Raw genomic sequence first — 258,385 nt, 5'->3', positions numbered from 1 at the left:
TGCAAAATATTAGAAATAATATTATTTTTGTCCAAAATATGATGTGAGTGCATTTAAGAAGAGAAATGTTCAGAAACAGACCCCACCTGGAGTCAAGGAGACATGATTTCAAATCTGAACTTAAACAGTATATGTGTATGAGTAATTTACTGAGTTACTTAACTGGGTATGTGGCTCTAGGCAAGTCACTTTTGTTTGCCTCAGTTTTCTAAATGTACTCTGCCTGGCACTTAGTAGGTGTAACATATATGTTAGCTATTAATATTATTATTAAAAAGATAGGCTAGAGTCAGATTATGAAAGGCTTTAAATGTCAAGCTGTGGTATTTGTATTTATTCTAGAGTCAATAGGAAGAATTTTCCCCAGAAGTTCTTTAGAGAAGAGGAATAATGTGATCAGACTTGCCCTTTAAGAATATCATCTGGTCAGTTCTATGGAGGATGGATAGGGAGGGATGCCAGATTGGAAGCAGAAAAACCAGCAAGAAAGTTATTGCGAAACTCTGAGTGAGCTATAATGAGATAGGGGCTAGAGACTTCACATTTTATTAGGTTCCTTCCAATTCTACACCTCATGATATTGTCATAGCTAGGTTTTTTATGCTCTTTCCCAAACCAATTCCTAGGCCTTTGCCCCAGGCACACTTCCTGATTCTTTCATTCCATTAATTTCTTTAGGGCAGGAATACCATAACTATCACTTATATTTCAAACTGTTTCTTTGTCCAATTACTCCACTTTACTTGCTCAAGAAGCCTTCCCAAACCTATTAGAGGGCAAACTCTACTCTTCAGAGTGGGAATCATATCCAACATCCACTGCAATTATTTACTGATAGTATTCCTTATACTGTCAGATGTAGTTAAATGTACTCTTTGGTTACCACTAATTAGCTAGAAAGTCTGTGACTGACTCAGATTTTATTTTCCTAGAAAGTACATTTTCTTTGGATATCACCTAGTATGAGGTCAAGAGCAATTTTTTACATCACTAATCCTCACTTAGAATGATGGTGAGAACAGTATCACAGGGTATAATGGAGAGAGATCCCTCCTAAATCAGAAGGCCATTTAGCAGTCTATTGCCTTCTTTGTTTGGGCAGTGAGATGCTTCCACTTACATGTTTAGAGTTTTTCTGGCAGAAGCAGGGCCTGAGATGATCCAGGAGGTGGAGACAGAATCTAACCCAGTCAATGTTACCATTAAGGATCCAATCTCTGCCATTTGCCCGTTTACCAGCCACCTTCAACACCAGCAAAATAACAATTGGAAAGAGATCAGTCAGGAACAATTTATAGCAGGCCTACTCTGTACAGAATACTATTGGGACTACAAGGTTTGGCTGGGAAGAGGAAAGAGGAAAAAGATACAAAAGATCCTGCTCTGTCATAGCTTATACTCTGATCCAGAAAATAGAATATACATATACAAACACAACAGATTTAATGTTTATGAAGCACTGATTCCCTTTCTATAAATATAGATATATGTATATAAATGTATATCATACATAAATATATTTGTATATATATATATATATATATATCATATGTATGTATATGTATATGTGTGTACCATGACAGAAATTCTAAGGATACAAAGACACTCTTTAGAAACTTATATTCTACTGAGAGGAAATGTAACATGCATCCAGAAAGTAACTGTAAGTGGTTTAGAAGAAAAGAACATTAGAATCTTTGGAATCGGGGAAAACTTTTGGAGGAAGTGTCCTCAAGGTAAGATAGGGATTGGATTGGAAGAGGTAGAGTTCTTGATTAGGAGGAGAAGGAGGGGAGGAGAACATTCTGGTTACAGTAATAGGTAATGGGGCTTGTACATAAGCATAGAACAAGGAAAAGGGGAATAGACAGGTAGCCAATTTGGCTACCACATAGAAAACTGTGAAATAAGCTTTGTCCTAGATTATGGAGTGTCTTAAACAACAGCTTGAGGAATTTGTGTTTTATCATAGAGGTATCTAGGAGATATTGTGATGTTCAACACAGTTGTACCTTTACTTTAGGAAAATAATTTAGAAGTAATTGCATGAAAATGTCCATTTAAAAAACATTGATCAAACGTTGTCAGAAGGTAGCATAGAAGAGTCATACCTGCACATTAAGTAGAACTCAACACACTTTCTTTAGGCAATGGGCATGTTTTTGGAAAGTTACATGAATAATCCTCTTATTTTAAAAGCCCAAGGGAGCTTGTTATTCAAAGGAATCATACAATTAATTCCTTTCTTAAATGAAAAACCCCTTTGTACCCAGTTGATCTATTTCATAAATCTGACAGACTGTATTCTAAAGTTAGCAGTTGGAAGTATCATTGTCCTGATAATATATATAGTAAGTGGAAAATAGAACTAAAATTAGAGGGACAAGGTATTTGCTTCTCATCAATCTTAGGATGTTGGTGTTGATCATAGTTTTGCCAATAGTGGTGATCATAATGGTAGTCCTGACATTGATGGTAATAGTGGCCATGATCACAATCCTGTGATGGTCACAGTGGCATAATTCATTATTATGATCATAATGATTATGGTGATGATAATATAGATGGTAGTAATCAAGTAGTACAAATTTGGAAGTTACAGGCCAAATGTATTAAAATTTAAAAAGAAAAGTAAGCTGTGCATAATAGATCCACAATTCAATAAATAATCTTTAATTGTTCTACTTTATAAAAATATACATTTTATTCAATATTTGTTGAGCTCAGAATTTTTAAAATTAATTTTAAAAAAATTTTAATTGTAGTAGAGAAGATTTGCTAAGTAGGAAAATGAACTACTAGAAGGGATATAAAATATTCTTTCCCAAAGGTATCAGAATATACATTAGATTAAATACTTGTCTAGAATGAGATTTCATAGTTTTGTTCAGTCTTTATAGTTTTAGTGCTTTGCATTTTTACAAAATGCTTTAAAATATATTATCTTATTTGATTCTCTCAACAGTCCTGTGGGGGAAGCAGGGTACCTATTGTCCCCAAATGGTGAAAATGAAGCCCAGACATGCCAGAGAATCTTGTTAATTAGTGATAGAGCCAATTCTTTAAACCAAGTCTCCTGCTTCCTACTTTGGCGCTTTTCATGGGAAAAACAAAAACCAACCTAAAGGCAAGGAAATGGGCAAATGATCCCATAAGTCTTTGGGATGGTCAGAAACTAAACCCAGATTTACTTTAGAAAAAATGATATGGGTAACATAGGCCCTGGATGGACTTAAAAAGTCAATGAATCTAAGGCTTGCAGAAGTGCAAAAGAGCACTAGGTTCCAGTCTGGATCTGCTACCATCAACAGGTATTTACTAAGCGCCTAAATTGTGCCAACCACTACACTTGGCACTAGGGTACATACAAAAAAGTCAAATGGGCCCTACCCTCAAGGAGCTACAGTCTAATAGAAGAAGCACAGCACAGAGAAGTCAGTAAAGGAAGTAAAGTCTTGGGAGTAAAGCTGCAGCAGATGAACATAACCTTTCCATAGTGCACAGAGCATGGAATCTGGAGTCCAAAAAACTAATCTTCCAAGTTCAAATCTGACCTCAGACACTTATTAGTTGTGTCACCCATTTAATCCTATTTGCTTTAGATTCTTCATCTATAAAATGGACTGGAGGAGGAAATGGCAAACTACTCTAGTATTTTTGCCAAGAAAACCCCAAATGAAGTCATAAAGAGTCAGAATAATTAAAAAATGATTAAGCAACAACACAATTTTGGGCAAAACACTTTACCTCATTGGGCCTCAGTTACCCCATCTGTAAAATAAGGCTATTAGGCCAGATGATTTTGAAGACCCATTCTTCTTTAATAATCTATGATTCTTGGAATAAACATTAATACAATGAAAAATCTCAACTCTGTTTCCTGCCAGAATTGACCTAGAAACAAGAAATAGAATTCCTCATGGTTCTGGGATACAGCAACTTTTATAGCTCCATAGGGATCCAGGATATGGCCCAGATCTTACCCTATTTTTCTTTCTCCCTCTCCTCCTACAGCCAACTCTTTTTAAATGGGGTTCAGGTCCTACACAGTTGAGACTTCCCCCAGCCACTAGGGGGCCCCTGTTGCATGTATGATGATTTGGGGGCAAACTAGGGTGCAAATTTTTGTTAAATGAATAATTGAATGCCCATGATCTCAACTACAACTTCTTTGAGTGCCCCACACTGGAGCAGGAAGTTTGAGGTAGCACAAGGATTATTTAATGCCCATGCAGTTAACCCTCCATGAGCAAGCTAAAGTATCTAGCAATGGAACTACTAACTCTAGTTCAACTCTTAATTGACTGAGCAGGGGCAAATCTTCTGGTTTCAGTTTCTCTGTCCTGAAAATGGGAATGCTGAGCTTGAAAGTGATGAAAGTGAACTTTCAAGCGATGAAAGACAACCTTTAGGTAAAAAACTCCCATAAACTGCTTCCCAGAGAAACTTAAATAAAGAAAAGAGAGAGAGAGAAAGAAATAGAGACAGAGATTGGAACTGGAAAGGGCAACAGAAATTAATCAATGACCTTGTCAAGATAATAGAGACCTGAATATTCTTAAAGGTAGAGAAGATAGCTGTACAATAGGTGAAATTGAGGCTGTTCTTATGGAGAAAAAAGGAGGATAGGCAAAAAAAGTTCAATCTTTCACTAAATTAGAGGAGGAACCCAGCATAATCCGGCTAGGTTTCTCCCTTCCTTGAGAATGCTAGAAAGCATATGATAGATAGATAGAGACTGGGCCCTTCTAAACTGGCTTCTGAATTAATTCTACAAACCTAAAATAGGCTGCAATGAATTGTAGGAATGGACTATATTAGTTCCCGTTTAAATTTGTATCACAGCCACTTATTGGACTATAAGCTCCAAGAAGACAGGGACTGTATCTTATTTCATCTTTGTGCTTCCCTGACAACTGAACCTAGTGCTTTATATACAGTAGCTGCTAAATAACCATTGATTGAAATTAGAGAATGATATAACTATTGCCAAGTCATTGAGTATAGTCACTGAAATTAGAGAATGATATAACTATTGCCAAGTCATTGAGTATAGTCACTAAGTGTCTACTTTGTAGCCAGCACTGTGCTTGATACAATGATGTACAAATTAACTGGGACAGAGTAAAAATAATTAAATTTATTGTCATATAATACATCTTTAAAAAAAACTTTTAATATGTGATATGTCCTTATATAGTCATTTGTTTTACACAATTTAGTACTGATTTCACAAGATTTTGATGCATATTTTAAACTTCTTTTTCATGAAATCACACTTTTATCACATCAGCCTATGTTTGGGGAAAAAAAAGTCTTTTTCTAACTATAGCCTTGATTATAACCCTTAGTTTTTCAATGAGCTTTAAATCAGGTGAGTTCCCAGGTCACTGAAGAATGTTTATCTTCATCTCTTGGACACATTTCTTAACTTTTCATAATGTATGAGGTTATATTGTAGGATTCCATTTCCATTTGGGATTTCCAAAATTCTGGAAGGATTGTCCTTCTCAGTATGTCACTATACTTACAAGAGTTAATTCCCTTAAAAGGATAGTTTCAGTCATTCGAATAAAAAGCAAAGCACTTTTGGGCTGTGTGTGAATATTTTACAGCCTGATAAGGATATCTAGATCTTGTAGAGTCACTAGGACTTCTGAAAACAGTTTTTGTAAAGCTTTGAACAAAAAAGTGAATTTTACTAGCAAAAATCATTTTTCCCTTTCTTTATTATTTCCATATTTTTATTGTTTTGCTCATGGTAAACATTTCTTGTTTATAGCAATGATTTGTGTAGCTGGGTTTTTTGGAGTTGGTGGGTTTTTTGTTTTTGTTTTCTTGTCACTCTACTAGCCTTAAGAATCACTATGGAAGTACTATAAAAGAATTAAGAACTACCTCTTCAACTACTAGATCCCTTTAAAGAAAGGTCACTGATTGTTTTCTGAGGATTAATTAGGTTATACTGAAGCAATAATTTGTCAGTTCTTGGTGGTGTTTTTTCACTTTCTCCTGAATTTTGCACTTTTGTGTGACCATTTCATTTTGAGCTTGAATAATTTTCATACCAATAACAATTTCAATATGTCTAACAGCCATTGAAGTGTGTTCTTTAAGAGCTATAATTTAGGCATATTTCCTTGAAGTAGTATTTTATCTTAAAAAACACAAAATTAAAAACTCAACCAAAGAAAGCAATAAAGCATATGTGTATGGTCTGAAATTCAGCATTCAATTGATAGAATAGTATAATAAAAGTAGGGAAACAGAGTCAAATTTGGTTTTATCAAATTGGAAATTAGTATGGCAGAAACTAGGCATTGATTCACCCCTACCTAACCCCCTATATCAAGATAAGGTCAAAATGGGTTCATGATTTAGACATAAAAAGTGATACTATAAGCAAATTAGAAGAATAAAGGATAGTCTACCTCCCAGATCTGTGGAGAAGGAGGGAATATGTGGCCAGTGAAGAACTAGAGTACATTACAAAATGCAAAATGGATAATTTTGATTATAGTAAATTAAAAAGGTTTTGTACAAACAAACCAATGCAGACAAGATTAGAAGGGAAGCAGTAAACTGGGGAAAATTTTACATCTAAGGGTTCTGATAAAGGCATAATTTCTAAAATATATAGAAAATTGACTCAAACTTACATGAGCTGATGCTGAATGAAATAAGCAGGACCAGGAAATCATTATATACTTTAACAATAATACTATATGATGATCAATTCTGATGGACGTGGCTCTCTCCAGCAATGAGATAACCAAATCAATTCCAATAGAGCAGTAATGAATTGAACCAGCTATACCCAGTGAAAGAGCTCTGGGAGATGATTATGAACCATTATATAGAATTCCCAATCCCTATATTTTTGTCCACCTGCATTTTTTATTTCCTTCACAAGCTAATAGTACACTATTTCAAAGTCTGATTCTTTTTGCACAGCAAAATAACTGTTTGGATATGTATACTTATATTGTATTTAATTTATACTTTAACATATTTAACATGTACTGGTCAACCTGCCATCTGGGGGAGAGAATGGGGGGAAGGAGGGGAAAAATTGGAACAAAAGGTTTGGCAATTGTCAATGCTGTAAAATTACCCATGCATTTAACTTGTAAATAAAAAGATATAATAAAAAAAAAAAGAAAAGAAAATTGACTCAAATTCATAGAATACAAGCCATTCTCTAATTGATAAATGGTCAAAGGATGAAGATAAAGAAATTTAAACCATTTCTAGTCATATGAAAAAAGGCTGTAAATCACTATTGATCAAAGTACAAACTAAGACAACTCTGAAGTACCACTACACACCTCTCAGATTGGCTAAGATGACAGGAAAAGATAATGATGAATGTTGGAGGGAATATGGGAAAACTGGGACACTGATACATTGTTGGTGGAACTGTGAATTGATCCAACCATTCTAGAGAACAATTTGGAACTATGTCCAAAAGGCTATCAAACTGTGCACAGCCATTGAGCCAACAGTATCCCAAAAAGGTCATATAAAAGGGAAAAGTGCCCACATGTGCAAAAATGTTTGTGGCAGCCCTTTTGTAGTGGTAAGGAACTGGAATCTGAGTGGATGCCCAACAGTTGCAGAATGGCTGAATAAATTATGGTATATGAATGTTGTGGAATATTGTTGTTCTATAAGAAAAGATTAGCAGGATGATTTCAGAGAAGCCTGGAGAGACTTAACTGATGCTAAATGAAATGAGTTGAATCTTGAGAACATTGTACACAGCAACAAGATTATGTGATGATAAACTGAGAGAGTTGGCTCTTTTCAACAGCAAGATGATTCAGGCCAGTTCCAATGTTCTTGTGATGGAGAGAACCATCTGCACCCAGAGAGAGGATTATTGGGACTGAGTGTGGGTTACAACATAGTATTTTCACTTTTTTATTGTTGTTGTTTGCTTGCATTTTGTTTTCTTTTTCATTTTTTTCCCTTTCTGATCTGATTTTTCTAGTGCAGCAGGATAATTGTGGAAATATGTATAGAAGAATGACACATGTTTAACATATTTTGGATTACTTGTTATCTAGGAGATAAAGTGGGAGAAAGAGAAAGAGAGGGAGAAAAAAATTTGGGACACAGTTTTACAAGGGTAAATGTTGAAAACTATGCATATGTTTTGAAAATAAAAAATAAAAACAACAACAACAACAACAGATTTGGTTTCATTTGATCAAAATTAGACATCCTGAATCAGCTTAGTATAAATAAAGGCACACAGGCTTTTGTGACCATTGCTATCACAGAATGAAACCACATCAAAATGATTGCCTACTCTGAATATGAGTAATAATATAAAAGGTTTGGAAGATACAGAAGAGGAAATGGAAATAGTCCTTGCCCTCAAGTGGTTTGCTATCACGTATCAGGGAGTAAGACTTTTCAACATGACTTGGTAATGTGGTGTTAAGAGAAACTACTGCACTGGTAGGCTGGAAACCTGGATTCAAGTTTGAGTTCCACCACTTACTAGTTATGTAACCTTGGATGAGGAATTTCCTTTAATAGGACTTCAGTTTCAGAACTGATGATTAGGTGATTTGTAAAGTCTTTCCCTCTCTAACACTTTGTTCTAAGGTTCCTTCAAACTCTGTGGTTGAGTTCTATGTCGAGGGTCAACATGGAAGAAGTAAAATGAAGACTGAATGGCTCCAGCTTTCTATCCATCTCGATACCATACCTTCTCCATCTCCTCCTCATTAGATCTTTGGATGCTACCCAGGAGTATGAACAGCAAACTTTTGCCTTATCTTGCCTGGATCTGAGCCTTCACTTCCCAAACACTGCATCCAAATGGAAGCAGTGCTACCATCAATGGCACCACACACATCCCCTTCTAGTTTTCCTTCATATATTCTCTTATGAAGAATGAAAAATGAAAACTCCTTAAAGTCAGGGACAGTCTTTGTTGCTTGTATTTGTATCCTTACCACTTAGCACAATTTCTGGCACTTAATAAGTATTTATTTATCTTTCTTATACTAACAAACTTTGATTCTTTAATAAGAAACAGATAATACAAAACAGCACATTAGCTTAATACAAAAATGTACTAGAATTGTTTTGACTTAGTGTTGTAGGGAAAGATTACTATAGTCTGAAGTAATAAGGGAAAGCTTGATGAAGAGGAGGGCCTTAGAGACTAAGTACAAAATGGATCTTAGAATCATAGACTTAGTACTAAAAGGAATCTTAAAGGTTATCTAGCCCAGCCCCCTGACTTTAAAAGATGAAGAAAGTGAATTCCAGAGTAGTTAGACTCATCTAAGATTATACATGTAAGGAAGGACCAGAACTTGAACCTATATCCTCTAATTGAACCAAACTATGGTGACTAGATCCCACTACAAGTCCATGCTATATAATCTCAAGTGGGTCTTCACATTAACTATCTCACTCACCACAAGCTTTTTCAAGTTTTTTTCATCCCTACTGAAAGTTTCCATGGCTCCCCCTTCCCCTACTCTCTCAGTTGAGGACCTTATATCCTATTTTACTGAAAAAAAATGACCTCATTTGCCAAGAGCTTCTTCTTCCCTCTTCCTTATCTCACATCACTCAGATTTCTTCTGTCACTATCTCTCCCTTCACTCAAGTCTGACATAAGAAAGTAGCCCCTCTTGTCAAAGCAAACTCTCTACCTGCACAAATGATCCCATTCCATTTCTTTTTCTCCAGCAAATTTCCTCCTCTATTATCCCTACTCTCTCAATAATCTCCAATCTCTCTGTCTACTAGCTTTTTCTCTAATTGACCACAAATATGCCTATCTCTCCAGCATCTTCCAAAAAACTTTCACTTCATTCATCTCTCTCTCTGCCAGCTATCATCCCATATCTCCTCCCTTTTTGGCTAAACTTCTTGAGAAGGCCATCAACAATAGGTGATTCCTCTTCCTTTCCTCTCACTTTCTTTTAAACTCTCTTTAGTCTGGCTTCTAACCTCATCATTCAATTAAAACTTTTCTCTCCAAAGTTACAAATGATTTTTTAAAATCACCAAATCTATTTGCATTTTCTTAACCCCTATCCTTCCTAACCTCTCTGCAGCCTTTGAAACTAGCTATTATTATCATTATTAATGTTATTTTTCTTTTCTTGTAACCCTACTTTGTCTTTCCTAGATTACTCCCTATGACTAGAAGTAATTATGAAGCCAGAGAAAAGGATGAAATCCAGAATTGTCTTTGGAAATTCAGTGATCAAATAAATAGTTTTGCCATGTTTCCTTGTCCTCCAATTGGAGGCCCCTTCTCTTACTTTCATATCACCCCATCTGAAACTCTCTTGAGCCTGATGATCTCTTAAGTCCTTTCCACATCTAAATGCTGCCCCTGCCCCGATTCCCTGGTAGTTTGCCAGGTATCACCTCTATCTTCCCAGATGGGCAGGCTGCCCATCTGACCAAAGGCTCTCAATGTTCCATTAGTCAGTGGTTGTCTCAGGACAGTTCTTCCTACACAAGGTCTGACTAGGGTCTGCTGCTTTTTCTCCTGAGGCTATCTTGGGGGAAGTGAAGGAAAGGGTTAGGAAGAGGGATGCATCCTTTTCTCTGGCAGAACAGAGAGTCTGGCATCTGCCAGGGAAATCCTCTCTCTAGCTTAGTCTTCTCCAGGCTTACAGCTCTCCCTAGCTTCTCACATTTCAGCTTCTGAGTTACTGGCACCACCTCAGGCTGCTGCTGCTGCTGCTGTGGCCACTGCACCAACCAGAGAAATTAACCCCCAACACGTTGGAAGTAATACAACTCAGGCTGTCAGGGAAGTCTGTGAACAATTCACTGGGGAACCCAAGAGAAGAGAAAGGAATTCCTATCTCCCTCCCCCATCTTCAACATGCTGTTTTCCTTCTTCAGAGTTCCCAGACCTGAACAGATCTGATGCTTCAGTGGTAAGAACATCGGAGCTAGAGTTAAAGTCAATCAATTCATATTTATTAGGCACCTTCTAAGGGTAGGTGCTAAAACTTTGTGCTAGAAACACAAAGAAAGGTAAAAAACAATCCCTGTTCCCAAAGAGCTCAGAACCTAATGGGGTGAGACATCATGCAAACAATTATTAACCAATTAGCTAAAGACAGAAAAAAAATGGAGATAATCAACAGCGGGAAGGTACTAGAATAATGGGGAAAGAAAAAGTTTCCCATAAAAGGTGGGATTTTAACTGGGACATGAAAGAAGATAAAGAGAAATAATATTCTAAGTATGGAGGAGACAGCCAGTAAAAATGTCTGGTTTGAGATCTTTGAATTGTAGCTAGAAGGCCAACATCCTTGAACTGCAAAGTATATGTGGGGTGGGAGTGCCCAGTGATTAAAGTGTAAGAAGACTAAAAAGGAAGGACAGGATATGAAAGATTTTAGATGACAGAAGATTGTTTGATCCTGGAAATGATTGGAAGCTACTGAATAAAGGGATAAGAGAGAATGTGTGTGAGTGAGTATGTGTATGAGAGTGTGAGTGTGTGTGTGATTGTGTGAGTGTGTGTGTGAGATTGTGTGAGTGTGAGTGTGCCTGCATGTGTTCTAGTTAGATGAGTGGGGGCTGAAAGGTGAGATCTGAATTCAAATATGATTTCTAATATTTACTATCTATATGACCCTCCACAAGTCAGTTAACCTCTGTTTGCCTCAGTTTCCTGATCTGTAACATAGGGATAATAATCACATCCATCTCCCGGGCTGTTGTGAGGACCAAATGAGATATTTGTAAGGTGCTCATCAGTGCCTGGCACATAGTCGGTGCTATATGAATCGTTAACTATCATTATTATTACAACAGAAACAGCCCTAAGATTTCTGGCATGCCTTTTATTGTTAATAACACATTTATATAGCACTTTAAAATATTATTATCTTTCTGTGTTGAAGGCACTGAGGTAACTTGGAGACCTTAACTTACTGTAAGACACTTTAATAGTTTAAAGCTACATTAAGGCTTTTGAGGATACTTTATTTTATCAAGAAAAGGAGATGGAAATAGAGCTCAAAAGATGAAAAGCACAGAGGAGAAATGGGTCAAGTTTATAAATTCACAAGGGGAATGCATAAATTCAACCAGACTTATTCACCAAATCTGGAAATAAAACAACCATGGGACATTCCTGGTAACTGCCATGCCTTCCTCTCTTATTACTATCTTTAGCACAAACTATTCCTTATGCCTAGAATGGCCTGTCTTCTACAACCCTGCCTGAGGAAATCATTCCACTCCTTTAAGGTTCAGGTCAGGTATCACATTCTCTATGAAGACTTCCTCAGCAATTATACATTTCATAGCATCTAGAGTTATAAGTGGGAACATTCTGGTAAATGTTTGTTAGTAGGGGAAATAGAAGTGAAAGATGTCCCAAAACCACACATTTTTAAGTATAGTCTACATTATTAACATATTTTTCATCACTTTCTCGGGTCTAGACAATCAACAAAACAAAATACAAACCTTGGTTTTTAGCATTTGCTGATTCCTGAAGTTTAAATGCCCATATTGAAAATTTAACAATCAGCTCTGCTAATTTGAGCTGGCTCCAACACTTAGTCTCTTAGGGAATATAGGGTGCAACCTCTTTTTACAGATGAGAAAACTGGGGTTCAGAGGGGTGAAGACACTTGCCTAAGTCACACAAGTAGTAATCATAAAAGTCAAAATTTTAAAGTTGCTTTTCTGGCTCTAAGTCCAATTTTTTTTTTCTACTGCTTCATATGATGATCTCTTCCTACTCTAATATCTTATCCTACCCTGTACAGACTGCTCCTGAGCACTTATAGCTTGTATTGTGTTTATTTGTGTAATTGTCTTATTGCTTTCAACTATATTGTGAGCCCCATGAGGACCAAGCCTGTGCTGGATTATTTCACAGACATTGTGTTATTTCATTTTTCTATTCCCAACACTGTGCTTTGCACAGTGTAGGCACTTAATCAATGTTTTGTTGAACTGAACTGAATTGACAAATAAAAGTATTTGTATGGTGGGTAATAAATAGATAGGATTTGTTATCCCAAAGGATGGGGGTAGAGGTAGGAATGATGAAAAGAATAAGACTGAAAATGTAAATAGCTTCAAGGAGTCAGAGAAATCCCGGTTAGTTAAGGAAGCTACTTAAAGAAACCAAGAAATGTTTGGGAAATATATTGTTCATTTTTTGAGGCTGACATTCCTTTACTACCACAAAATCCTTGGTCATTTATAGGAAGGAGTCTGATCCAGTATATGGTATATGGTAGATCCTAAGCATGATGTCAGAATAATTTTTTTTGTGAAGTTTGCTTTGCTAAGCATTGTAAACAGAAGAAAGATGGTAGTATAAATGGTTATTGCTTCCAAGAAATTAACAGTTTAATACAGCAAACTGGACAAACAACTGAAAGAACATATAACCACCCTCACCCCCATCCCTCATCCCATCACTTTTTTCATACAAAGTAGGAACTCAATAAGTTAATCCAGAATGTAACTAGTAGCAGGTTTAGAAAACTCCATAGATACATTAATGTAATAAGTAGTTGATGAGACTGGAATAATCACAGCTGGATGGGGTCAACGTGGTAAAGTTTCTCAGAAGTGATTTTTTGTAAGGGGATGTAGTTGGGTGGAGAGGAGAGAATGTATTCTAGGTAAGGATAGAAAGAGTAACATTTTCCTGTTACACTACAGAGTTACATAGTGAAAAGAATATGGGGACTTGAAAATCAAGACACCCAGATCTAAATCCTGGCTCTTAATGATTAGTAATTGTGTGAATATAAGCAAATCATTCAATCCTTCAGCCTCAGTTTCTTCATCTGTAAGATGGGAGATAATACTTGTACCATCTTCCTCACAGAATCTTTTTACTAAAAGCATAATGTAAATTGTGTTATTTCCTCATAACAATGAAAGGTAAATAAGATGAAATATTTGTTAAAAAACGTTTTACAGAATAGGAGACTGAGATTCATAAAAGTACAACAACTTGCCTGGGATCACACCTCTAGCATGAATCAAAGCCAGAACTCAAACACATCTTCTGGCTCCAAACTCATGGCTCTTTCCATTAAATGGAATAAAATGCTGGGGTGGGAGGCAAGCAAGCTGTGTACAGATAGCCACTACAAGAAGTAGTACAATTAATTGAATATTTAATACTTGAAATTCTGATAGTTCTTTAAATTTAGCTTGCAAATATAGACTGATGACATAGGCAGCTCTTAATTAAGATTGAGATCAAGAGGTTCTGCTGAAAGTACCCAAGAAATTCCTTCCTCAGACATTTTTGACCTGGAAAGCTGGGTAATAGAGATGTTTATGCCCCGCCCAGCCCTCATTTTATAATTAATACACAAGTTCTCCAGGAATTAGAATATCCCTAGCTGAAAGGATTTGCTAGAGGGGCAGGGGCATCAGGGAGACAAAGAGAACCTATCGTTCTTCCTCCTGCCACCTCTGCATTGCAGCTCAGGTGAGCATGGAGGCATGTCTGTACCTGCTGCTCTAGAGGTCTCCCACATGTCCTGGGCAAAGGGTTGTCAAATGCACCACTTAAATGAGTTGCTTCCTTTGAACAGTTTAAGCTTCAATCCCCATCTCTTCTTTACCTGGAAGTCCCTTTGCAGTACAGGCAAGCAATTTTGTAAATCTTGGGGAAATCCTAAAGTCCCTCTGAGTCGTGTTAGCTAGCTGCTGGTTTTTCTAACACCATATAAGGCAGAGAACAGATCACACAGAGCCATGAATCTATAGACTTCAGGCTATGGCAAGACACTGCCTCAGTTCCAAGGCAAGGAAGGCTGGGGACTTTGTACTTCACAGATCAGGTGCAACAGCTGGGCAGTATCCCATATCCTCTGCTAGTCTCTCCTTCCCTGCCCCCCATCATGCCCAACTACACAGCCTAGGTACAGAAGGTAGACTGCCCTTTCCCATCCCCCAGATTCGTTTTCTCTGCTTGACCTTCAGCACTGGCATCTGACTGTAGGAATCTGCTTCTTTCTACAGGAATTCAGCCTTCCAGATGTTAAGGGGAAGGCAGCAGCACATGGCTCCACTGGAGTGAATCAGCCACATTCCAAAGGTGGAAATGCAGACAGGGCCCCGCCCGCATCAGCCTACCAAGGCAGCGCCTCCCCGCCCCCCCAGCCAGACCAGGGTTTGGGCTTCCATTCAACAGACATTCTCTTGGAACTAGAACACAGTAGACAGAAAGCCACTGGAATTGGGAGACATCTCTATCTCTTAATTTCCCTCCTTGATTGCCCCAATAAATAGTTGTTCACTGACCGTACTAGTTGCCCCTCTCAGGATAAACACTATCTCTTCACTTTTCCCAATACAGGGCAGTGCTTTTTTCAATTCAATTTGACTAGTATTTACGAAGCACTTACTATACATGAAGAACTGTAACTATGTATTTGTTGTTTTTCAGTTGTTTCAGTCACTTCCAACTCTGTGACCCCGTTTGGGGTTTTTCTTGGCAAAAACTTGCCATTTCCTTTCCTAGCTCATTTTACAGAGGAAACTAAGGCAAACTAGGTTAAATGACTTGCTTATGGTCACACAGATACTAAGTGACTGAGGCTGGACTGGAATTCGGGTCTTCTGGATAACAGGCCCACCATTCTATCCACTTAGACATCTACAGGCCAAACCACATAAATAAAGACAAAAATAAAAAATAGTTCCTGCTCTCAAAAAGCTTATGTTTTGTTGGTGAATGTATTAGAAGTAAGACTGAGAGGCTGCTGGATTCCAGGATCAAAACCTGCGGCCTTTGACCCATTTATCTTCCCGTTTGAGCTTATTCCATACCTTTAGAGTAGAGGCCTCCTGAGTGATTTGGACCCTAACAGGGAATATGGATCACTTAGCTAAGCCTGAGGCTGGGAATCAAAAAGGGATGCAACCTGTGACCTTGTATAGTTTCTCCTCCTCTGTTCTCTATGTTTGTCTTTTTCTGTCTTCACAAGGATCTCCTCAAGGCTCTCAAATGGAAATAACCCAAGAGGAGGCAACGTCTCTGGGAAATAGATACACAAACATTAAGCCAGGGTTTTTGACTTGTGACCAGTAAACTTGTTTTTAAAAAATATTTACATATTTGTTTGTTTCAATATAATTGGTTTCTTTGTAAGCCTATATGTATTTTATTTTATGCATTTAAAATCATCAGACTGCCAAAGGGGTCCATGACTAAGAAAAATTTAAGAACCCCTGCCTTTTAACCAGTTAGTAAAATTGATTTGGAAGGTCAGGAGAACCAGAGTGACACTTCACTTTTTGAGGTTCAATAACAGAAGTGGAGTAAAATGTTACCTATTTATGTTAGGTACTAGAGTACTGAAAACTAGGAAAAGCCACCCCCAAATGATTCCCTGTCCAGGTTCCACAGGGCTGGAAATTCCCATCACTTAGTTCATTCCTTTGGGTTAAACATTGCCTTCTTTTTGAGTCCTCTTTAAAAATTCCTCTTTCTTTCCAAATATTTATTGGGAACTCTTGCCAGGTGTAAGCCACTGAAATGGGGAAAAAATATATACATAACAGTTATTGCCCTTGAGGAACTTCCAATTTAGTCGAGGAAACAAGATGAACCAGAGAACAATTCTGCTTAGAGAGATAGAACATAGTAAGACTTAGATATAGTACCTCCCTGTAGCCCACACTAGTTGTGTGACCACACAAGTCATATAATATAGTAAGACTTAGATATAGTACCTCCCTGTGGCCCACACTAGTTGTGTGACCACACAAGTCATATAACCTCTCAATGCTATAGCAGCTCTCAATAGGTAAAGTTATCCCTCAGATACTGATCTGCAACCTGGGAATTACAAAAATAAGTGAAATAATAGATTTGAGTGGGAAAAAAGTGCTTAATTATCAGGGTAATAGTATAAACCATGTGGACATGCAGGAGAGAGAAAAGGAGGAATTCCAGAGAGAGAAGGTAGCCCATAAAGCAAAATTTTTCTGTTTCACAATTGTGCCTAAGGGGCCAGCATGCTTAGTCAGCAGCAAATCTCTTTTTTTTTTTTAGGATTTTTTTTTATTTATTTAGTAGCCTTTTATTTACAGGTTATATGCATGGGTAACTTTACAGCATTAACAATTGCCAAACCTCTTGTTCCAATTTTTCGCCTCTTACCCCCCCACCCCCTCCCCCAGACGGCAGGATGACCAGTAGATGTTAAATATATTAAAATATAAATTAGATACACAATAAGTATACATGACCAAACCGTTATTTTGCTGTACAAAAAGAATAAGACTCTGAAATATTGTACAATTAGCTTGTGAAGGAAATCAAAAATGCAGGTGGGCATAAATATAGGGATTGGGAGTTCAATGTAATGGTTTTTAGTTATCACCCAGAGTTCTTTGGGCATAGCTGGTTCAGTTCATTACTGCTCCATTGGAAATGATTTGGTTGATCTCATTGCTGAGGATGGCCAGGTCCATCAAAATTGATCATCATATAGTATTGTTGTTGAAGTATATAATGATCTCCTGGTCCTGCTCATTTCACTCAGTCAGCAGCAAATCTCAATTGGATTTGCCTCCCAAGAACTTGGTAGGAAGTACTATTCAATTCAACTCTTTCTAAAAAGGCAAACATATGAGAATGAACATTATAAGTAATAGTTTACAATTAGATATACTTTGGTGCTTTGTATATGTTGCCTCACTAGAAGGTCACAAGTCCCTTAAGAATCAAGTGGTATAAATATTATCTCCATTTCATATCTAAGGAAACAACTTCAAAAAAGACTTGCTCAAGGATTATGACCCAGGTCTTCTGAGGTTAAACACAAGGGAGGCCTTTTCCAAAACAGCTCTGCACGATACTAGTTGCCACAGATAGATAAATGTACAAAAAGAATATATCATATACTGTCTCTAGTCTCAAAGAGCTTAGTTTGAGGGAGAAAAAAACATCTGAGGGACAAATGCATAAAAATAGTTAGATGGTGCTATATTGTTAATTTCAGTGTAACTTAAGTGTATTATATGCCACAAAAATTAACTATCATAGGACTTGTCTATCATTAATCTATTGCAACTCTTTTCTTCAAAATGTTAGTCAATATTTACTTTGAAAAAATAAATTAACTTTAATAGTAGCCTAATCAAAAGAAAGGGGAGGCCAATAATCTTTAAAAAGGGAGGGATGGTAAAATGTAATAGCTATAGCAAAGTATCAGAAATCAAGAAGACCAGAGTTCAAATCCTATATTAGCCACTTACAACACTGCTTGAATTTAATTAGGTGAAGAGATTGTCTGTTGGGACAGCAAATTGATCTTCTTCATTCCACAATTCATTTTTTCCATGTTGCCTTATGACTTTTATCTCAGTGCTTTAGGTCAACCTGGACAAGACACCCTATTTGCCTCAGTTTTCTCATCTGTAGAGTGGAGAGAGCAATAGCATGTACCTCCCAGAATTGTTTTAGGGATAAAATATGATATCTATAAAGCATTTTGTAAATTGCAGAGATAAATAAATGTGATGATGATGGTGATCATGATGACATTTTTATTGTCTGCCCTCAGTACAGATGATTGGAATGGCTTCAGGACTAAAACTTTATGCCCTCTTTATGAAAGAAGGAAACCATTTGTTTAATTCCTATTTCTCTTCTTCATCCTCTGACATCCATTTTTGCTAAACTACACTCCTCTTTTTTTTTTTTAATTTATTTATTTATTTTCTTTTATTTTTTTAATTTAATAGCCTTTTATTTACAGGATATATACATGGGTAACTTTACAGCATTAACAACTGCCAAACCTCTTGTTCCAATTTTTCACCTCTTACCCCCCCACCCCCTCCCCTAGATGGTAGGATGACCAGTAGATGTTAAATATATTAAAATATAAATTAGATACACAATAAGTATACATAACCAAAACGTTATTTTGCTGTACAAAAAGAATCACTTTGAAATATTGTACAATTAGCTTGTGAAGGAAATCAAAAATGCAGGAAACTACACTCCTCTTTCTTCATTGGTCTTCACTATCAAAGTTATGCTTCAACCAAAAGCCAAAAAAGCTTAAAGGTCTTTTAAAGGGTGGTAAAATTGGTTTAAACTCAAAGGAAAGGGCTAGGAAATCAGTGTTGATGCTGTTTCCTGCTACATACAAGGTCCAAGCCCTCTCAAGAGATGCTGGAAAGAACCCTGGGAGAGTTATTATATCTAACTGAGAAACTAGCCTTGAGCCTCAGGGATTGCCCTGAGCTAGTCTGGGGAAGGGAGATAGCTTAGAACAGAGAAATAGATAGATGGTATAATATCTTGAGAATAGAACATAAGACAAAAATTATTGATCCTACACCCACACTGCTTGAATTTAATTAGGTGAAGAGATTGTTTGTTGAGACAGCAAATTGATCTTCTTCATTCCACAATTCATTTTTTCCATGTTGTCTTATGACTTTTATCTCAGTGCTTTAGGTCAACCATGCAGGAAAATGGTAATATTGTAGCAACCTACCAAACCCTGCACCTCTGCCAGATAATCCATAAATTTAGAAGTATCTGTCACATTACCTGGCAAGAGGCCAACATTCTAGCTCTTCAGCCTCACTTCAAATATAATGGGATACCTTTCTGGCAGACTGAAAGATTCTCCTGAAGAGACAGGACCTGCATCCCCACACAGCTAATGCCAAATGGTAGGAAGAAGGTATAGCTGGGAATTAAATAACTAACTCAACCATGAACTATCAGAGAGGTCTTTCTGATACTTGTGTCCAAGTTGGTGCTGGAAATTATGCAGAGATGGTGGACGTCATCATTCTTACTATTTAAATTTTATAGCAACTCTGAAGATATGACATACCCTGAAAAGGATGCATTTTTCCCCCTCAGACTAAGCTCCTTGAGGAGTATGGACAATATATATTTTTCTTATCCATCTACATATCCTGAATCTTTTCAGCAGCAGAAGCGGCACTCTTATTGACTTACATTCCAGTAATCTGACAAAAATTTATTAAGTCATTACTATGTGTAAGGCCACAAGACAAATGCAACATAGGACCTAGTCCTCCAGGAACCTCATGAAATGCAAAACAGAAAAAAAATTTTTGTCATTACCCTCTGGTCACTATCTATCCTTCTTCTTATGTCCAAAAGAGGATGAGACAATGACAGCATAGAGTGAAGGAGGAGAAATGGGATGATGTAATTTGGTAACAATTGATAAAACACAAACTATTTGGAATGATAGTCCTTTGAAGGAAGGGAATGGAATTTATATCCTGAGGATTTAGAATTCTCAAGAAATCACATTTGTGAGTGAATCCTATATTTCTATAGTAGGAGTGATCCAAAGGTATGGGAGAGTCATTCACTGCCTAGTCCCTTAGAGAAAGAAAACTGTTCTTGCGCTTAATATCCCAAGGAATAGCTAACACCATGCCCTGAAGACCAAAAGATAGGAGAAAGAAGAAGAAAATACCAAGTCTTGAGTCTCACAATATCCAAACCCAAGAGTCCTCCCAAGAGCATTACCATTTTAACAATTAGGACCCAGATTTATCACCTCTGTGACCTTTGACAAGGCACTTAAACTTTCAGTGACTCAGTTTCTTTTTCTGTAAAATTTTGGGCTTGGATTCAACTATTTATATAATCTCTTCTGGATCTAAAGCTATGATATAACGTTTGAGAGAGGTGCAGGAGGTGATGAATTTGAGCAGAAATTTTACAAATTTGTCCTTTACTGTCAATTTTTGTTTTGTAACAGTTGTGAAAAATTTAGTGCAATATCTTTGATCTATTGACATGTATATAAAACCAATAAAGTCTCCATAAATCCCAGCCCCTTAAAAAAATCAAAACAAACAAACAATCCGCCAACAATCAGGATCCAAGTCCTGGGATTACTATCAATCAGAAAAAAAACTTAGATCATAGGAATAAGAGTGGACAAGACCCTTATAGATCATTTCGTTTAACACCCCTCTTTTTACTGAGGACCAAGATAGCTGTCTAAGATATGTATCAGAGCTAGGATTTTAACCTAAGCTCTCAGACTGCAAGACTCTAAAATCAGATTTGGATCTGATTCTTTTTATCACATACTTTTATTACACATAAGCCCTCAAGAGCGCTTATATACCTAAAGTTTGTGGTGTTTCAGAATCCCCATGCTCAGATGTTTGGGTGACTGAATCAGTCTACCCCGAGAACAAGTTCTGCTTCTTTTTTGGTTGGGGTGTAGGCTGCAAGCTCTTCGTAATTCGAGGCCTGCCTGGCTGACATATCCTTTGTTAGCTCTCCTGAGCACTCAGCCATAAACAGCTTTCCCCACTACGCTCAGCAGGAATGGGCCTCATTCTTCCTCCCTCCCTACCCGCTGCCACTCAAATAGGCTTCCAGGCCCTGGAGGGGTGACAAGTGCTTCCCAGTTGATAAAAGCCTTTCCCTCTGGAGCAGATGTCAGCGGAGTTTCCAGGGGAGTCACATTTTCAAATGCATTGGGTTTGGATTGGATTGGGGATTTTAGGGCTTAAACTTGAGCGCCTGCGGCTCTGAGCAAAGGGTGTCGGGAATTGGTTTCTCTGCAGAGATGGCCCAGAGCATCCATGTCCCGGGTGTGGTGTGTCCTCTGCAAAGTGGGTCATTGCTGTATACAATGTCGGAGCTGGAAGGGGCAGGCTTATGAGAAAGTCTCCAGGTTAAAGAGAAACTTCTACGTGGGAAATGGGAATAAGGAGACCTAGATCCCAGTCTTGACAATCACTGGGCAAATCAACTGCCGCTTTTCTGGATCTCAGTTTCCCCATTTGTAAAGAAGGCAGAATGTGATGACCTCTGAGGAGAGTCCCAGCTCCGAGCACCGCCCTAAGACTCTTTCCGGCTCTCCCGTGCTCTGTTCTAAAAGCCCTCCTAACTCTGACAGCCAGGGCATGTCCCACGGTCCCTTCCAGCTGAGACGATCAAAGGTTAATCAGCAAGCAATTAACCAGCCATCGCGGAGCCTCCGACGCGCCAGCGCCCCGCGATCGGGGGCGGACACAAGCGGGGCAGGCCCTCTCCCCCCGCAGCTTCCCGCGGGGACAAGGGCCCCGGGTGCCCGAAGTCCCTGGCCAGCGCGGGGCGGGGGGGGACGCGAGGGGAGCCGGAGGGGTCCGTGCCCATCCTCCGGCCCTAGCGTATGCCCCATCCCCGCCTTCAGGCTCCCGCTTCCCGCTCTCACACGTGCCTCGGCCGCGGTGGGAGGGGGAGCGGAACTCTGGGGAAAGGGGCATTGGCTCCTACAAGGTCAAGTCTCCGGCCGAGCTCGCGCGGAGCCGGGGCCCGCCTGGGTGGAGGCCCCGGGGATGATTTGGGGGGCGGGGTAGCGTACTGGCGGGGGGACTGACGGGCAGAGCGCTGGACTCGCTCCCCTCCTGCCCACCCCTCCCCCCTGCCAGGCGGGCCTCCTACGTAGGGAGGAGCGGGGCGCGCGGCCAGCCCCGACCCAGGGGACGCCCCGCCCTTCCGCCCTCACCACCCCCCTTCTCCTCCCTCCGGCCCAACGGGGAGGCTGGCTCATTAATATTCATGAGGCGCTGAACCGCGGCCAAGCGTGGGGGGAAGGGGTGGGACGTCTCATTACCGGTAGCCGGGGGAGGGGGAGCGGAGTAGGGGGTGAGGAGGAGTCTGGGAACAGCTGCGGTCCTCTCTTCCCCGGAGATCCCTCCAGGGCGGAGGAGGGGAGTCCAGAGCTCTGGGTCTCAGAGGGGGAGCTCCCTGTTTCCGCCTCCGGGAGGGAGTTTCCACTTGGTCACGTCTCAAAAATGTCCTCCCACCCCACTCTCCACTCCCCAAGGTGGTCTCCTCCCTCGAGGCCCGGGCGGATGGGAGGGGCTGTCCCGAGGGAAGGCGAAGGAGGGCGGGGCGGGGCCGGAGAGGTGCCGGGCGGCGTCCCCAGTCCTCCTGGGGTGGGGCCCAGGTTGGGCCAGCCCCAGCGCTTTGGGGCGGGAATGGGACCCTTCAGCCTCCCACTCTCTTAGGGGGCGGATGCCGTTTTGTCTGTGACCCGGGAAGGTCTCCCGAGGAGGGTGTGATGCATTTCTGCGAACTGGGATTATAAATCTGGGCAAACCTCCCTCCCACCCCACCCCTCCCCGCTGCCCCTCTGCTGAGGGACTGAGCTAGGTGCTCTCTCCCGTCCGTGACTGAACTGCGCCAAGGACAATTAACTTTGTCAGCCATGAAAGCAGACAGAAGTTTCCCCCAGCTATAAAAGCTCTCGTCAACGGCGATTTTAGATTTACACGTTGCTTTCTTTAGAACAACCTCTGCGAGAAAGGTCAGCTATTCGTCTTCTTTTTTTAAGACAAACCACAGTCCCCGAGAGGTTAAAGGGTTTGCTCACGGTTGCACAGTGCGGGAAGAAGAAGGCTAGGCTGCAAGCCGAGTCTTGAGATTTCCAAGTCAATATCCCCAATAAACCACTAGTCCACCCTACTTCATCCTTGTGGTGGATAAAGGAGCTTCCCAACTTCACCGCTCCACACGAGGTCTTTGAAATCCCCTGAGGATAAGTTTCCTCTGATCAGGTGAGCTTGGAAGGAGGGTGGAGACCCAGGAAGGGAAGCAGGCTGGCATTGCCGAGCAGAGCCGGTGCTTCTGGGCACGCCCAAGCCTTGGGACCCATTCTATTGGCAGGTGGAGCTAGGTCATAAATGCTCGCCCCAGAGCAGTTCTCAGCTCTGACCTGGAGTCCTTGCTGGTCTAATGTGTAAGGAGCAGCCAGGACGGAGAACTGCTTCCCAGAATAAACACCACACCCATTCTACAGCTCCCAGCGCTGAATATGGCAAGGACCCCGGGACACACACACACTCACAAAATGCTTCAAGCACTGGCTGGCCACGGGCACAGATACACACACACACAAACACAAGGGACCAGCCAGCACCAGGTTGATAAGTCACCCTGATCTCATGGGCTCAGAGCAGGGGGGAATATTTATTACAGGTTTGGTTCGTATTTGTGCCATATTCATTTTACTGTATTTTTCTACAAGCTCCTCTGTGTCAGGAATGACTTCCCGACTTACAATTTATCAGTTAATTATATTGTCTCCTCTTACTCACTGTTCTGTGTGTGTGTGTCTCATTTCCCCAACCATTATAGGGGAAATAAACCTCAGCTGGGAGTCTGAAAATCCTATTCATCACTCTAACATCAGCTATCCGCAAAATATGGGGGTGTGTGAAAGAGGGGGGAATCATTCCAACATCTCCAAGCCCCTCCTGGCTCTGATATATTTTTTCCTCTCATTTTTGATTATTAACTCCTTGAAGTTAGAGACATTGTTTTCTAATCCATTTATCCCCAACCATGAGAAGCATAGGGTTAATCACAGAGTAATGTTGATGGGATATGATTTAGCCACAAGCATACAAGAACCAGGAAAGGAATGTTTTCTAGATGGTATTCCCTACAGGCACAATTCTCTTTGCTTTTTATTGGGCATTTACTTTGTGACCTGCCCTATAGGGAGAAAGAGTGGAAGTAATATACCATGTACACAGATATGTGGAAAAGGTCATTTAAAGAGGGAGAGAATACTAATAGGAGAATAGGAGAGCACTTTAAATTTTGCAAGGCACTTTACAAATATATCTTCATTGTATTCTCATAACAATCTTGGAAGATAGTGCTATTGTTGTCTTCATTTTACAGATTATTATTTACTATTTACAGCAACTGAGGCAAATAGAGGTTAAGTTTCTTGCCCAGTGTCATACAGCAAATCAATTTTTTATAAAAGAGATATAAAACACAGCTTTATTTAAGAATAACAATAACACAATATTTCTAAGGCACTGTGCTAAGTGTCTTACCAATACTATTTCATTTGATCTTCACAACAACACTAGGAGGTAGGCTGTTATTTTTCAGTTGAGGAAATTGAGGCAAATAGGTTGTGTGAACTTAATCTCAAGTATTGAAACTCAGGTATTCCTGACTCCTGGCTTGGGAATCTTTATCCACTACACCATCCAGCTGCCTACACAAAAGTGGGAAGTTAGACTGGAGAGCAATCCATTTTAATGAGAGTGGAGAATATGTGAAGAGGAATAGTGTGAAATAAGGTTATAAAGTCAGGTTGGAGCTAGATTATTGACTGCTTTGAATGCTAAGCTAAGGAACTTGTGTTTTATTCTAGATGTTATAGGGAGGTACTGATGCTTCTTGAACAAGAGAAGGACAAGGCACTCTTTCTATATTATTTTGGCTTCTTGGTGGAAAATGAATAGGGAGAGGGAGAGACTGGAAAAGGGAAGTTCAATAAGAAGAGTTCTATAATAGTCCAGGTCAGGGATGATGAGACCATGAACAAGGATAAATGGGGGAAAAAAAGGATTGGATGGAAACCATATGGAGGTAAAACTGACAGGACTTGACACCTGAAAGGGTATAATAAAATCAATGATGATCTTGAGGTTATAATAAACCTGAGTAATTGGGCGAATGATATTGCCTTAACCAAAATGGGGGCAGCCAGAAAAAGGGACAATGGAGGTAGAGAAGATGATTGGTTAGAGGCAGCTTCACAATCTGGGTAGAGATTGAAGTAGGAACCATTTAAGCAGAAAGAATGATGAGACAATTTCAGTCTGATCAAGTGGGATCTATGTAGAAGAGAGAGGGAGAACAACAAGCTGCTTCCTTAATGTTCTCTGAAGCCAGTAATAAGTGTCTGTTATGCATAAGGTGCTGTCCAGTGGGAAACAAAAAGATTAGTCTCTTCCCATATGAATAAGACAGGTAAGTAACTAAACAAGAATGTTCCAATCTAGCAGTTTGAGCACTAGGCATTCTGGAGACAGAAGGAAACAAGACTGAAAGAAGGAGGAGTGGTTCTTGAACTGGCTACTGAAGGCTGTGTCCTCCTCTTTATGTCACTTGGGTCAGCAGGGGAAAAGGGCACTGCCTCCAGATTCCTAGTGCAGATGGTTACTTCTTCCAAACAGAATGAAAGCCTAGAGCAACCCTGGGAATGGATAAAGACACACTCTAATTGCCAGATCCAGTTTCAGTGTTTAGCAATTTGGTGTAGAAGGCAGTGCCTTAGATTTAGAAGTTGAGGAGTCCTGCATTTGACTCTGGCTTTTTTGATCCCAGGCTAGTTGTCCTTCCTCCATTTCTGCAGTTTTTCTGTTTTAGATGCCAGATCTTGTCGATAACAGCTCCTGAGTCCATTCACTTCTCTCCATGAGCACTCTGCCACCACTGATTCAGCCCTCATCACCTCTCTGTTTCTGTCTGTTGTTTGTCCTTTGCTCTCAAAGAGCACTATGACATTGATGGGATCTATAACTTGGGGTTTGTCACCAAATGATGGCAGGCACCAAAAATTGGGGTTCGCTCATGTAAAGAATTCAAAAGGTAGATTTGGTAAAAGGCAGATTTATTTAGGGAAGAGGTTACAGACAAAATGAAGCATAAAATAGACACCGGGAATGGTAAATATGGAATAGAGTGTGAAAGACAAGTTCCTCAGTGGAACTCACAATTACCCAGTAGAAGGGAACACCCCATGAGTCTGGGCCATGCCCTAGCTGGCTGGTTAAATCCTGAAAGGGACTTAACACCCTAAAATTGATTGGCTATAAGAATGGAGTTGAGCATCTACTGGTCATCCTGCCATTTAGGGGAGGGGGTGGGGGGGGTAAGAGGTGAAAAATTGGAACAAGAGGTTTGGCAATTGTTAATGCTGTAAAGTTACCCATGTATATATCCTGTAAATTAAAGGCTATTAAATAAAAAAAAAATAAAAAAATAAAAAAAAAAGAGAATCTATCCAAAGGAAAAAAAAAAAAAAGAATGGAGTTGAGGAGCATAATGGAAATAGGGGGGCTACCATTAGGTATGGGGAGAGGGGATAAAAGAGGAAAACACAAGTCAGAGTGCCATGGCAGGCTGACCCAAAGGAAGATAGCAGCCATGAGATGACCCATAAGTAGATCTTATAGGAACAGTTTAACTTCATGGACATGGCTGGGATTCCTGACAGGGCATGGCAAGGTGAGACTGCTTGAGACCCTCTTACAGAGGATGGGTCTCAGGGGTTTGACCTAACTTGGATCTCAGATGGGAGATAGGACCACCTCCCCAAAGGATGGCGACAAACTGAATTCTATCAGAACCTTTTGTCACCATGCCTCAAGAATCAATTCTTTAGTTTCTCTCATGTCCTCAATATTCAGGGTCTCATCAACATCACGGAGATAAAGCTATGGCATGCAAGTGAATTGGATTTCAGTGGGGGAGGGCTATGCAAGGTCACTTGCCTCAATTTCCCCTCCAGAGCCATCTGAGTCCAGTGGCCAGATAGAAATCAGGACCACTGAAGATGGCCCTGGATGCAATGGGAGACCTTTGCCTTTTTAAGCAGGTTGCAGTTTGAACTCATAAAGATGAGTCTTCTTGATTCCAAGTCCAGTGCTCTATCCACTACATCACCTAAGTTGCTCTTGTAGCTATGAAGTGGTGTCTCTCAAATAGAACATAAGCCTTTTGAGAACAGGGTCAATTTTGTTTTTCCAGCATTTAGCACAGTGCTTAGTACCTCGTGGGCACTTAAATGCTCGATTGGTTCCTCTTCTCTAAAATGGCGATCATAATAATACCTGAAGAACTTCTTTTGCAAGGTTGCTAGGAAGGTCTGGTGAGATAATGGATGCAGATTGCTTTGTAAACCAAAAAGGGTTATGTAACTGTCAGGTCTTATTATTAATGTTATTTTGAAGGAGCATGGTCTTTCTCCTGCCATGGCCTGATGAAGAAAAGCCAAAGTAGCCTCCAATAGAAGGCAGTGTTTGGGGCACAGGAAGTACAGGTTCAGCTAAGGATTTTTGAACCTCCTGTTGCTGGCAAAGTTATTGGAGCTGGGCCCTAGAAAGGTTCTAACAAGTTCTCTGCTCTGAGGTTTTCCAAATGCCAAAGAGAAATCCTGCTGGGGGCACACACAATAGCTCACAGTTATGGAGAGAGCAAGCAGCCTGACTATGGATATGGAGAAATGGTTGGCAGTAAAACAGATCCTATATGACCAAGTTTAAGTTTTGGGTTTGGGAAGGGATTTAAAAATCTGGTTAGTCTCACCCTCTCTTTTAATTAAGGAGGAAACTAAACCCCAAAAGTAGTCTCTGAAATCAGAAGCATGTTCATGGCAGAGCTGAAACTAATTCTCTCTAGGTTGTGTTCACTTTTTTCCTTATTCCTCATAGAACTACTTATATTAAAAATTGAACATAGTCATCATCTATAACTCCTTTGTTTATTTAGAAAAAGTTTCTATTTTTAATTTTTTTTAAAAAGTAATTATTGCTATTTTGTTTTTTTTAAACATCACAATAGTTATCCCAAACATCTTTCCCTTTCTCCTTCCAGAGAGCCATTTCACATGACAAATAGAATTTTTTTTTTTTTTCTGAAGCAACTGGGGTTAAGTAACTTGACCAGGGTCACACAGCTAGGAAGTATTTAATGTCTGAGGCTAGATTTAAACTCAGGTCCTTCTGACTTCAGGGCTGGTGTTCTATCCACTTTGACACCTAGCTGTCCCTCTGAAAAATAGAATTTTTAGAGAAGAAAAAAAATCAGCAAACTTATTGGTACACTGAAAAAGTCTGAAAACATGGAATATATTAAGTTGTGGACCTCCCATTTCCATGAAGGGGTAAGTTGTGAGTATTTTCTCATTGCTCTTCATTTTAGTCTTGCTTAATATTTATGACCATCACATTTATTTATGATTTTTTGGTATGTAGTTGTTCTTTCCATTGATATGGTTATAGTCACTGTGTATACTGTTTTCTTGGTTCTGCTTACTTTATTCTGCATCACTTCACATAGATCTTTCCATGCTTCTTTGTATTCATCACACAGAATAATATTCTATTACATTTATGTACTACAATTTATTTAGCTATTCTCTGAGCTCTGAGAATCATTTGCACAGAGATGATATTGAACCCCTGGGAGCTGATGACATCATTGAGTGACAGAGTGAAGAAAAAAAAAAAAAGAAAAGGTGCAGGATACAACCTTAGGCTTGGATACCCATGGTATCCAAGTGTGAAGTGGCTGACCAGCAAAGGAGAGGAAAGCAACAGGTAGACATAGAATCTGGAATGTGTCAGTGTCATGAAAACCCAGAGATGTAGGATGATATTGTGCCAGAGGTCAAGAAATATATATTTGAGAAAAGGCCATTGGATTTAGCAATTAAGAGATCATTGGACAAATGAGGAACCAATTGAAGAGAGGTAAAGGGAACTACTCATTATCACACAGTGTTAGAAGGAGTCAACACCTATTTACTAGCTCCAAGTTCAGTGTTCTTTCTACTTCAGAACCTTGCCAGAAATAATAAATTTCTGTTCATTTTCTTATTTGGTTATAAATATATTTTATTTTCCACAACTGTTAAGTCCCTAAAAAGAGTTACATATTTAACTATTGTATGACAAATACTACTTTAAATGCACTGGAGTGAATAGGTGATACCCATTCATAGGAAGTCTATGAAATATCTTTTTGTACCCAATCCTTCCCCCAAATTATTCTCTTTGTTAACTCTAAATTTACAATTTATTTCAAGGATGGCTTGAGGGGGAAGGGGAAGAGATTTACCTTCATTTTGATTCCCTCTCAGTTATCAAATGCTCTACTTCCTATTGGGGGAAAAAAAAAAAGATTCCTCATCAGGACGAATTTTTTGTTCTCATTCTTCAGGGTTCCAAAATATGACTGCTGGAAGTCCTCCCCCAGTCTACCTGCTGAGGAAGGCTATAAGGACAGCGAAAATACTGGTTGATTTCCAATGAGGTTTCAATTGGGTTCAGATCCTGGCTAAGTCATTTATAACTTGTGTTATCTTACTTAAATCTCTTTACTTTTCTGGGCTTAACTTCCCTTTGAAATGAAGTATTTGGACTAGATAAATTTCTTTCAGTTCTAAGTTTATGTTCCTGGCATATATTTCTAGCCATTTCTTCATTGTAAGCCTGTGCTATCTCTAATGTAAATGTATACTGGCTAGGAGAGAAAAGGTTAATTATTTTAACATAACCATCTCCTGTTACTCACAATAGTAAGAGGTGATAGGGCAGTCTATAGATGACTCAGATAAACCCATTCACCTTTGTCTTTCCAACACATTATGATTCTGATTGGAGAGTCTTTGGATTTAAGATTCATTCCTTGGTAGCTGTGTGACTTTGGAGGCCTCAATTCATTATCTATAGTCTCAATTTGCTTAGCTGGAAAATGGGAACACCAATTGCATTACATCAAATGGGGGGAGGGGAGGAATGACAACTTTCCACTATTACAATCCTCAATAAAGTATAATCTTGGAAAATGGTCTGGGTCCCAGTCACCTGCCCATTGTCACAGTGCCATAAATGTCAGAGATAGAATTCCAACCTAGGTCTTTCTGACTTGGAGCGCAACACAATATATGTATTTCTCACTACTTTAAAGTGTGTATCGCTTGCTATTCTTAGGCGATCTCCCATCTAGGTACTATATTTGAGCAAAGTGTTATAAATCTTAAGTAATTCTCCTAAGGTAGGATATATCTTCCTAAAAAGCAGTATGAATTGGGGGTAACTAGACTGGGCAGTGACTAGAATGCCAGACCTAAAGTCAGGAGGAAACGAGTTCAAATTTGGCCTCAGACACTTAACACTTCCTAGCTATGTGACCCTGAGCAAGTCACTAAACCCCAATTGCCAAAAGCAGCATGATTAGTTTATGCTAATATCAAAGCACACGGTATTTTTCGGAGTCTAGGACTGAGGAATATGGCATAGGGAGTGGGGAAGTAACTGAAGTACACTGTGGAATAAGGGTTTAACAAAAAGGGGTGGTGGGGAACTAAAGCCACAGATAATAAACAAAGTAGTTAATGAACATGGAGATGCCTGGAAATTGGCTGTATCAGTTCAGGCAAAATCTGTTTAGAAATATAAACATGCTACCTAAAATAATAATGCACGGCAAACAGAAATGTTTTTTAGAAATTGTTTTAAATTGGAGGGAGTCAGCATCAAAGCTCCCTCTATTGGCTCGGATAATGGAAAGTTATTGGGTAATTTCTCTTAAAGTCAGTCACTTCAACTGCTGGCTCCTTTCTGAATGCAGGGTGAGGAAGCACTGCCCTCAAGTATATAGATACCATATTGTGGTCAGGTCATAGGAGGTTCCTGGAAGACGGCAGACCAGAAGGGTACACGATGGAGAAGTGCCAGGAAGGACTGAAGAAGAGAACCCCAAAGATGAACAGGAGGTCACAGCTTCAAAGCCAACAGGGAGAAAAATAGCAACATGGCACAAAAGATTTTCCTTCACCGATTAGTGAATTTGCACAGAAAAAAAAGGGCAGAAAAGCATTTGCTAAGTACAGGACATACTCATACTGTGACTTCATGGGTGTAGTTTTGTAGAACCTCCTCCCCACATATGCAGCTCGGCAACAAGTCTGCCTGTTATAATTTATATATATATATATATATATATATATATATATATATATATATATATATATTTATGATCCGGGGCACTTAGAATTTAGACAAGTTGTTCATGGTCACCCGGTAAAGGGGCTGGACTTTCTACCTGGGTCAGCCCTGCAACTATTAGGCCAGGCAGTCACACACACATACATATGCATATAATATTAAAGATGAGGCACATAAAAGCTATTTATCTCAAATAGGTATTTGTATACACAAAGAGATGTGTGTGTGTGTGTATATGTATGTCTATGGAGAAAGATAATGTCTCCTTTTTTCTGGTGCCTTATTTTGTCTTGATATATTTTCTTTCACCCTAAGTGTTATGGCTGGGCTCTGTGAAAGCTGGACGCGGCCCAGGTCTCTCTGGCCCCCGTCCCCTCCCCCCGGGCCCCTCCTCTTTCAGAGCACACTGTGGGGCTGTTTTCTCCGGAGACCCAGACTGTCAGAGCGCCCCCTCCTCTTTCAGAGCACACTGTGGGGCTGTTTTCTCCGGAGACCCAGACTGTCAGAGCGCCTACTTTGGGAACATCTGGCCTTCTGCTCTTCACTACCCCAGAGGCACACAGAAGGTTTCCTGTGCTGATAAGATTATGGAAAATTAAAGCTCACAGGAATTCCTTCCAGGCCGGACTCGAGACGAGGAAACTGAGGCCTGGAGGAAGTAGGGAGGTAGCTGGCCAAGGTCAGAACCCGGGGAACCAAAGACGCCCCAGGAGAAGCCGGCCGGACCGACCTCCTCGTGGGAAGGAGTAGACAGTTTTGCCTCCCTTTCCCCAGAAAGCGCTAAGCCCCGAGGAGAGCAGCAGGATGGAAGCTGCACCATTCCGGCCTCCTCCCCTCCCCCTGTCTCCGGGTTAGGGGAACCACCCTCGCGGGGCTCCTGCCCCGGCCCCGTCCCGTCCCATCTCCCATGCCAGACAGCTCCGCCGCAGCCGCCGCCGCACTCAGTTCTCCCGCAGCCGCCGCGGCTGCAAACCTCCCGTTTCCTCCTCCAGCTGCCTGACGGCCTCCTCCTTCCCTCCCACGGTCCTTTCCTCCCCTCCCGGGTCCGCTCTGGGGCTTTTCTTTCCAGTCTTTTCAGATGTTCGCTCCCCGCCCCGGCCCCCGCCAGGCCCCTTAGGAGCGCCTTCCCTCCCAGATCGCCCTAGACCCTCCAGCTCCTACCTACGCTGCCATCCCCTCTTTCCCACCCTTCCGCGCTGCCCTCGAGGTCCGAGCCCCTCCGAGTCCCCCCCGCCCGCCCCCGAGCTCTCCAGCACCGGGTTTCCCTGAGGGTGGGGGCGGTGCTCTGGTCCCACCCCCTCCCCCCTGCTCCGGGCAGTACCCGCCTCTTGCCTGTGTCCTAGCGCTGCCCTCCGGCCGGGGGCGGGGCTCCGGGTGGGGGGGCGAGGGGAGGGACCTTCGAAGAAGAGGGGGGGGGGCATGCGCTGAGCAGCCCGGGGCGGGCTCCGCCGGGCCTAGGAGGATGGGGCTGAAACTGATCGGAGCTGGTCCATTTCAGACAGCTCTGCAGGGCTGTGATAAATAAGGGGAGGGGGGAAGAAAAGCCCACTCCCCTTTCTCTCTACCACCTCCCCCCACCTCAAACAGGCAGGCGCCTCCAATTCACACAAACCCCCTTCCCCTTAACGACGGCTCTTCCCTGCCGGGAAGGGGGAGCAAAGACCCCAGCACCATCAGCACCAACAGCCCCAGCGCAGGTCGCCCCCGCTTCCTTCATTCCCAGTCTCCCAGCTCGGCCACGGGCGTCTTCCCTGGCCAGCCCAGCCTCGGCTGCCCGGGCCACTGGCCTGGGGAAGACGGGTTTGCAAAGCGGACGCCCCCCGCCTGCCTGCCTGCCTGCCTGCCTGCCTCCCTCCCTGTCTCTCTCCTTCCCTCCTCCCTCCTCCTGTCTCTCCCTCCCTTCTTTCCTCCTCCTCCTCCTCCTCCTCCCCTCCGTCCCTCCTCCCCTCTCTCTGTCTCTCTCCTTCCCTTCTTCCCTCCGTCCCTCCCCCCCTCCCTCCCCTCCCCAAGACATCCCCTCACGACCGGGCGGCTGCCACCTTTCCCCAGCCCGAGCTGCAGATGTGGCGGAGCGGCGGGGCGCCGGGCGGCCGTGCCAGGGGAGCCCGCAGCGCCTTCTGAGCCCCGCGGCCGCCTTGCCCCCCGAGCCGCCATCCTCCCCCCTCCCCAGCCCCCCTCCCCGACCGCAGGAGCCCGAGCCCAGGGAGAGGACCTAAGCCCGGCTCGCCGCCGCCGCCCGCGGTCCCTCCGGCCAGAGGTAAGACACTTTGTCGGGCGGGGAGAGGCTGGGTGGGGGGCGGGCGGGCGGGAATCGCTCTCTCTGGCGCTGCTCCCCAAGCCCCTCTCCGGATCGAGACCCCTGCACCCCGGAGCGAGAGCCCGGGCGCTCAGGGCTTTTTTCGGACCGTCGGGCTGGGCGCCCACGGAGCTGGCCCGGGAGGGGAGGCTGCGGTCCCGGAGGGTCGCCTTCCTCCCCCTCCCCCTCTCGCCGCTCCTCACCTCGGGCTATTGTGAACCCTCACCGAGGCCCCCTCACTTGCCGGAGCCGCTGCAAACTTCGGCGGGGAAGTTCAGCGCCTCCCCCCCTCGCCCCACGCCGTGTTCGGGGGACGGAGGGAGGGGACACGTTTTGGGGAAGAAGGGGGTGGTGGCAGGGACCGCAGGAGGGGACTTGGAGTCGGGTCAAGAAGTTGGTTGGACCCTAAACCAGCCCCTCCCCAGGGCAGTGAATGAACTGCTTTTTCCAGGAAGCGATTTTAAGGGTTTCTCTTTTTCTTTGGGGAAAAAAAATCTTAATCCCCCAATCTTCCTCCCCTGCCATTCTTCTCTCCTTCTCCCCCTCCTAGTACCAGCCAGATGCCCAGGCTCTGTACCTTGCTTTGCCTCCCACAGACCCAGACAGGCAGGTCCCTGGGGGCCGTCAGGACCCCTCCGGATGGCCAGCTCAGAGGGGCCCAGGGGAGGGGAAAATGGGGAAGCGTCTTCTCCGAGGGATTAGAGTAGCATTCTGCAGCCCCCTTCAGTGGGGAAAGCCAGAAAGGGAGAGGAGGGGGGTGGCTGTGCCAGGCACTTGTTCAGTCACCGAGATTTCGGCTCTTGCTAGGCCAGGTAGGGATGGGAGCTCTCCCGAGAGCTCTGGGGCTAGGGCCTGGGTACCCTTTTCCTTCCCAGCCCACCCTGGGAGCCAGGGAGGGGACTGGAAGCGCAGGAGGAGGAGGAGGATCGTTGGCCCCCGAATTGCCTCTACCTGGAAATCGGTGTATAAGAGAGCCAAGAAGAGGCTGTTTTGGTCAGGGCTGGGGGAGAGGGATGAGGGAGTGTGGCAGGTGCATACCCAGGCAAGGGAGGTACCTTCCCTCTTCCTGACTTACCCCAGGTGGAACCGAGGTGGGGATAGAGATGAAATTTGGCTGGCACCTGGAGTCCCTGGCTGGTTGCCCTTGCGGAACCAGGGAGTCCCCGTGGCTGATTTGGAGCTCCAGAACATTAATTAGCAGGCAGTTTTTTCTAAAGGGAGACTGGCTGTGCCGGGCCTCTTTGTGTCTGTGTACGGGAGTGTGTGCCCTTGTGCCTGGGCTGGGCCACTCTCTGGTGACATTTGGAGTAGGGAGATGATGCTGGGAGGACACCTGGGCCCTCTGCCATTCAGACCCTATAGCTGGTCTCGTCCCAGATTCCCCTGGCTCTGGCCCCAAACTTGAAGACCAAGGAGACGGGCAAGACTGAATGAGAGTTTGACAATAAATCTAACTCAGCCAGGCAAACGCTGGGTCCTGGCAAGGCCCCGGAGGCTGGGCGTGTGTGGTTTCTCCCCGGTTCTTTTGCACACTGGGTGGCTGGCCTAGGTCCTCTGGGCATGGAGCAGCGGCAGAGCCGAGGCAAGAACCTACCTCCTCATACGACTTCCTGAACATCCCTTTTTTTTTACACTGACATTCAGAGGAGCGGCTGAAGCTTAGGGCGATGTTGGCAGGACCGAGTCAGAGCTGGAAGAGACCTTTAGCAGTGCTCTAGGCCAGCTTCATCTCTTACAGATAGGGAAAACTTTGACCAAGAGGAGTGGGCCGACTCCCCCGGGGCCTAGCCAGCCTTTTCCTCTCCTCTTCCCCAGCCCCTTTTGAGGATTCTTCTGGGCTTCCCATCCAGGACTGACCACAGCTGTTCAAACCCAGATTACAGCAGGAACCACAGGCCCCAGAAACCAAGCAACACCCTCCCCCTAGTGACCTCCGTGCACTCTCCCTTCCCCCTGCCTCTCCTCCCCAGTCTGGGCCCCAGCCCCTCTGCTGAGTGACCTGACCTGCCTGCTGCCCTCGGCAACCCCTTGCGGGAGGATGGGTTAGGGGAGGGGCCGTACCTGGTGGGGGGTGGGAGGTGGTCCGCCCTGTGGGGCTCCTGGGCCTGGAGCACTTCCCTCTTTCTCAGCCTGAATCAGAGCCCATTCCCCCCCCCCCCCTTCCCACCGGGGGCTCTATCCCAGACGGCCTGTATGGTAAGAGTAATGAGGGGCAGCCTCAGTCCCCCTTTCTAGGGGCCAGGTCAGGGAGCTTCAGGCCGCCATCTGGGCAGGAGAAGGAGGAGCCTTTTGAGGCTCCAAGGGCCTCCTGGAGCCGGGCTTTGACCCTACCGTGGGACACTGAGGAATCCTGTGGCCCTCAGGTCCGGCTCAGTGAAAGCGGGCTCTTCTCCCCCACTCTATCTCCCAAAGCTGCTGTTAGTGCTGACCCCCTGACACCAGCCCCCTCCATCCCTCCCCTCTCTTCCTTGCTGTCTCTGACCTTTGACCTTCAGCTTTAAATCCCTCCAGCTGGGGCTCCTTAGCCCCTGAGTGAACCTGGCCCAATCCCCCTGGTGGGGCCTCTCCCAGCTCCCTCCCTGGCTGCTTCTTCTCCTCAGAGAGAGGGACACCTGCCAGCCCCTCCTACTCGGATTGAGGGGGGAGGGAAGAGCAGAGGAGGCGAGCGGGCTGCCAGGGAAGCCAGACAGTGAGTCACCCCCACTTCCAGGCACCAGTCCCCCACAGCTTCGGCAGCAGTGGCTTTAGGACCCAGGCCATTTAGGGGAGCGGGTTCGGGCAGCAGACGGGGTGAAGGAAGAAAAGGGAGGGCCTTGTCAGATACACTTCTCAGTTATCTGTGGGCTGGGGCTGAAGTCACAGAGAACGCAAAGGCCTTGCTTAAACTCCAACCCCTTCCTCCCAGGACCCCCTCCTCAGTTTATTTTAAAAGACAGAGTTGTAAATAAATAGATAGGATTCCCTCTTCCTCTCGGGGCTTCGAGGGGGAGTGTCTTCCCCACCCCCAAGCTCCCAGAGAATTTGAGCACTATCAGGGAAGACTGTTTTCCTGACCTGTTTTTCCAAAGCCCTGAATTTCCCCAAGGAAATGGGGGCAGAACTTGGGACAGGCACCCCCCAGGCGCAGGAAGCTAGGGAGGGTCTTTGAGCCCCCCTGGAAGGGGTCTGCTCCCACGGATGAGAGTCACCGAGGGTGTGCCCTGCTCAAGAGGAGCTCTCCCCCAAGGTCCCCGGCCTTTAGTTTGGCACCTTTCCCAGAAGTCCAAGCAGGTGTCAGGGGCCTCCTCCCCTCGTGGGGCAGAGATCCAGGCAGCAGGGGGTGGGGTGGGGGGAGAAGGAAGAGGGGAGGGGGAGAGAACTCTGCCCTTTCCTGCCCTTCCCTCTGCAGACACACACTGGCAGGAATGTCCCTGCTTTCTCTCTTTCCCAGCGGTGTGGTTCAGTGATGCTCCGGATGGGGCACTGGATTCACAGGGAGGAGAACTGGGTTCAAGATGCCTATAATTGGAGAGAATATTTGTGTTCCCTCCCTTAGAGGGAGGGAAATTAAAGGGAGAGGTCAAAGGGGGACGGCATGAGTCCTTCATAAAATGTCAAGCACTATAGAAATATCAGCTACTATTATTATTATTATTATTATTATTTTTTGCTGAGTCAATTAGGATTAAGTGATGTAACTTGCCTAGGGTCTCACAGCCAGGAAGTGTTAAGTGAGACCAGATTTGAACTCAGGTCCTCCTGACTTCAGGGCTGGTGCTCTACCCACTGCACCCCCCAGCTGCCCCTATTATTCTTTACCTATAATGCCCCAGCTTGGGATAGAAGCGGGGGACCAGATGTGCCATTGGGCTGAGGCTTTGGCCTCTGGGGAAGGCATACTTGACAGGGAGCCCCAAGGAGGCTGTCTTCTGGGTTGCTCTGCTTGGCTTTTCTTCCATAAGCCACTCCGGTGCCTTCTCGCTCTTGCTCCCTGGCAAATAGTTCTGTTTTTGCCTGCTTCCCTCTCTTTTCTAGCCATTTGGTTAATTCTACAATTATTCCATTTCTCTGCAATATCTTTCATTTGTCCCTTCTCTCTAATTCCAATGGCCACCACCCATGGCTAGGCCCTCATTAGTGCCTGACTGGACTATTGCAATAACCTCTTAATGGGTCTCTAGCCTCCACTTTCTTATCCCTTTCTAATCTATCCCCTATCCAGCTGCCAGATGAATTCAATTCAATTTAACCAACATCTATTAAGCACCTACTGTGGTCAGAGCACTTGTGCTACAGTAGATGGGGCCCGAGTCCCCCGTCTCATTTATATTCTAGGTGGACGTGGGCAACACGAATAATTTGCTATTCCTTCCAGGATTTCCATCTCCTATTTCCAGGCCTCTCTCTTCATGACTGTTTCCAATGCCTGGAATATTCTCCCTCCTCATTCCTATCTCTGGAACCCCTAGTTTCTTTCAAAACACTGTCCAACCATTGTTTCTAGTGCATGGCCCTTTGTAAGTGCTTAATAAATATTTATTGATTATTGACTATTTTTTGACCTTCAGAGGCTCTTTTCTGATTGTTTAATTTGTGTATGTCTCCCCTTTTCTTTCCACAAGTAACTTGAATAATTTTGTTTATTTTTATATGTATACATGTCTCCCCCAATAAAATGGGAACTCTTTGAGTATGAGGAATTCCATTTTGTCTTTGGATCCCTGGCTTTTAATAGGGCTGGTATAAAGAAGGTGCTTAATAAATGCTTAATGATTGATTGTTATAAGAAACAATTCAATATAACAAATAATAAGCTCTGGAAGAGATACAAAATTTAGATCTGACATGGTCTCTGGAAGTTAGATGGGATAGTGGAATTCAAGTCAGACCTGATTTCAAATTTAAATTCAGACAGTAGCAGGAATGCCTGCCTCAGTTTCCTCATTTGTAAAATAAGGATAATAGCACCTCCCTTTCAGAATTGTCATGAAGATAAAATCAGATACTCTTTATGAAATACTTTGCAAACCTCAAGGTGCTCTATAGATGTTAGCTATTATTCGTGGAGCTTATTGTCTGGTAAAGGCATAGGATAAAAACAAATCATTATGATAAACATTATAGTAAGTCCATTAAAACACAAAGCAAAATGCTCCAAGAGATCTGAGGGGCAGGGGGATCTGAAGGATTTGTGCAGGAGGTGCTACTGTAGTTGACTTTTAAAAGATGGGTAGTAAGGAAGGGAGGACCCTGGGAGCTAGCAAGCAAGTAAATAGTCCCACATAAGGGAATATTGACAAGTAAGGAAGACCTGAAAGTGTGGTCTGTGCCTGTGAGTGAAAATCCACTTTGTCTGGAGTATGGAGTTCATGGAGTGGTACAGAGCGTGTTAGGGCTGTCGTGTCGGCTGGGGTGGTCTCATAAGGGGGGACCTTGAGTGCCAGGATTTTACTTCATAGTCAGGTGGGGAACTTTTGAAGATTTTTGATCAAGGAATAGCAGGGTCTGATCTTCAAGTAAGGAAGAACAGTGCAAGAGTGATGTGGGGGAAAAAATGCTGTTTTTCATGTATAAATCTGATCTTGCATCTCAGTTGCCCATTGCATGCAGAGGAAAGTGGTAATATTTTAATTAACTCACTTGTCCTTCAAGGCCTTCTACAATCTGTAGGCATTCTACTTTAATAGCTTTATCTCACACCAACTCCTTCCTTGTATTCCAGCTCACCTGGACTACTTAACTGGCTCCTGTGGGCGTACCTGCCCCCTTCCTATTTATGAATTTCTACCTGGGTTTAAAACCCAGAACAAACCTCATTTCCTCCAAGAAGGTTCTTTTTATTTCCTCCAATTAGTGCTGACCTTTGATTATCCTTTTAGAATATATTCTTTCATATTATGGCTAGCCTGTTTACAGATTGCCATGTCCTGGTAAGCTGTAAGCTTTATGAGGGTAGGGAGCACGCCGTATCTAAAATTTTATGTTCCCCAGTACCTAACATAGTTTCTTTCACCTAGGTCCTTAACAAGTATTTCTTGATGTCGATAAAATCTTAAGAGTTTTAAGGTGCCTCAGAGATCATCTGATCCTTCTCCAGTGGGATATATGTGTTAGTTATCTCTCTCTCCAATTAGGTGTCAACTTCTTGAGGACAGATAGTTTCTGCTTTTTCTTTTTCCCTTCATTGCATCATTCAAAACAACCAAAGCATTTATGAATAAGTAATAAACTGATATTAGTAAATTAATAAATAATAAATTTATTGATAATAAACTATTAATAATAAATAATAAATTTATTGAGCCTGTGCTTAATAAATGCTTGTTCTTTGGTTGTTTTGAATGATATATTGCTACTCTTGAGTCAAACACAGAAGTGACGATTTAAAAAACTTTTTGGGTACACTTGTCACAAAAGTGGATTTTAGCCTGAGATCCATGGGTTGCCATAGCCTTTTGAGGAAGCAGGACAGAGCTTATCCTGTCTGTTTGACAGATGGGGAAACTGAGGCTCGCTGAGGTGTACAAGGCTAAGCAGTGGTAGCAGAGGAGCCCCTGTGGCTGCCTACCAGCCCAGGATTCTTTCCATGGCCTTTCTCATCTGGCAGAGAAGGGGCTGGAGGGAGTGGTATGGTGTCTGGATTGTGTCATCCTCTCAGAAGGAGAGACCCAAATCCCTTAATAGGTCACTGAGGGGTTTTGTTCTTCACCTTCTTTCCCAGAAACCTTTGCCTGCCCCATCCCGATTGAGTTTTTCTGGGGGAAAGGGAAGAAAAGAAAAAGATGAGAGGAAAATGGTTGGGATCCAGAGTAACCAGGCCCTTTTACTAGTCAGGTCTCCCCAAGACACCCAGTGGCAGGAAAGAAGCCCCCAAAATGAGAATAATAAATGCTGAATAATAAATTCTTAACACAGTAAAACAAAATGCTTTCTCTCTATCTATACATGCGCTGAGCTCTTTGATCCCCACAACAGGCCCCTGAGGGAAGCAGGAGAGCAGCAGTTCTTATGCTGACTTTACAGTTTGGGGTTTTTTGGTGTTTTTTTTAAAAACCAAAGGGGGGAGCGGGTGGGGGGGAGTTGAGTGACTCGTTCAAAATGGCACAGGCAAACAAATAGTAGCAGAACTGGAACTCGGACCCCAATTCATCGACTACAAATCTAATGTCCAGTATTTGTGCTTCCCAAGCTTGTGACTCTGTGATGCAGAGAGGGGAAGGCAATTTCTTGTGCAGGTACCCACAAGTACTGAAGTGAGAGGTAGGATCCCGACTCAAGTCCGTAACCCTTCCCTTAGTCCTATAAGCATGTCCTCAATCACATGGGGTCTGGGGGTGCCTTCCTGAGCTCCTCCTGGGGGACGCGGGCTGTCTGCTGGCTTTCTCTGAGACCCTGGCCCTTCCCCCAGAGGGTCAGAGCCGCCTTGTAATTCTTCTCCCCCAGCCAGAGAGCGGCAATGTCCGGGGGAATCAGGGCCTGCTAGGCCATCCTCCTGCTCAGGGCTGGAGCAGCCGGGATTCAGGGACTCCCCTTCCCCAAGGAGGCAGACTGCCTCTCCCAGCCCGGGGGAGGGGGGTGGGCTGCAGTGAGGAGGAGTCCGGGGGGGGGGGCTCTCTGCTGTAGGTCCCCGGCTGCTGAGCCCCCTGGGGGGCCAGGCGTGGGGTCGGGGGCCCACTCCCTTCCTAGGCTCTGATGCCTGCTGCCCTGGACCATTCAAGTTTCCAAACCCAGTAACTGCTCAGAGCCCGTTTTCTTCCTGGGTATCCTGGGGAACTCTCCTGATCCTTTTTTCTGGGGGAATGAGAATGTCAGGAGGGGCTGGCCCTCAGCCCTGAGACCGGGCCGGGCTGGGGATGCAAGGAGAGCCCACGCTGAGGTATGGAGAGGGTGGCGGGAAGGCGCCCATGTCTCAGGATTCCCCAGACCAGATTAGGGGGCAGAGGGTCAGTGTCCCCCCTTGCCACTTATTATTTATATGGCCCTGGGCAAGTCACTGCCTGCCTCTGACCTGCAGTCTTCCCATCTGTAAAACGAGAGGTGGGATACGACCCCTGATTCCGGCTCCGAATCCGGGAATTCTGACTGTGCTCCCAGCTTCTTGTTGGGGGCTAGTGGGGAGGGGGCTTTGTTGGGGTGCGTGCAGAGCCGCAGTCCCTGACAGAAGAGAGCCGAGGATGCCCGGGGGCACAGATTGGCAGGCAGTGCCACTTCCTTTTGTTACTTTGAGGGAGGGCAGCGAGCACTACAGAAAGGGGAGAGACGAGGGAGACTGGTGAGGGTGAGGGTGTGTGTGTAATGCAGTTGGACAGATGGCTGGACAGCTGGGTGGAGGGGCGGAGACAGACATACAGACCCTACCCCACCCCCTCCTTCCATGCTCCCTTCCCATGTGCCAGGGCTGACAAAGGACCCTGATCTACCCCTCCCCCACCAGCCCCTCACCCCTTGACATTTCTGCCCCAGACACCCTAGGGGGTAGGGGGTGGGAAGCAGGGAGAGGGAGGAGGGGAGGGCTGAGTGTCTGAGTGGACTCCCAGGCCCCCTCAGGAAATGTCTGCTCAGCCCAGGCCCCCCATTCCCCATGACCCCTCCCCTAAGGCTTCTCAGGCCGGGCTGGACATGAAGAGAGCTGGTCCCCGGGGAGGCTAGCCGGAAGGAGTGCATCCTGAGAAATCTCTCCTCCTCTGCTCCTTCCCGCGCCCCCCTCCCCCAGCCAGACACCTGGTCGGTGCTCCATGTGGCCAAGTGGTTAGGGAGGCAGCAGCCAGCCAGCTCCCCCTCCGGACTCCAGCCAGCATCTCCCTTTGTCTGAGGGCTACAGATGCCTGCCTGGGTCAGCCCCTGCTCCCTTCCCCCTTCCCTCCAGAGCAGGAGTGGCGGAGCCTGGGGAGCCTCCCCTGCTGCCCTGTTGGAAGGGATAACTGTCTGCCAGGACCCCCCCCTCCCTGGTGCTGGTGGGGACCCCCCCTCTCCATATACGCAGGCTGCTGAGGGGCTCGGGCCCAGATCTCCAGGACCCCCTCCCTGGCGCTGGTGGGGACCCCCCCTTCTCCGTACACCCAGGCTGCTGAGGGACTCGGGCCCAGATCTCCAGGACCCCCTCCCTGGCGCTGGTGGGGACCCCCCCTCTCCATATACGCAGGCTGCTGAGGGGCTCGGGCCCAGGGCACCCAGGAACAACCGGGCCCGGATTTCCAGGCCCGCCGATGTGGGATCCCAGATCTGCCACAATGGGATGGGTGGGACAAAACCTCTCTGAAGGAGATTTCGCCTTTTCTGTGAGATCAGCGCCCATATCTCTGGGATTACCGAGCTTTATGACAGTAAAGTTCTTTAGAAACAGGAGTAGCAGTGATGGGTCCTCAGGCACAGAGCCTGAGCCCCTGAGACTCAGGTACAATGTGGGTGTGAGATCATCACCACGGCATGCATTTATCTAATGCTTTAAGGTGGCCAAGTACTTTAGGAGCACCTCCTCTTCCCCTCATACAGTAACTCTAGGGGAGTGGGCGTTGTTGTTATTTGCCTTATTCTACACAGGTAAACTGAGGCAGGCGGCCCGGGGTCGCCGGGCCAGCCGGACACTGGCTCTAGCGCTTCCCCACCGGCTGCCGGGAGATAGCGGACCACTGGGGCCTGAGTGGTCCGTGCCCTCAGTTTGTGGGAGTGCAGAAAAAGGGTGGGGGTCCCTCCTCCCTCTCTGAGGGGTCCTGGTCTGGGTCAGGGGATCCCCCTGGCTCCCCCTGGGTGGGAATGAGCCAAGATGGGTGCCCTTTTAAATGGGAAAGAATTCTGCCAGCAAGACCCCCACTTAACTGTTTGCCTGGGAAATAATCTGGGGGGGGGGGGAGCTGAACAAGGTGATTTTTCCTGGGGAAGAGGAGAAATACCGAGCTGACCCGTTCCCCTCTGCCAGGGGGAGCCAGGGAGGGAGGAAGAGGTCTGAAAGAGCGGTGGGAGGGGGCCCACAGAAAGGGGCCAGCCTCAGCCCGAGGCAAGGCAGAGAGTCCAGAGTTCACGCCTGGTGCTGCTGCTCTCTTCCCTCCCCCTCGCTGCGTGGTGGCTGGGTGCCTCGGGCACTGGAGAGGGCAAATGGGAGGGGTGCCGGGCTCGCTGCCCAGCCACCCCTGCTGAGCCGCTCTGCACGGCTCCTGCCTAGGAGGAGGGGGCTGCGGTGGCCGGGGGGAAGGAGCCGAGGGTCAGCAGACCCAGGGCCGGGTTTCAGCCCCGCCACTCACCAGCTGTGTGATCCGGAAGGGCCCGGCGGCCCAAGGGCTCCGGCTGTGAAATGGTCATGAGAGGCTGCTCCAAAGCCAGCCACCTTCTGTTCAGTCAGAGTTGGGGTCTCAGAGTATAACCCCTTCGTGTTACAGATGGGGAAACTGAGACCCAGAAAAGTGAGATGCCCAAGGTCATCGTTCGTCTCAAAGGCGGGATTTGAACCCATTCCTTCTGACTGTAAAACCAGTGCCCTTTCTGCTGTTCAAGTCCTTCCTTTGACATGTACTGACTGGCTTTGTGACCCTGGAGAAGTCGCTTACCCTTTCAGTGTCTCAGGCTATTTTTTTTTTTTTTATTTCAATAGTATTTTATTTTTCCAAATACATGTAAAGGTAGTTTTCAACATTCATTTTTGTAAGATTGTAAATTCCAAAATTTTGTCCCTCCCTTACTTCTCCCCTCCCCAAGATATCGAGCCATATGATATAGTTAAATATGTGTAATTCTTTTAAACGGATTTTCAGGCTACTTTTAAATATTATAAAAATAAAGGGTTGACCTGTCTTACATGGGTGGAGAGACTTTTGCACATCAGATTTCCACATACTGAAGTTTCACCCAGGTCCAGACCCAAACCAAAACTGATAAAATAATAAAAAATGTATTATTTAAATCATAGCTTTTTCTTTCTTTCTTTTTTTTTCTTCCTTCCTCTTCTCCCTCCCTCCTGCCTTCTCTCCCTCCCTTCCTTTCTTCTTCCCTCCTCCTCTTCCTCCCTCCCTCCCTAGTGTTCCAAACCTTCCTCCCTCTCCCCACCCCCTTCCAAAGACCCCCAGCCATCTGATATAGGTTACACAAATCAAAGATTTTATAATTAAACTTTTTAATGATTTTTTCATCTGCTTTCCCTCCATTACAATTCACGATCAGAGTTCCCAAGTTTTTCAGAGTTGATTAGCCTTTGTGATATTGTTGTAATTAAACCAATTGTCCTTCTGGTTCTGATCACTTCACCTTTTGTACGAATTTCTGAAAAGAAACTATAGTTTCTCTGAAACGATCTCATGTGGATTTTAATTGAATATTAGATTAGGTAATAGGGGAGCACATAACACTTCTAAAGTTGGTATTGTGTAAATATCAAGAATTTTACAGTGATAGAATAGGGCAGCTGGAAGAACATTGACTATTACTCCTTGAAGGGAGGAGGTTCCTTTTTTTTTTAAAATAGATTTTACATGTATAATCATTTAAAACATGTTCATATTAATTAGTCATGCTATGAAGGAAAAATCAGAATAAAAGGAAAAAAAGCCACAAGAAAAAAACAACCAGCCAACCAAAAATGGTAAAAATAGCATGCTTCAATCTGTATTCAGTCTCACGTTTCTTTTTCTGGGTGTAATTGGCATTTCTTATCCCAAGTTTGTCGAATTGTCTTGGACCACTGTATTGCTGAGAAGAGCTAAGTCTATCTTAGGTGATCATCACATAATCTTGTTGCTATGTACAATGATCTCCTGGTCCTGCTCATTTCACTCAGCATCAGTTCATGTAACTCTCTCCAGACCTTTCTGAAATCGTCCTGCTGGTCATTTCTTATTGAACAATAATATTCCATAACATTCTTATACCATGAATTTATAACTTATTCAGCCATTCTCCAGCTGATCCTCTCAATGTCTATTTCCTTGCCACTACAAAAAAGGGCTGCTACAAACATTTTTGCATATGTGGGTTCTTTTCCCCTTTTTTGTGATGTCTTTGGGATGCAAAAGAAGAGGAAGTTCCAACATAATACTGGGGCTGGAAAAGTAAGAAGACAATCATAAGATTTTGACTTTAGGGCCTCTTAGTCCAGCTTCCTTTTTTACAGATGTTGAAACTGAGGTCCCAGAGATTAAATTACTTCCCCAAAGTTAGCAGCCAAATTGGGATTCAAACAGAGGTCACTTCACTCTAAATCTGACCATTGTTAGTCTGTACCAGGGTGAGGGAATAGATCAAAGAATAAAGAACATCAGAATTGCAAAAGGGCCTGGGATGTTAGAACTGGAAAACTGGCTCTAAAATATTACATGTCGTGGCAGAAGAGTCCTTAGAAATGTTTTATTCTTATTCTTCGGTTGTACAGATGAGGAAACTGAGTCCCAGAGGAGTGACAGGATTCTCAGCTCAGAGTCACAGGGCTAGTTAGTGACGGAGCTAGAGTGGGGAGAATGACAGCTGCTGCCGGAAGCCCTGGAAAATTAGGGAGGAAGATCTGAGTGAGATAAGATGTGTAAAGCACTTAACCCAGTGCCTGGAAGGAGTAGAGATTTAATAAATGAGCATTTCCTGGTTTCTTCCTCCTTTAATACTTTGGACAGTCTAGTTATACTTAGCTAGGCAGGTTCCCCATTTGCTGTCCCTGGAGGAAGGCCCTGGAGCTTAAAGAATTTGTGCAACCAAGAAGCAGGACCCCCAGGGCAGCCAGCAGCCTCCCAGGGTCTCAGGGCCATTCCTGGGGAGAAACAGGGTTGGGGTGACCCCCATTTGGGCTGGTGTGAGAGAATCTCCCAAGTCCCCACCAAGGGGAGCTGGGTGCGGAACACAAGAGCCGGGTGATGGGCACAGTCTGTGTGCCACAGTCAGCCCTGGGCACTAAGGTGGAACACGGAGAGCATTCATTGTGCAGAGAACCCGGGGCAACGTGGCCACCACCAAACTCAGCCCCTTACTACCTCTCCCTGAATTATTGTAATAGGGTTTAACTGACCTTCATTTTCAGTCTCTTTTCTTGAATCCTTTCTTCCAAGGGCTATGGCAAATTTCCTAATGGACAGGTCTGATGATCTCACTTTCTTATTTGCATGTTCACAGATAAAACACTTTGAAAATCTTAAAGCATTATATAAATCCACCCTTCCTTTCTTTCCTCTTCCCTTTTTTACTTCCTTTCCTTTCTTTCTCCTTCATTTCCTTCATTCTTCTTTTCTTCCTACCCACCTTCCTGCTACCCCTCCCTCTACTTCCTCTCTTCTCTTTTCTCCCAAATTTCCTTCCCTCTTTTCCCTTTCTCTCCTTCCTTTCTCCTTTCCTCCCTTCTTCCTTTCTTACCTCCTTACCCTTCATCCTGTCTTCCTTCTTTTTGCCTGTAAGATAAAACCTTATATATTACAAGCTGGCCCCCATCCCCTCAGGCTCTGATTGACCTCCTTACCTTTCTAGTCTTATCTCACACCATCTCCTTCACATATTCAGCATTCTAGCTAAACCGGAGCCCTGGTCATTATCCCCTCTTATCTCGCCCTCTTTTGCATCAGTGCCTTTGTAATGGCCATGCTCCATATCTAAGAGGAGCTCTCACTCTCTTCCCTGGTTGCCTTCTCTATTATGTTCTTCTCTCCCTTCAAGACCCAGCTCATCTGCTACTCTTTCCATGAAAACTTAACAGATCTCCCTATTGGAAGTAATACTTTACTCGTCCGTCTTTCATCCTTTTTCTGTTTAGTCTCTCTAAAATCCAACTGTTTCTTTTAAAATATATGTTTATTTAAAATTTTATTTTCTCCCAATTACAAGTTAAAAATAATTTTTAACATTTGTTTTTTTAAAATTTTGAGTTCTGAATTCTTCCTCTTCTCTCTCCCTTCCTCCTCAATAAGAAGGCAAGGAATTAAATTTAACAATTTCCAAAATACTTAGACCCATGACTTTGCCCCTATTTACTCTCTTAATCTCTTTCTTGGATAGGCCCTAGGATTTCTTCATTAAAGGGGACTAATTTCCAAAGAGGAAACTTCTATCAGTGCAAATTGGTACCCGCTCTGCCTTTGAGAGTGTGGCTCTCAAAGTTTCCCTTAACCAGTGTGAATTCAACACGGTGTGTGTATCTAGATTTTCTTAACTCAGGCCAGCTCTTTACCCACTAGGCCATTGCCTTATATTTTATCTCTTTTTAATTTCTTTCCATTAATTTAATTAATTAAATTAAATTTCTTTAATTTCTTGAAGGAATCAGCTTTGGAGTAGTGGCAAGAAAATGGGACTTGGAGTTAGATTCAAATCCGGTTTTGATCCCTAACTAGCTGTGTGATCTTGGGCAAGTTATTTAACTTCTCTGGACCTCAGTTTCCTCATCTGTATGATGAGGAATCATATTTATCATATCCCAAAATACTTATTTTCTAGGGTAGAAGTAAGATAGTATATATAAACTATTTTGCAAAACTTTAAAATGCTGTATCTGTCAGCTCTGATTTCTTTCCTAACTTAAATCCTGGCACAGGACTTAATATTATTTATTAATTGAAAAAACAAGTTGATTCTCTTTCCATGTGAAATCATGAGTGAATAGTGATAGAGAAGATAAAAACAGTAATAACATGTAGAGAGCATTTTGTGGTTGATGAAGTACTTACTTTTCGTTATTCCATTTGGTTCTTTTAGCATCTCTGTGAGGTAAGTATGACAAATAGTATCATTTCCATATTTCATCTAAAAAAAAAAGTGAGGGTAGGGCCAGCTAGGTGGTGCAGTGGATAGAGGACCAGCCCCAAAGTCAGGAGGACCTGAGTTCAAATTTGCCTTTGGACAACTTAACATTTCCTAGCTGTGTGACCCTGGGCAAGTCATTTAACCCCATTGCTTCAGGAAAAAAAGAAAAAACTGGATGGTAGACCCTTTTGACAATGTAACTAATTTAGTCCTTGTCCTGGTGGGTTGCTCACCTGTCCCAAGGTACCACCAAGGAAGATGCAGGAGCCCTCACAGAGTGACCAAGTTTGATGTGAGCCATGAGAAAATTTCAGCTTGATGTGTTTGGGTGGGATAATCTGGGAAGATTCCTAGAGGAGTCCTCAGCATCAGCTAGAGCTGAAATAGAATATTTCTGGGTAGGGTCCCTGGGTGGAAGCCGAGCCATGATGTCGCCGGGGGAAGGGAGGCTTGGACATGTTGGGCTGGAATGATGTATCTTGTGCCAAGGAGCACTGAGAAGGGAGTTGGGGGGGGGGGGCAAATGAACTTGACCCAGAATTCTAGCAGCCAGAGCCGTGGGGGCTGGGATGAGGAGAGAGGCTGAGCTGGAACCGATGGAGTAATGCAGTGGGGGGGGGGGGGGGGGTAAGGGGAGGAGACCCATAGGACAGAGGTGGAAGACCAGAAGGGACTTAAGCCAATTAATCCAACCTCCCTCGTTCTGTGGGTGAGGGGAAATCGCAGGGGGGAAGATTGGAACCCATGTCCTTTGACTCTGGAGTCTACCTGTTCTACTGATCCAAGCTACGGTTGATTAAATGAATGCAATAAATAACACTACTGTTAAGAACTGTTATTGTTGAGGCAGCTAGGTGGATAGAGCATCGACTCTGAAGTCAGGAGGATCTACCTTCAATTCTGGCCTGGGACACTTCCGTGTGACCTGGGCAAGTCACTTAACTCCTGTGGCCCTGCCAAACAACAACAAAAGCATTGTTATTGTTCAGTGATCGCATTTGGGGTTTTCTTGACAAAGCTATTGCACTCGCTTGCCATTTCCTTTTCCAACTCATTTTACAGCTGAGGAAACAGAGTCAGACAACTTAGTTGTTACCTGTAAATGTCTGAGGCCAGATTTGAACTCAGGAAGATGAATTTTCTTGACTCTCATTTCTCTGCTACTGCATGACCTTCGTTCACAACACTCCGTGAGCTGGACCATATTAGCATGCTTCCTATCATACAGGTGAGAAAATCCCACCTGGAGACTGACAATTAAATTTCCTTGAGCTTGAGATCCAGCAGCCTCCATTTTTTGGGTAGGAGAAGAGAGATCCAAAGTTCACGCTCTTGGTGATAACACCGGGATAATACTAGATCGCACGGGCCACCATTCATCGGACCTTTGCTGTTGTAGTGAAAGATCATAGAATCACAGGTTTGGAGCCAGAAAAGAACGTTAAAGGTCATTAAGGGCGGCTCTCATTTTCCAGATGGGTAGATTATGGCAGGGAAGTTACCTATGTCCCCAGGATCACAAAGTTCTGGCCATGGTGCTCTTTTGCTGGAGAAGGTTCAGTAGCTCCTGATTTCGGCCTTTGAAGCCCTCTACAGTGTTTCCAGACTGAATTATTACCCCCCCTCGACTCCGCCACAACTAGCTGTTCTGTTTCCCGTGCCCAGTGGTCCAGAGTATCTCCAGGCTTTTGCACAGGAGGCTCTTTGTACCTGCTACGCTCTTCCTCCTTACTTCCGTCCTGGTCTGTTTTGAGTTTCAGTCTTTTCTGATTCCTGTGGCTATCTGTGCCCCCTGCCCAGTCATTACGTATATGTATGAATCTATACAAACATATATATATTACTATATATTCTGGGTGATATGAGCAGCTAAAACTATCCATTGCATAGTGTCAGGCCTGAAGTCAGGAAGACTCACTTTCCTGAGTTTATACTTGGTGTCAGACACTTAGCGTGTGATCCTGGGCAAGTCACTGAATCCTATTTGCCTTGGTTTCCTCATCTGTGAAATAAGGATAAGGAAATGGCAAATTATTTTGTCATCCTTGCCAAGAAAACCCCTGACTGAACAGCAAAAATATATCCTTCCAGTGGAATGTAAGCTCTACAAACTCATTTTATTTTTTTTAAATTTTATTTATTTTAAAAAATTTATTTAAAAAAAAATAATAGCTTTTTGTTTTTCAAAATATGTGCAAAGACATATTTAACATATGTTGGATTATTTGCTGTCTAGGGGACAGGATTGGAGAAAGGGAGGGAAAAAATTTGGAACACAAGATTTTGCAAGGGTAAATATTAAATTATTTATGCATAGGTTTTGAAAATAAGAAGCTAGGCGGGGCAGTGGATAGAGCAGGAGCCCTGAAGTCAGTAGAACCTGAATTCAAATGGGGTTTCAGACACTTAACACTTCTAGCTGTGTGACCCTGGGCAAATCACTTTTGCCCCAATTGCCTTAGCAAAAAAAAAAAAAAAGAAAGAAAGGAAGGAAGGAAGGAAGAAAAAGAAAAGAAAAGAAGAAGATTTGACTTAAAAAAAGGGAGGAAAAACACAAAATATATGCAAAGATAGTTTTCAACATTCATCCTTGCATAACTTTGTAGTCCGGGTTTTTCTCTCCCTCCCCCCACTCCTAGATTGCAAGTGATCCAATATAGGTTAAACGTATATGGTTCTATTAAACATATTTCCATATATGTTATGCTGTGTGAGAAAAATCAGATCAAAAGGGGAACCTGAGGGAAAAAACCACACAAACAATAACAAAAGGTGAAAATACTATGCTTTGGTCCACATTCAGTCCCCAAAGTTTCTCTCTCTGATTCTGATGACTCTTTTCATCATAAGTCTATTGGAATTGTCTCGAGTCACCTCATTGTTGGTCATCATATAATCTTCTTGTTGCCATGTATAATGATCTCCTGGTCCTGCTCGTTTCACTCAGCATCAGTTCGTGTAAAGTCTCTCCAGGCCTTTCTGAAATCTTTCTGCTGGTCATTTCTTACAGAACAATAATATTCCATAGCATTCATGTACCACAATTTGTTCAGCCATTCTCCAATTGATGGGCATCCACTCAGTTTCCAGTTTCTGGCCACTACAAAAAGGGCTGCCACAAACATTCTTGCACATACAGGTCTTTTTCCCTTTTAATGATCTCACTGGGATTCAGGTTAGAGACACTGGTTACAACCTTATTAAATTACATATATATATTTCTATCTGGAGTGCTAAGCACAGTGCCTGACACATAGTTTAATAAATAATAAAGATGTTTAATAAATGTTGATTGATTAGAGTAGCCAGTGGGATTGGACCCCTGCTGCCTCAGGGAAAAAGGAATGGAGTTCTGGCTGAGGGCTGTAGAGGGAAGGGATTTCCAAGGTGCCTGAGCTGGAACTGGAACATCACCAGCTTGGGGCAGCACAGCCAGGTCTATATAATCGGATTCCAGTGTTAGGGGAAGGAGAGTTTCTCCCTTTAACAGTGAAATCACAGGACACTTGAGGTTTTAAGGGAAAGGAAGTGCAGGAGTTTCTCCTATTCTTTAGGGAAATTCTTTATTTAAATCTTAGCTCTGCCACTTAAATACTCTACTTGCACAAATTCTTTAACTTTTCCTTAGTTTCCTCATCTGAAAATTGGGTGTAATGATAACGTCATTGTGAAGAGAGCACTTTGTCAACTGATTCACGAGATAGGAGAACTAAGTATTTTTATTAGGAGCCAGAATGGAAGTTGGGGTAGGTTTAAGGTTTGAGAGGCCCTCAGGGCATGAAAGCAGATTGTGAGGGAGTTGGGAGGGGAGGGGAGCTCTCTTCAGAGCTTCAAAACCCTGGGAATTCTTAGGACTGAAAACTATATAGGATATAGAAAGAGCAAGCTGGAAATTCAAGTCTAGCCAGCTATTTTTTTTCTTTTGACATGATTTAAGGATGCTGTTTTTAGAAATGTCACTGTTCTTTCCCAATGACAAGTGCCCCCCTCCCAACCCTTCCTTGCAACAAATAGTCAAACAGAATAAATCAATGCACTGTATATGTTCTTTATTTATAAAATGAGGGGATCAAACTTAATGTCAAACTTTGGGGTCTCAGGAGCCGTGAACACTTCAAAATTTTTGAGGAACTCCCCTCTTACCAAGAGTTTTTATTTGTGTGGAGGCTTATGTTTATATGTCTGTTGATTTTTACCATATGGAAAATAAAAATTTCTTAGTTGGATTATGAAAATAGTATTGACCTCTTGAACCCTCTGAAAGGGTCCCAAGGAATCCCCAAGAGTTCCCAAACCATACTGAGATCCTTTAGACTAGTTTGCTTCTAGACTAGCTCTAAAAATCAATGATGCTATGATCCTGTTTGAAAAGGCAAGCCTCTTTCTGTACCTGCAGCTTACTGTCTCTCTGTCCAAAGGTTAGAGGTATGTTTCACCATTAGTTCTTAGGAATCATAATTTGCTACTGCTTTGATCAGAATTCTTTTTTTTAACTGAATATTTTTTTTTAATTTTAAAAATAGACATAGTTTTTCAACATTCATCCTTATAAAACCTCATGTTCCAAATTTTTTTCTCCCTTTCCTTCTTCCCCATTAGACGGCAAGTAATCCAATATATGTTAAACATGTGCAATTCTTCATATATATCATGCTGCACAAGAAAAATCAGATCCCAAAGGGAAAAAAATGAGAAAGAAAAAAATTCAAGCAAAAAACCAAAAAAGCAAAAATACTGTGTTGTGATCCATACCCAGTCCCTACAGTCCTCTGGGTGCAGATGGCTTTGTTCGGCACAAAATTGTTGGAACTGGCCTGAATCACCTCATTTCTGAAAAGAGCCAGGTCCATCAGAATTGATCATTGTATAGTGCATAACGATCTCCTGGTTCTGCTCATTTCACTCATCATCAGTTCATGTAAGTCTCTCCAAGCCTCTCTGTATTCATCCTGCTGGTCATTTCTCACAGAACAATAATATTCCATACCATTCATATAACAACTTGTCCAGCTATTCCCCAACTGAGGGGCATCCACTCAGTTTCTTGCCACTACACAAAGGGCACAAACATTTTTGCATATGAGGATTTAGATCAGAATTCTAAAGTCTTTCCCTGGTGTTTTTCTTTTTTTGCTATTGTGGATGTTACATGAATCATTCCCCTGATTTTGCTTATATTTCTACATCAGTTCATAGATTTCTTCCCATTTCTCTGAATTCTTCATTTTTTATTACTACTGATGCTGCAGTGACTTTCTATTCAGATCCTCCATAAATATTTATTAAATGCTTTTTGAGAGCCTGGCTCTATGCTTAGTGCTGAGGAAAAGAATACTAAAAAGAAAGGCAGTCCCTGCCCTTGAGGAGCTTATTGTCCAATGGGGGAAGACTTCCCACAAAAGTGTCGGCCGAGGGGGAGGAGAAAGTATGAGTTGGGGGCTATTGAAGTTCAAAGAGTTTCCACCGGGTGCTTAATGGAGAGGAGGCTGTCCTGAGCTCTCTCTTTGCTTGGAGATTTTGGAAGGAGATAGCCACCGTTTTCCAGCCATTTCCTCTTGGGTGAGCACCCACTTTCCTTCTAGGTTTTTGCTAGATATTATTGCATATTGGAGACTTTTCTCTCTAATGGCTTTGACTTCCTTGGGATATATTGTGTAGTAGGTGTATATTACTGGATCAAAGCAGCTGTTGCTTATGAGACTCCCGGTAGAGGTGGATATGTGTCTGGCTTTTTGGTGACATTTTGAGGTTTTTGAGACGCTTCTCACGATGATCCTGTGAGGCAGTGAGGATTATCTCCATTTTACAGATGGGAAGACTGCACCTTAAAAAGGAGAGGTCTGAGGGAGAGTAAATGTCTGCCCTGGTTCTTGAGCCTTTGGATTCAAAAGCAGTGCTCTTTTGGGGGTTTAAGACTGCCCTCAGGAAGCTTGTGATCAAATTGGGGGAAATTCTAGAGCGTATTATTAAAGGGAGGATTTAGGAATTCTTGGGGAAGGAAGGGGGATCTTAAAAAACCAGCCTGGTAGTCCTCTGAAGGTAGGGGCTGCTTGATTTTTGTCTTTGTATCTTGAGTGCCTAATAGTGCTTGGATATATTAATTAATGCCTATTGATTTACTGATACAGAATAGGATATATTATCGATCAGTTTCATTTTTTTTTAACAAGGTTACTACTAGACTGGTAGATAAACACTGGTGCTGACTGGATTTCAATAAGGTATTTAACGAAATCTCTCTTGATATATCTGTGGACAAAATAAAAGATATAGAGTAGAAGATACTAAGTAAATTTCGATGGATTTGTGACTAGGGACTGGGCGCAAAAAATGGTGATTATTGTGTTGAAATTAGCTTAAGAGGGATATCTTTATTAGAATGGCACAGAGTTCTGTATTGGATACTTTTCCAGCCATCATTTTTTCAGTGACCTGGATCATGTTTATCAAATTTGGATGATGCAAAATTAGGAAAGATGGTGTATACTTTAGATAGGAATCCAAATATCTCAGCTGCTAAAGGGATGAATGTGTCTAATAGGATGAAATTTAAGAGGGACAAATATTTACGTTAAAACAAAATTAACTGAATAAGTTGGGGAATGTGTGGCTGGACAATTAATTGTTCATGAGGAAAAGATCTGGAAGTCCTAGTGGATTGAGAACTCATAATGTAGTAGCTCACGTGAGCTCAGGCTGCATTAATAGGAGAAAGTGTTTAGAATAAAGGTGAGAATCTGAACTACTATTTGTCTTTTTTTTTTTTTTTGTCTTGTGTTTCTATTTGTCTTTAAAGTTTGGTGTCCAGTTCTGGGCACCGTATTTTGAGAAGTCTCAGGATAACCAGGATGAATGACAGGCTTAGACATTGGCACACAGGACTATTTAAAGAAACAGAATTATTGTTGTTAGTCCTTCATTTTCAAAATACCCTTTCAAGTATTTGGAGGGCTGTCGTCATCATCATTGATGAAATTTATAAAACATTTTCAAGGTTTGCAGAGTGCTTTTCCTTTTTTCTTTTTTTCCCCCTCTTTTCTCTTTTGACCCTTCCAACAACTCTGAGATATAGAATATTTTTGTTGTTCTCGTTCAGTCATTTGAGTTGTGCCTGACTTTATGACTTTATTTGGGGTTTCTTTACAAAGACACTGAACTGATTTGCCATTAACTTCTCCAGCTCATTTTTGGGTTAAGTGATTTAGCTTTAGTCACACAGCTAGTAAGTGTTTGGGGCCAGATTTGAATTCAGATGAGGCTTCTGACTTCAGGCCTGGCATTCTGTCTATGTGCCGTTTATTACCTGCCTATTAGAAGTGTATATATATATGTATATATATATATATATATATATATATATATGTCTTTTTTTTTTTTTTTTAACAGAAGAAATTGAGGCTGAGAAAGTTAATTGCCTTGCCCAGGGTAAAAGCTAGTAAGTTTTGGAGACATTATGTGAATTTAGCCTCTTGTCATGTGCAGAAAGAATTAATTGTATTCAATTTTGTCCCAGAGGAGAGAATTAGGAGCCATAGTTGAAACTTAGGACAAGGAAGATTTTAATATAGTATGATACAGCTGGACTGGTTTTTATACCAAGGCTGAGCAATGCTTATGCTCCATGGGTATTCATCCAATGTTTAAAAAAAAGGGGGGGGGGTCCTCAGGCGGGACCTCAGCATATCAGGTAGGCTTTCTGGGAAGGATTTACTGGAATGTTTGGACAAGAGACTGAGAAGGCATTCATGAGGCCATAAGAGTCATTGAAATGTTTTTAAAAAAAAAGCTCCAGTGCTTATGAAGTAGTGAGTTCTCTGTCACTAGAAGTATTCAGGCAGAGAATGGCTGACCATTTTGGTGAGATGTTGAAGATGGGATTCTTGTTCAGGTTTAGGTCATATCAAGTAACCATTGAACGTTTTTCTGGCTGTGAATATTGAATTAAGATGAATCCTGAGGAACAATGAAAGGACATCCCTTGAAAATTTTCATAAAATCCAGGGAGCAGTAGTGCCACTGGGGGCCACATGGGCTAAGAAGTCATTTTATTATAGGCTAGAGGACTTAGTGAAGGCTTCCTGTGGGAAAGTGAATTTAAGATGTATATCTCATGAACACATTTTTTTTTTTTTTACATAGACAAGGTTCTTTTCCCATAGACCCTTACCTCTACTGAGAAGAGGGAAATTTTTTTTTATCAGATTTTCAGTTCCAAGATTGACCATTGCACTAAATCTATTTCCACTTCCTAGTACTGTTGTTTTATTTACATAATTGTTTGTAGTCACTGTAAATCTTGTTCTTCTAATTCTCCTGATTTCCTAATGTCAAAAATACATTTTTTGACCATCTCTATAAAATTCTTTCGTTTTCCCTTAAGAAGATGTGATAAGGATACTGCTTTTTTTTTTTTTTTTTTTTTTTTTTTTTTTTTTTCTTGAGGGGACTGGCTTTGGTCATCATAGATTTCTCCATCCAAAGGTGGTCTAGAGAATTGACAGTGGGGGGAAGGTAGGGGTTCCCAGCTCCCATGAGGGGACAAAGTACTGCCCACAGTGGGGAAGGAGGGAGAAAAGAAGGAAGGAGAGAAAGGAGCAAGGGAGGAAGGGAGGAAGGAAGGAAGGAAGGAAGGAAGGAAGGAAGGAAAGAAGGAAGGAAGGAAGAAAAGAAAAAAGGAAGGAAGGAAGGAAGGAAGAAAAGAAGGAAGGAAGGAAGGAAGGAAGGAAGAAAGAAAGAAAATGAGTATTTATTAAAGACCTTCTATGTGCCAGACACTGCACTGACGGCTTTGCAAATATGGTCTCATTTGATCCACACAACAACCTTGGGAGTTACAGTTATCTTTTTGGAGCTGAGAAAACTTAGACCTGCAGGCCGGAGGAGGCTTTGGGGGTGACCCCAGGCCCAGAACCATTTGAGTGGATTCTCTTACCGGCACTCCTTTTGTGGCCAGTGTGACTTGTGGCCCTCTTCCTACCATGAATGAGGCCCCATTGCTCTCTGGCACCTGCCACAAGCTCTAGGTTTCCCCAAGACTAGGCTATAAAAAGAATCTTGGTGGAAATCAGAAGACCTGGGTTCAAAGCCTAATCTTACTACAGATTCATGTGTGACATTGGGAGAGTCACTTAGTATTTTCAGTTTTCCCTTCTCTAAAAGAGACAGTTGGACCAGTCTCCAAAGTTCCTTCCAGCTCTTGTATTCTGTCCCCGGGCTTAAGGTCCAGTCCGGCACTGAGACGTTCTTATTTTTAAGGCGTGGGGTCATTAAGTATTTCTGTGTTAGGAACCCCCTCCCCTTTAGCAATTTCTGAATGCACAAAATAAAAGCACGATTTCAAAGGAGAACAATTCCACTGAAACAGGATGACCAGAATGTGGGTAAAAAGAAAAGTTCCCGCCGCTCTGGTTCGGAAGGCTGTCTCCCCGCGCGGGTTCCGAGCTCGGGGTGACTTCCCCTTGGACTGTTTGTTGGCCCTGGGGGAGCCTGCTCCTTAGTGGGGTCGGGGTCTGAAGGAGAGGGAATGAGCCCCATCCCTATGCAGTGAGTGTGCTCGGAGCAGGTGTCTCCCGGGGAGAGGGAAGGGTGTGTACTCCACATGTCCTTATTCCTCCGGACGTGTGTGCACACGCAGAGGTGTGTGCGGTGGAGAACTTGGGAGAGACGATTCTCTCTCGCGGATGGGGCCTAAAGGAGAGCCTTCCCTCCCCAGGCCGGGCCTTCCCTCCCCAGCCTGGGCCTTCCCCCCCCAGGCCCGGCCTTCCCCCAGGAGCGGTGGCAGGGGGGGACAAAGCCCCCGGCCTCTCCATCTGCCTCTGGCTGGCGGGCCGGTGTTTGTCCCTGGGGCCGGGGTGTGCCCATCTGTCTGGTTCCTGTGGGGGCAGGAGGGCCCAGGGGCCTCTCAGCAGGGGCTGGCTCCCCCGTCTGTCCCCTTCCCCAGGTTCCTGCTATTCCTGGCCGGGCTCCGGGCTCTCCTCCCAGCTGCAGCTGCTCGGCACAGACAGCTAGGGGCCTGGCGGGCTCCCCTCTGGCAGGGGCCCAGGTGAAACACTGCGCCGTGAGCAGAGCCCCCGCCTGCGGCCAGGCAGCCCGGCCTCCCTCCTCGCTCTTCCTCCGCCCCTTCCCTCCCCAGGCCCAGAGGAAAATACCAGACATAGTTGTGCAAAGGTGGCTGGGGGTGGGGGGCAGAAAGGAGGCCCAGCAGGGAGCAGAGCCCGCGGCGAGGACCCGTGCTGGGCGGGCCGGCCTGCTGGCCAAGAAATCCCCGCTCAGCCGCAGGGGCCTGGCCTTCCCCGGGGGACAGGCCCCACCTGAGAGGGAAGCCTCGGGGGGCCCAGCCACCGAGAACAATAGCACTCCTGAGCTCCAGGGTCCCGCGGCCCCCTCCCCGCCCTTCCCCCATCTTGGCCTGAAGAACTAAGCCCGCGGGCCTGTTCTCTCTGGACAAAGGACTGAGGACTGGACACCGGTGGGGGGTCCTCCCGTCCATTGGCCATCTCCCCTCTGCATTGAGCCAGAAGGGGCGGGCGGTTTGCTGTAGCAGGAGGGGGTCAGGTTAGGTACTGGGAAGAGCTTCTTGCGAGGAAGGGTTATTTAAGCCCTCAAATGGATTGGGGGAGGGGGTGGGTGGGTGAAGAATCCTCCTATTCTGGGAAGCTTTTGCAGGAAATGAGGCTCCCCTCTGTCCCAGGAGGGTCCCAGGGGCTGCCCGGGGCTGGGTTGGAGGAGGGAAGTAGGCCACCTTTCAAGCTGCCTTTGAGCGGTCCCTGCCTGAGGGAAAGGATGGAGGAAGGAGGGAGGAACCGGCTGAAGGCCCAGAATCTGGGAGAGGGGAGGAGGGGTCCCGAGCTCTCTGGGGAGCTGTGGAATGCCTAGGAGATTCTCCACCCCGAGCTAATTGTTAGGAACGTTCATTTCTGGAGTCGGATCCAGGCCGGCCAGTTACTTCTCAGTAGCATCATTAAATCTAGAAAAGAACCAAAGGAAATCCAAGTACAGTGAGGGGGAGAATCCTGGACCGAGCATGCTGGTTCTGTTCCTAACTACGTGGCTTACTGATCAGGATCACTTGCGCTTGCTTTGGGGGACCCCAGTTCTCTGTCAGGATGTTCTCCCAGGGACCTCCCAGCTCCGCCATCCCAGGGCCATGGGGCTTCTAGTAGTATTCTTGCAGGGATAACCACCCGGCTTCATGGTACCCTTTTAGCAAGAGGCGAATCTGTGGAGCAAATAGTGATGGTCGGTGGGTTGGAAGTGGGGACCTCTTTATAGTTCTCTCACCCATCTAATCTAGGACCCAGCATGTGTGTATGGGTCAGACAGACAGACAGAGGGAGAGGTCAGTAAGGCTTGGGGAAGGGCAACATTTAAAACAGGAATTAAGTGATAAACTTAAAGGGGCGTGTTTTGATATTTGTATTTCAATATATTTGGTTTCCTTTGTAATGTTATGCATTTTACTTTATGTATCTTAAAAGCATCATTCTGAGAAAGGGTCCTTGGGCTTCACTTGACTGCCTAGGAGGGTGGTCCGGGTTCACAGCCCAAACTTTGGCCCCTCTTTTCCCAGGACCCCCCTCCCAGGGCACACACACACACACTGATGCACATGTGTGAGGTATACACCAAGGTACAGAATTGATTTGAGCTGCAGGGTTAATGCACTGGGCAGCCCTCCTATGCATGACACACACAGTGTTCTACAAGGAGCGTTTCTGCTTTGTTGGACATCGGGGCTGAGCCTTGCTTGGGAGAACTGGGTGGAGGATTCCCTCACCAGGACAAATTGGTCTGGTCAGGGTCCTGGGCCCGGGGGAGCAGAAGCACGGCAGAGATTCTTGGACCAGCTTTGGGATAGTCCCTGGGATGGGCCCCAGGGGTTAGCATGTGCCAGGAGAAGGGAACAGAGTTGGCCCAGCCTCCCAGCAGAAGGGGCTGCTGTCCCCAGGCACCGGGTGGAGGTACCCACAAATGTTCTCCGGCACCTCAGCCAAGCCCCCTACTACGTGTGGGACATGGGAAAGAAAAGGGTTTCAGGCTAGGGCTCTCCAGGACCCCAGGGATGGAGAGGAGGAGCTGGGCCGGCTTCTTGGGGGAGGAGCAGAGACACCGCTGCCCCCAGATTTCACAGCAAAACACCAGTGAGGACTCAGAAAGGACCTGGGAAACTGGCTGGGACCCCCTGCTGACGGCTACAGGGCCTTAGCTAGCTGGATGCTCTGGAGCAGAGAGAGAGGCCTCTGAGGCCTTCTAGTCCAGCCCCAATCACTGTGCTGGTCTGGGACAGCTAAATGATCTGCCTCATAGGAGGCACTTCATCAATGCTTATTGATCGATGAATGACGGGTCCAGGGTCACGCTGACAGCAAGGAGCATGACTGGGATTTCCCTATACTCGGCCCCATTGCTAGTTACCAGGGAGGAAACCAGCTTGTCAGAGGTCATGTTATAAATTAGGAGCAAAAGAGAAATGGTTAGGAGGTCTGGATTAGGGGAGAGCCTGGGGCTGGATGCTGGGGGTTGGGGAGGGTTTAGGTAGAGTTACAATGATAACCAGAGGGGTTTCTGGATGGTAAGGGGCCCGCTGGGTCTTCCTGGTTTAGTTCTGTGTTCATTAAGTAGCCAAAAATTCCGGAGGGTAGTTTCAGAGCTTGGCACCCCTCTCTTTCAATACACCTTTAAAAGAACATAGAAAAATGGGCATTTGGGTTATACTCCTAGAGTGGGAAAATTCCTGGAGACCTTAAAATATTATCAGAGCAAGAAAGGACCTGAAAATCTACCATACAATGTCAGTGATAGAAGAGGATGATCTTAGAGCATAAAATAAATGTTTAAATTAAAAAATTTTTGTTTTAATTTTTTAAAAACTAGAATCTTAGAGTGACCTATCCTTTCCCCACCTTTTTGATTCTGATATTTCAATTAACAAGCATTTTTCTCTCCTATTACTACCTCCGATTTTAAAGGAAAAAGACATAACAAATAGACAGTCAAGTAAAGCAAATTCTCACAACATCTATGTCTCATTCTGAATTTTGACTCTTATCAGCTCCCTATCATGAAATAGGTAATAGATATTCATGAATCTTCTGGAATCTTGTTTAGTTGTTGCATTAATCAGTCAAGACTTTTAAATCCAACTATCTTTACAATGTTTTGTGTGTGTGTGTGTGTGTAAATTGTTTTCCTGGTTCTACTCTTAATTGCATAATTCTTCCCAGGTTTCTCTGAACCCGAGAATAATAATTCTATTACACTCATATCCTATAACTTCTTCAACAACTCTCCAAACGATGGATGTCCCCTTAGTGTCTTGTTCTTTGTCATTATAAAAAGAGCCATTATAAGTATTTCTGTAAACACGGGTCCTTTTCATCTTTCTTTGATCCCTTTAGGGTATTGGATTAATAGTGGTAGCAGTAGGTCAAAGAGTAAAGGTCACTTAAGTGACTTTTGGGGAATCGTTCCAAATTGCTTTTCAGAATGGCAGGACCGCTTCACGGCTTCACCAACAGCACATTAATGTGACTTCTCCTTCAGACCCTTCCCTTTTATTTTACAGATTGAGGAAACCCAGACACAAAGTGAGGAGGTCACAGAATTAATGAATTTGGGGGCTGAGGCTAGGGGATACTGCCTTGGACCTTCATCTCCTATCCCAGTAGCTTCCTCTGGTTGTCAGGGAAGGATGTCTGCCATTGCTCAGTCACCACTAGCCTGGAGTGCATCCTTCCTTCTAGATGAAATGTCACCTTTACAGATAAAGAAATTTGAGCCAGGGCTGGAATACTACCATTACTAACAAAACACAACACTTTGAGGATCTGCGATTGTCATTTGTGTGTGTGCTTTCTGCACCAGAGCAAATGTGACCTCTCTGTGATTTCCTCTGGATGGTCTTTAGGATTATATTTATATTTATGTATAGATGTAATTTCCTCATCCTTATGATGAACCCTCTGGGAATGTAACTGGGGGGAGTTTTTCTCACTTGGTAGCTCTTGCTAGAAGCCAGAACTCAGGGTCACCACCCCAAGATGAGCCAGGACTCTTGGGGGACCAGAATTGTAATTTCATTGGGATAGAGATGTTCCAGTGAAGAAACTCCCTCTACCAGGGCAGATCAGCACCTGTTCAGAGCTTGTCTTAGGCCGGACAAGGGGGCCAAGTAGTGATTTACCCAGTCACACAACCAGCATTAGTTAGCAGGTGGAATTTGAACCCTGCTTCGGGAAATGGAGACCCAGTCTCAGTTTTTCTATATGCTTTTATTTTATTTTATTTTTTTATTTAATAGCCTTTTATTTACAGGATATATGCATGGGTAACTTCACAGCATTGACAATTGCCAAACCTTTTGTTCCAATTTTTCACCTCTTACCCCCCCCACCCCCTCCCCCAGATGGCAGGATGGCCAGTAGATGTTAAATATAAATTAGATACACAATAATATACGCTTTTATTAAAATCGTACTGAGGGCAAGGTACTGTGGTGCCTGAGGAAATAAAGATAAAAAATGCAATAAATAGCTCCCAACTTCAAGAAGTTTACTTTCTACTTGGGTAGGTTGGGCATAAAACATAAACAGGTAAGCAAATCCAAATTAGTTGGAGGGAGATTAGGAATCCGTGTAGGCCCGAGGACCTAGGGATTCTAAATTCTGGTGACCGCCCTCCCTGCCCATCCCCAGAGGGACCGGGGCTGCCCGGTACTGTGGGGAGACATGATTTCATGCATTCTCCGTGTATTCTGTTGGGAGAGGAGTGCATGAAGGACAGCTTCTTCCTCTTCTAGATTAGGACCTGAGATGCAGAGTGTTTGTTTATTAGGGCCCACCCGGTAAGGCCGGAGCCAGGCTGGCCCTGACTCATGGAAGACTTTCCCCGCTGGCTCTGGGGGCTAGAGGAGGGAGCCCAGTTCTTTCCCTTCCCTTCTCTCCCTCCCTTCCCCTCTTCCTGCCCTGCGGGCCCTGTCTTGGGCTGGTCCAGCCTAGTGGGGTGGAGTCCTTGGCTGAGCTTGGGCCTCTGAGCCCAGAGTGGGGCTTGGAGTCGGTTCCCAGGAATGCTGGGCTGTGGGGCCTTCTGGTTTGGCAGAAGCTCCCCTCCCCTCCTGTCCCTTCTGGCCCTACCCACATGGCCTCCCCATTACCTCCCAGGCTTGGCCCTGCAGCCCGGGGTGTGCGGGGAGGAGCAGAAGGGGGGGGGGCTGGCCCTGCCCACCGGCCTGCTCTCCCCCCTTTCCTCTAGTAGGCCTGGGGACTAGTGCTACGCCCCTTTCCATACATATCCCTCTACAGACACACACTGGTTCGCTTATACCCACACACAGGCAGAGGGAGGACAGAGAGGTCCGGGGCCAGGAAGTCAGCGGCACTGTGTGTGTGTGTGTGGGGCTCGCCGTCTGTCCAGCTGGGGAGCTGAGAACTGGCCGCCCCCTCCCCCGAGCCTGACTTTCCTTATGTGAAAAGGGAGATAGAGCTGGGTGACCTAAGATCCCTTCTTTTCTTCCTCCCAGCTCTATTTATTCGGTTTCCTTTTATACTCCCCGGAGTTTCTGCAGATGAGATGCTGTGTGTGAGAGCACTTTGAGATCTTTCACCCACAAACGTCAGGAGGAACCCTGCCTCCCAGCCTGCCTCTGGGGTCGGGGGCTCAGTGTCCCGGTCTCTGGAGGGGGGATCATAGCGGCACCTGGGCGCGGAAAGCGCTCGCCAGCCTTAGGGGGCTCCTGGTGAATGCCGGAGCAGAAACGCCGGAGGTGGTGGAGGGCAGAGGGTGGGAAAGCCGGAGGCGGAGGGAAGCGGAGAGTGGGGGCCGGGAAGGGTCTCCGAGCCCACTGAAGGAGGGGAGGGGGCGGCAGGTGTGATGTGGGGACCCGCTACTGGGGGTGATCCTCTGCAGGCTAAGGTTACATCGGCCACATGCAAACGGTACGCCAATGTGCGCAGGATTGACATCTGTTCTCTTGGAGTGAGCGGGTCCCGGCCGCCGCTGTAAAAAAGACCGAAAGAGCCCAACCTCGGCTACCTGGTCCGCGGGGCAGCCGTGCTGCAGCTGGGGAAAGGCCTGCCCGGACAGACAATGGTCCCCATTGTCCCGGGGACTGAGAGGCTTGGGGGGAGGTGGTCAGGGACGCGCCGCGTGGGGGGCCGTTTACCTAGCCCTGCGGGGTCCCCCCGGCCCTCCCTCCCCATTCATGCCTCCCCCTCCGGAGGGGTCGCCGCGCGGAACAATGGGAGGTCCGGGTCTCTGCCCCCCTCCCGCTCCCCCCAAAGGCTGCCCTCTGCCTTTCTCCCCCTGCCCCCGGTGGCGCGCGTCCGCTCCAGCCCCCTTTTGTGAAGCCCCCACTTCCTCCCTCTCCCCATCTCTCTAATTAGTTCCTTTTGCAGCTGGTGAGGGAGGCTCTGAGGGGGAGGGGTGGGTGTGGTGGATTCCGACCACCTCCAGCGCCTGAGAGCCTGCCTGCCGCCCCTGGCAGGGCCCCCGCTGGAGGGGAGATGAAAGCCCCCTCTGTCTGGGAACGGCTTGTCTGCCCCCTCCCCGGCAGAGCTGGGAAAGCGCTCTCGGGCCGAGCTGCTCCTCCATCCCCCGCGCTCCTCTCCGGGACCCCCGGCCTGAGGGCAGGGGCAGGAGCTGGGAGTGAGGAAACCGGGGCTCAAATCCCGCTTCGCCGGAGGGAAAAAGCAAGCCCGCAAACCTTGGTGACCTGCTGCTGCTCCAGCTTTCATTGTGCACCCGGGAAAGTGCGAGGGGAGAGGGGTCTTCTCCCGGGCCCGCCCCGGGACCCGAGCCCAGCGGTTCCGAGCTCGGAATCTCGGGCTCTCGGTGGGCCCTCTCTGGCTCACCCGGCCTCGGGCAAATGCCGGCCCGCTTCGCGCATCTGCCTGATGCGGAGAACAATCCCTGCTCTATCTGGGTCTCTGGAGGATGTGGATGTGAAAACTTTGGAAAGAATAAATCCTAGGGAGGTCTTACTGGCTCCGGGCCTACCTCCTCTGCACACAGACACACACACACACACTGGGCCTCCCCTCCCAGCCGGGCTGCAGGGAGCCCAGGGCCCAGAACTGGCTGCCGCTGGTTGGGGTGGGGTGGGGGAAGCTGCTGCCAAGGTCGTGGCTGCAGGGGGAGAGGTGGGGTCACTTCCTGCCTACCTGGGGGAGCGGGCGGGAGGGAGGGGGAGCCCGCTGCCAGCTAGGGCCCAGGGAGGCTTCTTCCGGCTCCCAGGACTAGGAGGAGGAGGAGGGCCCCAAGGGCTGGGTAGGGCTAGCCTCCTGCTCCCAGCTTAATGAACCCCTTTGGCCTCTGCTTCTCTGGCTTGCCGGGAGTTACAGGAAGTTGGGGGTTGGGAGAAAGGACTGTGTCCTTGTAAACCAGAGAGTGGGGGACATCTGGGGACAGTGGGGGGTTGCCAGTAGCTTTGTGCTGAGAGGGTTGCCAGGAGGGACTTTCTGAAGGGCAAGAGTTCTTGAAGGATGTCCCTCTGGGGATCACTGGCTTGCATTACTTGGGGGTGAAAGGGAAAGGGCCAGGTTCCTAGGGGAATGCCGTGTGTTCTCAGGGTTATTGAGAGATGTTGCTCTGGGAGGGGGTGGGAAAGGGTGCTTCCTGGGGACTAGTTCCTAGGAAATGTTCCTTTCCAAGATTTCTAGAGGGGATTACTACTGTGTTATTGTGTGTGGGTTAATCCTAGAGATAATAATCTGGAGTGAAGAATACTGGAGGTGTTATTAATTGGAACTGTTATTGGTTGGGAATTTGAATCTATACCCCCTCCCCCCAAGGAAAATTTTGCAAAGCCTTCTCAAAGGGCCTAGAAATGTCCTGGTCTTCATTAGAGCTCATGGTGGGGGCCCTCTGACCTGGGACCCACTGGGGTGGTTAGATTAAGGTTGTGGCTGGAGGCCAATGGAGAGAGCAGTAGGGGGTGGGAGGTGGGGGCACCAACCTTCCCAGGCCTTCCTGGCTCCTGAATTCTTAATAAGCATAAATATTTACTTCCTTCCTCCTCCTTCCAGGCTCCCTGCCTGCCCAGCCTGGGCCCCCAGCATTCAGGGGGAGCTGCTGGGAGGTCCAGAGCCCAGGGCTAAAAATAAACAGGTGGAGGGACAGCTGGCCAGAGCGGGGAAGGGGCAGGACCCCACCCTGCCTCTCCCAGGGCCCTGGAGATGTCCTGTGCTTGACCCGGGAGCTCTGCCCAGGGTCTGGAAGAGATCTGGGCCCCAGCTGGTGTGTGTGGGTGGGGGGCGTCCATCCCTTCGAACCACCTTCCTGCCTACCTCAGTATCCCCATTTTTAGATCCAAGCTTAGAAGGTACCACAGTGGCAAAGTCAGTCTCTATCACTCATAAGTAAAATTGTTATTATTATTTTTCTTAATGGGGACTTTAACTTGAGGCTTCCTGGTCCTGAATTTGGTCCTCTCCAAAATAAAGGGGAAACAGGATGGAATTAGTGGAAAATACCAACTAGGTCGTGTCCAGCTCTTTGTGACTCTGTCTGGGGGTTTTTTGGCAGATACTGGAGCCGTTTGCCCTTTCCTTCTCCAGCTGGTTTTACAGATGAGGAAACTGAGGCAATCGGGGTAAAGCGACTCTCCCAGGGTCTCACAGCTAGTTCTAGTCTGAGACCAGATTTAAATGTGGGAAGATTAGTCTTTCGGACTCCAGACCCCTGCCTGTGCACTGTGGCACCCCTAGCTGTGTAGCCCCGGGCAATTCATTTGAAATGGGTTCCCCAACCCTAGATGGCTGCGGCTTTTTTCCTGGCTCACCGGCCCTAAAGCCTGAAATCCCCATCACATTGTGGCTTCTCCTTGGTTCAGTCAGGAGAGGATCCCCTGGGAATACCCAGTGCTTACGATCCTGGGGCACGGGCCCGGCCCTGACTCCTGCACCCACTGTCGCGGGTCCGATCCGGACGGTGCCTGGGGTGGGGGGCTTCCAGGGACAGGAGCGGCCGCCCCTGAGACCGCAGCACACACCAGGCTTCCGCTGGGGCCAAGGTCTCTCTGCTCAGGCCCTCTCCCCGGGACGAGGGCCAGTCTCCAGCTGCCCTCTGCTGGCAGGACGCGGGAACCCGCTTCTCCTCAGCATCTCCTGCTGGGGCCCAGCCGCGTGTATCCTGTTCCCCGCCGCTGCCTCTGGCCCCTGTGGGACGCTCCCCGGCCCGCGGGACTTTTCTTCAGTCTGGCGGACTTTGCTGTTGGAGGGATGGGCTGCGGTTTGGGGTCTGGCTCTGGTCCTGATGATCTGTCTGGTTTTGGGCAAATCCCGTACTTTTCTCCCTGCCCTGCCTCCTTCAGGATGGTGGGGGTGGGGGTCTCGGGGGCTGTGATATCCTGATGGTGAGCGTCCCTGACGGGCAGGGCTGTCTGGCTGCCCCTTCTCAGCTCTCTGCAAGCCCTGGGGGGAAAGGGGGGTTTCCGGGTCCTCACTGAAGCCTTGAGTTCCAGCATGTGTACCTTGACATACAGTTCACCTGCTTGAAGGGGGGACAGGGTAGATAACTGTGTGGTTGCAGAGGGCCTCGGGGACCCTTTCACTGACCTGGCCAAGGTTCCCTCCCTCTGCCTCATCTTGCTGGTTGCTAAGTAACTGCCCAGCTCAGGTGCTGCTTTGGGAAGATGGATGGACATCCCAGGCCTCCCCCCTGCAGCAGGTGGCCAGTCATAAATGAATGTAGCTACCCCTTCCCCTGCCCACCAGGTTTTACACACAAATTCTCTGGGCTGAAAGACAGCTTAGAGACCATCCAGTCCAACACCCCCATTGTACAGATGGGAAGACTGAGGCTTAGAACGAGAAAGTCATTTGCTCATGATTACACAATTTAAGTTTTAGAGCTGGGACTCCAATCCAGTGCTTGTTCTAAGATGATTGAATGGACAGACAAGTCATTGAGGATTAGAACTGTATAAAGTTTGCTTCAAAAATGTCCTGATTGGGTTCTGACTGAATGGATTCAGTTCCATGTCCTTGTGGTTTTGTTTTTTCCCTAAGAGACTTGGGTTGGGCTTTATGGCCCAATAAGAAATAATTTGGATTTGGGCACTGCCTGTGTTTAGTTCCTGGATGGCTGATGGTGGGAGCTGAGCCAGTACGACCGAACTCCCTTCGGTGGGATAAAGACTGAATTTTTTTCTCTTTCATAGGTTTGCACTGAACTGTCTATTTTCTCACCCAGGTCCCTTGCTTCTCGTGTCTGAAGTTCCCTCCCATCCTTTTCTTCTTTTCTCCCCATTCTTCTCGTTTTCTGTTTTGAGTCAACCTGTTCCTCAGCTAATCTGTTAGCATTTTATGCTCTGAGACCCATTCTAATTTATGTGTACATGTCTTATCCTTCCCTATAATTTTTAGATTATGGAGGCAGATCTGTATTATTTTTGCATCTCCCTCTTGTTTAGTAAATACGTAACGAAAAGGATGATGGTAACTTAGCTTCCCTGGGGAACAAACCTGAACCCCCGCCTCCCTAGTAACCTCCTTCACCCCATGCTGGGAAGGGTGGCCAGGGGAGCATGTCGCTGCCCAGAGGAGGTGAGAGTTCTGATTTGCTGCCGGCTTCCCTCCACAGGTTCCTGCCCACCCCCACCCATCCCCTCCCTCCTCCCAGGGAGCCTCTCCATTGCCTCCACACCAGCCCCTGGCTGTTACCATGCACTCTTTGGACGAGCCGCTGGACCTGAAGCTGAGCATCACCAAGCTTCGAGCGGCGAGAGAGAAGCAGGAGTGGGCTCTGGGTGGTGTCCGCCACCGGGCTCTGCACCGGGAGCTAGGCTTGGTAGATGATGGTCCTGCCCCTGCTTCTCCGGGATCCCCCCCTTCAGGTATTGTACCCCAGGGGGCAGAGGGAAGGGATAGCCTCTTAGGCAGCTCCTGGGTCTCCACTGTGGCCTAGGGCCGTGAGCCCAGAGATAGTAAGGGCAGTCACCCAGCCCGGGCAGGGATCCCCAGAGGGGTTAGGAATGATGCTGTTGTTGAGACTCTGACTGCAATAGAAAACCTGGAAGCAGCAGTCAACTGTAGGAGGAAATCCGGAATGCACACAGCTCTAAAGTTGAAAAGAAACTTAAAGTCTGAGCTGGGAGAGAGCCCCTCAGGCGCTGAGGTCGGGAAGTGATTTGTCCAGGATCACACAAGTCCTCGGCAGATCTGTGAGCCGGGATCTCTGGCAAAGCTCGCTCACCAGGCTTTTCTTCAGATGCCTGATCTTGAGGAAGCGGGGTGAATGACGGCAGAACCAGAGTCTCTGAGTCTGAAGCATTCCTGACAAGTAGTAAAGTTATCTGGTCTTTGCTTGGAGACTTTCACTGATGGTGAACTCACCCCTTCCCCAGAAACTCCACATCCACTCCTGGGCATTTCTGATCAAGGCAGATAGGAATGTCCAGTCCTGAGTGGGCTCCCTTCCCCACACACCCATTCTTGAAACTGGGCACTCTGATCAGTGAGGCGGTCTCTGGGAATCGTTTCCGTGGTCACTCTGAGGCAGGAGAGAGAGAATGTCTGGGGAGGGCTCTGAGAGAGAAGGGCACTGACTCTTCACTCTCTTCCCCCTTCTTTCTAGCCTTGGGCCACCCTGACTTCTTCCCCTCCCACTCAGGATTCTTGCTGAACCCCAAGTTCCCCGAGAAGGGGGATGGCCGCTTCTCAGCAGCACCGCTTGTGGATCTAAGCCTGTCACCCCCGTCAGGACTGGACTCTCCCAGCGGCAGCACCTCCCTGTCTCCTGAGCGCCAGGGCAATGGGGACCTGCCACCAACTCCTGCTGCCCATGTGAGTTTGAAAACTCCTGGGAAATGAGATGGCGGAGGAGGGAGAGGGGGGGGGGAATGAGCTGATCTTGGGTAGGGATGATCCTGGGGCAAAGGCAGAGGCCTAATGAGGGAATGGAAGGCAGAAAGAGGTCATGGTGGAGGGGATTCCCTGACCCTACGCATCAGGAGCCACCGCCAAACTCTGCCTTCCTCCTCAGGACTTCCAGTCGCTTCGTTACATCGATGGAGTTCCTAGTTCCTTCCAGTTCTTCTTGCCCCTGAGCTCAGGAGGTGCGCTGCATCTGCCCTCCTCTTCCTTCCTTACCCCACCGAAGGAGAAGTGCCTCTCTCCAGATGTGCCCCTGCAAAAGCAACTTGTCTGTCGCTGGGCCAAGGTGAGGATGGGTGGGTGTCTGTGGGGCAGAGGGGAGCCTGCTGAATCCCAGGGGGTCTTACGGCTCCTCCCCTTCTCTCCCTGCAGTGTAACCAGCTCTTTGACCTGCTGCAAGACCTGGTGGACCACGTCAATGACTTCCACGTCAAACCTGAGAAGGAGGCTGGCTACTGCTGCCACTGGGAGGGCTGTGCCCGCCATGGCCGGGGCTTCAACGCTAGGTGTGTGTGTGGGGGGGGACAGGGAGGAAGCGAGGTGATTCCGGGGTGGGTATGTTCTCGCGGGACCTGGCCGGACTTGGTCTGTGGGGACCCTCAGTAAGGGAACAGATTGTCTCTAGGCATTGGGAAGTGGCTGAAGGAAGGGCCTGGGCAGGGCCCTGACTTGGGACCAGCCTTCTGGGGCTCAACTACTCTGGCCTTGGCTCACCTGGGACTTTTCCTTTCTCGGTCTGAAGGTACAAGATGCTGATTCACATACGGACGCATACTAATGAGAAGCCACATCGCTGTCCCACCTGCAACAAAAGCTTTTCTCGCCTAGAGAACCTTAAGATTCACAACCGATCACACACAGGTGGGCCTGGGAATGGTGCAAATGAGAGAAAGGGGAAAGTGGGGCTGGAGGAGGGAGTAAATCAGGGGCAGGGAAGACTCCCTTATTTCACTCAAGCATGAGAAGGGGCAGGGAGGATGAGGAAAGTAGAGTTCACTTAAAGATAAATCGTTATGGACAATGCACAATACCGAACATTAGGGAGAATATAATGATAAATGAGATACTATAACCTCACTGTACTGACCATTATAAATCAGAAACAAAACAAGACAATATGATAATTATGAGACAGGCACAAGGTATTCTGGGTGTTCACAGGAGGGAAGGATCAACTCAAACTTCAGAGGGAAGATTTCAAAGAGTAGGTAGCACCTGAGCTGGAACCTTGAATGACAGTCTAAGATTTCATATCTCTTTGTGTCTATGTCTGTGTAAATGAGGTTATAATCCAAGTGAGCAAAAGTCTAGTGGGAAGGTCAGCATTTGTCTGAGGAAATTATAATCTCCTCGTATACATGAGGTCAGTAAATTAGAAATTAGAAAATTAAAAAAGCAGGATCATATTAGAGCTAGAAGATAATTTAGAGATTATCCAGTTTCATTCCCTCATTCTATAGATGAGAAAAGAGCTCTGGAGAGAAAATGACTTTCTCAAAGTTCACCAATCAGTGTGCATTTATAGAGCACCAACTGTACACAAAATCAAAAAGAAATTGCTCCTTGCCCCCAGCGAGCATACCCTTTAACCGGTGAGATGACATGCATGGATACAGATCAGACCAGAGCCCTTGGTGAGGGTGAGAGCCCAGCCAGCAGTCGTGGGCCCTGAGGGGAAGGTGCTGCTGCTGAGCGCCATCCCCAATAAGGGATTCCCTAAAAAGTGGAGGTTGGGAAGAGGCAGAGATAGAAGGCCCAGATATGAAGGGTGGAGCGGTAGAAAGGCCACCTTGACCAGACCAGAGCCTGTAGGTAGGGGAGTAATGTAAGAATTACAACAGAAGCTAGTTGCACAACAAGATTCAAATGCAGGATTCCTTGCCTGCCCCAAGGGTGGAGTCCAGTCTGTAGAGTGCTTGCAAAGCCCAGCTAAGGAATTAGGCAATGGAGTTGGAATGGTTTTGGGGTGTGTGTGTGTGTGTGTGTGTCCAAAGCTGTACATTAGGAAGACACAGGGGCAAGTCAGTGAACCCCCACTGCTCACTTCTTTGCTGCTGTCCTTCTTTCCCCCAGGGGAGAAACCGTACATCTGCCCTTACGAGGGCTGCAACAAGCGTTACTCCAATTCAAGTGACCGCTTCAAGCACACACGCACCCACTACGTGGACAAGCCCTACTACTGCAAGATGCCCGGCTGCCACAAACGCTACACCGACCCCAGCTCCCTGCGCAAACACATTAAGGCCCATGGCCACTTCGTCTCCCACGAGCAGCAAGAGCTGCTCAAGCTTCGACCTCCTCCCAAGCCACAGCTTCCCACCCCAGACAGCCCCTACGTCAGCGGGGCGCAGATCATCATCCCCAACCCTGCTGCGCTCTTTGGGGGCCCTGGCCTCCCTGGCCTGCCTGCCTCCCTGCCCCTGCCCTTGGCGCCCGCCCCCCTCGATCTCAGTACCCTGGCCTGCGGTGGGGGCAGTGGTGTAGGACCTGGTCTTCCAGGCCCTGTCCTCCCCCTCAACTTGGCCAAGAACCCGCTGCTGCCCTCGCCCTTTGGGGCCGGTGGCCTGAGCTTGCCTGTTGTTTCTCTCCTTGCGGGCTCTGCAGGGGGCAAGGCTGAGGGTGAAAAGGGGCGAGGGGTGATGGGTGCCAAGGCTCTGGGCACCGAAAGCCGCAAGATTCCCGGGGAGAGGACTGAGGGTGGCCGAGCTCGGTCTGGCCCAGATGGACTTTCCCTGCTGCCAGGCACTGTGCTGGACCTATCCACAGGTGTGAACTCGGCAGCTAGTCCTGAGGCCCTGCCTCCCGGCTGGGTGGTCATCCCACCAGGCTCTGTGTTACTCAAACCGGCTGTGGTGAACTGATGTTCTGGGGCCAGCCACGGCCAGGGAGAGGGAAAAGGACTGGACAGAGACTCCTCCCCTCTTCCAGTCATGACGAACGGAAATTCTTCTGAGAAATAGCAATAATGTCCTCCCTCAGGGCTTGGCCACCCCTGGTCCGGTCCCAGTGAGGTGGGCAGGAGGTAACCAGGACACATGGGAAAGAGGCCTTGGCCTGGGGCTGGCTTCATGTTTGTGTGTAGAGATAGAACCCATGTGGACAAAAAACAGGTCACTCCAGGGTCTCTTCCCCTCCATGGCCTCTGGAACAAGGGCATGGAAGGAGAAAGGTAAATCCCATCAGATTAAAAAAAAAAAAAATGAATTTTTGACCCATAGGAGTGAGCGCCTTGGATCCTATTGACCTCTCTCCCAATCCAGCTCCTCTACCTTCAGCAAAGGGTCTGGTCCCAATTCTTTTTAGAAAGGGAACGCCGCTGTCCAGTCCCTTTTCCCATGCTGCACCAAATCTACTCTGCTCTCCTAGGTTTCCCTTTTGGAATGCTGCTCCTCAGTCTGGCTTGGTCTTCAGGTCTTCCCTCCTATGTTTATCTGGTGCCAAATGACCACTGTCACAAGGCTCCATTCCTTTCTCCTTCCAGCCAGATACACTGCCTTCATATCCTGACGGTGAGGGAGTTGGGTCAAATAGTCTTCCACTCTCAGCGGTGGAAGCCTCATCCCTGATGTTTTCACCCTGTGGCTGCTGTGAGAATCCCAATGGCTCCCCACAAACCTCTCCTTCCTCTTCAGTTGGCCCCTACCCAGCTTTGGGAAACCACAGACCCCTCTCCTATTTTTTCAGAGGGAGAGCTAGACAGATGCAGACCTTGACAGTGGCCATGGAGAGAACAGGTCCTTTCCCTTGCCTCCCTCTCCCTTCCTGCTAATTGACAAGGTATCTCCCACCCTGTGGGAGGGCTGCTGCCCCTAGCTGTTATCTTTGTGCTGAGGAAGAGGACCAAGGCAGGCCTGTCTCCCTTCTGCCCATAAAAGCTGTGCACCCAACTCAAACACCAGGCAGATCCTTTTTTTCCTGGCTGAACAGAAAACTTGAGACTCTAGACTAGAGCTAAGGAGAGCTCACAGGGCCGGGGCATTCCCATGGCAGGTAGATGGCAAATAGGGAGAAGGCAGGCCCTGGAAATTCCTGAATTTGCCTCTCCTAAACCCCTTTTCTTTTGAGGTTAAATTAAGAATTTGCCTACAGTCCCTCATGGTCATCCCCCTGATGTTCTCAGAATTCAGGACAGGAATATAGGCACCTGATCCACACTGAGGTGGCTTTCAAACCAGCCACGGTGTTCAGCTGCCAAGTTGCCTAGTTCCCTGCTGTTAACCTTTTGTGCAGTACCTCTGCTTAGGGAAAAGGATGGTTGCTGTGCTGCCACTAGGATTCTGTTGCTTTCCTTTGGTCATCTATTTCCTGGGACACCCCCTGAGCCCACAGGCTTAGAGCTGGGATGTCAAGGAGAGGAGAATTCAGTTCCAACCCAGTACAGCCTTTGCCGGAGCAAGCATAAGAGTGCAAAGGCATTGTCTGAACACTAGCTGGGAATTCTGGCTGCGTTCTCACATTACAGAATCACCAAACAGAAGACAGCAGGAAGGTTGTTAGAATCGAGAACCAGCAAAGAGACAGGGCAGGAGCTAGGTAGCACATTCTAGAGGCAGCCAGAAAAGTGGGGTATGTGTATGGTATATTCTGGGACCAGAAGGAAAGTGGAGATGTCACCTGAAGGGGCCATGCCTGCATTTACTGAGGTGGAATAGGGCTAGCCTGCTAGAACAGGTTTCCCCAAGATAACTGTGGTTTGAGGCAGCTGCTTGAAACTTTGAATTCTGGGGGCTGTGGTCTCAAATAAGCTTGCATGGGAAGAGTTTTACTCTCTGTGATCCTGAGGAACTTGAGTGGCAAAGCGCAGCACATGAAGAATTTGGGGCTGCACTTTAGGAAACCTATGTTTTAGCTCCACTGTTTCCACTAATGGGTCAGCCCAAGCAATTTCTTTTCTCCCTCTCCCTAGCCCCATGCCACTCCAAATCCCTCGGCCTTGTAAAACTTGGGAGATGTACAGCCAGAGAAAAAGGGACATTGCATGTGTTATTGTAAACCCTCCCCCCAAAGGCTGGGGAGCCTCTTGTTTGCTCCCCCCAGTGTGCTACCCTCCTATTTGATGATGGCTGGAATTGCCTGACCTGCACCATAAGTACTGTAAGCTCACCTAGACCCTACAGAGCCAGAGAAGCCTGGCCTGTACTGCAGGCACGAATAAGCTAAAGAAATCCCTTAGATGAGGTGACACCTCAGCAGGATGGCGGAGGTCCTGGGTGAGGGTCCACTCCTATAGCTACTTTTCCCGTTCTTATCTGCCGGTCCCCCCTCCCTCTGTCAGCTGTGAGACAGTATGGCGGCTCTCCCAGGAGAACTCAGTATTGGCTTGCTCCCCCTCCAGGGGGCCCTTTACCTCTTGCCTCTCAGGAGGTAACCTGGTGTCATAGAAAGAGCACTGGACTGGGAGTCAGGAGATCCATGTACAAGTCCCTGCTCTGCCACTGACTTAGTATGTTTTGTTCTGTAAGCTTGCTATGATGGTAAGCAAGCCGCTTCTTTTGTATGGGCCTGTTTGCTCATCTGTGAGATGAGGGGGCTGGACTACGAATCCCTCAAGTCCCTTCCAGTTCTGACCTTGTTAGATTCTACCTGCCTCTTCTCAACCAGGTGGCTCAGCGCTACCACCTCCCCGACTGCCCTTCTCTTCAGAAGGGTCACTCTGTCCTGGCCCTCACCTCTGCTGGGCTTTCAATCCCAGGCTGTGATTAGGTTACAGCAGCTGGGGTTTCCCACTGAATAGAGGACCCAAGTATGGAAGGAGGGAGCTGGTCTCCCTCTTTCTGTCCTCTACCAGAAACTAGACACTCCACCCTTATCCCACCTATCTATGGGCCCCAGGCCTTAAATAACTGGCTGGCTCAGTGCTAGGGCCCCCAGTCACCCCTAGAATGGGCCATGTGCCCTTCCTGACTAGCAGGAGTGACCATCAAGGGTTGGGGGGTGGGGATGGTTTGAGATTCAAGCCCATGGAGAATAGCAACATGGCACTCAAAGAGTTAACATTAGCTCAGCATGTGATTTGGTGATAGACTAGGCTTTAAAGGGCCGGTGTACTTTTTTTGTTGTCATTGTTGGTTTGTTGTTGCACATTCCAAGATATCAGTATTTTAACAGTTTCTAAGTGCCTTTCTATTGTAGCTTATGTTTTTCCTCCTCTTGGCTCCATTGCTGTTAGCATAGAGTTTAAAAAAAAAAAGAGAGATAAGCTAATGACTATAACAATATATTCCTCCATGTGAGAGGAAGTTTATAAAGAAACAATAAAAGTGAGTTGCAAAGATGGCCTGCATGTACTGAAGTGTGCTGGGAAATGGGGTCCACAATCAGACCAAATGACACATGTTCTTCCCCACTTAGGCCCACAAAACTAGCCGCCTTAGAGACACTAGCCACCATCTCTGCCATTCACCAAGATCCACCTCATCCATAGGATCCAATCTAGCTGGGTCTCAATTCTCACCACACATAACCACCCAGGGCTTTGGATGTCATGGATTTCTCAGATGGGAGGTATCCTGAGGTTTAAAGTTCAACACGAGAGCCCAGATGGAACCCATCCCTGGATGGGCTATTTTCACAATGCCTAAGTTTGCATTCTCCTTCCAGCCAGACACTCTGGGCCCAGAAAAAAGATGATGGTTCCTCTCTCTGTTCTTCCTGTAAGAGTCCAAGGCGGACCTGAGGCTCAGAACTCAGAAATGGGCAAAGTTGGGCTATGACCCCTCCCCTCAAGAGGATCTTGAGGTACTTATTAGGTAACAATATGTATGGCATCAATAGCCTAGTTATCATTCACCTGGGACTATATGGGCTCAAAGTAGGCTAAGAGTAAGATCCAGCAGTTAGCCACTGGGCTACAACTGGTGGGGAATAGAGGCCCTTTGAGGCAAGAGACAACTCAACAGAGCATACTCTAAATCTGCCATTGCCTGGATTACAGTTATCCCTCTCTCCTGTTTTCTACCTTGAATGACTGACCTCCCTTTACCTTCCTCCCTCAAGCTGCTCATGTCAAATAGGGCTTAAACCAACTGCCCTAATTACTTTTTAGTGCTTTGTAATATCAAGTTAGAATATTAAAGAAAAGAACATCACAAAGTACTCAATTTCACTATACATTTGTTCAGAGGGAATTAAAAACTTGGAATGAGGCAGAACTTGCTCCTTACACAGACAGAAGAGACTAGACTTTCTTAAGATCTCCCCAGTCTGAATTTAATTATTCAATAAGTCATCTTCATAGAGCCTCTTAACTCTTTTCATGTCACAGACCCTTTTGGGTAGGCTGGTGGACCCTTGGAATAATGTTTTGAAATGGTTAAAACAAAATGCATAGGATTACCAAAGAAATTAATTTATAAAAATACAAGAAAAACCAAGTTCATGGGCCCTGGAATAAGAATTCCTAGTTCATATGTAAGGCCCAAGAATATTGTTAAAACACATTCTCTGGGATTGTACCTGAGGTAATCATTGGACAAATAGTAGGATGATGACAGAATGAAGCTCAGGCAAAAACAGGTACACCACAAAAACTGCTAACCAGTATCGAGCATGTCTGCTTTGAGAACTGGGGGAAAAAACCAAATGTGTCACCCCTCTTATTACTCTTAAGTTTGAGGCTTCAAGTTGAACAAAACATAGCAATGACTTTCCCATCAGCCCTGGCAGAGGATGGAGCTCTCTAGCTTCTTTTTTACCAGCAACTACTGGCTCCTGTTGAGAATGCCAATGCACCATTATTTGGAAGTAAATGCTTCCAATTCCTTTTCCAATCTAGAGACTCGTGGTCTCAACCAAGGCTGGTCCCCCCCCCCCCCCCCCCCCCAAAATGATTTGCCTTTTAGAGTCTGGGCACATGTACAAAAAAATGCAGAAAAGATATTTATTACCGAGCTATAAATTATTCACATTGAGGCAAAGATAGGCAAGGATAAGTGGTCACGTTTTGGGCTGTTGCCCTCTCTCACTCTCATCCTGGGCCTGGATTTTGAGCTCTTCATCTAGCCGTTCCTTAGCTCGTACCACCTGGGAAAGAATGGGGAACCAACATTTCAGATGCTTTCTTTTATCATTTACCCACACCTAAGGATGGATCCAAACAGATAACACAGTTTTCTTTTCCTGGTTCCAAGCCCAGTGCCAAAAGGACACCTTGAATCCCCATCCATTAACCCTCACAGAATTCTGGTTTCCTATGGCCAGTTTCCTGAAGAATCAGGGATACTGCTTTCATCTCATGAGTAAATGCCAAGAGTGTCCGGGGGCCTTCTACTATAGTTTGTTTTTGTGTTGGCTGCTACCAAAAAGGGCATCGTACAGGGCAAAGGCTACAGTCTGTGCTCTAATACACAACTAAAGGCTGGTTTAGAATTTAGTCTTAAATTCTAACATAGTGAGAACAGAAGACCATGTCTAGGAGATCTATCAGTCATATACAGGCTAATGCACAGGTGATCAAAAATGTCAAGACTTCAAGGCTATAGACTCTTCATGGCAAGAGTTTAACTTGAATTGTGACAACAAACTATTGGAACAGAAGTAGAAGAAATGTGTTATGTTCAGCCATCGGTCATGGATAGAGATGTCAGGATAGAAACCCCAAAAGTTGCTTTATTGACTGGTTGGGGCTATTTCTGTTGACTGGAAATGAATAACCTTTTTAGCCCTGTCTGCAACAACCCCCACCAATGGCAAAGCTGGTCCTGCAGTTTAACTAGGTTTCCATAAGCCTTGAGGCCACTCACCTTTGATTGCAGGTAGAAGGAGCCACCCACCGATTTATCATTGACCTTAAATAAATGATCAAAGTTCTGTGGAGGAAAAAAGGAGAGGATTTATAGTAAGTTTAATGTTTACTGGAAACAAAGGGGGTTGGGATCTCTTCCTGATTGCAATTGGATTAAATGGCTTTGAGATACCTTAAAAGATGTGCTGGGGTATAAGAAGAATTCAGTGCTTCCACCTGCCCAAAGATGGGCTGTAGTTATACAATGACAACCCAAGAGAAGCCATCGAGGTAGGAGCTCCTGCCATGATTCCCTCTCCAAATGTGTTTTGTCAAGACTCCCACTCAGGAGAAGGCAGAAACATAAGCGGTACCCTCTCTGAACAGCTCAGAGGTTTCCTTTGCCAACCTTCCTTCCCTTTACTCTGGACATGGACTGGACACCCCTGTACTAGATTTACCTTTTGGATCTCCTCTCGGCTCAGCTTGGAAACATTGAGGATCTGCTGGGCTTCCTGAAGACTAAGTCCAGAAAGGTTAGATGCGGCTGCAGACTGATGACCGGCTCGCCCACGAGCATCTGCTGCTGCCCGGCTGGCTGTTCAGACACAAAATGAGCTCCTGGCCTCGGGCAATCACTCCTCTGGCAATCCCAAAGGCCAGCCTAATCAGTCACACCCAACTGGGAAGCTATGTGGCCAGGAAATAGAGGGAAGCCTAAGAACCAAGGTAGCCAGGAAAAAGACCATTCACCAGAGAATGGCAGGGCTAGTGTTCCACAGCAGGGACAAGGATTCCCAGATGCTGCCAGCTAATTTTGGCAACACTTATGGCCACATAAATTGGACCCTTTCCAATTCTATCCCACTCCCTTTCCTTCTGCCAAGAATCAACTTTTGTATAATCATATTTGCTCTGCATAAAAAGATTAGGGGAAATGAGAAACACCAAAGTGTGATGATCTATTTTGAGTTCTTATTAGATTGTGCCCCTCAGGGCCAGCCTTGATTCCCCCTCTTTTATATTATGGTAGCATGAAGGTCTCTCTCATCTGAAGACAAATCAACTTGGAAGCTTATAACCCATTGCAATGCAGTCTGCCCTAAACCAAGAACACCACTATACAAAAGAACTTCCTCTCTTTCCAGCCCCTTCTGTCTTGTGGTAGCAGCTCAGGTAATCACAAGTGGTGCAGGTGTCAGTGGGTCTCAATTAAAGGATATGTTAGAAATAAGGGAGATTTTAAATGGTATGGCCTCAAACTCAAGAGAACATGGAATAATACTGATAGCTTACAGGTTTTCCTCACACAACTCTGAGACAGAGAGTGCAAATATTATTTCCATTTTACAGAAGGGAACACAGAGGCTGATAGTCTAAGTGACAGTTCATGGTCACACTGTGAAATGCCAAAGCTGGGATTTAACCTAGGTCTCTGACTTTCAGTCCAGAGCTCTGTTTTTCCAGACCCTACAGCCTTTCAAGATTAGAAACCTGGTTTGGGGATATGCTGCTTACCTGCAAATTCCTGTCGGAGTGCCCGGGCAAAGGCCCTTCCAACCACCTGCACCCCCATCACGATGATCTGAGCTAGGTATTTAGCCTGTGGGCAAACCAGCAGTCAGTCAGGCAAGGTTCGATGGGCAGCCCATCTTACTCTTACTCTGGAGCCCAAGTCTGTGGATGCTCTCCACTGGGCATCCATCAAAGAGCTGCAGCCAACAAATTCAGGTAAGGTGAGAGGACAGGCTTTTATGTGATCTCTTCTTTAAGTCCTGGAAAGACCACTACTCCTAAATTTCTAAGCTTCTTGCTTCAGCTGTCTGTTCCAAGTAAATCAATGGTAGATCCCTCATAGTAATGTGAGGCATAGTGGGAGGGGAAAAAAGAAATTCTACTCTGTTGCACAGTGCAACTTAACCAAAGACCAGAAATAAACAGAAAATAAAGGTGCAAAGCTCCACTATAAGATGGAGGAAGGAAGACAGATAACTTAATCCTTTATAATAATGGGTCCCAGGTAAGCCACAGAGTGAAGACCACCCCCCAAAAACTTAATCATTTATGTGTCTGACAAGCTTTGTCTTAGTAAATGAATGTTTGGATTTCACAAGTAGGCCTGATCTTCACAAGTCTTCTACTTCACACCAGGAAGTATGGCTCCATTAACACTTTTTTGTACTTACACCTCTGATCAAAGCACTAGGTAACTTAAACAATTAGCTAATTTGTTAAAGAGAATAGTTTATGAATTTAATTGTTCTTCCCAGCACATACAGACATAAGTGTGTCACATACTTCAAGGATTTATGATTTCAGCTGGTATTGATGTACTCCTTCTAAAACTTGATGGGTTTGGCCAATGGACTCATCACCCTGTGGCTGACCTAGAGCTAAGATAAGCTGCTGCGGATTGCCTTCCAAGGCAGACCTGCCAAAAAACGTTCACTGACATTTTCTTAGAGAACCCATGGTTTCCTTCTCAACACAATGAGATTTTCAAATAGATTATAGATCTCCTAATCAGGAGATGTCCTCATTCCTTCAAATGAGACTAGACTGGATACTCTCTAAAGTTCTTCCTAGCTCTAAAATGTGATGACTAGGACATTATCAACAATGATTACCACAGTAGAGAATGGATGAAAAATTGAACATTTGACTAAAAATCCTTCCTATATTATACAGCTAAGATCATCCTTCTGTGCACTAAACTTGCAATGAAGAGATCTGAATCAAAGGAATCCAAACTGGACAGGGCCTTAAAGGTCCACCAATCCAACTCCCTATTTTACAAATTGAGAAAACTGAAGCAAAGCAAGTGATGTGTACTAAGTCACTATGACTTTGAACTATGGCCTATGAACCTGGAGATTCACAGCGAAAGGAAAGAAAGAATACTGAATTTGGAATCAAAGATGTCCTTTTAAGGTCTCTTCCGATTTTGGAGGAACCAAGACTCCTAAATCCAGGTCCTACTTCCAAATCTAGCATTTTTTCCTCTGCATCCTTTGCTACTATATGGCTGGAGTAAGTCAAGGTCCCTTTCAACTGTAAAATGAGGTACTGGACTAGATGCTTCTAAGATTCAGCTCTAAGAAAGAAGAATTTAAGCATTGTGGAGCCCATCTGAGGTGGGGTGGTGCAGCCGGTGCCCACTGAAGAGGATTTGGATTCAAATCTTAGCTCTGCTACTTCTACCTTTGATAGTAGGCAAGTCACAAAAAGGTTAAATTTCCTCATCTGTAAAATTATCTCGATTGCCAAATTTTATGGTCTTTCCTCAAGTCTTCTATTTTCTTGGCAATATGACATTGTTGATCACTGCTCTCTCTTTTTTCTCTTCTCTTATTGCTTTATCTTAGGCTCCTCTGCTGCATCATCATCATCTATGACCTACTCCTTTGCTTAGACGTATTCCAGGACTGTGTCCTTTTCCCTACTTTCTTCTCTTTCCCTCTTCTCAGTGATCTCATCTTGGAGCTCTGAAGGGCTCATCTCTATGAAGACAAATTCCAGATTTTTAAAAATATAGTTCTAGTCACTCTTTTGAATTCCAATAAATTCAACTGACCACTGGACATTTTCAATTGAACATCCCATAGCTATCTCAAACATCATGTCAAAGTATCACTGATCACCTTCCCCCAAACCCTTCCCTTTTCCTAACTTCCCCATTTCTGAAAAATGCCCATCACCCACCATCGTCCCGGTCATATGAGTTTATAATCTGAGTTATTTATTACTACTATTTGTCATTCCCACTCATCTCTCATATCCAATAGTTGCCTGGTCTTGTTGATTTCTACCTCTGAAATTTACCTCTTTTTTTATTGTTTGTATTTGTCCCCTTCTCTATGCCCACTAACTGGTCTCCATCTAACTGGTCTCTCTACCTCCAGTAACTCCTCTCCATTTTCCACATAACTGCCAAATTGATATTTCTGGAGCAAAAACCTCACCATGTCATAATTCTTTGTTCAGAAGGCTCTTGACTCTAAGACAAAATATTAATTTTGGTTACTTTGCCCACACATAATGCATATGGAATTCCCTACATCCATTGTTCTATCTTTGTCTCTATGCCATTCCACAGACTTTACCCTAAATCACGCTTTAGAGAATCAATAGATCCCTTCAAAGTTTGGTTCAAGCCTCATCTCCTACAGAAGTCTACCCTGATCCGTGAGATTGCTGATGCTTTCCTCCAGAAACTACTTTATATCTATTTTGTAAATGTTTTTTTCCCTTACCTGTTGCTATCCCCTAGTGGAATGTATGCTCTTTGAGAACAAGAACTGTCTTACTGTATCTATCCCTAGGTCTTGGCACAATGCCTAGCACATATTAAATACTTAAGGGATTGAACTGAACTCAGTAATTTAGACAAGATAACTTCTGGGGATCCTTCCAGCTATAATTCTGTGATTCTATGACCCCAAGTCTGTTCTTTTGAGCTTTGAGCTTCACAAGACCCATCCCTTACAGCTGCAAGCCAAACAGGTCTACCAGATATTGTCCATAACTACAATATATTAAAGGCTGGATTTTACTCAATCTTTAAAGTTATCTTTTCAGCCCCAGAGGCTCCCAGCTTTCCTCCTATCTGGGGCTTTTTGTTATTCTACTTCAGCCTGCCAAGTGAAATGAGGTATTTGATCTTTACACTTATTATTTTAATATTTCAAAAAGATTTATCATTCTACCATTTCCTCAGTGCAGGTATTACTTCCACTCATACAGACAGCAAACTCCCCATGTCTCATCAGAGGGTCTTCAAAACTTCCTCCAGTTCATTATTTGGCAGTCAACATTTTGATAAATCTCTGCCCTTGGCTAGACTGGTCCTCATCTAAGACACCCTTTGTCACTGAGTCATACTCAAAGCCCTTCTAGCTTAGTAGGATCTGCCAGCCTTGAATACCATTTGCCTAACCTTTGAGAAACAGTCAGGGTCACGGACTAGAATAGACTTTCTTTTTCTTTTTTTTTTTTTTAATTTATTTAATAGCCTTTAATTTACAGGATATATGCATGGGTAACTTTACAGCATTAACAATTGCCAAACCTCTTGTCCCAATTTTTCACCTCTTACCCCCCACCCCCTCCCCCAGATGGCAGGATGACCAGTAGATGTTAAATATATTAAAATATAAATTAGATACACAATAAGTATACCTGACCAAACCGTTATTTTGCTGTACAAAAAGAATCAGACTCTGAAATATTGTACAATTAGCTTGTGAAGGAAATCCAAAATGCAACCACCTAATACTTTTAATGATAAAGTGGGTGCTGTAGAAATCTGAATGATTAAATCACCTTCTATTGTAAAAAACAATGCTTTTCAGAATATTTGTCTATTACCTGACCTGATTAAGGCCATCCTTTGGTGGTAATCATTCTAGTGTGAGTAGCCCGATTATATTCCAGGGCCTTATTATCAGTGATAAGTAATCCTGTGTTCCAGTGTCTAATAGCTCACAGATGAGATATAAGAGATTGCGACTAACTCCACTCCTGAAGCACAGAAACTATGCAAGTGTTCCACATACATAGTATATGTATTCTGCAGAAGTGTTAAAGCATGATATAAACTGCCAATAAACCTGCTTCCAAGAAGTCCTAAATGCAAAGATTTTCATTAGTTGACAATGGCCACTGAATTCTACATCATAACACAGAGGTCAGATCAGAGTCTGGGGAATTAGCAGTTAAATGTGGCACCAATGAAGCCTCAGACTTCAGACAAGACTGAATGTATACATCCGGAGATAATATTTAATTGGAGGCAAGCCCCGGAACCTGGACAACAAGCTGCCCGTGTGGCTTCTGATCAGTAAGAAACATAGCCTTCTGTTCATTTTCCCTAACTCACCACGGAGCTCAACTTTTGGAAGCACAGCTAACAAGAAACCAACAAACTGGAACACGCTTGGGGGGGAAGGAGCCGTGAAGGAGCACCCTGCAACACCGCCGTGACAGTGAGCCTGAGGGACTTTAAAAGGGAGAGGTCAGAAGGAGCAGGGACACAGCTCGCCTCATTCGATCTTTCTATCTTAAAAATGAGGTCTGCCAAGGGGCCTGCGGTCCTCTCTCCTATTCAAGCAGTTTCCATTTTAGGCCATTTCCACAACGTGAAATCCGCACCCTAAAGGTGAATCAACAGCGTCGTATATGAGGAAAAGTGCAGGAGGTCCTTGTTTCTGCTCTTCCCCCAGCCGGAGACAACCAAGACCGAGGGTAAGGCGGGATCTGAGATGATCTCACGGTCTGGGACAGCAGAGACCTCCCGACAGGGAGACGGGCAAGCCGGCTTCTGCAAACCCTGACTTGCACACTCTGGCCCTTCATTTCCTCCTCGATAAAAAAGAAGGGACGCCGGAGGCCTCTCGGATCCCCGCTGGCTGCCCAGACTTGCTAACTGATGGGGAAGTCGGGGGCAGCAGCGAGACAGGCCGTCAGTTAGGCCCCGCACCCGCCACCCCTCGGCCCGGCTTCCCAGTCTTTCTCCTCTGCAAGGGCAGCGCCGGCTCCGCGAGCCTGGGCAAGCCCTTCCCCTCGGGTCCCCCCGGGAGACTGCCCCTATTCCAAAGGGCCGGGTGACAGCCGCCCGCCCCGCGCCCGGGCAGCCCCGCTGCGGAGGGGCCCCCGAGACTCCCACCCCTCGCTCTGGGACGGAGGCGACTCGGGCAAGAGGGGCCGAAACGGCGGGTAAGGGTTATCGGGCCCGGCCCCCGTAGCCGAGACCCCGCGGGGAGTGTGTCTGCGCCGGGGCGGAGGAGGGGGGCAGACGGGCCCAAGGTCTCACGGCTAAGGCGGGACCCTCGCCGGGCCTCCGACTCACCATGGCGGCGGGACGCTGCCTTCCGGGCTGCGGCGGCCGCCGCGACCGCGGCGCCGGCTGAAGGGCGGCGGGTCAGAGGTCGAGGGGGAGAAGCAGCGCCGGCGCCCCAACTCCTTCCCTCGCGGGCTGACGCGCATGCCTACGGAGCGCCGGGGCCGAGGGACTGCCGGAAGTGACGCCCGGGCGGGGGGCGGGGCTTCCGGCCGCCGGCCCGGGGACAGCGGAGGCGGACTCCGATTCTTGCCCCCTTGAGCTAGCGAGGTGCGGATGCTCCGGCGGGAGAACGCCGAGGGCAGAAATGGGGCGGTGGGAGGGAAAGGGAGGGCCAGCGTGGTGGCCTGCAGCCCTATCAGGAGCCTGTCATTTCTCCACCAGAGAGCGTCGGGCACTTGTCTTTTTAACTATTCCAGTAACTTGGACCTTTGTGATAACGGCAGCTGCCGTTTGTTGTCGTTTTCTTCTTAATCGCAGAAAAAGCTTTTAGTACTCTCTGTTAAAAGCATCAGAAACCCTAGAAATAGTTTCTTCTTTTTAAATAATTAAATTTTAATTTAACTTGATTATTAATTAATTTATTTTTATAAATTTATAAATATATATAAAATATATAAAAATAAATATATATGTGTATAAATATACAAAATATATAAATAAATAATTATAGAAATATACAAATAAATAATTATGTGAATATATATAAATATATAAAAATAAATATATATATATGTATAAATATATAAAATATATAAATAAATAATTATAGAAATATATAGAAATGTATAAATAAATAATCATATGAATATATATAAATATATAAAAATATACAAAGAAATAATTATATAAATATATAAAAATATACAAAGAAATAATTATATGAATATATAAAAATATATAAAATATATAGAAATATATAAATAAATAATTATATGAATATATATAAATATATAAAAATATACAAAGAAATGATTATATAAATATATAAAAATATACAAAATATATAAATAATTATATAAATATATATAATTATATAAATATATATGTATAAATATATAAAATATATGAATCAATAATTATATGAATATATAAATATATAAAAATATACAAAGAAATTATTATATAAATATATAAAATATATAAATAAATAATTATATAAACATGTATATATAAATAAATTATTATATAAATGTATATATAAATATATATAAAAGATATAAATAATTATATAAATTTATATAAATAAATAATTATAGAAATATATATAAATATATAAATCAATAATTATATGAATATATAAAAATATATGTATGAATATATAAATAAATAATTATAAAAATATATAAAATATCTAAATAAATAATTATATAAATATATAAATAAATAATTATATAAATATATATAAGTATATATAAAAATATGTAAATAAATAATTATATAAATATATATAAATATATAAATAATTATATAAATGTTTATATATAAGATATACAAATTAATAATTATATAAACATAAAAAATATATAAATAAATAATCATGTAAATATACATAAGAACATATAAATAAATAATTGTATAAATACATAAATATATGAATAAATAATTGTGTGAATATATGTAAATATATGCAAATATATAAATAAATAATTAAATGGATATATAAAATATATAAACAATTACATAAATATATAATATATATAAATATATAATTATATAAATATACATAAAATATATAAATAAATAATTATATAAGTATATATAAAAATATATAAAAAATAATTATATAAATATATATAAAATATATAAATAAATAATTATGTAGATATATATATAAATAAATAATTATATGAATATATAAAAATAATTATATATATATATAAATTTATAAATAAAATTAATTTAATTAATGTGTGCATTACTTTATGAATCATGTTGGGAGAGAAGAATCAGAGCCAAAGGGGAAAAAATAGGAGATATTAAAAAAAATACAGAAAAAAGAAGTGAACCTACACAGCAGGTGTGGATTTACGTTCAGTCTCCCTAGTTCTGTTCTGGATGCGGATGGCATCTTCTGTCCCAAGTCTATTGGGACTGCTTTGGATCACCGAACCAAAGATCATCTCACAATCTTGGTGTTATTGTGTACAATGTATTCCTGGTTCTGCTTATTTCACTCAGCATCAGTTCTAGTAAATCTTTCCAAGCCTCTCCAAAATCAGCTTGTTCGTTTTTTATAGAACAATAATATTGAATTTCCTTCATATACCACAACTTGTTCAGCATCTACTCATTTCCCAGTTTTTTGCTGCCACAAAAAGCGCTCATATTATTTACATAACAATAATTTAGGGTTTGCAAAACAAATATATTCAAAATAGCCCTGAAGAAAAGGGGGCTATTATTAGCCCTGTTTGGCAGAGGAGGAAACTAAGGCAAACAGAAGTTAAGGTATCCTTTTGAATTTGGGTATCCTGATCCCGGGCTCAGGACTTTATCCATTGCACCCCATAGTTGCCAATATGTGGTGTTTAGGGTTTGCAAAGTGCTTTGTCTCACAAACAACCCTGTCAAGTCAGGTGCTGAAGGGGTCCTTCTTTTAAGGAAAAGTCAGGCTTAGAGAGGTTAGGTGGTCCCAGTTAGTGTCGGATAAAGGATTTGAATCCTGATTTTTCCAAATCTCAATTTCAGCATCCTATCCAACATGTTGGCTCATGTCCCACAGAGAAGTGGGACAGAAAGAGAAAACAGTTGAGGAGTTAGGGAGGCAACTTGATATTGGGGGGGGGGGGGAAGCACTCCAGAATCACAGGACCAAAATTTAAATCTTTTCATAAATCGAGGGATCTTGGGAAAGGCATTTACCTTTCTGGGCTTCTAGTTATCTCTTTTTAAAAATAACATAGGTCTAGAAGTTTGCTGAGATCCCTTTCACCTCTAGATCTATGACTATGAAATGGATCACAAGTCCAGTGGGGAGATCTACGGAATAGTCCTTATTTGGACATGTGGAAGTGAAGGTCAGAGGAAGTAGTCACATAATGTTTTCGATACTTGGATTACTACCAGAGAAGTTGGCTGTTATTCTGTTATTCATTTTGTGTCAGACTCAGAATTTGAGTTGGAAGCCACCTTATTAACTAGGGGTTCTCACTATAACACAATCAGATACGATGCTTGAAATGATCATTTTCCCCCTTTCATTTGGAATCCACCACCTTCTCAGGCATCTCATCCCACTTTGGGGTAGTGCCTAATTGTTCATTTTTTTCGTTTTTGCTTTTGTAACTCCTACCTATTGCTTTTGATTCTGCCCTCTAGGTCCAAATAGAATAAATAATAATGTCTTCCTCTATATGACAACCCTTTAGAAACTTTAAAGACAGCTGTCCTGTGGCATAGGTGTTCTGATCAGACAATAAGGAGTTATCAAGTGTCTGCCCTGTGCTAAGTACTAGATCATTGTTGCTGATCAGAGATGATGTCTTTAAAAGATAAAAGGTATATTTGAATCAAGAAATCTGTATCTAAAAAGGGAATTAAGATTTGTGAAAATGTTTAAAATATAGGAATGATGGGCTCTTGGGAGGAAATAGATTGACCTTGATAATAAAATTCCCCTTTCCAAGAGCTGGTAAAAAATGTCTTACAAAACTAATCAAAAGGACCTTAAACTGGGGGAGGAAAAAAAAAGAGGTGTGAAAAACTTGTCTATATAGTTACAACCATAGAATATACTTAATTATAAAGAAAAATAGTATCATTTCCCTCAAGAGTTCACAAGAGGTAAAAATCCAAAGAGAAAATTCTGTGACCTCAAAATGTTTATGCATGGACTTAGAAAGTGTGAGTAAGAAGTATGGCAAATAGGCAAATTTGAACTTGGGGATCGTTGAGACTTAATGGATTGGGATACATGACAGGAATGTGGCTTTGGAAAGTTATTCCTTATTCAAAGGTAACAAGATAGATAAAGGGGAGTGTATTAGGGGGAGGAATAGTGTAATAACATATATTAAGAAGATAAAGGAAAAGGAAAGATCATGAACTTCATATGAAGGTATGATATAGTAGTGATGAGCATTCTCTCTACGAAAAATAGAGGAGTTGATAATTTTATGATTAGCCTTTATTTATTCTTTTAAATTGGAGGAAGCAGGGGAACCATTGTTCTCTCCCTGATTCTTAACCAAAGAGGAGAAACTGATGGCTGAAGTAGATAATCTTCCTTTTTTGAAAATCAGAATATTTATTTTTCTCCTGGGGGGGGTGGGGGGGGTGGAGGGGGAAGCCTCAGGACAACAGATGGGGCTTGTTTAAAGCTGTAAGGAGAAAGGACAACGAAAGAATGGTTAGGATTGCTTGGGGGCTAACTGGATGATTAAGACATTGATCTACTCTTACAATGCTTCTATTTTCTTGACAAAGAATAATCATCTTGGACTGAAATTGAGACACAAGATTTTTAAGATTTGCAAAGCACTTAACAAATATTACTTGTACCCCAATGAAGAGAGAGGTTGTGACTTGTTTGGAATCACAGGGCCTGAAGCTGGATTTGAACCCAGATCATCTTGACTCCAGGTCCAGAGGTACATCCACTCTATCTCTTTGTGCACTGCCTAAGAGAGCATCTAGCTGTCCTTGATAAGTTTCTGTCATCAGGTCCAGATGACTTGCATTCCAGGGGAGCGAAGGAACTGGCAAATATGACTGCTGACTTTAAATAATCTTTTGAAAAATCATGGAAATATTCTACAGGATTGGAGAAAAATAAATATTCTGATTTTCAAAAAAGGAAGATTATGGAATCTTTAAACCATAGCACAGTGAATTGTAAATTCTAAAGTGATTTTATGATAAATAGCTAAAAAAAGGAGCTGGGATTACAAAGAAAGAGCCAGCAAGGTTTAGGATCATAGGACCACAAACAAGGCTTACCAATCATTTTATGGATCAAGAAACTGAGGTCCAGAGTAGTGAGGTTGTTTGCTTAAGATTCTTTAAGAACAAGTGTTTCACTTTGAATGACTGAAGAAATTTGATCAATGAGCAGCCATAATTCTAGAGGACTGATGATGAATCCCGCCCTGACATTGTGACAGATGTGATGGGCTCAGTCGCAGGGTGTGTGTGTGTGTGTGTGTGAGATATACAGCCAAGCTGGAAGTTGTTTCATTTCACTCTATTAAAAGGGGTTTTGATTTTCTCTTCTTTTTCAAATGGGGAGGAAGAGAAAATGAGATTTTAAAAATTAAAAAAGGTATTTCCAGCATAATCCAGTTTCCTATTTTAACAAGGGATCGGCAGATCTTGGGAATGCTACAGATAATTTATTTACATTTAGTAAAGCACTTGAAAAATTCTGTCCTGCTGGTCTTGTGAACAATATGAAGAGATATAAATGAGATAAGAATATAGTTAGTTGACTTTAGAACCATTTAAATAGCTGAATCCAAAAAGTAGTCATTATTTATTTATGCCATCTTAGAAGGCCTCTAGTGGAGTATCACAGGAATCTTTACTTGGCTTTATGTCTCTAATTTTTTAATAGTGATTTGAATGAAAACATACATTTGAGGATTCAAAATCTGAGGATAACATGATGAGAGGGGTAGCTAAACAGATTCTCCCCTTACTTCCCCAAAAATGTCAAAACTTGATAGGCTGAATCTATTAAGATGTAATTTAATAAGAATAAATATTATGTTAATAGAAAAATATACCTTTTTTGTTTTTAAGTCTTCATAAGTACAAAAATGAGGAAGGCATAGATAGAAAGTAGTTCATCAGAAATGTTTGGTGGATTTGCTCAAGGAGTCTTCCGATAGGGCAGCCAAAAAAATCAATATGCTTTTAGGGTAAGTTGAGAGGCATGGCATCTAGGACTAGACAAAGATTATTATCCTATATGCGGCCCTAGTCTGGTTACCTAGAGCATGTGTGTTCATTTCTAAACACCAGATTTTAGGCAGGACTTTAACTAAGGCCCTAACTTTTTAGTACCAACATTGTGCCAGTGTTTCTCTATGGCAACAAGGTGTAGGAAACAATGATTGCTGAAGAAATAAAAATGAATATCCCAGAGGGAGAGGAACATGCAGCCGATGTGAGCAGACTACAATATAGAACTGTTATAAGGAACTCTGAAGGACAGAAGTAAAATAAATTGTATGATAGTCTAATCGCCTGGGAGAATAAGGGATGACTTCAGGGCAGCCAGAGTGCTCTGCTTGGACCTTTGTGATATGAGGAGAAATTGAGAAAACTGCCCTGCAGGGTTAGTAGACTCCTTTGGAAAACTTATTGTGGATAAGTTATACAAAAGGGCAAGCATGGATGAGTTTTCATCTATATGTTGAAGGGACCTTCCATATAGATGAGATCATGTATTCATTTGAATATTATTCAGAGGGAAGGCATCCTGAAGTTGGTTGGAGATACTACTGAAGATATTTGAGCAAGGAAAAGAGATTTTTACTGTGGAAAGAGTGTGAAGGAAGATTCAGAGGGCTGTAATATGCAAGACTAATTAGACTTGTTCTGCCTGGCTAAATTAGATGATAGACATGGAGATTTCAGTTTGAAGTAAGGAAAAAAGCCCCTAACAATTAGATCTGTCAAGTTTATGTGCACCCCAACTCCTTCTCCTCAGAGATCTTCTAGATGAATGCTTGTTTTATGAAGCAAGGTCTTGTTTATATACTGGCTATACTAAGCAACCTCAGTGGTCTTATATCTGCAATGTTTTGATTCTGAGAATAACAGGTTCCCAGCATTACCCTTATTTTCCATGTGCCAAGGAACTACTGGCTAGCCCCGTTGTTCTTTTCTTATTTTTCAAAAGAAAAGCAACGTCTTCTAGGAAATGTTGTTCATGTCTTTATAAGTGATAAACGTTTCAAAAATTTTAGCTTGAAAGATGTTTAATGTAAGCAAAGGTTTCTGTTCATCTTCTGTCACTTTCTATATTCCCTTTATGTGTTTCCAACTGCCAATCTGCAGCATTTTTTTTTTATCAGTTCATAAAACTTCCAAAAGTTTTTTTCTTAAAATTTATCAACTTAAAAAATGTGTTTCTCTGTCTTTCTGGATTCTACTAGCTCCATTCTTTTTCTTTGTATGCTTTTTTCCCCTTCCTGGAGATTCCAAGAACCATAGTAGAGAACTCAGATGTGCATTAGGAAGCCCACTTTAGATAATATTATAGTACCCCTCAGACCATCAGCTAGGCTGTTACTTTATCCATAAAGATGGCCAATCTTGATAAAGTGAAGCCTAGAGTGGTAGGAGTAAAGTTTTCCCAGAGCAAAAGGTACAATCAACACAGGAGGCAAGTGGGGGTTTTGCTTAGAAAAATTTAATGGCTGAGGCATTGATAAATTCATAAAACTCCTCACTGGTGGGATTCACATTCTTTTTCCCCCCCTTTTTTTTTTTAAAGTTCTCTAGGCCCTAATCCTCACCCTTTTCTTACTGTTTCAGGTTGGGAGGGAGAGAGTGAATAGGAGGTCCAGTAGGATTGGTGACTGCAGGGGGATCCAGCCCCTTTGATGATTTTGACTGTAACAGAAGAAGACAACAGGGACAAAAGGCAATAAGGAAAGATAAAAGCAGGAGGTAAGGCTTAACCCATAAGGTACAAAGAACAGTAGAGTAGCTGGAGGGGAAACCGTTGTTTCTGGAAGAAGTAAGCAAGGCAGTAATCTATTAATTACAAAGTGAGTGGGACCATGTATAGTAAGGACAGCCAGGTAGCAGGCCCGGGGCAGTGCTGACCAATGTTCTTTCCTCAGCTTCTGACCACGATGTATAGAAGAAAACTGATCCCAGAGAGAAAAATAGGACAGGGCCAATTAAAGCCCCACTTGGAGTGTTCACACGACAGCCTATCCCAGAGGACTTTGAGCCCTCAGAGAAAGCTGGAGCCAGGATACTTCGGAGACATATAGACTTGGAGGAGCTGCTTGTTGAAAACACTAAGATCCCAAAGATCTTAGTCTGGGGATTCCTGGGGTGAAGAGATGGGGTCACATCAGCTGTGGAGTCCCTCCATAGGTCAGCAGCAACACCAAGGCCTGGAAAGGCATCTTCCAGCTCAAGAATGAGGCTAAGAGTTGCAAGGGGTCATTGGCCAGGTAGCTCCAGAGGAGAGGCAGCTGTGAGTGTGGCTGATAAAGTGGACTAGTCCTACAAAGAAAAGAACCCAGGTGTGGTGTAAGAGAATCATGGGGAGTTAAGGAAATAACTTGGAGGAAGGATAAAGAGGAGCAAGAGAACAGATGCTAAACTAGGAGTCACCTGAGAGCCAGGTGAGCTGTGCCTGTGTCATGGAGGCCCTTCCATCCCAACCCTTGCCCAATTTCTTACCCATTCATCCTCGTCCACTCCCTCAAAGGAATCCTGGGGGAGGGGGTCCTCCCGGTTACCCAGTTTTGCCACCATGGCACTTAGCAGCTGAGGAAAAAAAACAAAAGGTCGGGAGGGAAGTATGGGGAAAATTCAGCCACCAACAGGGACTCCCCAACTCCTCCAGCTCAGAGAAGCAGGACTAGATGCTGAGTCACATAGACCATTTCTATAAACCAAAGGTTAAAAAGTCAGAAATAATTTGGGGCAGGACCAGAAGCATTAAGGAATTGGTGGCTGAGAAAAGTATACATTCAACTACTGTAGAGAGTTGGGTGGGAGGTGTTTTGAAGGGAAATTGCCAACCTGGCTTTGACTCATATTTTGTTTCTATGGGAATCATTTGTGGGGTCTTCTGTTTCTCACTGATGCCCAGTTTTGTTTTCCTATATCAATCCCACCTCTTCTTTCTTCTGCTCATCTGATTTCTCTTCAAGGTAGACAGATGAGGGCAAGGTCCGACGTGTGGGAGCTTCTCGGGGGGCCTCACTCACTGTGAATGGAATAATTGTATTACAGCTTGCCCGTTTGGTTTTTTAATCCCCTTAATGAAACTAAAGCAAAGGGCTATTTCTTATGTAATCTTTGTATTTCTTTGGCTGGTACAACATTCTATATAAAGGAGGTACTTAATAAATCTTTATTGTATTAGGATAGAAAATAGTAATTGTGGGACCTCTTTGTGGGTCATTCTTGACACTAACTGACACTGGAGAAGTCCTGATGGATGCGCTGACTCTCCTCGTGCTGAACTAGCTTAACCTGGGGCAGACATAGCCAGGTATGGAGGATGGGAACAATAAAAATCATTTAAACTCTGATACATGTGTGAAACACTGTTCCAGGCATCACAAGGCATGAAAATGAACAAAAGACACCTCTGATATTTTACAGATAGTCAAAGAATCAAAACATGCACAAAAACACAAAAAGATGTTAAGAACAAGTGTGCAGGAGGATGATTTGAGCCTGGCTCCTTTCCTATGCTCAACAAGAACAACTGAGGAATGAGCCTCTCCTTCTGCAGGCTCTTGGGACAGCCCACCTCATTAACTCCCTGCCCACTCATTTCAGCTCCAGCCTTTCTGGTCATTTCTTCTGCCCCAGGGCTCCCCAAGTCAGACCTCTGCCCTCCCACACAGTTCCTGAGGTCCCCCCTTCTTGGCCCCAAGCCTTCCAGCTCTTTTGGCCCTTCTTCCCACCTGGGGTCATTCCTGGGGGCTGGAGGTTGAGTCGGCGGTGCTGCCCATTGGCACCCCCCAGCCAGGCAGCGGCACTGAGTGCAGGCTCCCAGCACACGGCCGTCTCTGGGTACACGTCATCCTGGAAGAACTCTTTCTGTAGGGAGTAGTGACACGGAGATACGATCTGTCTGCATGGCCAAGAGCTCGCTCACCTGAGCACAGACAGCTACAAGAGACTATGTTTGCTATGGACAAATGGAAGGCTCGGGGCTCTTCTCCTCTGGTCTGGGGGTGGTGAAAGCTGAGGGAATCCCCCCGCTCCTGAGGGCGTCGGCAATGTCATCTCTTGCTAGTGGGGGTGAGTAGGTTTTTCCTGATGAGATAGTGAGTTTTCTGTGATAACTCACCCTGACCCTGGGAAGTCGGAAGGCAACCGGTTCTAGGGAAGTCTGGCGGAGTCGGAGGCCCCGGGCGAACTCCACTTGTTGTACCTCACATTCCGTCTTGGGCAAGAAGGCAAAGCCCTGGGGGTGGGGAGGGGAGAGGCAGGGTCTTGGGAGAGCCAGCCCGGCCTCCGGGGCTTCCCTGCCCCTCAGATCAGCGGCCTCTCTCCATTAGGCTCCACACTAGCCAGCGAGTGTCCTGCAGGGAGCCACCCCTGCTTCCAGCTTCTTCCCAGGCCAGAACCCACTTCCCCACGTGACCACTGGAGGGCAGCGTCTCCCTGCTATCAGCTCTTCAGCGCCACCGGCCTTGCTGCCGCCAGGTCAGTGCGGGCAGTGCTGGGGTCCGGGCAGTGTGGATCTACTTCATTCCAGGACACGGCCCCCACAGCAGAGCCCACAGGTGGCCGCACCCCCAGGGACCGGGAAAGGGGCTGGGGGATGCCCAGAGCGGAATGGAGAGCCATTACCTTATGGGGGTCGGGTGAGGTGAAGCTGTTGCACTCCAAGAAGAAGGGGACCTCAGGGAGTAATTCATACACAAATACTCGTGTGTCGCCCTAGTGGGGGAGCAAACAGAACGTGCTGCAGCCACTCGCGGGGCCCACCCGGACGCCCGGCCCAGATCTGAGGAGCACAGCCCACACCATCCATGTTCACATGCCGGACCCCAGACTGACCTTGCCCGTGAGGAGAACGAGACCAGTGTCTGGGTCATAGTGGGGCAGCAGGGTGGAAGGGGCCACATCGAGGCCCAGCACGGCCACAGGGCCCCCGGCCAATGACTCTGCCCCGTACAGGAGCAGCTGGCGCTCACTCCGGCTGCAATGGGACCATGAAAATAGCCTCAGAACTTGGATGTTTAATGGGAAAGGACAGAAGTGAGACTCAGGAGCAGGATGGAGGAGAGAGAAGCATGAGTATGAAATAGGTGAATTTGAGAAACATTAATTCCTTTTCATTGCCTTTGGAATACATCTTTTTCAAAATTCCTACTGCCCCCAAATTAGTCCAGGCTGTCAATTTTTGCAGTAATTTTTAAACTAGTCTTCCTTACACCTTCTAATCCATTCACTGTGGCACTAGCATATTCCTAATTTTTAAAAAACAAAACTTCAAGATTTTAAATTTACAGAATGTTCCATAACACTTAGCAAATGATTGTATTATCTTACAGGTGTACATGCTTTATCTCTTACTAGATTGTAACTTTTGACTTAGTTACTTATTTGTATGAATAAAAATGTGATCAGGACCAGGAGATCTCTCTAGGAGTTGGATTTTTCAAAGAAGGGTTTGGGGAGAGTTGTGGGTTTTAGAAGACAAAGGGACACTTCACCTGTCAAAGCCAGACACCAGCAGACACCGGCCATCGCACACCCAGACCACACGAGCTCCTCGACCTCCCTCGGGGCCAGGGCCTTCCTGTAAGGTAAGAATATAAGAGGGTGGGACCCAGCTGGCTTGAGCAGATCACGGCAGGACCCGAGTAGGACCAATGACTTCCCCATCCTTCCCCATCTCTCCTGTCTCCTTACCTGGATAGGCTCTGGGCTACGCCGGGGATCGAAGATCCGCACCTTCCCATCTTTGCACACTGTTGCCAAGAACTGTCCATCGGGGCTCCAGGCCATGCTGAAGATCTGGAATAGAGATGCTGGGATGATGGCCGGGCTTGCTTTGGCTCCTCTTGAGGGTCAGAACCCCGTCCCAGAGCCTGATGCTGACTGCTCCCCATGCTGCCCTATCTAGAACCGCATTATCTCTTGCTTCTACCCAAGTGGGATGATGGGATGGGTTCTAAAAAAATCATTCCAGCCTGACGGCAGGCCTGATCACCTGGTACTAGTGTCTCATTCTGCCGAGCCCCCCCCCCCCCCACTTAAAAGGCTGCCCCTTTGGCCTCTGCCCACCTGGTCCCTGTGACCCTGCAGCCTTATCTTCTCCATTCCTTCCCGGATGTCCCAGACCCGCACACTCATGTCATAGGAAGAGGAGGCCAGCACGTCGGACGCCAGTGGGTGGAAGCGCAGGGAGTAGATCTTCTCTGTGTGGCCTGGGAGAGGTCGGGAAGCGGCGTCACACAGTGACCAGGCCCTGGGCCCACTGCTGCCCCTGCAGCCCAAACCCTTTCCCACCTCCCTGGTCTCACCTGTTAGCACGGCCTCGGGCGTTGTCAGGACCTCCTGCAGCCCTTCAGGCGGCACCCGCCATAGCCGGATCCGGGCGTCTTCCCCAGCTGTGGGCAGGAGGGCAGGGGTCCTAGCCAAGGGGCCTAGCCTCTGCCTCATCCATTCAGAAACTGCCCCCCCCCGCCCCCCCGCCTATAGGCTCCTTGGCCGTCATACTCTGTCCTAATACCCACAGAAAAGCTCCTTGGCCTAGATGGTCACAGGGGAGCAAAGGAGGAAGGGGCCCAGGATCCAGCTGTGGCATTGTGAGGCGGGGGGAGAGATGCTAAGCTGGGGGGGGGGGAGGGTGGCTGGGGGGCAATTAGAGAGAATGGAGAGAAACAGAAAATCAGCCCCATGGAGAAGTGTCTGTGTGACAAGCCCCCAACAGGAGCCCCCACCCTCCCTTACCCACAGCAAGGCGGTACAGGTCAAATGGATCCCAGGTGAGATCAGTGACAGGCACCCCGTTCTGTAGCGTGGGCAGTGCAGTATCAGGCAGGCGGCCGGGTTTCTGCAGCTGGAATATGAGGTGCCCCGTGTCCCAGGGCCCATGAGTGCCAGGGGGGAAAAAGGCACCTGCAGCCCTTCCAACCCTGAACCCCCAGTGTCAACAGCCAAGCAAGCATGGTTAGGCCCCTGCCCAGAGCTAAGTAGGGAAAAGAGCTGAGCTGGGATGGGATCCAGAGTTTAAATTCTCCCGGCCACATGGACAGCTCAAGCTCTCTGTCTCAATTACCCACTGCCCATGCCCTTCTCCGGGTTCTCCAGTTTTCCCAACTGTGATATTAAGGGAGGCTGATTCAAGAGATAATTGCTGTTACTTCCCAAAGATACAATGGGTAGAGCAGTGATCCAGCAGGGAAAGGGCGGATCTGAGGGACCCCGGGAGATCTCCCCTCCCCAATAACTCCTTGGGCAGTGTAACTGCAATAAAGCTTCAGGTTTTCTGGGAGGGACAGGATCTTGGCAAGCCAAAGCATTTGCAAGTGTGGGCATCTGTGAGTAACCCTTATCTCCAGCCGCCACCTAGCAGAGCAGGGAGTCACTGAGGTCTGGTGAGATCAGTGCCAGGAGGCCCACAGCGTCTGTGGGACGAGGCGCAGAGGGAGACACACGTGTGTGTGTGTGTGGGTGGGGGGGCGCAAAGTGGAGGCATGGGGCTGAATGAAGAGCAGCCCTTCTCACTTCTGATTCCTGCCTGAAAGTGGTTCTCATCCCAGGATTTCCCTGCCGCTGGTTCTAGGACTCCGTGTGGGCCAGCTGGAGAGAGCTGGAGGAACGCTAAGACCAAGGAGAAAAGAAACGGACACCAGATAATTCCTCTCATGGGTCCTCACCTCCAGAACAGCCACCTGGCCGCCTGTGCTCAGAAGGGGCACAGCCACGTGAAGGCGGTTGGCACAGAACCCGTCGCTCTCCCCAGGGGTGGTAAGATTGAGTCCTTTGAGGTTGGTGATGTGGGTATCACGGTGTAGAACAGTACCCTGGGCATGTCGGAACTTGGAGCTGGGGCCTGAGGGAAAGGGAAGGGAAGAATAATTGGGGGGCAAGGGAGCATAAAGAAATGCAGTAAGAAATGCTTCAGGTGTCCCCTTGGGGACTACCCCAAGCCTTTCAGCCTGGCATTTTCACTTTCTTTTTTTTCCCCTGAGGCACTTAGGTTTAAGTGACTTGCCCAGGATCACACAGCTAGGCAGGGTTAAGTGTCTGAGACCAGATTTGAACTCAGGTCCTCCTGACTTCAGGGCTGGTGCTTTATCCACTGCACCACCTTCCTGCCCTGAGTTTTTTCTTCAGGCACCTCTGAACCTGGTCTGGAAAAAGCAATGGAATAAGACCCAAGAGTTCAAATCTCAGCTCAGTCACTCACTACTGTGATCTTGGAGAGAAATGGCTCACTTTATGAGTCTGTTTCTTTTGTCAAGTTGGGAAATGCTCCCTCTTATATCTCTCTTTTTCAAGGAGGTATTGTGAGGAACAAATGAGAAAACGAATCCCAGAACACTTTGGAAGATGATATGTGGTCTGCTAACCAGTTCTCACAGCCTGGCAGAACTGACTTTCCGCATCCCCCAAGAACAGCGTGCCCAGGGAAGGGATGCCCGGGGGCTGCAGGGCCGCCCGGTGGGGAGTCAGCCTCCAGGGCGTGGGTCAGATATGGCCCAGTCTAGAGAGTGCGCAGATCCTCTTCTCCCTGTCCGGGGCCCAGGACTGTCAGGCTTTCCCAGTTCCAACTTACCCAGGAGGCTCTGCAGCGACCTCTGGGAGGAGCTGGTGCCAATGCCACTGGTGCTAGAGAGCGAGCGGCCCAGGCTGGAGGGGGTGGAGGGTGAGGTGAGAGAGCTGGGTGGAGAGGAAAAGCTGCCCTCCTGGGGGAGAGGAAAACAAGCCAGCATCAGAGGGCTTCTGGCTTCTCGGGCACTCCTGTCGCCCAGTCAGCTCCGAACCTGCCCCCAGAGTGCCCAGGTTCACTGGGGGCAGACCGGAAAGAGCTCTGCAGGGCTGCCCTCCGGGCCTGGGCTCGGGGCTATCCCTAGCGCTCTCAGCATGGGGACACAACTTGCCCGTCATCACCTGCCCGGCTCCTGACTCTGGGCTTGGGGCGGGGTAAGGGCCAGGCCATGTTTTTCCAGGTGCCCAGTCAGGGGAAGTGAGCAGCACTTACACTTGGGTCTGGGTCACTGGCTGGCACCTCCTGAAGCTGGGCAGCAGCAGGAGAAGCGAGTTCGGTGGGCACCAGGCAGGAGGTGAAGCTCGCATGAGGCCGGTGGGCAGGATTCAGACTGACCCTCTGGACCTGTGTCAGGGTCGAGAGAGTGAGCCCGTGGGTCGGAAGCAGGCACACATGCGTGCTTGGGAATGCCATTCAGGTGGCCCCCTCTCCCTACAAAGGGCAGTGTGGAAGGGGGACAGCTATCTCAAGCTTCCCTGAGTAAGAGCTTACCTGCCGGTTGTCTCCGGCCCACCAGGCCTGCCCATTGGCGGCAGGGACACTCCCCAAAGCATCAGAAAACAAGTCTTCGTGGAATTCTACAGACTGGCAGGACAAAGGAGCATTCGGCCATTAATATTCCAGCCTGCTTCTGCCCACCCATGCCACAGAATTCCTTCCCCAGGCTCCCCAAAGGGGTCTCCCCAGCCCTTCCCAGTGGAGAAGTGTGAGGGCTCCTTACCTTTCGGGGCACCACATAGCTGACGGGCACAATGGCACTCTCACTGAGCTGCAGCACCCGAAGCACTTCACAGGCCAGCACAGCCAGCGCCCGACGCGGCACCAAGGCCATTCCCCGGCACTTGGTCTCCAGGACACACTGGTTCACTGGAAGGGGCCCAGGCATGGGTTATGGTCTAAACCCGGGGGATGGAAGGACAGGGCTATGGGGTGGGAGATGAAGGGGGCAGGGACTGGATGTCGCCAGCAGCAAAGGGGAGGAAAGGCAGGGCACGCTGGGAAATGGAGGCAGACTGCAGAGGAAGGGTGCTTACCTTGGCTCAGGGTGGCCTGCTGCGGCGATACTTCACAGCAGTATATCAGATTCTCACCCTGCAACACAGCCCCGAGGCTCCTGAATCCTCAAGCCTCTGCCTTTAATTTTCCCAGCTACTGTCCCACTCATTCTGGCCCATGATGCCCCCCAAAGGGTTTGTGGGCCGGGGACCCAGCAGAGCCCCTCAGAATCCAGCCCCTTGGGCAGCCCAAGCTATGTATAGGCATGAAAGGGAAGTGATCCTCCCTGGGGAAGTTGGGGGACAACCCATTTTCTCTGGGATAGATTCAATTTCTATGTCTGTGCAAAGTGATTCTGAAGGCCACTGATCTGGCTGGAAACTCTTAGCTGATCTCCAATCTTGCATTTGCAGCTGCCTTTCAGACATGAGCAATGGGTGACGTTAGACATTTTAATCTCAGTATTTTCAGAACAGTGCTCATTCTCTTTAAAGGGGTCCTCAAACTTTTTAAATAGGGGGCCAGTTCACTATCCCTCAGACTGTTGGAGGGCCGGACTATAGTAAAAACAAAAACTTTGTTTTGTGGGCCTTTAAATAAAGAAACTTCATAGCCCTGGGGGAGGGGGATAATCGTCCTCAGCTGCCGCATCTGGCCCGCGGGCCGTAGTTTGAGGACCCCTGTTCTAAACCTTCTTCGCCTCCTATCTTTCTTTCCTTTCACTGTAGAGGACACCCTCCCAGGCCTTCAGGCTCACCACCCAGGAGTCAGCCCGAATCCCTCCCTCTCTCCCTCCCCACATGCAGGCATTTGCCAAAGCCCACCAAGCCATTTCTGCAGCGTCACTGGAATAACCTGCCTTCTCCGACACTGCCACCACCGCGCTCTCTCACACCTGGAGCACTGCAGTGGCCTGCTGCACGGGCCTGCCTGGCTGCCTCAGGTCTCCCCCCTCCAACCCATCCTCCATTTAGCCACTCCAGTGATTTTCCTAAAGCTCAAGTCTGCCCATGTAGGAGCAGATACAAATCGTTCTGTTTGTCATTTGAAGTCCTTTTTCACTCTTCCTTTTCACTCTTACACTTTACTCCCCAAGAGGAAGTCTTCCATCCAGAGACGCTGGCAGCCTGGCTACTTCCAAAAAGAAGCCCTATCTCTTGGCTCCAGGAATATTCTCTGGCTGTTCCCCATGCCTGCAACAGTCTCTTCTACTCTACCCACTGACCTCCCTAGCTCCCTTTAAGTCCCAATTTAAAATCTCTCTTTTCCTGGAAGACTTCTTCAGCGCCTCTTAATTCTTGTGCCTTCTTCTTTCATTTAATTCCTTTTCATCCTGTATATGCTTATTTAGAGCATTTTTGTTTTTCATGCTGTCTCCCCCCTAGGACTGTAAGCCCCTTGAGGGGAGGAGCTGTCTTGTCTTTTGCCTCTTTTTGTATTCCTAGTTCTTAGCACAGTGCCTGGCACATAATAGGTGCTTAATAAATGTTGGTTGACTGGGAAACCAATGCCCAGCATTATCTTCCTCAACATACACCTTTCATTCAAGTTAAGCCTCCTTGACACACTGTCGCTGTTTTCCATAGGATTTGCAGTAGAAGAATTCTAAGGTGCCTTTTGACTTTGAGAGGCTATAATTCTTACTCACCTTTCCACCTAGGATGAGGAGCCCAGAGTCAGCATCCAGCAATGGGATCAGAGATCTGTTTAAAAAAAAAAAGGCATAATCAATGAGAGGCAGGGCTCCGAAGACCCCATCAAGGAAGAGAGACACAGAACACTATTTTCCATGTATGTGTGTGTGTGTGTATCTGTAAACTCCCCCTCCTAGACTCTACTGTCATGGAGGGCAGAAGTCATCCCTTATTCATCTTTTTATCTTCCCAAGCACCAAGAATAATACATGATGCATGCATAAAATGTTATGTGATCATAGTTGGGAACTAAAGCTGAAGGAGCTTCCTCCACAAATGCAACTTGCAATCTCTCTATAAGCAGCCCTAGAAAGTGTCCTGAAGTGTAAAGAAGATGTGGCTTTACCAGGGTAACTAGATTAATAAGTGTCAGAGGGTCTATATCCACTCAACAGATGTGCAAGGAGTAGGGATTTAAAATATGTTTAGTGAATAAATAAATGGGCTCAGTCCCTAAGATGTGGATCCTTTCCTCCTCTGGCTAAGCCATGTTAGAGTTAAGAGAGCCATTGTTAAAACCCATCAGATCCTTAGAATAACAGGCACAAGTGATTTGGTCAAATCAGGGGAGGCAATACCAATACCCAAATATAAAGTATAGTATGGGGCCCCAGGATAAAGTTCTCTGAAATTGGAGTGTTGAATTAGCTGGAATAATTGCTCTATCAAATTTGATCTCCCATTGTTCTCCCAGACACATTCTCTAGGATTCCAGCTCAACTGGGAACATGAAAATACTTGGGAGCTCCTATCTTCCCATCCCCACCCCTCCAAATAAATGAAACAACACTCCAATAAAGCTCTAAAATGTGACAGAATAATAAGAAATAAGAAAAAAGGGGGGCAGTTATAAGCTCTTCCAGCTAGTCCAGGACTGCACAAGAAAACTGACAAAAACCTGCCAAAGTTCTAAGCAAAAACAAGCCAAGGTAGGTGGAAGGCGTAGACTCCAGAAGTCTGGAACAACAGCAGACACAGGCAGCCCCTCCCTGAGTCACAGCAGGGGACAAGGCCAGCCTTTTGCCTGCAGCAGAACCACAGGAGCTACAGCAGAGGAAAAGGCCAAGAAAGCACCTAGAAGGCAAATTACTTGGAGTCTTGTGGTAGGCCTGCAATCGGCTAATTGACAGTATCTGGTTGAACACTGTTGAACCTACAGTGAAGGAGAGAGCTAGCTAGGAAATTCCAAACTGGGCATGGAAAGGATGACAGAAAAGGGGCTGTGGCTAAAATCTAAGTTGGACCATCATCAGACTAAGCTCAGATCCAGGAGTTCCTGGCAGAACTGGTAAGGTCTGGTCTAAACCAAGATAAAAGCAGTGCCTTCCCCTTTCTGTGCAAGAGCAGGGGAGGGATCAGAGTCTGACTTAGGCCCAAAGTCCCAATCAGAAACAAAGGCAGGAGATATTAAACAGAATTAAACGCCAAACACAATGAAGAAAGAGCACAGATTGAGAGAGGAACAGGATAGGGGCAGCTAGGTAACGCAGTGGGACCTGAGTTCAAATGTGACCTCAGACACTTAACACTTCCTGGCTGTGTGACCCTGGGAAAGTTACTTAACCTCAATTGTCTCAGCCAAAAAAAATAAAAAAGGGAGAAAGAGAGAGATACCCAGGAGATAAATCCAGAAGAGAGTAAGTAACCATAATAAGTTCAAGAAGAGATTCAAAGAAAAGAATGGTTTGGCTATAAAGATTAAAGGGAAACCTGGATCAAATGAAGCAAAAGATCTAAAATGTAATTTTAAATAAAATGATAGATATGATGATAAAAGGAAAGTCAATAGCTTAGAACAGAAAGTGCTAAGCCTTAGCCAAGAAACAGATTCCCTAAAATTTAGAATGGGTTAAATACAAAGCAGTAATTCTGAGACAAAAAAATTATTAAAACAAAACCAAAAGACTAGAGAAAATGTAAGCTATATACTATCAAAAACAATTGACCTGGAAAAAGATGTTGAGAAGAAGTAATAAAAAAATCATCAGATTACCTAAAAATTATGGCAAAAAAATAATAAAATAAGACTGAATAGCCTATTTCCAAAAATAATAATAATAATTGTACAGACAAGTGATTAGATGTCAAAGACCGGAACAGAATTTTAGGAAAGTTAGATTCATAGATTTCTGACAATTACTGAATGAAACAGAAAGGAATATACATATTTATCACCAGGGCATTTCATATTTACAAAAAAAAAAACACTATTAGGTCATTAAAACAATGCAGGAAAGCAGAAATATTAAACAGCCTTTACTGACCAATATTCAACAACAACAACAACAAAAAAAAATCAAGGGCTTTTGAAGAAAAGATTAAAATCAATTATTAGACACTAAATAATTTAATCCTAAATCTATATCTATTATTTCTATGCTTTGTTTTTTGACCTACCTTAAATAACTGAGTCGTATATTAGAATGAGCCAAACAACAAAATATAAAAGTAACAGATTTAATCAAAGAAAATGATACCAATGAAGCAACATACAAAACTTCTGGGATGCAGCCCCAAAGCAATCCTTAGGGGAAATATATATATTTCTAAATACTTTCATCCATAAAAGAGAAAAAAGAGATCAATGAATTGGAAAGCAACTAAAAAAAAGCAACAAATTTTAGAAATCCAATTAAATACCAAATTAGAAATTCTGAGAATCAATGAAGAAATTAACAAAACTGAAAGCAAAAAAACTCCACTGAATTGAAAAAAGCAAACCACAACAACGCTAGGAGCTTAAAAAACAGAATAAGAACTGATAAACAATCTGATTTTTAAGAGAGGAAAACAATAGTAAGAAACAGAAAAGGAATATTTACAGTAAATAAAGGAAACTATCAAAACAATTTTTACCCAATTAGATGCCAAGAAAACTAAAAACTTAAATGAAATAAATGAATATAAATGTAAAATGCCCAGATTTGAAAAAAATAAATAAGGAAAAGAATTTAAATAGCCTAATAGGAGAAAGAGAAAAAAAAAAAAAAACCTGAAAAATGTGTCTCACCTATCAAAAACCCCCAAATCCAGAACACATAGATTAAGTTGAATTATGTCAAATATTCAAGAACAATTAATTCCGTTATTACATAAAACTATTTGGAAAAAAGATATCCTATCAAACTCCTTATACAATGTATTAGGGTCTAAATAACTGGTTTGGAGAAACAGTACAAAAAGAAAATTATACATCAGTATCCTTAACAAATACTGGGAGAAAAATATCAAATAGAATATTTGCAAAGCTGCTAAAATATCCAGATTATATTTATGATGAGGTCTTGAGTAATTGGGTGTGGTTGATGGAGAGGGACTCATCTTTTGTGGAGGTCATGGGGAGTCCTCTCTTGCTGTGTTCAGTCAGAAATCCAAGTTATATCAAAAACTCCTGAAGTTAAATTTCCCCTATAAATCTATGGCTCACACCATGTTTTGCTGAACGCCTTTGGGTTATAGTCTGCCTCAGCACTGTCTTGTGGTGTCTTTCCCTTTCCCTCTCCCCCTTGGTGTTTCTCCTCTCATTCCCCACTATGCCTCTATTCTTTCTCCTTCTTATTGCTAACTAATTCTTTCAAGATGCTAAATCTCTCTTGCTATTTAACCTGCCAACTAAGGGCCTCCAACCTCATGGGGTATTCCCTTTCGCCTGGCTAATTGTGAGTTCCACTAAGGAATTTGTCCTTTCCATCATTAATTGTTTTTTTTTTTTTTATAATAACTTTTTATTGACATAACCCATGCCAGGGTAATTTTTTTTTTACATTATCCCTTGCACTCACTTCTGTTCCGATTTTTTCCCTCCCACCCTCCACCCCCTCCCCTAGATGGCAAGCAGTCCTATATATGTTGAATATGTTGTAGTATATCCTATATACAATATATGTGTGCAGAACCAAACAGTTTTCTTGTTGCACAGGGAGAATTGGATTCAGAAGGTAAAAATAATCGGGAAGAAAAACAAAAACATCATTAATTGTTAAAACCTGTTCCCATATTTACCACTTTAGTATTTACTATATCTCTTCATTTTGTCTGTAACTTCTAAATAAATCTACCTTTTGCCAAAGAGAATGGCTATTGTGAATTTCCCCCCAACTTTTGGTGCCTGCAATCTCGTTGTTTGGTGCTAAACCCAAATACGTCATTTGGAACTAGAAATTGCTCTCCCAAATCACATCATTTGGTGCTGAAAATACCTGTTGCTAAATCACATCATTTATAAAAGGAATGCAGGGGTGGTTTAATATAAACAAAAGTATAAACATAATAATATTAACAAAATAATAAATGCTGGGGAAAAAAACTTTGACAAAATTTCAATATAGATTTATGTTTTTTAAAAATCCTAAAAAGCATAGGAATAAATAGATCTTTCCTTAATATGGTATATAATTTGTATCTGAAACCATCAAATAATATTATATGTAATGGAGAAAGGTAAGAAGTCTTCTGAATAAGATCAAGGACAAAGCCAGAATATCCATCATCACCACTGTTATTTGTTATGTGTTACAGTGCTAGAAATGTCTATAACAAATTAGTTCTATAATACAAATATGGGTCTAGATACCTAAACCAGATTATATGATGATGTAGAGAACACTAAAGAGCAAACTAAAAATTAATTGAAATGATAACTTAAGAAAAGTTGCAGGATATAAAATAAACTCACATAAATTATCAGCATTTCTATGTACACTATCATCTACTCTTCTTCAGCCAGATCTTGTTATTTTACTGTGAACATGCCGTGTTCATAATTTAAGTGTTAAACTAGAAGACCTCTAAGGTACCTTACTGTTAAGGAGTCTGTGTATCATGGATTCTCACAGAACCATAGAATCCAGAATTGGAAGAGTCTCTGAGGTCATCTAGTCCGATCTGTACCTGAACAAGAATTCCCTTCATAACATACTCAACAAGCGGTGATCTAGACCTAGGGCAATTATGTCTGGTACGGGAAACCATTATCTCCCTAATTAGCCCATTCCACTTTTGTAGAGTCCTAACAGTGTAGTTTGTGCTCCCTATCTATAGCCTAAATCTGCTCTGCAACCTCCACCAATTGCTCTCTGGCCCTTTAGAGCCAAGTGGATTGGGTCCATGATGGCTAGAGTGTCCCCCTCCCTTCCCCCACTCCCCCCAGCCTTCTCTTTTCCAGGCTAGTTTCTTCAGCCCATCACACAGGCACCGGCCCTCCACCATCAGAGCTGCCCTTTTCTGAGTGCGCCCCAGTGCATCCATGTCCTTCCTTACATATGGGGCCCAGAACCAAACGCAGGGCTTCCTAAATGGCCTGACCAGGGCAGGCCAGAGGGCCATCACTTCTCCAGTCTAAAATTCCTTGTTTTTCACCACAGCCTAAGAATCAATTAACTTTCTTGCCGGACACATCAAATTCCTTGTCCTCTGACCTTCTGCACCACGTGGTTTGCATTAGTCTCCTCAACACTTGATTGTGCCCTGTCTGGTGCTCACCATGGAAAAGGCCTAGGAGGTGGAGCCAGGAAACCTGGGCTCAGGCCTCCCCTTGCTCCGGGCAGCTGTTGCCCAGGGGCCATGGTATTTTACCTCTGAGTTTCACTTTTCTAAAAAGAGGGACTGTGCTTATCTATCGCACAGGGTTGTGGTGAGGGAAATTATTTGTAAACTGAAAAGCACATTAGAGGCGTGAGTTACTACTATTCAATATTTCATTTGCCCCCAATCAGCGCAATCCTGTTTAGCACCAGGCTAGGCACAAAGGAAGCTTCAAGGACTAGGTTTTACCCTCCTTGTGACCCACAATGCTCACCCCGTGTCTCCCTGAAGCCTTAGCACAGCCCCTGCATCAGATATTTTCCAGTGATTCTGCCCAACATAACATTCATCGTACCAGTGCTCTAATGGCCTCTCCCTGGGCCTTGGTGCTTGGTGGCAAGGTGCCAGTTGGGGAGTGGGGCAGGGAAGGGGACAGTAACATTAAGAGGAAGACTGTAAACTCCTGGGAACCTTCTCCTCTCTGCTTCCCCATAAAGGGCTCAGGGATACCTTGTGGCAGCCCTATCTGGGGCCTCCTCCCTACTACCTCCGAGTTTGGCTTAGGGCCATCTTGACAGCCCCTAAAATTTACAACTTCCCTTTCTGAGTTTTGTGATGTTTCTTTATAGCCCTTTGGCCCTGGGAACAATACTGTTACCCACAGCCTTGTGGGGCTGTTTCCCACCAGGTACAGCCTGGCATTAAGAACTAGGGACCGTGGGACACCATCTCCTCAGAGACTTATCAGGAAACCTCTTGGTCTTAGAAAAAAAGGCCAAAATATATTCTGCTTGTTTGTATGCCTGTTTTTTCTTTCCTCTCCTGCCTTAAAACTGCCCCATCCCCCATGTAGTGGCTACAAACTGGAAAATGAGTGGATGCCCATCAGTTGGAGAATGGCTGAATTAAGTTATGGTATATAAATGTTATGGAATATTATTGTTCTGTAAAAAACGACCAGCAGGATGACTATAGAAAGGCTTGGAGAGACTTACACGAACTGATGCTAAGTGAAATGAGCAGAACCAGGAAATCATTATATACTTCAACAATGATACTGTATGAGGATGTATTCTGATGGAAGTGGATTTCTTTGACAAAAAGAAGATCTAACTCAGTTCCAATTGATCAATGATGGACAGAAGCAGCTACACCCAGAGAAGGAACACTGGGAAATGAATGTAAATTGTTTGCATTTTTGTTTTTCTTCCCGGGTTATTTTTACCTTCTGAATCCAATTCTTCCTGTGCAACAAAAGAACTGTTCGGTTCTGCACACATATACTGTATCTAGGATATACTGTGACATATTTAATATGTATAGGACTGCTTGCCATCTAGGGGAGGGGGTGGAGGGAGGGAGGGGAAAAGTCGGAACAGAAGTGAGTGCAAGGGATAATGTTGTAAAAAATTACACAGGCATGGGCTCCGTCAATAAAAAGTTTTAATTATAAAAAAAAAAAAGAAACTGTCCCCCATCTCCAACACACATATGCATATTACATAGACACAAACAGATATACAATACAAACAAACAAATATAATACAATAGAAATACACTTAGACTTTGTACAAACAGATTTGCTACACATAAATAAACATGTATACATAAATTCACTCAGACTAACTGGAATCAAGGGATCTGGGTTTAAATCCTGGATGTGCTATTCATTAACCATGGTCCATGGACATATTTAATTTCTCTGAATCTGTTTCATAATTTGTAAAATGGGAAGAATACTATTTCTACCATTATTGGCAAATCAGAAAAGATAGAGAATCATGGGATTTGGAGAGTCATTTAGGATATCAGGGATCATTTAACTTAAGTCCTTTATTTTCCTGATGAGGAATCTAGGGCCCAGATAAGTTAGGTTGGAGTTACAGAGTAGAAATTCTCTGAATATCTAGTCCTCTTTCCACATTTTCTTTCTGCCATTATCAGGAACATGGAAGGCCCAGAAAGAAGGGGGCCTAATTATGTAGGGAAAACAAGCAATCTGGCAAGTGACCTAGTCATGTAAGTCAGCCAGAAGGTTGTATCATTATCCATAAAATATTTAACAGATCCAGAAGAAGGCTTAACTCTACAAGGAGTATATCCTTTTTGCAGCATCTTTTTTATGTAAAGACATAAACCAGGATCACCCAGGGTAAGAAGGTGTGGAGATCTCTCTAGTGACCAGGGCTGGGCAAGCAGGGCTTTGCTAATGAAGGACATTTAACAAATTAACTTTTTTTTTTTTTAAGTTAAGCGCTTTATTAAGATATTTGAGATTTTTGACACAACTATTATTATCTATATAAGACTTATGTTTGTAATTTTTTTTAAAGCTAGACAAAACTGATTATTCCAACTCCTCTCAATGGGGAAGAAGAGCACTATCTTAATATATACACTGTTTCAAAATACTGAAGCAAATGAGCTAGCTAGCAAGAATAATTAGTTAAACTAGGGAGCTACCAGGTGGCCCAATGCTGATAAAGCTCTTATTTCTGTAAACTATTATGAGTAATGGATTTCCTACTCAACTGATTAAAAAAAATGGGAACTGCTTACAAGAAAAGATGAAAAATTGAGGGAGACTGTCACAAAACACCAACAAGACAGACATCTGGTTAATTTTACTCAAAGATAACTTCATAAACAGATTGTCTTAAAAGTTTTTCAACAGAAAAAGAAAATCCAATATAATCTTTGCGTTTCAATGAATCCAGTTTTATGCTTCAAATTGAATTACAAAATATAAATCTTGTACTGCTCAAATTTATGACTAAATCCTACTGGAGAAGAAGTCAAAGAGAGAGAAAGTGTGTGTGTGTGTGTGTGTGTGTGTGTATGTAGCAGAAAAATCTGACCCATGTTCAGATCACAGAAATTATTATCTTAATTAATCTCCAAGGTGAAATGTCAGATGAAGTACAAACAACTCCATGCTGATAATTATTATATTTTACTGCCTAAAATTACAGACAACATTAGATTGATTACTCATAAACCTGAAGAAGGAGAGCTGGGTACAAATTTTTTGTTTCTTTGGTTTAAGAAGCATAATAAGCCAATGCTGAAAATGTGGATCCTTCAAGCTAAATAATCTAGATTCTTTAACTGATCTTTATCCGATATGGACTCAAGGCCCTTCACCATCTTGGCTGTGCTTGTCCTCCTATGGATACTCTCTAGCATATTAATCACTCACTCAATCAGTCAATATTTATTAAATATCTATTATGTGCCAGATATTGTGCTAAATGCTGGGAAAAAAAAAAGGCAAAAGAAAAGATAAAACTGCCTTTAAGGAATTTACAATCTAATAGGGGAGGAATATGCAAACAAATACACAGCAAGCAAGCAATATCCTTCTTAAACCTTGTTACCTGGAACTGAAAACAGTATTCCAGGAGAGGTGTGCAGAGGACAGAAAACAGTAGGACCATCACATCTTTATTCCTAGAAGCCATCTCCCTCGATATATCTTTCTTGGATGCCCCAATCATACTATTGACTCAGAACTGAACTGATCTTTTTTAGAATAACCACTATATCCAGTTCTCCCCCATTTTATACTTGTGAAGTAGTGGGTTTTTTTTTTTTTTTTTTGTTGTTGTTGTTGTTGTTTTTTGGTATCCAATTCAAGACTCAACTCAATTATTTGATTGCAGTTCCATCTTATTAAATTCAGTCCAGTGCACTAGTACCTCAAGGTTCTTTTGGATTCTGACTCTTGTCATTCGCTATTTTAGACAAACCTCTCAGCTTTGAGGAGCCTCATCCAAACCACTGATAAAAATGCTAAATAACAAAGGACCACTTGCCAATCTCTGTGGTCCCTTCTTGGAGATGTCCTGGGAAGGTGGCCCTGAACCATTAAGTCCTCTTTAAGCCTGAACATCTGACCACTTCTGGGAATCTATCTGACTGTTTTATTACCTAATCCACATCTCTCTACCTGCTCCAGAAGTGTCAAAAGATTTGCTGACATCTATGTAAACATCTACAGCATTTCCCTCATCTATATTATTTTAAGTAACCCCATCCAAAAAGGAAATGAAGTTTGTCCAGTGCAATCCATCCTTAAGGAGGTGATGCCTCTGGTTTTGTAATCATTGATTTCCTCTTTGGACATTTGCCAACCATCTCTTTAATTATCCATTCTAAAATTGTCCCAGAGATTGACATTAAGCCCATAAGTTCTGTGCTCTTCTTTTTTTCTGAGGACTGGGGCATGTGGGCCCATCACCTATCTTAGGGTAGCTCCTCCATTCTCCATATCCTTTCTGATATTGACAGTGGCTCAATCATCACACTGGTGAGTCATTCTAGGACCAAGCAATAATCATGTGAATTCACCTAGTGTATTGAGGTGTTCTGATACACTCTCTGTGCTGATCATTTCTACTCTGTCACTTTCAGTGAAGGGATCATTCTCCATTGTAAATAAAACAGAAACAAAGTAATAATGGAGCAGCCTTGTCTGAAATCAGCCTGTGGTCAGTCACTGCTATGTCTTAGAGCTTAAATAAAGATCCTATTCTTTTTTCTCTAGTATAGTTAAAAAAAAAGTTTGGCCATAAAATAAAGTAGATAATTGAAATCAATTTCTGAAATGGAAATATTTAGAAAAGAAGATACAGTGTTCATTGGTAATGCTATATAAAAGAGAAGTTTTCTTTGTAAGAAAAACATCAACATTTTGGAAGCTATTTTAGATTATTGTCTTTTGTAAAAAAAAAAAAAAGACAAAACCAATACTTTTTAGAGAACTAAAGAAACCATAAGTAGTTCTGAAATTACTAATTTGCTTAATTATGACAATATTATATGTATGTATATATGCATATAAATATATATAAATAATATATATATATATATATATACAGAGAGAGAGAAAGAAAGAGAGAGAGAGAGAGAGAGAGAGAGAGAGAGTGCAAATATACTAAAGATGGGGAACTACATGGAGCAGTATGCTGTTAGACCTGGTTGATGAAAAAAATGGAGTATTTATAAAGTGCTCACTGTGCTAAGCACTGAAGATATGAGCAAGGAAGATAGTCCCTGCCCTCAAGGAGCTTATATTCTAATAGAAAATAACAATATAAAGGAAGGTTGGAAGACGTGGCAGGATTGACAAAGTCTAAGTGATTTCGTGGAAGTCTGGTTCTAGGAAAGATCAGACAAGAGCCTAACGGGATATCTAGTGATCCTGGACCTGAGTCTAAGGTTATGATGCCAGGGGAGGGAAGGGGGGGGGGGGGAACCAAGATGATAGCCAATGTACACAGCACAGTGAGAAGATGCCAGGAAGCTTAATGGTTAGTTTATACTGATATGCTTTCCCCCCTCCCTTCTTTCCTTTCTTTCTTTCTTTCTTTCTTTTCTTTCTTTCTTTCTTTCTTTCCTTTACTCTTCTTTAGCTGGATTATTGAGACAGACTCCTAACTGCTCTCGCTAAACTTAGTCTCTCCGCCAATCTATCCTCTAGGCCTAAGCTTCTTAAACTGTGTCTTTCTTCACAAGATAAGGGTTATAATGTCTGGCGTTTATAATGGCAGTCAGATAGTTCTATTAAAAGAAAATACCCAGCCAATGTTGTCCTCTGTTCCATAATCTGTGTATTTAAAGTATATAAGTCTATCTGTGATATCTTTTTGGGGGCTAATCCAAAAGATCTATACTTTTTTTTTTGACTTGGCCTGCCTCAGCTAGGAGGTAAACCACACCATGTCTTGAAAACAGCCTTGAAAGAGCACAACTGTACATTCTGATGAATGCCAATGATATTTATGCCTTACATAGACACAGTAAAGAAATCCAGGGAGTTTTGAATGATATAATATCAGATGCCTCAATATACAACTCAGTGCCTATTCTTGTGCAAATTAATGGCAAGGCTTATTATCTCTATGGAATGATATTCTTGGCTAAACTGGAGAAAACCAAAACCAAAACCACCCAAAGGTCTTCAGAGTAAAAATGTATCAAGAGAGTAAGCTAATGCATGGACTGAAATTGTTTTTACAAAATATATGAGAAAATCCATTTCTCAAAAAGGCTACGAGAACAGCTAGAATCTGGAAGACTTGAGTTCAATTTCAGCCTCAGACACTTACTGACAGTGTGGCCTTGAGCAAGTCATTAACCTGTTTGCCTTAATTTCCTCAACTATAAATGGGAGTAATAATAATATCTACCTTGCAGTGTGGTTGTGAGGAACAAATGAGAAAATATTTGTAAAGGGTTGTAAGGTGCTTGGCACATAGTAGTCTCTATACAAATGCTAGCTATAATTATTATTATTACTAGCAGAGGGCTGTTCAGAATTCCCCGATAATCAGAAACAGAAAGTTGACCAAATTTCTGTGAGTCACAAGATCAAAGATATAATCTTTTAGCTGAATAGTTGTCGAAGGAGAATATGAAAATACAATTTGGTTTCAAGTAGATTGGAAGTCTAACAAATTAAATAAAGATTCAATTGACTTTAACTTTCTTTCTGGAAACAATAATTCATTTTTTCAGTAAATCTGACAGATCTATAGCCCAAAGCAATGCAACTATCCCCTTAAAAAAGGTATAGCGATGACTTAAATGTCACAGAAATTTAGAAAGTTTTAAATATCACGCTTTACCAACCCTCCCAGTATAGAGAATGTCAGCAACAGCAGCAGACCTACTTAAAATGATACCTAGATTTGGCTGTATGGAATCTGATCCATTCCTAAAAACAACAATGAAGCTATTTTTAACTTCACCCAAAACAGCAGCATCATGTGAGAGATCTTTCAGTAACCTGAAATTAATAAAAAACATACTTAAGATCTCTTGCTCAAGAAATCCAAAAACAAATTACAAACAAAATCCATTTTGACCAACTCATAGTTCGCTGTGTTACAATTACAGCTCCAAGAGTTCACTTGGGAGAAAAGCAGGATATATTTTCAGTTGAGATAAACAAGCATTTATTAAGCACCTCTTCCTATGTGTTAGACAAAGACAAAAATCAGAGTCTTACATCTTATCGGGAGGATATGACATGTTTTCAGATAAGTGCATGCAAGAGACAGATGAAATTAAGTTAGTGGCAATAGGGGCTGGGGAATGAAGGAATGAGAAAAGGCCTCTTGAGGGCACTGGCACTTGAAGCTGAGGCCTGCAGGGAGCTGGAGTTCCCAGAAGTCAAGATGAGAAGAAAGAATTTGTGAGTAAAGCAGAGGCACAGAGGTGGAAGACAGGATGTCCTATAGGCAGCAGTGAGTGGGTCAATTTGGCTGGAATCCAGAGTGTGTGGGGAGGAGTAATGTGAAATGAGCTTGGAAGAGATAGGCTGGAGCCAAGCTGGGAAGAGCGGACTGTATTTTATTATATTAAAGACAACAGGAAGCCACTGAGATTCTTGGGCAGGGGAGTTTAAAGTTTAGACTTTTACTTTTCAAATACCAACTTATTAGCTATCTAAAACAGGGCTTCTAAAACCTTTTCTCACGCATGATCTCTTTTTGCCAGAGAAATTTTTATGAGCCCAGATATATAGGTATATAAAATAGATATACAAATCAAACATTTACTGAAAATAAATCATAATTTCATGACATTCAAGTTACATGACTCTGTATGGGGTTTCTACCCACAGTTTAAGAAGCTTAGGCCTAGAGGATAGATTGGTGGGAGAGACTAAGTTTAGCGAGACCAGTTAGGAGTCTGCCTCAATAATCCAGCTAAGTAAGAGATGATAAAGACCAGGACTTGGGCAATTTTGATATGATTAGAGAGAAATGTTGAAGAGATAGAATTTATATGACTTAATAAATGATTGACTAAGAAATGAGGGAGTCTGAAAAGTCAAGGAAGAATAACCTCTGGGTTGTGAATCTGAATGAGAAGGAAAAGATGCTATCTTCCCCAGAAATATGGAAGTTAGGTTGGATAGGTTTAGGGGGGGAAATAATGAATTCTGTTTTGGACCTGTTGAATTTGAGAAGCTTTGGAGATATGGGACTGGAGCTCTGAGGAGAAATGAGGAGTGGAATGTGATGTAGGAGTCATATACATAATTGAAGCTATGAAGAATAATGAAATCACCAAAAGAGAAAGTATAAAGAAAAAAGGAAAGAGCCCAGACTAGAGCTCTAGAGAATACCCATCCACAGGCCACATGGCATCCAGAAGAAATAGAGAAAGTATTCAGAAGGGAATGATCGGCAGTGTCAAATACTGCAAAAAAAATCAAGAAATATGAAGACTGAGAAAAGACCATTGCATCTTGCAATAAAGTGATCACTGGTGATCTTGGAGAGAGAGCTATTTTAGTGGGATGGAAGAATGAGGGAGAAAGTCACATTTCAAGGAACTGAAAAATTGAGTTGGAAGTGAGTTGGTTGTTTTTTGTTCTCGAAAAGGACCAAAATGACAATGATATGTTAGAGTCAAGTAAATGTGTTCTACTGTGGCTAATCAGAACAATAGGAGCTCAGAATGCTCTGCCCCAGTTGGACACAAATAGTCACTATGAACATTCGGGGTGGACTCTCTAACTTTGTACATCTCATGTTTCTTCTGGGTTAACTCAACTCTGCTTGCTCACAGAGCCCAGCACCTTCTCTGATGAAGGCACGCCATGCTGGGCAGTCCTGTGCCAGTATCTTCCATAGCACACAATAAATTCTAAAGTTCTTGAAACTTTGAGAGTGTCCTTGTATCACATTTTCTGACCATCTTGGGGGCCCTTGCCATGTGAGAGTTCTCCATAAAGTAGATGCTCATACAAAAACTGACTGAAATTTTCCAGATTAAATAACAAGAGGAAGTTGTACCTACGGAATTCAATGATGCATTCATTGTCCATTTCTATAAAGGTAAAGATTGTCTTTATAAAGGGAAGTGAGAAAGTGGAGGCAAGCAATATAGAAAGCTCTCTTCTCCTCTCCCCCATCCCCTGGACCTAAAGCTGTGAAAGGGAAGAGAGATATAGGACTAGAGCTTGAGAGGATGATAGAGTCAAATCAAGTTTGTTTGTTTTTTCTTTTTTAATGGTGAGGGAGATGTGGGCATGTTTCCATGTAGCAGAAAAGGAACCAGTGGATAAAGGGAAGTTGAAAATTAGAAAGGGAGAGAGATGATTAGAAGGACAGCTTTTTTTCTTTTTAAAATTTGTTTTATTTACTTAAAAGGGCATTTTTCTGGAGATGGCAGGCAACAGGATCAGGGGCATAGGTAGAAAGAGTTAGTATTGGCAAGAAGGGTTGTTACTTCATCCTCTTGAGACTTGAACAAAGGAAGAAAGATAGAGAATGATGATGAGGTGATCTGTTAGTATGGAATCAGAGAGGGGAGGAAGCTCTTGACGAAAGAATTAATTTTTTCCAGTGAGATATGAGACTGAGAGGAGATGAATAGTGGTCGTGGTGGTGTAAGGGGTCTGAGAGAACAGAATTGAAGGTTTGTAGTAAATAGTTGATCAGGATATAAAAGAAATGGTATATAGCAGTGATGAACAGTTAAGACTAGATAAAATATTTGTAGTGAAACTTATCAGCATTTTTTCCTTTGCATTTTCACAATATTTATTATGTTTTATATAAGCGCTAAATGACTCAATGGACAGAGTTCTGAGTCTAGAGTCAGGAAGACCTGAATTCAAATTGGCCTCAGGCAATTTACTAGAACTTGGACACTTAACCGGTTTGCCCTACCTCACTGGATAAGGAAATGGTAAATTACTCCATAGCTTTGCCAAGAAAACCCCATAGGATCACAAACAGTCAGATATGACTGAACATTTTATAGGTGTGTATGTAATTAGGAGGGGGAGTAAACTGAAGAAACATAGACAATAAATGAAAAACAAAACTAGAGTGCTTGAATACAACTTGGAGACAGAGACCTAGGAAAATAAATTTTAGAAATCTCTTTTATTACTTTTTTTGGCTTGTTTTTTTTCCCACTTAATATTTTATTTTTTCTAACTATATGTAAAGAGAATTTTCAACCTACATGTTTTAAGATTTGAGTTATTTTTTCTTAAATAATATATAACAGTTTCTATTTAGCAATACTGACATCAAAATAGCCATAACTATTAATATCAAATTACGTGTCAGTATTGCTAAAAATTTTCTTTCTTATGTAAGAAATTTAATATTGTACATGTGTAAGGGAAAATTAAATATGTAACTTATAAGGTTATATTTAATTGTAATTACTTTTTTGTATTATTTTCACATGGCAAACTGCAAAACTGATTTGAGGGCACGGTTTGTACCGCCTGTCCCTGGTATTGGAATTCTGAGTTAAGGCTTTGGGAGAATCCACACTGATGAGATCATGGCTTTTTCAAAGTATAAAAGACTCTTACCGCTTACCTTACAAGGGATTTTGGTAAAGATGAAGTGGGAAATATCAAAAATAGTATTGTAAACCCTAAGTGCTCTATAAATGTGGACTATTATCATTATGACAACTCCCTGAATACTCACTGCCTTGGGCTTGATGTCACTGTAAGCTGGATGGAAGCCTCACTTCTTACCCCAGCAGCAGGAGGTAACTTCTTTGAGGGTATCTGCCTTTGCCTCCCCTTCTGTGCGCCTGACAAACATTTCTCAGACAGAATATGCGCTACCCACATGCACAGAGGACAGGCGCTTCTGCCACACACACACCTCCCCTCCCTGTTCGCCCGCATACGATCTGTCCGTAAGGGATCATCACTCCGGCCTCCAAGATGCCCAAGGAATAATGGGTTTGAGGATCACAACGAGCACGGGCGCAGCACCGGTGATGCGCCAGGTACTTCGCAAACACCACCCGGTTCGATAGGGAAACACCGGAAAAACGGCTAGGGCGAGTACTGCGGGCGCTGACCTCTCACCGGCCACCTTCAATAACAGGGGGATGCTACCGGGAAGGTCCGCGGAGAACAAAGGACGCAGAGAACATCCGGGCCTCTCAGCACTGCGGCCGGCCTCAGACTAAGCCACCCGGTGGCTGGGGGCCACGAGTTCCCCAGCCTGGGCCCGGGGGCCCGGCCGGCGGCTGGGGAGCCTGGCTGGCCCTGCTTTGCCCCGCGCCGCAGGAGGCTGCCGCTGCGGACCAGGCTTCCCGGTCCTGTTCCCCAGCTGGCCGCAGCCTCCGGCCCAACTCGTCCCCCCCGGCGGGAACGCCCCCGCTCCCTGGCAAACAGCCCCGGCCAGCCCGTGGGCGGGCGGGGGAAGCAGGGCCGGCCAGTGGGCCGGCGACCTGGGTGCGGCCTGGCCCCGATCTCCGGGGCAGCCTCCCCGAGTTCATCCGGCACGCTCCCGGTGGCACAAGCTGCCCGGTCAGGGGCGCACCGAGGCCGGCTCCCCCCGGCTCCTGTCCTAAGTGAGTGGCCGCGGGGCTAGGAAGGAATTAAGCGGCGGCTCCGGGCCGGGGGCGGGGCTGCAGCGCAGGGGAGCTTTCCGAGGAGAGCCAGCCACCAAAGAGCAGCGGTCGGGGGGGCACCGGGCGCCGGGCCCGGACACGCAGCCCCCCCGCAGCCCCCCGCTCGTCTGCACAGACAGTCTCGGCCCGTCCGGTGCACCGCGCGCATGTATGCCCCGACGTGACACACACGCAGCGGCCCCTACACGGTCACTGGAAGGAAGTCACACAACTCAAACCCAGACGCGGGCACAAGCCGAGGACAGACCCGGGCTCTGGGCGCCCCCCGATTCTTCCTGCGCACCCCCCGAACAGCCCGAGCCTCCCTTCCCCACAGGAGGTCCGCGCCCAGTCTTGGTCGGCGGCAGCCAAGCCGGGTCGGGACACGGATGCCCTGAGCCTGACCCTCAGGGCAGTAGCACTAGGGCTTTGTCCAGAGGCAGCGCAGTTAGAGGGCACAGATGGCAGCTCCCTCTCGTATGCACTTCCTCCTTCTGGAGTAGCTTTATGGCCTTCCAGTCCCAAAGTAAAAATCTCTTTTTTTTTTTTTTTTCATTTTAATTAAAGCTTTTTATTTTCAAAACATATGCCTAAATAATATCCAACATTCACCCTTGCAAAACCTTGTATTCCAATTTCCCTTTCTTCCCCTCACCCCCTCCCTTAGATGGCTAGTAAACCAATATATATTAAACATGTGAAATTCTTCTATACATATCTTCAGAATTATCATTCTATACAAGAAAAATCAGATCAAAAAGGAAAAAAGTGAGAAAAAACAAATTGCAAGCAAACAATGCAAAAAAATGGGTTGCTGGGTCGGATTTGTATGAGTTGGACTTGATCCTCATTGAAATCCCTTTCAAATCTAGATTCTGTGATTCTGATATTCTTCCAAAGTAAAAATCTCGAGGTAACGGCCCTGGCGGGTCCCACACCAGGCCAGGACTCCGTCCATCCATGCTCACATGCTGGTGCTATGTCCAATATCATCCAAGAATCAATAACACGTGGGACAGAAACACCGTTCCTCCCCCACAGCAGTGAGCTCCGAGCTGGGGCCACCTCCTCCGCCGAAATGGTTGATCTGAGAGCAGATACTAGTCAGGAACCCTGAAGAAAAGGGCTCTGGTCTCCTGTTCCCAATTTTTCTGGAGAAGTCCCTATGGGCTTGGTTCCCACTCTCCCTAACCCGTTCTTGCTGCTGGACATTGATCAGCCGTTGGAGCTGTCTGTTAAGAATATGCTAGGACCTTAAGAGCTTTTGACAAGTTACCCCTGAATAATGGCCTACCTTTATTGGGGTTTTTTCCTCCAACAGGGAGCCCGCACTTTAAAGTGTTAGGCGATACCCAACTTCTTCTTTCTCTAACCAAACTTCCTCACAGCTGCTAAATGATATTCCTGAAACATAGGTCTAATCCTCAATGGCTCCCTATTGTCTCTAGGGTTAAATGCAAACTTCTCTGTTTGGCATTTAAAGTTCTTTTGGTATTTGGGAAACAATTTTTAAATACTATTGAAAATTTTTTTTTAAAGTTCTTCTGAAAGTCTGACATTTTCAGGCTTGTTAAAGGGGGTATCCCCAAAAATTTTAGTGTTATTTTAAGTTCAAATAGCTTAAAATGCATATCCTGTACATCATTTCTCTTCTTGCACTCTAGGGTCTAGTCAAGTTGGATTTCTTGGAGTTCCTTACTCGTGACATTCCATCTTCTCCATTTTTGACAGGCTGTGCTCCAAGCCTGGAATGCACTCCTTCCTACCTCAGATAATGCTTAACAACTGTCCATTGATGAGTTTTCCCCACACCAGAACTAGCTGCATCTTAAACTGGATCAGGATGGAGAGAAGGAGAATCTCTTGCCTCATTTAATCAGGGAATAAAATGGAAGTGTATCTCTACTGGGTTCCAAGGAGGCAGAAAGCAGGACTCACTCAGTAAATGTGTTTAGACTGAGCTGGGTGGGGGTTAGAGAAGGGGGAAGGAAGCATTTGGAGAGAGCTAACACCTCCTAGCTGCTTACAAAAACTTGGAAATGTGTATCATTTTGATTGACAGTGGGAGGATCAGAGTGGGTAGTGGAGAATCTCTGGGCCACTGATGGACCTCCTTTCTCTGACCTATGTGAATGCTTCATGCCATCCAGGACTCTTCCAAATCAGATGGGCACAGACAGTGTTAAGTCCTTTCATCTTTTAAGCCTGTGGAACCTAGAGTCCCAACACACATTCCAGCAACCAATAAAAGGAGGGTCACAGCTTTCATTGGGTCAGCTGTCCAACCGGTCTGGCACCTGTTTCAGCACCCTGACTCAGGCACTGAGGGGCAAAAGGGCAGGAAATCACGAAGGGCAAGGCCTTCTCCTTAAACTGGTCAGGACAGTCCTATTCTCCCCTCCCCCTCTCTTCACAGAGACATGAGTGCCCAGGCAGCTACACCAAAAAGTAATGTCCCCACCCAGGTGCTAGCATGGGCCTGAAAATGGGGCCATGGAATCAGCCTCAAGGGTTAGCAAATAGGTTGTAGTATCAGGCCTTGCCCCTCCAGGCCTGGCAAAGTGAGGCAATTGCAAGGAGGGTCACAGCTTTCATTGGGTCAGCTGTCCAACCGGTCTGGCACCTGTTTCAGCACCCTGACTCAGGCACTGAGGGGCAAAAGGGCAGGAAATCACCAAGGGCAAGGCCTTCTCCTTAAACTGGTCAGGCCAGTCCTATTCTCCCCTCCCCCTCTCCTCACAGAGACATGAGTGCCCAGGCAGCTACACCAAAAAGTAATGTCCCCACCCAGGTCCTAGCATGGGCCTGAAAATGGGGCCATGGAATCAGCCCCAAGGGTTAGCAAATAGGTTGTAGTATCAGGCCTTGCCCCTCCAGGCCTGGCAAAGTGAGGCAAGTGCCAACCTTAGGAATTGCAGACTCTACATCCTAGAGCCCAGACTTCCAATGCTAGTATCCAGAGCTCAGAGCCCCACCTGCAGGGCAGAACAACAGTGAGATTCCAGGCCTCTTCTGTCCAAGGAGGATCAGTGGACCCACAATTCTTTCATATGTGCACTGTATACCTGCTCTGCTCAAACCAAGGGTTGGTGGGAGTAAAAGCAGGCCATTCAGCTTCACCCTCCCCAAAGTTCTAGTGACTGTGAGGTAGAAGCACATCAAATTTATCTGATCTGAGTTCAAATTCCAGCTCTCTTAATCACTCCTGTGCCCTCTACTTCCTCTAGAGGTCTCCCAGAATACTAATGCTGGAAGGGCCCTAGTCCAACCCTCTCCTTTGAAGAGGAAAAAAATGAAGAACTGAAAGGGTTCTGTAAAATGAGGTAGTTGAGTTAGATGAGCTTTAAGGTTCCTTTTAGTTTTCTTTCTCCTCAATCCTGTCTCAGGAGCTTTCCCTGCCCACCCCTGCAGTCCCTCTACTGAAAGCTAACCCTTTTAAGATGCCCTAGGGGCTGAGATTATGTCCCGCTTCAGGGCTGCCCTGTCAGAAGACTGCCAGATAATTTACACCTCACATATATGAAGTGCTTTCTAGTATACAAAGATCTTTCTTCCTAATGACTTGTTGAGATCGTTGGGCAACTCCAGTGAGAAAAGTAAAGTGATTTACCCAAGTTCATGCAGTTAATAAATGTCAGAGTCAGAAATCAAAATCAGGTCTTCCAAGTCTAGTGCTGTTGATACCACTCCCCAAGCTGACTCTTACTCTATGACTGGCCAAGGGATTTATTCCATTCCAGGGGTAATATATATATCTGATTGAGGTGGAAGGATGAAAATCCCACTGAGTCATACTGTGAAAGCAAGGGTCTGGAAGAAGAGTGAAGTTGGATTAGTGAGGGTGGAGGTGGGATTGGAAGAACCATGGAGACGGAGGCTTTGGATCAGGTAATCAATCTAAGTGCTGAAGGTTCTGGGTGAAAAATGGAGGGATCTCCGAAGAGTCACGGAGATATGTTAAGGTGAGAAGAGCTTATTTAAGGTAGGTCTGACAGGTTATGCTAAATAACTTTGCCCCAGGATTATTATTATTACTCCTAACTTAGGTAATGCTTTAACACCTACAGAGCATCTTTCTCACAATAACATTCTGAGGGAAGTAGTACTATTACCCTTGTTCTTCATTTACAGAAGAAGTTGAAGCCCCCAAAATAAAATGACTTGCCCAGTGTCACGCAGCTGTCAGAATTGGGACTGGAACCCAGGCTGATTCTTCATTCAGGGCTCCTGTGACCATACCATACTGGCTCTATTATATCCAGGCTGCCTATCTGGGACCAATTAAAAAAAAAAAAGCATTTAAACTCTCCCCAGTGTTTGCTGACCCGCATTCTAGGCCCTCTGGGGGAAGTGAGGAGGAAGGGGGGCGGGGCACAACTGGTCCAAGCACAACTCCTTAGATATGTCTGCAGAGAAAGCTTCCTTGGAAGGAGGTCTTGCCAGTGATGTCTCTTTTCAAGGTGTATATGGAATGGGGAATTCCTAGTTACAAAGAGCCCGGTTCTGTTTGGCTTCCAGGTTTCCTTGGTGGTTTCCAAGCTAACTCTACTTCCCAGGACTAGGAGTTGGTGATTCAAAGCCCTGGGGAGGGGACAGAAAGGAAGACGGCAGAAATGATACATTTTCCTGGAATCCTCGGGGCTGGGAACTTCTGGACTGATCTGGGCCTCTTGGGGGCTCTGACAGACGGAGGGCCTGGCTCCATCCTATAGTGAGGCTTCCAGCAGATCCCAAACACCCCTTTGAATACGGTAGACCGAACCCTTTCCCGAATCTCATCGGCTTCTAATTCCAACTCTACCGCTAACTACTGTGCCGCTTGGCAGTCTCCCCATCGGTGAAAGTGGGGGGATAACCATAAGCCCGTTGAGCCTCCGAGTTCCATGGCCTCGTGGGAACAACCTCATTAAAGTATTTCATTTGAACGACGAGGAAACTGAGGTCCGGGGAGAGGTTAGGAGGAAGAGTCCCGGAGAACCAGCGGAAGGACAAGGAGTGGAACGCTCTGCCCTGATTTACCTCACCCGGCCGATGTCGGGAGGAAACCGCGAAACATGTGGAAGCGTTTTAGGGGGAGAACCAGGCGAATGCCTTCCTGAATGCAGGCGGTCACTGCCATCAGCATCCTGCCCCCTCTCCCTCCGGTCTCCCCGCGCCAAGCCGGGCAACAACGAAAGATGCCCGCTTGTGTCCCTCTGGGCTCCGGGGGCGCCGGGCAGGCAGCTCCGGGCCGGAAGGGGCCCCCCTTCCCATCCCCAGGTACCGCAGCCGGCCGCCAGTCCGTACGGGGGAGAAGGGCACTTCTTCCCTCCCCACCTCCCTCCTTCCCCTCCGCCAATGGGGAGCCTGCCCAGCGCCGAGGCTCCGCCCTCCCCGTTCTTAAGGCCGCAATCAGCTCCTTGCAGCGCCCACAGAGCCCGAGTCGGGGGGCGGGGAGACGGAAAACTCGGCTCCGGGGCCTCAGCCGCTCAGCTCCGGAGCCCCGCTCCCTGGCCCGCGGCGGGGATGGACTGAAGCGCCGCCCGCCCGCCCCTCCTCCGCCCGAGCCCCGAAGCGGCTGCAGCCCCAAGAGCCTCCCGTCCTGCCTCGGGCCGCCGGCGCCGGTGAGTGCTAGCCCCGCCGAGGGCTCGGGGGCTGCGCGGGGGCTCCGCGCCGGGCTCCTCTCCTGCCCGGCTCCGGAGCCCGCCCCGCGCGGCCCGGGAGGGGAGGGGAGCGGAAAATCTTGCTGACACAGCCCGCGGACTGGGCAGACTCCAAGAGAGTGGAGACTTATCCAGAAACGGGGATAACTTACGCGCGCGCGCGCGCACACACCTGGACGCCTCTGGAAACTTGGTGGCTCGGCTCTGCCCGGGTCACTGACCGGCGCGGCTCGGGCCGTCCCGAGGCTGTGCCTGTGTACACACCGCACACACGTAGGCAGACAGACCAAACGCCCGCACCGCGCGCCGCCCGCCTTCCGCAGGCTCCCCCACGTTTATGAATTAAAGTCCGCTGGGACGGCCGGGAGGCGCCCGTCTCCCTTGGCTCCTCCTGTCCGGGTTCCCGGGTGGGCGCGGCGGGAGGGCTGCTCCTCTCTCTGCGAGCAAAAGCAGGCGATCTGAAGCCAGGGGCTGGCTGTCTCCCCGGGTCCCCGCCTCGGCCTTAGCTGAGAAACCCCTTTTGGCAGCCCTGCCTCGGCGCTCTCAGAGCCTGTGAACCTGGACTGGTACTGGGGTCCGAGGCAGGGACGCTGAGGAGCTCCCTTCCACCCCAGCCCTTCCATCTCTGCGAAGGAACAGCCTCGGGGGTCTCTGGCAAGTGTAATAATTCCAGGTTCCAAACTTAACGATCCAGCGCCCTTATCACTTGCCCCCATCGGAGCCACCACCGAAACCCTGATAAGATCCAACTGCCTTGGCCACTGCTGAATGGCCCCAACAGGGAAGTAGCAGCATTCCCAGACCAGGAACTATACACCCCTCTCTCCGATTATTAATGATTACAATTCTGGGAGGCACTCGCTGCGCAGCAACAGGGTTTCTGGGTTCCCTGGTTTCTTCCTGTCCAGCAGTTCCAGCAGGTAAGGCATCCTGTTGCCCTTCCTGGGGTCCAGGGCCCAGGCAATGGAGAACAGGGCTGAGAGGAGAGCGTGTGATGGCTTGGAGGCAGCACGGCACCAGACTTCGTGAGTCCGGGGTTCTGGTCTCTGTTGGTGACCCTCGGTCCACCCTTAGGTGGAGACCCATTTTGTAAAAAGGAGGGGGCCGGACTCTGTGATCTTTTAGGGTTTTTTTGGTTTTAACAGTCTCTATTTTATGAGCTATTGGTTCCTTCTTCAGCAATGGGTGGCCAAACAGAAAAGCCTGTACAAAGGTGCTGAGGAGGAGGAGGAGGAGGAGGAAGTTCTTGTGAGACATGGACATAAGAAATGCCCTTCCACCATTATGATAAGCAAGAAGTAATAAGTAGCCTGCACCGGTCCCTGAAGCTCAGGTGCCCCAGCTTTAAAGCAGGTGGGGTGAGGGCTGGGGGGAGTCCTGATCCAAACTGAATGGTACAGTTAAGAGATGAGAGGTTTGGAAGGCCCAGAAAGGGCTGGCTGGGAGAGGTGAGAGTCAGAGATAGTAGCAGAGGTCCTGGTCAGCCAGGGACGGGGAAGCAGCCCCCTTTCTCCTGCCCTGTTTATTTTCTTCTCCCTTTGTCGAGTTAGACCCTGGAGATTCTGTAAACAGAGTGTCAGAGGCAGGAAGAGGGTTCTGTTAATAAGCAGCCTGGCTGGACTCTCTCCAGAGTATTATCTGGCTCAGAGGGCCTGGGAGGGAGGGAAGAAAAGAGGGATGTGGGTGCGTGTACGTGCCAGGCTGTGAGCATGGGGGCCTGGAATGTGTGGGGCTAGGGAGCTGGAGCACTGGCCAGACAGGGTCATTTGGCCATGGCTGATGCCCTTGGCCCATCACCTGGGCACAGCCTAGGATAAAAGTCAAGGTGCTTTTTGTGGATCTTGGAGTAGGAACAGCGGGGTGGCACAGAGAAAACTCTGACCTGGAGGGTGAGCCAGGGCTAGAGTGGGGAAGAAAGGTCCTACAATATCTGCCAGGTGCCCCTCGAGGAGGAGGTACAGAACAGATGAGAGGAATTATTACCAAAAGAAGTCATCTAGTCTAACTCCCTTATTATATAGATGAAGACATGGAAGCCCAAGAGCCATTTCAATAGAGTATCAAGGCAGCAGCACATAGAAACCCCTGCTGATCCCTGAAGCAAAATTCCTGACCAACGAGTAGGGCACGGAGGGTGCAAGGGTTTGGAAGGACAAGGGTGGTATCAGTCTTTGTCAAAGTACCAGGCAGATGCACCCTCCCCCCCCAAAGCTGCAGGCTTCCTGGGAGCGCTGTCCAGGTCCTACCCTCACCACAACATTGTATTTCCTTCTTGCCAAAGCACCTAGCTCTTGAGATCTATCAAAGGGACAAAGTGTGGGCAATGGCTAGAGTTCTGCACCTAAAATCAAACACCACAAGTCTAAATCTTAGCTCTGTCACCTAGTAGCTATAGGACAATGGGCAAGTCCCTTAACTTCCCCGGGCCTCAATTTTTTTTTTCTTCTGTAAAGAGAGGGGGGTGGGTATTGGAGGAAAGGACCTCAAAAGACTTCTTTGGACTCTAAATCTCTGATCTCAGGATCCAATGCCGAGAGCAGGAGAAGCACTCCTCAGAATTGGAAAGAATTGAGAGGCCTTACCTTAGGAAGAAAACCCCTCTACGATATCATGGGCAAATGGTCATCCAGCCTTTGCTTGAAGACCTCTAGTGATGGGGAACTCACTACCTTACAAGAGAACTCATTCTATTTTTTTGATGACAGCTTTCCTAAACACTGGTTCTCTTTGTTTTAAAATAAAGACCAGTCTTCCCCTTATTGGTAACATGCAGCAGCTTAATTATGGCCACCACAGGATTGTAGTTTATTCATTCTCCCATCTCTAAGTTCTTGGCTATGCCCACAATTAGGCTCCTTAGAGCAATTTACCTGGAATGACAGGGAGCAGGGATCTCTTTACTCTAGAAGAGGATTCTGCTTTGTGAGGGGAAGGGGTGAGAAGGAAGCAAAGGATAAGGCTGGGGGGAGCCCGTGCCCCTTTCCTTGAGCCCAATAACCAAGAGAAGACAGGCTTCTAAGAGCTAAATAGCACCCTATGTTGGGCAGAGAAGAGAGCAATGAGGATGCTCAGGGAGAAAAGTTCTCTACCATTTCTTTCCTGGATACTGAGACTTGCCTGGAGAACAGAAAGAAAGGGAGTTGGATTCCCTTAGTCAGTTGTTGGACCAGCTTCTCCCCGGCCCCTGCCCCCCAGGTGTGCCATGCCCCCCCCCCAGAGCCCACACTCTGCTGGGGTGTCCTCAGGAAGCCCTCACTCTGCGCCCTGGGAGCTCTGTCCCTGCCTCCAAGGGCCGGGAAGCTGGAGGGGTGGTGCTGCCAAGAAAACCCGCTCCCCTCATCACATAGGAATTCGAATGAGTTTCTGGGGAAAGGGGGCGGTTGTGTTTGTGTGCGTGTGTCTGGAGGAGGGAGCGTGGCGTAGTGGGTGTGCTTGGGCGCGTGGGCCCGTGTCTGGGGTGCACGTGACTGCTGCAGATTGCCTCGGTGGGGGAGGCTGGGGAGGGAGGAGCTCTGAGGCTCAGCCCTCCTCCCTTTTATCAGCTTCCACATTCCTCTGACAGCCGGATTGCTTTTCCTTTAAGCAGGCCTGGCCAGGCACCTGGGGTGGGCGAGAGGCCCTGTGGCAGCTCCTCGGACTGCAGGAGCCCCGGTCTGGGAGGGGGCTTGGGCCAGAGAGAAGCAAGAGTAAACAGGGGTGCTGGTCCAGGGGTGGGGGGGCCCTCCTGTCAGACCGTTCCCAAGGGAATGCAATAAGCCAGAGGCATTCCTCTGAGGCTGCCTTAGAGATTTAATTAAATAGAAGGGGCTAGTTCCTAAGGAGAGAGGGGACAGACATGGGGCAGCCACTGACCTCCTCTTCTTCCTCCTCCCTAAGTAAATTCTGCTCTGATGTAGGGGCAGCATGGGACGTGTTTGCTCTCTGAAAAAATGGGGGGGGGGGGAAGGGGGCCGGGAATGGCCGGCCCTGCGGGTCGGGAAGGAGAAGCGATTCGATGTCAGTTCCCACTCTTTAGACACGGGAGGAGCCGTACGGCCAGGGAGACCACAGCAGGGGTAAGGAAGAAGGGAAAGGATATGACTTGAGGACCTGCAGACCGCCCAGACAGGGCTTGTGATGGGCTGTGGGAGTGGAGGCCTGCCACTGGGGAGCTGTCTGCCTCTCTGGCATGCCATAACCCAGGCCCCCGCCACCCACCCCGAAACTTCTTTTGTCCTGAGATTCAGGAGGAGATGTCTTTTTTCACCCACCTTCCGGCTACAGCGCCTGTCCACCCTTCATGAGTCAGGCCCGCTGGGGTGCCAGCTCAGGGTTAATTGCAGGTCTTGGACAGGCCAGGCCAGGGAGAGCAGACTCAGCCCCAGCCTCGCCCTCCCCAAAGGTGCTTAACCACTGGGTTGGGGCTGTCAGTGACTCCCCATCACCTCTCATTTTAGCTGATTAAGGGGGAGGGCACACAGGAAAAGCCGAGGACAATAAGGAATGTCGTCCTCCTGCCAAGAACAAGGCCAGCCGCGGACAGTGCATTCCAAAACCCAATAAAAAGGCTATTGGAATTATCTGTTGCTTTGTAGCCTCTTCCCCGCAGTCCTCTCCCCATCTGGGCGGATAATGAAGCTTGCCTAGTCCCCGTAAAAATCTGTAAGGGACACCTGCAGTAAGCTCCCCAAGCAGCCAGGACTCAGGCTGTCATCCAGCCTAGGGCATCCTGCCCTCGGGTGCCCTCCTGGGGATAATGATTAGCCTTAGTCACTCACCTCCCTACCCCAGGCCGACAGGTTTGGTGGCTGTCAAGTCACTAAACTATGTGGGCAAGGCTGGTGTCTGCCCTATGTGGCAGGGCAAACTGAAGGTGGGTGGCAGTGACAGTGGAGGGCATCACTAGCTCTCCCCTTGCCACCCACCCAGCTTGCCTCAGGGGGGATGAGAGCCCCTTTGAGGATGAGGGGGGTCTGGCGCTAGAATGATCGAATCACGCTGGTCCAATCTGCCTGCGGACACTACAGAAGCTGTGGTCCCAGCCTTCGGACAGCTTTGGAGATCCCAAGGGCTTGGACAGTACTCTAGGTGGGGTACGAGAAGCTGCTTTGGGGAAAGTCAAAACCACCCGGGTTTCCCCCTGGGCTCAAGCCCTGTGACTCACACAATTAGTGGCTGAGTCAGACTCTTGGAGACCCTGTAGCTCCTGTCTGGGATAGAGGTGGCCCACCAGCCTGGGGGACGAAGCCCCTGCCAACCTTGGCCAAGGCCAGCTATTACAGCCGTGAGCCAGACCCAGGGATGGGCTGGGAGAAGCTTTATCAGGTAGCCTCATCCAGCCTTCAAATAGGCTTATTTCTGAAGAAGAGCAGAGTTCTGGGGCGAACACAACCGACTGCCCAGGGCCACTAGTCTTTGTCCCGGCTTTTTCTTCTCTTAAGGCACGTTCTCCGTTTTCCTTGACCCCGCAAAGGAGGAGAGGCAAGGGAAGAACGGGCTGCAGCACAGGGGGTCTTTGTGTGTGTAGCAGAAAGGGTGTGTGTGTAATTGAGAAAGGACAGAGTGCATGCAAAACAGGAAGGCTGTGAATTATAGGGATCTGTGTCACTACTACAGGGGTGTGTGGTTAAGGGAGGAGGGTGTGTGAGGCAGAGGGTGGATCAAGAATGTGTGTGTGGGGTGAGCGGGAGGACAGGGATGTGGGTGCCAGAGTCCTTGGGGCTGGGGTGCACTGGCGTTATTCACCCCCCCCCCCCCAGGGGCCCTGAGGTCATGGGCTGGAGTGCCTGTCCAACTCCACCCCCTTCAGTCCCCCATCCTGAATCATCTCCCGGAGGGCCTCCCCTCTCACCCGCCCTCCACCTCATGTCAGAGAGGGGACCTACCCAAGGGGGGGGGCCGTCCCGAGAGCTGTCCATGCCGTGGGCCGCCTTCAGGGGACCCCTGACCCGGCTGGCCGCAGACAGCCGGGGGGAGGTGAGCACAGCTAGCCTTTCGACATCCCCGAGCTAATGTTCAGGGGTTCCGAGGCCCCCCGGCCCTGTAGAGATTCTTGAGGGAGAAGAATGAAGCATAGGCTCAGGCTTGGGGCCAGGGGGCTGCGAGCCCCCAGCACTCTCAGAACATAGCACCACGGCTGTTTCTGGATTTCTGAGGGCTTGGTTTTCGTCAGAAGGCAGACCCAGCTTTAAAGCAGGGCCAGGGGGATGGGGAGGAGAGCAGAGGTAGCAATCAGGCTAAATCAGGACTCCGCCGGGTCCCCACAGCAACCATCCCAGAAGCCTCTGCCTTCCCCATCCCCTCCCCCTCTTTGCAGGAGAGAGCCAGAGTCTGTCATTCCCCCCAACTCCCCTTAACCGGCCCCAGGTTAGAGTATCCGATATCAAAGCACCAGACTCCTAAGTTCTGTCTGAGCAGTTATGAACCCGGCCAGGGGCAAACGGGCTGCTTGTAGCCTAAGTGTGTGTGAGCGCAAGCACATGACACTGAGCACCGACCCCCACCTAGCCACACAACACTTGTAAATGTGCACAGGCAGACTCCATGAACACCCTCCTTTGACTGTAGGACAATCCCTGCCTTGGGATTGTGAGGGCTATCTGACAGAAAAGGAGACCATTGCCCCGATCAAGTATATTTATTTCTGTCCCCCCTGACCCAGCTGCCTCACCCCCTGCTTTTTATCAATGACAAGAAGCTCAGAGGGGGCTCTCAACGTGGGCAGACTTGTAGTGACGTTTTGGGGGTTTCTTTCTAGCATGAGGTAACAGTTAATGTCTTAGCAAGGCGTTTTGGTACACTGCAAAGACTCAAACTCAAATTTGAGCCCTAACTATCAATTCCTGCCTCTGTCAATTTTAACAAATTTAACCAACCAATGCAACCTAGATCTCCATTGCCTCATTCGTAAAAAGGGAAAAAGAATATTCCCCTGTTTGAAGCACCAAATGAATTCTGTATGTAAAGAAGTCTTTATTCTGTAAAGACCTATATAAGTGTCAGTTATAATTAGTTAGCAGCAGGTAGGCAATAACAAGAGTCCCTGGATGGGGGCTGCATTCAGGGAATTAACCCCAGCTGTTCCTCCCAAAAGGGCCCTGGGAGGCTCAGCAGGGTTTCACATGGCTTTCAACTACAATCTCGCACTCTCCCTATAACCTTGTAATCATTTTTCAGAACGCCAGGGCTAGCTAGCTTCTTCTTTTCATCCTGCTCTAGAACTCTGGCAGAGTAGCACAGCTTTGGAGTCGCAATTCTAAGGTTGGACTTTCTGATCCTGACACTTGGCATCTGTATATCCTTCTGAGTGTTTGCCTTATCTATTTAGAGGTTTATGAAGACCGAATGAGAAGTATCTGGAAAGTGCCCTGTATACTATAAAGCACTCCATAAATATCAGCTATTACTATTGCTCTTTGGGGATGATGGGGGAGTTCCACCCAAAGATGAGAAAACAGTCTCTTGAGAAAGAAAGAACTTCAATTTTTTCTTTCTGTTCAGGATATTCTTTGGCTCAGTCCCTTGCCCTCCCCCCAGATCTCCTCCCCACTACCTCCAGCCACACATTCCAAAGCTTATTACCTGTCAGCCAGATGCCCACTCCGGACAAATCCCTCTCCCCCTTTAATTATTTTGCTTATTAAAGGGGCTAAAAGACAGATGAACTGAACTAAATCATCAACTCCTGGGTTTTCCTGTTGAGAGGCCCTAACTCACTCCAGACAAAGGCACTTCCTACCCCACCCTCCGTCTCTACAGATACCACTAGACCAGGTGTGGGCCCCTGAGAAGAGGTTTGAGACTCGGGCAGTAAAGAGCCACCGAATGGCTGTTCCCCTCCTAAGTGCTAGGACGGATGGCACTCAGAGCCAGGGACCAAGAGGGACAGGAGATAGGCAGTCAAGGGTAGGGTGGGGGGTGGGATGGGGAGAGGATGCCCCAAGCCGTGGCTGACATCTGGAGCCCAGGCCACACCCAGGCATCTTCTGACTCAGTGGAAGGAACCAGGGGTGAGAGGAGGAGTAACGGACTAGAGACAAATCCAAGAAGGAGGAAAGAAAGAAGAGATGGGGGTGGGGGGGTGAGAGAAGGGAGGGTAGATCATCAGACCCAAAGAGCCGCCAGGAGACTGGAATGGGGCAAGAAGCCAGAATCAAGTCTAACCCAGCCCTGAAGCACATGGCATCCAGTCACAGAATATCAGACTTAGAAATGGCTTTAAAGATTATGTAATCCTCTTTATGGATGAGGAATCTTTGATCCAAAGGGAAGTGACTTATCCAAGATACGCCAGAGCCAAACTCCTCTTTTGACTTTCAGAATAATGTTCTGCTGCCACAATATGATAGCTCATGCTTGGGGTATTTGCTTATGTGGGCAAAGACTTATAGGCAAAACTGAGGAGATGGGGGGGAGAAGCAGCAGAATCCTCCCAGCTGGTGAAGTGATACTATGGTTGCATCTGCGGGCTGCGATGGTCACAAAGCAAGGGCCCTCCAGGCCTGACAGGCAGGCTGCCACCCAGCTCTGGATTGATGACCACTCGCCTTTGTCCCAAGTCCGGGCCTGAGCACTGGAGGCAGAGGCATTACTAGTTAGCTTCAGGGACTAAGCATTTGCTGGTATGGACTGGCTGCTCAGATGGCAGAAAAAATTCTGGGAACAGACACTACCAAATGGAGGCCAATTTCTCTGACATCTCTGTGGACAAAGGATAAGAATGTCTCCTCTCCTATAGCAGATCAATCCTGTTCCATCCTGCTCGCTCCTCAAAGCCCCCATCAATCTGGAGATAGGCTAGGCTGGTAAGGGGAGACTGGATGGCGCCTTGGCAAGCAAGGGCTCACAGATGACTAGCGCATCCATGCAGATTTAAGGAGGCTTTTCTAAGAGTGCTTCGTGGGTTTGTGGTAAAGGGGCACAAGGGAGAAACTGATCTGATGAGTTCTTTTCTTTTCATAGGCTCAGGCAGTCTGACTGTCCAAGGTAGGGTAAACTGGCTGAAATTCAGAGAGGCTAAAATAAACCATAGGCCCAGTGCTGCCTGGTTCCTAAACCCTGTGGTCACAGCATCCCTCAGCTCCTGCCTTACTGCCTGCCCGCCGCTCCCGCCTTCTCATAGTCTCCCATATTATTAAGGCTTTGGGACAAAGGGCTTTTGTCTGTGGTCTAAGAAGAAAGGGGAGTGTTTAGAGTCCAGAGTGGGAGTGAGCTCCCCAGCCCATCAAGGCAAGGACTTCTCCTTTGCAAAGTGCTCAATTTCCTTTCTCCTGCACTCCCAAGGTCCCTGGCACACTCTAAGGCCACACCAGCCTCAGCCCTCACATCCATGTAACCATTCTGGGAGGAGGAGGGCCAGAAAAGTGTGGCTGTTGACCCTGGACCTCTCATAAAGATATATCCTCTGTTCAGGCTGCCTTGGGGACCACAATTCAGGAGCTCTTCTAGGTCCAGTTGCCTAAGGTCAGAGAAAAGGGAATGTCTGGGTGCCTGACTCGGGCTGCAGGAGAAGGGCACACAACACGGACTGCGCCTACTTCTGGTGCTTCTCCTTGAGAGATGGCATTGGGCTGCTGAGGAGATGCCAGGGCCGGCCCATGGCTAACCGGGCCTTACTTATCCTTACTGCGTACAGGGACACAATCCAGGCCTTCAGGATCTTTGAGATTTACAGAGAAATCAAGGCAGTATCATCTGAGGGGATGAATCTGAGACCCCAGAGGGAGACAGCCGGGGGGAGGGATACACAGGAGGGATGGTCTTCATGCCCTCCAGTGTCTCCTGAGACCCTAGCCAACAAGGAGGAAGGGGCCTTTCCCAGGAGGTCCTACACCCGCCTGCTTCCAGTCTTACACTCGAAACTTCAGAGATGAAATGGAAGAGACGGTGGGGGGAGGAAGGGCGGGAACAGAAGGGACATTGGGAAAGCTAGTCTCCTTTGGCTCGGGCTCTCTTCCTGTCATCATTCCTTGAATAGCAATGTGGTCACCCCCAAGTATGGAAAAACTTGGACATAAAGTGTAGGAAGGGAGGAAAGAAATCAGCTCTTCATCTCCTAACCCCACTCCCTATAAACGAGTCTGGCTTCTAGGTGAAAGGCCTGGCAGCCACATACTGGCGGGTTCAATAGCTTCCATCCCAGGCAGGTTGCTGACTTAACAAGTGGAAAAACACCAATCCCAATAGTTTCCATGTGAAGTCTTCCCAGCTGCGGTCTTTCCTCGTGCTCTTGGGGAAGGAGGAGAGCAAAGGAAAGAAGTAAATTGGATAGGCAGCTGCTGGTCTTTGCATTTTTTTCCTGACTAGCACCTCGGTTTTCCCCTTGTCTCCCAACCTCATTCGCTATTCACAGCAACAACTGAGTGCATCAATTGAGACTAGCAACCTTAAGATTATAAGGAATTCTTAAAGAATCTTTCTCTCTCTGCTGGAGCTCCGTGATAAAAGTGAATAGGGAAGTCTGGAATGTTTCTTTTTGGGCTGAGAATTTAAACTGTGTATGTACTGGAAGCAGAGATTGGTCAAAACCAGGTGTTCCTGAAAGGTATGTTGGGAGCCATTTGCCTTCTTAGCTACTTTTCTAGGACCTTAGCCCTGGAACTCAACCTTCTAAGTGAAGGAAAGATTGAGATTAAAGAACAGGAAAATGTGGGAGCTGGCCAGAACAGAAGGCTGATGGTGGCTGCCCCATGTCTGTCAGCAGCAATTTCTGAAGGCAAGAGGGATCCCCGCTTGTCTGGGATGGAACAGGACAGATGAAGCTGGTAGCAAAGGAAGGGAATGACCCTGAGAGTTTCTTTTTAGCTTATGAGTTTCCAAATTTGAAATCTCACCAATTCCTGTTCTCTCTCTTCCACCCCAGGGTCAAACCATGACCGCCGGGTTAAGGAAGATCCTGCTGCCGCCGCCGCTACTGCTACTACTGCTGCTTTGCCAGGGTGCCCAGGTGCAAGGATGCCCCGCAGGCTGCCAGTGCAACCAGCCACAGACTGTCTTCTGTATTGCCCGGAAGGGCACCACAGTCCCTCACGATGTGCCCCCAGACACAGCCGACCTGTACGTATTTGAGAATGGCATCACCACCCTGGATTCAGGAAGCTTTGTGGGCCTCCCTGCCCTGCAGCTGCTTGACCTGTCCCAGAACCAGATTGCCATTCTCCAGGGGGGAGTCTTTCAGCCCCTTGCCAACCTCAGCAACCTGGACCTCTCCTCCAATCAGCTGCAGGAGATCACCAATGAGACGTTCCGGGGCCTCCGCCTGCTGGAGCGCCTCTACCTGTCCCACAACCGCATCCACCACATCCAGGTGGATGCCTTCGACACCCTGGAGAGCCTTCTAGAGCTGAAGCTGGAAGACAACCAGCTCCACGTGCTGCCCCCTTTGCGCCTGCCTCGCCTGCTGCTGCTGGACCTCAGCCACAACCGAATCCCGGCCCTGGAGGCGGGCACCTTTGGGATGAGCAACATAGAGTCGCTGAAGCTGGCCGGCCTGGGGCTGAGCCGCCTGGAGGAGGAGCTGTTCGCGGGCCTCCGGAACCTGCACGAGCTGGACGTCTCCGAGAACCAGCTGGAGGCAGCCCCGGCCATGCTGCGGGGGCTCCGGGGCCTGACCCGCCTCACTCTGGCAGGGAACACCCGCATCACCCAGCTGCTGCCCGACGACCTGGAAGGCCTGACCAACCTGCAGGTGCTGGACCTCAGCAACCTGAGCCTGCAGGGCCTGCCCCGGGACTTCTTTAGCCGATTCCCCCGGCTCCGAGAAGTCACGGCTGCCCGGAACCCCTTCAACTGCGTGTGCCAGCTGAGCTGGTTTGGGCAGTGGGCCAGAGAGAGCCGGGTGATGCTCTGGAGCCCCGATGAGACGAGGTGCCACTTCCCCCCCAAGAACGCAGGGAAGCTCCTGCAGCACCTGGACTACGCCGACTTTGGCTGCCCGGCCACCACGACCACCGCCACCACGGCCCGGCCTTCCACCCCCTGGCCCACGCTGCCCCTCACCAGCCTGCCACCAGTGGCACCCAGCACACAGGTGCCCACGGCGGCCCCTCCGGGCGGGGACGGCCCCAGCCCGCCCTCTGCTGCGGCACCCACCGGCAGCACGGGCGCCCAGCCCGAGGGCTGCCCCGCCCACACCTGTCTCAACGGCGGCACCTGCCGGCTCAGCACCTGGCACCACCTTGAGTGCTTGTGCCCCGAGGGCTTCTCGGGCCTCTACTGTGAAGCAAAGACCAAGTGGCCCACCGAGCCGCCGCCCACCAGGCTGCCAGTGCGGGTCCCCCAGCTCGGCATCGAGCAGGTGAGCGCCACCGCCCTGCGGGTCAGGCTGAAGAACTACACCCAGAACAAGGCCCAGCTCAAGGGCCTGCGGCTGACTTACCGCAACCTCTCGGGCCCCGACAAAAGGCCCGTGACCCTCAGCCTCCCTGCCACGCTCTCAGACTACACGGTCACCCAGCTACGGCCCAACGCCACTTACTCCATCTGCATCGGGCCCCTGGGCGGCGCGCGCGGACCCGAGGGCGAGGAGGCCTGCGGAGAGGCCCGCACTGCCCCATCTGTGCGCTACAACCACGCCCCCGTCACGCAGGGCAAGGAGGGCAACCTGCCGCTCATGATCGTGCCCGCCCTGGCGGCCCTGCTCCTGGGGGTGCTGGCCGCCGCGGGGGCCATGTACTGCCTGCGCCGAAGGCAGGCCCAGGACAAGGCGCGAGGCCAGCGCGGGGCAGAGGCCGGGCCCATGGAACTGGGCGGGGTGAAGGCCCCGCTGGAGGACCCGGGCTCCAAGGTGCCTGAGGGCGGCGGGGTGCCAACAGCGGGCTCTGAGTGCGAAGTGCCGCTCATGCACTACGCCGCTGGCAATAACAACAGGGCCCCCGTTCCCAAGCCCTCCTACTTCTGAACCCTGCCTACTCAAGGGAGCCACCGGGCTCCGAGGGCTTTCTCCGGCAGCCCCGCTGTACCCTGGCCACGCAGGCTGTGAGGTGTGCGGCGGTCAGCCCCGGGCGGCAAGAAGGGCCCCGGGCTGGGAGTTAGGAGCCCTGGCTCTGCCGCAAACTGCTGCGCTCTCTGGACCTCAGTTTCCTCATCTGTAAAATGAGGGCATTGGGCTTGATGATCTTCAGGATCATTCCAGCTTTGTAGAGTCTCTGATCTTAGCTCCCCTCACCCATCCCCAACGAGATGCAATCTCCTGGAGTCACACAGCCTCACCCTCCTCTGTACCCTCTCTCATGTCCGCAAGCCTCCTGGGGTGGGGAGGGCCTGGGGGGCCCCCTGTGTGCTGGTAACACAGGCGCGAGCTTCTCAGGGGGTAGCTCCTGCCGACTCCCCTCCTCCTGAGAGGTCTTGGGGGGAGGAGAGGGGAGGGTACAAAAAATGAAGGAAATCTTGGGGGAGTTGGAGTAGGGTCCGGGCAGGGAAGATACTCCTCAAAGGTGTGGACTGCAGCTTCAGCCGTGAGGAAGTGAAGGAACAAAAGAAACTGGAAAGAAGATTAAGGACTTTTTTTTTTTTTTGGAAAAAATATTTATATCATATTCTTTCCCATTTCTTCTGGGAAAGCACTTTTCAAACCCAGAGGCAAGGACTTTGGTTTTTGTAAGACAGATGATGACATGAAGGCTTTTTGTAATAAAAAGAAATAAATGAAATAAAATCAGACATCAGTCCATAGAATTGGCCCCATGTTGTGGGAGGAAACCATGTAGGGGATTTGTGTTGCCTAATTTCTGGCTTGTCAGGAGGGTGGAGTGGGACTGTGAATCAGGGGGCATGGGTGTGAATTCCAGCCCCACTGAGCTCGTTAGGAAATGAGTAAAGTTAGGAAAGTCATTTTCCCTCTCTGACCACCTGATATCTTTTAGCTTAGTATCCTAGTTCTAAGAATCAGGGCACATAGAACTCTTGGGCTGTTTTTCTTGTCTTTGGCTTCTTTCAGGAAGACTGAGAGGAAAGAGGACTAGGACCGGAGTACCCCCAGTAAGTTCTGTTCTCCAGGTCAGGGGCTGATGGGAAAATAGGCTGGGAAAGATCAAAGGAGGGCATGGATGATTATCCCGAGTAGGGCTGGTAGTCATTCTCTTTCCAGGCCCCTTAATCTAAAGAGGTGGAAGATAAAAGCTCTGCTTACATCCCGAGAAGGGAAGGGCACAAGCACTGATTAAGCACCTGTTGTGCACAAACATTATCTCATTTGATCCTCACAACAACCCTATGAGGAAGGTGCTGTTATGATCCCATTTTTACAGCTGAGGAGAACTGTCTCACTCCTGAGGTCCTGATGTGGACAGAACGAGGTCTGTCTCATCAGACTACAAAGGCAACCTAGGGCTGCCCCAGCTCTTGCAATTCCTTTCTGATCTGTCTGACACAACCCTCCTTTCAAGCCGGGAATGGACTAGGGCTTGCTCTGACTGCCAGTGCCCAAAGGTGCTCTGTGAGGCTTGAACCTGCTCTCTTCTCCGCAGGAGACAGTCTGGGAGGCCAGGGAACCCTCGTCCTAGGTGCTGACCAGACACAGCAAAGGAAGGACTAGCTCAAACCTCAGTGCCAATGGATCCATGGATCATAAACCTCTGTTCTATAACATCACTCTGAGCTCTGTGGGGCTGGCGGACAATGCCTGTCCGCTTCTCATACCCCAAAGCAGTAGCTCCTATATCTGCATTGGAGCATTGATTAATGCTTAGATTTTCTATTCAGTCTTTGAATGAACAAGATACAGACCTTTTTTTTCACTATGGACAACAGCAGTAGACGCCCCTTTCTCTAGGACCCTCAGGGTGCTCTTAGCCCCAAGCCTCATTTTCCCCTAGTCTTTCTGGAAGAAACCCCCCAAAAGAAAAGAGACTCATCCTACTAGTAGCACTTTGGGATACCTCTTTTCTATTTACAGGTACTACTTCACATTCAACCTCAGTTGAGAGGCCTGACCCCCACCTACTGGAATATAGGCCCAATACCAACCTACTAGAATAGTCTGTTACTTTGCCATTGCCACCAGATATACTTTGGTATTCTCAGATTTATTGGCCCCCTTACCCCGTTCCCACACACACCCCATCTTCTCCATTAGACAGAGGATGGATTTTCAAAAGGCCTTTAACAGTGACTGGTATATTGTAAGCACCCAATAAAAACTTTTTCATTCATTCATCGTTAACACAAAGAGAAATAAGAAAATAAAAACAGCATTTACAGAAAATACAGAGAATTATAACTTCAAGAGGCAATGAGTTGAAGAGAAAGAGTCCTGAATAATCCTGACCTGGATTTGAGTGCCTATTAGTGTGACCCTGGATGAATCAATTTCCATCTAGATATATTAGCTTCCTCTTTGGTAAAGTGGAATAGGAGGTACAAGTGGACAAAGGATGTTCTGTAAGGTTGCTTCAGGTTCCAAATCCTATGAATTCAGGGGCACAAACGTCTTACAATCTCCTCTTCTGGTCACTAATGGCCAATACCATTCCAGGCTAAAAATCCCACTTCTATTAATCTAGCACTTGTCACATCCACAGGATCTTGCCTCAGGAGTAAGTGCAATATGTGGACATTCCAACCAAACCTTACTCTTCCTTTTTCAAGGTAATGCCATCTTGTTCCTTTTTATTGAGGTCTGGAGTCAGTATCTCCCCATCATTATCATTCTGCCACTCATATTCAACTTTTCCAAAACAGAACTCAATATCCTTCCCCTTCTGAACTTTGCTATTTCTTTTGAGAGGAATCACCATTCTTCCAGTCATCTAGGAATGAAATCCTGGTGTTACAGACCAAACTTTTTTCACTTGTGACTTGCCTGAGAAATGGTCACAAACTACAGTTAAGAAGCTGAGTTATAGATACCTTACTCTCCCTCATCCCACCTATTAAATCAATGATTAAGTCCTGTTGTTTCTACCTCCATACAATCTTTTCCAGATAGCACCCCCCACCTTCACCTCTACCACTTACATGCATCACAACTGCCGTTCAGGCCCGCATCATCTCTCACCTGGGCCACTGTAGTAGCTTCCTAATTGGTTTACCTGCCTTGGATTTGGCCCCATTCTAACTTGTTTCTTACATAGCTCAGATCTGACTCTGTTACTCCTCAGCTAAATAAGCTTCAGTGTTTTTCAATTATTTCTAGGATCAAATAGAAATTGTGTTTGGCTTTTAAATCTTCAAAAACCTGGTCCCAACCTACCTTTTTTAGTCCTCATCACATGAAACCTTTTCACAAAAGACCCCTCCCCTTGTGTTTATTTTGAATAGTCTTATACATATAAACATCATCCCCTCTAAAACAATGTAACCCCCTTAATGGCAGAAACATTTAACTTTTGACTTTTTGTCCCCAGTGAGTGGGCAAATGGTAGGCACTTAATAAAGGCCTACTGAGTAAATGATTTAATAAAGAAGTTGCTACATCCTATAGGGAGACTCTAGCCCAGAATCTCTGATAAGACTCACCTTAGTATCTATTCTATCTCCTATTGCTTACATGTGCACACACATGCATTCCCCCCCCCCCCAACCATCCTCTAAGAATAAAACAACACATCTTAATTTTAGACTTCCTGAAAATGAGCTTCCTAGAATAATTTGTTGACTATTTAAAAGTAATAATGGGCACTCTAGATTTGTAAAGCTAGATGAATCTACATCAAGTCTGTTAGAGAAGACTGGTTCTAGGAGGGGGTTAGACTGCCTGAGCTCTGAGGTCCTTCTATCTTTGAGTTTCAACTCTGACTTAATTTTGTCTCCTTGATTCTCAGCCCTGTGGCCCCTCTTCTAGGAGCAGTGTGTATCTCTCCACACAATTAGAAATAGAAAATGGGAAACAACTCAAGAGAAAAAAAAGGAAACAAAGTGGGAGTCCATGGACTGGGACCGACTGAACAGATTTTGGCATCTGAATATAATTTAATACTATTGTACCATAAGAAACAACAAATATGAGGAATTCAGAGAAATCCAGGAAGACTTGTATTAAAATGACACACAGAGAAAAAAGAGCAGAGAAAAATAAGCAAAATGACCATGTCAACTAAAATAACTTTAAAACATAGATGTACTTGAATTAATTGCAATGAACCAATCCTGGTTCTATAGAGAACAGATGATAGTAGTGAGGCAAGGTCCTATAAGTACATATGTCAAGTCCAGACCACTCTATGATTTGATTTACTTAGGGGTCCTTTGGTGGCAATGGAGGCTTCAAGTGGTTGGGGAAAAAAACTTTTTTTTTTTTTTTTTTTTTTTTTTTTAATGGAAGCTTGATAGCAGAAACTTGGTCTAAAGGGATCCCTGGATACTAAGCCCAGGAAAATCAAGATAGATAAAGCAAACTAGGAGACTGGACACAGACATGAGACAACTAAGTCCTTTACTTATTTATTTTTATTTTTTGATGAGGTCAGAATAGCAATTCCTAGTCTGAAATACACATGGGCTTTCTTTTAGTCAAAAGGTATTTTTATTTAGGAGAAGTTACCGACAAAATGAAGAGGAAAACTAAACACCAGGAGTGGAAAATATGAAATAGATTTGGGAGAACAACAGAGTTACCTAGGAAAGAAGTTTGGAAGAATCCATTAAGATAATATACTATCATTTGTGAGTACACCATTGACTGGCAGGTTAAATCCATAAAGGAGTTTAGCAGACTACTCAGAGTTAACTATAGTAAGGAGAATGATTGCATTAAAGGAAAGATGCTAAGAGGAGGGAGAGAATATGAGTATCTTATAGTGGGCTTAGTCCTGAAAAGGACTTAGTGAACCAAGTTCTTTATATAAGTGAATTTTTAGGCCCTTATCTATATCTCCCTCAAGAGCTCCAGGATTTGGTGCTCATAATGGTCCAGCAATTCCTAGTGGGACTATGCCCAAAATTTTGTAAGAACCCAGGAAATGGGAGTGTCTTCCAGGAAAGCTGACTTCTTGGAGAGGGCCTGAGCCAGCAAGAATGAGTTCAGTTTGGAATAGGGAGGGTGGAAGGAGCATCAAGTATCTTGGGCAGTCTGGATCATTCAAGGATTTTTCAAAAGACTCACATGGTATCTTTTTTGGATGTTTTGGGGTTTGTTCGAAATGGGGATAGAAATAGAATGAATCTCAAACTTCAAAAAATTTCCCCACCTCACCAATATAATCATTCATAAGTGTCTAAAGTGACAGTGAGCTAAAAGGAGGACCTGATATCACGGGCAGTATATGGATTACTCCAAAGAACTTCAGTGGGCTTAGATCAGAAGTCCTGGATTAAAATTTCAGTTCTGACAATTAAGGATCATAGGACTGTGAACAAGTCATTTGCCTGAACCCGTTTTCTCACACATTAAGGGTACCCGTACCTGATACTACCCACTGCATAGGGTTGTTGTGAGGCAAGGGCTTTACAAGACTGCAAAACACCCAAAAATGTAATTCTTTTTCTAAACTTAATTTCACATGATCCTCCCAATAACTCTGTGAAGGAGGCACCAGTATTACTGCCATTTTCAAAATGGAGAAACAATTGAGAGACATTAAATTACTTTCTCAGATGGAGGGCTCCGACTCACTGGACCCTGAAGTCACTAATGCTGTGGGAATCTGATCCCGTGTCTTTTCTGGAGGCCCAGATGCTTACTGGGGCCCTCAGAGACACTGAGTAGTCATCATGAGGTGGGCTAACAGGGTGTGCTGGAGCCCTCCCACTGGCTGTGAGATTGTGACATTCTCAGTGTGGGCATTTACAGCTTGGAATCGAGCAAAGAGTTTGATTTATTGCTTTGTGGAAGACTTAAGAAAAGGATAGAGAAAATTTAATAGTACAGAATGAACTTAAGAACTTGTTGGGCGTATGGTTTGTTTGTATTTTTTTCTCCAGAGAGATAGCCGTTAAAACATTTATCAGCATTTCCCTGAGCAGGCTGTCCCAGTGTTGTTATTCCCATTTGACAGAGGAGGAAACCGATATTCCAAGAAAGGAGGCACTCTGTGCCAGGTCACAGAAATAGCAACTGGCAGAATCTGGACTTGAATCCAGACCTTCTTACTCCAAACCCAGAGCTCTTTTCATTACAGTGGGCTGTCTCTTTATCAGGCCCAAGGGGGAAGAAGGCCACAGAGCCTTCTGGCCTTGAGGCTGGTTCTGTGATTCACAGGATTAAAGTCAAAGGAGTTTGTGGCACGAGCCATCCAGGTGGTTCATCCATCAGCTGTTAACTGAGGGTGCTGGGTGGATCAGGCCAAACTCCTTCCCAGCCCTGGCTGGGGGGTGTGGGGGAGGGAGATTTCCTGAAGGGCTGGGTTCTATTAGTGAAGGGGGATGAGAAAGGCCTCCCTTCCCCCTGCTGAGGGGAGGGAGCCTGCTGGGACTAGCTGTCAAAGGGGCCATTGTGGTCCTGCCGGCAGCTTTGTTAAATCACCAGCCCAGATTCCACTGAAAATTGCTGCTGAGTAAATATTTTCACTGCCAGCCCAAGTCTGTTCCACAGCCCCAGTGGGGAGAGCTTCACTCTGAAGGGGGCTATAGGAGGAGACAAGGATGGAGAAGCACTCAACTGGGGCACTAGGAAACCACAACTGTGTCCTAAGCTAGTCTTCTAGCAGGGGACCAGGCCACTGTGGGGTGGAGGGGGAAAGTGAATCCATTCTCAGCTACCTCTCAAGCCTCTACAGCCCTACTCAGGGCCCCAATTTCCCATTTCAGGAAACAGAATTGGGGAAGAAGGGTATTCTCATTTCAAGAGCTTGGGAGTTAAGGGAAGACCTGGGGACTAGGGCTGGTTAATAGAGAACCTAGCGGCCCTATGGGGGTTCATGCAGCTGCATCCCCCCACTGAAATATGAGGAAACTGTTTCCATAGCAACATTTTTTGTGAAGCAGCCTCTGCATGGATTATAGTCCCATTTTGCAAAAAAGGGAAAATGACTTCCTTAAGGCTGAAGAACCGGCAAGTAGTGGAGCTGAGGAAGCTCAACAGCAATGTTCTGGGTCCCTTCACTGCAATCATGGGCAACCACCATTCTCAGCAGGAGCTCTACCTAAGGAGTAACAGGCTTAGAGAACTGTGACCCACAGTGACAGGTCAAGGAGAGGTCTTTTATTTAGGCTTTAAGCAGACTCAGTCCATCTCTACAGCCCAGCATCGGCCCACATCCCAACTGTCAGCCTGATGTTTCCCTTGGACAAAGCCTGGCCTTCTGATCCTGGTTTTATCGATGATTTAGCCCTTTCACTTCTGCAGGATGGTGGGGCTCCCCAGGGGAAATGCTGGCTGGGGGGAAAGAAGGAGACTAAACTCCTCCCTAACTCTGAGTCAGTGGTGGGATCTCAAGTCACAGATGAGCATGGGATGTCTGCTTGCATCACTCTAACCATCCAGCGATCTTAGGCAAGTCATTTTAACCACCATGAACAACTCCCCTCTGAAATGAGTGATCTCCAACAACCTTCCCTCCCAGATCTACCATTCGATGCGATTCCCCAAGGCCAGAATAATCCAGAGACTGACTCTCGTTCCTGGCACTCAATTCATCCCATCTCTAAGATCTATACCAGAGAAGCTAGGTCTAGTCTAGAAGAAAGAGTTCAGTGTCAGAAGGGAGGAGACTTGGGCTTTGGAACTGGCCCCACTATTAATTTGTTATATAGTTTTAGAAAAAATACCATCTTCCATAGAAAAGTTGTAAGCATCTGTCCAAGAGGCTTGACAACGCCTACCTTGGAGAGCCACTGTGAGGAGGATATGGTAGACAGTAGATGTTAATGCATGAGGTGGTGGGGAAAGAAAGCCAGGCCCAGCTTGCTCCTTATGGTAGTGGGGAGCCAGCTGGGTGCAAAGGAAGGACCACCCTGGGGAGGAGCTGGGGGAAAGCTAGGGACCCCAATGCTAGCCCAACCCCTGGCCCTTCCCCCCAAGAACTCTTCTGAGAGCAAACCCTGCCCTATCAGAACAAAGCAGGAGATTCTGAAAAATAGGGAAGGGAAGGGAACTGGAGAGAGAAAAGGAGGGAGGGAACGCCAAGCTGCCCGGCCACCGGCGCCCCACTCTTGATGCCATACCAACCACCCATTAGAGGCCGGAAATGCTTGGCCACTTCCAAGAGCCAGGAAAGGGAAAAGGCATTTGGAGCTCAAAGACAGCCTCAGGTACCTGGGGAAGAAGGCACTCAGAGAGGGGCTGGAGTCCTGTTGGGGGCTGCTTGCTATTTGCAATAAGCCTCTGGAATCCCAAAGAGCTGCCTTTGTTAAGGGTGAAGAGTCTAGTGGTGAGGAGGGAGAGGTGGGGGCGGTGTGTGATGACTGGCGGCCCATCTGGGAGTGATTTGAGAGATTCCAGAGCTCACTGGCCCCGGGCAGCCTGCTGGGCTATTCTTAAACCCTATAATTATGGGATCAGCACCGTCCAGTGGTACTTCGGTCCTAGAACCATTAACCCCTCAAGAGGCCCAGGGGACTCAGGCCTTGTTGTTGCTGGGCAGGGGTGACTTAGTGGGGGAAGGGGAACAGAACCTAGGTGGGGGGTGAGGGGAGAGCCACAATGTTCAGTATCACATGTGCTGGGAGCAGAGCCCAGAAGGCAGGAAACGGTGGGTGGAGGGCAGGGCACCACAGACTTAAATATTGATATTTCACTCCCTCAGTGGAGCCCAATGGGCTATTTTTCCAGGTCTGGTCAGCCCAACCTGACAAAGTGGGGGTTGGGGGGGGGGAGGGCAGAAATGGGTAGATAATGTGCTACAGTGGCAAGAGCTGTGGGCTTGGAGTTTTAAGACTGGAATATCATCCTGAACTGCCCTCTATAAATTCAGTGACCTGAAGAAGCTACTTCACTCCCTCAGCCTTGACCTCCTCATCTGTAAAATGTTAGTAGTCCTGATGCTTGTTCCATTGTCATTGGGAGGAAAGAACTTTGTAAAAAAACAAAGAAATAGGGAGCAGCTGGGTGGCGCCAGCCCTGGAGTCAGGGGGACCTGAGTTCAAATCTGTCTCAGACACTTAACACTTCCTAGCTGTGTGACCCTGGGCAAGTCACTTAGCCCCAATTGGCTCAGCAAACACAAAAACAAAAACAAAAAAAAAAACCAAACCAAGAAATGTGAACTGGTAGGCTTAGACTTAGCTATTTTATTCACAATTTTGAGACCTCTGTACAAAGTAGGTGATTAATGACTGTTGGTGATTTGGACCAATCTGATTCAGGCCCCTGAGGGAAGCCAGCGAGAAGCCTGCTGACCAGCAGGCCCAGGGAAGTAGGAAGGACAAGAACAGATCTGGTCACCTCTCAATAAACTGGATCCAACCAATCCAATGGGCACAGAGACCTAACTGCATAAAGCCCTTGGCAACTGCCTCAGCTCCAAAGTGCTTCGCTCAGGAAGTGAAAGCTGGTTCATTTTACATATTACCCCATGACCTGTCTGTACCATGTGCCTTAGTTTTACCTCATGTGTGTTACCTTCCCCTCTTCTAGACTAAGCTTTGTGAGAGCAGGGATCAGGTTTCGGTTCACCTGGCTCCTCACCTAGGCCTCTGCACACAGTAGGCTCTCAGCAAACGTGTGCCGGGAGAATTGGGTTGGGTCCCAGAGCTTGGTCTCCTTCTCCACATAGCTCTTCAAGGGCACGGTTCCCTGCCCTGGCCCAGGCCTCCCCCCTCCGCCATGTCATCCTCATGAGGGTGAGCCCAGAAACAGCACGTAATGGTGCTCGCCGAGCCTCTGACCGCTGGGTGAGCCTGAGGACTTCCCTTTGGGTCTCAGTTTCCAATTCTGACAGTCTCGGCTCTATGTTCAAAGCTCAGGCATATAGACCCCAAAGTCCAGGGGGCTCTGCCCTCTCCATTTTCAGATTTGTAAACTGTCAGAGTGGGCCCATTACTTGTCCGTGCCAATCTTAACCCAGCACTGGCTCCGCTGTGCCCTCCTCGGAGGCCCTTTCCACAGTGATCCTCTGTGATTTTTAGTCCTCAGTCCTGCCTAGCAGCACCAGAAACCTGGTGAGAGAATCCTTGCACTCCTGTGCTTTGATCACAAGTTACTGATGCAGAAAAGGGAAATGTCTGTTCCCAAATCTCGGGAGGAAGCAGGCCAATAGGCCAGGCCTGCTGGGTCCTAACGAAAGCTGTGCTGGCAACCCCGGCCTACCTTTCTCCTCTGTGGCTCAGAGGGCCCCAAGGGGGGGACAATGTCACATATAAAAAGCTTCCCTCTGGCCCCCCCCACACACACACACTTAGCTGGATTCCATAAATGCTGAAGCAGGAGGGCAGCAGCTAAATGGGGCTTTGCCCCTCAGGGCTGGTCTGGCTCTGGCCTCCAAACTCACTTCTGCAGGTCCTTATATATGTCCCCTCCTCACCCCCAACCACCTGTACTGGAAGCCACTTCTATCTTCCCTGGGCATTAACCCTCTCGCCCAGGGTTCTTAACCTTCTGGTGTGACACAGCCCCATCCCCCACCCTTGGCAGTCTGCTAAAGCTTAAGGATGCCTTTTCTGAATAATGCTTTTAAATACATAAGATATAAAGAACTACAAAGGAAACCAATTACATTAAAATACAGTTATCAAAATATTAAAAAGCAATCCACACATCTCAGGGTAAGAATTCTTTACTCTAAGATGAATCTAGCCTATGTCTTCAAGTTCATTTTTTCTTGCTACTTCCTTAGATACACGCTTCACTCTAGAGAGACTGATCTTCTCATCAGTCCCAATTTCTCATCACAAACATGGTGCTCATTTCTACCTCCTGTGTCTTTGCTGTTTCCCCTACCTTACCCCACCCCTTCCCCCCCCCCCTTTTTCCCTCCCTCCTTATCGTACTCTCTTTTTTCTCTTTTCTCAAATGCTACTTATTGCCTCAAAGCTTGCCTCAAGGTCCAAGTCCTCCAAACCATAATTTTTAGCTCTTCCAGACCATATTAATCGTTCTGTCTAATGAATCCCTACTCCTTCTTCAATGTCCTCTTCAAATCTCCCTTTTCTATGAAGCCTCCCCTGATCTTACCACTTGGTAATGACTTTTGCTAACTTAAAAAAGTGAGGCAAGATCACATGGCCTAGTTGCTGCTAAGAGATTGCACTTGTATGCGATCCTAGAAGGCAGGAGCCGTGTATGATCCTCACAGGGCTGCCAGCACTTACACACCAATAAAGACCTGACTGATCAATGGTGACCCAAACAGAGATACTAAGGCCTGGGGGATGGTCAGCTTCTAACCATCCCAGGATGTTTGATTTACAGATGGAAGGGGTTGTAAAGTTCAATTAATCCAATCCCTTTACAGCAAAATGAGATTCAAAAAAATTATAAAATTTGCTCAAGGTCTTCAAAGTCTCATTAAGTATGGCAAGGCACAAAGGCAGCACCTATACCCAAGTCTACACCACGCTCCCTATACCATGGCTCAGAGCAGATGCAGATCAAACATACCAGCAGCAGCAGCTGCTGAGCCTCTATTGATCCCCCCAGTGAAAATCTTTCAAAAGTCACAGCCCCCTGTGAGACCCCCTCCTCAGCCCAGGGTTCCCCAGAGTCTTGAGCCACTGGTATTTCTGTGACACATTTGGGAGGGAGGCCTCCAGCTTTCTCCCTCTCTCCCTTCTCCCAAGCATCACCACAGAGACGTCTCCTTGTCCCTCCAGCCCAAACTGCCCTGCTCCCACCACCCATCCTGAGCCCACTGATACAGAGATCCCAGGGAACGTGAAAGTCCTACCCGGGGGAGGTGTTGAGGGTGAAGGAGGTGAGGGCACTGGAGAAGCAGCGAGTGTCCCACAGCTTTACTTCATGCTCTCGCATCTACAAGAGACCAAGGTGTTCAGAGAATTATCTGCTTTAACTTAGGACCTGAGGGGTTTCTTCCAAATTGCTAAGCCACAGGTCAGCAAAGTCTTATGCCCACTTCCTCACCAATAGGATTAAGGGAAGGAAGGTCCTTTGAGGAAGCAGGCTGGGGTGGGCTGAAGCACAGGATCCCAGATAAGAGCATGAAGTGGAGGGAGTTGTTTTCTTCTCCACTAATCCCTCACAACTGCATCCCCTCCTCCTTGACTTGAACTATCACCCCAGACTCCTTGTCCTCAGCAAGGGCTGGCCATGGTTCTTGGGGTCAGGGTTAGCTATTCCAAAAGGAATTTGTTGATTTCGGCAGCTGGGTCCCTTGGGGGCTCCGAGACCTGGCTGTGTGACTGTGGCCGTATATGGGCACATTTAGGGCAAGGCACGCCTGCCTCCAACCCATTCCCCGGGCAGACAGATGACCCCTCTGAGATCATGCTGGCCCTGCCCATCTCTAACTCCCACTTAGGCCACTGAGACAGGGATTTCTCCTTCCCTCTTCCCCAAAAACACACATACAATGTGGTGGTAATCAGGGGGCCTCCTCAAGTGAGGTTATCACACATACCAAGAAAGGCTAATTGTGTTGGCTTAGGTGAGGATGCATATACACTCTTTACATGTGGGCTGCAGACCCCCACCCCACACAACAGGGCTCTGGGCTTCTCTCAGTGGAGCCCTGCTGACCAGACCTGATTTCCCTCCAGACCATCATACCTGATTTAATCCAGTAGACAGCAGATGCTCCTGGGAGTTGGTCCAGACCAGTCGGCTGTCCTTGTGGTTCTCGTGGCCCTGGGTGCTCTGAAAGAGAAGATCCAAATGAGAAGAAATGAGAAACCGGCCTATTTTCTCAAAACACACAGCCAGGCAGCCCTTCCCAGAGACCAGGGGATGGGGAGAATAGAGAAGAGAATCCTTCCCAATGAAGGGCAGCCAGCAAGCTAACAGTAACAGTACACGTTTCTATAGTCCTTTAAAATTTATATAGTTCATTTCTTAAAACATGCTTTGGGAAAAATGTGCAAATATCATAGTCCCATTTTGCAGATGAAGAAACTAAGATTCAGTGAGATAACCTGATTTGTCCAAGATCAATCTCATCCAATTCAATAAAATGTGTCAAGTGCTTAGGGTGAGAGGGAGGATCTGAACCCACGGGTTTCTTCTGACTCCCAAGTTCAGAGCCATTTAACCCAGCCCATGGCTAAATAAATGAAGGGCCTTAGAGGCAAAGTCAGGGGTTGCTGGGGGAAAACCAAGACTCTAGTCAGAATGTAAAGATAACTCCCAATTCTTCTTGGCACAGTCCCACACCACCCTCCCTCCCTCCCTGGGTCTTGCCTCCTGACTAAGGATGGGGTGAATGACTCACAGACCAACTAGCCATAACCCAGAAGCAGCAGTGTGGCTCCCCAGACCTTCCCTTTCCCTTGTAAAAGGGAGACTGGGAACTCAAGTGCATAAAAATGTTATCTTCCTCTTCCTCCCTAGAAGAGGCTCATTTAGCCATGCAAGAGACAGGCAAAGTTTCTTGAAATGAACAGAAAATAGGGCAGAGGCCAGTGGGGCCTGACCCCAACGCCTGTGGCCAGAACAAGGACTGCCAGGCAATGATTAAGGTAAGAGGTGGAGGGAAATGATGGTGTTATTGAGAGAGGAGAGAGAAAAAACATCCTCTGGTGTTCCCTTTGGGCCCTTAAATGGAGCAATATATCCCAGCTCCTACTTTCTGGAACCTATTCTCCCTTTGAGCTCCTCTCCCCCCTAGTTACAGGTAAGCTGACAGCTGTGGGCCCTCAAACACAAAGAACCCATCAGCAACCCGAGTTTGAGTTAGGACAAAGGTCCTGAGGCGAGTGCCTCAACCTGAGAACAGATTATAAAGCAATGCTCCATTTGCCCCCTGCCAAAGCTCTCAGCTTCTTCTCCCCAGAAGGCTCTGAGCGTCCTGGAAAGAGATGGAGAAAGAGACTGGGAAGAACCTTTGGAGTGAGGAAACTGGCTTAATACTAAAGTAAGAGAAGAACTGGGGACAGGAAGCTATCCCTTTTTTATAGGCAGCAGCCAGTTTATGGAAGGTGTTATGTTTGACTCCAAAACTCCACAGGGTAATGTGGGGCCTAGTAACACAGATGCTCTCAGTGGGTTCTATATCCCCTCCAAAAAGTCAACAAGGATTCTCCGTGCTGAGTATGAAGACCCCACTCACTAAAGCTGCTATGGCATCTGGGACGAAGTGTCTATTCCTACTCCCCCCCCTTCTTTCCAACTTTCCCTCAAAGTTCAAGCTTCCTTCTCCCCTTTCCTGGGCCCTCAGGAAGGTCTGGGCTCTAGTTCTAATTTCACCACTTACTAGCTGTGCGAGCTAACTTCTCTGACCCTTGATTTCCTCTATGTAACGTGGGCAACTGGTAATTCAGTTATGATAAACATGATGGAATCCGAGTCACAGTCAGTCACAATACGTCAGAGCCGGGAAGGATCTCAAGAGATCCCACCGCGTTCACTACTTCACAGAGAGGGCAGGATAAGTTTTCCACAGGCCAAGGACTCTAGTGGGACAGCTTGGGGGGGGGGGGGGCCAAGGGCCGGTGCTAGCAATGGAAGGCCCGGTTCAGGCCTACGCCATGCCCCTAGCCCCTCTACAACTCCCCGCCCTGAGGAGCCACTCTCTCCTGAGGCAGGTCAGCGCACTTCCGACCGACCAGTGGTTAGGAAGCGCCTCCCTCCTCGGATCCCGCTCACCACTGCCAGGTGACACAGACTCATTGGGGGCGAGCGTGGGGAGGGAGAGGCCCAGTGCCCGGGGGCCTCCCGGTGATGGGATAACGCTGGGACGTGGGCACCTGGAGCAGAAAAAGGAGGGAGGCCAGCCAGAAGGCAGAGGGTCCAAAAAGAGAAGCGCCAAGAAGCCGGGCACGACGGGGCTGTGCGGCGGTGTCCCTGGGGGGCACAGAGCAGCGCTCTCCCTCAGTCCTCGCTGAGGGCCGAGGGGCTGCCGGCTGGGAGAGCTTGGGGAAACCAGGCTGAGAGGAGAGGCACTCACACCACCGCCCTGCCCCCCACCCCAGAAAGGAGCTGTGCTGAGGCAGGGGAAATCTGGGGGCGGGGGTGGGGGCGACAGGAGGAGGAGGAAATGTGAACAGCTCCCTCCCAGTCACCCGGGCCCCTGGAGCCTGAGAGCGTGGACTCTGTTACCAAAAATAGCTCACCCCAAACTGTGGCCAGCTTCCTCTGTGCTTCCCACGATCTCCTTGGGAACAAGGAAGGCAGCAGCCCTACTTCAAGCATGGAAGTTGATGATCTGTAAGTCCTCTCCTCTTCTCCCGACCCCCACTGAGCCTGACCCAGCGTGGGAGACACGGCCCCTCTCATCCCCACCCCCCCAAGAGGGACCATCTGAAACAGCTACATGTCATTAAAAGGGTCTTTCTCACCATTCCCTCCTCTCCTTGACTTAACCCAGCACAGGAAGTTAGTGCTGAAGCCTGAGAACAAGCCCCCGAAGCAGCTCTCCCCAGAGGAGCAGTGCTGGAGGCTGCCGAGGGCACCCCCCCCCCCCAAGCAGAACAGGTGGCCGCCCCGAGGGCCGCCATGGAGGGGCCCACCTGGGGCCTCTTTCCCGTTGCCACGGGCTGGGGTGCGGCGTCCGAAGCCAGCGGGGCCCCCTTGGATAAGCCACACGGCCTCTCCGGGCCTCCGTCTCAACCACAAAATGGGGTGTTGGGACTAGACAGACGCCTTTGACCTTTTAGCAGAGTCGCGTGGTACGGTGGCAAGGGGCATGAGATGGAACGTCTGCACTTACTCTGCTTTCTTGCCATGGCTTTTCTCCCACCTCCGGGAGACTGCAGGGCAGGTATTACTGGTCCCATTTCTGAGATGGCAGCCCCCACCCAGGAGGTGGCAGAGCTCACGAGTTCTCCTCAGACCATGCTCTCTCCGGGAAGCACCAGGAAAAGAGGAAAGGGTCGTCCCTGACTGTACCCAAACCCCAGGACCCCCACTCACACCATCCGCCCTTCTGCTCAATGGAGCATACACTCCCAAGCTTTGTATATACGTCCATACTCTCCTTCTTCCCAAATCGCTGACGTGGAGAGAGGCACACATTAATTGCCTCCCCACCAAAAGGAAGAAGGCAACCCTGAGTTTTTTAAAAAGGAAATGATTACTCCCTGATTTATTTAAAAAAAAAAAAAAAAACCAAAGAGAGGAAGAGCCTGTCTACTTAGGCCCTTATAACACTTTACCCCCCTTAAATCCCTGCTTCCCTCCCAGAGGGAAAAGGAGGAAATGAGGACAGAACTCAGGGCAAAGGGGCCATGGCTCTGAGCCTGTGGCTGGCACCCTGGCCAAAAGCCACAGCAGAAGATAGAAACAGTGTGGCCTGCTCACCAGACTCTCCCCCTCCCTCCTCCACATCTCTCAGTCCCAGTGCAAAGTCTCTATTGAAGGCTGCCCTCCCCCTCATTTATTGAGGCAGTGGCCCCAGACCAAAGGTGCCTCCCCACCTCCCTGGTTAGAGAAGTCTCAGAAGGATTGTCTTGCATCTAGGCCAGGGGTCCCCCAGGAGGTCAGAAGCAGTATCTGGGTTGCTTTCCCCATTTCAATGAGGACCAAACCCCGATACCTTCATGACCCCCCTCTTGTCCCTCATATACACTCCTAGACCATTGTTTGAAGACCAGTTTGGCTCCACTTGGGCTCTCCAACTAGTCCCTTGGGAGCCGGCATGAAGTCCCAGCCCCCAGAGCCCAGCTGGAGCTTTCTTGGGCGCATAGCAGGCATTCCAGCTATAGATCAGTCAAATCCCCCTCGAGGTTTCCATAGTAACACTTCCTGCATGCAGCAAACTGGGGCTGGAAGGAAAAGCTGCTCAGTGGGTAAGGTCCCTGGGGCTCCATCCTTGGGATCTGGGGCTCAGAGGGCAGGGGACCCGGGAGGAGAGAAGTATATAAGCTCCCAAGCATCAGGGAAAAACTTAAATTGCAATAAAAAGGCACTGGAAGGTGGTCTGGGGGGAGACCTGGAGAGGAGTGCAGTAAACAGGTGTCAAGCAAACCCATGACTTGTGGCCTAAGGCCACATACTACAAAGGTGTGAGGACATAAAATCTCTGTACAGGGTCTCAACCTTGGGAAAGGTTCTATGGCAGGGGATTCCTGGAGATTCTGGTCACCCCCAAACCCAAAAGGGAATCCAGAAGGCTTCCTCAGTCCCTAAAAGTAGCAGGAAATCAGCATTATGGAAAACAGGACCAGGACTTGGTTTCTGGGTCCCTGAGTAAAGCTCCTCATCTCTGGAAATTAGCAGGTGCAACAGAAGACATACAACAGTAGACTCCCAGTCCCCCCAGTAAACTCCCCTTAAAAAAAGGCTTTTTATGTTTCTGATGTCAGGGCCAAAAGTAGGAGGGGATGGTGAGTCCAACCAGAGGCAGCATTGGGATTCCAGACACTCCCAGTACCAAAGGTCTCAGCCCTGCCAGCTTCCTCAGGGAGGACAGCCCAATGAGCACTTTCAGGAGCACTGCCTGCAACTGAAGTTCAACAAGCCCAAGGAGTCGCCCTCAACTAGAAGTCCCACCTCAGAGAAGAAGGAATCAATCTTTTGTTTTCAATGAGACTTGGGATCATCAGTGTAAGGAACTCTTACTATCCATGGAGATGAGCAACTGTGCCCTAACTTAATCACATTGGAGAGTGGATGGGGCACCAGATGACTTGTCCAGGGCCACAAAGCCAATTACACCAGAGATCACCTCTCTTAAGGACCAGGCCTTAAACTAAAACCACTCTGATTGTCACTGATTGGCCACCAGGAGATCTCAGACCAAGCCCCATTTGGTCATTGTTTGGGCTCTGATGAACTCAGATTGAAAGTAAATAGCAATCATTTCTGCTGTGACCAGAAACCCACATTTATTTAGATTTTTTTAAGGACTGGGTGAAAGGGGAAATTCTTTGCCTCAATTTCGACCTAGTCTTAATTACTGAATGGACAGCCTCAGTCAGACTGAGACCTATGGAAGACTTTAGCCTAAAATGGCCAAAGTCTCCCATTACCTCCAGGGCCATCTCCAGTGGTCTTGATCTATAAATTGGCACTGGGTCCACATGGCTCTGAAGGGGAAAGTGAGGCAGATGCCCTTGCCCAGCCCTCCCTGATGTAACAGTCCTCTTCTAGAACAAAGGACAACCACCACCCCTCTTGAGGATTGTCCTTTTAAACCAAGCTTTCCTCCAGAGGTCTGAGCTGGCTCTAAAGCGAGCCTAAGCAGCAGGGCCCCTGACTTTGGTCTAACACAGCTAAAAGAATAAGGAATCGAGAGTCAAAGGTCTAGGTTTTAGTCTGAGGTCCCCTCCCATCCCTTTCCAGGTTGTATGCCTGTGCAAGTCATTTAAACTGAGACTTGATTTAAAAAAAAAAAAGGACTAAATAAATAACCTCCCTTCTTTATTCATATTCTATGACCTAAGGTCCAATCTATTATTCTGACATTCTATTATTCTAACCCAAGGAGGGAAAGAAGCAGACGAATAACACAGAATACAATCAGTGGCAGACACCCCAGAAATGGCTGGGGATGGAGACTGATGTCTCTTATCTTCTCCCAAAAGGCTTATTAGCTGGAGAGGGAGGAGAGTGGGATTTGTCAGCCTGCGGCCAATACAACTTTCTCCTACAACTCCCTGCATGCCCCCCCCCCAGCCATTCCAAGCCCCCACTCTGTTGGGGAGTGTGCAAGTTCTCGTGAGAACACCCTCCCCGCGAGGCCCCTCTCCCCCACACCAGGCCCCTGCATCACTCGCTCACTGAAGCTGGCCAACGCTCCTTAATGGAAGCCAGGTGTGGGCCAGATGCCACGACCGGAAGTGGGGGCAGGGCTGGTTGGAAAGGGGAGCATTCCAGACCTCTACTACAGTTCAGAGTCCCTTTCCTTTGACTCCTCTAGCGCTCCATCCTCCTCCCCCCACACCCCGTTAACAGGAACCCATTAAGAAAGCACTGGGTACAACCCTAGCCCACTCCCCAAGAAGGTGTGAGGCAGGGGTCAGGTAGAAGGAATGAATCTCTCTAAATCCCCATTCCTCAGGCCCTTTCTCCCACTTCACAAAGGAGCTCAAATCGCTCTGTCAACAGTAATTTCTTCCCCACCATTATCTCCCAGAAGCTTGGAGGCCCCTACCATTTTCTGTATGGGCTGAAGGAGGAAGAGAAATAAATTCAGGTGCAGAGGGTGTAGCATCTGGCTCAGGTGAAGCTTCAGAATCACAATTCAGGGCCGGCCACATAGTTTTACAACCTTGATCTACAAACCTCTGACACCAATAAATGCTGCCTTCACACTTATATTATATATAACCTGAGGCGAGATATTACCCTTCCTGGGCTTTTTATCCTGAACTACACAAAAAGGGGGTTGGATAGGATGGTTTCTTAGGCCCCTTCAGCTCTAGATCCCTACTGACCTCTAATATGTCTTAATATTATAGAACACCTGGGGTTGGCCCTTGAACAGGGACTCCTTCAGGAGTTGGGGCTCCTGTGCAGCTCAACTTTTCACAGGTAAAATTTTTTTTAAAATGGGAAGCAGGGAGGAACTGGGGAGAGGTGAGGTAGGGAGTAGAGGATGGGAATTTTTACATATCAACTTCCCTGTATATGATCCGGGGACATTTGAGCTGTAGCTCCCCATCTCTGGTGAGCCAGAGAAACTGGTTCTTAATGACAGATTTATAGGCCACAAAAAATATCAGAAGGAAACTCCTTTCCTTGCTCCTTGCCAGCCTTCAAGGACCTGCTTTTCCCTCTTTTCTAGGTATCTAGCTTGTCTCATTCCTCAAAAGTTTCCCCTGCCATCAACCAGTCTTGTGCCCCCCTCAACTCCAACTTCTACCTGTGATTCCTAAGGTCACAATCCCTTTTCTCCCCATTACCTACCACCAATTTTTCAGGTGTCTGCCAAGTCGCACCACTTCATATCCTATCTATTTCTATGTGCCCCTAGCTTTCAATAATCAAAAAACAAAATGGTAAAGTCAACAAAATGTGTCTTTGGGAGATTCCTACTCTTGCATCTATAGACCCTGTACTCCACCCTGAAGAAAGCGCATTCAGTTATCCTGCAGTTAAGTCTCTTTAAAAGTATTTGATGATAACAGATGTCTTAAGGCAATGTGGCCCCAAAACTGTTTGCAGAACCCTAGTGTTCTGTACAATGTAACTAGGAATTCCACAAACTGTTGTTAATCCTAGCAATATTTTCTCACTAAAAATATTAGGAGATTCATATGTAAAGTTGGTTAATATATGCTAAAACATTTTAGCATGGTAAATTCAGGTTTAATTTTCCTTAGCTTTCCCTCCCTCTCCCCCCCAAAAAAAATTTCCCTCTCTCTCACCCCTGGATTCTGTTCCAAGATTATGTCAAAATCCCAGACCTGGAATTATCACTTATGGAAAGCACTCTTGTAAACCTTAAGGTCACTTAATAAATGTGAGATGCTGTTATTATGACTTATGTTGATATATTTTGTGTCCAAAAGTTTCCGTGGTCAAATGAGTTTGATAAATGGTGAGTGAAGGTGTTACTATTCCCATAGGCATCTGCACTTAATATAGGACTCAAAGATAGGATATGATAAAGCTTGACAATTTAGATGAAAAAGATCTGAGAGTTTGGAGTTACAAGTAAACTCTGACAGGGCAGACTCAAAGGCATTAATGTGCTCTTACATGGACTACTGGGCCTTGTTCTGACAAAGGTCACAGTGAGAGTTCCACTCTGCCTGGTCCTATTCCAATTACCTAGGGGGTGTGTTCAGAATGGAACACAACATTTTAGGAAGAACACAGACAAGCTGAAACTCAGGAAGGAGGGGAGGGGGATGGAGATCATCTCTTATAAGGATATATAGAAAGAACTGGTGATGATTAGTCCCTATAGACAAAAGGGATTAAAATTGGTCTGCTTAGCCAGGAGGCGGAACCACTAGTAGCAAGGAATGGAAGCAGCAAAAGGACACATTTAGGTTGGATGTCAGGAAAAATTTCCCAGCAATCTGTGCCATCTAAAAGGGCTGCCTGGAGAGGGAACTGAGCAACCTTCAGTGAAGGCCTTAAATAGGAGGCTGGGTAACCACTTATCTATCTGTGAGCATAGGATCTCTAGTTAAAGAAGCTGAGCTTGAACCTTGGCGCTTATTTCTCGTGTGACACTGAGCAAATCATTTCTGCGCTTTGGTATCTGTAAGATGTGGGGAGTGGACTAGATTAATACTAACAAACTCAAATAGAAATGGAGGCCACTAAACCACACATCAGGATCCCTGCAGTCTGCATACTGACTCAGTTTTTACTTAAGTTTTAAAATATCATGTTATTTACATCTTCTTGCATTTGGATATATTTTATGAAGCACTTCCCAATTTCCTTGAGTCTGGTTTGGGCTGCCCTTGGGAGGGGGGCCACATGTTTGCCATCTCTGGACCAGGTGACTTCTACCTCTAGCTTAAGTTTCTGTCAGTCAGTCACAGTTGCCTTGGATGGCCTAAGGCCATCCACTCGAGATTCTAGGATACCCAACTTGTGCCAAATACACTGGCAAGGCCTCTCCTGGGCAAAGCAGGGCTTTTATCTGCATCCTTACAGGCTCATCATTTGTCAGGCAGCTGGATATTGGGTTGGTGCTGAGGCTGAGTAAGCCTGGGGCAGGATTATTAAGGTGCCAAAAGCTCTTGGCAGGGAGGTGATGGTGTCACTGCTGGAAAAGTCAGCTCATGTCTCTGAAGGCTCAGCTGGCCCAGGCTAAGTGGCTACAGACACATCTGTTCTCCCACTCAGGCAGGCCTGCCAACAGCCTGGTTCACAGCCTGCTCTCTGGGGGCAGTCACCCTGCTCTCGCCCCCCAGGACTCCTGGGCTCGACAGCCTGGCTCCAGGGAGTCAGGAAGACTTCAGAAGAAAAACAAAAGCCCGAAATGGGAGGGGGAGGGAGGTAAATTGAGGCTGACCAAGAAAAGAAAGGCAGCTCTATCTGGCACAGTCCCTATGGGGAAAATAGGCAAAATGGAGTTTTACACTTTTAAGGTGCCCTCTTCCTCCTCCTCCTCCTCCTCCTCCCTGTTCATATTTTGACAGGACTTTAGTCATTTTGTACACTACCCCTATGAGGTGGAGAATTCATTACAGTGCTCATTATGCAGATGTAGAGGCTCAGAGAGAGAATATGTCCACGGGTTCCCAGAGTAGTCAGTGTTTCCATCTGGCCTTTGCACTGAGCCCTCGATGACATGTACAAGGTCTGTCCCAGTACTCACTGCCCTGAATGCTAAACCCTCTTTCTCCTGACAGACCAAGAGCAGGGCCCTTCCGCCAGCAGAATCCCGTTCTCTGGCAGGCTCACTCTCCCCTGGCCCAGTCACAGGGAGGGGCTCATGGAGACAGGCTGGCCCTGGCTGCCACCTCCTCGCTGAATCTGCTGCAGGCAGTGTGGCTAGTTCTCTCTCTGCTGACATGTCCCCTATGGGTTACTGCCTGAGCTCCTGCGGTAATAGATGCCATGGGATTTAAACATCCTCTATCACCTGCCTTAGGTACAAGTGCCCAGGAGAGCTCGGAGCACACGGCTAAGTGCAGGCAGGCTGGCAGACAACTCCCGGGCAGAGACGCTCAGGGGAGGGCTAGCACACTGTAGCACTAAAAACTGTTTCCTGGCTAGCTGAGCTGGGTTCAGGTCCAGCCTCTCCTTGTGTGACTGGGCAAAGTAGTTACCTTCTGTGGGTCTTGGTTCTTTTGGATCAGACGGCCTCCCCTGACATCTTGTCAAGCTTTACAGCTATGACCATGGAAGGGGCAGAGGTGAGGGTTAAGAAAGATCTGGGGACCAATGTCCTGGAGTTATTTTTATTTTTTTGTTCCTCTCTAAGCTCTCCCCATCCCTAAGACTATTCTAAGGGAACAAAGGAGAAGAGAAAGTCAGCATTTAAATTAGCCTCTCAAGCCACAGGGAACAGCTAATGATACCATTCGGACCGCCGAGCCAGAGGTGGAGCCCCACCCCGTGGTTAAGGTTAGCACATGGGAGCAGGCTGGTTACTACTCAATTCCCAGAAAAAGCTTCTAACCATGGTCACCTAACGGTTGGGCACACGGTCCTGCCTCCTCCTCCACCCGGGCCACTGCCCCTCGGTGGCTCTGTGTGCCCTTCCCGGCAGCCCCCCAGCCAGGGAGGCCCGCACCAGGGCAGAGGAAAGAGCATCCGCTGGTCCCAAGGCTGTGCCCAGGCCAATGAGTAAAAGATAAAAAAAGACAGTTAAGCTCTCTACAACAAAAAACGTTCTGCAGTGAGCTACCTAAAAGTGGGACTGGCCGAGACGAGGGGACCACTGGTTGGAGATGCTTTTGAACAGGTTCCTGTTTAGTTTCTAAACCAGGCTGTCCTTTAGGTTTCTCCTGACTGAGAGTACAGAGGTCTGTGTCTCTAACGTCAGAGACCTGGGTCTTGATTCTCTGCTCCATGTGACCAAGTCACAACCTCTCCCAGCCTCAGTTTCTTCTCCTATATAGTGGGAATCTCTGGGACCCCTTTTGTGCCTTCCTGCTCTATCTAGGGCAGCAGCCTGCTATAAATACCTGGGAGGCAGCGGGCTTCCTTCTGGGATCAAAGATTCGCAGCTGCTTGTCCTGGAAAAGACAAAGGAGGAGAAGTTAGTGTGGTCACACTTCTTGGGAAAACGAAAGAGACCAGCTCCCTTCCCAACTGGCCTAAGAGGCCATGAGGTAATCCTTGACCCTTCCTTAGAATTGGAATGAATACATCAGCAACGCAGCAGAGTTTCACTTCGTTAGGATTCATGTGAAGGTTTGGGGTGATGAGACAGAGGGAAGGGCAGTAGCATAATGGAGTTGGTTTGGTGCAAGAACTGAGAAAACCAACTGGATTCTATCTCATGAACAATGACTCCATCTTGGGCTGCCACATGTATCACCCTCCATCTTGCTGTTTGTCTGCAGATGATGCATGGGAAACTAGATGGTATAAGCCGTCTATTGTTCCATAAATGCAGGTGAATGCAATTAAGCAGAATGTCTCAATTCTGGAAAAGTCCTCAGAACCCACTTGATCTCTCCTAATTTGACTAAAACTTATTTCTCCCTCTCAACCTGCAAAGACTCTAATCTTTTCTACAATTAGAAATCAGATTACCCAATTTTGTTTCCTGTTAATTGCTTTCAATTAATTGGATCTACTTGATTGTTTCTAATACATAAAAATCGATCTTCCCCTGTATTCAGGGACTTTGGACTGACCTGTTTAGTTTAAAAATCATATAGTTCAGCTATACCCAGAAAAAGAACTCTGGGAGATGACTAAAAACCATTACATTGAATTCCCAATCCCTATATTTATGCACACCTGCATTTTTGATTTCCTTCACAAGCTAATTGTACAATAATTCAGAGTCTGATTCTTTTTGTACAGCAAAATAATGTTTTGGTCATGTATACTTATTGTGTATCTAAGTTATATTTTAATATATGTAACATCTACTGGTCATCCTGCCATTTAGGGGAGGGGGTGAGGGGGTAAGAGGTGAAAAATTGGAACAAGAGGTTTGGCAATTGTTAATGCTGTAAAGTTACCCATGTATATATCCTGTAAATAAAAGGCTATTAAATAAAAAAAAAAAAATCATATAGTTCAGAGTGTGTTTCTTCAGATATTTTAAATTATCTGCACACAAGTCAGGTGCTGATGCCTCCCTAGTCCCAATCCAATCCCCAGAGTCCAGAAGCCAGTCTAGTCTGTTCCTGCCTCAGTTACCTGAAGAAACTAAAAAGTTGGAAATTAACACAACAAAAAGGAAGAGGATAAGTGAATGATCCACCTTTCTGACTTTAATCTCATCATATATGACTACTTGTTAAAAGTTTAGGTGCAGTGCATAGCTCCAGAGAGGATTTTTGTGAAGAAAAAAAAGGTCTTTGCTCTCAAGGAGTTCAGAGTCTGGTTGAAAAGACAAAGTCAGCAAACATGAAACAACTTTTTTAAAAAGTTAAATGTGCTTTGTGTGACATTATTTTGTAAAGGAAGATAATATCTTTTGTGAACTACAGAGATCACTTGGGTATTGGAATAGATTGTTCACAGACTTTTTGAAATGTGAAATGTTATGCTGTTTTGAATGTTGTTGGTTTTCCTTTAGGGGGAGTGAGAAGTGGATAGGAAGGCTATCCTTGTTTTTCACTCAAGGGGCATGGAAATATACGTTGGGGAGTTAATTAGCAAACAATTAAGTGGGAACACTGAGTTGAGCAACTAAAATCTTGAAGTGCAGTGTAACAGAGGCGGCTTCTTGATTGGCTAAGAGTAAGATGGGAATACAGAATGGAAAGATGGACTCAATCCAAAGCAACTAGGTAAGCAATCAAACCTTGCAGGAGTATTCTGATATGGAAGATGAAATTCTCTTCTGGACCACTGAGGAATCTAAAACATTGAAATGGGTGCCCTGACCTAGAAGGGGTCTTAGCTCAAGCAAGGCCTGGAAGATTATAGCTAACTGAATAATTTAAGGAAGTTTTAGTTCCACCTTAGACTAAGGTCATCTAAACCACCATACCACAGTGCCTCTCAGACACTGATTTAATGCAAGTCCTTGAGAGCAGAAGTATAACCTGATAAATGTGGCGCCTTTTCTTTAAGACCAGACTTCACTAGTGGGGCCAGGATACCCAGCCTGCTGCTGCAATCCTATAAGAAAAAGAGCTAAGCTCTCAAACAAAGACTCCTAATCTGCACAGGAATAGCGCCGCATTAATGGCAGGCTACACAGTACCTGGCCTGGCTCCTGCTGTGGCCCACTAAGCTGAGGGGAGAGCCCTGAGGCACCGTACCCAACATTGGTTCTCTCTGGGAACACCATGTTATGCCCTTCTATGCTTACAGAGTCCTATAATTCAAATAGCACAGTGGCCACCAAACTCCCAGACTCATTTCAAATAATAATGCCTGCTGTGTAGCAGCAAAGGCTTACACAGTTAACTCATTTTATCTTCATTCTTTAAAGCTCCATTTTACTGATGAGGAAACTGAGGTTTCAAGAAGGTTAAGTGCTCTCTCCAGGCTTCCACAGCAAATTGATGGAAGGGCAGAGACAAGAACCCGGATCAAAGTTCTTTCTTTTCTTTCCTTTTTAACCAGTGGTGTGGAGTTTATTCTACCACAATATTATTTACGCTATAGGAACACAAATTATCCATTTTGTACACTTAAAGAGTATATTTTTAAAAATGTTATTTTATTTTCAATTTATAGAACCCAGCCCCAGTCTTTTTTTCTTCCATTCCATCAGGTTCCCCATCTTGTCCCATGAATGTAGAGAGGCCTGATGCACAGGCATCCCAGGTGAGGAAGGCATCTACTTCACTGGCTGCTCACATCCAGGGCCAAGGGCTAGAGCAAGCAGGAGGATACGTGTAGACAAATCCTTCCTAACATCTGACCATTCACAGAACTAGGGACTTTTATATCTATATCTACATCCTGTGTTGATAGCTTCTGTTAGGGCAAAGATGAAAGCCAGGGTGAGGGGCAGCAGTTCCAGTGAATCCTTGCACTGTCAGTTACCACTTGTGTGACCATGGGCAAATGAACTCCTCCAGGCCTTGGTTTACTTATCTATGGAACAGGATGAATTAGATGACCTCTAAAGTCCTTTTGTCACCACGAACTTCCAGCTCTAAAAATGACTTAGGTGCTTACCTAGCACCCTGCTAGGACCAGAAAAACACCATCTCTCTGTTCTTCACTGTACACCTGCAGGTGGCTGGGCTTTTAGAGTCATCTATGTATTATAATCTGAGAATTGCTGCCTAAAAATAACCTCCTACTACAGAACTGCTCTCTCCCAGTCCAACCTTGTCATGGATTTCATGAAGTGTCACCAACAGAGACAAGTTCTGTGGAGTTAGTAAGGCTTTGTTCACCACCTAGCCTCTCCTTTTAATATATTAATAAACCCTGAGGCAATCTGAGAAGGGAGAGAGAAGCTTCCACATCAAGGGATTATCAGTTTATCAGTCACTTATATCTTTGGGTGATTTGTAGAAGAGTTTTGATGAAGGGAGTCTATATGAAAGGATGAGCTTTGGACTGGAACTCAGGAGACCTTGTACTTCAATTATGGTTGCACATCATGTTCCCTTACCATGATCACATTTCCCCCCTTTCAAAACAAGAGGTCTGTCCTGGAAGATTTGTGGGAGGGCATGGACGGAGGGAACAAGCCAAGATGGCAGATCCGCACTGTGATCTGCACTGCTGAAAGAAGCAGTCATGACTTCCTGAAATACTAAAGAAGTATTCATGGGCTAAGAGGAAAATGTCTAGTTCAACACCAATACAGGTGCCTGGGGTAACACTAATTAGTCCCAAGGGCACTATGACTGTGTCTATCCAACAGGTATGATTATTTATTTTCTAAGTGAAGTACCAAAAGAATGACAAGAAGTAAAAATAAAACAGGGAGACTCAACTTGTCCTACAGCCACTCTGGGGGCCTAGACTGAAAGTTACAAAGTACTGAGCCTACAGCTGGTAATGACAACCAACCCAAGGAGGGTGGAGAACACCCTTCTTCTAAGCTGGGGAATCCAATGCGCTGATCATCCATTCCCCGGGCTGTCCAGTGCCCCAGGCCACGATCACTGTGGGGAGGGTGCCCTCTGGTGGCCACCTCCCCTCAAATCCTCTCCAGCCAGGAAACCTTTTCAAAAGCCTGGCCTCCAGGTAGAGAACAGAAGTACAGAAGCCTTCAGGAGCATGTTGCTTATTTTGCAGATGGAGAGACTACGGTCTGGAGAAAGGGTGTGGGAGCAACAGCTTTGATTTCACTGAGGATAAGGTCTCCAAGCTCCCGCTTTTGAGTTAGTGGAGAACTGAAACTGGAACCAGAATGGCATGGGATTTCTGTCCCACTGCGGCCCCACTAACACAAACAGGAAAAAACAGTGACTGGGTAGGACCTCTTTAAAGCCCTTTCCTGCACTAAGAATGGATGAGAAGGAGCAGATTGCACATTCTAATTATAAGATTTGGCCAATAAGAGAATGGGCTAACTTTAGGAAGGATGCCTCAGCTGAGGAAGCTGCGGAAAAGAGCAGCCACGGCCCCTGCCCACAGCCAGGAAAGAGAGATCAGAGCTCACACTGTTGAGACTCTTGCCTGACTGACTCTCCGTGACCCCGTTTGGGTTTCTTGGCATTTACGCTGTTTGCCATTTCTTTCTTTAACTCATTTCACAGATGAGTAAACTGAGGCAGACAGGGTAAGTGACCTGTCCAAGGCCACACAGCTAATACGCATCCAGGACCTCATTTGAACTCAGGAAGAATGTTTATGACTCCTGGCCGGGCACCCTGTGCACTGTGGCGCCACCTAGCTGCCTCAACATACCGCTACAGAGGTCTCTCATTCAAGCCACAGTACTTCTGTGCTCAAAATCCTCAAGGGCTCCCTATTACCCACAGATTCCTTTCCCTTGTATCCACAGCTCTACAATTCGGTATCTCCCTACCTTTCCAGCTTGAATTTGCAGTGTTCCTGTCCAGGCCAAGTGGACTACTTACTATATTCTGTACAACACATTACACCTCCCTCCCCCTCCCCACTTTGTCCCAAGGCATTCAAATTCCTACTCATCTTATAAAGCCCAACTCCAGTTTCTTGTCCTCCAGCAAGCCTTACCTGATACAATTAACAAAACTCTTTCCTTCTGGAAGACCCCCATAACTCTTTGTCCCTGTTTTATGCAAGTGACACAACCATAATCCAAAATCACGAACATACGCCATTCCTAGACTAGCTCATAAGCTCCAGAAGGGAAGGAAGTGTACCCTTTCCAAGCTTTTCAGTTCAAAACTCTGCTCTCACAGCCTTTATTTAATACATTTTACTGAATTAGGAGGTAGGGAGTGCAGATATTACCAAGCCCACTTCACAGAAGAGGAAAATTCAGCTCAGAGCATTAAAATGCCTTGTCCAATTGATGCATTGTTGGTGGAGTTGTGAATGAATCCAACCATTTTGGAGAGTAGTTTGGAACTATGCTCAAAAAGTTATCAAACTGTGCATACCCTTTGATCCAGCAGTGTTACTACTGGGATTATACCCCAAAGAGATTATAAAGAAGGGAAAGGGACCTGTATGTGCACGAATGTTTGTGGCAGCCCTGTTTGCAGTGGCTAAAAACTGGAAACTGAATGGATGCCCATCAACTGGAGAATGGCTGAATAAATTGTGGTACATGAATGTTATGGAATATTATTGTTCTGTAAGAAATGACCAACAGGATAATTTCAGAAAGACCTGGAGAGACTTACACGAACTGATGCTGAGTGAAATGAGCAGGACCAGGAGATCATTATATACTTCAACAACAATACTAGATGATGATCAGTTCTGATGGACCAGGCCATCCTCAGCAACGAGATCAACCAAATCATTTCCAATGGAGCAGTAATGAACTGAACCAGCTACGCCCAGAAAAAGAACTCTGGGAGATGACTAAGAACTATTACATTGAATTCCCAATCCCTATATTTATGCCCACCTGCATTTTTGATTTCCTTCACAAGCTAATTGTACAATATTTCAGAGTCTGATTCTTTTTGTACAGCAAAATAACAGTTTGGTCATGTATACTTATTGTGTATCTAATTTATATTTTAATATATTTAACATCTACTGGTCATCCTGCCAGCTAGGGGAGGGGGTGGGGGGTAAGAGGTGAAAAATTAGAACAAGAGGTTTGGCAATTGTTAATGCTGTAAAATTACCCATGCATATAACCTGTAAATAAAAGGCTATTTAAAAAAATGCCTTGTCCAGTCACATGGTTAACAAATATCACACTAGTTACTTGAACCCAGGTCTTCTGAGAACAGTTCCTTCAACTTAATTGTTTTTCAGTCATTTCAATTGCATCTGATACTTCCTGACCTCAGGTGGGATATTTTTGGTAGAGATACTGGAATGGTTTGTGATTATTTCCTTCTCCTGCTCATTTTACAGATGAGGAAACTGAGGCAAACAGGATTAAGTGACTTGCCCAGGACCACACAGCTAGTAAATGTCTGAGGCCATATTTGAATTTAAGTCTTTCTGACTCAGGCCTTGGTGATCTCCAGGCCTTTCTTTTTTCTCTCTGCCTTTCTGATATTTTTTACTTCTTATCTTTCTTTTCTGTTCTGCTGCTTCTACTCAGAATATCTGAGTAGAAGCATCTTCCAACATTGGAAGCCCTCAGGATTAGAGGCTTGCCACCACCTCATTTAAATGTAGCACATTATTAAAGCACAAATTAATCCGTATGAAGTGCACACACACGCTCCAACACCTCCCCCACCTCCCCTCCTACAACAGGCTGCTGCTTTGCTGCCTCAGTGAGCCCAGACCCTGGGAACCTGGACTGTTACTGTGGAAACCACAGCCAAGTTTTCTGAAACCTGTTCAAGCAGGTGACACATTTAGCTGTCAGAATAGCATTCTGCTTACCAGCTCCCTTCAACTCACCTAGCCCTGGGATGAGATTCAAGGACCTTTCACCCTTGTCTACTCCTGGCTAGGCCCTCTGGCTGCCCTGACAGGATGCAGAGTATATTAAAGGAACCAAATGGGAAAAGTTAGAAAGGATCAATAAGTGGTTTCTGAGAAGGCATGGAAAGAGAGAAGAAAATAAGAAGGGTAAAAAAGAGACACCAAGAGAAACCTTCCCTATGTTCCCCTTCTACCCTGGGACCCATACTCTGAACCCTTGCAGAGAAATCCAGATATGGAGGAAAACCAAATTATATAACATCCAAGCTGGAAGGGACCTTAGAAACTCCCTCCCTCTCCTACCCTTTTACTAGGCCAAGGTCATATTGCTTATTAGAGGAGTCAGGAGTCCAAGGCATTTCCCATTCTGAATCTCTCCCGACATGGATATCCAGTCCCTGGAGGGCATGCCCATTTTCCTATCTGGGACAATTTCCAGCTCAGGAACCCCTTGAACGTCACTTCTGCCTCTTCACAGTACAGCACGAAATGGGTACAGAGTACTGAGTTAGGAGCCAAGAGACCTTGGGCAAACTGTTTCCATTTCTCAGAGTTTCAGTTTCCCCATCTGTAAAGTATCATGATACTTAGCTCCAAGGGTATATTCTGATTAATCTGGCTACTCCCATGAACTTATATGCAACATACACAGCTCTTCATTGTTAGTCTCAACTAAAGACAACTTTCTCCTCCAAGGTTCTCTCAGTTCCAGAACACTCAGAGACTTTAGAACATGAGAGTTTGATCTGAAGTAAATGCTATCAAATCATCAGGTATATTTATGCCCCGAGAGGGAAAAGTTAAATATAAACTTCTAGAAGGCAAAGACTGTTTCCTTTTGTCTTTTAACACCTACTACAGGAACTTACATATAGCAAGTGATCTCTCTCCCTCTCTCTCTCTCACACTCCTCTCCCCAAACTGACTAAAAAGTAAAATTATAAGAGAAAAAAAATTTAAGGAGTAGGTAACATCATAGGAGGACAAAATACTTATTTTTTTCTTTCAGGGTCACATAATTAGTGTCTGAGGTTAGATCTGAATTCTCTGTATAAAAATAAAGAGAAAGCAACTTCTTCCAACAAGATGAACATCCCCTCCATCTGGCTGTCCCTCAGGATGGTTATAGAAGACTGAGTTTCCAGAAATGTTAGAAAACTGAGCCTTCCCCACTCTGTTACAAAAGTCCTGGGCACAGAAAGGGAGAAATTCCTCCAAGGAGCCCATTAATGCTTCTGAGTGCTGCTCTCGCCACACCCATTGGCCCAGCGTCCTCTTCAACTGGGAGAGGAGGGTATTTGGCTTCTGAATGGCTTTTACTCTCTCCCCACCCTCCAAGTCTCAGCTAGGAAGTGAAAAGACAGTCTTTTATTCAGCTCTGGAGAAGTTGGGGAAGGTGTGGGAGGAAGACAAGGAAAAGGAGAGAAAGAACTCGCGTGGAGACCTTGACAAAAGCTACCTCATTTGATCCTCGGAACAAACATGTTAGGTAAGTGCTGCTAGGAGGCCTATTTTACAACTGAGGAAACTGGCAAATAGAGATGAAATGACTTGGGGGGGGGGGGAGGACAATTAATCACACAGCTAGGAAGTGACTGAAGGCCGAGTTGGAACTCAGGACTTCCTGATTCCAGGACCAGTATTCTATGTACTATAGCGACACCTAGTGGCCTCCAGATGAGTCCTCTGGGGCTTTATATACATATGGGATGAGTCCATAAATGCAGAACCAGATCCTCAATGCCTCCCCCTCTGCATCTCAATCATTTCTTTTATTGCTTTGCCTAAAAGTCTCATTTCAGGACAACTAGGAACAGGGCTCTGAAGCCTGGCTCCTCTGCTTGGCTCTGCTATGGCATCTTTGGGCAGAAATATCTCCTCATTCTGTCTGGGTCTCGGTTTCCCCATCTGTAAAATGAGTGAATTGGCCCAGATGAGTCTTAAGGTCCCTTCTAGCTCTGAATCTAAAAGGACATGCAGGGACCTCCACAAGTGGGAGCCTCCCTAAGCTTTCAGCCTTCTCTCCACTGCTGTTGCCCAGAAGGTTGGCCGTGGCGACCAGCCCAGAGATGGCAACACAACTAGCTCCCAGAGGCGGAATTCCAACCCACCCCTCTGGCCCCAACCCAGGGTGACAGCCCGGCTCCACACTGCTCACCAAGTCTCTGGCTGATCCCAGCAAGCACTAGGGGCTCCCCAGGGGACGGCTGGGATCGAACTTCCCCTGCAGGGTGCCGGAGCCGGCCCTGGGCACTGAGTAGCAGTGGCTCTGACTCCAGACTGTCGCCCTCTCCCAGAATACCCTGCCCGTGGGCGCTGCGGCACCTTGTGCCCCTGCTCTCTCCGGGCTCCCTTCCTGCGGCCAGGGAGCCTGCTTTGTAATACGCTGACAATTGTACGAAACATAATTAGGTTCCCCTGTAGTCCCACACATGTTACGTGTTTAAAAACCTTGTTCTGAGAGAGTCCATGGGCTTCAGACCATCCAGGGCGGATGTCAATAACCCCAAAAGGCTTAAGAACCTCTAGAGTAGAGATGTGCTCGGCCCGTGAATACTGCTACCCTTTTACTAAAGAGCGGAGAGGGGCTGGGGCAGCCCCCTGTGCCAGACACTATCTCCCACAGTTCTGACACATAAGCCCAATAAACACTTCTAACATCCAGGATAAGTCTCTTTTAGCCATCTTTGCATCTGCCGCAATACTTAACATAGGGCTTTGTACACAGTACTCTATCAACGGATGGCTGGTGAATGAATTATTAATCCAGAGAGATTCTCACGGGCAACAGCTGGATAAGGGACCATGACCAACAGTGACCAACAGAGGGAGGCACAGGGCTTTCCTGAAAATCTGGCAAGTACTCCCCTGTCCTGAGAGCAGTGTGCCTTCCTGAAAAGCCTTCCCACCCCACCCCCATACTCCCTGACTCTAGTCCATTTTGGGGGCGCAGATCTAACCTACAGAAATCTGGGAGGACTTTGCAGGTGAGAGCAGGAATGAGGAATGGGAGAGGGGTTCTTTTACAGGTACAAGTGGCTCAGGAGCCTTTGATGAGCTGTTTTGGAATGAATCCCAAATCGGAACACATCTGATTCTTTGGACTGGGTAGATTGAGATCAGGTCATATATTTACCTATTTCTAACCTTTCCTCTCCTCAGCTGTGCCAAATCATGTCAGCCTTCAGGGAAAGTTGTGGAGAAGGGAGAAGGCACTAGGGAAAAACAAGCTGGGACATTTACCCCCTAATGAACCAGCCTGACAGCTGGAAAGAACAGAGCTATCCCCAGGTCTCTAAAGATAAGGGGTCCCTGGGTTCTTGGCTCTGAGGACTCTCCTCACTCCTGTTGTACCCGGGCTGTGGGGTCACTGGATGACCATCCCCATCCCTTTGCCAACTTGAATGCCAGTCCACAGAGATCCCCTTGGCCCTGTACCCCACTCACCTTGCAAGATGTACCCAGGAGAACACCATCAGAGCTCCAGGCCACGCTTTGAACCTGGTCACCGTGGGTAGCCATCTCTAGGAAGAAGTAGGAAAAAATCAAAAAGTGGATAAAGCACCCGCCTTAGAGTCAAGAGGACCTGAGTTCAAATGTGGGCTCAGACACTTAACACTTCCTAGCTGTGTGACCCTGAACAAGTCACTTAACCCCAATTGCCTCAGCAAAAAAAATTAAAAAAGAGGAGTCTACATTAGAAAGGTATCCAGTCAGTGGATATCTTCAACAAAGAGAAGATCTAACTCAGTTCCAATTGATCAAGGATGGACAGAAGCAGCTACACCCAAAGAAAGAACACTGGGAAATGAGTGTGAACTACTTGCATTTTTGTTTTTCTTCCCAGGTTATTTTTACCTTCTGAATCCAATTCTTCCTGTGTAACAAGAGAACTGTTCGGTTCTGCACACATATATTGTATCTAGGATATACTATAACATATTTAACATGTATAGGACTGCTTGCCATCTAGGGGAGGGGGGTGGATGGAGAGAAAGGAAAAGTCGGAACAGAAGTGAGTACAAGGGATAATGTTGTAAAAAAATTACCCATGCATATATTCTGTCAATAAAAAGTTATAATTTTAAAAAAAAAAAAAAAAAAGCAAGCTATCCAGTCACTGGAAAAAAATTTGGAGCAGATGGGGGTTCCTCAAGAGATTCAAGGCAACCTGAGGCACTAATAGATGCCATTGGATAGCATCTGGGGCCTTCTACAGAGGCAGTCATGGCATTATGGAAAGGGCAATGAACTCGAAGTCAGCAACCTTGGACATGGGGCCAGAAGCCATCATTTACTAGCTGTGTAACTTTTGAGTAAGTCACTTTATCCCTTTATACCTCAGTTTCTTCATGTGTATAATGGAAATATTATTGAAGCACCATTGAAATATGATTATTATATCCCAACCCTAGAAATGTTTCCTTTTAGGAGAGAAAAAACAGGTGTAGACCCCATCTCTATCTGTATTGCTGAGTCACCATTTCTTGAATCACTCTTTTCATCATAAAATTCTCCTGCTCAGAAAACCTGACGTGAAAACCTTCAAGCCTCCTCAAATCTAAATAAGTTGGGTTGTTATTCAAGACTTTATAATCTGGTCCCAACCTTATTCAAGTCAATTAAGTATCTATTATGACCAGTTCTGATGGACCTGGCCATCCTCAGCAACGAGACCAACCAAATCATTTCCAATGGAGCAGTAATGAACTGAACCAGCTATGCCCAGAAAAAGAACTCTGGGTGATGACTAAAAACCATTACATTGAATTCCCAATCCCTATATTTATGCCCACATGCATTTTTTATTTCCTTCACAAGCTAATTGTACAATATTTCAAAGTCTGATTCTTTTTGTACAGCAAAATAACGTTTTGGTCATGTATACTTATTGTGTATCTAATTTATATTTTAATGTATTTAACATCTACTGGTCATCTTGCCATCTAGGGGAGGGGGTGGGGGGGGGTAAGAGGTGAAAAATTGGAACAAGAGGTTTGGCAATTGTTAATGCTGTAAAATTACCCATGCATATAACCTGTAAATAAAAGGCTATTAAATTAAAAAAAAAAAAAAAAAGAGAGAAAAAAAATTAAGTATCTATTAAACTTCAATATGCCAGATATTCTGAGAACTCACACTCTACCCTTGTTAGACCTCTATCTCACTCTCTCTCAAATAGGTTTCATTAATTACCAACTCCTGGTCTTTTCTCCCTTCCCTTTTTTGGAAGCTCAACATCCACCTCTCTAAATCCTATTTATCCCCCCTCCTTCCTGAAACCTTCCCCAACTTATCTAGTCCACAACGCTGTTTCTCCCTTTTCTGAATTTCTAGAATTTGAGAATTGGAAGGGAACTCAATGGTCATCCAAGTCAACCTATACACTAAACATCCCTGATTCATCCAACAGGTGGTCACTCCAGCCCACTCTGTCCCTCCAGGCAGCCCTTTGCACTTCCAGGAAACTCTACCAGTCTTTCCACACATCAAACCTCCATTTTTTTCTTGAATTTTTCACTCACTGCTTCTGGGCTGTGTTCTGGGACAAAGACAACAAGAGGAATTTTACCTTCCCATGACAGCCCTAACACCTTATCACAGACTGCTTTGTATTATAGTAATTGTCTGCTATGTTTAGTTTTTATCTACATTGGACTGTAAGGCTTCTAAGGGTCAAGAAAGGGTCTTCTATGTGGTTCTATCCTGCAGGGGGAATAAATAAATTCATTGGTTAATATGAAGATTTCCTTCCCATATATATGTCATTGATTGGGGTCATCCAGGATTTTGCAAATGGTTTTCCAAAATGTGCCATAGTACCTTCTAAAATGGGACTATTTAAGAAATATCCTCTTCTATTAATCTGGACAATCCATATTTTTGTAAGCATTCATCCATTTCACTTAGATTATCAGATTTATGGGCATGCAATTGCGCAAAAAAGCTTCTAATTATTGCTTTAATTTCCTCTTCATTAATGGTAAATTCACCCTTTTCATTTTTGATACTGATTTTTTTTCTTCTTTCCTTTTTCTAATCAAATTAACCAAAGGTTTATCTATTTTGTTGGTTTTTTCCATAAAACCAACTCTTAAGTTTTGTTTATTAATTCATTTAATTAATGTCTTCTTACTTTCAATTTTATTAATCTCTCCTTTGATTTTCAGAATTTCTAATTTGGTATTTAATTGCAATTTTAAAATTTGTTCTTTTTCTAGCTTTTTTAGCTGCATGCCTAATTCATTGATCTTTTCTTGCTCTATTTTATTCATGTAAGCATCTACATATGTAAGACTTCCCCTAAAAACTGCTTTGGCTGAATGCTATAAGTTATGGTATGTTGTCTCATTATTGTTATTCTTTTGGATGAAATGATCAATTATTTCTATGGTTTGTTGTTTCATCCACTCATTCTTTAGGATTAGGTTATTTAGTTTCCAATTAATTTTTGGTCTAGTTTTCCATGGCCCTTTGGCCAAAATTGCATGTAATTTTTATTGCATCATATCTGAAAAGGATGCACTTATTATTTGTCTTTCTGCATTTGATTGGGAGGTTTTTATGCCTTAAAATACATGGTCAATTTTTGGGCATGTGCCATTTATTGCTAAGAAAAAAACTATATTCATTTCTATCCCTATTCAATTTTCTCTAAAGGTTTATCTACCTAACTTTACTTAAATTCTATTCACTTCAACTTCTTTCTCATCTATTTTGTGGTTAGATTTATCTAGTTCTGATAGAGGGAGATTGAGATCCCTCCAATATCGTTTTGCTGTCTATTCCTTCTTACAACTTATTTAGTTTCTCCTTTAGGAATTTGGATGCTATCCTGCTTAGTTTAATGTTTAATATTGACATTACTTCATTATCTAACACAACCTTTAGCAAGACGTAGTTCACTTCCTTATCTCTTTTAATTAGATATATTTTTGCTTTTGTTTGATCTGAGATTAGGCTCACTACCCCTGATTTTTTTTTTTTTTTTTTACATTAGCTAAAGCATAATAGACTCTGCTCCAGCCCTTTCTTTATTCTGTATTTATCTCTCTGCTTCAAATGTGTTTTTTTGTAAACAATATATTGTAGGATTCTGGCTTTTAATTCAGTCTGCTATCCACTTCCATTTTATGGAAGAGTTCATCCCATTCACATTCACAGTTAAAATTACTAACTTTTTATTTCCTGCCTTCCTGTTTTTCCCAAGTTATACCTTTTTCTCTCCCTTTGTTCTTTCCCTCTTCACTAGTGTTTTGCTTCTGACAACCACCTTTCTCAATCTGTCCTCTCTTTTTTCAGCCCCTCCCTTTTTAACCCTTTCCCCCTTCTACTTCTACCTTCTTTCCTATTAGCTTTCCCCCTTTTTTCTCCCTTCCCCCCCCTACTTCCCTATACTTCCCCCTTCCTTTAAAGACAAATTTCTATACTAAACTATATAAGATATTCCCTCTGAGTCAAATCCAATGAAATTAAGGTTCAAATAAGCATTGTTTGCCTCAACTGTAATAGATCTTTTGTGCCTCTTCATGTGATGTAATTTACCTCCCCTTTCCTCTTCTCCCAGTACAAACCCTTTTCCATCCTTAATTTCTTTTTTTGTATCATCACAATAAAGTTAATTTATACCTACACTTTCTAAATATACCCCTTCTAACTGCCCTGACAAAGGTACAATTCTCAAGAGTTACACAGATTATCTTTCCATGTAGCAATGTAAACATTTTAACTTTTTAAAAACAAGGTTTTTTGGTCTTTTCTTTTGACCTTTTTATATTTCTCTCGAGTCTTGTATTTTAAGATCAAATTTTTAATTCAGCTCTTACCTTTTCATCAATAATGACTGAAAATCTCCTATTTCACTGAATGCCCATCTTTTCCCTTTAAGATAAGTTTTGTTGGATGGTTGATTCTTGGTTGTAGTCCAAGCTCCTTTGCCTTCCAGAATATCATATTCCAGGCCCTTTGATCTCTTAAAGTAGAAGCTGCTAGGCCCTGGATAATCCTGATTGTGTCTCCTCGATATTTGAATTTTTTTTTTTTTGGCTGCTTGCAGTATTTTCTCCTTAATCTGATAATTCTGTTACTTAGTTACAATATTCCTTGGAATTTTCATTTTGGAGGTCTCTTTCAGGAGGTGATAAGTGGAGTCTTTCAATGATTATTTTATCCTCTGATTCTAGGATGTCAGGACAGCTTTCCTTGATGATATCTTGAAAGATGCTGTTCAGGCTTTTTTTCTTCATGGCTTTCAGGTAGTCCAATAATACTTAGAATGTCTTTTCTGGATTTTTCAGGTCAGTTGCTTTTCCAATGACGTAGTTTATATTAAAAGCTTTGTTCATTGAAATTTTTTTCCATCTTAAGAATTCTATCTTTTTTTTTTAAATAGCTTTTTATAATAAAGACATATGCATGGATAATTTTTCAACAATGACCCTTGCAAAAACTTCTGTTTCAACTTTTCCCTTCCTTCCCTCCACCCCCTCCCCTAGATGGGAGATAGTCCCATACATATTAAATATGTTAAAGTATATGTTAAATACAATATATGTGTACATATTTATATAGTTATTTTGTTGCACAAGAAAGATCGGATTTAGAACAAAGGTAAAAATAACCTGAGGAAAAAACCCCAAAATGCAAGCAAACAATAACAGAAAGAGTGGAAATGTTATGTTGTGGTCCATACTCCTTTCCCAGCGTTCTTTCTTTGGGTATAGCTGGTTCTGTTCATTACAGATCAATTGTAACTGATTTGGATCCTTCTCATTGCCAATTTTATCTTTTAAGGAGTTCTCTTTTTTCTATTTTGCCAATTCTATTTTTCAAGGAGTTGTTTTCTTTTCCATTTTGCCAAATCTATTTTTTAAGAAGTTGTTTTTTCTTCAGTCAATTTCTGTTTCTTTTTCTAAACTCTTCTGCAAAGTTTTTATTTCTTTTCCCCATTTTTCTTCTAACTCTCTTCTAAGATCTTTTTTGAACTCTTCCAATAAAGCCTTTTGAGCATGAGACCAATTCATTTTCCCCTTTGAGGCTTCACCTGGAGGCATTTTGCCTTTGGTGTCTTCTTCAGGGTTTGTATTCTGTTCTTCCCTGGCACCATAGTAGCTCTCTATGTCAGAGTTCTTTTTGCTTTTTTTCTCATTTTTAAAGGCTGAGGTCTGCTCCTAGGGCACAGAGGAGATTATTCTAGTTGTCTCCACAGGACAACAGGGGCTTCTCTTTGCCTGTGCTGGGACTGTTGGTACTGCAGGTTTCCCCACTGGGATGGCTGGGCCGGGTCAAGTTCTGCTGGGGTTCACAGGCTCACTATTTGCCTCCTATAGTTGAGTTGGAGATCTCACAGCTAGTCTGCTAATCCACTAGCCTTCTGAACCAGGAAAGACAGAGTATCCAATGCTGTTGTATTTTGGCTAAGAGCCTCCCACCAGATTCCTCTCCACCCTGAGCCTCCCTTCCCTGTGCCTGCACTGGATCGCTTGCTCCCCTGCCCAATTAAGACAGCACTTTCCTGAAGTCCTACCAAGATATCTTATGCTAGAAAATTACTATACTCTAAATATTTGTGGATTCTGTTCCTCCAAAATCTGTTCAAAGGCTTGATCTGGTGTTGATTCTTAGAGAAGCCAGGAAGAGCTCAGGTGAAGCCTGACCTGTTGACCATTTTAGCTCTCCCCTATCCTTGGCACCTTCAAAGCAACCTAGGGAAACTCAGGAATCAGGGTAAAGATCAGGGAATTTCAGAGCTTGAAAGGGCCTTGAAATATGAGTTTTGGCAGGGGCTTTGGAGGTCACCCAGTCCCATTTAATTTCCAGAGACATGAGGTATAGGTTTTTGTGGAACAGCTACTTAGTGGTAATACTGAGAACAAAGCTCAGGACTCCTGTCTCCAATGCTGTTTTTGCTCCAGGTTATGTGACTTATTAGAATTACTTTTCATAATAACATTTCCATAGAGATTTAAGGTTTTCAGAGAGTTGCATACCTTATTCCCTTTGATCCTCAACAGCCCTGTAAGAAAGGTTATGACCACATGATTACCTCCACTTTACAATTAAGAAACTGAGGCTTCAAGGTTAAATGGTTGCCTTGGGTCACAACTTGAAAATTTCTAGGTCAGAATTTGGTGGGGAGAGGGATAAAGAATTCAAATCAAGATCTCTTGTGACTTCAAGTTCAAAGCTCTTTCCAGTATGCCAGGTGTGAACTAGAAAGTAGATAAAGGAGTTTTTGGGAACGAGGAAGAAGGAAACAATTCAAATAACTTAAGGACACACCATTTCAATGGTACCTATTATTCAGACTGAGGTATTTAATTAGACTGAGCAAATTACTATACCTACCAGTGAGGGTATGCTGCAGGGCTAAATCCCAGACTTTCACAGCCTTGTTGGAGGCGCTCACCAGCACGGTGTCTGAAGTGGGGTGAAACTTAAGAACATCCACCTGGAAGTCCTCAGGGCCCAAAACCACCCCAGGAGCAGAGGGCAAGTCCTGGTTGGCAGTGGCAGTGGGCAGCCGCCACAGCTTTATCTATAACAAAAATGCATTCATGAGTTTCAGGTATTAGATTTTGTAAGGAAGAATGGAAATGGTGAAAGATTTCTCTTTTACTTATGTCATTCTGGTCTCTATTCACAGCCCTGATATCCATGTAAAGCTGAATAAAGGAAAACAATTTCTACCTCAGAGCTCTTTCAAACCAGCTAGTCTCCTACTATAAGACTTGTCCATTTGGTCTGAAGATCCCAAGCTCCTCAAAGATTCTCCAACTTAATAACTTTGTTATAGTGAAAAGGATACTGAACTAAGATCAGAAGCCCTGAGTTCTTATGCAAGCTTTTCCATTAACTTGCTGTATAGCTCGAGGTAAGCCACTTAACATCTCACCCTCTATAAAATGAAGATGTTGGGATTTTAAGGAACCTTTCTTCCAAAGCTAATATTCTGCGAAAAAAAGATAGGGCTATCTGGAGGCCTGATGTCAATCTGGGCCTAGGAAAAATAGCCATATAAGATGCAACAAGGGATATTTAAAAAATTAATTTTTACAAAGGCACATACTTTTATTGCCAGAAAATTACATTATCTATGACAATGTAGTATTTATTTTGTGGTAAGTTAAAGTTGCATGTCTTACATGGACATAATTCAAAGCTTCTTTTAGAGAATAACAGAAAGGGGACAATTTTCAAACCTTGCTTAGGGAATTCAATTGCCCTTGCCATTGCTTTGGTCGCAGAGTGAGAACAGATGCCACTAGCAGAGAAGGGCATCTATAAGCACTGAGAAGTTGGAGCTCTACCCTCTGCTATTCCTGGACCCTCATTCTTTTCACCAGATCTCTGTGTAAGATTTAATCTCACAGTTTTACAGGTGTCAGAGAACACTATATTTCTTGAAGTACTCACTGAGAAAGAAATGAATTTCATTTCATCTTTTGGGCCAGACTGGATACCATTTAATATCTACCCACCTTAAGCCCTTCCCCAAAAACTGAAAATGTATGTTTGTAGATAAGGAAGCTTATACTGAGGATGGGACTTCCTTCAACTTCCCAATTAAAGGGAGAAGAAAAATTGATGAACACTAACCCTAAAACTACACAGAAATCATGAGCAAAATCAATAGATCTATCTAAATCCTATAATACTCATAGTAAAATCTTTAAAAGCATTTTTGCTTGTTTTAGGTAGCAGGGTAGAAGAGAAATTAGAAACCTAAATCCCTTTCTAAAGCTCCTACAAGAGGAACTAAGGGACAAGAAAGGATAATACCCAGGAAGCACTTTGGGGCTGGAGAAAATTGAGTGTATGGAACAACCCAAGGCAAAGAAGTATTCAAAGAGAGAAAGAAGGATAGCATTCATATAGGGTCCCATATGGCACCACGACCTTAGTTGGAGGCAGAATCCATAAGAAAAAGAGCCATGAAGTCTAGAACTCTGAAGAGATATACTTGGATTTCTTTTGAATTCTCTCTCCATTTAGAATAGAAATACTACCTGTCTTTGGATGGACAGCTAAGTCCCCAGAAGGGTGTTCCAACATTCTAAAATTTGATTAGAATTATTATTTAAAGGAATTTGAAGTGGTTTTGGGGAGAGGTTGGGTGAATTCCTGCCTCTACCCGACATCTTGCCTCCCCCTTCCAAATCCCGAGAATGGAAACTGCTAGGGAATAGGTTCAGATCAGCTTGCTAAACTATGTCTTATTGTAAGCTCAGGAATCCTCAAGTAGAATGTTTTGGGAAAAGGACCCCATCAGTAGCTCTCATGGGCTTCCCAATTCCCTCACTCACCATTTTGTCTGCTGAGCCTGTGGCAAGGAGATGGTCATCAAATGGAGAGAAATCAAAATCAGTCACCAGATCTGTAGGAGAAATATAGTTAATGAGTGCCAAAGTGACTTCAGCTTCTGGAACCCTGCAACACAATCCCCTGAAGCAAAGACCTCTAGTGCTTATACACAGTTCCCCCATCTTGAGTCCTGAAGTACAAAGGAATATCCAGGCACTTTGGGGGCAAATACCAGAGATTTCTTATAATTCACATTTCCAACTAAAAGTTTTCTGCTCTAGGTTCAAATTCAGAGTCAAGTAAGTTAGCAAAGGGATCAAAAGGAAAGATGAACTGAGTGTTTCCCTGGATTACTGAAGGAATCCTGCCCTGTTCAATGAACCAATAAATTATTTATAAAAATCTCCTATGTGCCCAGAACAATTTATAGAAATATACATAATATGTGTACACACACACACATATATAAACATATAGAATATACATAGAAGGCAAGTATTAATCAAAGAATGATTACAAAAACTGTTCATTAATGTTAATGGAATTCTACTGTAGGAAGCAAAGAAAAGGAAAATTCAGAAAAGCATGGAAAGATTTCTATAAACTAATGTGGAGTGAAGAAAGTAGAAACAGGAAAATGATAAATAAAAATAATAAGGTAAATGGAAAGAACAACATAAAGAAACTAACTACTTTGAAATTACAATGACCACCATGCTTGGTCCCAAGGAAAAAACAAGAAAACCATATCTCTCCAGGGACTACAGATTTGAAATATTGTATATGCTATGGATGGTCAATTTGTAATATTGCACACACTATCAAATTCGATGACTGGCTTAGTTATTAGTTTTGCTCAACTGCTTCCCCTCCAACCCTTCTTTCTTTTCTTTTTAAAAAATTATTTATAGAATACATTTTATGTATTTATTCTTTATTTTATTCTATTATTTTTTATCTTTTTACTCTTTAATGCAAGGCATGGCTTGCTGGAAATGGGAAGGGAGAATATACTTGGAAATGAAAAAGCAAGAAATCAAAAATTCTTTTAGTGGTAAGGCAGAATGCTAGCACTTAAAATTTACTTTACAAAATATTAAGAATTCGATGGCTCTTCACTTAGGGTAGATTTAACCACAGGTATTACACCTCTAGTGGGGAGCTGCAAAAATCCCAAGTGCCTCCTACACCAAATTAAAATGTTATGGGAAATGTTTAACCAAAGAAATAAAAATACTACACAACACAGATAATGTCAATATGTGGTTCTCCCAAGTCAATATGTGGCTCTATTTAAATATGACACCACTGGCCTGGATGACCTGTGAAGTTCCTTCCAATTCAATGAGCATTCCAAGGCATAATTACCATTGACAGCATCTAGGAAAGTGGCCCCACAACTCCTGAATGAACACCTCCAGCCCAGTGCCTTTATTTCATTGACATCTGATAACTCCTTCATAATAGGGCACACAGCTGCCCCCCCCCCCCCGGAATGGCAATCTTGACAAGCTATTCTGACACTTGTTCAGCCTTGTTGCAATTGAGGGGGAGGAGGGGAGGTAATAACTGTTAGCCCTTTTTTAAAAGGGATATAATTTGGGGGAACACGAAAGCTTGGCTGTTGGTTCTGGGGCGCTTCTTGTCTTGAGGGCAGTGGCCAATGAGGATGTAGATACCTGGTGGTAAAGGAGAACCTCAAAGAGTCAGATCTAAAAGGCTGCTAAGCCCTGTTTCTCTTGGGCCTCCCATTACAAGAATCACCTCACAGAGTTATTACATTGGGCTACTTTTTGGGAGGGCACAGGACTTTCAGTACTCGTGGGGCTAGTGGTACAGCTATTTCTGCTGCTTCTGTGGCACTTGACAACAGGTCAGTATACATGTGGAAAACGTTTCTGAGAGATTTTGGACCATCTGGAGTTCATTAGTTTGGGTTCATTAAGACTGAGGATAGAAGTCTGTTTCTCCAGGTATCTCCTAGATAGTATCCTTGAAGTAACTCTTTGTTATCTCATTTCTTGGCCTCTGCTGTGCACACTGCCATCTATGAATCTGGGACAGAGGCTGTGTCAAGGTACTTAGGATGCTCAGGATTCCAGCCCTTTCCCTTTCACTGTTCTTTAGTACATCTTTTAGTGGCTTCTGGTCTAGGGTAAATTGGGAGGGGAACCTGAATCCAGTAAATATCTTTGATGAATCCTTGATAAATGATAAGTAATTTACCAAATAGCCATTGAGTATAAAGGAGGAAACTATGGTAAAACCTAGATTTAATTTCTACTTGTGATACCACAATCATAGATTAAAGAGCCCCCAGTTTTTGGTATTATGGAACACTGTCTAGCTGGTGTAATTATCTCTTTCATCCCCACTCCCAGGGACCTTGTCCTAGCTCCTCCAACCACACAAATTCACTCTCACTTCTGTGCTGGTCTGCATCATTTCCTCATCTGTGAGAGAAGGGGATGTGAAGATCTCTTACAGCTCTTAACATTTCACAGTCTAACATTCTAAGATTCCTCATAGAACTAATGCTCTAAAAACCTTCCTCCAAACTAACAGGTCATACTCATGCTTAGAGTGTCAGTAGTATTTAGTGAGGTCTTAATGACCTAGAAAAATCCAAAGAGAAGGCCTTTACAGGGCAGTATTCCTAATCTTAGCAATTTCCCAAGATGAATACCCTCTAGACTACTGGAACAAATGATATCTCCCTTTGATTTTTCAGAGTACTTTGTACATACTGTTAAATCTGAAGTCCCTTAATTTTTTTTAATATTTCTAAACTGCATTTCAATATAACTGACTTTTATAATCCTAAATATTTTGATTTATGTGCTTAAAAGACATTGCTTTAAGAAGGGGTCCATAGGCTTCATCAGGCTGCCAAAGTTCTCCAGTTTTATACATTTCTTATATACTGCCATATTCTACTCTGTATTGCATTTTATCAGCACATGCACCTTACCCCACTTCTCTCCCCTCCCCCATACATACAATGGATCATATTTCTTCATGGGGGAGGGCGAGGTCTGTTTTATTCATCTCTACATCCTATCTATAGCTCTGCAAAACACAGGCATTCAACAAACATTTCTTGAATGTAAACTGTAACAAGCACCTCCACCCCCACTCCCCCCAAAGCTTTAGCAGAGATCAATCCTTAGTCCCCACCATGAGGCACGAACAGGGCTACTGGAGGCTCAGAGCTGTCAGCACAGCTGTGGTAAGTGAAAGAGTCAGGCCAGTCTGAGCATGAGTGCAAGGTGCCAGCTTGGGCTGGACATCCCCACTGCCACTGCCCAAACCCCTCTGCTTAGCCACAGCTGTCCCGGTCCAGCAGGGCCTGCCCCAACTCGACATCACAGAACAGCTGGCCTAGCTTTTGTTCACTCTTCCTCCACAAGCTACCAGTCCCTGGCAAGATCATCTTCCTCTGCTGTGGATTCAAGGCATCACAGCGCAAGCCCCAGGCAGCACAGAATCAAGATCAGGTGGGCAAGGGGCAAAGATCGGATCAAGGAAATTCTTCACAAAGTGGCCCTGTGGCCCCCAAGCCCACCTGTCCTCAGCAGAACTCCAAAGTGAGGTACAACCGGTTTCCCTGATCAGAAGCTCCTGCTTGGTTGGGATGACCCTTGGACCTTGCAAACTTAATGATTACTGGAGTGGAATGGGGATAGGAAGCATTAATGTTAGGAGGCCCAGTAAGTGTTCAACAACAGGACATGCTGTTGCATTTTGCCTTTCTATGTCTATCACTTAGCACAATTCCTCACACAAGGTAGGCAGTTTTCCAGCTGAATGACACTCAGAATAAAAAGGAAATAGCAAGAGTGAAAAGAGCAGGACCAGGAGATCATTATATACTTCAACAACAATACTAGATGATGATCAATTCTGATGGACCTGGCCATCCTCAGCAATGAGATCAACCAAATCAGTTCCAACAGAGCAGTAATTAACTGAACTAGCTATACCCAGCAAAAGAACTCTGGGAAATAAGTGTGAACCACTACATAGCATTTCCACTCCCTCTGTTTTTGTCTGCCTGCATTTTCGATTTCCTTCACAGGCTAAATGTACACTATTTCAAAGTTTGATTCTTCTTGTGCAGCAAAATAACTGTTTGGATATGTATACATATATTGTATTTAACATATACTTTAACATATTTAACATGTATTGGTCTACCTGCCATCTAGAGGAAGGGGGAATGAGGGGAAAAGTTGGAACAGAAGGTTTTGCAATTGTCAATGCTGAAAAATTACTCATGCATACAACTTGTAAATAAAAAGCTATAATAATTTTTTTTTAAAAAAGGAAATAGCAAGCATGTCCTGAGCAGAAGGCCTCACCTACCTGAATGGCAACCCAGGGATGCCACATTCCTCTTGTTCTTGCCTTGACAGTCCAGGGGCACAATGCCCAGAGTGCCTGTTAGAAAAAGAAATCAACATGGATTTCCAAAATCCACCCTCCGCAGGTCCCCACAATCCTGTGGGAACCCAGATGCATGCCTCAGGGAAGGGAGCCACCTACAGGAAAGGCACAGCCTGGAGGACAACAGTTTCAGCCTTAAGAAGTGCTTTGGATTCTACCCCAAGCTCAATCTGGACCCCTTAGTTTAGTTCTTGTAACTGTAACAAGTCAAAATAAAAATGACTAAAGGTTATAGTCCTGGGATGATAAGACTGAATTAAATGACTCCACCATACAGTGTGAAGAACATAAAACTTGCTACCAACTATCTGTGTGACTCCCAACAAGCTCCTTTGCCTCTCTGAAACTGTGTTGTTAGGATTAGATTAGAGACTGTAGACTGGGCTACAAGATCCTGAAGGTGGATCAGGTCTGGACACCATTTCCAGTCCTCACTGAGAAAAATGATGAATTAGCCATTTGTCAGGCCTGTAAGCGCTCCCAGCCTTCTGCTCTCATGTTCATCCTTGATAATTCCAACCCTACAAAGAGTCTTTCTATCACCCAGCTGTGGAATGGAGAAAAATAGAGAGGTAAAACTAAGTTCTCCTCCCTCCTCTAACTAGGAGTCTAGAAAATGTTGCCCTTTTCTCTCCTTGCTGGTCCTCTTCTCTGACTCTCCACTCTAGCCAACCCAAATCTCTGTTTCCAACCCAGTCCTCATACCTGGTCGATCAGTGTTAAACGCGATCAAGCTACAGCTCGACTTGATGTGATTCCCATAGGATGAAGCTGTTCCTGCTCGAATGTCATTGATCCAGGCCTGGAAGTAAGGAATAAGCAAAGAATGGTAGTGATGGAAAGGCATGGTGATATCCTTAGAGGGAGCAGGCAGTAACCTATAGTTATGTTTAGGATTAGAACCCAAAAGGAAAAAATAGTGGATGGGACATCAGAAGATCTGGATTTGAATCATTTGATCTCTCGAGACTTCAAGTCCTTTATCTATGAAATGAAGAGGTTGGACTAAATGACTTATAAGGTCCCTTCTAGTTTTTATCTTTGATTTATGATAAGCTCCCTTGTCTCAAATATTATCCTACCTAGGTACCAAAGAATCTAAAGTTTTATTATTAAAAATGTCTTCCTTCTGTTAAATATCATATTTCTCCCTGCCATGGCTCTGAAGGCTTATACATTATCTTACGCAAGTTTATAAAAAAAAGATAAATTGTTAAAATACTGAGGTCCTAAGGATATGGAAGAGAGGAATACTGAAAAGAAAAGGAGAAAGACTTAGAAAGGACAGACAAGGACCATATGCCAGGGGCAGCCCTGGTGAAAACTCTTTGAGAAGGGAGGAGAAATCAGCATACGCAAGCAACAGTGAGAAAGAAAGGCAAAAATCAGCTGACATCATGGCTCTAATTATTAGTGCTTTTAGGACTTTAGAATTAGAATTTTATGCCTGGTATTGTAGACCTATAAAAAGTTGCTTGGTTTTTTGGTTGGAGGAAGGGAGTTGGAAGTGCTGGTGAGCTGTGATTTAATCAATTTGTGTGAATCCTTGCTATCATGGAAGACTAAGAGCATTACTGGACTCCCCTTCCCCAAGGGAGCAAAACAAGAACACGAAAGAGTAAAAGAAAATATCTCTTTAATAATAATAAGTGACATTTATGTTTCTATGTTTATAGAACACTTTTTATACAAAACTCTGTGAAGTAGGTAGTTTGAATATGAAATTATCCATTTTATAGGTGAGGAAACCTGAACTCAGCAAGGTTAAATGATCTGTCTGTGCATACACCCCTAATAAGGACTCAAATTAACTCAATAACTTAAAAGCAACAACTTCTGGTGGCCCAGTATGATTATACCTCACTGTCCCTCATTTAATCTATTCTATCTTCTAACCAACCTTCTGGCTATTTTCCAAACAAGGCATTCTATTTCTCACCTCAATGCTTTTATTCATGTTATTCCTCATGCTGGGAATGCTCTCTCCCTTCTGATTCTGACTATTTCTTGGAACCTTAATTTCCTTTCAAGACTCAAGCCATCTTCAATAGATTTTTCCTAGTTTGTAGTTTGCTAGTGTCCAGTCAGCTTTGTTAAAATTAATGAATTTGGAGGAGAATTTATTGTATATTTAGTTATCCATGTCTGAGGTCAGAACTGTCCTGAGTCTTCCTGAAACACTGTTTTACCTCAGCAAAATTCAAGCTCCTTAAGGGTAAGGCCCATCTTCTTACTGTAATTGTATCTCCAGGGCCTGGCCAGGAGTGTGAACTTAAATAAATGCTTGTTGTTGATTGATATAAGTATAGGTTTCTGGTATTTGTGGGCACATTTCTTTTTCCTCTATATCACACAAGTATACTCTACCCCTTTGTAATTTGACTATTTGTAAGCTTTCTATCTTCTTTTATTTCATAGTTTCCCCCTTAATTTGCTAACAAAGTTTTACTTCTTTATTAAGAAATAAACAGAATGCTGTAAAGTTACCTGTAAATAAACCTGTACATAAAAGGCTATTAAATAAAAAAAAATTTAAAAAAGAATAAAAAAAGAAATAAACAGCAGAAAATAATCATAATAATAATCATAATAAAAGCCAACATTTATATAGTTCATGAAGACTTACAAAGCAATTTATTTACATTATTCCACCATTTTGATGAATATGAGTGAGAAAGCAAGGAGGGTTCATAAAAGACTGATGGGAATGGGAAGAAGGGGGAGACACTCAGATACTTCTGTAAAGATTAAATTTTTGGTCATGGCCTGACTAGTAATGTTATCCTTTAGAATTCACTTCCCATCTTTCAGATGAAATAGTAGAAGAAGACAGAAAAGGTCACCTTTCCTGATCTTACCTCAGTGGATTATCATTATTATAAGTAATATTCCTGCAGTCCTTCATATAAAGAATACAGCTATGATCATATGCAATGGGGAAAAACTGGAACCTTTCGCAGTAAGATCAGGAGTGAAACAAGGTTGCTCACTATCACCATTATTATTCAATATTGTATTAGAAATGCTAGCCTTGGCTATAAGAGCTGAGAAAGAGATTAAAGGAATTAGAGTAGGTAATGAGGAAACCAAACTATCACTCATTGCAGATGATATGATGGTATACTTAGAGAACCCCAGAGATTCTACTAAAAAGCTATTAGAAATAATTCATAACTTTAGCAAAGTTGCAGGATACAAAATAAATCCACATAAATCCTCAGCATTTTTATACATCACCAACAAAATCCAACAACAAGAGATACAAAGAGAAATTCCATTCAAAATAACTTCTACCAAAGGAAAGTCAGGAATTATATGAGCAAAATTACAAAACACTTTCCACACAAATATTCAGATTTAAATAATTAGAAAAATATTAAGTGCTCTTGGATAGACTGAGCGAATATAATAAAGATGACAATACTCCCTAAACTAATCTATTTATTTAGTACTGTACCAATCAAACACCCAAAAAATTATTTTAATTGACTTAGAAAAAACAACACATATATTGTATCTAGGATATACTGTGACATATTTAACATGTATAGGACTGCCTGCCATCTAGGGGAGGGGGTGGAGAGAGGGAGGGGAAAAGTCAAAACAGAAGTGAGTGCAGGGATAATGTTGTAAAAATTTACCCTGGCATGGGTTCTGTCAATAAAAAGTTATAATTATTAAAAAAAAAAATACAGCTATGAGGGCAGCTAAGTAGTGCAGTGCATACAGCACCAGCCCTGAAGTCGGGAGGATCTGAGTTCAAGTCTGATCTCAGACATTTAACACTTCCCAGCTGTGTGACCTTGGGTAAGTCACTTAATCCCAACTGCCTTAGCAAGAAAAAAAAAGAATACAGCTATGAGATCTGACAACCATTCTTTCTCAGAAACCAGCAAATTCATTAAAATTCAAGATGCCCCAAACCCAGAGGAATCCACAAACTGACTGTTTGGACACAAATGAAAATGATGAGCACAAATTATGGCTTTTGGAATTCATAATCTTAAAAAATAATTTCAAAGTATAATTATCTTGTGCCAAAAAGAAAATAAGCACTCCAAATTCCCCAGACTATCCTATCTGCATAGATTATAAGACCTTCTCTTGGTTACTATACCAACCTTCACTTGATCTAGCATGTCATGGAAGCAGCACTGGACCTGGAGTCAAGGACCTGACCTCAGTCACTTATTAGCTGTTTGATTCTGAGCAAATCACTTAATCTCTATCTCAGTTTGCTCAATTGTAAAATAGAGATAATAGTAATTTCTATGAAAAAAAATATTTGTAAAGAGCTTGGCGCAATGCCTGGCACAATTTCCCTAGAAATCCCCACAATCTACCATACTATTGTTTGACATTTTGATTTCAATGACAAACTTCTGAAATGGGAACATGACTGATAGCAAACTTAAATAGAAATGTAGGCTAGAGAAGGAATTCTATGGGTGGATGTCAACTTAGAAAAAAAAATTATATGATCTCAGCTTTACTGTATCTTTATTTTAAAATTTTATTAATTTTGTTTCATATTTCCCAATTACATTTTAATTCGGTTGGAGCTATATTTGGGAATATTTAATACCTCCATTGCAGAACATGCACACTGAATATATTACACTTTCTCTTCTTTTGGAAATATAGATTAGAAGCAGAATCCAATTCCCTATTCTTAGCTTTCAGACATTCACGGATTTTGCCTGAGCTGCCCACCTTGCAGTTCTATACCTCATTCTAGATTATAAAAATTCTAGCCATAAGTTACCCATGCATATAACCTGTAAATAAAAGGCTATTAAATAAAATAAAAAAAAAAATTCTAGCCATGCAACCAATCAAAAAACACCTACAATGTGCCAGGCATCATATGGGAAACACTTTCATGTAGTTTACATTCTATCCATGGGAGAAAGCAAGAACACATATAAGTGTATCTATTTAAAAAAAAAAATAGAAGGGCAATTGTTGGGAGTAGAGGAAGGACAGCAGCAGCTAATGGAATGGAATCCAAAAGGCTTCCTGTAGAAGGCACTTGAATTGTGTTTTAAAGGCAAGAAGAGATTCTAAGAAGCAGAATTGGGAAGAGTATGCTTGAGAGAAAGAAAGATGGAGGACTGCCAAAGCACAAAAATAGAAGATGGACAGGTGGGCTGAACCACAGAATTCAGGAAAGAAAGTAATAAGACAAGAGTAAGTTAGGGGTAGTCTGAAAAGAGCTTTAAAAACCAGATGGAGGAGTTTATAGTTGATCCCAGAAGCAGAAGAGAATCCCTGAAGTTTATTGTTCAGGGAAGTGACATGGCTGTAGACCTGTAGGAAAAAATAATTTTAACAGAGTGAATAGGAAAGGAGAGAGACTTGAGGCAGAATTAGAGAAATGAATTAGAAGGCTCCTGTCATACGCCTAGAAATAAGTGATAAAAGTCTCAACTAAGGGAATGGTCATGTGACTAGAGACAAGCAGACATATAGGAGATATACCATAGAAGTAGAATGGACGAAACTCAGAAAATGGTTGGATATGGGGCAGGTAGATAGCACAATAGATGGAGCACTAGCCTTGAAATTGGGAGGATTTAAGTTCACCAGCCTCACTAATCATGTGACTTGGGGCAAGTAACTTACTGCTGACTGCCATTTGAGAGGAGAAGACTGGAGGAAGGAGGGGAAAGAAAGAAAGAAAAGAAAAGAATTAGATATATGGGATGAGGAAAAAATGAGGCGTCAAAGATAATACTTAGAGAATGAATCTGGACATCTTTTAGAAAGATATAATGCTCTTGAAAGATAAAACAAAATGTAGAAGCGAGATGAATATGGGGGAAAAAATTTCAGAATTTCTGAAATAGTATCAACTATGATCTCATCCCACTCTATTCTTTGTCCCCTCTACCTTAGCAGTCTCATATATGGAATTAATCATTGCCTCTCTGGTTTATTTTTATCTCCAACTCAATTCAAACATTTATAAATACCTACTGTCTATTAGGTACCAGAGATACAAATTTGAAAAAAAAAATGAGCTAGTCCTTTCCCCTCAAAAAAGTTACAGTTGAATAAGAGGGGACAAGATAAGTAAAGGCAGCTGGATGGCAAAGTAGATAAAGTTACAGGTTTCCCGTTAGGAAGACCTGAGTTCAAATCTGGCCTCAGACATTTACTAGCTGGGTAACCATGGGCAAGTCACTTAACCCTGTTTACCTTATTTTTCTTATCTGTCAAATGATCTGGAGAAGGAAATGGCAAACCACTCCAGCATCTTTACCAAGAAAACCCCAAATGAGGTCTGAATAACAAAAACCATGACAAAAATGACTGAACAACAAGATAACTTTACAAATAAGATCATTTTACTACAGGAAAAGGAGACATCTAGATGAGGTTGCAAAGTACATGAAAAGAGAGGGAAAGAAGAAATGTGACCTGGAGAGTTCAGGAGGGCAATTAGGGTAGTAAAAAGGCCTTGAGATCAGGCTATTCAAAGATCATCTGAAGGAAGTAATGTTTGGAAATGTTTAACCCAGGGAAGAGAAGACTTGAGTAAGACATAAGCTGTTTTCAAGTAATGAAGGGGTGTCAAGAGTTTCAAAGGAAATTAGATTTGTTCTATTTGATATCAGAGAACAAAATTATGAATAATGGAGAAGTTGGAGAAAAACAAATTTAGACTTCACAGAATGCAAAACTTCCTAAGAATCAAAGCTATCTCGAAGTAAAATAGGCCGCTTGGGACATAGTTGGTTTCTCCTCCCTAGAGGTCTTCCTAGAAAAGGCTTGGAAAATATGTGTGGTATTTTGTGCAGGGATTCTTGTTCAGAGAACAGGTTGAACTAGAAGGTCCCTGAGGTCCCTTCCAATTCATATTCTATAAGAGATCACTTTCATTCTGAGGAATCAAGGAATGCAAGAAGACTTCAGGAAGCAGGTGGCACCTGTGTTGGGCATTTGGGGAAAAAGAATGTCAGTAAGTGGAGACGTTACTAGGAGAGGCAAGTTCCAAGAATGCACAGATGTACAGAAGCAGGAGAGGGCAAGACAAATTCGGGAAATAGTTGGACCAGTTTCATTTGAAACATATAACTTTTTGAAATTATAAAATACATGAAAAGGACAAATGTGAATTAAGACTGAAAAGATAGGTTATAGCTAGATGTGGAGATCCAACCTGTGCATTAGGAAGATGATTCTGGCAGGTAGGAATCTTATTACAATAATACAGGTGAGAGATAAAATGAGGTCTTAAATGAGGAAAATGATGATGGAATTGGAGAGGAAGGAACAGATAAAACAGATAATGCTAAGCCAAAAGAGACAGAACTTGGAGGTGGGTCCAGTATGGGAGGTAAAGGAACAGGAAGAGTCAAAGATGACTCTAAGGTTTTAAGCCTGAATAATTGGGAATTTGGTGATAAATAGAATCTGAGAGGAAAGGAAGGTTTTAGGAAGACGATGAGTTAAATTTGGGATATATTATATTTGAGACACAGGGTAAGTGCTTAATAAATACCTGTTCCTCAAGTAAGTTGCTGTCAGGAAACTTAAATGAAGATGATTGGCTGGGATTTGTGGTAGGATGTGCAGATGTATTAGGCATCTGCCCCTAGATGAAAATTGTGAAGCAATGGGTGTGCATGTACTTGGCAAAAGAAAAAATAGAAGAAAAAGAGAAGGCTGAGGTCTGGATCTACACCAGAAATGGGGAACCTTTTTTCTGCCAAGGGACATTTAGATCTTTATAACATCTTTCACAGGCCATGCAAAATTATCAACTTAAGAGAACTAAAGTGGTAGAAGGTTGTTGTATATAGCTTTTAGCTTATTATGAATTGCTGTAGCCTTAGCAAATGATTTCATGAGCCTTAGATGGCCTGAGGGTCAAAAGCTCCCCATTCCTGCTCAACCTTTAGGAAGCCAAAGGAAGCAGATGAACCAACAGTGGAAAGAGAGACAGTTCAGGGAAATCCAGGAGAATAGTGTCATTGAAGTCACAAAGTTCTAAGAAAGAAAAAATGGTCAACAGTAACAAACACCACAGCTAGATCAAGAAGACTAAGAAAAGGTCACTGAACTTAAACATTTAAGAAGTCTCCAAGATCTTAGAGAAAAGTTTGGTGTTATGGAATTTAGCACTAAGTGGTTGGGAAGTAGAGGTAACCAGTGCAAGCTTATCTTTTTCTAGACTCAACAGTGATAGAGAAGAGAAAAGTAAGGATGGGAGGCAGGGTAGCAAGATCAAATGAAGATCATATGTAATGGGCTGAAGCTTGAGTTGATGCACTGAGGTCCCAAGCACGTGAGGCTAAATAGTAATTGGCCATATTCTATTAATATATATGCTTGGAGAAAGAATGGCCCCTGCCCACTCTTTGTGAAAGTCCTGATGTGTTGTAGAGGAAATAATGATTTTGGTAGGTGGAGGCAGAGGGGGAGGCAGAGGGGCAGGAAGAGAGGCAGGGAAAGGAACAGCTTCCTGTTGCAGCTGCACACATTGCATGATCCCCCCTTCACCTCCGATACCCCTTTACCTCCAATCCTTCTTCACCTCTACTGAGAATAAAGACTGAAGATTTTCCCTTAACCAAAATTCCTGACTCTGGCTGATTTTAAAATACAGTCATCACATTTGGCCTCAAGCGTGAGAACCAAGGACCCTACTTTCACTGAAGAAGTCTCCAGTGACCAGGAACTTGGATGAGTATTGTAATAGATAAACAAGGAACTTATTTTCTTAAAGAATAAATTAGTAACCTTTTATGGCTGAAATGGGACAGATGCTAGCTAAAGATTCCCCATCCCCCCCACCCACCCAGGAGTGGCGCTATAGAAAGCATGCTTAAGCTGATAGAAGACCAAGGGCTACTTATAACTTGGGAACAGATAGCTAGACTTCTGAGTGTTTTAAAACACACCTCCACTTGGTTCTTAGAGGAAGAGCAAATCTCTCGAGATAATTGGACATTAATTGGGCAACAGATCTCCGCATATTACAATGAAAACCTGTCCTCATTCAATTTCCATCCAGGCATTCTATTTATATAATATAATACAGTTGGCCTTAAGGAACTCTATGATTTCTAGAAGAAAGAAAAAAAGCTCTAGAAATAGCCAAATGGGGAAGCCTGAGATAAAGGAGGAAGACAATGAAGAGATTAATGACCATATCCCCACAGGGCATGGAGACTTAAGTGAGGCTCAAGAGTGTGGTGAATTTCCACCCCAGGAGGCAGCTTCAGCCCCACCTAAGGAGCAGGTAATTGACTCTCCTCCATCAACTCCATCCTCCAGGATGGAGGGAGGAGGGGTAGTGGTGGTGGTGGTGGTGGTGGTGGGGGCAGTGACAGCACCAGCACCTCTCCCCCAGCATCCAACTACTCCTATGACTAGATTGCAAAAGGGACTAATTAAGGCCAAAGCGGAAGGGAGAGATGTAACAGAACTCCAACATCACATTTTCCCCATAATACAACAGTTTAATTCTTCAGATCAAGAAAGTAGAAAATACCCTCCTTTTGATATAGAAATCCTCAAAGACCTGAAAAAGGCTTGCATTCTTTATGGGGCTACATCAACTTATGTTAAGATGTTATTACAGAATTTGGTTTTTGAAATCGACCCCTAATGACTGGAAATCTATAGCAAGGGTATGCCTAGAACCTGGATAAAACTACTTGTGGCTTTCTGAATATAGTGAGCTCTGCAGGATACAAGCCCAACAAAATAGTCAAAGTGCAGTTCATGCTGCAATCACCTGTGACCTACTAACAGGTGTAGGTTCCTATGCAGACGGTGCAGTACAGATTAATTATTCCATAGCAGCATATGAGCAAATTGCTGCTAATGCTATCAAAGCGTGGGCTTCTCTCCACAATAAAGACGACAAGGATGAGGCCTTCACAAAAATAACACAAGAGCCAAATGAATCCTTTGCTGACTTTATGGGACATTTGCAGACAGCTATCACAAGAACTAATGGTGAAAATGCAGCAACAGACATTTTGATAAGTCAACTTGCTAAGGAAAATGCTAATGAGGTTTGCAGAAGAATTATACTAGGACTGAGCAAGGATGCTCCTTTAGAGGAGTTCATAAGACGCTGTGCCACAGTGGGCACAAATGCCTTTTATAGCCAGGCTATGATGCAGACTTCCCAAGATCCCAACATGGGTAGACAGGGTCCCTTCCGGCAAGGGACTTCTAGAGAGACTCGTCAATGCTTTCAGTGTGGTAAAGTAGGGCATCTGAAAGCTCAATGTTGGTATAGAGACAGAGTGAAAAAACAGGGTGGGAGAACAAGACCCAATATCCCATGTCCAAAATGCAACAGAGGCTTCCATTGGGCCTCAGAATGTAGACAGGTTCAGGGAAACGGAATGAGGGGCCCAGTCCCAGGGTCCTAGGCAAAAAACACTTGAGGCATGATGGCAGCGAATGGTGCACCCAGAGAGTGCCTAGAAGTCCAATACCCAGACATTGACCAATCAGCCAGGAAGTCATATGATGGGAGAAAGGGATTACACAATCAATCAGCCAGGAAGCAACCTTATGGGAGAAAGGGATTACAATTAGGGAGAATAGAGTTGTATCCAGCTGGGACAACTGAGATACCCCCTGGAGAGGTGAAATCTGTTCCTCTCCAGCCTATGGATCCCTTGCCTCCAGGAACAGTAGGCCTGACCATTTCACCTGCTTTTTGTACGTACAAAACAGTGTCCATCCACACACTGATGTGGGAAACTGGGGAATGTGTAGATAATATCCCAGTCACTAATACAAGTAGACAATGTGTGACTTATCACCCAGGAGAAATAGTAGCATCAAGTTTACTCATACAGAATCCTAATATGAGACCTGGTGATAGTCACCCAGATTCTGACTCCAGACCACAAAATCCAGGAATATACTGGACAACAGCTGTAACAACTGACTGACCTATGCTCACAATCTATATAAATGGCCTGCCATTAGAAGGATTGGTAGACACAGGTGCAGATCGTACAGTCATTAGAGGTGCCAATTGGCCCAGTCACTGGCCAAAGATTAAAGCAGAGACCTACATGTCTGGCGTAGGAGGATCAATAGAAGCTGAAGTTAGTACTACCCCTATGAGATGGACTTTTGAAGGCAAAACAGGAGTTTTTACTCCTTTTATAGTTGAAAAAATCCCCATCAATCTGTGGGGAAGAGACATTTTACAGCAATTAGGGTTAAAAATGAGTACTTTGGTTTTTTAAGCAGGGCTGCTGTTGAAGGCCTGCCAACACTTTCACCTGTTCCTATCCAGTGGAAAACTGATACACCAGTGTGGATAGAACAGTGGCCCTTAGGTAGCGATAAAATTCAAGCCTTATTAGATATAGTACAGGAGCAGCTTGAACAAGGACACTTACAACCTTCTCTAAGTCCTTGGAATTCCCCAGTGTTTGTTGTAAAAAAGAAATCTGGAAAATAGAGGATATTGACATATTTAAGAAAGGTGAATGAACAGATGGAAACTATGGGAACTCTTCAGCCTGGACTTCCATCTCCTACTCAATTGCCTAGAGAATGGTCTCTTTGGGTCATAGATATTAAGGATTGTTTCTATTCTATCCCTCTGGATAAGGAGGATATGAAAAGATTTGCCTTGTCAGTGCCCAGCGTTAACTTAGCTGAGCCTTATAAAAGATATGAATAGACAGTTTTGCCATAAGGAATGAAAAACAGCCCCACTATGTGTCAAATGTTGTTTTGGCTCCAGTAAGAAAAGCATTTCCAAAAGTTATTAACATTATATGGATGATAATTTGGGATGGCATGAGGAACAAATGTTAAACAGTCTACAAAACCATAGAAAACACTAAGGAATTACAAATTATACGTAACGCCAGAAAAAATTCAAAGACATGCTCCTTTTCAATATTTAGGATATGAAGTATACCCTAAGGTGCTTACGGTACAAAAACTATCCTTAAGAACAGAGAAGCTAAACACATTGAATGATTTTCAGAAACTGATAGGAGATATCCAATGGATGCAACCAGTGTTAGGCCTGACTACCTATCAATTGCAACCGTTATATGACATTTTAGAGCGTGTTTAAACACCACCCAGCTTAAAAAGAACGAGGTTTTGAGAAAAGTTGAACTGGTTTTATCCAGTGGTTGAAAGAGCCCAAAAACCCTTGAAATATCAGTTTTTTAAAAGAGGCATCCACAGCAATCCTTCATCAAGGAGACAGTGGGATAGAGTGGGTAACCCACAAACCAGAAAAAGCCTTACTCCCCCAGTGCTTGTTAGAATTTTATTAAAGGCCATTAAGAGCAGTAAATTATCTGGGACAAGACCTGACAAGAGATACACCTTTTATACCAATACAAAATTAAGTGTTTTGGAGACACCAGAGTGGAAATTTTTTTTGATGGCTCCAAATTTTACAAACGGGGTTCCATTAAAGATAATAGACTAACATAATTCAAGGTCTTGAAGAAAAGTTTCTAAAGTTCCTTTAAAGGACCAACTATCTTCACAGATGCATCCAAACAAATATTTGTGCTGTATACGTTATGATTTAATTATAGAGTAAGAACCCTTTCAGTCCACTCAGCAGAATGAATTGTATGGATCATTCTAGCCTACTTATTATCCAGGAGACATAAATAAATATCTATTCAGCCTATTCAGTAGGTGTGGTATAAGAATTGCCACAGCCCAAATAAAATTTGAGGCCTATTATATATCAGCTCTTAAGAAATTTCAAGAGAAGTGAGAAAGACCAGGAGAATATTTTATGTCCACTCTCAAGTGGACTTCGGGCCCATTTTTGAAGGAATTCAAAGGCAGATAGCCTTCTAACCATGCTCCAATACCCTTTATTCCAAGAAGTCCAGGATCTCTTCTAAATATCACAGGTGCCTGAGTTTACATTTCAATTTGAATAACAAGAGAGAAAGCTAGAGATAGTAAAAGCCTGTTTTTGCCTTCCTTTCCACACTCCTACACTGCCTCCAGGGAAGAATCCGTTTGAGACCCAATGAAATTGGGCAAAATGGTGTGACCCATTATAAATCTTTTAGTCAATTGTTTTTATCCACGTTGTGGTGACACTTTTCAGGATTTACTTTTGTACCAGAAAAAAGAGACAGCCCGAGGGTATGAATTCCTCAACAAGCATTTGCCATTATGGTGTGCCAAAATAAAAACAGACAATGTTCCTTTATCTAAAAATTTTGCACACTTTTGTGCACAGTATAGATTTTCCACCAGGGATACCTTTTAACCTCAAAGAAAAAGGGAGAGAGGAGAAACAGAGACAAAGAGCCTCCAAAAACAAAAAAAAGGGGGGCACAGGTAACCCAAAACTTCAAACTAACCCTTATACTATTAACTTTTTGATTTTGAAAAGATGCACTGGGTTGCAACAGGTTTTAAACCAATGGAAGGGCAGTGTCCAGAGCAGGTCCACTATCTTTAGATAATTCAAAGGGATGTGGAGACCCAGAAAGTGGTGAAGGGGGACAGATAGGTACCTTGGGGGAGGGGATTTGATTCCCCAGGAGAAGGAACGAGGGCCAACAAGCGACGCTTTGTCCATCGTGAGAGAGGAGAACCCTGAAAAAGAAGACCCAAGAAATATCAGGTGGTTCTGTTGATTGGCCTACCATTGAAAAGAGCGTGGAATGGATTTGACTCATTGGACATTGAAAATTTTGGATTGAAAACCCTTAGGAATCATTGGACTTTTGAAATGATAAGATTGTTGTGGATTTGAAAACCCTTGGAATCATTGACTTGAGACAAAGATTGTTGTAGGATTGAAACCCCTCGGAATCGGATTTTCCTGAGACATAAGATTTTGTAGGAAAAACCTCAGGAATCATTGATTCTCTGGAACATAAGAGTTGTAGGATTAAAACCCCGGAATCATTGGATTTTAAATAAGATTGTTGTAGGACTTGAAAACCTCAGGAATCTTATTTTTGAGAATAGAACTTGAAAACCCCAGGGAACATTGGATTCTTTTTGAGAAAATTATAAGACTGTTACAGGATTCAAAACTGTGACCATTGGATTCTGTAACACATAAAAAGACTTTTGCAGGACTTCAAAAACTTAGGGGGGGGGGGGTCATTGGATTCCCTGACACGTGAAGCAATGGACAATAGATTGGTTTTGGACTATCTCTTGGCTGCTGAAGAGGCATATTGTGACTGTTTTTAATACCCCCTTTTTAGGACTTCTAAATCTTTTCAACACCAGTTGATTTATATTGGTTGCTATTCCCACTTGCATGTACAATCGTGTTTTTCACCAAATGTGAGGGGAGGGTCATCACTAAACTCCCAAGCAGGCTTTGAACCTCCCATGGATGGGTTTTGCAAAGACCCTTCAGCCCAGAAACCCGCTAGCAACCCCCACTTCCCTTTGGTGCTTTTCATCTCCCTTCCTGAGATGTCAGAGAGGGCGTGATCACCTCCTTTTTAGTATTTTCACCTCCCTTCCTGAGAAGTCAGGGGGGTTGTGATCACCTCCTTTTTGGTGCTTTCACCTCCTTTCCTGAGAAGTCAGGGAGGGTGTGATCACCTCCCCTTGGGGGCTCTGACATCCCTGAGGAGTCAGGGATGGCATGACCACCTGTGTTCTAAAACAAAAGAAAGCGGGAGATGTAATGGACTGAAGCTCAAGTTGATGCACTGAGGTCCCAAGCACGTGAGGCTAAATAGTAATTGGACCATATTCTATTAATATATATGCTTGGAGTAAAAATGGCCCCCGCCCACTCTTTGTGCAAGTCCTGATGTGTTGTATAGGAAATGATGATTTTGGTGGGTGGAGGCAGAGGGGCAGGAAGAGAGGCAGGGAAAGGAACAGCTGGCTGGCTTCTGGTCTGGCTGGCTTCCTATTGCACCTGCACACATTGCGTGATCCCCCCTTCACTTCCAATCCCCCTTCACCTCCGATCCTTCTTCACCTCTACTGAGAATAAAGATTGAAAATTTTCCCTTAACCAGAATTCCTGACTCCAGCTGATTTTAAAATATGCGGTCATCACAATCATATATATATATATAAATATTTTTTTTTCTTCTTTTAGGTTAAGGAAGATCTGAACATGTTTATGGGCTGAAGGAAAGAAACCAATAGAAAGGGCAACAATGAAGATGAGAGATTAATTGATGGGGCAGGGTCTTCAAAGAGGATCTATCTAATCCAGGACACAAGGTAAAGGCTTGATCTCAACAAGAAAACATCCCTGGAGAGTTTAAGGATAAAGATAAAGAAATGTTGAGATGAAAGTCAGGGAAGATGAAGAGGTCTTAGGACAGACAGTCTCAGTCTTCTCAGGAGATCTCTACTACATAGTTCCAGTCCAAACATCCTCAACTGCCTGCTGGACAGCTCTCTCCACATCCTGCCATGCCATTATCCAAAATTGAATTCAAATTTCCTCCGTAAAACTGCCATTCCTTATAACTTCCTTATTTCTTCTGACTACCACAAACCATCCAGTCACCCAAGTTCAATGCAAATTTGATATTCTTTCACTTTCACTCTTATCTAATTAATGTTCCTATACCCTACCTGAACTTTATATGGAAAGAAAACTTCACAATTTCTGTTATATCTATATGTACTTTTATCCCATTAGTGTTATAACCCCTTAAGGGTAGACCCCCCAAAAAAAGGTCTCCTATTTCATGAATCTGTTTTCAAAATGTTTCCCTTTCCCATTTAATTAGTTTCTCAGAGGAATATGTACATTTTAAAAACCCTGGAGGACCCGATTTAGAAAAGATAAATAATTTTTTAAAAAATAAAAAAAAAAAAAAAATGAAAAAAATCGTTTCAACTGAATCTATTTCTGAACTTCCCGCCTATCTTTATCTTAAAAAAATAACCATAGATTTTTAATTCCATTGTTAAATTGTTCCATTAAATTAAGAAATAGCAACCATATTTTTTTTATAAAATTATTATTTTCAAAAAATGTAAACGTTATTGTTTTTTTAAAAATGAAACTAAATAACTTTTATAAACCTGAAGGGAAAAAAAAAAAACTCAATAGGGTTGAGTTTTGAATTTCCAATATTCAAAGTAATAATTAAAAATGGTTTCACAACATTGGAAATATACAATGCAAATGAAAATAATATGGCAACTCCAGAGTAATTCCTTATTTGTACTAATTGGGACCTGGCTATGTATTTCCATCCATGGCACGAGAACTATATGTATTAGTTCTTTAGTAAGGACAATGAAACTAGAATATCTTTGTGTATTATTGGTCATAGCAAAAAGGGGAAAAAAAAGTATTTCTCAAGAGTAACCAAGTCTCCAGTACAAATGTGTTTAATGTTGCTGACATGGCAGCAAGAACATCTGAGATCAGCAATTCTTCTGTTCAAACTGATCAAGACTCTATTGACAGCATTAAACATTTCTTCCCCATTCTCTTCCTAGCATCAGAAATGAAAAGCTTAAGTTATGGAAGAAGAGGCATTTCGGAACTTTTCCAAGGCAGGTTAAGCAGCAAACTACTGTCAAGAGAAAAAGCCAGGGAAGAGGTTATGCAAACACAGAGAAAGAGCAAGAGGAAACAGGGGGGGGCAAATCTCTGACAGAGGACTTCCTTTTAAATTCAAACATCCTAGATATAGAAGTCCAAGTGCTTCACAGAAAAAAGCCACATTTCAAGGTAGCAAACACCACAGAATCCCTCCAACTCTGATTCTCACTGCACTGAAGCAAAGCTGAATAAGGGGATAAGAGAGTATGAAGCTAAATAAAAAATACACCAAGGTCTAAATTGAGGAAGCAAAACCGGAAGATGATGAAGGCTGCAAGGGAAGCTTGAGATCTTCCTTCACCCGAAAAGGTTGAGGGGAAGGAGGAGAGAAAGGCAGCAGATGGGGATCCCAAATCCTTGTTACCTCTCGAGCATAACGCAGCATCACCTATTTTTTATTTTAATCACTCTCGGTTACAAAGTTTTCTGTGATCAAAGACACAATGGAAATGACAAGCCAGCAGGGCAAAAGTCAAGCCACATTCTTCCTTCTCCTTCAAACGACCGAGGCATTCTCACCCTGTCAGTGGCTGATGAGCCTTATAAGGCTAGTCCAGCAGCCTGAGGCCAGTCTTAGGGGTGGATAAGAATTGCTTCCATTCGCAGGGCACTTACAAGCCCATCCATAGGGTGGGACGGAGGTAAGGCGTAGTACTAGTCTCACTTTGGAAGTGAAAGAGAGAGACCTGGGGGAACGCAGGGCCTGCCCGCGCTCTGTCGGGGTCTGAGGTTATGACCGGACACCCGGACTCTGCCCGGCCGGCTGCGAGGAGGGGAGTCGGAGCGAGAAGTCGGAGCGAGAAGTCGGTGCTTCACCGGTGAGTGAGAGGGAAAGACCACAGGAGAAGGGGTCAGGCGCACGAGGCAGGGCGCGGGGGAGCCGGAGCCTCGCAGAGGCGCTAGCCCCCAGATGAGGATGCTGGTGCTTCTCCGGGCCCTCCGCGGAGGGGAGAACCCAGCCCCCACCGCGCCAGGGATGCAAGACAACAGCCCAGACAGGGCCGGGGCAGGAGGAGATCCGGGGCGTTGACTGGGTCCTTTTCATAAGGCTCCGTCCTCCGCCCCAGACGCTCCGCGCCCCCCGCCCGCGCTCCCTCTTCCGGGGCGACAGGACTTACCTCCCTCCGGGGCGGCCGGGCCTCGGTATGCCGGAATTTAGACACCTTAAAGCGGTTCATAGCGCCGGCGGAGGCTAAGGCAAAGCCCGCTCTCAGGTGCACGGCCAGCAGCGGCAGCGGAGGAGGCAGCAACAGCGGCAGGGGCACCTCGCGTCCGACCGACCTACCTACCTCCCAACCGCCCCCTCCCCGCAGACCCCGCCGCACGCCGACCTCGGTCACGCCCATATCCTCCTGCCAACCAATCCTCGCCTTTCTCGCTGCTCCGGACCACGCCCCCGGAGTCTCTTCTTCTGTACCGGCCTACAAGGCCGGCCTCCTTACCAATCGTTATCCATCCGCCCCGTTAGGCCCCACCCCAACTCGATGCTGAGTGGCGGGGCCCCCCCCGGCGGCTGCGAGGGGGAAAGGGAAGAGGGTCACGTGCGGGAGCTGTTCTGGGTATCCGCCCTCGCGTCGGGGGGGGGGGGGCTGAGCAGGGGGCTGAGCAGGGGGCTGAGCAGGGCGCTGAGCAGGGGCCCTCGCTGACGCCGGCAGTTGGGGTGGTGGGGCTCCTTCCCGGAAGACGAGGCCGAGGCGACTTCCCCAGTGGATGTCTCTTTGAGTGTCGTGATTGACAACTCCCTTCATTAAGCCGAGCATCATTTGAGTGAGCTCAGAGATAAAAAGCAAACAAACCAAAAAAAAAAAAAAAAAAAAAAAAAAAAATCCTCTGCCCTCAGTTAGTTTGCACGGCGCGGGAGGATGCCACGGTAGATGGATCCGGTTTATACCGCTTAACGCGGGGAGAAAAGCAATCTACACATTGCTTACGAAATCTACCAGACTGGGCATAAACTGTGTGACCCATTTGCTCGTGCGTCGAATGACGGCTTGGGCTCCGTGGTCCATAAGCCACCTTACCCCTTTATAATCTTACGGTCAGTAAATGCCTCGAATTGAGCAGAGCTTTGGGGGAGATTCCAAGCGGCAGAAAACCAAGAGGGATAGGAGCTCAAACAACCTTAAACATTTCAGGGAGTCTAGGAGGTTTACTACGGCGCGGGGTCTCCGCTAATTGCCACCAAGGATCCTCAGGAGGGTGCTTGGCTTTCATCGTGCGATGCGTTGTAGGAGGGGAGTAAGTGGGAAAATTTAAGTTTGCATTCCACATCTTATGGCGCTTAGTTTAGTAATGCTGTCATCCTCCTCCAACAATCTAATTCATTTTTCACAGCAGTTGTGAAAGGTAGGGTATACAACATCCTCATTTTTAAGGATAAGACAACTGAAACAAAGAATAGTTATCTGGACGAGGCAATCCTTTTAATCCTCGTAATGAGTATCTCAGGCTCAACTGCTTCACATTCTTCCAGCTCAAGTTAGAATCTATATTTATGTTCTGCTGAGAAAATAAAGACAGACCATTATCTGTGAATTCCTTGCTCTGCAACCCAGACCTGGCCTGCTATATATATCCAACAATCATCCTTGATCATCTTTATCTTCTCGCTACTAGTTCTTGTTTCAAGTCCTTGTCCATCCTTAAAAAACAAACATCCTAAGCCATCACACTATTCGCTCAGGTTACTATCCCATTTAAATCTCTCAACTTTCTCAGCCAAACTTCTAGAAAAACCTTTCTATGCGCATTACTTCTACTTCCCTCTGTTTAATTGCTTCTTAGTTTTTTGAAATCAGGTTTTCAACTTCTTTACTCAGCTGACGATTTTGTCTTCATATCCCTTAAATTCCCTGTAATTTGACACTATTGATTATCCTTTCCCCCTATAATATATTTCTTTTCCCGTTTTCTCATTCTTTTGCTATTTTATCATCCATATAATGTCCCCTAACTTTCATACACCCCAAGGCATTCCTTAATCTTTTCTTTCTACTTTCTCACTTGGGTGACCTCATCATATTCTATGGGTTAAGTTGTTGCTTCTATACCAGTGACTTTAGACTCTCCCATGAATTTAAGTTGTAGGTTTTTAGCTGCCTGGATTTTTTGTTGTGCATTTCAAATATACCATTATTCAGTCATTTGTCACCTCAGATTATGTCCAAAACAGAGTTCATTATCTTCTCCTCCAAATCCATACTTCTTCTGAACTTTCCTTCATAGGTTGAGAATATCACCATTTCTTTAGTTTGTAACCTCAATTGAAGAATGAAGATTTATGAATGAAGATAAATGAAGATTTAACTTTGTCATTTATTCAACCTGTTGCCAAATTTTGTTTTTACTTCCACAATATCTATTGCATCTATCCTTTTTTCTCTGGATGGCCACCACTGCTATGTCATGAGCCAAAGAAATGGATTATCTATCTATCAGTCTTTCTGTTTAAAGTCTCTTTCTAGCCCAAATCACACAGCTGCTAAAGATTTGCCTAAAGGGTAGATCTGACCCTATCTGACTTGCTACTTTAATTATTCTTAACCTGGAATCCATGATCCCTTGATCTATAGATATGTCTCAGTAGGTCCATGAACTCGACTGAGAGAATAAAATTCTTTATTTTCACTATCTCTAATGAAATTTAGTGTTTCAATTATTGAAAAATATTTTGAGGATTCCATAGGCTTCATCATGTGTTCATGATACAAAAAAAAAAAAAAAAAAAAATTTAATCCTGGCTTTAATGTCTCCCTACTGCCTTTAGTATCCAATATAAACTGGTTTTTTAATACACTTCATAATCTGGCCCCACTCTACCTTTACAGTTTATGTATTACTTCCTTTGCTTTATCTGGTAGTTCAGACAGTCCTTGCAGTTGTTCATATACAACACTCCATTTCCTCCCTTTATACTTGTCCCTCATACCTAGAATTCACTAATACTTCACCTGAAGAATTCCTTCTCTTCAAAACTGAGGTAAAATACTACCTTATACATTAATCTTTTCCCAGTTCATCAACCTCTCACTAGTTTCTAATGTTGTTTTGGCCAAATTCACACAAATTGTCAATTTGTTTAGGGTATTTATATATACATATATATGTGTGTGTGTATGTGTTGTCTCTCCGAGCTAACATGCTAGATCCTAGAGGGCAAGGATCATTTCATTTCCCCAGTTTAATGCTTTATTGACTGTGGTAGAGCTTGCTTTTGAAGCCAGATATTTCTGCTTCCCAATTCCGTGCTAAATAGTATAACAAAATATAAGTTCATGATATGAACATAAAGGGTTCTGAGATTAGATGAGACTAAAATCCCACTTTCAATTGAGAAAATGTGAGAGAGAGCATTTGCCCTGGGTCACCACTAACATTGGATGTATTGACATTAGGTCTTATTGAGAAATCAATGACAAATCACACAGAAAAAATCAGTGACCTGTGATTTCATATATTAAGTGACCTTTATATTTCATATAAAGATCTGAGGTCTGGAACCCTGTCAATCTGGTCTTCCAAAAAGGACTTTCTCATTTTGCAGGGTCCTCTTGGATTGTATTTTGGACACTGACACTTAGTGCAAGAAGGAAACACAGACAAACGGGACAGCTTTAAAAGTTAAAATTTATTATTACATACTTAAGTGGAAAACAAGCTGTACACAATAAAGATTCAGGACTTCATGTACTCATGGCACTTTTCGATTCCATGGCACTTGTTTTTGCTTGGGAATGTTGGAACATGTGTCCCATTTGTGGTGTTCTCTTCTTTTAAATATAATGGTTCTCTCTGAGCAGATTTCTTGGGGAGGTTTTCTGGAGGCAGCCTTAGTTTCGGTTCAGAGTAATAATCACTTCAAATACAGCCAGCTAATTAAAATCCAAAGATTTATTTATCTCTTTCCAATCCCGGTTAGCTTTCTTAGAGGCCCCTCTCTCTCCTTGGTTCTAAGAGCTCTTACAGCTTTGTCCTTTTCCTCTGTCTCTGCTTTCTTCAGCCTCCAGCCAGCACAAAGGTGGAAGATGGAATGAATCTGACTCCACCTCCGAAGTCAGGCTAGAAATAAAATTTTGATCCTGAGGTAGAGAATGCATGGTGAGGGATGTGAAAATTCCCTAAGGTAATACCTATGGCTAATTTCAACTTCAATTTAAATCTTTTTCAATCCAAGAAGCTTAACAGGCATTTCAAACTAACAGTTGTGTGCCTATTGGACTCTGGATAGAACTGGGGTAGTTAGGTGGCATAATGTTGGATTTGGAATCAGCAAAACCTGATTTTGAAACCCAAAATGCTAATTCATAAAGTAAAACCTGGAAATTGTGTCAAATTCCTCATTCTGGATAGCTCAGCATGAAGTGAGAGATACAGATAACGTGCTAACAAAAATCCTAATTTTTTAGAAAAGGTCTCAAGGGAAATATAACTTCATCACCTTTTTACCTTTTTTTTTTTCATCAAACATTAAATGCCTGCTGCTGAAGAATCAAGAACATTAAAATAGGTCTACAAGAGATACAAAGACAAAGACACAGTCTCTTCCCTCAGGAAGTTTTCAATTTAGTAAGGGCTGTAAGACATGAATGCTAAATTAATCTTGGTCTGAATCTCAAGAACCAAAATCACATTTCTACATTCTATTTCTAAATGCTAAGTTTAACTGATAACATTCAAACCATGGTGGTTTTCATATACATACACATACCTAAAAATGAATTTTTTAAAATAAAATTTCAAAGGGAGAAAATATCAGTTTATACAGAAATCTTCAATTATCTTCTAACTATACAATAATGTATCTTGAAGTAATGTCCAATGACAAGCTTTCCTTTATTGAATTTCATTTTTTTATTTCTACATTTGTACAATATTTTATAATTTCCAAAATATTTCCAACATACACACAGTATCTCCTTTGAGTCTTACAACAACCCAATGAGATCGACAGAAGCAGCTTGGGTCCCAAGATGTTAACAGGTATTCCCAATGTCAGAACCTGATCTAAAGTCAGGACTTAAGAGCAGAGCACTTAACACAATCCTTAGGCCTATATCAACTTTGGGCAATTTGCTTAGTTGAAGATCAGTAGCCTTGGTTTCTACCAACTCATTAAGTTTCTTAAACAGCTATTTTTAGGAAACTATGAAACCTTGGCTTTTAACAGGAAAATAACCAGGATAGTGGGGTTATATATGATGATTTCATATTCCAGACACATCTCAAATGATTCTATTTCTTGCTCTTGTTCTATGCAAAATGGCAATGGCACTACCTAAGAGTACGTACACCATGGACCTTGTGGAGTTTTGCCTGGAAGGGTGAACTAGTTTGAAGAAAGATGAACTAAGAAAAAGAAGAGAAAAAAGAGAGGTAATCAGAATTTACAATTTGAGAAATCTACCAAATATCAATTCTCCCTAAGTGAATTTTCAAAGACTTAGACTGAGGACTTTTCTGTCCTTCCTGTACCTTTGGGGAATTAAATTACTCTCATCAACAGAGTTAAAATGATGGGCACCAAATGCATATTTTCATCTATTCTGGAAGTAGTAATCACACAGAACCAAAACTGTCCTATTAACTCAATTTGCAGTTGGTGCAGTTCCAGTCATATTGGCTCCATTTGGAGCCAATAACACCTTTTGGTGTTCTGAGTCCTTTTCCTAAACACCTGTGCATTTTGCTCCTGCCATTGGACCAATCCACATGTGGATTCTCTTCAAGACCACAGACATCTTCCAGGTCACAGAAACTTGAAGGATCCAATGGGTCACATAAGAGTTGCTACCAAAATAATAAATTAAAAGGGAACATATATATACATATAAATTACTTTCATTTCATTGGGGCACAATATTTGAGATTTTATAAGGATTATCAAGTTTTTGATCAAATTCAACAAACATTTTTTCTGCTCAGTACTAAGGAAGACATAAAGATAAAGAAGCCCAAAGATGGGCTTACAATATAGTAAGAAGGAACTACGTTGAATCACAAAACAAAATAGAATAAGATGAACATACAGGAAAGCTATAAATCATGCGCTATGAAAGTCCACAGAAAGATGTTTTCCATTTTTGCAGGTTTTCCAGTGGACCTGAGCTAAGTTTTATAGAATTTAGAACTGGACTTTACAATCAGTATAAAATAAAAAGTCCAAAACACTAACCCAACACTGTTATACTATAGTTCTCTTTTATTGTCCTGACTCAATTTCCCTAATTGTTGTGCCTCAGTTTCCCTAATTGTTCTGCCTCAATCCCCTTAGTTGCAAATCCCCTCTCCAGTTCAATAAGACTGATATGACTCAGAAGTTATAAATTGTCAATGTGTAAATTCAAAAAAGGGGAATCCAGACTTTCTGTGTCTAGCCAGACACTTTATCTCCCAGTTTGTTAGATCTTATGGTTCTTACCCCCCCCCCCCCCAGTCTGTCAGAACCGAATTGATGGTTCCTGCCTGGAGATTCCTGCTCACCAGAGTTTGGACTCCACACCCCTGCTTTTGTTTAGCTACTGTGTATAAATATATCATTGAGAACTCACATTCTCTGCTGGATTCTGGATTCTTGGAGACAATGGTCTCATTCAGCCCTGGGACCAAACCATGGAGCCATTTGGTCCAAGTAAATCTCTCCCTTTCAAATAAAATATTAAAAACTCTCTAATCTCTATCTTGCCTCAGTTTCTCCGGCATTACAACATAATCCTCAGGTCTATGTCCACTTTGAGCAAATTGCTTAGTTGAAGACCAAGAGCCTTGGTTTCTATTAAGTTTCTTAAACAGCTATTTTTTAGGAAACTATCAGAACGTGGCTCATAACAGGAAAATAACCAGGAAAATGGGGTTATGTATTTGAGGTTTCATCATTACCCCAGACATACCTCAAATCAATATTATACAGAGACCAAAAAAAGCAACAAAACAACCATCTACAATGGTATACATAAACAGAAGGTAATTTTCTTTTGTGCCAAAGAACAAAACTACAAGCAACAATGGAACAGCAATGGATGGAAGAGAGACAAAATTAGGTTCAATAGATCTTCCTAAGAATTAGAATTAAAGTAGTAGATAGTTTGGAGGATCAAATGATGGACTTGTGAGTCAGAAGATCTGAATTCTAATCCTGCTATAGAATCTTTGTGTGACAGCAGATCTTTTAATGTCTCTCCACCTAAGTTTCCTCATCTTTAAAACAGGGTAATAACAAAATGTTTTACAGGGTTGTGAAGATCAGATTTGATAATATACATGGGTTCTTACTGTGCTTAAGAAGTGACAAATATGATTTTCGAGTCCCAATGCAGAAAATATAACATAATTATATAAATGGAAAACAACAAAATCAAACACATATTACAAAATTACAAATAACAATTACAAATAACAAGCATGAGACACCCTTACCTCACTCTTTGTATGCAAATATCACTTTTATATATATATTGATTAATGTTGATTTTTTTTCCTTTTTTTAAATATATGAAATGATTATCTGGAAAGTGTTAGTGGGGTAGATTATGAAAGAAATTATGGTGACATAAAAAACCAACATATATAAATTCAAAATTTTAAAAATTGTGATAATTTATGTGAAGTACTTTTTTAGCTATTATAATTAGTTGTCCCAAAGGGGATAGACTGCCATGGAAGATAGTGAATTCCCCTTTGAAGCAAAGGCTGGATGACTGTTGGGTATACTGTAGAGAGCATTCTTATTTAGATTTGGGCTGGACTTGATGGCCACTGAGGAAGCTTGCAACTCTGAGATAATGTGATTTAATTTGCTAGACATTGTTTCTTTGGGGAAAAGGCTACTGTTTTTCCATAAGCCATTCTAAAATAATTTTCATTGATTACTTTATAAATATGACATTAATTTCCAATATACCCTTCTCTGCCCCCACCCCAACAAACCATTCCTTGTAACAAACAATTAAAAAAAAAAAGTAGTCCAGCAAAATTATGCAACACATCAACCCAGGTGACAGTATAGGCTATATTTCACATCTATAGTCAACAGAGGGAGGGAAATACTTTTTCTCAGCTCTTCTCTGGAGCCAAGCACAGTCAACATTAGACAACATTGAGTTTGCTTTTTTTGTTCTCTCCATTTATATTTTTGAAGACTTTCAATAAATGATTGAATGAGGACTAATAACAGTTTTCAGAAACCAAAAAAAAAAAAAAAAAAAAAAAACCATGTCTTGGTCTTTTATCAACCAGCTTGATTTTACTTTTGGTTCAGCTTCTATTTTAGGAGTCTTATCTTTCATTCTTTCTCATTAATTTTAATTAATGATAATAATATCATTCTTTCAGATTGTTTTAATTCACAAAGCTTCCATTTTTCCATGAATTACTTATGCTCATTTTTTCTTAAGCTGAAAAAATGTTCATGTACCCAAAACTTTTCAGTCAATTCTTAATTTTTTTTCTAGTTCTTTACTTAATCACCAAAAGCTTGGCAATAACTATTTTGTCATCTATGGGACCTTTCTTTCTTTGACCTCCTTGAGGTATATGTCTAACAATGATATTTCTAAATTGAATGGCTGGGACATTTTAGTTGCTTTTTAAACATAATTCCAAATTACTTTCAAAATAAGTGGACCAACTCCACTAAAATGTACTGCTAGATTCTGATGAGTAAAAATGATGAATTCTACAAAGTGGTTGAAAATATTTGAATTTGCACTACCCAGAGTTGTAATTTTATAAAATATGTTCACTGATGACAGGGGAATCCCTCCACATGAAGTATTAATATCCTCTATAATGTCCCTGACAACTATCTTTTTTTGGCTTGTGGATTTCTAGTGCCAAAGATGTCCTTTCTTCCCAAGGAAATACATTTTTATAATTAAGGATTATTATATTTAGAAATAATTCTAATTGTCAGAAAGTTCTTTCTTGTATTAAACTGAAAACTGCTTCCCTAAAAAAAATGTTCACTGGTTCCATCCCAGTTGAAATATGAAGTTAGAATTTGGATATTTCAACTACTTCACAGTATTCATTCATTATTAATACTAATAGGTACCTACCTGCATTTTATATGTGCCTTCCCATCATTTGTCATTTTTGCTAATTCAGCTAGAATTTTGTAGAATATAATATAGTGTACCATGCCCACTTAAATATCCAGAGAGAAAATTGTGAGGACAAAGGAGTTAAGGTTTCAGGGTCAGGTCTACCTACATTATTCCAGAAGTACACATTAATCTACCACCAACATTCATCACTCTAGTAGCTTTAGACTAAGACTTGTACAGTGGAAGAGAAGGAGATTCTGGCCTTGAAACAAGCCAATGTTTCTGTACCCCACTGAATTCAGGACAGAGGTTAGGTAGAAGAGAGTTTAGGCAGAAAGAATCTTGGAGAAAGAAGGCTGTGCTGAGAGTCAATACAAAACAGAAAGCAGGTCATACAATTGTATGAAATAGAGAGAGATAAGGTGAAGAACTTTACAGGAATGAATGAATGCTTTTTCTGTATTTTCATTATTTCTGTGTTTCCCCTATGACCTGTATAATATGTACAGGCTCATATTTACTTGAGCCTTGGCCATCTATAAACATTTACTTAACCTGAGCTGATGACATTTATCAGTATTTGACACTTATCAATATTTAGTCTATTAGCTTGATCCCCTATCTGCTTGATTAAGCCTGAAGGCCTGATTTTCTGTTTCCTAGAAATTAGGAGATTTGGGAGAAACAGAAAACTTTCTTTTTTTTTTTTTAATAGCCTTTTATTTACAGGATATATGCATGGGTAACTTTACAGCATTAACAATTGCCAAATCTCTTGTTCCAATTTTTCGCCTCTTACCCCCCCCACCCCCTCCCCTAGATGGCAGGATGACCAGTAGATGTTAAATATATTAAAATATAAATTAGATACACAATAAGTATACATGACCAAAACGTTATTTTGCTGTACAAAAAGAATCAGACTCTGAAATATTGTACAATTAGCTTGTGAAGGAAATCAAAAATGCAGGTGTGCATAAATATAGGGATTGGGAATTCAATGTAATGGTTTTTAGTCATCTCCCAGAGTTCTTTTTCTGGGCATAGCTGGTTCAGTTCATTACTGCTCCTTTGGAAATGATTTGGTTGATCTCGTTGCTAAGGATGGCCTGGTCCATCAGAACTGGTCATCATATAGTATTGTTGTTGAAGTATATAATGATCTCCTGGTCCTGCTCATTTCACTCAGCATCAGTTCGTGTAAGTCTCTCCAGGCCTTTCTGAAATTATCCTGAAACAGAAAACTTTCATTCCAATCTCCCTGAATAGCAACAACCAATTAGATGCCTCTCCCTCCCCTTCTCAATGCTCTCTTACTTGCCATGTAATCTCTTGTATAAAAGCTTTGTACCTTTACTACTTCTTTAGCCCTCCTACCACGAGCTTTCTCTTTCTTATCTCATAATGGGATGGCTCATTCTTTCAATATTGTTTCAATAAACAACTTTTCTGCCTTTTACTGAATAATCTCTGAGTAGTCATTTTGGGTAAGGGTCTTCTACATCCCTCACAGTCAAAATAGATTCAAATGAAGAGCAGTCTGGTTCATTCTCTGTCTTTCTACAAGATCCAGTGGTGCTCCCTAACACTCACTTACATATATATGCATACACATTCATAATATACATGCTCATGGGTTTGTATAAATTTGTTAGAATTGTTAGTAGCTTCTAAGGTCCTCAGTGATGAAGTTTGCACAGGTCCAGAAAAGTTGAGTAAGGAGAGATCCATATTGTGTATAAACACATAGACACATTGAAATAAGCTTTTGAGCTGTCAATTTTCCCTTATCAGGTTGCAGGTCTTTCGGGATCAGAAATCAGTAAAGGAAGTTGTGTTTGTCCTACAGAAAGACCAGACATTTTCCATGGGGATCCATCTGCCCATTCATTCCTATGAGTCTGACTGGTTTTACCTAAAAACAGCTGCTGATTGTGGCAATGTGGTACAATACACAAAAACATAGGAACTGGATTTAGAAGCACCTTAGAAGCATCTAAGCTGTATTAAGGGAGACAGATTTTGAGAGGTAGAAATGGTAAATGGGGCAGCCTGTACAAATGTGTGGAGCCTGGAGATGAAAATGTCAGTTTTAGAAAATAGCTAATAATGCAGTTTAACTAGAATATGATGTGTTTGAAAGGGAATAATGTGAATTAAGGCTAGAAAGGTATATTAGAGCCACTCTGTCAAAGATCTAACCCCAGGAAATGCTATCTTATCCTAGTCAGTAAGATGTTGGGAAGTGATATGATCAAATCTGTGCCTTAGGATGATAATTTGAGGGTAGCTGTGGAGGATAAATTGGAACCAAGGGAGCCTGGAAGAAAAAAAAAAGATAATTTAGAAGGTACATTTGAGAAGGCTCATCAAAGGGCTTAAATTAAATTAGACAGCCACCAATGTGGAAAGAAGAGGACAGATGTGAGAGAGGTTATAAAGGTAGACATTGAGGGTATGGGAGAATCAAGGGTAACTAAGTTTACCAGCAGGTGATTGTGAAGATGGTAGTGCCTTTGACAGAAGTGTTTTTATAGGTGAGGAAACCAAGATCCAAGAGATCAATTTACTGACTCAAAGATTTAGAGATGAAAGTAGTAGAATCAGGATTTGAAGTAAATTTTCTTTATCTAAAATCAGTGATCTCTGCACTACAACATGCTGGTTGAAGGAATTAGGAATTCAGAAGGTAGAGATAAAAAGTAGAGAATTGCAGGTTTAGGCAACTGTATGACAAACATAAGCACAGAGGTAGAGAAAGAAAAGATGGTGATGAGGTAATTTGTGGTTCAAGTTTGGATGAAGTCTAGAGGGGTGTGTATTTTTGCATGTGTGTGTGTATGCACACACATGATTGTAAAAACAATTTTTAACATTCATTTTTTAAAATTCCAATCTGATTTATTTCAGATGAATCATTGATACAAAATAGGAAAATGTAAAGTGAAGACATTGCCTCTGATGACACCATTTCTCAAAGAGGCTTGACTAAGTAAAATAATCACTACAATGAGGGATGACTAAAGAGCTTTGAACCTACCTCAGCGAGAAAACACTTTGATCTCATGCCAAGTGGAGGTTAAGAGATGTTAAAGGCAACATCAGCTGAAAATCTAAATCTATTTGCACGATATTATGAAAGAGGATTTCATTTTTAAAACTTTCAGAGCTCTAAATTCTCTCCCTTCCTCTATCTCCTTCTCCATTCCCTCTCCTATATTGAGAAGGCAAGTGATTTTATACAGGTTAAACATCACATTAATGATATGATATATAGATAGCTAAGATAAATACTGAGAGAGAAGAGATATAAAGTTAAAAGAGTAGGGCAGAAGGAGAATGTGGAGGGCCTTGAATGCCAACCTAAGGAGTTTGAAAGGCTGTTTTTTCAAGAGACACAGTATATAAAAGGAAGATTATTATGGACATATACAAATTGATATGATGGAAAGAGTTTTAGATCTGAAATTAGAGAACCAGGACACTCATCCGCTCTTGCCATTTACTGTCTTCTTACATTTAGCCTTTCTGGGGCTCAGCATCTTTCCCTATAAAATGATGTTTTGATACCTTCCACTTCTGTGACTTTGTAGCAGACTGGAGATAAGGCGACTCAGTAAGAGCTCCTGCAATCATAGATGAAGGACAGTAGGAAAAATGGGATCAGAAAAGTGGGAATAAAAAAAAAAAAATACAAGATATATATCCTCAACTGGACCGAAGAGAACTATGTGTCAACTTACTAGTGAAATTCCTAGTGAATTTGGGCCCATTTTGCATTAGTGAAAATGTTACTAGGCAATGAAATATGAGGCAATCCAGGAACATGAGTTATGGCTTACACTGGTCTTTAGGTAACATTCATTCTGTGATACTGAGTTGATACAAGTTACTGATTGAGATGACTGTATACTCTTTAGCATGACTTTTTCCAACTTGCCTCACCCTACTTTTCTAGCTTTAACAACTATAAGGACTCTAAACCCTAATCAACTTTTCTTCTTGTCCTCTCTCACCCATACTCAGCATCGCCCATGCTTGCCCAGGCTGCTTCTCTTCAATCATCTCTGACCATTTGACACCCAACAAGATCTCCAGTTTCCTTCATGACCCTTTTCCTAGTCCTCTTAGCTAGAAGAGGTTCCCTTTTCTTATCCTGCTTGCTAAGTATCCCTTATTTTGCATACATGTTTTCCCTAAAGGAATATAAGCTCCTGGAAGACTCATTTTCGTTTCTTCATCCCGGTTTCTATTAAATCAGAGACAAAGACAACCGCTTAATATTCATTAAAGATGAATTAAGTGTATTTCTCAGATCACTGATTATTTCTTAAGTCTCTTTATCGTGGCGTCCCTAAAACCTAAGTATGCTTTGATTAACAGTCAAGATGGATTGCGCTTGATAATCAGCAGTCCCCCGGCTGAAAGAGATAAGGGTTCCATTCCTTTCCTACAAATTTTTTCTATCCCCAGAGCTATATGACGTCGATAGTTTTACAAAAGCTGAAAGAAGCTCAAGAGGGGAGGAGGCTAGTCCAGCGCCAAAGGGCATATCACACAGCCCGCGAGCCGCGCCAGGCTTCGGGGACAGCTAGCTCCCCTTTTCAAAGTGAGAAGCCCCAAACCCATCGAGGGGTCCGAATGCGGAGCTCAGGCAGGAGAGGATGGCGGCTCAAGTTCGCGAGAGCGGGCCGGCATGGAGAGGAGATACAGAAAATGCAGGAACATGAGACACGCGTGTGAGGTCGAAGATCAGGACCGTCTTCAGGGTCACACTGAACATCAGGCCGCGTTGCACCATGGGATACGTTCTGCGAGTTTGCCGTACGGCTTGCTGGGAGGTGTAGTTCCATCGCTTAGTAGAGCGCAATTCACTTTGACACAGAATACGTGGGACTCTCGCCTTTCTACTACGAAATTCCCGATGACGGCCATTTTACAGCTTTTCCAGTAGTTTTCCAGCCAACTCCAGGTCAGTTTTGACCAGAAAATCCGCTCCGATAGGAAATGAGTTGTGCGCGCGCAACTGAAACTGTTCCTTAATGCGCGCTCTAGTGTTTCTCGCGGGAACGAGAACAGTTGCGTTCTTAGAGTTGCGCAGGCGCACACGCACCCCCCCTCCCCTTTTCCCGGCGAGTCGGTCTAAGACCGGCTCGCGCAGGCGCAGAGTCCCCGAGCCAAGATGGCGGCGAGGTGCTCCTCACGCTGGTTGTCGCTGGCTGTGGGGAACCCCCGGCTGCCGGCTGTAGCGGGGAAAGGGGCTCGGGCACCCTGGGAGGGCACCGTCGTGGTCTCTCTGGGTCGTCAGCTAAGCAATGCCGCCATCTCGCCTCGTTTGGGAGTCTGCGTCCCGGGGAGACTCCTGACATTGAGACCCAGCGTCAGCCTCTCAGGTGAGGGGAGGCTTCGGCGCCGGGTCTGGAGGGCCGAGGCCGCAACGTCTTTCTCCGGTCGGGACGGGTCGGGGAGCTGGGACTTGGCCTGCTTGGGGCCAGGGCCCTGCCTGGGGCAGCCGGCGGGGGGAGGGGAAGCGCGGCCCGGCCTCGTCTGAATGAGCTGGGGAGGCGGTGCCGGCTGTCAGCATGTGACAGGAATCCCAGAGCTCTTAGAGAAAGCGGGGCCCGCCCCCGCCCTCCTCCCCTCTGTATCCTGGGTGCGCCCCTGGCCCTCTCCTGGGTGGTGACCTTCCCCTCCGGGGTCGTCTCCCCCCGGAGTAGCCGCGTGGAGCTGCAGGAGGCCCCCTGGAGTCTGGTGAAAACGGCCCCTCTTCTCCAGGCAGCAGTCCGCGATGTCCTCCCTGATAACAGATAATGAGGAGATCAAATAAGATAATGTGTCTGAAGCGGGGATGAACCTCACAGTGCTTTCTAAATGCGAACTGTTGCTATTGTGACGTTAGCCCAAGAGCAATCTGCACTTAGGCATTTAAGAGAGTTTTGTGCTAATATGATTTGGATCATAGATTTAGAGCTGGAAGAAATCTTAATCTGACCCCGCTTTACATAAAGAACTGATTCCCAGAGAAGTTTGAGTACTTTGGGCACGTAGGTGTAGCAAGTGGGAAAGTCAGGATTTGAGATTGGATTGGGGTCCTTGGACTCTGACATGTTAACAAACATTTAAATGTTTGCTTTGTGCCAAGCACTGTGCTAAGAGCTGGGGGATACAAAGACAAGCAAAAAACATCCCGCTTCCAGGGGGCTCACAGTCTGATAGTATTAATTGAGTCTCTTCCGTTATGGTTTTGTGATCCATGATTTGTGTTCCATTAGTCTATAAACTCCTTTGGGGTGGGAATCTAGTCTTTGTTATTTGTTTCTAACTTTAGCCTTTAGAATGATGCCCTTTGTGGAGGCAGACAGTTAATGTTTCCTAAATTAACTCGTACACATATGTGTACACATAATATGTACCTACACATACCTATCATACATATAAAAACAGGGAACACTTATGGACATAATGGTATTGTTTTTCTTGCTTGGTATTGGATGGTTCAGTGCTGTAAAATGTAAAAGACACTTGGTTTCTGCGGTCATGAGCATCTTACATTTATATTTATATGGTGCTTCCCAATTTATAAGGGTACTTTTTATAATGTTCCTAATCTTGAAACACCATTGTGTATCTGTTTCATAGATAAGGACAGTAAAATAATGTGCCTAAACGTGCTTTGTAACTTTTTTTGCACTGTATAGCTTTTAGTCATTACTGCCCATAATTATGAGGCTAGTAAGTGGCAGTGTCACTCAATTCAAGCCTTCTAACTGTACATAGAGGACTCTGCTCTATACTAGGTATAGAGCAAAACTCTTGCCTGTGCAAGTTCACAATCTAATGGGAGAGTTAAGATAAAAGTCTTCCTCCCAAATCATGACACAGAGGACAATATAGTGTCTTCTAAATGCCAGTCACTGTTAAACACTTTACAAATATCATATTTTACTATTGAGGAAACTGAGGCAAAAAGATGAAGTGTTGCACATGGTAGCACAGGTGGTCTGAAGATGGAGTTGAACTTTTTCTACAGACTCTAAGTCCAGCTCTAAGATAAGAGGCATGAAAAATAGTTCTCTTATGGGGGAAAATGTAGTGATTTGGAGATTATGGAAAGCTTTGTAAAGGAGACCCCTCTGCATCTTTTCAGGAATTTTTGAGATATTCCTGGATTTTTGGAGAGTAGAAATGAAGAGGGAGTCTATTTAAATTATAGCCAATAGCATATACAAATGCAAGAAACAGAATGAAATCAAGATCTTAGAAGTGTAAAGATCCTTGTCTAGGCCTGGCCCCTAAAGTTATCTTTAACCTAGTTATCTTTTGTCTAGGCAAGGGAGGTCCTCATAAAAGAATCAAAAAATGATATCCACAGTACAGTGAACAAACATTGATACCCCGTAATATAGTACCTTGTATTTATAGTGTGTGCTCAATAAATGGTTTATATTTGATGACTTTTTGAGACTTATTCAATCCTCTAATTTTTTTTTTTCCAGACTTAAAAGTCACATCTTTGGATTATGACTGTGTTCATACCCTGTGCTGGGTTCTTGGATATGGAAGCTACATACAGAACTTGAATAAACAGTGTTATGGCAGGATCATGCCCACAATATGACCAAAGAAAAGTAAAGCTGGAAGGGATTGTAGGGGTTTTCTAGTGGCTTATTTTATAGATGAGGAATCTGAGACTTGAAAGGTCAGGTGACTCAATTTCATAGGATCATATCTTTTATAGAGTTGGAAGGGACTTCAGAGGCATTCTAGGTCAATTTCTTATTTTAAAGATAAGGAAACTGACACTCAGAGTATAACTACATAAATAACTTTCAAAGTCATACAGGTTCGATTTTGGATAAGATTTGAACCCAGGTCCTCCTCCTAATCCACTTCTCGGTTGTATAATGCTGCTTCCTTTATAATCCTAATTATATTAAAAGACATTGAATTGCTTAGAGGCAACATGGTATAGTGAATCGAATTGACAACTAAGACAGGAAGACCTAGATTCAAGTCTCATTTTTGAAACATTTGGCTGTGATGATCTTGGACAAGGCACTTGATCTCTAGAGCAGTGCCCTCGGTAACTCTCAAGACAAAAAACTGCAGAAGAGGTGCCAACCTGCTGCATTGGTAGAGGGGCTGGAAGTTTCCTGTATCAATGAAATAATCATATCTGTTCTTTCTCTGTCCCTCTCATTCTATACAGCTTGTATTTGAGTATAGACGCACTTGAAGTATCATATATGAAACTGACTAGCAATAAGGGACTGAAAAATGTAAAAGACACTTGGTTTCACATTTCAAAAAAATCTAGTTTCACATTTGAAATCTAATTTCAAATATATGCCAGTTATTTAAAGCATTACATAATTGCTTTTAATTTTCAAAATACATGGAAAGATAGATTTCAACATTCACCCTTGCAAAACCTTCTGTGTTCCAAGTTTTTCTTGCCCTTCCCACTCCCCTTCCTTGCACAGCAAACAATCCAATATGTGTTAAATATATGCAATTCTTCTATACATATTTGTATATTTATAATGCTGCACAAGATAAATCAGATCAAAAAGGAAAAAAATGAGAAAAAAACAACAACAAAGTAAAAATATGTTGTGATCCACATTCAGTCTTCTTTCTGAATGGAGATGGCTCTTTTCATCACAAGTTCATTGTAATTGTCTTGAATCTACCTCATTGTTGAAGAGTCATGTTCATCACAGTTGTTCATCTCATAATCTTGTTGTGTACAATGTTCTCTTGATTCTACTCACTTAATTTAGCATTACTTCTTGTAAGTCTCTCCAGGCTTTTTTGAAATCATCCTGCTGATTATTTATTTATTCCCCCCCCCCCAAAAAAAAAAAGAAAACTTATTTATTTATTTATTATAGCTTTTTATTTACATGTTATATGCATGGGTACTTTTACAGCATTGACAATTACCAAACTTTTTGTTCCAATTTTTCCCCTCTTTCCCCCCACCTCCTCCCCCAAGATGGCAGGTTGACCAATACATGTTAACTATGTTAAAGTATAAATTAAATACAATATTAGTATACAGGTCCAGTTATTTTGCTGTTCAAAAAGAATCGGACTTTGGAATAGCGTACCATTAGCCTGTGAAGGAAATCGAAAATGCAAAAACAGAGGGAGTGGAAATGCTATGTAGTGGTTCATAGTCATCTCTCAGAGTTCTTTCGCTGGGTGTAACTGTTTCAGTTCTGCTCTATTGGAGCTGATTTGGTTCATCTCATTGTTGAAGAGGGCCAGGTCCATCAGAATTGATCATTATATAGTATTGTTGTTCAAGTATATAATGATTTCCTGGTCCTATTCATTTCACTCAGCATCCTGCTGATTATTTCTTATAGAACAATAATATTCCATAACATTTATATACTGTAATTTAACCAGCCATTCCCCAACTGATGGGCATCCTCTCAATTTCCAGTTTTTTACCACAACACAAAAGATTGCTGTAAACATTTTTGCATATGTGGGTCTTTTCCTCGTTTTTATGATCTCTTTGGGATCTAATAGAGATCTAGTAGAGAGACCAAAATATTCAATAGTTTCTTCCTCTTCCACTTAGCCATGGAAGATATTATTCACTCTTAAGAAAATTAGGAAGATTATGTGCTTACCAGAATAAAGAACAATCGTCATTTTCAGGTTTTATTTAATATTAAATATAAAATACGGCTCTTTCAGAATTAAAAGTGGTTCAAGAAACAAGATGCAACTTTAAAGGCTTTTCTCTAATGAGATTCCTGATTAATACCACAGAAATGACTGTTCTATCCTCTAATGATCAAGTGAGGCATAAATTGGGATTGGATAGAGAGGTATGCTTGGCAAAGGTGTTTGCTTCTGCAGAGTTTAAATGGAAGCTATATTCTTCCTTAAATAGTGAAGGTCTCTAGATGTGCCTGGTTCAGAAATTAACCTTAACTTTTTTCTGTGTCATGGACTCTTATGAATCCTGTGGACCTTTTCTCAGAGTAATGTTTTGTTGCCTACATTTGTAATAGAAGATAATGGTTAATTCCAATGAGAGATTAATGAAAATGAAAATGAAAATTTTTTTCCTATACAAGTTAAAGGATCCTCTGAATTTTCTTCCTGGCTCCCAAAGAATATATGGATCCTAGGTTGACTCCTAACCTAATTGAATTTGGTATTTTACTAACTTGATCAAGTATCAAAATACTGTAGAATTTATTTGATGAAATCTACAACCACATTCTCTACTGATAAAGCAGGTAGATGAAGAATGCTTGTTGGTTGACCATGATAGAACCACTATCGCTTTATCTAAGAAGTGACATAACATGATATTCAGGAGATGTTTGAGTAAAGAAAGTGATCTGGTCCTGTAGGAAAAGATAGTAAATGGATACCTTAAGTGTTGTCAGTTAAGATATAGGGAAGAGGTTCCAATGAATGGAGTGGATCCCTTATGGAGGCTTAATGGACAAAAGTTGCACAAGAGTTGAAAGCAAGATTGGTTGAGATTTGCACTATTGCAAGGTAACCATTGAAGAAATCACAGCTTCATTCAAGTGTTGTAATGTGCTTTTTTTAGGCCATAGTCATATACATTTTTTTGGTACGTTTCTAATGTGCAACAAAATTGTTCATGAACTAAGTCTTGTGGTAGTCTTATTTTTTTAGGAATATGGGTGAATTAATCTTATTTGATTCAAGGGTCAGCAGATGAACTAGATCCTGAAGGCCAAATCCATCCTGCTGTCTATTTTTGTACATCCGAGAGCTAAAAATGATTTTTACATTTTTAAGTACAATAAAACTTTTATTTAAAAAATGTAAAAATATAAAAAGCCCACATGAAAGGCCATAATTTACTCATCTAAGTGGCTCCAGTGTTTGAGTCAGGTTGTTTATGATCCAAGAGGAAGTTAGTAGTCAAAGCGATCTGCTATTAGAAATCACAGTGGTGTGATTGTATAATTTTTAAAAGAAGAAAAATAGAAAAAGTAAAAAATTAAAACCAACCTTTCCTATTTGGATATGGATAAAATACCTTCCTCTGTTCACCAGTTATTTCCTCTCCTTGAGAATTTTTTGCTTTGCTGGTTTACTGCAGAGATACAACACAGAAAAATAAGTAAAAGATTTGTTGAGGAGGGAGATGAATTCATAAGATCTTGAGCAGAACTTGAAGGAAGATAGAGTTTGAGAGTGCATGCCATTCATAGGATACAAACTATGTGAGCAAGTCATTGAATAAGAGTAAAGAAAAGGGAAAAAATGTGAAATAAATCTAGAAAAGTAGTTTGAAGCCAGAGTGTTGAAGATTTTAAATGCCAAGCTGAGTGAGAAGTTTATCTTTTATGCTAGAACCTAGCTTACTAAACTGGTTCATGTCTCCATATGGAGTCTCATAACTGAATGTGAGGTTCTAGAAATTGTGATTTATTATCTGTGAATGTTTGATTTGTATACCTATTTTATATATACCTATATATCTGAAGTCATGTAAAAATTGTTGTAAGTAGGAAAAGTTTATTAAGAAGCCTTGGCTTGTAGGATATAAGGAAATTTTTTAGAAAATTTTGGAGTAGGGAAGTGACATAAATAGAACTTTACTATAGAAAAATTATTAAGCTATATGGAAGAAACTTTTAAGTTCCCAGTATATCATAATTTTGAGTTGTGAGTACTTATGAATAATATTTGATTGAACCAGACTATCTTTCTTTTGGTTGGTTGGTTGGTTCTTGAAGAGGACCAAAATGATATCACTGTGTGCTAGTCAAGTTACAGTGTGTCTACTAGGGCTGATCAGATCAATACGAGCTCTAAGTTCTCAGCCACAGGTTGGACACAAATAGTTCCTGTGAACATTTGGGGTAGATTCTCTAATTTTGCACATTTCACGTTTCTTCTGAGCTAATTCAATTCTGCTTTGCTCATAAAGCACAGTACCCTCTCTGATGAGGGCATGCCACATTGGGTGGTTCTGTGGCAGTGTCCCCCATGTCATACAATTAATTCTCAAATTCTTAAGAGAGGTCTTGAGAGTGTCCTTGCATTGCTTTTTTCTGACCATCTTGTGTGTGGCCTTCAACATTTGATACTAGTTCTGTGACCTTGGATAGGTCACTTAACCCCAATTGCCTGGGGAAAAAAGGATTGAAAGGGATTCATAGGTTATCTACTATATAACTCCATTACACTAGACCAAGTGCAAAAGAGGTGTCTAATATGCCTTTATGTATTTTTTATTAACAAGAATTCATATCTCTAGTGATGGAAAGAGTACTATACAATATTGCTTTTTGAAACAAGCCCTCTAGCTTGTATTGTTTTGTGTTATTGGTTTTAAAAAGATCAGTGCTTTTCATAGCTATATACAGGAGGAAAAAATACAATTGTTTATTAACTGGGTTTGATTCCGTCTCCCCCCCACCCCCCCCCACCCCAGGCTTAAGTGACTTGCCCAGGGTCACACAGCTAGGAAGTATTAAGTGTCTGAGGTCAAATTTGAACTCAGGTCTTCCTGACTTCAGGGCTGGTGCTCTATCCACTGCACCATCCCAGCTGCCCCTTGATTTTCTAATTATTGTCAGGCATAGAAGTCTGTCTTCTATTTATTAGAAGGGCACATACTTATCTTTAAATTAGGAAAACTTAAACTTTTTATTTTGTGGATGAGGGAAGGGAATGAGAACATCTAGTTTTAAATTAAGTAAATTTTCTTTGTGCCCTCTGCTGCTTAGATTTCTGAAACTACTGCTGCCAAACACTTGCTGCCCTCAACCTTTTAGGTTCATTAACTGGGATTTGGGTTTGGAAAAGAAGGAATTAGGAAGTTTTGTATCCATACCAGTGTATCAAATTTACCAGTTGCAATTTTGTTCTCTTGTCAGATGGAATTCTCATTACTCCCATATGACTTGCTGTTTTTGATAGAAAAAAGTACAAGCAAAAGAAAAGAAATACTGATTCCAAAAGTATGAACTTTGCATTATGTTTACCAGTTATTTTGGTGAGGGTCATCTTGCCATTTTACTTTCTCTTTTGCAAATGTCCCCATTATATTTCCTTTACTTCATTTCACTATTCCTATCCTAATTGCCTGACTTTATTTTCTGTCACCCAAAGTTGGAAATTACAGTTCAGGGTTAGAAAGGTTTTTTTTCCCCAAACTCCCAGTAATCTGTTTTTGTCATAGATTGTTTAATCTATACCATACTTCCTTTTTTCTTACTTAGAGTAGTAGGTTTTATTTGCTTTTTCCCTCAGAACTATCTGATGCAATAGTCATGAAAGAAAACCTAGAATAGTTCTCTCAGTTTTGTGTTTTGATATCTTTTTTTTTTTTTTTTTTTTACTTTTGGGAAAAGCAAAGGCTAAAACAGTCTTGTGGATGGTGCTGGAGGAACCTAATTTCCTTAGACCACTCAGCAGCTCTTCTGGAGCACAGGATATAATATAAACTAATGTAATCAAACAGTGTCTCTGGACTTTTCACTTTTACATTATTATTTTATAAAATATTTCAGTTGCCTGGAATATGTATTTTGAATGAAAGAAACTTTTTAAAATGTTAAAGACACCTTCACAAAGATTTAGCTCAACATAATGCCTTTGTGCCATCCCTGGAGTTCACTGGATTCTAGAGATATGATCATTTTTACTAATGAATGCTGGCAGCAACCTGACAAAATTGCTTGCATGGTATCAAAATCTGATAAAGACCACAGCATGGGAAAAATTTTAGATGCCAGACTGACTGAGGAGTTGTTTTATCTCAGGATATAAAGAACCACGAAATTTTAAGTAGAATTTTGCCTTAGGAAAGTTATTTTGGATAACTGTGTAGAAGAAGCTTTATTATTATAGTAACATAAGCAAAACAATTAGAGAATGATTCTAAGAAAATTGTGCTATTAGGTATTTCAAACCATCTTTCCTTATTTTCTTAGTCCTGAGAAGGGATGTGTGTGTGTGTGTGTGTGTGTGTGTGTGTGTGTGTGTGTGTGTGTGTTTTATTTTTCAGTCCTTACTGACTCTTTGTGACCCCATTTGGAGTTTTCTTGACAGAAATACTGGAGTGATTTGCCATTTCCTTCTCCAGCTCATTTTACAGAAGAGGAAACTAAGGCAAACAGTGTTAAGTGACTTGTCCAGCTAGTAGTAAATGTTTGAAATTGGATTTGAACTCAGGTCTTCTTGATTCTAGGCTTGGTGCTCTATTCACCATGTTACCCTAACTGCTGATATATGCAAATATATATGTTATATATGTGTATGTATATGGCCACATATACATGTTGAAAAGAAATAAAACTTAATGGCACAAGGTTATCATTCTGTCATATTTTTGTGTGTTTTTTCTTCATCCTTCTCTTGGCCAGATGTGGCAAAAGATTTGTAGTATTATAGATTTGTATAATTTTTATAGAAATGCTATTAAGTGAAAATGAAAACATATTAATTTTTCTTCCATCATGGCATAGGTATAAATAGATGTCTTTTGTATAGTTCATCTAAAACTTTTGTTATTTGCCTTCATGTAATATTCTGATACTAATTTTTTTTCTTTTAGGAATAAAATTTTACCCTTTAATTTGTACTGCTCCCTTTCACACAAGTTCCCCCTCAGCCAAAGATGATTATTACCAGATATTAGGAGTGCCCCGAACTGCCAGCCAGAAAGAGATCAAGAAAGCTTATTACCAGGTCTGTATGATGATTAGAGGTAGATCATTTTTGAAAGATGATTATAGAAGAGATAATATTGTTTATTCTTACTTTGACCAATAGGACATATATGATAAAATTTGTACCATCTGATGAAGTTAACTTCTTTGTTCTTCAGTGACTAGTGCTTATTACCTTAGAACAACCAAAAAAACTCAGATTTTAATAGAGGATATTTTACTAGCTCATCCATCAAATGACTGGCACTTGTTTATGAGAACAACTGCTCTCGATCAGGGTTCAACAACTTATTTAATAGAATGTCTTTTGAAGAGGATTTGAATTGTCTTTGAATTGAATTCATATAGACACAATACTTCTTCAGAATTTGCTCGTACTGTGGGAATCTTGTATTTTTTCACCTAAGCAGTAGTCTCTTCCAAAACACACTTGAATCCAGTGATGCCATCTGGTGGTGATGAATATTGCAGGCTGTTGGTGAAAATTGCAATGCATTGCAGGCTTTCTGCATTTCTAATTCTAGTCCTATAAACCACAAAATTGAGTTGATAAACAAGGGGCTCTTATAAACTTAGTTTTCTGCACCACCATTCTCTGAATCTATATGCTATGTGAAATGAAAATCAGACTTCTAAGTCTGATTTCAAAGACCTTTTAGCTACAGCAGAGCCAAGTGTATTCATGTCCTCATTTCCCCACTCTATTATCACTAAAGCTGACTTCTGTGAAGAAAGTAAAGTTGTTTTGTAATATTTTTATATTATATTGTATTTTAATTTTATTGAAGAAAAATCCACTTTTCTCCCTTCTCCTTATGTGCTCTATTTTCAATAGATATTACATATTGATCTTTTAATGTTTTCTTAGCTTGCCAAGAAATACCACCCTGACACGAATAAGGATGATCCTAAGGCTAAAGAAAAGTTCTCACAGTTAGCAGAAGCCTATGAGGTAATGTGACTGATGTATACTAATTTGTTTTCTTTGTCATTCTTGTTTTTAGTTTGTACTTACATTATTGTTTTCAAGATAGAACCAGTCTTACATATTGTATGGCCTACAATGAAAGGTTAGAGGGCCTCCCTCAATCTCTTGGTTCATCACATTTAAATTCTTTAGCAACTCTTTATTGACTATTTATATAACATTGTACTAGGCATGATGGGAAATGGAATAGTCTCTTCCTTTGAAGAACATAAGAAAAATAAAATACTTGAAATAATTGTGAATGATTTAAAAAAATTGGACTATTGGGTATTTCAAATCATCTTTATTTCTTAGTCTTAAGAATGGGCTCATTTATGGATGTAGGATTATTATATAGGGGTTTGTTTATGTGTGTGTATGTATACAGCTACATATAATATCTTCATTGAGAAGTGGTAAAATTTGGGGAAAAGTTATCTTTCCATATTTACGTGTTTTGTTCTTTATTTCCTTTTCTTGACCATATGGAGCAAAAGATTTGTATTATATTATTCTACATTTTGTAGAAATATTATTATGTGGAAATGAAAATATACTAATTTTTCTTTCTGTCATGTGTAAATAAATCTCTTTTGCATAGTTCTTCTAAAACTTGGAATTTTTCAAGGTACACTTTTACTGGGAAGCTATGGCAAAAACCTCAAAATTTTTTGAGGATAATGAGAAAGTAAGTTTAAATCTGTCCCCATTAAACATTTCAAATCAGAAGGATCTGAGTTATTTAGGTTTTGCTATATTTATTTTAGCTTAATAATACATTCTAAATATTTCTTTTGTCTTATATTTTTTGAAGCATAGTAACTCTTATTAATTTTTTCCCTTATGAGGTTTATCACTATAGTGAATTTTGGATTCTTTCATTCCTCCCCCACTTCTCTCTCCTTTTTCATTCAGGACAAAGGGAAAAATGTATTTTTCTGTCATACACCATGCATACCCCTGGATTCTAAAGTTTCCACAGTTGATACTACTTGACTATGCAGTAGTAGCTTTCTCTATAATTTTTTGACTAACTTATTGACATTGCTTCTTCATATATCTCCCTCCCCCTTCCCCAAGTCCTGGCATTTTAAACTTTACTATATTGAGGGAGGTAGGGGATATGAATCTTATATAGTGAAATATTTCACAAGATCACAAGTACCTTTCGTATCTCTCAGCTTTTCATGATTTTAAATTGTTAAAAAAAAATCTAAGTTTTCTCTATTAATTTATATTAAAGCTCTTATACTGGGTATGGTTCTTTAATGTAGATCATATTATTTTATGCACTATTATTATTATTATTATAGCTTTTTATTTACAAGATATATGCGTGGGTAATTTTTCAGCATTGACAATTGCAAAACCTTTTGTTCCAATTTTTCCTCTCCTTCCCCCTCCTCTCTCCCCCCAATGGCAGTTTGATCAATACATGTTAAATATGTTAAAGTATATGTTAAATACAATCTACATATATATGTCCATACAGTTATTTTGCTGTACAAAAAGAATCAGACTTTGAAATTACCCTCTGTCTTTGCCCTTTTTTTGGGGGGGGGGGATTCACATGTTTAATTACTGTTTAATTAAGGTTAGGGTTTAGGGTTGGGGTTGAGGTTAGGATTAGGGTATTAATTTACTGGTAAAATTATTTTTAGCCTGTAGCTATCTCTACTATTTTATCATTTGCCTTTCAGATTTTTCTCCAAGAACTTGTATTCTTTCTTTTTTCCTGTCTCGAACCTTTGACCTGTTTTTTCTAGAAGCTTTCTCCTGCTCACCTTTTATATCTGTCAGACTTTAGGTCTCTCCCAGTCAGTGTCTAGCTCGGTCTAAGCGGAAATGTTTTTTTGATTTGAATGGAATCCTAGATCTAAATGTCTCTTTCTCTTTTTCCTCTCCTTAACCATTCTCAAGGGGTCTAAATTTCACCTCGTATAGTGGAAAGAACATGAAAGAGTCAAGATACCTGGTTTTGGATAAGTTATTGTGTGACCTTGACCAAATAATTAATTCTCTTGAACATTTAAATTTTTTCAGCTATAAAATGTAGGGGTAGGAATGATAACTTCTACGTTATCATTCTGAAAGATAACTTTCAGCTCTAATTCAATGATCTTGTCTTTTGTCCTAAATTTATCTCCCCTCTCTATTTTCTTAAAAATATTTTTTAGGGTTTGTTTTTTTAAAATAATTCTGCCAATTACATCACTTGTCCCAATCTGCTAAACTGAGAATTCTTTCCTCGCAACACGGATTAAAAAAAACAAAACTCAATTAAGCAATACTATAGCAAAATGTTTGATAGTATAGGAAATATCCAAAGTAATGAAGGGATGGAGAAGTTTAGTATTTGTAAATATTTTACAATCATTTTTATTTTGTTTTTCTTAAATACTTGCACCTGCTTTGTTTCTAAGTTTTTTTACTATCACAAAAAGTTAAGCAGCTGATTCTACATTTCTTCCTTTGTTATTGCAGGGGAAAGGAGAATAAGGAAGAAGTATTATGTAGTAATGGAATCTTTAGAAGAAAGACTTTGGACTTATCAGTTACTCTTTTAATATAATTATAATTTGCTTCACAGATTGGTTAGATCAATTTATATATAGCTTCACCTATAATGTGTGCCTGTCTTCCCACAACCAATTTACAACATTGACTATTTCATTTTTTGTTATCTTTACTAGTTTGCTTGGTGTAAGACTAAATTTCATCTTTAATTTGCATTTTATTTTTTTAGTGATTTGGACCAACTTTTATGGCCATTAATAATTTACAACTCATTTTGAGAACTGTTTATATCTTTGATCATTTATACTGTGGGGGATTATCTCTTCCTCTTACGTGTTTGTGTAATTTGTATAATTTGTGTATCTTTGCTCTTAGATCCTTATCATAGACATTTGAGCCAAAGATTTTTCTTAAATCTATAGTTTATTTGTTGCCTTGACTTTGTTCAGATGAAAGCTTTTAATCAGAATTATCTTATGTGAAGCTGTATTTTAAAGTAGATTACCAAAAGGCACAATTCTTACTGTGCATGTAATTTTGTCATCATCTCTTTAGTGGAAAGATCTAAGTAGGTAAAAGTTACAATGTATCTTTTTATTAGACAAGGTTGAGTGAGTAAAGGGGGGTAGTATTGGCAGCAACAAAAAGTCAGGGCTTGCTAATATTCCTATTTAGGGATCCATAATAAATATTCACTTGCTTAAAACAGCTCTTACTAATTTCCATATGCATTTTACTCTTTTATCTCATATTTTGTCCACCTTTAAAAAATATTATCAGTTTTTCTTTTAATTTTATCTCGTAGCTCTCCCCCAGTAGAAAAAAAAGGAGAAAGATTCCTGTTACTATGCATAACAAATACACATAGACAACAAACAAATGCTTGTGTTGGTCATGTCTTAAAATAGTCTCATTTTAAATATTTAGTTAGTAACTAAAGACTATCATTAGTCTTTTGGAATCATCATAATCATCAGAATTCTTAAGTCTTTGAAATTTGGTCTTTTTTTTTGTAACAGTATTAGAATGTAAATTGTTCTCTTTAGTTCTTCTGTCAGTTCATTCTACGTTAGTTCATTTTAAAACTTTTTTTTTTAAATTTTAAATTCTAGCAGAGTCTCTACTGGGCCTGTATTCCAAAGAGATAATAAAAAAGGGAAAAGGACCCACCTATGCAAAAATGTTTGTAGCAGCCCTTTTAGTAGTGGCTAGAAACTGGAAACTGAATGGATGCCCATCAGTTGGAGAATGGCTGAATGAGTTATGGTATATGAATGTTAAGAAATATTGTTGTTCTATAAAGAAATGTCCAGCAGGATGATTTCATAGAGGCCTGGAAAGACTTAAATGAACTGATACTAAGTGAAGTAAGTAGAACCCAGAGAACATTGAGCAGCAGCAAGATTATGAGATGATCAATTCTGATGAATGTTACTTTTTTCAACAGTGAGGTAATTCAGACCAATTCCAATAGTCTTATGATGAAGAGAACCATCTGCACCTAAAGAGAGGACTGTGGGAACTGAGAGTGGGTCACAACATAGTATTTTCATTTTTTTGGTGTTGTTTGCTTGCATTTTGTTTTCTCATTTTTTTACTTTTTGATCTGATTTTTCTTGTGCAGCATGATAATTGTAGAAATATGTTTAGAAGAATTACACATGTTTAACATATATTGGATTACTTGCTGTCTAGGAAAGGGAATGGGAAGAGGGAAAAAAATTTGGAACACAAGGTTTTGGAAGGGTGACTGTTGAAAATAAAAAAGCTTTAATAAAAAATTTTTTTTAAGTCTTTCTGTAGGCCATCTGTCACTCAACAAGGAGTAAAGAGATAAATGCTTATTATAATATGAAGTCATACAAAACATGTTAACATGAACCAGATTGTTCATTTTTATTTTTCTTGCTTTTTCTTTCACAAATATACTTCAGTCTATACTCAGAGTTTATCAGTTTTCTCTCTGGGAGACAGCATATTTCATCATAAGTCCTTTGAAGTTGTCATGGGTCATTGTAGTTATCAAAGTTGCTAAGTCTTTCACATTATAATACTGCTATTATTATATGTGATGTTTTCCTAGTTCTACTCACTTCACTTTGCATCAGCTAATTTAGGTCTTTCCAGTTTTTGTGAAATCATCCCCTAAGTCCTTTTTTTAGAGTACAATAATATTCCTTCACAGTCATATATCACAACTTGTTCAGCCATAAATATTTGTGTGTGTGTGTGTGCATATATATATATGGTTCATTCATATCTTCCCAGGTTTCTTAACAGTCTCATCATTTTTTAGTATTCCATTATATTTAATATACCATAATTTGTTCAGCTATTCCTCAATTGAAAGGCATGCTGCAGAATGACTAAATTTTTCCTATAGTGGACTGTTAACTAAAATTCTGTATTTTCAGAGAATTTCATTGTCATTAATCCAGAATGAAATTAATTTGTTATTAAATTGTTCTTTGTCTAATAGGTGTTAAGTGATGAAATGAAACGAAAGCAGTATGATACTTATGGTTCAGCTGGCTTTGACTCTGGAACAGGAAGTTCCAGTCAGAGTTATTGGCGAGGTGGCCCTACTGTTGACCCAGAGGAACTCTTTAGGAAGATCTTTGGGGAGTTTTCAGGATCTTCATTTGGAGATTTCCAAAGTGTATTTGATCAGCCTCAGGAGGTAAGGATTGCAAGTAGAAATTGCTGTATCATGAGAATATTTACCTCTAGGATTATATAAAAATGTAGAAATTATATGAATTATCTCCCATTTAAATTTGAAAAGATTAGAATAAGTGGTAGCAGGAAGGAGTAGGACCACACTACTCCATCTTGTGACTCAGTTCTAGATCTAGCTTAGTTCCCTTTTTATTCAGTTTTGGATCTAGTCCAATTCTGTCCTGTAAAAAAACTTTATTCAATTGTGATAATTGAAAGAAATCTTTATTCTCTTCTTTGAACCTAATCCTATATGGCTGAGAAGTTGGACCACGTTTGTTTATTGTTTAGAGACCCTTAACTAAGGATTTAGGTTATGCTGACCAGAAACCCAATCAAATCTAAAAATTAATACAAGGAGTTTTCCTCCCAGTTGTACATCTCAGATAATTCATATAACTGGTCCCATATTATTCATTTACTTATGGTTTCCATGTCCTTTTGGTTGTATATAGACATTTGAGGGGAGTGGAACACTTATTTTTCTGATTTCAGGGAATTTCACTTGTTCATTCTCCCCCTCCCAACTTGAAAATCCCTAATATTTCTTCTAACTAGAAATCTGATTACCTAATTTTGCATCCTGGTCAGTGGTTTTATTCTAATTAGTTGGTCTTATCAAATTAATTGTTTTTAATGTATAAAATTCTGTCTCTTTTTGGGGTTCAGGGCCAAAGCTGAGGTATTCTAATCATGGTTTGTTCAGCAATTTGTATGCATTATTTAATATTTAATAATTCTATTTATGTAGAAGGTTGAACTTCTGAATGAAAATAATTAATGATCACAAACCATTTCACCTTTTTTCTTGTGTTTGTCTCAAGAAATATTAGTGAAAGTTGGAGAAAAGACAATCTTGTAAATTTGTTATGAATCAACTTAATTCAACAGTGTATAAATGCCATATATTATGTAAGTCTTTAGAAGTGCTATTTGACTGAAATTTAAATGACTTGGTATTCAGATTTACTCCTTAGCATTCTTGCTTTAATTTTGATGGCAAAACATTGTCTATGAAGAAAGATTAAATAATTTATTGCCTCTCTCTAGTACATCATGGAATTGACATTCATTCAAGCTGCAAAGGGAGTTAACAAAGAATTTACTGTGAATATTAATGACTCGTGTGAGCGATGTGATGGCAAAGGAAATGAACCTGGCACCAAAGTTCAGCAGTGCCATTACTGCAGTGGCACAGGAATGGTAAGAACTAATATACAAGATCAGACAGGTCTTGGATTTTGTGGAATTTTCTTTAAGCATTCTTATATTGTCTTGATATCCTAGAACTAGAAGGTAAAATAGAAATTGAAAGAGTCCACTGATTATATCCTGAAAGAGATCCCAAAATGAAAACTCCTAGAAATATTATAACCATATGCCAGAGCTCCCAGGTCAAAGAGAAAATACTGCAAGCCATTAGAGCAATTCAGGTATTGTGAGCCATAGTTAGAGTAGTACAAGATTTAGCAATTTCTTCATTAAAGTATTACAGATCTTAAGAATGTGATATTCTGGGGAACAAAGGAGTTAGTCTAATAGCTATTAAATAATAAAAAAAAAAAAAAAAAAAAAAAAAGAATCACCTAGCTGTCAAAATAGTATAATTCTACAAGGGAAAACAATAGATCTTTAATAAAATAGAGGACTTTCAAGCATTGCTGACGAAAACACTAGAGCCGAATAAAAAGTGTGATTTTCAAATATAAGACTTAAGAAAAACATAAAAGAAAAACAGGAATGAGAAATCAAAAAGGATTCAATAAGGTCAAACTGTTTATATTCCTTCATGGGAAAGTGATACATTATTGTGGGTAGGGTTTACATGGAGAGTAGAGATGTGAGTTGACTATGACAAAATAATCTTCACCCTCCTCCCCCCACCCCCCACCCCCCAAATTTAGAGGGTCAGAAAAAGGGATAACATACATGCTCAGCTGAGTATAGAAATCTATTATACCCTATAGGGAAGAAGGTTGTTGATAGAAGGGTAGATTGGGGGCAGTAGTGGTCAAAAGCAGAACTTTTTTTTTTTTTTTTTGGGTATATAACTTTATATTGACAGAGCCCATGCCTGGGTAATTTTTTTTATAACATTATCCCTTGCACTCACTTTTTCTGACTTTTCCCCTCCCTCCCTTCACCCCCTCCCTCAGATGTCAATCAGTCCTGTACAAGTTAAATATGTCACAGTGTATCCTAGATACAATATATGTGTGCAGAACCGAACAGTTTTCTTGTTGCACAGGAAGAATTGGATTCAGAAAGTAAAAATAACCTGGGAAGAAAAACAAAAATGCAAGCAGTTTACTACATTCATTTCCCAGTGTTCTTTCTTTGGGTGTAGCTACTTCTGTTCATCCTTGATCAATTGAAACTGAGTTAGATCTCTTTGTCAAAGAAATCCACTTCCATCAGGATACATCCTCATACAGGATCATTGTTGAAGTGTATAATGATCTCCTGGTTCTGCTCATTTCACTTAGCATCAGTTCATGTAAGTCTCTCCAAGCCTCTCTATATTCATCCTGCTGGTCATTTCTTACAGAACAATAATATTCCATAACATTCATATACCACAATATACCCAACCATTCTCTAATTGATGGGCATCCATTCATTTTCCAGCTTCTAGCCACTACAAACAGGGTTGCCACAAAAATTTTGGCCCATATAGGTCCTTTTCCTTCTTTAGTATCTCTTTGGGGTATAAGCCCAGTAGAAAAACTCCTGGATCAAAGGTTATGCAGTTTGATAAATTTTTGAGCATAGTTCCAAATTGCTCTCCAGAATGACTGGATGTATTCACAGTTCCACCAACAATGTATCAGTGTCCCAAAAGCAGAACATTTTTGAGGAGAGATAGGATAAAAAGCAGGATAGAAGAAAATGCACAGTAATTATAATTGTGAATGTGAGTGGGCTGAACTCATCCATAAAATAGAAGCTAAAAGGTACAATAGACAATGAAGTGATTTTGATACCAAATATATATGTACCAAATGGTATAGCATCCAAATTCTTATAGGAAAAGTTAAATGAGTTATAGGAGAAAATAGACAATAAAATTATACTCAGTTTTCCCTTCGCAAAGCTGGATAAATCTAACTAAAAAATAAAGAATGAAGTTAAGGAACTGAATAAAATTTTTTTTTAAAGTTACATATGATGGACCTCTGGAGAATTGAATGGGAATAAAAGGAATATACTTTTTCTTAACTGTATGTATACCCAAACTGGTCTTCTGTTAGGGCACAAAACTCAACTAAATGCAGAAAAAAAGCAGATACACTAAATGTATCTTTATAGATTATAATGCAGTATAAATAACATTCAATAAAGGGCTGTGAAATCAGAGATTGAAAATTAATTAGAAACTAAATAATCCTAAAGAATGGGTCAAAGAACAAATCATAGAAACAATTTTATTAAGGAGAATAGTAAAAATGAGACAGCATACCAGTATTTTTGGCATGTAGCCACTTAGGGGGAAATTTAAATCTCTAAACACATCAGTAAAATACAGAAAAAAGAAATTGATGAATTGGATGTGCAACTAAAAAATCTAGGAAGAACATTAAAAATCCCAATTTAAATTCCAAATTGGAAATCTTAAAAATTAAAGGAAAGATTAATAAAATTGAAAGTAAGAAAACTATTGAATTAATAAAATTAAGAACTGATTTTATGGGAGAAAAACAATAAAATACATAACTTATTGGTTAGTTCAATTAAAAAAAACAAAACTAAAATATTAGTATCAAAAGTGAAAAGTGAATTCATCACTAGTAAATATGAAATTAAAAGTTATTAGGAGCTTTTTTACCTTGTATATGCTAATCTGATGAAGTGAAATAAGTGTACATTTACAAAAAAAAAAAAAGTTGTCCAGATAATAGAAATAGAATGCTTAAGTAATCCTATTTTTGAAAAAGAAATCGAACAAGCCATTAATGAACTTGTTACAAAAGAATCCCTAGACCCATATGGATTCACAAGTGAATTTTACCAAATATTAAAAAAACAAAAACAATTCATTTATTGCTATATAAACTATTTGGAAAAATGGGCAAGAAAGAAATTCTACCAAATTACTTTTATGACACAAATATGGTGCTGATACCTAAACCAGGAAGAGCAAAAACAGAAAAAGAAAAACAAACTATAGAAAAATTTCCCTAGTGGAAACTGATGTAAATTTTTCCCCAAATTTTTAAAATAAATTTTATTTTATTTATTTTTTTTAATAGTTTTTTATTTACAAGTTATATGTATGGGTAATTTTACAGCATTGACAATTGCCAAACCTTTTGTTCCAATTTTTCCTCTCCTTCCCCCTTCCCCCTCCCCTAGATGGCAGGATGACCAGTAGATGTTAAATATATTAAAGTATAAATTAGATACACAATAAGTATACATAACCAAACCGTTATTTTGCTGTACAAAAAGAATCAGACTCTGAAATATTGTACAATTAGCCTGTGAAGGAAATCCAAAATGCAGGTAGGCAAAAATTCAATGTAATGGTTCTTAGTCATTTCCCAGAGTTCTTTTGCTGGGTGTAGCTGGTTAGTTCATTACTGCTCCATTGGAACTGATTTGGTTCATCTCATTGCTGAAGATGGCCAGGTCCATCAGAATTGATCATCATATAGTATTGTTATTGAAGTATATAATGATCTCCTGGCCCTGTTCGTTTCACTCAGCATCAGTTCATGTAATTCTTTGCAGGCCTTTCTGAAATCATCCTGCTGGTCATTTCTTACAGAACAATAATATTCCATAATATTCATATACCACAATTTATTCAGCCATTCTCCAATTGATGGGCATTTACTCAGTTTCCAGTTTCTGGCCACTACAAAAAGCGCTGCCACAAACATTCGTGCACATACAGATCCCTTTCCCTTCTTTATGATCTCTTTGGGATATATATAAGCCCAGTAGTAACACTGCTGGATCAAAGGGTATGCACAGTTTGATAACTTTTTGAGCATAGTAAAATAAATTTTAATATAAATATGATGTAAATAAATTTAGATATAATTTTTTTTAGCAGTTTTAAAGTTTTGAGTTCCAAATTCTATCCTTTTTCCTCTTTCCCCTCCTTGAGAGGATAAGCAGTCAGATAAGGTTATTGTGTACAATTATATTAAACATTTCCATGCTTGTCATTTTGTACAAGAAGACATGAATAAAAAATGAAAGAAAGTAAAATATAGAATTCTATATTTAATCAATATCAATAAAATATCTAAATCTTCAGTGAATCATTTTCATGGTATATACCATGAAAACTGTATTCATCCATCTGTCTCATATATGAAAGTGAAAGAAATGTATTAATTTTTCTTTCTCTTTTCAACAGGAAACCATAAATACAGGCCCTTTTGTGATGCGTTCTACATGTAGGCGATGTGGAGGCCGTGGATCCATAATAACTACTCCCTGTGTGGTATGTCGAGGTACAGGACAAGCCAAACAGAAGAAGAAGGTTGTGGTCCCAGTACCTGCAGGTTCATTTTTTTTTTTTTTTTTTTTAATATTTATTCAATGTAAAACCGATGTTTTAGAATTGAGATGACTTTTTTGTTCCTTAATCCAAGTGATAAAATTGTAGTAAAGATAGTTGAGTGAAAGATAATAAATATTTGGAGATGTCTTGAACTCAAGTGTTTAATACATTTGATATTATTTGTCTTTTAGTACTTTACTTGATATATCTTATTAGATGGAAAAAAGTTTATTACATACTTTATAAAGGAGAATCAACATTACCTTAATTTCCTCCTTCCCTTTGGTTCTCTTCCTCAAATACCTATCTCCTAGAAGTTAATTTCTTCTGAGGCTTTTGTGATGCTTGTTCACATTTCTTTCTTGTAATTCTAAGGAATCATACTTGTTGTCTTTCTAATTGTACGTACTTTTTTCTGACAAAATACAGCATTAGGGTATTAATGTTATAAAGCCTTTTAATAGGAAGTTGAATAATCTAAAAAAAACTTTAAAATATTTAATTTTGTTCTTATTGCAGGAGTGGAGGATGGCCAAACTGTTAGAATGCCTGTAGGGAAAAAAGAAATTTTCATAACATTCAAGGTATATACTTTATCTTTTGTTTTTACATAGCAAACATAGAATCTTCTGCCTTCCTAGAGAAGATAAAGTAGAGCCAGAATTTTCTAAGTGCAAGTAGGATCTGGACAAGTTTATTGGAAACTTTTCTTGATACTGGGGTTTTTAAATGAAAATGTTTAAGTCAGCAAACAATCACAATCTTATTATCTGCAAGATAACTATTATCAGTTAACTATCTGCTACCTATAGTAGAAAGGTGCGGAGCATATGTAGGCAACAATGTTGTGAAGTATTAAGTGCAGTAGATAGTAGCCTAAAGTATTTGGGGATAATCAAGACATAAAAGATGACAAAATAAGAAATTGTTGTGCTTAAGACCCTGGACCAGAATGACAAGCTGGAAATTGGAATCTTCTAATTATCTGCTATATTCAGTGGAACTTTTCCCACCCACTGCTACCCCTTATGATTAGCAAACTCCCAACACTTGCTCCTTTCCTTGTCCTTGTGATAAGTATTCTTGGGCTGTTTATGAATAAACTATCCTCCTTAATCCCTTTTTTCTCTTCTTTACACTCACTTTAATAAACTTTACTCCTGCCATGTTTCATTGCAACATTGACTACTAGTGTCCTCTACAGTTCTTGTTCCATAATCAGCTTCCTTTCTATTTTAAAACTTTTCCTTTCAATCTCCTTCCATCTTATGGCACACAAAGGAAGCTGGCTTTCTTCAGATGACTCTGTGATTAACCTTTCCAACATTCTTTATACTTTATCATATACCCATTGATTGCCTGGTGTCACTTTGAGATGCTTCTTTTGCTATACTATCATTCAGTATCTCCTTTTTTGAAGTTCATTTCTTCCAAATTAATCATACATTTTAGATCATAGTAGCATATGTATTGATGCTGCTTCTAATCTTCCTAATCTCTTCATTCTTCAATCTGTTCAGCTCTTTCCTCATATCTTCTCACTGAACTAAAACCACTGTCTCCAATGTTACCATTGATCTGATTGTCAAATTTTTTGGACTTTTCTCAGTCCTCATCTTTTGACCCTTTAACACATAATGCTGCTTTCCTATTTCTTCTCCTAGCTATCTGACAACTTCTCGGTCTCTTTTGCAGGCTCATCATCTATATATTACCTCCTAACTGGGTGTACCCCAAGGCTCTGTTCTGGGCCCTCTTCTTTCTCTATATTTTAATTTGGAGATCTTATCAACTCCCATGTATTTAGTTATCATCTATGCAGATGACACAAATATGTGCATGTTTTAAATCTATATATCTATGTCCATCCATTTCTCTCTCTCTCCCCCCCCCCCATCTATCTATCTAGCTTCTTCTCAGCTATAGTTACTTTTTTGTATTTCAAACTGTATTTCATATAAATATCTTTCCCATAGATATCTTTAACCAGTATGTCAAAAACAACTTATTATTTCCCCAAAACGATCCCTTTTCATGAACTTCCCAGTGTAGGTATTATTCTTTATATTCTCACTTTCCCTTACTTGCATCCTTTTTATTCTTATTATTCTGTACCACTTTAGTTAAGACCCTCATTTCCTGGACCTTCCTGCCTTAAGTCCCTCTCCTTTCTCCACGAGTTGCCAAAGTGATTTTCCTGAAGCTCAGGTTTACAATGACCATGTCACTCTCTCTGGTAGTTGTTTAATTTCTTCTAGGAAAAATAGAAATTTCTGTGTAGCTTTTAAAGTCTTTTGCAGCCTTTCTTCAACTTGTTTTTCAGTCTAATTCCTCCCTTTTCTATGCTCTTTATTTTAGCCAAATTGGCTCTCCTGCTGTTCTCATGCATGACCCTTTTTCTCCTGACTTTATGACTGGTCCTCCTTCTTGCAATGTGCTTTATACTTAACATCTCTCTTGTAGTAGAAATCTTTGTATCCTCCAAGACTCAGCTCAAGTGCTACTTTCTTCTTGGACTTTTTTATTTCTTCAACTGCTAGTGGCCTTCTTCTTAAAAATAACCTGATTTTGTATTTGTACTGATTTGTACATGTCTTTCCTGACAGAGCATCAACTTTATGATGGTAAGGATTGTTTGATTTTTGTCTTTGTATCCCCCTAACCTAACGGAATATCTGATGCATTGTTCTTAATTAGTGCTTTTTGGTTGATTCAGAGAGAGAACTCAAGTAGAGAAATCTGGGAGGCAACTTGAGCAATTGTTTTGGATAAATGGAAATGTGTTTGATTTCCCCAATTTCTCTCCTTTAAAAAAAAAACAGTTACATACTGTTTCTTACATCATCATATTTACCCAAATACATGAAAAATAGTATTTTTTAGAGAGGAAAAAGATTAGCATAATTGATCAGTAAGTTGAAACAGTCTAAAAACATGTGAATTGTGTAACACCTGTGGACTTCTCACCTTCATGAAGGGGACATTTGAGTCCTGGTTTTTTTACATTTACCTTTGATTTTCTGGTGTGTTATTATTTTTTCTGTTAGTATTGTGGTAGTCACTATATGTTGTTTTCTTGGTTTTGTTTCTCTCTTCAGTAGTTCATATAGATCTTTCCATGCTTCTCTGTATTCATCACATCATTTCTTACAGCACAGTAATATTCCTTTATATTTATCCCTACCCTTTTATTAAAAAAGATAACACTGAAGTTCTTTGCTTTGCACTCATTTTTTTAAAATTGGTAATCATTTAAAAAGTGTCCCTTCCACAGGACCCCCCCCCCCCCAAACTCCCAGTTGAACAAAATAAAGCTAATAGCCATGTATAAAGCACTTTATGTATCAAGCATTGTGTACTGAGTGTTAAGAGACACAAAGGCAAAAAAAAAAAAAAGTGTCTGCTCTCAAGGAGTTCACAGGTTAAGGGGGACAACACAAATGATATACATAAAAGATATTTACTGGATAAATTGGAGATAATTACAGAAGTAATACATAAAAGAAAGACTGAAAAAGGCTTCTTGTAGAATATGGGATTTGATTTATTTTTCTTTCTCATATTTTTATTTTCCATTTTCCTTTTTTTTTACATCTGGAGTAAATTTCATAAAATGTAATTGATACCAGGGGAAAAGCCCTTGGATTAACTTTTTCCTTTTTATTTAAAGCTTATTTACAAAATAGAAAAAAAAAACATATAAATTGCAATGTGCACAGCAGAACATGAGAGAATTCAAAATAGAAAGCAAGAAATTTCCATTTCAATAAAACCTATATAATAAATACTACACTTCATGTTCAGAGCTATCCATCTTAAGTATTCTGTAGGTTTTCTTTTGTTCTCTAATGTTTACTTTTTACTTTATCCTTTTTCTCCTTCCCTACCTTCAAGAAGGTTATAATTGAGGATATATTTACATATATGTATGTAGATACACAAACAAACATATATACATATACAGATACATGCACACATTTGTAGTTCTGTATATTCATACCTGTGTGTTTGTGTATGTGTGTGTTTTCATTTGCACATATGTAAGACTGTACTATACTTTTTGTCCTTTATTTCTCTGAAGGTGGATAACATCATCGGACGATGGGATTTTAGCTGGAACTTGAAGTTAGGGACCCTAGGAAAAGGAGATGAGAAGGGAAAGAATTCTAGGCATGAGAGGCAGCCAGTGAAAAGGATCAGTCAGGAGATGGAGTATTTTATGGGAAGAAGAAAAGCCAGTGTCAATGGATCACAGAATACATGGAGTAGATGAGGGTGTAAGAATGCTTGAAAGGTAGAGTTTTGAAAGGCTTTAAAATCCAAATAAAGCATTTTATATTTGATCTTGTGGATAATAGAGATCTACTAGAATTAATTAAATAAGAGGTTGATATAGTTAGGCTTTTACTTTAGGAAGATCGATTTGACAACTGAGTGGATTATGGATTGGAATGAAAACACATCAACCAGAGGGCTATTACAATGGCATGAGGTATTAAGGGTCTGTATCAGGTGGTCAGAGGAGAAAAGAGGCCATATACAAAAGATGTTAGAAAGGTAGAATTGATGGAATATGGAAGGGGGGAAAGTGAGATTTGATTGACATCTAGGTTATAGTCCTGAGTGAGTGGGAGGATAGTGGTAGCCATAATAATAAGGAAGTTCAAAAGAGAGAAATTGGGAGCAGATAATGAGTTTAGTTTGAGATAGTTTAAGATATACAAAGGTTATTTGGAAATGGGAGACTAACAATCAGGAGGAAAGCTGTTAGAATTGAATGAATAGATCTGGCAAAGTAAGGTTGCTTTTGTTTTTGATTTTTGACCACAAAAAAAAAAGAGTTGCTGTGAATATTTTTGCACACCCTTTCCTCTATTTAATTTCTTTGGAGTTACGGCCTAGTACTGGTATAACTGAGGTAAAGGTAACTTTCTGCCATAGTTCCCAATTGCTTTCTAGAATGGCTACACCAATTCACAATTCTTTCACCAGTTCAGTAGAGCTCCTATTTTCCCACAGGTCCTCTTAAGAGGGGTGTGTGTGTGTGTGTGTGTGTGTGTGTGTGTGTGTGTGTAATTAAGTGACTTGCCCAGCTATTAAATATTAAGTAACTGGTCTGGATTTTAACTCGGGTCCTCCTCAGTCCAAGGCCAATGCTCTATCCATTACACCATGTAGCTGTCTCAAGTCCTTCTTAACAATTGGGATTTTGAAAGCATGTCTGAGGTATCACTTCCTCCATTAAGCCTTTTCTTATACTGTTAATATAGCTGTTAGTTTTCCCTCTCTGAAATATTGTCTTTTTGTTTAAGTATATGTATATACTTATTTGTGTACATGCTCTGTCCTTCTATTCACCTAACAGACACTTAATAAATGTTTGTTAGCTGTTAGGTTATTCTTGGCTTCTCCACCTCTACAATCTGGTGAGGAAAACCCATTTTCTTCTCCTCCCCCCCCCCCCCCCCAAAAAAAAAAAAAAAACACAAACAAACTAGGTGTCCTATCTTATTTTAGTAGTGGGGCAACTTTGGGGCCTGATCTCACTATTGACTAATAAAGAAAATTTGACCTGCTCTTTCCCCCCATCCCACCCTGGTGCTCTCATTTTCTTAATAATGGATTTAGTTTTGAACACTCAGAAGGAGGGAAATGCAGTAAGGAAGGAAATGGAATTAAGTATATAGGTATATATGTATACATATAGCATTTGATACGTTGATGAGGGAAATGGAGTGATTTTTTTTCTTCCAACAATTCAGTGTCTTATAGATTGAAAAAAGAATAGATACTTTGAAAAAAGAATAGATACTTTTTGAAAATGGAGAAAACCTAAGTCTTAAAACATTGAAGAGTCCATTTTGTGTCAAGTGTAGCCTTTTGGTTATGATTGTCCTTGAAACAAAAGCAAAAAAGGTTGAAATTGTACCTCAGACCTCACAGTTTGGTTTTCTGGTAAATAATATGTGATTTGTAGGACTTAGTCTCTTGGTAATAATCCTTTTTTTCTGCTTGGTGATTTTAGGTTCAGAGAAGTCCTATATTTAGGAGGGATGGAGCAGATATCCACTCAGACCTCTTTATTTCTGTAGCTCAAGCTATCCTTGGTGGGACAGCCAGAACACAGGGACTATATGAGACAATCAATGTCACGGTACGTTGCTTAGTCTGCAAGAAATTAATTAAGGGAGTTTCTTTATTGTCCTGCTACTTTGCTTTCCTGTGATTTGCCCTTTGGTGGGATAAGGGAACTCAGTGTTTCATAAGTGTTGAATCAATAACATATACTAACTTTAGAGTTATGCTTTTATATTCAGGATAAATTAGATTTTTTGGGTTATTGTTGAATGTGAATTTTTTTTTCCTTATTAAAAGTACTAGTGTTCATGAAACAGGAACTGATTGAACCTAGCCTCAATCAGTAACATTATAATTTATGAAAAATTAAAACCACAGATGATCCAAAAGTGTCCTAAGTAAGCTATAGTCTATTAACAATAAAAACTTACATGTATGAAGTGACTTTAAAAATACTATTAAAGAACTATATGGTGGTGGTGATGATAGGGCTAATTTATTTAGCCCAAACACTTTTAAGATTTGGATTTGCTAAGAAAAGGAAGTGGGTTGGTCATGTAGCTGAAGTGATGAATCAAGGAACATTGCTTATTTTTTTTTTTAAATCTAGTAGAAGGTTTCCAGCTCATTGGATCTGCCCTCTGTGGAGCATTTTATGAGAATATGCATAGTTGGAGGGAATATTCAAATTTATGAAATTTGGAGTTCATTGAACTATTAATAGATTAAATGACAGCTAACTCTTTCTAAGGCACAACTTTAAGATTATCATACTATAAAGAAAATTATTTATTTGAACCCTTAGAAACAAAAGCATTCTAATCAGACTTCTTTTGCATTCATAGATCCCTCCTGGGATACAGGCTGACCAAAAGATTCGAATGAGTGGGAAAGGCATTCCCCGGATTAATAGCTATGGTTATGGTGACCACTATATTCACCTAAAGATTAGAATTCCCAGGTAAGTGATTAGTTTGGCAGTAGATTAGAGTCCAATACATTTTTCACTTTGGTAATAGTTAACATTTATTACGAGTATTATATAAAATGAAAACAATTACTTTGCTTCTGAACTACTTTATGTAAAACCTTTGCTTTTTGCTTTAATACTTTTTCCCTCTAAAGAATCTATAGTGTGGGGTAATTAGGTATTGCAATGGATAGAACACCAGCCCTGAAGTCAGGAGGACCCGAATTCAAATCTGGCCTCAGACACTTAACATTTCCTAGCTATGTAACCCTGGGCAAGTCATTTAACCCCAATTGCCTCAGCCAAAAAAAAAAAAAAAAGAATCTACAGTGGTTAATAGTTATTGTGGAAATGATTTATTGAGATTTATTTCAGAATTTGTTTTTCATTTTAATTTTTTTGGGGGAAAATTTGATTTGGGTACTTCATTGTTTTTACTATAGTTGATAGATTTTCCCTCTCCATTTTAGGAGTGAGAAATCAATAATTTAGCAGCAGGTCATCCTTTTGGGGGGATTCCTGAGGGGCTAGAGCCTTTATTTTTCCTGCAGATAAGTTTCTGGAATTAGATGGAAAGTCAGAGGAGGGGAAAGTTTCTTTTTCCTAATCTCTTTCAGAAACATATGCTTTAATGGTTAATAAATAGAAATAGGAGAATGTATCATTTGGGTAGTAGAAAATAAATAGGCTAGAAAGTAGGTCATCGTGAAGGCTAGTATGTTAGTCACATAGTTTTGTGTTGAATGCTATTTTTTTTTAAATAGTATTTTACTTTTCCAAATCCATGGAAAGGTAATTTTAAACACTCACTTTTGCAAAATCTTGTGTTTCATATTTTTCTCTCTATTTCATTCCCTCTCCCCTCCCCAAGACAGCAAGCAATACGATGTAGGTTAAACGTGCAGTTGAATGCTTTTTAAAAATGGTAATGCAGAGATGATTTAGATCTAGTGATTTAAAAAGTGATTAAGCAATCATGTAGACTTTTTATTAGGTGTAAGAGTGTGAGGAATCATATCTTTGTATCTGAAAATTATAGTGAATATTATTCTTTTTGGATATGCAGTGGATATACTGAAGAATTCCTGAATATATTAACAATTGATATGATTTGTCATTGTTTACTAGATAGTAAAAAAATATCATATGTCCCTGTCCGGTGCAGGTATTAAATAGTCTCTCAAAAATAATTTCCTTGCTTTGCCCCTCACAGAAGATTGACAAGCAGACAGCAAAGCCTGATGCTCAGCTATGCAGAAGATGAGACTGATGTCGAAGGGACAGTAAATGGTGTTACAAGTACAACTGCTGGTAAGAATTTCATGTGAGATTTTTTACACTTAAGAGGTCACTAAATGGGACATGGAGTACTACTTTCTAATTCTTTTGGGAAGAGTAACTGAAAGACTTCCCTCCCAATTATGGGAGTATTAAGAGATAAGTATATTAACATTTTTAAAAATCCTGTATTTTTATGTGTTTTTATTTGCTATCTTGAATCATTACAAGCAGACAACAGGTGTTTGGATGTGGAATGACTACAAGGGTATCATTTTCTTAAAAAGATAACATTTTTTTCTATATATTATGAGAGTATTGCTCTTGCCAATAAATGCTTCTTGTCAGACAAGAATCTCTGTAGAATAGTTAGGCAGAGTCTTTGTGTTCTATCACACTTGTTCTGCCACTTGCTATGTGACCTTGGGCATAATATTTAATCACTGTTTTAGAATTCTCCTCATCCATACTTTTGGAGAGAATTGTGATTTCAAAAGACTTTTGAGATGTCATACAACAGGGTTCAATAGGAGGGCAAAATATCAAATCAGCAAGTTATCATATGATTTTTTAAAATAGCTTTTTATTTACAAGATATATGCATAGATAATTTTTTCAGCATTGACAATTGCAAAACCTTTTGTTCTAGTTTTTCCCCTCCTTCCCCCTCACTCCCTCCCCCAGATGGCAGGTAGACCAATACATGTTAAATATGTTAAAAGTATATCATATGATTTTTAAACATTTTAAACATTGACTTTAATAAAAATGAGTCAAAGAGTTTGTTCTAAAATGTGTGATGCATAATGTCAGCAAGTTAATGTCGCATCCTGGAAAGAGCATAAGATTTGGAAGTCAGAAAACCTGGATCTGACTTTCGACTCTGTCACTAGTCATGAATTTATGGACAAGTCATTTCACCTAAAAAAGGGAAAGAAACAGAATTTCACTATCTCTCTTATAGGAGTACTATAAGGAAAATAGTGCTGTTATCAGAGAAGTCTTAAGTAAATTGTATGAATTTATTTTAATAAACACATCAAAGCCAAAACTTCAGCCTTCCATATTAATAATTGTTTTAATAATTAATTCTATTCCAATGAGGAAATCATCATGCATTTCTGGTTCAGAAAACAGGATTTCTTTCTGCAAACCCTTCTCTTTTTAGTACAGAATGTCTGTCCCAGGAGGATAGCCAGAATAGATATAGTCTTGATATCTCTTATTGTCATTTCATTATTTTGCACTTTGAACAAAGTTTGGGAGTTTTGAGAACTTGATGGTTCTTGTTGAATGTTCTGTAAATTCAGTGCCTAAGGAGTTGAGGCCCACAAAAAGTTTCTCAATACAACGTGCAAGGTTTGTCAGTGAAGCCATGTCATCAATAGACTCAAAGTAAATATTGATTTGCTTTGTTTTGACAGATATCACCAAATAAACACCTAAAATCCTTTGAAAAAATTGTTTTATTTCATTCTTTTGACTACATTCTTCATTGTTTTCTATAAGCATTCTAATCTTTTTCTAAATTTTCCATAATTCATCAATTCTTACAATGTAGTAGAATTCTGTTATGGTAATATAATTTGTTGAATTCTTCTCTAATCAGTAGACATGCATTTTCTTTCTATTTTATAGGGGTTTTTTGGGGGTTTAGGTTTTTGGTTTTTTGAGACTTGTATCTCCTTTTCAAGGCTAGAAATAGGAGTGGCTAATACAGAACCCATTACTTATTGTCACACAAGACTTAATCTGCTCTATTAGCATTCAAGACTGATTTTCTCTTTCTTCTATAAAACCTAGTTTCCTTCCTTTCTGGTAGTTCACCATTCTGGTGTCAGATGTAGTATGGATACCAAGTCAGATTTAGCCCACTGAGACTTAGAACTTTTGAACTTGAGTAATTCACCATCCTAAGCCTCTGAAGCAACAGGCATTTTAGGAATTTTTTACATCACAAATGTAACATGCCCAGCTCCATTTTTTTTTTCTATTATGTATAATAAATAATACTAAGAGAATATTTATCCACATATTGTATTCAAAGGACTAAATAATTCAGGGCATAAGAAAGCCAGAGACAAAAACTGTTTTTGCCAAAGAGCAAGAGTCCTTTTTGCCTGGAAAAATTAAAATAATGATTTATTCAGGATAACTTTCATTAGATTGTAAGACAGTTGCTATAGTTTTTTCATAATTTTTAAAATTTTTTAAAAATCTTGTAGTTATTAATTACCCAAAAGCTGGTTATTTTTTTCTTTGTAAATTAGATCTTGGTTTTAGTCTTTTATTCACTGGTTGAATTTTAGAAAAGTTTATAAAATGGAATTCTCCTTTCCCATTGATTTAAAATGTCACAGGTTTGTTTTCAGGCAAAATTTGGTTGCAAGGCATAATCAAGATCACATTTAAAAATCATTGCTTTCACTTTAGTGAGTTCTTTGTTATTATAGAAAGCATCATACATTTGTGTTTTTTTACATTTTTTATGGATAAAGTCAAATGATCAGTCTACAGTGTAACACATTAAAATAGAACAGACAATACTAAATTTCATTAAGTCTTACCAATGCCCATGGTATTAGAATTCCTATGTACCACTCTTGTAGGTATTTCACCACATTCAGTAACTGTGAGAGCTGCAAAGAGGAAAATTCAAGCTCTCCTATTTACCAATATTTTGTATAGAATTTTTTCTAAACCTCTTTTCAGAAAGCTTAGACTGTAATCAGTAGGTCTTTCTTCAAAATATTTGTAGTTGTAGTTGTCTAAATGATCACCAAGGAGGATTTTGAAGTTAATGTTAACTGGTTTTAAAAACAGTTTGGGATGCCTTACAAACTGTTTTTAATTTCCTTGACAGCAACTTTTACTTTCTTGGATAGTTTTTAACTACCTTGGAGATATCTTTCTACTTGGGAGTATTTGAATATTATTCAGATTATTAATTCCAAACATTTCCATAATAGTTATGTTATGAAAGAAAGCAGAAATTATCTTCTCATTTTATATTTGGGACCAGACTTCTCTTTTGTAAATTTGCAATATTCATTTTTATTTATTTTGTGGTTTTTGTTCTTTTTATTTGAACTGTTGTCATTGTATATATTGTTTTATTGACTTTGCTTACTTTACTTTGTATCAATTCATGTAATTCTTTCCAAGACTTCTCTATATTCCTCATGCTTGTTTCTTGATACACAATAAAATTCCATTCCATTCCATTCCATTCATATACCACAATTTGTTTATCCAATCTCTAATCAATGAGCACTCACTTTATTTTTCAACTCTTTGCTTCTATAAATATTATCGGGGGGGCCTTTTTATCACTAACTTCCTTTTGGATATATGCTTAGCTGTAGAATCTCTGGGGGGAAAGTGGGCATTTTAATTAATTAATTTGCCCAATTCTTTTTTTTGCTTTCTAAAATGATTGTATCAAATTCAAAGCTCTACAATCAAACTATTTTTGTGTCTATCTTAGGAATTAACCTCTATTTTCATTAAAACTCACAAGAAAACTGAAAAGTAGTCTGATAGGAACTTTGTCTAAGACCAACATTTTATACTGTTTTACAATAAATTTTGAAGTAAAGAATTGACCTAAATTTGAAAGATCATCTTACAAAAATAAGTGGAAGAATAGATAATATATCTTATCATGCTATCAGTAAAAATGAATCTTGAATCAGACAAGGGATAGAAGCAGATATTTCCTAAGGGAAAAAAAAAAGTTTCATCCTTGCAAAAGAATAGATAATTTTGATTATATGAAATTGAAAAGCTTTTGCACAAATAAAATTAATCATTTAGGATAAGAAAGTAAGTAGTAGACTGGAATGAAAAAGTCTTTATGTCAATTTTTTTTTTTTTTTTTTTTTTTTTTGGGCTGAGACAATTGGGGTTAAGTGACTTGCTCAGTCACACAGTTAGGAAATGTTAAGTGTCTGAGGCCATATTTGAACTCAAGTCCTCCTGACTTCAGGGCTGGTGCTCTATCCACTGCACCACCTAGCTGCATCTATCACATTTCTTAGATAGGACTTGATATACAGGATATACAGATACTAACAGAACCATATAAGACTAAAAGTAATTTCCTATAATTGTCCTAAAGGACATGAAGTTTGCAAAAACAACAACAACAAAAACTACCGCATGTGATTAATGATATGAATCAATGCTCCAAGTCATTGGTAACAAGAGAAATACAAATCAAAACAGTCTTGAGGTTTCACCTCATATCCAGCAAATTGACAAAGGTTACAAAAGATCAAAAGAGTTAACTGTTGGAGAGGTTACTGAAGGGCACACTTGCTGTGAGTTTTTTTGGTTTGTTTATTTGTTTTTGGATTTCTTCATAATTCCTTGGTAAAACTTCAGAGTTTTGCTGCAGCAAGTGTGTAGGAGGTAGGCATTTAGGAAGTCATCTTTGCTGGAAGTCCAAATTTCCCATCCTAGACTTTTGAAGGTTTTTCCACTGGGTGCAGCCTCAAGCCTCAACTAGGTTCTAGTTAATAATAAAAATGTAATATTTGCAAAGCATATGCAAAAAGTAAAATGCTTTTCTGTATTTGTGGATTCAAATCACTTTATAAAAATCAAATTGGGATTTCCGCTTTTAAGTTTCCTATAAGAAAATATTAGTTAACTTTGAACACAAGACATTGAAAAGAATATTTATTGGTATCAAATGGTAGGCTCACCATTTATTTTAATTATAGGTTTAAAAAAATTTGAGCTATAAATAATTTTCTATAGCTTTTATTCTCATTTGTCCCACATTTTAATTCCTAACTTAGTTCAAAATGGTTTAGAAGGAACAATGAACTGTGAATCAGAGAACCTGGAGTTGTCTCAACTGTGCTACAGATTACCTGGATCAGTTCGTTTCACATTTTGGGGGTCTGTTAGGACAAAGAAGTAAACTATAATCTGAACCTGAATCCTCTTGATTCCAAATCCATAGTTCTTTTTCTTCTGTCACATTGTCCTCTGGACTTTAATTTATGAGGCAATTTACATATTGTTTTATTTGATCTTCAAAATAATAACTTGTTTTTCCTAAAATGCTGTTGTGAGTATTTGACTCTTAATACTTAAAATCTACTACCTTTCTTTTGCCTAGGAAATAACATTAAAGACCTCTCAGTTTGACTTTTAAAACCCTTCACAACTTGGCCTTCATATAACTTTCCAAATTTATTATATATAATTTCTCTTCCCAAACTTTGTGGTTCAGCTACATATGGTCCTCATGCCATCTGTTATCTCCATGTCTTTGACTTATCTGTGCATTGGTTTACCATGGACTCCATCCTCACTTCTATCAATTAGAATCACTTTTCTCCTTCAAAATCTGATCAGTTATCACCTTTTGTAGTTAGTATATCCTGATTCTTGTGTATGGGTTTTTTGTTTTGTTTTGTTTTGTTTTACAGATATACTTATATATATATGCATGTTTAGAAATATTGTCTCCTTAAATAAAAGCTACTTGAGGATGGAGACTTTTATTTTTGCTTTGTATCCCTTGTACCTTGCAGAGTGCTTGGTACATAATTGTTGTTTGTTCTTTGTTCTCGAAGAAGACCATGGCATCTGGGAGGTAATGCCAGAATTGTATTGGATTTAAGTAAGAAAGTGCTGTGCAAAGTCACCAGTTTCACTTTCTCCTAAAGAGTCTTCTGAATCCAAAGGCCAGATATAGAACAGGATGGGAGATGGCCCTGGATGCAATGGGAGACCTTGGTCTTTAACAGATCTCAGTTTGAGGCAGTGCCTATTTATTAATTAAGGCTAGGTAAGAAATGATGTAAAGAATGGCCTCTTTTACCCAGTCCAAAAAATCCAGTCAAATTGGGAGGGGAAGATCCTTAGGGTTTCTGACCAAAAACAGAACAGTTGCTATTTACATTCATATTGGGACCTATTGTTGGCCAGTCAGTGGGAGCCAGAACCAGAGAGTCACTTTTTTATATGAGATAGGCAAAGAAAGATATAATGAAGGAAAGTTTTTTGAATTATTAGATATGGGGGAGAAGAGAAGAAGAATCTCTTGGTAAAGGGCTCAAATTTTTGTGAATTATGAGGTAAATCTGCTGGAAGGTAAGGGGTAGGAGTAAACAAGTGTAAAAGATTGCTTTGCTGCAATGCGAGCTCAGTTTACATATTTGTAGTGAAACCAATTGACATGCTTTTGTGAATTTTCTCCAACTTTATTCACCAGCATATAAACAGGAGCAGATGTGACAGATAATGAAAATAACCCATGGTTGAGATATGTTTGTCAAGGCATAATTGGCAATAGGACAGACAGGCAAGGCACTCCAGTGTAGAGTATAATATGGAGTTAACTGATTCATGAGGGGTTCAGATAGGAAAAAGTGAAGAGTCTTGCCATTTTAGGTGTGATGATCTGGGAGAGGGCTTAGAGGTGAAGGGATTAAAAGTTATAATAAGGTATAGATTGCAAAGCCAAAAGAAAGTTGGATTTCTGATCCATAAAATAGGAGTGATTCTAGAATTATCTATCTTAAAACTGCTGTGATAAAAAAAATTTTTTTTATATAATATGCTTCAGATACTATGATTTTTATGGCATTTCCTTTTTTGATGCAATCCTCTCTGACTTAATAGATAGCTTTTAAATGTTTTTAGGGCCAAAAAAATTCATCTTGTAACTAGTATGGTGATAAAATTCAGAGCTTAACATGGATACTCTTCAGATCATATATATCCAGTTTATTACAGGACTTGCTACTTAACACCTTTTCAGCTTAGTAGAATCTATCATCTTATGCTCCCTGTAGATAGTCTCATTGATATTGGTCAGTTCTACATATTGAAATGAGTTATTGGAAAAAGATTTTACTGAAGGATAGTGCTATATAAGAGAGTTGTCTTTACACCCAAGACGCTAAATATGTAGTTGAATTTCTGGTTAATTGAAACATGTCATGACAAAGCCATTCTTATCTTAGGTTAATGTTCATTTTCAGTGTCAAAGATAACCTGGCGTTTTTCATTCTCTATTTTTTTCATCTCCCCATTCTGCCAAATTGTCATGAACCTATATCTACAAAAACCAAATTCTAATGTATTAAAGTTTTTATCCATGTTGTTCTTAGATTAATCCTTTATAATATCAGCTCTTTTGTCCTTTACTCTCCCAAGAATGAACTGTTTCTTTCTCCTTGGGATGGTACTTGAGATAACTCTACCAACTTGATTTCCCAGACTAATACTGTTATCTGTGGTATATGGTACAACATATTGTATGTGCCCTTTACCACTGCTTTTTTTGCTGTTTGTATCCAGGTGGCAGCACCATGGATAGTTCTGCCAGAGGCAGAGCTAGGCCTGAGTCTGGGGAGAACAAGAAGGGATTCCTTTCCAAACTTAAGAAAATGTTTAGTTCCTGATATCCCAGGCGAGGTAGGAAACTTCTTGAGGTATTTCTTCCCTAACCCTTCTTCCTTTTAATAGTTGTTCTTTTCTCTCACTTTAACTTGGCCTCAGGCCTCTCAGGCATTTGAAATTTTATTTGCACTATTGTTATAACAGTAGCAAAAACCAGTATTACACTGCTGAGTGATTCCTTTGTGATTGCCATATGTCAATAGGTTGCTTTGTGTTCATATTACACTTCATTAACAAGTTTTTGGCAAACCATTTTCAAACCAGTACTATTCCTGTTATCTAATTCTTTATAGCAGATGCAGATACTCTCTCCATACTACAGTTAAGGAAACTGGATTGCCCAGGGTCACAGAGTGAATCAATGGCAGAACTTGGTTTAGAACTCAAGACTTCTAACCTTTTGACTGTCTTTAGATCACTGATCCCAAGAACTGTTAGTAATCCTAGGGTTTTGCAAATCCATTGGAGGCTTACCTATGGTTATTATGTCTCACCCAATCCCTACACCTGTCTTGGGTCTTTTTGGGTCTGTCCCATTTGGAGAATAAATGTTCTGTTCCTCTGATTTGCATGTTATCTGGCAAATGTTTCGTAAATTTTACCCACAGGAGAATTTTCTATTGTCATTTTGAAATTAAGCCAAGTGGGATGTTATTATTAATTTTCTTCTTCCATGCAGGCAAACGGTCCACTGGAAGCTAGATAGAGGAAGTCGCAGGGACACATCATTTTGTCTGTTGGACTGGAAAATGAAAGAACTCCAGATCAATAGCACAGCAGCTGCATGCAGAGGCTCTCTGACATACTTCAGCAACAGTAAAATCATGTGACAAATTTCCCCGTAGAATAGGGTTGCCAATGGATGGAACTTTTCATTAAGATATGCCTTAACTCTAAGATAGACCTTGATATCTTAACAGATGATGCAGATTTCCTGTTCATGGGAAGGTAACCCAAATTCTTCTGATTCTGCATATAGTAGAACAATTACATTCTTCTTATGGAGCCAAAATTTTAATTTGGAGTTGGATGTGGTGGGAATTGTAGCTATGAAACTTTAAAAAAAAAAAAAAAGGAAAAAAACACAAAATGTCTGCCCACAGCTTAAAATGAAGCCTTAAGCTGCATAGGGCTGTGAACTAATTAACTTTTCACTTAGCAAGTATCCTGAGGAATTGCCCAAGTGAATCCGTCCCTATAGACTCCCTTTACTAGGAGCCTATACTTAGCTTGCCTTTGATAGTGTCCTTTTATTTCTAAAAGGGTATGTCAAGAGCTATTCAGTTTCTCCATCACAACCACTTCTGTGTGTCATTGTTTTCAGAATCCCAGGAGTACAATTTATCTTGTAAAGTAAGCACTTTGGTAAAGTGATGAAGATATCTAATGATCTAAAAAGATTAATGAGAGGTCAGGGGTGATGGGTTAAATTTATTAACTACAGGACATAATTATCATTATAGAGTTGTCCTTATAAAGGGTACCTTTATAAAGGGTAACCTGTCATCCCTCTTACTTCAGTTTTGTCATTTAAAGCCAGATTTCAAGCCTACTATAATGCCCTTGTTTGTACCAAATTCCCTAAATGGTTAAGAGTTCAGCTGCTCCATTCAAACTGAACTCTTGCCAACCATGGGTCTTGGATTACTGTCCTTACTTTGTTGGCATCATCAGAAAAGTATCTTTAAATTATTTGACTCTTAAAAATCATTGTCTCTTCATGTACAAGTGTTTCGTTTGGTTTTTTTAAAATAGTAACTCTAACAAGTTTCAGGTTTTTAAGTTAAACTATAGCAAAGTATACTGTTTCCATAGTAGCCACAGCTTTATTTGAATATTGTGGCTTCTAAGTGTTAAAAAGAAATACTTATGCTAAAAGTCAGGCAAGTTAATGAAGAATGTTTCTGAATGGTTCCACTTTATTTCATTTTTAATTTGCTTCAAATAAAGCCACTATTAATGTCTAATTTAAAACATGTAAAGTGATTCTGTATCAATGTAAATAAGATTATCTGCTGCAAAAAGATACTTGAAAACCTCATGTGTGGTCCTTTTTTTAAACTATTAGATTTCTAGAAAAAGAATTTTATAAATTCTTTTGTTTCCTGAGACAATAGAGAGTCCCTGGAAGATACAGTAATGATAGCTCATATTTATGTGGTTTTTTAGCTTAATTCATTTTTCTTTTTCGAAAAATTTCATTTTATTTGTTTTGGCATTAATTTTTTTGTAAATTTTGAATTTCGAATTCTCTCTTTTCCTCCAGCTCCTCCCTCACTGATTAAAAAGACAAGTAATATGATAGCAAGTATACATTTACATTGAGGATTGTTTTTTATTTTGTTTTATTTTGTTTTTGAGGTATTTGGGGTTAAATGATTTGCTCAGGATCACATTAATGTCAAGTATTTGAGGCTGGATTTGAACTCGGGTTCTCCTGACTCTTGAGCCAGTGTCCTGTCCACTATACCACTTAATTACATTAAGTTTTAATGTTTTCAGAGTTCTTTACATTTTCCCTTGACCCTTACAGTTTTGTGAGGATGGCTATTACAATCTTAACTCCATTGTAAAAGACACAATTTGCTCACATTAAGAGATTTGCCCTTAATCAGTGCTAGCAAGTAACAGATAGGATTCAAATTCAGATCTGGCTTGTGTCCAAATCTAAGACTCTTGCTCTGATTTTGTCAGAAGAGTTGAGAATATCATATGGCTCAGATAAGTCCCTGCAAATCTGCTAAGAGAAATATCGAACTTCACATTTGTCTGGCTGCTACTATCTAAGAGTTTAAGAGCATTATCTGAGGAATTTTCTTCTCAGAGAACAATTATAAAACAACATCAACTATTGTGCAAAATTACTATTATATATAAAATTAGTGTTTATCATCATACTTTTTACATATATCTGACCATATGTGCCCCTTCTGATCTTATCTGTGTTCTTGTTCACAAACTCTAATCAGGAGCAATTGATGCGATACTGTCTACCTACCCCAAAATATCTTTCACATCCTTCCTTGATCCCCAGGATCTTGTCTCCTTGCCTTGAAGCTCTCCTCCTTGCAATCCTTAAAGATAATACATTAATATTCCTAAAACAAAGGCTTGACCCTGTCAATCCTCTGCTCAAAAGAATATTCATTGGTTTCCTAATATCTTTCTGGTAAAATATTTGTTTGGCGTTTAAAGTCTTTCACAGTTTGCTTCTATCCTATTTTTCTGCACTAAATCCCTATGGGAAACTTTTCTCTTCCTTGTCCCAGTGTTTTATCTCCCATCCCCATTTCCTTGTGCAGGCTATCTTGAAGTTTTCTTCCTCTCCTCTGCCTCTTGGAACCTTGTTGCTCCTGTCAAGTCTCAGCTCAAGGGACACCTCATATAAGAAACTTTCCTCTATTTCTCCAACAGCCAGTCCCTTCCCAAAATCACTTTGTGTTTGTACAAATACTTAAATGAGTCTGTGATCCCACTGGACTGCATTTTTTCCAGTGTCTCTAGAAGAAGTGTCTCTCTTGTTTGTCTGTCTGTGTGATTGTCATCTGTATTCCCTTAAAGATTTTCACAGGGAATCTACCAAAGGTTTTGGAAGTATTCTTACTTTCTCCT

General features: G+C 43.0%; 5 protein-coding genes across 9 annotated transcripts; 3 read left to right on the top strand and 2 right to left on the bottom strand.

Annotated features, from left to right (window-relative positions):
• The first annotated feature begins 33,547 nt into the window (after positions 1-33,547).
• On the top strand, positions 33,548-76,677 carry GLIS2 (GLIS family zinc finger 2). 2 transcript variants are annotated; one of them, XM_031945605.1, is made up of 7 exons: positions 33,548-33,814; positions 69,110-69,362; positions 70,139-70,311; positions 70,511-70,687; positions 70,774-70,907; positions 71,144-71,262; positions 72,475-76,677. In XM_031945605.1, exons 2-7 carry the CDS (start codon positions 69,191-69,193, stop codon positions 73,260-73,262), a joined length of 1,563 nt encoding a protein of 520 aa, XP_031801465.1. In that variant the 5' UTR covers positions 33,548-33,814; positions 69,110-69,190; the 3' UTR covers positions 73,263-76,677. The 2 variants fall into 2 exon arrangements, with proteins under 2 accessions (XP_031801465.1, XP_031801464.1); XM_031945604.1 differs by having other exon boundaries at positions 70,103-70,311.
• Positions 76,678-78,251: 1,574 nt separating this feature from the next.
• On the bottom strand, positions 78,252-86,131 carry PAM16 (presequence translocase associated motor 16). Its single transcript, XM_031945606.1, has 5 exons — positions 85,971-86,131; positions 80,642-80,726; positions 79,585-79,721; positions 79,143-79,208; positions 78,252-78,423 (listed from the first exon to the last, which is right to left on the bottom strand). Exons 1-5 carry the CDS (start codon positions 85,971-85,973, stop codon positions 78,337-78,339), a joined length of 378 nt encoding a protein of 125 aa, XP_031801466.1. The 5' UTR covers positions 85,974-86,131; the 3' UTR covers positions 78,252-78,336.
• Positions 86,132-93,305: 7,174 nt separating this feature from the next.
• Positions 93,306-203,931, bottom strand: LOC100930850 (coronin-7). Of its 2 annotated transcripts, none has more exons than XR_004230806.1 (28): positions 203,691-203,931; positions 186,735-186,831; positions 185,949-186,023; positions 181,586-181,656; positions 179,628-179,817; positions 172,728-172,804; positions 162,314-162,364; positions 151,389-151,475; positions 150,550-150,632; positions 103,268-103,322; positions 101,658-101,715; positions 101,345-101,490; positions 101,116-101,208; positions 100,837-100,968; positions 100,411-100,540; positions 99,509-99,684; positions 98,580-98,688; positions 98,150-98,236; positions 97,911-98,053; positions 97,536-97,640; positions 97,337-97,422; positions 96,678-96,819; positions 96,468-96,557; positions 95,962-96,078; positions 95,573-95,708; positions 94,677-94,863; positions 94,332-94,418; positions 93,306-94,151 (listed from the first exon to the last, which is right to left on the bottom strand). XR_004230806.1 is itself a non-coding variant. In XM_031945601.1 (28 exons), the coding sequence occupies exons 1-28, from the start codon at positions 203,916-203,918 to the stop codon at positions 94,146-94,148; spliced, it is 2,949 nt and encodes a 982-aa protein (XP_031801461.1). In that variant the 5' UTR covers positions 203,919-203,931; the 3' UTR covers positions 93,306-94,145. The 2 variants fall into 2 exon arrangements, 1 of the variants encoding a protein (XP_031801461.1); XM_031945601.1 differs by having other exon boundaries at positions 94,772-94,863.
• VASN (vasorin) lies at positions 125,376-139,512 on the top strand. Of its 2 annotated transcripts, none has more exons than XM_031945602.1 (2): positions 125,376-125,833; positions 136,713-139,512. In XM_031945602.1, exons 1-2 carry the CDS (start codon positions 125,408-125,410, stop codon positions 138,747-138,749), a joined length of 2,463 nt encoding a protein of 820 aa, XP_031801462.1. In that variant the 5' UTR covers positions 125,376-125,407; the 3' UTR covers positions 138,750-139,512. The 2 variants fall into 2 exon arrangements, with proteins under 2 accessions (XP_031801462.1, XP_031801463.1); XM_031945603.1 differs by lacking the exon at positions 125,376-125,833 and adding an exon at positions 125,841-126,792.
• A 13,810-nt stretch (positions 203,932-217,741) lies between the features above and the next one.
• Positions 217,742-256,814, top strand: DNAJA3 (DnaJ heat shock protein family (Hsp40) member A3). Of its 2 annotated transcripts, XM_023497720.2 has the most exons (12): positions 217,742-218,005; positions 227,191-227,324; positions 228,174-228,257; positions 233,269-233,469; positions 234,558-234,710; positions 238,876-239,023; positions 239,542-239,606; positions 245,048-245,176; positions 245,946-246,061; positions 247,284-247,381; positions 254,672-254,788; positions 255,453-256,814. In XM_023497720.2, the coding sequence occupies exons 1-11, from the start codon at positions 217,795-217,797 to the stop codon at positions 254,773-254,775; spliced, it is 1,443 nt and encodes a 480-aa protein (XP_023353488.2). In that variant the 5' UTR covers positions 217,742-217,794; the 3' UTR covers positions 254,776-254,788; positions 255,453-256,814. The 2 variants fall into 2 exon arrangements, with proteins under 2 accessions (XP_023353488.2, XP_031801460.1); XM_031945600.1 differs by lacking the exon at positions 254,672-254,788.
• The last annotated feature ends 1,571 nt before the right edge of the window (positions 256,815-258,385 follow it).

Source organism: Sarcophilus harrisii, chromosome 1, assembly GCF_902635505.1.
Source record: "Sarcophilus harrisii chromosome 1, mSarHar1.11, whole genome shotgun sequence".
Classification (NCBI taxonomy): domain Eukaryota; kingdom Metazoa; phylum Chordata; class Mammalia; order Dasyuromorphia; family Dasyuridae; genus Sarcophilus; species Sarcophilus harrisii.
This window is presented reverse-complemented; position numbering and strand designations above follow the sequence as displayed.

Bases quoted from the DNA above. Each gene is read 5' to 3' on its own strand.
- PAM16 (XM_031945606.1), bottom strand. The intron at 79,722-80,641 runs GTAAGCAGCATA...GTGTCTGAACAG, and splicing joins ACTCCGACAGGAATTTGCAG to CCAGCCGGGCAGCAGCAGAT. The intron at 78,424-79,142 runs GTGAGTGGCCTC...ATTCTTTCCCAG, and splicing joins CCTTCTACCTGCAATCAAAG to GTGGTACGAGCTAAGGAACG.
- DNAJA3 (XM_023497720.2), top strand. From the start codon at position 217,795: ATGGCGGCGAGGTGCTCCTCACGCTGGTTGTCGCTGGCTGTGGGGAAC. The intron at 234,711-238,875 runs GTAAGAACTAAT...TCTTTTCAACAG, and splicing joins ACTGCAGTGGCACAGGAATG to GAAACCATAAATACAGGCCC. The intron at 247,382-254,671 runs GTAAGAATTTCA...GTTTGTATCCAG, and splicing joins TGTTACAAGTACAACTGCTG to GTGGCAGCACCATGGATAGT.
- GLIS2 (XM_031945604.1), top strand. From the start codon at position 69,191: ATGCACTCTTTGGACGAGCCGCTGGACCTGAAGCTGAGCATCACCAAG. The intron at 70,688-70,773 runs GTGAGGATGGGT...CTCTCCCTGCAG, and splicing joins TTGTCTGTCGCTGGGCCAAG to TGTAACCAGCTCTTTGACCT. The intron at 71,263-72,474 runs GTGGGCCTGGGA...TCTTTCCCCCAG, and splicing joins TCACAACCGATCACACACAG to GGGAGAAACCGTACATCTGC.
- LOC100930850 (XM_031945601.1), bottom strand. From the start codon at position 203,918: ATGGGCGTGACCGAGGTCGGCGTGCGGCGGGGTCTGCGGGGAGGGGGC. The intron at 186,024-186,734 runs GTATGAGGACTG...TTTTTCTAACAG, and splicing joins GTTTAACACTGATCGACCAG to GCACTCTGGGCATTGTGCCC. The intron at 151,476-162,313 runs GTATTTATAGCA...CTTCTCTTTCAG, and splicing joins GGAAGCCCGCTGCCTCCCAG to AGCACCCAGGGCCACGAGAA.
- VASN (XM_031945602.1), top strand. From the start codon at position 125,408: ATGCCCGCTTGTGTCCCTCTGGGCTCCGGGGGCGCCGGGCAGGCAGCT. The intron at 125,834-136,712 runs GTGAGTGCTAGC...CTTCCACCCCAG, and splicing joins GCCTCGGGCCGCCGGCGCCG to GGTCAAACCATGACCGCCGG.